Source organism: Chelmon rostratus, chromosome 16 (assembly GCF_017976325.1).
Source record: "Chelmon rostratus isolate fCheRos1 chromosome 16, fCheRos1.pri, whole genome shotgun sequence".
Taxonomy (NCBI): domain Eukaryota; kingdom Metazoa; phylum Chordata; class Actinopteri; order Chaetodontiformes; family Chaetodontidae; genus Chelmon; species Chelmon rostratus.
Window position 1 is genome coordinate 13,533,093 of NC_055673.1, and position 286,156 is coordinate 13,819,248.

At 43.2% G+C, this 286,156-nt stretch overlaps 13 protein-coding genes across 53 annotated transcripts in view; 8 read left to right on the forward strand and 5 right to left on the reverse strand.

The window, feature by feature from the left end:
- Window positions 1-4,253: 4,253 nt before the first annotated feature.
- LOC121619927 (programmed cell death 6 interacting protein) lies at window positions 4,254-18,934 on the reverse strand. Of its 4 annotated transcripts, none has more exons than XM_041955873.1 (18): window positions 18,642-18,934; window positions 15,972-16,026; window positions 15,818-15,887; window positions 14,787-14,914; window positions 13,974-14,127; window positions 13,202-13,302; window positions 11,435-11,551; window positions 11,016-11,238; window positions 9,903-10,026; window positions 9,286-9,463; window positions 8,154-8,265; window positions 7,782-7,951; window positions 7,045-7,293; window positions 6,578-6,712; window positions 6,324-6,418; window positions 5,975-6,101; window positions 5,667-5,866; window positions 4,254-5,398 (listed from the first exon to the last, which is right to left on the reverse strand). In XM_041955873.1, exons 1-18 carry the CDS (start codon window positions 18,845-18,847, stop codon window positions 5,197-5,199), a joined length of 2,646 nt encoding a protein of 881 aa, XP_041811807.1. In that variant the 5' UTR covers window positions 18,848-18,934; the 3' UTR covers window positions 4,254-5,196. The 4 variants fall into 4 exon arrangements, with proteins under 4 accessions (XP_041811807.1, XP_041811805.1, XP_041811804.1 ...); XM_041955871.1 differs by having other exon boundaries at window positions 5,667-5,869; XM_041955870.1 differs by having other exon boundaries at window positions 11,435-11,566.
- Window positions 18,935-20,847: 1,913 nt separating this feature from the next.
- Window positions 20,848-34,111, reverse strand: ubp1 (upstream binding protein 1). Of its 5 annotated transcripts, XM_041955236.1 has the most exons (17): window positions 33,753-34,111; window positions 33,205-33,416; window positions 30,127-30,278; window positions 28,215-28,291; window positions 27,986-28,091; window positions 27,785-27,891; window positions 27,477-27,629; window positions 27,255-27,365; window positions 25,502-25,609; window positions 25,076-25,182; window positions 24,942-24,996; window positions 24,558-24,651; window positions 24,365-24,455; window positions 24,155-24,273; window positions 23,895-24,037; window positions 23,298-23,349; window positions 20,848-23,170 (listed from the first exon to the last, which is right to left on the reverse strand). In XM_041955236.1, exons 2-17 carry the CDS (start codon window positions 33,318-33,320, stop codon window positions 23,133-23,135), a joined length of 1,629 nt encoding a protein of 542 aa, XP_041811170.1. In that variant the 5' UTR covers window positions 33,321-33,416; window positions 33,753-34,111; the 3' UTR covers window positions 20,848-23,132. The 5 variants fall into 5 exon arrangements, with proteins under 5 accessions (XP_041811170.1, XP_041811169.1, XP_041811172.1 ...); XM_041955235.1 differs by having other exon boundaries at window positions 33,205-34,111; XM_041955238.1 differs by lacking the exons at window positions 33,205-33,416; window positions 33,753-34,111 and adding an exon at window positions 31,021-31,325.
- Window positions 34,112-36,248: 2,137 nt separating this feature from the next.
- clasp2 (cytoplasmic linker associated protein 2) lies at window positions 36,249-92,118 on the reverse strand. 16 transcript variants are annotated; one of them, XM_041955723.1, is made up of 42 exons: window positions 91,205-92,118; window positions 84,614-84,692; window positions 81,752-81,855; window positions 81,019-81,110; window positions 79,155-79,230; window positions 78,324-78,421; window positions 73,973-74,043; window positions 62,539-62,679; window positions 60,206-60,279; window positions 60,003-60,095; window positions 59,749-59,894; window positions 59,210-59,345; window positions 59,042-59,112; window positions 58,835-58,894; window positions 58,617-58,694; window positions 58,298-58,465; window positions 57,437-57,477; window positions 56,892-57,044; window positions 55,886-55,903; window positions 55,059-55,160; window positions 52,280-52,453; window positions 51,907-51,951; window positions 49,885-49,992; window positions 49,501-49,563; window positions 48,758-48,864; window positions 48,234-48,386; window positions 47,895-47,986; window positions 47,746-47,809; window positions 47,008-47,067; window positions 46,677-46,679; window positions 46,044-46,207; window positions 45,533-45,611; window positions 43,059-43,202; window positions 42,703-42,846; window positions 42,442-42,548; window positions 41,915-42,056; window positions 39,854-40,046; window positions 39,568-39,761; window positions 39,356-39,484; window positions 38,875-39,081; window positions 38,577-38,693; window positions 36,249-37,752 (listed from the first exon to the last, which is right to left on the reverse strand). In XM_041955723.1, the coding sequence occupies exons 1-42, from the start codon at window positions 91,400-91,402 to the stop codon at window positions 37,675-37,677; spliced, it is 4,566 nt and encodes a 1,521-aa protein (XP_041811657.1). In that variant the 5' UTR covers window positions 91,403-92,118; the 3' UTR covers window positions 36,249-37,674. The 16 variants fall into 16 exon arrangements, with proteins under 16 accessions (XP_041811657.1, XP_041811656.1, XP_041811658.1 ...); XM_041955722.1 differs by having other exon boundaries at window positions 48,234-48,389; XM_041955724.1 differs by lacking the exon at window positions 55,886-55,903 and having other exon boundaries at window positions 48,234-48,389.
- A 2,250-nt stretch (window positions 92,119-94,368) lies between these two features.
- On the reverse strand, window positions 94,369-109,570 carry fbxl2 (F-box and leucine-rich repeat protein 2). 3 transcript variants are annotated; one of them, XM_041955078.1, is made up of 14 exons: window positions 109,418-109,570; window positions 104,369-104,430; window positions 101,065-101,119; window positions 100,197-100,271; window positions 99,850-99,944; window positions 99,167-99,331; window positions 98,813-98,939; window positions 97,802-97,876; window positions 97,559-97,689; window positions 97,012-97,072; window positions 96,853-96,897; window positions 96,439-96,495; window positions 96,121-96,333; window positions 94,369-94,990 (listed from the first exon to the last, which is right to left on the reverse strand). In XM_041955078.1, the coding sequence occupies exons 1-14, from the start codon at window positions 109,445-109,447 to the stop codon at window positions 94,883-94,885; spliced, it is 1,299 nt and encodes a 432-aa protein (XP_041811012.1). In that variant the 5' UTR covers window positions 109,448-109,570; the 3' UTR covers window positions 94,369-94,882. The 3 variants fall into 3 exon arrangements, with proteins under 3 accessions (XP_041811012.1, XP_041811011.1, XP_041811013.1); XM_041955079.1 differs by lacking the exon at window positions 94,369-94,990 and adding an exon at window positions 95,058-95,143; XM_041955077.1 differs by having other exon boundaries at window positions 96,121-96,495.
- An 8,388-nt stretch (window positions 109,571-117,958) lies between these two features.
- susd5 (sushi domain containing 5) lies at window positions 117,959-133,180 on the forward strand. The gene is made up of 5 exons (XM_041955512.1): window positions 117,959-118,232; window positions 119,248-119,425; window positions 124,554-124,663; window positions 126,374-126,562; window positions 128,204-133,180. Exons 1-5 carry the CDS (start codon window positions 118,148-118,150, stop codon window positions 130,102-130,104), a joined length of 2,463 nt encoding a protein of 820 aa, XP_041811446.1. The 5' UTR covers window positions 117,959-118,147; the 3' UTR covers window positions 130,105-133,180.
- A 668-nt stretch (window positions 133,181-133,848) lies between these two features.
- On the reverse strand, window positions 133,849-139,377 carry LOC121619714 (cartilage associated protein). Its single transcript, XM_041955578.1, has 7 exons — window positions 138,857-139,377; window positions 137,244-137,393; window positions 136,661-136,832; window positions 136,431-136,559; window positions 136,165-136,310; window positions 134,812-134,895; window positions 133,849-134,246 (listed from the first exon to the last, which is right to left on the reverse strand). Exons 1-7 carry the CDS (start codon window positions 139,316-139,318, stop codon window positions 134,169-134,171), a joined length of 1,221 nt encoding a protein of 406 aa, XP_041811512.1. The 5' UTR covers window positions 139,319-139,377; the 3' UTR covers window positions 133,849-134,168.
- A 963-nt stretch (window positions 139,378-140,340) lies between these two features.
- On the forward strand, window positions 140,341-151,748 carry fkbp9 (FKBP prolyl isomerase 9). The gene is made up of 10 exons (XM_041955461.1): window positions 140,341-140,645; window positions 141,520-141,665; window positions 143,835-144,024; window positions 144,126-144,271; window positions 144,897-145,086; window positions 146,835-146,980; window positions 147,108-147,297; window positions 149,053-149,198; window positions 150,402-150,565; window positions 150,652-151,748. Exons 1-10 carry the CDS (start codon window positions 140,443-140,445, stop codon window positions 150,829-150,831), a joined length of 1,701 nt encoding a protein of 566 aa, XP_041811395.1. The 5' UTR covers window positions 140,341-140,442; the 3' UTR covers window positions 150,832-151,748.
- Window positions 151,749-153,545: 1,797 nt separating this feature from the next.
- On the forward strand, window positions 153,546-185,015 carry LOC121619800. Of its 3 annotated transcripts, none has more exons than XR_006007536.1 (48): window positions 153,546-153,766; window positions 161,448-161,516; window positions 161,714-161,738; window positions 161,842-161,859; window positions 162,465-162,530; window positions 163,430-163,566; window positions 163,646-163,762; window positions 163,979-164,036; window positions 164,136-164,183; window positions 164,338-164,406; window positions 165,295-165,434; window positions 166,920-167,051; window positions 167,139-167,196; window positions 167,773-167,853; window positions 168,537-168,592; window positions 168,703-168,771; window positions 168,902-168,926; window positions 169,017-169,046; window positions 169,290-169,358; window positions 169,444-169,583; window positions 170,596-170,715; window positions 170,918-170,972; window positions 171,244-171,288; window positions 171,380-171,436; window positions 171,517-171,665; window positions 172,732-172,833; window positions 172,969-173,017; window positions 173,107-173,187; window positions 173,477-173,965; window positions 174,054-174,131; window positions 174,285-174,421; window positions 174,798-174,899; window positions 175,054-175,111; window positions 175,272-175,417; window positions 175,902-176,829; window positions 176,929-177,050; window positions 177,146-177,259; window positions 179,133-179,187; window positions 179,514-179,642; window positions 179,872-179,955; window positions 180,052-180,447; window positions 180,537-180,611; window positions 180,713-180,846; window positions 180,919-181,053; window positions 181,298-181,355; window positions 181,450-181,521; window positions 181,624-181,714; window positions 182,277-182,334. XR_006007536.1 is itself a non-coding variant. In XM_041955699.1 (48 exons), the coding sequence occupies exons 1-48, from the start codon at window positions 153,740-153,742 to the stop codon at window positions 184,145-184,147; spliced, it is 7,371 nt and encodes a 2,456-aa protein (XP_041811633.1). In that variant the 5' UTR covers window positions 153,546-153,739; the 3' UTR covers window positions 184,148-185,015. The 3 variants fall into 3 exon arrangements, 2 of the variants coding, with proteins under 2 accessions (XP_041811633.1, XP_041811634.1); XM_041955699.1 differs by having other exon boundaries at window positions 181,619-181,714; window positions 182,277-185,015; XM_041955700.1 differs by lacking the exon at window positions 177,146-177,259 and having other exon boundaries at window positions 181,619-181,714; window positions 182,277-185,015.
- A 5,487-nt stretch (window positions 185,016-190,502) lies between these two features.
- Window positions 190,503-197,793, forward strand: si:ch211-199g17.2. Its single transcript, XM_041955597.1, has 12 exons — window positions 190,503-190,636; window positions 193,088-193,144; window positions 193,232-193,309; window positions 193,409-193,551; window positions 193,634-193,756; window positions 193,854-193,911; window positions 194,097-194,390; window positions 195,056-195,192; window positions 195,306-195,419; window positions 195,536-195,593; window positions 195,937-196,002; window positions 196,149-197,793. The coding sequence occupies exons 2-12, from the start codon at window positions 193,120-193,122 to the stop codon at window positions 196,811-196,813; spliced, it is 1,761 nt and encodes a 586-aa protein (XP_041811531.1). The 5' UTR covers window positions 190,503-190,636; window positions 193,088-193,119; the 3' UTR covers window positions 196,814-197,793.
- A 302-nt stretch (window positions 197,794-198,095) lies between these two features.
- Window positions 198,096-207,851, forward strand: LOC121620114 (regulation of nuclear pre-mRNA domain-containing protein 1A-like). Its single transcript, XM_041956065.1, has 7 exons — window positions 198,096-198,472; window positions 201,389-201,518; window positions 201,956-202,062; window positions 202,958-203,052; window positions 203,307-203,433; window positions 204,859-205,034; window positions 206,721-207,851. The coding sequence occupies exons 1-7, from the start codon at window positions 198,322-198,324 to the stop codon at window positions 206,817-206,819; spliced, it is 885 nt and encodes a 294-aa protein (XP_041811999.1). The 5' UTR covers window positions 198,096-198,321; the 3' UTR covers window positions 206,820-207,851.
- Window positions 207,852-208,009: 158 nt separating this feature from the next.
- On the forward strand, window positions 208,010-217,991 carry si:ch211-13c6.2 (uncharacterized protein LOC100000125 homolog). 3 transcript variants are annotated; one of them, XM_041956020.1, is made up of 13 exons: window positions 208,010-208,367; window positions 208,777-208,845; window positions 211,349-211,373; window positions 213,837-213,923; window positions 214,012-214,151; window positions 214,268-214,387; window positions 214,502-214,547; window positions 215,339-216,293; window positions 216,450-216,570; window positions 216,664-216,729; window positions 216,828-216,929; window positions 217,047-217,299; window positions 217,457-217,991. In XM_041956020.1, the coding sequence occupies exons 1-13, from the start codon at window positions 208,314-208,316 to the stop codon at window positions 217,711-217,713; spliced, it is 2,295 nt and encodes a 764-aa protein (XP_041811954.1). In that variant the 5' UTR covers window positions 208,010-208,313; the 3' UTR covers window positions 217,714-217,991. The 3 variants fall into 3 exon arrangements, with proteins under 3 accessions (XP_041811954.1, XP_041811956.1, XP_041811955.1); XM_041956022.1 differs by lacking the exon at window positions 211,349-211,373 and having other exon boundaries at window positions 208,314-208,367; window positions 217,457-217,989; XM_041956021.1 differs by lacking the exon at window positions 208,010-208,367 and having other exon boundaries at window positions 208,779-208,845; window positions 211,599-213,923; window positions 217,457-217,989.
- A 421-nt stretch (window positions 217,992-218,412) lies between these two features.
- On the forward strand, window positions 218,413-240,989 carry nfyc (nuclear transcription factor Y, gamma). Of its 13 annotated transcripts, none has more exons than XM_041954974.1 (11): window positions 218,413-218,504; window positions 229,957-230,066; window positions 230,208-230,279; window positions 231,767-231,880; window positions 233,734-233,829; window positions 234,956-235,132; window positions 237,839-237,907; window positions 238,338-238,496; window positions 238,860-238,964; window positions 239,065-239,124; window positions 239,630-240,989. In XM_041954974.1, exons 2-11 carry the CDS (start codon window positions 229,968-229,970, stop codon window positions 239,747-239,749), a joined length of 1,071 nt encoding a protein of 356 aa, XP_041810908.1. In that variant the 5' UTR covers window positions 218,413-218,504; window positions 229,957-229,967; the 3' UTR covers window positions 239,750-240,989. The 13 variants fall into 13 exon arrangements, with proteins under 13 accessions (XP_041810908.1, XP_041810916.1, XP_041810918.1 ...); XM_041954982.1 differs by having other exon boundaries at window positions 230,211-230,279; XM_041954984.1 differs by having other exon boundaries at window positions 218,440-218,504; window positions 229,960-230,066; window positions 230,211-230,279.
- A 7,267-nt stretch (window positions 240,990-248,256) lies between these two features.
- Window positions 248,257-286,156, forward strand: part of LOC121620033 (potassium voltage-gated channel subfamily KQT member 4) — a 45,322-nt gene continuing 7,422 nt past the window's right edge. The window contains exons 1-11 of the mRNA XM_041955971.1: window positions 248,257-248,558; window positions 276,268-276,358; window positions 277,451-277,577; window positions 277,744-277,919; window positions 278,438-278,563; window positions 279,010-279,120; window positions 279,215-279,310; window positions 279,401-279,489; window positions 280,367-280,492; window positions 283,354-283,583; window positions 283,679-283,778. Of these exons, the coding sequence (XP_041811905.1) occupies window positions 248,257-248,558; window positions 276,268-276,358; window positions 277,451-277,577; window positions 277,744-277,919; window positions 278,438-278,563; window positions 279,010-279,120; window positions 279,215-279,310; window positions 279,401-279,489; window positions 280,367-280,492; window positions 283,354-283,583; window positions 283,679-283,778 (1,574 nt within the window). The remainder of the gene's footprint in view (window positions 248,559-276,267; window positions 276,359-277,450; window positions 277,578-277,743; window positions 277,920-278,437; window positions 278,564-279,009; window positions 279,121-279,214; window positions 279,311-279,400; window positions 279,490-280,366; window positions 280,493-283,353; window positions 283,584-283,678; window positions 283,779-286,156) is intronic.

Sequence of the window (286,156 nt, forward strand, 5' to 3'; positions counted from 1 at the left end):
CTCAGATCATTAGAGGAGCTCTGTGCAGCCCGGGTCACACAGGTGTGGAGACCCGCCATCTCATTTCCTGCCACAAAGCGAGGCAACCAATCAATAAAGCGGCAGAGCAGCTTTTGGAGAAAGCCACAGCGGCGAGAACACACACATACACAAGCACATATATGGATGGTCTATGTATTTACAGTAAGACTTGGAAATGTTCCCTCCTTTCTCCTGATGACAGACGCACTGAGACAGCTGCATGCACATGTACTCACACAGGTACACACACATACACACACACCCTGACAGGTGCTGCATTGTTATGGCATGTCCAACTCTGGCAGCTTGTTTTCCTCAGACCTCTCACCCTGTGTGATGACTCAGAGACGCAGAGATGAAAGGAGAGGCAGGGACGGGGGGTGGAGGAGAGGAGTAGTGGTCTCTGACAGGAGGGGATGGAGTGCCTGAGATAGCTCGAGCGTAAGAAGGTTAAGTAAATCATATCATTAATGCTATGTTAAGAGATTGCTTTGACCTCTGCTTGGCCGTCTGCATATGCAAGTGTGTGTGTATGTGTCTGGCCTTTGTCCCACTACAGCAGGTGGCAGCAATGACGTCCGTCTTCTTCCCGCCAGCACACACACACACAAACACACACACACTTTCTCTGTGCCGCTGTGTGCTCTCCAGTGTCAGTCCCACTAGATTCTATCGTGCTTGAAATTCACTCATCATATCGGGTGGCCTCACTGTGCTGCTTTCTGACACAAGTGCGTGCACGCATGCAAAGACACCCACGCACGCACGTATGCGGGAACACAGCGTGGTGGACTGACTTGATTATACAAGCGGAGCAGCTCAACCTGACAGAGGAACAAGCACCAAAAAGGAAACACGAAAAGAATATAAAAGGCTTATTTGCCCATGTTGTATAAGCATGTTTCATCTTCCCACTCTCGCCTACCCTCACCCACACAGGTTAGATCCAATAGCTGGTGCCAGGCCTCTCTATGCTGCAACACAAACATCTCTGTGTGAAGGAATATTGCAGTGGAGTTCTTTTTCATAATCTCTTCCCTCCACACCCACACATGCACAAAGTGAGGGGGTGAGAGGGAGACGGGGGTAAAAAGGGGAGCTGGTAGAAGAAAATGAAAAGAGAAGAGGTGAGGGGGGCGGAGAGGAAGAGAGAGAAGTGCTCATGAGAGCCAGGAGGTAGTTGTTATAGTAACTGAGTCTCTATACCTGTCAATCAGAGCTATTTCAGGCATCTCGCCTCTATGGGAAAAAAAGCAAAAAAAAACCGTACATACCAGGGCCAGGGAGCTGTTTCACTGAGGCAAAATTATCAACCAACGCACACGCACTGATACTGGCAACTTGTAAGCTGTTAGACTGATCAAATTAACACCGTAAATGAGATTTCAGCACTCCGTCATTCTTACTTTTTCAAGATTCTCACATCTCTACATCACTTTATGAAATGCAGACGAAAAGCAAGATGACAGCCACGGCATCTGAACACTATGCTGCACCAAAGCAGGATTATCGCTTCATTTTTTTTTTCAATTACACCACAATAAAATCCCTACAAACAGGCCTTCACAACCTTGTTAGCCTGATGTACCTTGATCAGTTCTGTCTGAAGTCAAGCACCCCCTCACCAACACCACCCATCATGTTTCTAATTTGTTCCAGTTGATTTTAAACTGGATCATATTTTACGGTATCAGGTAATACAAGTGAATATTGTTCCAGTATTATTTTATACAACTGAACTGCCAATGTTTTGGTAGCTTCTATATTAATTGTCATAGCTATACACTTGGAGTGAATGTTTCTACCATTTATCCATTACTGTATATATATTATAGCCATGACTTATCCATTATTTAACTATCTGTTAATCTATTATGTATTTCATTAATTTATCCAATACTTGGTTTTGATTAGCGTTAGTTAAAAGTAACAAATCCATTATTTTTAGTTATTTGAACCAATTCCAGTTGGTTTAGCATTTACACTATTTATTATTTACTTTTACCCATTTCAAATGTTAATCCATTATTTAGCTGACTAATCTTATTCAACTATTTTACTGCTATCTATTACTTTAAGCTATTCCAACTGTTTATCCATAACGTTTAGCAAGGTTCACTATTCCAACATCTTATCCATTACGTTCAACCTTTTATCCATGACTTTTCGCTAACATTACTTCAACCATTTATCCTTTACTTTTTGCTGACTACAATTTAGACAATATTTATTATTATTTGTAAAATGTATCCAACTTTTAGCAAACAATTCCACCATTTATCGATTACTTTTAGCTAGCTACTTAAATTGTTGATCCATTTACTATTTTTAGCAATTTTGGCCATTTATCTGTTACTCTGTTACTACAACCATGTATCCTTTACTTTTGGTTAACTAGTTCAATTATTTATCCCTTTTAGCTAAGCTAGGTTAACTGTTCCAGCCATCCTTCGCATACCTTTAGTTTACTATTTCAATTAATTTTTTAATTAATATTACTTTTAAGCTAGGTTAACTATTTCAACTGTTAACATTTAAATATTGAAATGTTTATTCATTATTTTCAGCTAGCTAATTCAATCATTTAGCTGTTATTTTTTAAAAAAACCTATTTGAACTGAGTATTCATGATTTTTAGTTAACTATTTCAACGATTTATCTCATCTTAGACTTCCTGGCTTGCTTGCTTACTAGTTTTCACACAATCAAACGCAACCATGTGTTCAGATGTTAACACTTGACTCAATATGTCACTGGATGTTTCGATCCTAATTTCTGTTTTAAATCAGCTGATCTAAAGTTACTCCACATCTTTATGCACCCCTGCATAATGCGGCTATAGCCTACCCCCCCGGCTGAGAATCACCAAATGAGAGAATATGTTTCCTTCATCAAGCATTTCTGTGTAATTATCAACATTCAGCCCCATTGCAGACAAAAACATGGCGAGGAGGCGCGAAAAGCAAGGAGAGAAAAGAGTGGGGGAGTAACAATAGTGTGAACACCAATATGGCTGAGTGCTGAGTTTGGGAGCCATTAGGCAGAAGGTAATTAATACCTGTCACCGCAGTGCTCTGTTCGCTGCCTTTATTCTGTTTCAGACCAATTAAAAAATGACACTCCTCTGGTGGAGAACGTCTTGTTAAAATTAAGCGCCTGAGACGCACAGACACCTTTGATAAACACATCCAGAGCTACAATTGGCTTTGGCAGCAACGGCACGCTGCATAGATAGATGGAGAGGGAGGGAGAGACACATGGCTGTGTGTATGTGTTGTGTCACTCCCACTAAGAGATGTGAGCTGTTAGATCTGATTAAAAGTGTGTATCCTTCCTTGTGAGTTTCACCCCCAAACACACACGTACACACTGTAGACTGACGTGATGTTATGAGACGTTTATGAGCCAAGAGATACTGACCAGTGAAGACAACTCACTGCCAACGATTTGCGGCTTGGACGGCAAGGACAGACGAATGGTAAGCAAAAACAGACGAGCCAGGGGAGAGGGGGGGAAAAAATGGAGGAGAGAGCAGCTGAGGATATAAAAAGACAGGTGGTATTACAAAAAAAGCTTAGCAGCAAAGGAAAGTATGATGAAGAGAGTCTGATAGGAAGGAAAACAAAGGATGGGAGAGCGCTTGGGGAAAATGAAGTGAAATATGGTGAGTTTTTTTTCTTTTTAAAGAGTTGAGCTGAGAGGAACTTGAGAAGACAGATTAGATGGAGAGAGGGGAAAATGGAGAGAAGTGGAGTGATGGATGCAGGCAGGGGACCAGCAGCTCTCTGCCAACATCTCCATGCATCCTTCCAGACATCACACTGCGCTGCCATCTGCCTCCCTGCCACACACACACACAGTGAGGAGATATGTGGAATCATTAGCGTCTCCTGACACTGAATAAATATCTGGGGATGAAATCTGTCTGTGGAGAAATCACCTGCGGGGAAATATGATTGGATAGGATCACGACCTCACTGGAACGTAATTTACATGTCATCTAAATGGGATCTGCCCCCAGTGCTCAGGAGGTCGAAAGGCGTCTGATTAGTCGGACGGCACAGCTCACTCCCCGATTGGCTGAAAGGAGCAACAATGGCGAGTGAACTGCTGCTCAGCGGCTGCTCCCTGTGTGAGCTGCAGGACTGCCCTCTTCTGGCTGCTTTACAAACCTCCACAGTTCGATGACAGCGACACACAATCATGACATCCAACATTTAAAGACAGACAAATTCTGGCTGGCGGTTGTTTTTAATCACATTAGAGCTGAGGAACAAAAATAAACACAAAGAGCATGAGAGTGCATCACACTGAGTGTCTCGGTTAACCACATACAGAGTCTTATTTATACATATATTTATATAATAGAATAATTTCTCCCACTTGTACAGCCTCTGATTGTAACACAGAAATATACCAACATTCCCTGGATGAGAGAGAGAAGAGAAAAAGAGCGAAAGAAAAACTCTCAACAGTCGTCATCTACATTAGAAAACCTACAGGCCATTCGTTTTTATAGGTTTGTACAACAGCGACGCATCAGTATTCATTACAAAAATAGGAATATAGTTGATATAGAAGCACTGGGGGTTGATTGAGTGGGTGGGGGAGCGAGGATGCGGCTGTGCCCTCCCATCAGTGGCATGACTAGTAATGACCACCCATCCGCCCACCCAACACATACACCCAAACCAGGAAACAACCAAGGATTCTGTGCGCCTCCATGAGGGTTGTAAAGCAGTCCAGCCCAGACAAAGTCAGTTATCAATGGAAACCAGTTAGGGTTTAAATTAAACCGTTAGAAAATGAGTACATAAAAAAATAACCTTACAGGCAGGAGGAGGGGTTAGTGCATCGGTGAGAGTTGTGATAGTTCAGGGAAAGTGCCGTCAGAGCTGAGAAAACATGAAAATAGAACGTAGAATGATTGAGAAAGGGAGGGTGAGATGAAAAGGACAAAGGAAGAAAGAGATGGCAAAGTAATAAAGGGTTTCGGGGAGAAGTGTGAAGCAGCTGTGAGGTCACCCTTCAGTTGGGTTTCTTCAGCCGCTGTTAGTGAGAGACGAGAAAAGATGAGAGGGGAGGGAGCTAATGGAGATGAAGTGTTATTGCTGGGGGTATTTTTTTATTTGGTGTTAACTGGTGAGAAGAGGAATGAGGGGATGGAGATGAGAGTTATTGCTGAGGGTAGTAGGGCTGCTGCTGCTGTGGGGGTTGCTGGGGGTAGCCGGGGTAGGGTTGTCCGGCAGGGGGGGCTGCTGGGTAGCCTCCCTGTCCTGGAGTCGCCTGGTAGGGCATGTAGGGCATGTTGGGCATGTTGGGCATGTTGTATTGGCCATAAGCATAGGGATTGTAGCCCATGGGCATCTGGAAGTACCTGCATGGACAGCACAAAAGAGAGTATGTCAAACTATTCTTTTAATTTGTTACAAGTAATTTCTAGTCACAACATATATCCGAGCGGATCTAATACAGAGACTCATGTTTTTAGAACAACTCAAGGGGTTGTTTGATTTAGAGTGGATAGCAGAAGAAGAGGCTCTCCTAAGAAGGAGGATGAAATCACTCAATCCTGACATCAATACACTCAATCTTGTGGATCAATTTGTTCTTAGAAATCAGGATGCTGTGAAGGGAAAACTCACCCTGGATAGCCCTGGTAGCTGGGGTAAGGTGGTCCCTGGGCCTGCGATGGTGGGGCCACAGGTGGCGGGTTGCCGGTGGGAGGGCCAACAGGTTGCGTGTTGGTGGGAGTGGTGGATGCTGCCTGAGGCGTGAAGTTTGGTGGAGGAGGCCTGGCTGGGGGCAGGGGCTTGGCCTGGGGCTGCTGCTGGGCTTGTGGTGGCTGCTGGAGTTAGCAGGTAGAGAGAAACACACAGATCAATATATAACCATCAGCCTCGCATTTGCTGCAGTGGTCTTCATTGTTGGGCTTTTTTGAGAGGCTGCTTACAAAGACGGTCCTGGGCGCCGGGGTTGGGCCGGCAGCGGGGGCAGCAGGGGCAGCTGGGGTGCTCTGATAGGCGGGGACGTTGAAGGATGGAGCACTGGGCTCTCGGGCGATGCTCTGCTGCAGCTCTCTGAAACAAGGATTCAAACAGTGACTTTGTGTTGTCTATGTTTCCTTCATCTTCATGCATTTATTAACTCATCAACCCCACCCCACAGTGATTTGTTACAATCATAATATGACAACAGATATTCTTATATTAGCCTGGAGTAGTAAAAATCAAAATAAGAGCAAACACTAGAAACAAAACATAAAAGCTGATCAGACAGACAAAAACCAGGAAAGCACATACTTGAGAAGCTCGTCCCGCTCCGTCTTGCGAGCGAAAACGATGTCGCTGCATTTGTTCTGGAACTTGAGCAGGATTTCTGTCAAGTCGTTGTAGAACTGATGAGGGAGAAACAAAAGGGGACAAAAATAAAACACCAACTCTGCAAACCAAGTTGAGCACAAAAAAAACAAAACAAATAAAAGTAGAGCGTTTCCGGGGAGATGTGCGTCCTCGCTGAGGCACGTGTGTGCCGGCGTGCTGTGCTAAGCGAGTACCTTGGTGCCTTCGCGCAGGTTGTTGCTGATCTCGACGTAGCTGTCATGGGCTGAAGCCAGCTTCTTCAGCACCTCCTCCCTCTGATTGGCCTCCGTGTTGGACTGCTTCAGACTGCTGAACTCCTGGTGGGATGTCTGGAAGAAGATCACAGGTTGAAAAGACAGATCACAGATTGAGGAGGGTAACCGCTGACACCTCTTGGAACAGAAATATATTTAGTCCCAGTAAACTCTAAAGGATTTCTTCACACACAATGGCACTTTGCCATTCAGAGGTTCTGCTTGCATGTGTTTTTTATTTGATATAGCTAATGCTTCTTTGATTCCAGTAAGGAAGAACATTATTTCTAGCTACAGAACACTCTTTAAGCTGGTAGAGGGTAGAAACCTGACTAAGACATGGTATCTTTAATGTCTCAATCAATAATTTGTTTCTGAGATACAACAATCAATATTTCAAACTGTACCTGAACTTGTCCCAGCAGCTCTTCCTGTGTGCGGAGGCTGGCCTGTACCCTCTGGTTGTAGGCGCCGTACAACTGGTCGAGCTGGGAGACTGACAGCTGCTCCTCATTGATGGCCCCGTCCTGGGCGAGCGCCGTCAGGAAGGTGGTAGACATGTCAAAGGTCACGCCCTTGATCTCCCCCTCCAGGGTCTCCCTCTCCTTCTTCATCTCGTCCAGCTGGGTGAGCTGGGAGCGCAGCACGTTCACTACCTGGGTGAAGGAGGCGAACGGGGTTAAAGTTGTGGAGTTGGACGTGCACTAACATCTCCACTTCTTCATTTCTCTCTACCCTACAGGAACGCCTGACCTCTCGCCCGGTGATAGCGACCGCAATATACCATTGTTTTTCACTTTAGCATGAATGCAGTGTAGCTGTGGAGAGACATGCACTTCTTCCTTGCTCTTTCCAAGTTCTGCTTGCTTAGTTATTTAAGTTCCCCAGTGACACACGATGCAAAGTCAGCAAACAGAATGAAAAATGGAGCTACTGTGGGGAGGAGGGACAGGGCTATAAAGCACACAACGTCCACTGGGTGTTCTGTACAGCAGCAGTCCATGTACAGTATACTGGATATATGTGTTTATGTGGCACACAAAATACCTTGAAATGAGGTGATAAACACTAACCAGAACAAAAAGTTTTATATCATCTGGCCATACAGACAAAGACATAAAGACGTCATTAGAGGCGGACAGACCTCGCTGCCCTGCAGTGTCTTGGTCGGGTTGGCGGATGGGATGGCAGCATTGAGCTCGTTCTCTGGTTTGCACAGCAGGGTGATCATCTCACAGTGGGTGTTGTAGCGGTCCTTCACGACCTGGTCCGCCTGCACGGCCTTGTCCAAGATGTTGCGGAAGTTAGCTCCCTCTGGGGGAGAGAAGGGTGGGAGGGAGGTAAGGTTAGAGGGGACAAGAGAGGAGGAGGAGGAGGGAAAGAGGAGGAGACTAGGAGCATTGCCAACAGTGGATGACATGGAGACAAAGACAAGCTTAGATGACTTAACAAGAAGGACATGTTTTCAGTGTGTGCGTTTGTGTGTGTGTGTGTGTGTGTGTGTGTGTGTGTGTACCTGCACGGAGGGGCTTGTACAGGTCTCCAGAGGGGGTTCTGTTCCAGCGCTGGTTGAACTTGCTTCTCAGCTCGTTGTCTGTCGTCTCTTCTTCATCCAACATCTTCAGAGACTGAAGACAGCACGACACACAAACATTAGATCCTCAGATTTGTCCACCTTCATTATCAATTTGCTTTTTTAGGCAGTGGGCCGAGTGCAAGTATTCCCTGATTTTTGAGGACTATTTCAGAATTCACAGTATAATGACTAGAATTATTGATTAATTTTACAGAATGTCAGAAAATACAGAAAATACACATATAGCAAAAAACACACATGACAAGTTCATGGAAATGTCTTCAGATTGCTCTTCTGTATGACCTGCAGTCCAAAATATTCAGTTTACAGTGATAGAAGACAGAAGAGCAGAATATATTGTTTTTCTTAATAAAAAGCTTCAGTAAATATTCGATGATTGTAATTGTCGAAGTTTTTTTTCTACGGTTTCTTTTGTTTGACTTTACTGATTGTTTCAGCACTGCTTTCATGTTTTAAAAAAAAAGGTAAAAAGTCATGACCTGAGTTTAAATAAAAAAAACCAACAACCTTATTTTCATTTATGGCTCTTTTTACAACACAACTGACTACTTTTGGGGGAAATTGGGACATTTTGGTGTGGACTTTTCAACTCTGCCAACAAACTTGGAAGCAGTTTGTGTTTTATGTTTTTACTCCCGTCTGTTTATTTGTTTGTCAGCAAGATGTCTAAAAAAACGGGTTGGCTGAAGCTGAGGTACAGACAGTCCTTGGCCAAAAGATCAGTGGATTAGATTTCAGTGATGATCCTGATCTGGGATTTCCGCCATTAGGGATCAGTATGATTTTTTTTCTTTTTTAGTTTTCATGTGTTCTTCTGGTAGTGGTGGAAGGAAGCCCCAAATCAGCTGCTGAACAGCACTTCATTCATATGCTACTTTGACAAAAAAGCAAAGCCACTTGACAAACAGGCTGTAGTTATAAAAGTGTCCTCCTTACTTTTTAAACCATCTCATAGTTATGTTTAGCAGCAAGGTGAGAGGTTAGATCAGCGGTTATAGGATCTGCAAAGTGCAGTAACATGTATAATTCAGTGTGTTTCTGTGTGCCCGACCTCGTCCAGGATCTCTCGGTTGCGGGTCAGAAGCTCAGGCAGGTCTCTGATTAGCTGCTCGATGCTCTGCAGTCCTCCCTGCTGAACGATGGACCGGGCCTTCTCAGCAATGGATTGTGGGATAGAGTCTCCTGACAGATCCTCCAGAGCAGCTGGCAGGTTTAGGGATGCCAAAACCCTAATGGGCAGTTACACATCATCTGTCAGCTGTTATGGTCTGCAAACATCTACTTGTGCCCCGTCACCGTGACAATTACAGATTTTGAGTCTCCTCATCTTGAAAAATAAAAAAGTTATGTAACTATTTCAATTTCGAAAAATGAATTGGAGCAAAGGGTATTTTACTCTCTGGGCAAAACACTCAAATTGCTAACCCCTTATTAACATCATCACATAGAGTGATTTAAGCATGTGCCTGCTATTAAGGGCACTACAACAAAAACACAAGTGCTTGTAATTGACATTTTAATGGTGCCTAGTACATTATTATGTTATGAATTTTTAATAAATCCACCCATGCATGGAGACACAAGCACTCACAGACATGTTTCATGGGAAGACAATTTGATCTGCAAGCAGAGCAGTAGGGTCACAGGTATAGACAGAAGACAGCGTACCCGTTGCAGAGATTGGTGGCCTCCCTCATCATTCCCACCAGTCTGTTAACAGTCTCAGCCTTCCTCTGGCTGTAAACGCTCATGGACTGCTGCACCGCCATGGGGACCATCTTCTCAAACAAGTCTGAAGAGGGAAGGAGCAACATAAACAACTAATTAACAAAAAAAAACAAAACAAGCCAGCAAGGGAGCGGTGTAGATGAGAGCCGATCTGAAGTCATCCACTCCCTGCACAGTGAGTTGGAGGTCACGTTTTTAGTTTGGAGTTGTGCCAAAATAAACTTGAATAGAATGGGATGCTGCTGTCTTTCATTTGATGTCTTTGAATGGAAATTTGCTTCAGATACTCTAACCTCACGGGTCATATTTACAACAAATAAAACGCTGCACTTTCAGCCAACACTTAATAATCGGGACCAAGCCAGGTGACCCTGAAGTAAATGAAAAACTGAATGCTGATGGACTACCATACTCAGAGTGAATCATGGGTAATATCCCACAAACATCCAAAGCCCAGAACTATGTTAGTGTAAAGCATCAAATGAGAGTGGACTGGGCAGCATACATGTTGAATAAATTAAAGGGTCTGATATTTTGGAATATGCAATTATTTTCTTTCTTGTCGAGAGTAAGATGAAAATGCCACACTCATATCTGTCTGCTAAATATACAGCTACAGCTAGCAGTTGGTTATCTTAGCTTAGCATAAAGACTGGAAAAAGCCTGGCTGGCATGTTAAATCTTGTTCGTTGAATCTATACAAAAACCAAAGTTTAAAAATAACGAGCTGCAGTTTTATGGTGGGTTATTTGCTGGATTTTTTCTTCACCATGAGCAGTAAGTTCCTACAATCAAACTGTGAGGTTGCCAGGCAACCGACGGAGATGTCTAACTCTTGACAAGTGAGTGAAGAAAGTTTTTCCCAAAAAGTTTCAACAAAAGTTTCTCATTTTAACTGGATCAAAAGCTGACAAGGATGCTCAGATGTAGATACTTAGCTTTTTGTCTCACTCAAACGGTCTTGACAATAAGAAACCATGTTGAGAGAGTGTGTGTGTGTGTGTGTGTGTGTGTGTGTGTGTGTGTGTGTGTGTGTGTGCGCATGTATCTCACCTGTGAATTTCTGGCTGAGTGGAGGTGTGATGGCGGTGGCTCTGACCAGCGCTGCCTTGCCAATGTGCTCCAGATCCTTGACCTCAGGCACACGGTCGTGGTAGATAAAGTCATTGTCTTTCTTGGCTGCGGCGAGGGCTCGGTTGATCTTGTCACTCAGGTCCTTAACGCTCACGTATTCGTCGTAGCGGGACGCCACTGTCTTCACCAGCTCTGCTGCATGCTGGAGGGACGATCAGAGGAGAGAAGATGGGGGAAAATATTTGCTTCATGAATGTTTTGTGGTTTTGATGTGGAACTTCAAGGCATGAATTCCTTCAAATGATGAGGAATGAGTAGCCACATTATTTCAAGATCTCAGATCAGTATCTGAGTTACAGAATGGGACAAAAACTTAAAGTCATATGAAAGCTGTGCACCTGCAGGCGAGCGATCTCCTCTCCAAAGCGTTTCTTCTGCTTGGCCAGGACGCTCTGGTGCAGCTCAGCGTTGGCTTGCATGATGCAGTGCTTGGCCGCCAGCACCGGCAGCACTTCCTGAAAATAAAAATACTGACCAGGGAGAGGCAACCACAGAGCAACACACAAGCATGCAAACAGATATATGCACGCACACACGCACGATGGCAAGGCAAACCACGAAATGGCAGACGCACACCAGCGAGGTCAAATCACAAATGACATCACAGAAGCCAATCACAAACAGGCCCAAGCAGTCAGAGGTGTGCAAAACACAAGCACCCACACGCACGCACACAATCAGTGCCGCCACCACCACGAGGGATGCAGAAAGAAAGGAAGACAACGAGAGAGAAAAAAGAAAAGGCCATGAGTGTTTAACCTTTCAGCAAAAGCTGCTACACCTTCATCAAACATCCCATAGCCGTGTGTGTGTGTGTGTGTGTGTGTGTGTGTGTATGTGTATGTGTATGTGTTTGATTTCATGCATTCAGCAAGAACACAGACGCTGCCTTTCACAAATGGATCAATTTCCCTGGCCTGTGTTCAAACAGAGTGATATCTTCATTCAACACGATTTAAAAACCACAAGCTAAACTTCATGTCTGAGTACATATGATGAAAAAGTACAACCAGAACTGAGCTGCACCAGCTATCCATAAATCCATCTGTAATACAGTACATAAAGTCCTTCCAAAGCTATTGGCTGCTACTAGCTAGTTTCAAACTGGCGATTTGCTAAATCAGGTAGCAAAGTTAGAACTCAAGGAATATTTTCAGGACCTCAGAAATGTCTTAATCAGTTGCGAGGAAAAATCTGCAGCAGTGTCCAGTTGAAGGCAATCAACTATTTTCAATATAGCATCACAAGCTGCAGTTGTTTTATGTCTCTTTGTTGTGTTTTGCAATGTATCATGATGTTATCTGTCCCCGCCTGCACTTTTATATGTTTTTTATTTTTGCTGTCGATCTTGACCTGGACTGCCAGGCTGAAGAGCTATCACATCTCGAAGACTGTTGTGGTTAAATTTATTATTATTATTGTTATTGACATTCAATTCACAATGACATAATGCAGAGAAAAGCTTCAAATCCTCATCGAAATTTATATAATTATCAAATGGCTATTCAATCAAATATCAGGTCAGACTCTAACACTTAGTAATAACTGTTCTCTAACTAAGAAAAGTTTAGCAATGCAGAAATGTCCACTTGGTAAGCACTTATAACTTGGTGAATCTGATTTTACGAACAGCTGGTGCAAGTTAATCATTTTCTGCTTTTCACTTTGATTTAATTAACCTCAAACCTGAGGTAGTGTGTGTGTGTGCGTGTGTTTCAGTTACAGTGTTAGACAGACAGTAAGTACTCCAGATGCCCGCGATTAGATGGAAAGAAACCAATCAGGATGAAAACAAGTCAAACTGCATCTCAGTAGTAACCAACCAATCAGAGTGAAAACAGGATGGAAACGGACCAATGAGAACAGAGAGAGGTTGGACAGTCCCGCAACCTGAGTGCCACTCTTCAAGTCTTATTTTCCAGAAGTACACACATACAAAACGATACACACAATCAGACAGACAATACACACGCCAAACCATACAGGATCCAAACTCTGTATGCCTCTCCAACACACTGAACATATGGCTGACTGTGAATGTGTCTGTTGCTGTCTCCCTTCAAAGCCGAGCAGTGTTTGTGGGCTAGTGCTCGTCCTTCACTTACCTTGGGAAGGTTGTCTTTGTACTGGCACTGCTTGAAGGCGTCACCGTAGAAATCTGCTGCCTGATTGGCCAGCTTTGCGATGACAGCATCTTTCATCTTATCTATTGGGAACGAGCCAATTTTATTTAACAAAATACACTCAAGATAAGAAGTACTTGAAAACCTCAAGTCAAAAGCTGATCAGACCATCTGCTGTCTGCTCACTGATTCCTGACATTTGGTCATACATAAACACATCAGGTTTTCAGAGCTGTCTGCAGCTGCAGTCTCTTGAATAATAGCCCTTACATCCTATAAAGTGTAAGACCTAATTTACGACAAAAACTAACCCCCTCAGCAGAAAATATAGATCTAATTTTTTATCATAACTTGTTTTATTATGCAACCTTCAAAACTGTTGTGCTTAAAAACTCTAGTAAGGAACTCTGTAGACAGAACTGGGACAGAGGTGTGTGCAACCTGGATCAAAACTGCCTACTACCACTGCTAGAAATAAATCTTTAAGGCAAAAAATTTTCATGAGTGTGTTATTACAGATGCTATTTATTAGGTACAATTTCCCTGCTTCCTTTATATGGGTGACTGGGCAGATCTGTGACAGCATAAACTTATCACACGTTACTGAGGCTAAGCAGTGGTCTGTGTCTATGATGCACTTTTAAACTGCTAATCAAAGACTGGATGGCAAAAACTGAGATAAATCAGCAGATTAATATGCAGCAGCCTTCAAGTGAAGATAATGTGTGTGTATGAGGTGTCCGTCCTTTGGTACCTGAGGTGGCTTTGAGGAAGATGACCTCCTGGGCCTGGGCCAGCATGATGAGGCTCAGGGTACCCACAGTTTCGGGGGAGATGTCCATGGTGGGCTCCCTGTTCAGTGCTGACAGCACTGTGTCCTTGATGTGGCCAAACGCCCCGCTGGCCAGCTGGATCGTGAGACAGATAAAGAGTGAAAGAGATGAGACACTATCGCCAAGACTGAAATTCAGATAACCTGATTCGCAAAACAGTCCCAGCTGTCTAAATTCCTGCAGGCCTCTTTGCCACTCATGTCTGTACACAAGAACAGAGTTTATTTTGATAGGTGAAATATTTCAAAATTAACATGAGAGGAAATGTTCTCATGTTGCAACTTGCACGTTGTTAATTACGCCCCAGGTGTACTTTTCATCTCTGCAGTGTGAAATTCATTTGTGACTGGAAATAATTTCTGACAAGTGACACAAAATGAATGCTGATGCATTTCACATGTCCTTACAGGCACAGAGGGAAACTAGTTTTCTTGTTTGTTTCGGTCATGTTTCTGTCTGAGAAGCAGAGGAATGATTGGTATGGTTTTCCTTCTGATAAGTCATCAGGAAATGCAGATACAAAATAAAGATTAGATGGTGTGCTGCGTACAGTTAATGAGTCACATATAGCACAGTAACATATCAGTCATAAATAAGCTATAAATTGGTATTCAATATGCTTGTAAAACACAAAAAGTCTAAGTTGCCATTTCATACAGTCATTTTCACTAGGATCTCTAAAATCAAGCTGCACCTTTTACTATATACTGTTATGTGTGTGGTAGAACACACACCTGATAGTATTTGGCTGCAGCCTTCAGTCCCTCATCGTTGTCCAGGTTCTGCTCTGAAGCGATCTGACTGGCCAGCGCTGCCACGTTGAACAACACGCATGTCTTCTCGTAGCCCAAACTGGCCAAAGCTGCCAAACACAAAAAACAAAAAGAGAAGTAAGAAATTCTTTGTCGGACACCCTTTTTGTTGTCCCCCTTGATGTGAATCTTAAAAGTATTCTATCTCTCTTCTAGGACAACTTGAACTGTAGAATAACTCGCTTTCAGACAGATTATACCGAGGACAAAGTGACATCTGTCTTTCATCATTGGGACACCATGAGAGGTACTGATGGCTCTCATTTGCTGACACTTTCTTTTTGTGTGGTTGGCGTCTTCTCCCAACACCAACACTTTCTGCAGCTTCATTCTACATTTTTCTCGCCCGGACCACACTGGAAAGAATCCCACAGTCATGGGATCAATCAATTCACCACAGAGGACGAAACATTCAAGCGCTAACAGAAGATATGCGACGACTGAACTCAACAGCGAGCAGTCTTCTGGGGACTCTCTCAATAATCTTTTCATTTCACATGGACTTTCTGAACTTCAAAGTGTTTTGTTGTTGTTGTTGTTATTAGCACTTGTCTGATCCTGACACACACTTACGTTCAACACACATACCTGTGTCATGTCTTTCTCTATCTTACACACATACTTCAACGGCAAACTTTTTTCAAGCCCTATGAGACAGCTTGCCAGGCCTGTTTCTGGATGCAAAACAAAACCGAGACCTATTTAGTGTTAGACAGCTTTGTTTCTCATTGGGTGTGCGTGTGGGAGACAGAGCCAGATATACACAGACAGACAGAAGAAAAAAGAGATAGAATGACAGATATGTACCATGAGGACAAAGTCCTATATTTGGCTTAACTCTTCTTAATGTCTTTTCCTTCTTCTGTAGATAACGGTATCTGTGTACAACACACTATTACATGCACAGACATTTTCCACTGAAGCAAGTGGACTTAATAGGAGGTTGCGCTTACCAAGCTTGACTGAGCCACCGAACAGTGATCCTTTATCAAAGGCATCCCTCCATGTGAAGGTTAAGCAGAGCTGGGGAAACAGAGAGATGCTTTATGTTCAGGTCCTTCTGTTCAGGAACTAATCCACAACCATGTACACTGTCTAATCGCTTACCTGGTTTTCAGAGAAGGGAAACTTGGGCTCGACAGCACACAGCTGGTCATAATATCTGGAGAGAAAAAGAAATGGCAGAATTATAAACAAGTCTAGATTCTACATATCATATGTCACCGTTTTCATTGTAAAGACAGAAATGTCTCTATGCTGTTCATTATCAAACTTAAGTTTAAGTTAAAAAAAAGAAAAAAAAAGAGGAAAAAAACACGAGACCATACAGGGAATCATTATTGAGAAACTAGGTTAAGGTGTAGTGATTATCATGACACAACTGCTGAGCTGTGTTCTGAAGGAGATCTGCCATTTCAGAGACACTTGACAATGAGTCAGGAAAAACATCAGGCCAGGCAAGCACACTGCAGTGCACATGCACACGCACGTGCCCACACGCACGCACGCACGCACGCACACACACACACACACACACACACACACAGCTCCTCAGCTCTTCATCTTATCAGTATCTGTGCCTGTGAGGGGAACAGTCTATTATTAGGAATGACAACATGCAGAGAGGGCGGTTAGGGAATCCCCTATTACCAGTTCATCTGCCCTGCTTTTCCAGAGCCAGGAAAGACTGCAGTGCAAAGTACGCATACATAAACAAAGACTGGGTTTATATATGGAACTACCTACATACAGAGTCTGTTGTCCCAAAGTTTCCCATTCAGATACACAAGGACGCACGTGCACAGAGGAAAGCTGAGGAGTGCCTCCTCATGAACGAAAGAGAAAAAGACTCCAAGACAAAACAATGGTTACCATGGTGACACAAAAGCTGTGTCTGCGGCTTTGAAAGGGATAGGGCCTGTAGCCCTGGATACCTGGCACATGGCTAACAGACGACATGTGCAGAGAGCAAAGGAGCGACAATGCTAGCTATTGTCAGCAATAGCACTTTTAAAAAAGTTTTTGGTCAATGGTTTTTCAAATCCTGTGTCTTATACAATATTGATATAAACAGGGGATGCAACAATTTGTCTCCAATATAAATTCTGACACCTCAGCTGAGGTTATTTGTCAACTGGATTGGTGCATCAGTAACATAAACTGCCTTAAACTGAAACTGGTCAACAGGCATGACATCGACCACCAATTCCTGGCATCACAGGTAATGCATCTCATAAAAGCATTACAAAGTTACATGAGTGAAAACAACCTATTGTGCAAAACGGAACTAAATGTTCTGCATTACTGCAGTTTAGCTAAACTCCACCCACTTAGCACCTTGAGCTGGCATACTCTTTAATATCTAAAGAGCCTAATCTTGGCACTTGCAAGACAATTACACTTGGCACTGTGGCGCGAAAGTAGCTGGTGAAAAATAGAAGCCCCGCACTCTGCAAGGGCATACCTGGCTCCTCACGTAATCTGGGCAAACCCTATGCATGATATAACTCATGAGTCATAGACAACAAAAAATGAAAGACAGAGGGCAAAGTCTGTATCTTTAAGTCACCTAGGAATTGAGTATGTTGGTTAAAACTAACATACTCAATTGGTATGGTTTCCATACAGGATATCAAGGGCAAGGAACAGGCTAACTCAGCCAACACCTCTGCAGCCTTCTCCATTAGAGCTCAGTCGGTAAGCAAGTCTGTATAATTACATAAGAGCAAGCAGCCGGGCAGGCTAAATGGAGCATGAGACACAGAGGAAGTTTGAAACAGAAACAAACAGAAATCCTATTTTTTTGTCACAGTTCCTCTAAGCAAAGTTGTTGGCACTGACACTATTTTGTTCATCACATAATGTGCATAAAATAAACTGGCAGGGTATATTTAGGCCTTTTCTGTAGCTCAAGCCTTCGTTCTCTTGCTCCTGGTTCTCATACACTCACAGCTTTTCTGCTTTATCCTTTTGATCTCTGTCTGCTATTATGGAAAGCTGCGGTTCTCTTTCCCAGCCGCCCAGTATGTTGGATCATGCGGCCACCAGTGGACTGATAGATAGATAGATATACTTTATTTATCCCAAGCTGGGAAATTGAAGGCCTCTGCTGTATGTGGGCCTGAACATGATCAGGACAGCTGGCTGTGCTTGGACTTTCCCACTTTCTCACTGTATCTATGAGTGCCCATGCCCACCAAAGGCATGCCCATGAATTTGAATATGTATGAATGGATTTGAAGACATTTTCTCTCTGATGTTACATTTATTTGAGCTTGGCTGGTGGGTTTTAGCATGTTTTCTATATTTCTATTCCACGTTTTAGCATTTTATTATGTTTATGTTCAAGTCTGTGTGTGTTCTGTATTTCATCTTGGGGTCAATAAAGTTTAAGTTGAACTGTGAAGCTAAATCTAATGCTAAGGTAAACTGTAGAGTTTTCACTGGATCGTTTCGGTGAGCCATAGCTAAAGATCATATCTAGCTCGGGTACATGGCTAATTTAATTTCCTAACTGTCTGACGGTTCTGTTAAACAAGTTGACAAGCCAAGTCTGTGTTAGCCTCACAAGGAAACTTGGCATGAATTGCATATGAGTCAGTTATTATGGTGAGAAATCCCTCCTAGCAACTTTAGCTCCCAGGTTAGCAACTAAAAGCTAACACATCTGGGTGCGGCAATGACTGGGCTAACTCCCCGCCACAGGTAACAGGGTTAATGTAAGTTTTAGTAATATGGTAGCTGGTTTAAGTGTGTTATAAAAGGAGGACTTTCTACCTGAGCAGAATCTCCAGGGAGCTCTCATGTTTGTCCAGCGTCCTCATCAGCGCGTTTCTGCGGAGCTTGTTCAACTCCTCCACGGCGCGGATATACTCTCCCTGCTCCTCGCCCGCTGGGTATGTAGCTGTTACAAATTTCGACAGCGGTTTCACCAGATCCACATCAGACGACTTTTTTAACGGGGCTGAAATAAACGTTGCCATTTCGTCCCGTAAAAGCAGTGTATTAAATCAGAAAAACAGAAACGATTAGCGACCAACGAACACAAACAACAGCGAACGACCCACTTCCTGGATTCTGACAGAGAACGTCAAATTACGTCATGGGGAACGTACAGGCGCACCGCGCAGAATCAGTATCGTTTTAATGAGGAATGAGAGGGACCATGCCACAGGACACCATGGCCGGATTAACCTACTAGGTGGCCCAAGGGCAAAAATTAGCTGGTAGGCTCCAATATACCTACTGTTCCCCCCTATCTTTGTGTAATGTGTATAGTATTCCCATGCAAGAATATTACATGGCTCCTGGTTTGCTGTGAGTTAATCTGATTGAACACAAATTATTTATCAATATGCACGGTATAAGCACAATGTTACCCTTTAGAGACCCATAGTGTTCAAATGAAACAGATAAATGCAATAACTGCTCATATTAATAAATAAATAATAAACTAAGTGTGCTTATTAATATGACATTTTATTTCATCCTGCCTTGTTTTACAATAGCTGTTTATTACATACATCATTTTTGAATACATTTTATTAGTTTTTATTTTTAAAAAGTCTATACCCTGTTTTTATGTCACAACATATTTGTGAGCAGAGCCAATTATGGTGTGGGCATAAAGTATTCACCACCCTCGGAAGTGTTCATCCCCCTTTAAAAGGACACAACAAAATCAGCAGCCCATTGGTTTTACAGGTTAAATAATGACTTAAATTGACATCCACTGCATAGTCAAGGGGCTGTAATTGATTGTTGTATAAATACACCTGTATTTGGAAGCCACTTATGTGTGGTGACAGGGCTGAATGGGCTGAATCCTTTTTGTAGGAATTTCAAGACAAAAGCAACAGCCATATTGTTGAATACCACCTGCATTTATTCATATTATCATTGATTTAATAATGTCTTACTCAATTATTTTAATATGAACACTTTCGGTCACCATGAATATTAACTAATTTTTAAGGTCTTAAAACTATTTTTTAAACACACTCTTCAAGTAAGACAGGGCCTCAAGAAACAATCTCAACCTATTCTCAAACTTTAAATGGGTAAGAAGCCCGGCTCGCTGGCTTGGAGCCGGACGGGGAATGCGAGCTGCTCAGTGGGCCACTTTTGGTAAGCAGAACTGGCACTGTGGGATGAACTGGGATGATCAGGTAATAAAACAGGTGGCGCTTGTTTTCTCCCGTCTGGTTATTGTTTACTATATTCACTCCTCATCCCAGATGTGATTAAGCCTCTGACACAATGGCTAGAGGGAAAATTAGCACAATTCTGAGTGGTAAACATCTGCTTTTGCAGAACTTGGGCAGGTGTTTTGTGCTCTCAATCTGTTCAACAAGCTACATGAGTCACTGCAGAGCCATCTTGTTGTCCTGCAACAAAAGGCCGCCGCTTTGCTCCATCACCTTTGACCTCCGTCATGTAATACCACAAGAGACAGTTATTCATTGTTGATGTTCATTTTTCCATAGGTGTTTCCAAATATCCATGCATAGCCAATGAATACTTTTTAAAGATTTTTTAAGATTCTCACTGCCCAGATAGTTGTAATAGCACTACTCAGCTTGTGAAAACATTTGTATAATTACCTCTGTGGTTTTGGAGAAAGTTGACATATTTATAATAGAAAGGCTACCTTACAAAATGGATATATGCATTTGGAAAGACATTTGTGTTTATCAGACAAGGAGGGTTTAACAACAAGCAACTGGCTGTCACTGAAATGTAGCTTTACTCTTACTGGAGACTAAGTGTCAGGATATCAGCCTCTGCTGTGTCAGTTTTAATGGTTTTATTGAGTCCTCCATCTTTATGAAAGCCTGTACCCCCTTAAATCTATGACAATTGTGCCTTTATCCACTTCTCTGCCCTAGTCAGGACAACTATGCTACAGTTCAAAGCCAGGAAATATAATCTGGCAATCTTTTTCACTACGATGATGACGCAGGACACCAGAGAAAGTTATGAAATCATTTATTCCCAGCACGTGGTTGTGTACATCTCCAGCATACGATACTGTGCACATGAGAAGCATCATCATTGACATTAGGCTGCACATGAATGGTGGTCACCTCTCCTGCTCACACTCTCTCACACACTCAGTCACGCAGACAGACAGACAGACGACTGGGTCAGGCCTTCAGGGGACCAAAACTGCTCACAAGAGTTTGCCTGACTTGGTATCATGTCCGCTCTGTTACAAAATTTTGAGCCGATGAGCACAGTTTCCTGTGCTGTGGTACTCATGTCCTTGTAAACACAAGAGCTACAGTCCTGGCTCTGGTGCATGGTGAGACAGAAACACAGATGCTCTTGAGTCTTGACAGTCTTTTTTTATTCTTCTTATAGGTGGATAAGAAGAGGGTGTGGCTGTAGGACTACTGACTACACATCAAGCTTGAGTTTTGTGATTTTTCAGTGCAGACTTGGTCTCTAACATCTGGAAAAACAAGGAGGGGTTGCACTCACCATGAACCAAATTCTCCCTCCTTTCCCCATCTTCCACATGCTCGTTACTAAACAGCAAGCTACACAGTTTCATCATACCAACAGGAAAAAGTTTATGACCACTAATGACATAATTTTTTTGCAAGAACAAAAAATGATACACATGCACACACAGACACACACACACCATCTGACACTTACAGGCGTGCAAACTGTATGCACTTGCAACACTGCCAGACATTGTGCACCAAAATCAAAGGGGGTCAACTAAACCTACGGCGACTCCCAGGACCTGTGTGAGACTTCCTGTCACTTTTCGAAGCTCACCCGAAACACATGACCTGCACTTCTGTGTTCAGCTACATTAAAAACACAAGAGTTTGAAGATGGATGTGGAGCTGCCATGATTTTCTACTCTACAGGGTAAGACTATTGCAACCAGGCTACCGCAGTGATACATTTTGAACAGCCTGCTGTGTGTTGGGTTGTTTCTTTCAGAGCAGATCCTGGAATGGAGGGTTTATTATGTACATGCAGCGCACAAGCATTTCCACTAGATCAGGGTTTAATTTGCCATCTGATCAATTCTATGAATGCTTCAAGTGACCAAGATGTATAGCTCCAATGAGGCTTTTCCTCCAAATGTGCCTATCAATCTGAAACCCGTTTGGTCCACATTATAGTAGGTTTTTGGATAGGCATTGCTGCTCCACATGTCAGTCTTCTATAGAGGGTTTTTTTTCCATGCACATCTATGGCCAAAATCCCAGAGGGCGTAAACCACACTCCTCTAAACCAGTGTTTCAGTCAGCACAGAAAGCAGAGGAGTCAAAGACGAGGTGCATGTGCACTGTGTTTGTGAATGGGACTAAACTGAGTTAAAAAGCCAATATGGCACCAGAAACAAGAAAATTCAATGAGAGCACGAGAGACAGCTGATCCAGCTGATCCATAAATAAAGCTATAACTAAAAACAGCGCAGGCCAAACAGGACATACATTAAGAGAGTTGAGCTGAGTGGGACATGGTGTCAACAGACAGAAAGATATGGCTGGAAGTCTAAAATCACATAGGATGACCTCTATGTGACCAGTTAATGAAATTAGGCCATAAGTCCAAGAAATAAAAAATTGAATGTTGGTGTCAACATCCACAAATAACTTCACTTCCACAAATTTAGCCTGGATATTTCAGGGGTTATCAAGCTCAGCTGATCAATAAATGGTTTATTAAGACAACCCCGTCACGAATGTTAAACAAGCAGAGTAAGTTGGGATTCTCCTTTAAGCAAGTTAGTATGTTGAGATCGCATGCTGTTCAGCAGTACAGGTTATCAAATACTGGCCTCGTGCTGGTTGTGCGCGTTGTGTACGAAGGGCAACGAGCAATAAGGAAACTCTGCTTTCTTTCCTTCTCCTGCTGGCCAGAACTTCACTCTCCCCTCTCTCCTAGAGCCTCCCCCTCCCTTCTCCCACAGAAATCATATAAAAAGACAAAAAAATAAAATAATAAAATCAAAATACATACAACATTATCTTTACCCTCACCCCATATCCCCCCAGTCTCTCCTCTTTTGTCTTGTCTCGACCGTTAATAGTGTTTTCAATATGAAACAGTGGACACACCCATGTCAGATTCTAACATTTACATGGCTTTAGCGCAGTCTCTCTGCTTTCCGTCGAGCGAGTGTTTAGAGAGAACGGGAGGAAGTACGAGGGAAGAGTGGAGGCAGGCAGAGAGGGACAGAGGGAGGCTTCTGCTCCAAAACAGAGGGTGGAGTATTAGCGATGCCATCTGTCCTCCTCACTACTTCAGGATTAGATGGAGTCCTTCGCCCAGTTCATCTGGAGAGGAAGCGTGATGGGAGAAGAAGCACATTAAATCCTTGTCAAATACGCATCTACCAGAGTCTTGTTACAGGCCAAATTACAATTCAAGAGGCTACCAGCTAGTGATGCTTTATGAGCTCACCTTTGACAGTGCTGATCAAAAAACAGCTCTCGTCAGGCAAGTTGTAAACCATCTGGAAAAGACAAAACAGACAAGGTGAAATCAAATATCCCTGTCAACCTCGAAAGAGTGGTTCCTTGGGGTTTTAGTGGTGGCTGACATGAGGGACAGCATTCAGAGCTAGGAGAGGAGGTACAATACAGAACAGTGCGTGTGTGAGAATGTCAATGACATGCAAATAAGTGACACTACAGACAGTAGAGTTGCTGTTCTTGGACAGATGGCATACAAAACAGCTCATTTCTTCCTCTTTACAGAGTGAATGAGTCTCAATTCCAGTCCTGCCATTTAACTCCTGCTCCACCCACTTCAGCTCTATTTTTGCATTCATGTGGACCATGGTCTGGCTAAAACTGAATCTGTGAAGCATTTAAAACAGTGACATGAAATACATCTCAAAAACCGAGTGATCGAGGTGTCTGCCATTACCCACTGTGATGTTTTTTCCTGCATAAAGTGGAGAGTTTTGAGCGCATCCCACAGTTTTCCCTCATAATAAAATCTTCCACAGCTGAGAGTGCTCATGGAGAAGAAAGGGGCCTGTGTGTGTGTTGGTACCTGGTCACTGAGCAGGATGTGTATGCCTGTAGGACCCTGTCTGTACACCTGGTTGATCTTTCCCAGTGGAAGGCTGCACACACACGCCATCTTGCGGATCAGTTCTGCAGCTGTGAGATCCTCTAGATACAGAGCATGATACACTACACAGAAACAGACCAGAGAATAGGTTTCCAAATCATGTCAACATTCACACATGCTGCATTGCTGCATGGATCAAAATCAGTGTTACATGCTGTCCAATCGCAGAGCCTGTTTACCGTGTAAACTAGAGGAAATGCTGTGTTCTCCATTTTCATTGGTGCCGTGTCTCTCCAGCAGGGGGCTCTCCCGAGGGGACTCCTGACAGACGTACACGGTCAACCTGGGACGCACAGACCTACATGCACATAATAATTAATGCAATGAAACACACTGGCATAATGCTCATAAAGGTGCACACAACCACAAATACTGACACTGACACGTACCTGGATTTAAGTGCATTGAAGAGTCTGATCCCATCTGCCGGCCCACAAATCTGGACCAGGTCGTCTCGGGTTAGCTTCAACAAATCAGAACCTACGCAACAGGTTAGCAGACCGGTCACTTGTGCTGCTGCTGTTACAACATCATATTCCTATTTAAGGGTGTTTGACAGTGTGTGTTTGTGTGTGTGTGTACCTGAGAAGTGAGAGAAGAGTCGTGTGTAGGAGTTGAAGCGATTTTTCAGCAGCCACTTCTGTGCATCCTGTATGGAGGCAGTGGGGCTCAACTGCTGCAGAGGAGGACACAGAGGGTGTCAACACACTTCCACACCTGGACAGATAGTTCGTGGCACCGCTATTGCACTCAATCAGTTGCATTCGGTTCAAATTTCTGATCATTCCACCTTAAATGAGGGTCATAGCATTAAGTGTTGTGGAATATCAGCATACAACACCGGAGCAGCTAAATGGAATTCAGCCACTGTTAATCTTATTATTTCGACCTGTGCTTTTCTACTGTGTCATGTCATAATGTCTGCTTTTCCACCAGGTCATACAGGCGAGACGAGTGCAGACTAACCTCCGAGTTGCCATGGCTGCCAGGGTCTGCCTGGTGATTGGGTGAGGACGAGTCACTATAACACAAGAGATGACGATTAAGAGAGGCGAGACCAATACACACCTCGGTTAAAGGACACACACACACACACTTACCTGTCTGGTACTGAGGAGGTTGTGTAGGTGGACAGTGGAGTGGAGGAGAAGGAGGGAGTAGCTGCCTGGTTGGTGCTGACGTAGGCGGTGTCCGGCCACGGGGAGCACTGAGAGACAAATACATAAATATACACACAATTAATCAGACTTACTGGGTTAATTAGCATTGCCAGGTCAACTCCAACTATCCCCAAACAAAAAGCATAAAAGGTGAAGGAAAAGACAAAGGTGGATTGGGAAATATAGCATTGCACCGTTGCGCCACTTCTGCCTCATGTCAAACACCCGGCATTAAAACATCTCCTTCCCAGCAGCTGAGTTTCTACTGTCTACAAGCTTCAGACTACAGCCAGGTGTCTACAGGGGGCAGACTGTGGATGGAGTGATGGGGAGAAGGAGTGGAGGAGAGTATAGCAGGGTGCTTACACTGCCTCTCTTGGCCAAGGAGTCACCACAGTCAGCGGGAAGTGTCCGCTTGCTGGACTTTTTCAGCTCGTGGTCACCCGCATCCTCTATGATGGGTTCAAGTCTCGTCTACATAGAGACACACAGCAGAGGTTAGCCAGCCAGTGACCAACACATAAACACAACCAACAGCTACGGGAACACAACCACAGAGTGGATAACCTGAGAGCAAGCTCATAGTGTACAACATGTAACAGTACTGATCTGGCACTCAGTGTTTTTCCAATAAAAGCTGTGATAAAACCTCTGAGACACAGAAAACGTTCTAATCTCTTCTTAAATCTCAATCGAAGGACCAGCGTTTTTTGTACATGTTAGCTTTTGTTTTACAACCTGTGGACGCTTTTCCTCCGTGTTTTATTGTGGATGTGTGCCACCTCAACTGAAATAAAGATGCTAAATGCTAAAACAACAGTATTTTAGAAAAAAAGAAGAAGCAGAGATGCTGTTTTTTAGATACTTATTGAGTGTCTCTCATTTAGGCTTTCCTCTGCAAACTAAATTGATTGTGGGATTGTGGCATCATTGATGGTTTAAGATGAATCTCATCTTTACTGCCAACCACTTTCCAAAGCACAACAGACTGACTCTGTCTCCCAAGCAGCCAGTGGCTTCAGTTATGTTCCTCCAGAATTGAAAAACTTCTTGAGACATGGTCTCTGCAGGGTTTTCCTTGTCTATTTAAGGCAACCGCAGATGTAGAGAAAAATGTCAAAATGTGATTTTTATTTTTTTACTTTAATCTTTACACCAGGCTCACACGCGTTACACATGGCACTTGTCTGTGCAGGAAAACTGGGGAATGAGAGATTTACAATTTCTGCAAGATTAAGGTAACACAGCACACAAACTGTGTACGCCATCCATATTCTCTAGCCTTTAACAACAACAAAAAAATAATAATAATGCAAGGAAAACCCAGTTCTGTCAAGCTGTATCATCACCATACTTTGATGAACTGCAGTTGAAGAGCAGATTATTCTAGAACCTTTTTTGTCGTGGCTTATTGATGCGCTTGTGAGATGTTCGACTGTCTAACATCTGTGTGTCAGCTGCTAAACAGCATTTTTATTCAAGTGCTAAGTTTGTGGAGGGGGAAAAAAAATCAAAACTACCAAACAAAAAGGAAGAATGGCAAAGGAACGTCATTTGAATTTGGTATCTTTTTGAATCAAAAATGACTGCTGCTCGGTAATTTTTTAAGCCTCCCCAAAATGGATGATCCAATATTTGGTTGGCAGAAAATGAATTGGCAACAATTTTAATAATGATAGTCATTAGTTAGTGTCAACTATTGAAAAAAGATGCCTAAAATCTCCAGTTCCAGCTTTTAAAATGTAATGATTTACTGCTTTTTTTCCTGTATTGTTGTTGTCTCCTTGGGCTTGGAGACAATAACTGTTAGACGCAGCCAGTGGCTGTTTGGATGGCAAATATTCATAAATCTAATTAATGCATGCTTGAGAAAATGGTTGGCAGTGATATAATTGTTTGTTGTACATAGGCTAAAATACCAGTATGTCAGTTTACCTCAAATTGAGCCATGTAGTGGGCCGCTTTGCAGAAAAAAATTTCACTACTCGGGTACATACATTTTAACATGTATATCCCCCAGACCAAAACTGACGCAGGATGCTTGCTTGTACTTTAGCCTAGTTGGTGCTAAATGTATGTTGCTGTACGTCCTGACAATCCTTAGCAGCTGTATACTGACCTCTGACAGGATAGTGGTATCATAAGAAGGCTGGTACTTCTCCTTCTCTTGAGGTGTGCGCTTCTCCATCTTCTCCCTGTCTGTCTTTTGCTTACGGTCCGCCCCCTTTGGCTGAACAGGAAGCAGAGGAGAAGAGACCGGAACAGGAAGACAGATTTAATAGGTCAAATAGGTATAACAACCCCCCCTCGCCTTCACCCCAAGAAGAGAATAGGATTGTACCTTAAAGACTTTGATTTGGCAGGAGGCAGAGTGGAGGTGCTCGGTGTACTCTCCACCCTCTCCCTGGGCGAACGTGTCGAACTGGATCCTGAAGGGGACGCCCTTCTCTCCACCGTGCTTCCTGGGGGTGAACTCTGTGCTGATGCAGTGCACCTGCAGACAGCAGGGAGACAAGAGTACGAGTGTGATCAAAATATGCGTTTGATGTGGAAATTGAGTGGCACGCCCAACATATGGCGCAGAAGAGGGCTTATGCATGTTTGTGCGTGGCTTGTGAGAGTGAGGGTGTGTGTGTGTGTGTTGGTTACCTGCACAAAAACAGACGTTCTTTTGTTCATGTCCCACAGGAACTCTGCCGCGTTAAGCTGGGAGGGGTGAGTCTTCGGCTCCACAATGCCCACTGACATGGGGATATCTGACTCACACACAAACACACAAACAGATATTTGAACTCCAAAATCACACACATGGGACGGTTTAAGTAAACATTTCTTGCCAGGCATAACTACCGATGTCAAGGAGACGATCGCCTGGACGATTCCACTTCCAGCCCTCCAGCTGCTGGTGCTCTGTGTACTGCAGCCGGCGGTCATGAAACACCACTCGCACTATGCTCTGCACACACAAAACACACACACACACACACACACACACACAAAATGTTAGGTATGAAGTGCACTTGATATAAGACAAAAGTCTTTCCGTCTCTTTGTCCTCCAGCTCTGAGGATCCTCTCACCTTGACCATCTTGTTATTGAGCTCTGGTAACTCCCCTGGCTTCCTGTTGTCCAACATACGCACCTCGTAAGACTGGCCTGAGAGCGAGAGAGATCACACGATAAAATGAAAGAGAGAAACATGATGAGTGAGGTGGCAAAGAAATGAGAGTTATTTAAAAACAAAACAAGATGGTGGATTGAATGCAACTATTCCCAGTCCTTCAATGGTCTCCTTAAAGAGGATAGTTTCTTGTTATGTAATTTAGGTGAGTCCATTTAAATTTTATTGCTCACTGCATTGTTTAGGGGCTCTACTTTTTTTTGTAAATCTTTGGATGATTCGAAGACTTGAGTTGCCCTTTATAATTAGAAAGGCAGCCTCTTTGTGGCAGACTTTATTTACAGAGCTTGAGACAAAGCTAAGCTTCCAATGTAGTGTTTTATGTAAAGGCCCATTTACACTGTGCTATTTCTGGGCGGGCCCAGACAAAAGCTAACAAATGGAGAGAAACGTGGCTTTGAAATCTTTGGTTGTTGGATTATACAGTGAGACAAGTCCACCTACAGCAGATTTAGAGCTCTGCTGACCAAAGACAAGCTGCACAAAATCAGCATGTCATGTTGCCCCCCTTCTCCCAATCTCCTTCTCTTTTCACATTATTTTTATGCATAGAAGTTCCCACACTGTGGCCAAAGCTTGTTTACTGTTTGGCTACAATTTCAAAATGTGAGGGTGGTGCAGATACATGACGTTGTTGATGACATATCTCTTTTTGCCATCTTAATTCTTTTTCCATTTACACTGTAGTGCTACAGGTATTCATCACACCACCAGCCTGAAACCAAGACTACCAAGACTTTATTATTAGATCCATCTTGCGCTGTGTGACTTGCAAAGCACTTCTATGATTGTTGTGCACTGTGTATGGAGATGCTTTAAGAAACTGTGTCTAACAAATACAAAAAAAACACTAAAAACAATTACAGCTGTAAAAGTAAATGTAAGCTAAAAGCCCATGTTGTACAGCTTCCATTGTGGAAATGCCAACTAAGCTTTTCAAGTGAAGTATTTTATTTTTCAAGTAAGTGAAGGTATTTTAAATCAGGTTCACACCATCTCTCACACTGGCTCAGCAATACATACTTGCATCCTGGAACCATTCCCTTCTCCACTAAACCTACAAAGTTGCAAACACAGTAGGTCAACACAGTTTACTACATGCTTAGCCCACAACATGCCAACTGATTACTTCCAGTAAAATGCATCCTGACGTGGATGACAGTCTTAAAACAGCCCAATCAGCAGTTGAGTAAAAGTTGCATTTTAGCAGCACTAGCAATTCTGTACAGTTCCACATTTGGAAATCCCACATTCATACATAAATGTGGAAATTCCAAAATTATGTATGAATTTTGAATATCCTCGATAGTTCCAAAAAAAAATGGGCTCAATAATTGACTTGTACTTCTTGCAGTAAAGCATACAGGGACATACGTTGACATACGTTGCTGCTTCTCGTTAAAAGGAGGATGTTGCCAGTTCCCACATTCACGTTAATCCCTTTCAGTGACATTACACAAAATAAATCCCAAATTTTGCAATTATGCAATGAAGAAAAAAGTCAATGGCAAACTGGTGGCGCACATCATTAAAGCACTAAGCAGGGGCCAGAAGTGGCTCACATCAACAGTGGTTTCATTTTACAGTAATTATACTAATGTACAATAAATTAATGTGGTAATTATTTATTGATGTTAAATGACTGGTGTGCAGCTCTAGAGCACAAAGAGGGGTACGTGTGTGTGCGAACCATCACGTATCAAAGTCCTTATGTGCCGTTTGAGTTGTTCAAGTTGAAAAATATAAAGTGACACGACAACAACATGAGGTGACTCAACCAAAACTTTCGAGTGCATATATTGTGTCTCACCTTGGTTTAGGTATGTGAGCGTCTCGTCATGCAGCTTGACAGCAGGCGACGTGGCGGCGCACAGCACATACTGGAATGGGGGATTTTTGGTCTCGTTTTCAGGAGGAATGCTGGAGTCCTCCTGCTTAAAGATTGGCAGAGCCAGTACATCGCTGAGAGAAAGCGAGCGAGACAGAGAGAGAGAGAACACCAACATAAAGTCAGCAAGGATGTGACACAGGAAAGACATGAAACAAAACAGAAAACCAATCATAAAAGTTGTGACAGCTTAAAAGTTTTCTGTTAACTGCTTAATTGGTGCATTTTTCAAACATCTGGCCTCTCTATGTGTTGCCTTAAAAATTCTAAGCTTTTATTGGATCTCCAATACCATGTGGGATCCATCCTGATGGCAACATTATCACTGCGACCTAAAAGCCAAGTGAAACCCTGCCCTTATTCCTTAAGACTGGATGTTCTTGTTTAACAACTTTGCTATTATCGCTAAAAACACATCAAATTGATTTGTACCATTAAAACTGCTGCATGCTCCATCTTTGGCAAGACAATACTTTACCTTTACAGCAAAATTAAATGGATTGGCTTATTTGATAATATGTGACGAAGGCTCTCTGTCGATCAAACGGCTCTCATATTATGAATGCATGAGGCCACAGCAGGATAAATGAACATAAACACCCAGAGATAGCCTGAGCTGCTGACACACACTATCTCTCATACTTGGCAGCCACTCTAGACAACCAACCCGTCTTCAGCTCACCCTGACAAATGCTGCGGAAGTGTCAACGAGGGCACAGTGAAGAGGGGCATGTGTGCTTGCAGATCTCAGAGCCTGCCTGTGCAGAGAAGGAGTTCCATGCATGCAAACAAATGCAGATCACTGCATCTCATTACCTGGAAAACTTTTTGGCAAGTCATTATGCCACTCCAAACCCCGGCCAAACTGAAAACCAGTTCAACAATTTCAAGACATCCCTGCAGCACTTGTGTCCAAACAAAAAGTCCTCCAAACAGCAGCCTGCTAGATTTATTCAGTCTCAAATCACCTCTCTCTCGATCACTTGCTGTCGTGTTTTCTCTGCAGAGTGGGTGCCCAGACAGCGCCAACCTGAGTGCCACAGCCCTGTTAAACCCTGTTGCCCAGGAAAACTACATTTGCTTCCTGAAATCTGAGGAGCTGGTTCCACTGACACACTGAGACATTCTGTTCCTACCAGCTGCTGACTCCAAACATGCCCCACAAACCCACCCCAACACCACAGATAGCACAACACTCCTGGAACCACTGACACACACACTCTCTGTTTTCACTAATTCACTTAGATGCAACTTATCGCTTTATTGGTAAACTTGCTTGATCTCATGAGAGACTGGCACATACCGACGTCATGCTCAGATAAACGCATGCTAAAAGCAGATGGCCAAGGAGGCTGCTGATAAGACACATGCATGTACTGAGGGCTTCTTGCCTTCAACAAATACCATCACCTCCCCTGACCTATTACATAACACAGCACACACATAAGTGTTACTAATTGAACAGGTGGTTTACAACAATATCACAGACACATTGTCAGCAAGTAGCACTGACTAACCAGTGAGCCCCTGATTCACAAGATGACACATTTAGGAACAAATGTGGGAATCACCTCAAACTTAGCACGGAGGAATTTGTTAAAGGGTTGCATATATTTACTGCAATTTGGCCATCATGACAAATACTGTATGTAGCTACTAGAGCTGGGTAGCATGTGAAAATGTTTTTACTACTATTATTATGTCTATGTTATTGTTATAGTAGGTTGTAACTTTGTTTTTTATAAAGTATTTTATCCATCTTCTATGTGCTGAGCAACTTTTACTGCAACAAAGCAATTTCCCTGCATGGATCATTAAAGTTATCTGGATCTTAATCAATAAATTAAACGTATTGTTCACAGTAATACAAATACAGTGTTTTATTACAGTACCATAGTTTGGGGAATTTAACAAGTTTAACATTTTTTAAAAATGGAAATGTGAATATCTAAACAGCAACTGGACAGACTGCCACCGAGGAAGATTGTGTGATGTGATCAAAGCTCTAAAAACAGCAACTTAATCGTGGACCCTGTAGTGGGATTGCTTTGTTAAATGTTGACACTAGACATGTACCAATTAGAAGTCAAAAAGTGTTAAGTATCAATGCTTGGCCTGATTTTTAGGTTTGTTTACTTTTTCTTCAGTCAGGCATTTATACATGTAATCTATACATTCTCCTAACTTAGAATAATAATTAAGAGAGGGATCCTTTTTTAACACTGACACATTCTGCAATTTTGTTAGATGTTACGCAAAGCCAACAGTGCTAAAGAAATCTTATTGAACTCTGACAATCATGGGTCATCAGTCAGAAACATCCCTTGTCTCTTGCATCCTTACTGGAGTAGACAATGGTTGAAGAAAAATAGCTCCTTTTTTTTTTTTTTTTTTCAAAAAAGGGTGGTCAGATGTTTAAGCTGCATGAAAGGAGAAAGGGGTGCTGGAGCTTCCCCCACTTAAACATTCAAGTCAATTAACCCTTTAGGAACATTTCTAATTATAAAGACTACAATCAGACACACCACCTTGTACATAATGTACAGACTACTATTTCCACACACCACTGACAAACAAACAAAGCCATAGGCCCAGTCTGATAACTCCAAGGGGCCAAAACAAGGCCTTAACTGCAGACTTCCTCTGTGTTATCTTGAAAACGTACACAAAGTTTAGGTCACAATTTGGCAACAGACCAAGAATTTGAGCAACAGTTCAAACCAGTATAATGTATTTGTCCCTCACAGTATAACCTGTATCCTTCTTTTGCATTTGTGTGGGTTTACAGAAATTAATCTTTGTCCCTGCTCGTGGCACCCTGCAATGACTGCCCTGCTCCAAATCCCAAAACAAAGAGAAGCCATCACACTCAGTACAAAGGGAATAACACACACAGGCAGGCGGGTTGTAGAGTGAACTCTTCCAGACAGACTGTGTGTTGTTCTGTCTAACGAACCACAGCTGTGTAAGGAAGCTGGGCATGTTGACTCCGTCTCTAACCTCATGCTGTAGGCTCCAGCCCCCAGCTCCTGCCCGATGCCGGACAGGCTCGCATCGAAGTCGTGCACCAGCCCCGACTCTATGGTGGCGTCGTCCATCTTCAGCACCCAGGCCATCGGCCCCAGCTCCTTGTCCTCGGCTTCTACTCGGAGGGCCGCCAGCTTGCTTCAGGTACGAGAGGTCGGCTAGCGAGGAAGTGGGCTCCGCAGCTTCTGAGAGTGACACCGTGAGAGGAAAGTTATGCTGCTAGCCCGTTAGCCGCTCCTTGGCAAGCTGGGCAGGCGAACTGGTAGCTTTCCACAGAGACTGGAGGTATCGCCATATCTCCACTCGGAATTTTTGGGGGGCTTTAGTCACACAGCACTGTGCTCAACAACTGACACCCTGTCTGAAAGTAACAATAAGTCAGAGTCCACTCAGCTTGCAAATGTTAGTCGTGACCGTAGATGCGAGCTGATTCTCAGCATGCTAACGTTAGCTAACAGCTAGCTATGCTTTACAAAGGCAACTTCAGAAAGCTAACATGAATCCAGCAGCTCAGTTGTTACCTCTGGCACGGCGTCTTCAAGCAGTCTAGCTAACGTTAGCCCAACAAAATGCAACAAGCAGAGACGATGGTTTTGTTTTAGTCCTCACACCGCATCCCACGCAGCGTCCGCACAGCTGTTGCTACCTAGCTATCAGGCTAACTAGCATCAACTTCACTTGCTTTGAATCAACTGTGAGATGTCCGGTGATCTAAGAGCAGCTCTCCTTCGGCGCTCCCTGTAACATCCCAACCCGCTCTCCTCTTCTCATCGCGGTGCTGGAACCACCGCTAAGGCTCCCAGTCCTTGAGACGCAGTCCTTTAACCATCCAAAGTGCGGCGGTTGACACAAAACCAGGCATCAACATGGCTCCCTCAGCATACAGACTGTCGGTTTGTGAAGCCTGCAGGGCTGCCACCGCCAGCCTCAGGAAGGATGCCAGGACGGCAGTAAACCAATCACAGCACGCCTTCTGTGCCCAGCGCAAGGGAATAAACCAATCAGAGGCCTCCGAGCTTCCGTCATTGTGTCCAACTGCAGTTGCTGCTCTGCCTCCCAAAAACTATAGTGCATCTACAGACACTACTGTCAAAAAGATGCACTCATGTAGATTAGAAATACTGTAGGTATATGCAACCAGTCCACACAGTGAAAAGGCTTTTTGGTCCAGAAGTGAGAGGAAACAATAACTAAAATAGTCACTCATTAACAACTATTACAGATAAGTTAAAATCACTGTAAGGCCATAAACTATACAAAACAAACATTTAACTTTTGGTTTATGAGGTTCATACCGTGTGTAACTGCTGCCGTCGTGCCTCTGTACGGGTGCTCGGAAGTTTTCAGTGTAAGGCTGCCAGAACAACATCGTGTCCCCGCAAAACCTGTCGCTACGGTGAGTCTTAGGCCGAATGAACACAACCCAGCCCGGTACCGACGAGGTCCGCACAGGAGCTCATGTTTGTTTCGTGTCAGTGTCGAAGAGGAGGTTGCTCTGCAGAAACTGGCAGCGGACTTGTTGTCTCGTTAATAATTATCCACTGGTCGGACCCTGGACGTGGCGCGCGGTCAAGTCTTTGGGTAGGTGTTTTTTTTTTTCCGAGCAAGGCACACGCGCTATTTTGGCCCGAGGGGGGAAGACCCGCCTCGTGACTTTAATAGTCCCCCTGTCTGACTTTTCTGAATCAGTTCAGGGCATGGACGTCAACACGTCGAGGTCAGACTTGTGGAAAACAGTAAAATCAAACATAATGAGCCAAAACTCTATTGGAAAGCCTAAAATGAAGTATCATCAAGGAAATATACTTAAAGTATCAAAAATTAAGTACTAAAGTAATGCAGAATGGCACTAAGAATGCAGAATGGCACGTTATTTTTATCTACATAATATGATATTACTAGATTGTTATTATTGGTGCGTTCATGCGTAAGCAGCATTTTTCTGTTGCAGCTGGTCAAGGTGGAGTTGATTTGATCTACTTCCTATCTTCTTGGGTACTTGACAATGCACCATATTTTATAAACTCATCATGTTTGGCATGTAAAATTGAATCGCGAAGTATTAATTCAATAGTAACATTAATATTTCCCTTTGAGTTCTACTGGAGTAGAAGTATAAAGTAACATGCAGTGCAAATACTCAAGAACAAGTATCTTAAATGTAGTTACAATCCACCACTGTCGTGTAATTGATAGGTTTGCTCTGTCAGGGAAGTTTTTCTAGGACAGACAGCGTTTGAACTGCAGCTAGGTGGTGTCTGCTGGGAGGCCAATCATTTACAGGTCAGGCTGGTACTGTATCTGGGACCCTGTTTAGCTGCACCTAAATTTACAGCTCAGAGAACATATGCATTAGCCTACATGAAATCCAACACCAGCTTCTCAGATAGCTGTCATAACTGTATATATTTTACAACACGTCTGCATTCGTCTGCTTTATTAAAGAGTACACACTGTGCCCCTTTCCCTGCATAATTCTGGCCACAGCTCTCTGCTCTATTAATTAATTAAGAATCCAGGCTATAAACAAGTACAACACTGATTCTAGAGCTGAAACAGTTTGCTGATTAATCAATTAGTTGTTCAACTGAATTTTGGATTATCCCCTTGACCCCCAAGTTGGGAAACACTGTAAAGTAAAATTTTAAACCTCCTGTGTGTATCAGGGTACGGTGGATATAGAAGAGTGGGGTTAAGGACAGAGGCACTGTTGCAGTTTCAACCTCTATAGAGGAACTCTCCTCTTAAATGTTTGGAGTTTTAGTGGCTCTCCTGGTTTAAGGTACAGCTAGAAAAAGCAGATTTTTAGAAGATATGCAGATGTTTCACCACTGATCCTGGGCCAGTCAGACAAAGACGAACCATTTGCAACTAAAAGTCTTCAGTGTTGATGTGCACGGGCAGCAGTGCAAGAGGTAAAGATCAGCATGTTTAATGTGTCCTTTCTGTCATTTATCTTCCGGTTCACCATGGGAATCTTTTTCACTGCACAAATCAAAAGGACATGGCTTGCCATGATCTGTACAAGTTCTTGATTTTATTGTTTTTGTAAATGCACAGAGGAAACACAACAGTGCAAACTAGAATGTTACAAGAAGAGGAAGGAAAGAAAGACACAATGAAGAGGAGAAGAGAAAAGGGTGACATGACAGTCTTTTTTCAGAGCTGTAAATAATACATTTCTACAAATTTCTCAGCAGAGAAAACGTAAGTGTGTGAGAGAGAGACTACTGCACGCGCAACAGAGAGAGAGAGAGAGAAAATAAAAACAAGGATGGGCACAGGCGCACTTGTGCACCCCCCCGGGGGACTCTCCTAAATGACACTGTTATTGGATATTCCATTTTAATATCATATATAGATACATATCCACTATGTGATAATAAGCCTTGTCCTGCCATACGTCATGTAGTAAGCAGCACGCACCCATCTTTCCTCCCCATGTCGCTCAGAAGTGGACTGATCCATCAGATGAACTGGGAGAAACAGAGGACACCATGAATTTTTCTGAAAGGTTCGCATTACGCCAGTCACACTATTCTGTCAATAGGACCCCAATAAAAAGTTCTTTTTAAAATTTAGTCTCATGCATAGCCAAGCACACAACGCCTCCTATACTTTGGAATCTGCCTATGTACTGTATTTGCTATGAGCAGGCATGACCCACTGTGACTCGTGTTAGTGCTGCGCAGGGCTGGTCGGTCGTACCTTTCAGGCTAATCAGCACCTTTTTGAAATAGAGAGAGTGTGTGTTAATGTGTGTGTGAGAGAGACAACTGCAGACATTTAAAAACCGCTGCAGTAAAATCTCACTGCGTAAAATAAAACCAAACTATGACACAATGTAAATTTACATTCCTGTCTACCTGGCCCCAGTTATTCGCTGCTCAAGAAAGACACGAGGCGGCTCCATTCGTTCGTCTCAGCCCTGTTCTATGAACCTTGCCCCCCCAAAAAATGAGAACCATGCAGTTTCACCACTTCCTGTTGACATCAAGATGTTACTCGGAGGGGATGCTGTTGTGTTGGGGATATAAAGGTGCTGGAGAGGACGGACATTTCATATCTTCATCCATGAGTGATTAGTGACTGGGTGGAGTATGTGACCATTGATGTTTGATCCAAATTTAAAGGTTCTGTTCAGTCTGGGATCAGAGTGGATCCTCAGCGATGGTCAGGAGGACTTCAACACTCCTCTCTTCTGCACCACAACTCCCATCTTGCAGTGGGACAGGAAATGTATGAGGACTGTGTGTACCTGTGTGTGTGTGTGTGTGTGTGTGTGTGTGTGAATGCAAGCGTACGTGTGAATGTAAGCAGTTTACTCCTATGAGTGTTAGGATGTGTGTTTTGTTCTCGGTCTGTGAGCTCATGAACAGATGTTTACGTTTGGTGGGCAGAGTTGCAGTTCTGTGGTCGCCCTGTGGGAGGGCGCTGTGTCTCCTATAGGCCCTCAGATGGGGGTTCACTGCCGCTGGAGCCGGACTGGGCACGCTTGATATACAGATTCAACAGCTTCAGCTGGAGAGAGAAAAAACAGACTGTGAATGTGTCTCTAAAGGTGCAAAGGAAGCCCTAGAGGAGGATACTGAGGTGAAAATCCTGTCTGCTGAAGATATGCAGTTTCTCCAGCTTGTTATTATGCAAGATCTTTGTCTTTGCGTGTAAAGTTGTTGTATCCTAAAGTGGTTAAATGATCCATCTTAAATGTGTTAATTTGTTGAACTTATCACGAAATGATCAATGCTGACAGATGCTTCCACATTATCAGCTGGCACTGCTAGACCTGACCCCACTACTTGTTTGTCATATGTTTGATAATGCCTATTGCATCTGTTCCTGTCACAAGACTATTGCCTGGCAGTGACATCCTGCTGTCTAAAGCTGATAAACTTTGGTATATTGTTTAACACCTGGAACTATAATTTTAACCATTTTACGTAATTTGTGTTTCCCCGTCTTTCCTGGTTTTGCATGCTCTTTAACGTTCTACTGTCTAATCTATCAATAGTAGTAGTCTGAATGCAGAAAGCTTTCAAATACTAGTTTCAATAAAGAAAGATGCATTACTAGGAAAAGTTGGAACAACAACTGTGCTCTGATATTGCATAAAAACACTAAAACTACAACAGAAAGAACAAAGAAGAAGGGGGAAAAGAAGTTCCCAATTTAAAATTTGGTAATATATTCACAAGTATCTCAAGATTTCAACCTGTTCGGGTGCCATAACTTGGTTGTGTGAGGACATAAAGGTCTTGCATGGTAACATGGATGAGAAACAACACATTTTTAACCAAATGGCTTGTGATGAAATCCATGTCTCGAATGCTAATAGGTCAGGTTACCTTGCTGCTGGAGAGTTGGCTGAGGTGCGGTTTGAGGTCCTCTCCGATCACTGCGTAAATGGCCACCAAGCAGAACACACAGGCTTTCCTCACACTGCTCTCAGAGTTGTCGTAACCCTGTTCAACGAGATAAAACAGGTTCAAAATCTGTGGGACACGTTGTTCAAAGCAAAGGAGCCAGAGACAGTTTTCATGTATGAGTGTGTGTGGAAGGTGTGTGGGAGTTAGTGCTCTGTAGATCATGAGTTTTCTGTGTCAAAATGAAGCGTTAAATATGTGATGTTTGTGTGTGTTTTACCTGTATGAGTCCTGGCACTATCTCCGGCAGCAGGTTGATCAGGCCCTCGCGGGGAACCCTCTCTACCACTTTGGTCTGCATCTTGATGGCAGCCAGGTTGATGGGATAGTCAGCTGACTGGATGATGGGACACAACACTTTGATGCACTGGTCTGGACTGATGGACAACGCCAACATGGCCGCTGTCTCCTCTGCTGCTCGTACCACCTGCAGGAACACGTGCAGACATTAGCAATATTGATGCTAGAAAACAATAAATTGGACTCAGATCACACGTACTATCATCTGTGTTTATTTGATGGAGATATATTCATTTGAAATTAGCAAATGCGACCATTTCATAATGACGCAGCAGACACGCACATGCTTTGATTCTACTGAACGCTTTGATCATCTCATTTAAACACTTTTGTGCCATCTCTGAAGTTCTCATGGTTACGTTTTTAAGTGAACTGGTATGTGTGTTTTTGAGCACATGTACCTCCTTGTGGGGGTCTTTGTGAGCCTCCAGGGCCTTCATGATGGTGAGCTCTGCGTAGTTTTTGAACCTCCAGGGCTGCTTGCTGAGAATCTCCCTCAGCACCCGCAGAGCCAGCGTTCGGATCACGTGCTGGGAGGATTTCAACGATTGAAGTTTAGATTGGCCTATTTGTGCAGCTTTATCACAGGAATGCAAAAGTTGAGTCTGTTTACCTCTCTGTCACCCATTGTTTCGAGCAGGAGCAGCAGGATGGTCTTGAAATGTTCATCCCACACCTGCAGAGTGTTTTCGCGAATCAGTTTCAGCAGTTCGCACAGCGCCGCCTTCCTCTCCTCAATGCGCTCGTTGTGATTGGACAACTCCTTCAGCAGCTCGGCCACCAGCTCTGATTGGTCCAGGCTGCTCTCTGTGAAGAGACAACAGAAAAAACACAGTTATCATACCACTGGTTTTGTGCGGTCCAGCATGTCTGTTATTCTGTCAGAATGTGTTTGGTACCATCAGTGAGATGCTCGGAGTCGTCCATGCTAGTGTCTTTGCGGCTGTGTTTGAAGGGAGAATCTAAGAAGTGCTCGCGGGCTCCTCTGGGGCTGGAGGAGAGCAGGGGGGTGTTGAGGAGGGAAGTCTTGTTGTCCAGCGCCATGCGGCCTCCGTCCATCAAGTCTGACACTCTGTCTGTCGCACTGTCCCCCTGCAGAGATGCAATTCAAGTGTTAAAGAGGCTCAGGCTCATTTGGTTCAGACCAAAAAAAGAAAAAACACACTCACAGGGTGATGTGCAGAAATACCACAGCTGCACAGTTATCTCGCATATTTATATTTATCCATTACATATAGATTGATTGGAAAATTACCTTCTCTACAGTTGATCAGCAGATGGATTTAATAGCAGTTAAGTTTTTCAATTCATGTTGAATGAAGGTAATTTACTTTTTGAATGCTGGGTTTTTTTTTAGCAAGTACAGATGTTAGTCAAAATTATGGAAACATTTCCAGATTCACTCATTTGGATCACTTCAGGGTACATGACCAGGAAAATCTGCCTTTGTTGTCAGCATGTTTTCTCTTGATGTGATTAAAAACAAGCCAGTGTTGGGACTCACACAGTGAGCCACCTTGCTCTTGTTTCTGCGTATATTTACACTCAAACCAGTAAATGCCACCCTCTGAGTGGTGTTTTGATGAGGCAGGTGTGCTGTGATTGGCAGGCTGATGACATTTGGGCTGCTAAGGTTTCAGATGCACCTCATGAGGGAAATGTCAAGAGGTCACACCCCTGTATTAGAGCACACCGTGTCCTTAAAAGGGGGCTGGGGTTTTCGGGAGGGTCTGCAATAAGACCTGGCATGTCGTCTCAAGTCATAAATTTGTACGGAACTAGCAGAGTATCTCGATAAGCACTTGTGGAAATATAAAAAGGGAAGCTTCTTGTTCCACAAACATTGAAAATCCTCTCAGTGTCATTTTCAGATCATAACAAACAATAAAATGATTTTATCAGTGGCTGAAGAGGATTAAGTTCAGAGTCATCTGTCCCATAAACACTTAATGTATGCCTCTCAGTTCCCACGCTACAGGGGAAGTGGTGGAACAGATCAGATGTCAGGGTCAGACAGAGTGTGTGTGTGTGTGTGTGTGTGTGTGTGTGTTTAGGTCTTTGCAAGCATCGGTGTGGTGCAGTGTATAAACAGGTTTCCAGCGTATACCTACTTATTTTTCATATACATGTATACCCACTTCTAAATCTCTTCTGATGCACATGTGGAGGTCTGGTTTTGGCATCAGGAGAGATGATTGGTTAGGGTAAGAATATCAGGGTACAACTACAGGTGTGTGCAAGTCTTGGAAAACATTCTGCAAAGCTAAAAAAAAAGATAATCCATAACTGTTTGAGTGCCAAGTGAAATACGTGTGTAACAAAAACATACCAGGCATAAAAAGTTAACATCAAATACTTCGTCAGATTAGATTCTTCTCTAACTTAAATACTAACTTTGACAATTTTATGCAACTGTTCTTGTATGGCTGCTTGTGTGACTGATTGAAGTGTGTTTTTTTGTGAAAAAGAGTTTTGGCATTGTACCAAAACAAAGCCATCATTCTGACTGTAATATCAAATGTTCAAAACGTGAACACCCCCCCCTGTTGCACAACACTACATAAAACATAGTCCACACAGGGAATTTAATGTTAATTGTATTTCGGAAGAACTGACTGGATGCTAAAATGCATTCAAGCAACATTTCTCTGTTCTACTGTTTTCCTCAACACCTTTAATCTTAATCTCTTTTTTTGTCAGTGTGCTGCCAAAGCTTGATCAAAAAATACTGTCAGACTACAACTAACTTAACTAGATTTGTGATGTCATTGCCATTTCTGAGTAGGAAAAGACATTGACAAATCTCAAGCTGATGCTGACGGCTTCAGAAAAAAACTTTCCTTTGCAAGAATATTTTACAGCAGCAGCAGTGGAGCTCTGATAGTTCCACATCAGCCTTGACAAATACTGATGGACACTTGCATTAACACATACGACACCCATCTGTCTGCTCCACTGACCTCTTCTCCCTCCCGCCGTTGGACTGGCTCATTCATGTCCTCTTGGCTGCGGACGCTGAAATTCTGGATCGCCTCAGTGACACCTTTCAGCGAGCTGTAGATGTCCTCTGAGTTCATGTTCTCTGTGTCGTAGTCAAATGCACTGCACGCATCGAGACAAAAAAGGGACACTGAGTCAGGATTGCAGGATTACAGCTGAAGTTAGTCATCAGACTAACTGCTAAATATCACCCCAAATATAACGTATGATACATATTTCACATGGAATTACATGAGGAGTACAATGCATCTCAAAGATACTTTTTCGACATCATCTGCAGACATAAAGGAGGAGAAGAAACATGCTGGGTCATGCTGATAGTACGGAACTAATGTGGTTTAAGTGATATGAACATCTGCAGACTTTACTCTTTTCTGCTGTGCACATCTTGACCTGTGCTCATGGGAATATGTCAATGATTGTTAGATGGATTTTCCATTTTCTTGAAGTGTGATAAGTGGCGTGTGTGTGCATGTGTGTGTGTAACCTTGGTGAGGGGGTGTTCTGGGAGGTGTTGGTAGGGGAAGTGACCGGGCTGGACCAGCTGGCTGGAGATCGGGGGGTGTGGCGTGTGAGAGGGCTGCCCATTGGTGCCTGAGGAAGTGACAAAAAAAATAACCCAAAAAAACAAGTTAGAAAGAAGTATGGCATTAATGTTAAGAGTATAATGATTGAAAACTACAGCATGTGTGTCTGAAACACTTCCACCTTTTGAGTGGACTGATACAGTTGGTGTGTGTGTGTTCACCTGTGCAACACTGCCAGTATTCTTCAGGTGGTTTTGAAGCAGCTTGGTGGCTCCGTCCTGAAAGGTTTTGGGCAGAGCTGCCAGCAGCATGGTGAACTCTGGTGTGTTGAGCTGGAACAACGAGATTAACACCGACTGGGCTGCCTGCAACACACAGAATACACCCCTCTCAGTTAGGAGGCCTTCTGGAAGAATCTCCTCTGTCTTTTCTGTGTTTGTGCCTGTTACTGAATCAAAGAGGGGGGGATTTCTTTCAAATAACTTGAGAACCATCTGTTGGATTAAATGTTATGAGGGGGTTTTTGAGCTATGCATCAAATTCATTTGAAAACTACGCCATGTTTGCCTGTCAGCACCTTTCTGACGTCAGAGCTCTTGGGTTCAGTCGTCCAGGTGATGATGCGGGAGACGGCCAGCCGAGTCTCACTGGAGTTCACGAAGTCCGGAGCTTCCATCTGTAACGTCAGCGTCTCGATGTACTTCAGAATGGCCACCTTCACCTGCGATACGAAAGCACACATTTAGTAAAATCATTAGTAAGTTGACTGATAACAGAAGAAACTGCATGGCCAATATTCACCTGCAAAGACACAAATACAGTAAATCTATAAAACACACACACACACACACACACACACACACACACACGAATAAGTGACGACAATGTTCACAGTCAGCATGTACACCCACAGCAGACTGTGCATCTCTTGCAGGTCTGAAAATTAAATGATGAATCAGTGAGAGAAGATCAAAGTGCACTCATGATCATGCTTTATAAAAACAATTCAAACAGAAAAGAGATGACAAATGGCAAATGAAAGAACCAATAAATGCAAACATTCGCCGCAGGCTCCGAAACGCCACAACAACTGACTCCTGTCCTGATTTTCCTCCATCTTTCTCCTTTTCCGTCTCTCTACATATGCACCTCAAGGACCAGAACTTCCTCCAAATCACTTAGCAGCATCGTGCGCGCCATATAATTGCTCCCCCCGGAGCGCACTGACCTGGGAGGACTGGCTCCAGGCTGCGGCCTGCTCGTCTAGAGAGCAGGCGTGGCGCCGCGCTCTGGGGGGGAACAATTTTACCCCGGACCCTCCCCTGCCTCGCCCTCGCCCGCAACACGAGCTCCGAACAGGCTTCAGAGAGAGAGAGGAGAAGCACCGCGTCAATCAACGGAGAAAGAAAGGGAGACGGGGGCAGGGAAGGGCGGGTGGGGGGACAAGAGAGGAAAAGGAAGAGGAAAGAGGAGGGAAGGAGGGTAAAGAGAGTTTAAGAGGAGTAAAAAAGAGGGAAAGTAGGCTTGGGCGAAGTTTTATGATATTATTCTCAAAATCTGGCAATGCATAATGTAATCGTTTAGGCCACAAGGTGGCAGCAAAGAGTGTTGATGTCTTGTTCACCAATGGAAATCAGTGGTTTATGAAGCCTCATGCAACAGTTTATACGCTGGATAATGACTACTGTGCTGCTGAAATGCTCTGCGCTGTAGTAACATCCCTACAATGTCTACGCTTACTTTTATCATGGTTGCCGGGAAAGTTGATCTTGCATGCACCTCAGGCAGTGTCTTCAGGCTTCTATTTGCATTTTTACTGTACAATAGTGAAATATATTATTGTTTTTGGCAAGTCTAGTAGTTGCAGTGCAGAGAAATCCAAGTCCTCTGTCCATCCCTTGTCTGTCTAATCAATACCCTTTTTAAGTTTTCTAGAATTTTACTTCATTGAGCATTAAAGCTACGTGGGTGGGTGGTTGGGGTTGTTTGAATTTTTGGGTATATCTTGTTTGTTTTTGCTGGATTTTTCTTATTTCCATTGTGACTTGTAAAATATGAAAATACTGGTTCTTGTATATCATACCGTATATTTCGGCCAATAAAATGCATTACCAAAAGAAGATGTCGAAAAGTCCAAGACTGCCATAAAGTAGTCTTCCTCACTTTTTTGCAGCATAACCCACCAACATGTTTCTACCGTCTCACAGTATATATATCGTCATGCTGCCCTTCCTAAGTCGTTAGGTGATGCTATGAGCTAACAGAGAATTTAAACATCTGAGAAGAAAGTTTCTGGACTATTATGAGTTAATTTAGGTCAGAGAGTGGGTCATTCGACTCTAAATTTATTACCACATAAACAACCTCTCTCAGCAATAATAACAAATAGTAACAGCATTGAAATTATGCCAAATGAAGAGCGAGAACAGTCTTGAGGAAATTTTACATTTGGGAGAGGAGGGTGAAATCGTGGTGCTGATAATATCTTTCATTGCCCGAGCCTAGTTGGAAGGCAGACTGATAAGGAATGATGAGAATGGGGTGAAACATCGGGCAGGGGGTGTGGGGGTGGGCAGTGTGACAGAGAGATAAAGGGGTAGGGAAAACAAGGAGTGAGGGGTGAAGGTGCAGAAATTGGGGGGGTGTGGGTGACACTAATCAGGCAAGATGTTGCTCTAACGGAAGGGTTAGTGACGGGAGAGGGGGGGAAAGTATGAGAGGATGGGAAGAAAAGTTCGAGGAGGAGAGCTTGAAGGGAGTGTCCACACTGACGCAGGCAAAAAAAAAAAAAAAAAACCAGCCAGTGGAGTGGTGACCCAATCACAGCCCAGGATTCAGGGTTTTGTAAGGTTTTAAGGCAGCGCCAGCATGGGCAGACATGAGGTCACATCAGTACAACAGTTACCATGGTTACAGAGTCCCTGCGTGTCCAGCCTTAATTTCCATCCTGCCCTCCGACCGTCACACACTCAGCTCTCTCTTTCTCAACACACACACACACACGCACACGCACACACACATGCACACACACTGAATGAACATGTCATTTACCTTGAGGTTGGGTGTCTGTGTCTGGTCTACGGTGAACCTCATGAGAATAGTAAACTGGAGGTCGTTGGGGAAAGACTCCCTGTTAGAGATGAAAAAAAAACACCCTCATTAAACTTCCAGTGCACACAGAAAGAGCTCAGAAGGACAAGGATCTTGACAGGTTAAGATAAATGACTGCAATACCACAAAAATCAGAGGTTTAAAGATTCGTGTTATCACCCTTTCTCTTGCAAAAACTACCATTAGTGTATGTGTAAAAACACAAGAGAGAAGGAAGTATTGATCCTCAGAGACTATTTATGTAACAAATAATCTCAGTGTAAACTTGCTTGTCTGAACACATCTCATCAGCTGGTAAGCAGACCTTTGAGCTTGAATTATTCCCAAAAGGTGTAGACTGAACTTCAGTGCTCAGATACAATTTTACCAGATATCTGGTAAAATTCTGACTTCAGCTTCTATCCCCTGAAGTCAATCTGTATTGTACTCAATCTGTAAGCGTGACACCCACCGTGTGACATCCAGGGCTCTCTGAACTTTGGCCTGTACGGAGCCCAGCAAGTCGGCTCCCATCTTCTTCAGCAGCTGTGTGAGCAGGACGAACAGCCAGTCCTGCAGATCTTCCTTATGGACCTGGATGAAATCTACCAGTGTCTCCAGGAACATGCTGAACACCTAAACACACACGCAGAGTTTGGATCACGCAGTGACTCATTTTACCGATGCATACGTTTCATGCACGCAGTCATGCACGCAGGTTGTCCTGCATTTACACTTTATTCACAGGACAAGGCTATGCTGAAGCTTCATGTGAAGTTAGTTGTTATTTACTGATCTTTGCAGCAGCCCACCTTCATTCCCCAATCACCAATCAAACTCAAAAACACCCAAATTAATATATTAATATAAGACGACACCACAATGAGACAGTTATTTGACAAGAATTAACAAACACCAAACGCCAATCAGACTGTGGTGACTGCCTCTACATGCCAGTGGTGGATTTCAGCCGTACAGTGTAACAGGCAACATTATGTGAGGTAGGTTAGTGAGACATTGTTATGTTGTTGCCCTGTTATCAGATTAATGAAGCAGATATTCATCCAAACATATAGATACAGCAACACTGATTGACCAAACTTACTCTCTACAGAGAGTTCCAGGGTAGGGTGGCATGGGGGGGAGAGAGAGACACATCTGTTAGCATCCTGAGAGAAAATACCGGAGTGTACTCTGTGTGAGTGTTCGCTCTTGACTTTCAGTCCGCACTTTCAAGCCAACATTTGCAAAAAAAAAAAAAGGAAACAGAGTCAAACAGACAGGAGCGACAACATCTTTAAAAGTGTGAAGTGATGTTTTGTGCTCACTAGGAGAGACCTGAGAACTGAGAGAGAAGTTGAAAAACATGGGAGATGAAAAGTGGGAAAGGTGTGGGATAGAGAGATGAAGGCAGGATCCATGGTGAGATGCAGTACCTTGAAGGAGGCTGAGCTTATACCGGATTCTGCTGTGCCGTACACCCTGCCGGAGTCTCGCTGAAATTCATCAAATCGGCAAATGTCAAACGAGGGGGAAGTGAGGAGGGCGCTCACACGCCTTGCGACATGTGTGAGGCAACCGGCACTCAAGAAACGGCCAAAGAGAGGTGGCAGTGTTAGAGAGGGCGAACCGCAGCTGGTTAGTCAGAGAGAAGAGCTGGCAGCCCACATACTTGTGTGTGTCTGAGTGTGTGTGCGGTCAGTGTCGTCGCTTCAGATTGCAGGGAGGGAGGCAGGGAGGGGAAAGAGTGGCAGCGAATGCAGTGAGCGCAGCCAGCGGACCGGCTGCTGAACAGTGACAGAGCAATCCCACAGGGTGGCGGAGAGCGTGAGCTCACACTCAGGCGTGGCATGCCGTTAGAGAACAATCCGTCGCACACTCTGCATGCCTGTGTTTATTTCTGAGAGTGTATATCCATGTGTGTGGACATCTGAGAACACAATGTGACCTGTTTATCCCGTCTTAATCTCTGAACTTATTCAAAAGAACATCCGTGACTGTTAAAATGTGTCAGCGTGGATTAACAAACAGATCCTTGTCTGTGTTTTGGCAGAATCCGGTACAGTGAGGGATGGTGGGATAAACAAAACCAGAGTGGGTGAATAATGAAATCGGTCTGAAGTGATGAGTGCTGTGAGTCTTTGTGTGAGCACTTGCGCTGCATGCACTCATACCTTACTGTGAGGGTCTGCAAACATCCTGGTGAAGATTTCACACAGCCTCTTCAACTCTACCCGACTGCAGATCAACAACAAACACAGTTAGGTGAAAACCAACAGTCCATTCATCCTCTGAGAACACACCTGCCCGCTCTGTGGCTGACCTGAGGGTGCGTTGGTTCTTGAGCAGCGCCTGCAGGCCCAACAGCCCCTCCTTCCGCTCTGACCAGTTGGCACTGGCACAACGGTTCAGCACCTGATGAGAACCACAAATACACCCGAACTGGCACTCAATATCACAGACCACATGAACTGCAGCGATCCAGTTCCTGCACTGATGGCACTAATTTCCTCACTGCATCCTCAAACATTTGCAAGGCTTCAGAGCTGATGTTATTCAAATGTGAGGATCGTACATTATGTACTATGTAGAGTAATATGTGATAAAAGAAATGCCCTGTGTGATTCACTGATGTTCCCACTTTACTGCGGTTGCTGCTGACCTCAGCTACATCTTCTGTCTGCCTCATGTAGGTGGGGATGGCTCCTCCGTTCCTGGAGCTGTAGGACCTCTCCGAGCAGGCGCTGGATGCGTCACTGTTGGCGTCATCGTCGGAGTACATGCCGTAGTTTTCGTACCGCCGCCGTGCTGGCTTCTTCTGCGGATAAAGGGCAGGAACGGAAAGGACATGAAATGAAAGTGAGAGAGGAGACAGAGTGACACCGGGCACAGGCAGAAAACATGCACTCGCACAGCGAGCTTGATAGAGCACAAACACAGCTAAACATGCACGCACATATAGGTAAGAAGCAGGAGAAGAAGCTGACCTTGGACCGCATGTCTCCCAACAGCTGACAGCATTAAACAGAGGTAGAACCCAGGGTTAGTTAACAAACACACACATACAGACACAGACACACTCCAGGAGGTGTGAGCTGCACATGGTGGCAGCTTACTGAAAAAGTGCTCAGAGTTGCTACCTTTTATCTTTTTTACATATACATGTGTAAGCAAGTGTTTTCATACCAGTGCATCCGCAAGAGCCTCTTCCACATCGGAGCCCGTGTTGAGGACCCTCATGGCACTGACTGAAGAAGAGAGACGACTGGACTGACTGATGCCAAAACCCGATCCTGCAGAGAACCAGACAGATAGAAAGAGGAGGACAGACAGAGCCACAGCGGGAGAGAAAACGTTAGGCTTGAGACATAAAATTGTCATCGAGCTGTCTCTCACTAGTCCACTGATGATCCACCATCCACTCTATGACATTTAATCAGCTCACACACACACAAGCACGCACGCATGCACGCACGCTCGCACACGGACTGCATTTCCCATGAGCAAACCCTGTAAGTTGATGTGATGACTCGTTAGGTGACACTGCAGGTGCCACTGGGGGAGAAAGAATGATGGACAGAAAACACAGAAGGTGTTGGCGTCCCTGCAGAGGAGGGGCAGGGCTAAATAAAGAAAACAAACTGGCACTGGTAAAACTGGCAGAATGGTTGGTCAGCTGGTGACTGAACGGGCGGAAACATGCGATTCCACTGGAGGGTTCGATGTCCTGGAGCGAATGCAAAAAAAAAAACCAAACAACAAAACAAAACACGGACGCTGATGGACAAGAGAAAGAAACAGGCTGACAAATAATACAGGAGGAGATGCGTGGCGCTGAAGAAGAACAAAAAAGAAAAACGGAGCGAACAAAACAATTAAGGCAGAGTGGGTGGGTGAGGTACGGAGAAATAGATGTACTCAGCCTTCACCTGCAGCCCCAAAAGTGTCAGGTGTGTGGAGAGCTCCGGTGGAGCGAGAGTAGCTCCGCGTCGCTGCAACCAAGATTAAAACACACACACACACAGAGTTTAACACTCGCACGCGCACACACGAGACACACACAAGCCTGAGACTGATCGAACAGTGTGTGAGAGTAGAAAGGCAGGCTGAAAAGCAAGTTGTTTTTTTTAAAATCACCCTTTTTAAACTACTGATATTTTTATTAATTCGCTTGAATTGAGATGCTGACTTAGAATGAAAGTCTACTTTCTTTGATTTGAGATAACTTTATGTAGAGATGAAAGGTTTCTCTTCTTCTTTGAGGGTTTACTCGTCTTGATCTTACTGGTCATCCCTCCACTGCTGCTACTCACCGAGGGGTGTGAAGGAGCGTACGGGGCTGGTGTCCCGGCTGCTCTCCCTGCTGGCCTCTCTGCTGCAGCCCTGACTCATACTGGGCCGAGGGATACGACTGCCCCGCGCTAACGTCGCCCGGGTTACGACACCGCAGCGCAGCAGAGGAAGAGATGAGGGAGGGGAAGGAGGGGAAGGAGGAGCAGCGGAGGGAAGAAAAGTGCGAAGAAGACAACAAAAAGACAAAGTTGAAGGACAAACATGAGCCGTGACAAAGAAGAGAGAGGAGAAGGTAACATGGATAAAAACACAAATAAGACAGAACAGGCACAAGTGACAGAAACAAGAAAGAATCCGAGCACAAGTCTACTGGCTCAGAGGGAGCATCTCAACAAAGCCGACTTCTTTTTCACATTTCTTTCACCTCAGAGGACTGAAATTAGGACTGCAACTAACAATTTTCATTTGCAATTATTTTGCCAATTAGTGTCTAAATAACAGCTGAAATGAGAGACAATTTTCATGATTGATCAATCTCTTGATCGTCTTTTTGGTTTATCGTGTAGTTATTTAGTCTATAAAAAAGTGGTAGACTGATTTATGAGGCCAATATCTGGGATTTCGATTTCGATAATCAGCGTCGGCCAATGAATAAAAAAAAATGTCTGTAGACATGTCAGAGACAATGTATATTTTTTGGTTTCTATTTTTTGTGTTCAAGTGAATCATTATTGCTAAATAAATATTCATTGGGAACAAAACCAAAGAGGTGCTGCTGGGCGCTCGTGTGTGCACAAGCATTATTTATGTAAGCTTACAAATTCTCACTCTCTCTCGGAAGCTGCTATCTGCTGATGAACGCTGTTCTTCAGTGCGCTGCATTAGTTCGTTTTTCGATTACTTGTGGACATTTATTTAGGTGATGTATTTTTTTATTGAAAGTAAGTGCGCGGCAGGCAGAGTGCAGATCGATGTGAGCAAACAGAAACAATGCAAACAAGATTAGCGTTATATAACTGTTGATTTGTTCAATGTTGATATAAATGAAGATCTTCAGTTTATGATGATATAAAACAGAAAAAAACACCAAATCCTCACATTGGACCAGCTTGAATTAGTATTAGCATTTTTGCTTTTCAAATCACTTAAACAGTTCAGCAATTATCAAAATAGTTGCCGATTCATTTTTCTGTTGATAGACTAATCAGATAATCTATAAAATGTCCATAAATATTGAAAACACCCATCAAAAGTTCCCCAAAGGAGGTGATGTCTTTAACAGTCCAAGATATTTTGGTTTACTAGTTTACAATCAAAAAACAGCAGAAATTCACATTTCAGAAGCTACAAGTTCATTTGGGCATTTTAGGGCCATTTTATTCTCAAAAAAATTTAAATTAAAAAAGACTTAATAATTGCTGAAATTCTTCTCGACTACTCAGCTGTAGGTGAGATGCACCCAAAAGAAGCGCAGGACTGCTGGACTCACATTTAAATGACACAAAAGAGTCTGATAATCATGTACACTCTCACGCACAAACACAACAGAAAAGGAAGTGATTTGAGAAGAAATTAGCGATCGAGGGGTGGGCGAGGGGAGGATCTGCGTTTTTCATCCAGTAGCATCGCATCAATCAACTTCACCGCTCATTGCTCTGTTGATCAGCTTCAGCAGCTACCCAGCCAGTCAAGGTTAATCACAGCCTACCAGCGGGGTTACACAAAGCCCTGACGCAGCTTCGCTGATCCTGCCAGAAGGTCCGCTCACCGGCCATTCACAACAGGTTAGTAAAGAGAGAGAGGGGAGGCCTGTTCATTACGCGGGGGATGTCTACTGATCATGGGCACCCATCACCATGACAACACAGCCATGAAGTCAGAGACAGGTTAGAGAGATGGATTTTGTGAAGAAGCTGGAGAGGTTACTAGATTTATAGTGATGGATGGAGATAAAGAATGAGGGATGAGTTTTAAGAAGAGAACAGACAGATTGATGTGAAGAGATGGATGGCAGGATGGTCTGGTTGAGGTCCGGACCTTACCTCCTCTGCTCGCTCCGTTGTAGATGGAACTAATGCTGGAAGGAGCTAGAGGACAGGAGCAGCAGGGGCAGGAAGAGAAGGAGGACAGGAAGAGGAAAAGGTGGAGAAGGAGCAGGAGGTGAAAAAAGTTTAGTTGAGATTCAAAGGTATATATGGATGACTGAGTGTAGTCGTGTTCAAGGCTTGTAACAGTGAGTGTCTAAATGTGTCTGTCAGTTTTAAGCAGTTGTTCTATAAGTGATCCAAAATATTTAAAAAACTTGATTTGTTCAGTTGTAATGAATGAAATCAAAACCAATTCCAAAGGGAGGAGACAGAGACAAACTTGTGTGCATGTTGAGGCCTCCCTTTATGAAACCAACTGTTCACTTACCAACGGACAGGCGGGTGGGGGAAGAGTCTCTGGAGCAGCCCTGGCTGCGGGGGATGCGGCTGCGCCTGTGTCCGTCCCCGCTGCTCCCAGCCAGCACCCTTTGGGCCCCTGAGCTCATGGTGCTGAGGGCAGTGCTGGTCAGCACGCGACCCGGGGAGCCGCTCCGACTGCCAGCTTCAGGGACACGCGGAGAGACAGGAGGACAAAGTGAAAGAAAGGGAGAGCGTAAAGTCAGACCTTACTCAGGTAACAAGTTACATTCAACAGTGAGAGCTATAGATAAACCAATCCCCATCTAATGTGAGGATCTTCATTTTATACATAGAACTGACAAAGACAGTCGCTTCTGTTCTTCAGTTAGTGGCACTAGATTCCAACTGTATGCATATTAAAAAACAGACAAACTTTACAGTGTTTGATGTCATTGGAAAGAGGATTCTTGGGGATAGCAAGCGGAAAACCACAAGAGGAGGAGAGTGCATTTTACAATGTTCAGTGACTTTAGATTGGAAGCGCTGACACATATTTTTACAAAATCTTTCACATAATGAACTACAGGGGGATAATATGAAGTTTTTGTCCTCCCCATGACACCCTGTCTCCAAATGCAAAGCCCACGGTGTGTCTGATTCTACTGTGACTCATGTTACTATCAACCTGAGGACAAACAGGTGAGGAGTAGCTGCTCTGCAGTGCTGAGTATAAAGTGTGCAAACAGACGTTTGGGAAAAACAAGCTCCAGCGCTCAACACATGAAGCCGGACCTGAACTGATTTCAACGTGAGTGAGAATGAGCACGCAGACCAGACCCTCTCACTCTGTCTGACAAACAAAAACTCGACTAAAGCCACGCACACACACAAACTCAACAAATGGAAAGGTTCTATGTACTAGTACTGAGTGACACAGAGCTAAATAAGGACATCTAAATTCCAGGAAAAAGGCTAAATAGGGATTGTTCTGGTATTTTAAGGTACTACTTGTAACTTTACAGATATACAGCAGCTGATTATTTATTCATTTCTACATTTGGAACTATTTGAACCTGTTTGACCTGTTTTCTAGTCATCCATAAATTTAAGATAACGTAAATTCTATAAATTCCTGCGAGTATTTCAAAAATATGATTTTCACTGTAGTGAAGACAGTGAACTATGCGTTTGCTTGGGATCTCAAAATACATATTTTGGACCACCAAATCTAAAGAAAGATCTTGACCTATTTTACAGGAACGGAGCAAAGTCTTCTCAATCTTTAGGCTATATCCAGGCACACAAAAGAGAAACACAAGTGTCCCAAAGCAGTGTGTTTAGCATGATCATAGAACAGCCATGTTACCAGTCTGTGACTATCAATCCCAGCATGCCTCAGCCAGAGTGGGAGAAGCCTTAAGTGAACCTGTCTGGGTGCACGTGAAGGAGGGGGCAGTCGGGGCAACAGAGGAAAGGCAGTAAAGTTACAGAGAGCGGGTAAAAAGAAGTAGCGTTGTGATCTTACCACCAACAGGGGTAGCAGACTGAGATCCTGAGCCATTAAGCCCATTGGTTGGGAGGAGGGGGAGAGCAGAGGCGAGGGGTAAGGAACAGCAGATTAAACCAGATGAATTATGGGTGTTAGCGGGAATATAAAAAAAAAAAAAAAAGGCGTCATGGGAGTTAGAACACAGAGCACGATGGGAGCGCATCCTGGTGTTCCATATCAAGAATGACAGCAAAGCCGAAGCACTTTGACCAAATAAATCCATTTATTTAAGAAAACAACTGCTGAAAATGTGCTGCTAAAACAAACACACACACTGGACCAGCTGCAGATGATAGCCTGGGAAAAGCAGTGCATGTTGGGACATCTGGCATATGTATGAAGCGAAGCCCGTTCACAATGAGGAAAAGAAAATGCCTCCAAAGTAAATATGCTTAAAAATATCCACACACTCTGTCACACACACACACACACTTACTGTACATAGAAATCTTTCTAAGCCTCTGTTCAGCTGCCATTTCCTCTGTTTCTGTCTGTTGTTCTGAGATTTGGTCTTTTTTCTAAATGTCCAGATCTGATTGGTGCACTGGGCTGTGGGCCAATCACTGTCCACTTTTGAAACTGGTCTCCAAGCCATCCCGTTAATAAGCAGCAAGTATTTTTGGAGAGCAGGTACGCACAAATCTGCTTCATGTGTTGCAAACGCAGCTAGCTCAGTGGCTTGAGTTCCTTCATGTCTGCTGAAGTATTTTTAACAACCTAAATGACAGCCAGAGCCAGGCTTGAGCAGCGGAAATAAACTGTCCACCACACCACCCTCAGTGATGAGACACAGCATGCGTAACAGAACACGCACATTAAAACACACACACACACGCGCACACACACAGCCGCTCCTCTTTCACACAAAACACTCTGATCAGAATGAGAGCGATAGCAGGTGGGCCACAATTCCCACTGTGGTACACAAATAGACACACACACACACACACACACACACTCTGACACACAAACAGAATACCTGGTGTGCAATCGGATTCGTCGGAACCTGAAGGCACAAAAACATTTACATGGAGCTTATCGTCACCGTGAAGGCAACAAGTAATGAAACTCCACAACAAGAGCCTGAGAAACTACAAACACGCGGTCCAAAAAGCTCTCTCTCTCTCACACACACACACACACCATTTCTGTTGCTGTGTATGCAGTTCAGTAAGTGGACTGGATACCCCAGAATCTTTCACTCACAGCTGGGTTTAAAGTCATGCGGCGTGTTGCCAGGGAGTGAAGGGGTACGTACGTTGTGACTGGGAGACCATCTTGGTGCGGCTGCGTCCTCGTGAGTCCACCTGGCTGGACACGCTGCTGGCAGTGGACAAGGGCTGCTTGGTACGTACGCGGCCTGTATGTATGCGGGTGGACAAACACAGTAAAAATACAAAAGACCCACACTTCTGCACTTCAAACGCTAACACATCCGGCAACAAAGTGCTTGCAGCTGAATGAAGCTGAGAACCTAAGAAGCACTACAGCTGACGAAAAGCTACTAAAGCTGGAAGCTGCTGAACGGATGTCAGATCCTAAACTAAACACTCAGATTCAGCCAAGTGCACACACTGATAAATACACCAGGGATGCTTCAGTGGATTCGGAACCAGTCTCAGAAAGAACATCAACTTACTCAAAAAACGGTGGGATGCTGTGTAACACATCCTCGACTGAAAAATAGTATGAAGACAATATATTTCATGTTTTACCTCATCAGCTTCATCCCATGCTGACTGATAGCATTCTGTTTTTATTTATGTTTTACGCAGCATGCCACCGTTTTTGGAATTGGGGCTGTGCTTAAAATTTGAAATCAAAAAGTTTTGTGTTTACGTTAAGCCAGTCTTTTGTTGTACTGCAGAATGACGGCAAATACTGAGATTTATAAAGTTTTTATTTTCATTTTGGATTTGTAGCCTTTTAAATCGAGGGTAGCACAGTAAAAGAACTGCAATATAATGATTCCTGGTGGTTTCTCTGCAGATGTCAACAAAATGTAAGTCTCAATTTTGTCGACTTTCCCAACTAGAACATCCCTGAAACATGCCTACACATACATCCACCTAACCACAATCTTACCATTGTCTGACCTGGTCCCTACAGACAGACAAAAAAGGAGCAGGTTGTAAAGAACACGTTTCACCTGATATATGTATGACAGCACCATAACAGCACATCCTAGATATCCTAATAAAACCTTAACAGCCGAATGATACAGTAATACAGGTGTTGACGGTTAGACCATTTCTATATTAAAAACAAAAAGTAGTGAAGCAAAAGATGATCTTAGATGTGTTATTAATTTGATTCATGACGTGTTGAGTGGGACGGTGATACAAATGAGGGTTGAACAGAAGGCTGACAGCAGGGGGCGCTGTGGCCACACATGGCAACTAAAGGCGGTGTATGGGGTGGTGGACTGGAATGAAGCGAGGGAAAAGAAGAGAAAGAAAAAAGAAAAGCACGAGTAGATTGTAGCTGGTGAAGCAGAGTGAGATGATCTTACCATCCGTTTTATCAGAGGCATCATCTTTAGTAGCAGAGAGAGAGAGTGGAAGAAAGAAGAGGGAAGAAACGAAGGATTGACACAAATGATTATTGAAAGTAAAAGACACAAAAGGAAAAGGAATAAAGAATGTAAGACAAAGAGAAAGAGAGGAGAGACAAGAGAGGAGCACAGTGTGTATTAGTTACAGAACATCTGTTTAACACAGAACCATGCAGATGCAGCGGTCAAACCAGAGAGACAAACCGACACAGAGGACGATATTCATCCACAGATCATGCACACAGAGAATATCCATACCGACACAGATACAGGGTACATGAACAGGCAAGGAGCAGGCAGCAGGAGAAGAGGGAACAGCAGCGGAGAGGACGAGTGTGTGAGTGTGCAGGTCCATCCCGTTTTGTGGATGTGGCGAGCTTTCATAGAGCGTGTCTTTTACTCATGTCTTCAACCTGTCTGAAACTTTAGAGGCACTACTTCTCCTCAGTAGGAGTCTCCATCTCTGCCCGACATCCTGCTGGTGGCATGCTGACTGACGTCTGATTAGTCATCTCACTCGACTGACAGGGCCCTTACCCAGTGAGGAGTAGGAGCCGGGGGGCAGACGCCCCGCCGCCCTGGTCTGTCCGACGTGCCGGTGCTTAGCGACTGCTGCTGCGTTTACATCAACGTCGCTACGGGAACGTTGCAGGGAGGCCGACCACGCCCCACCCTTTGAACCCGCAGGGACTGGATAGGACAGGAGGAGGAGGAGGAGGAGGAGGAGGAGTGTTTTGGAGAAGGGATGGGAGGTGATGAGGGCATATATACATCACAAACACATGCAGGCACCACGCTACACGACCACAATACTGATACCATACAGAAATACACAAAACAGCCAGACACATATACGCATGTGTGTGCGCACATGTGTGTAGTCACATAAAAACATAACGGGAAGTGGCTGTACGGGGCTGGACACAGGCAGATGTACATGAGAATGATGGGAAATGGCTCTGAAGGAGCTGATGTTTGTCAGTGTGTGTGTGTGTGTGTGTGTTTTCACAGGAGCGGGAGAGCATGAGATTATATGTTTGAGAAAGTGTGTGTGTGTGTGTCTTCGTGCCCACTTGACTCACCTCGCCCTGGAGCTGCAGACCATTTAGAAGTCAGAGGCCGACTGACAGAAGAGGGACAAAAGTGGGTCAGTCCACGGCAAACCAACAACACGCACACAAAGAATCACAAAGGTAACGGTGAAGAATACATTTCCTTTTTTTCCTCTGCTTTCTGCAAGCATTGTGCAGGGATCGCCCCCCCAAAAAGCCTAGATTAACGTGTGACTGGTCTTCTAATACTCAAAGAAATAACAACTGAAGATGCAATATGTTATAATAAATATGTTTACTGCATATTCTCCATTTCTATTCTGACAGATTACAAACAGCACTTTAATGCTGCCTATTCTCTGAGCTTGAGCCACAGACTTCAACACTAGATAATAACATAAAGCAGTGTGGCAGGAAGTCTTTGCTCTAATTTCAGCTTGCTTTGGTATTCATTTTGCAAGTGAAATACAATGCAGAGGAGGCAAAACAATGACAAATTCAAAACTGCTGGGGTTCGACTGAGGATATAATGCCCTGGATGACATTCTAGGAATTTCTTTATTCAGCTTCCGCCAAGCTTTAACCCAAGTGGATGAAGTTACTGGGGATTTTGTCTTTTGAGTGGGCAGACCAGTTCTTTCTTTCACTGATTCAAACAGCAGAAAAGCTGACAAAATGAGAAACGAAGGAAAGTAAACTGAGGAGATATGATCCATGTCCAGCGAGGGTGTCAGGGGTGTGTAGGTCCACGGATGGGGTCTTACAAAAACATGTCTAAAAATGATGCCTGCCAAAATGACTCCAATCTTCATTTTCCACACTGGGAGGTAGCTTTAAAAACCCCAGAGGCCTAAAACAAACTCTAGAGGAGCACTGCTGAGTGTTGATTACTTGAGGCTCTCTTGAGAGGAGGACGAGGAGCGGTCACTCTGGGGAAGTGAGGCCACGCTGCCAGAGCTCTTCAGGCAGGACTGAAGGGTCCTCTGGTACGACGACTCCAAGGAGTTGTAGAGAGCGTCGGCCTCCCCTGGAAAGTGGTTCCTCAGACCCCAGTAGGCCCTGTGGGAGACGGCAGGGAAGAAGAAAAGACGGAGGTGGACGGGGAAAGAGACGAGGAGAGGGCGGTGAGATATTACACAACTTCCTTTCTTCCAGATTATTTCATGATCAGAAATGCCTGCGTGTGAGTGAGCATTTGTGCGCGTCTTACTTGCGGGCTTCCACTCTGGCCTCTGAGTCCGCATCTCGAATTCCCTTCTTGATGCTCTCAACCAGAACCGCTGTGTGCCTGCAAGGGAGAGATACAAAAGGTGCATTAAGTGTGAACAAGTAGAAAAGCAGGTTTAAAGCATCTTTTCTTCCTTTGTAAACCACACTAATGTGAATCCTGCACAGTCAGCGTTGAACTGTGATGGAATCAGTCCTCACCTCTCTAGAGAGTGGGTTTGCCATTCTTGTAGTAGGAGGTCCAAGAAATCATAACAGCGCCTGGAAATGACACAGTTTGCTCGTTGTCATTATCATAACATCACTCAACAGCATAATTATGAGCATTTTATGATCTTTTAGTTGTTAATTATGTGAGACTTGCTCATTAGCACATTTTTATGTCTGTAGTGTAGCTGCTAATCTCACCTTCTTACAGCCACAGACTTGGATGTGCAGTTGCTGGTTATCAGGGGGATGAGCCTGGGGACGTGGGTGTGCTGTAGGGATGGGAAGATGTGCAAGGGGAAAAATTCCAGCAATCATAATGTAATGTAATAATATATATGTAATATAATAACATAATAAAAAACTCACCCGTATGATGATGCGGATAGCCGACACACCGGAGGTGGCCATGACTTTGGCACAGTTGGGGATGAGGTTGAACAGGACGGGAACAATGGCTTCCGCTCCATGGTCAAATTTATTCCCCAGCACTGTAGAGAGGTGGCTAAAGGACGACACAGGCGGACACTCAACAAACATATTCTAAACACAGAGCACAAACAAAACTGTGGGAAACGTCATAATAAAGGATGAGTGCAGACTAATTAAGTAGGTTTATTTTCATCATCGATTCATCTGCGGAATCCTGCAAATCCTGACATTCAAGAAGCTGGAACCAGCAAATGTTTAGGTTTAAAAGTGACAATATTTTGGCGATTCTTTTTTTAATTGCAGCTTTCGTACGAAATCACATACTTCCAGCTAACATGGAGTTTATATTGTACAAGTTCTCATGTATGGGTAAACCAGTTGAAAATGTAATTTCTCCTGCAGCATTCTGTGCTGTATATTTTGCCATTACAAATGTACCCTCCGGTGACAGCAGTAGTTGTAAAATCAACACTCACGCCACAGTGATGCAGGCCTCTCGGACAACTTGTGAGCGCAGGTCTTTAGCTGACAGTTTGAAGGCTCCGTCCAGGAGCCGTAAGTGCTGGTAGAAACAGTCGTAGGTGTGTGCACCCGCCACCAACAGTGAGCGGATCTTCTTCAGCTGCACAAAAAACCCAAAAAAACATTACAGAGACCAACAATGATCACATTCCATTATTTCATTGATTTCACTGAAAAAAGGAAATGTTTTGAAGGTGAAGCTACTGACAGAGTTGGCTCTCTGGTCCCAGTCGTGTTTGTCATCGGAGCAGATCTCACGGATCTTATTCAGGTTGTCCTCAAGGTCCCTCGATGAGTAGATCTGGATAGGCGTGAAGGGAGGAAGCAGAAAGAAAAAGTCTCAGACTTTAATTGTTATTAAATGGGATGAATGTGAGATTGTCAGCATTTATGCTCCTGTCTGCAGCGTACCTGGACAGTAGGGACATCTGTGAAGGCTTTAATGAAGTCCTCTTCGTCAATTCCCCCGGCACTTTCCTTGGATACTAGAAAATCAGGGCAGAGTTGATTCATATCTGTGTGTGTGTGTGTTTGTGTGTGTTTTCATTTACACCATAGGATTTCTGCACTGGTTGGTTTTGTGATTCTGGTTTAACTCACAAAAACACACACACACACACACACACACTTCCCATTACACGCAGGCCCACATACACGTAAGTCAGCGAGCGCAGCCTGTGTTTCTAATGGACTTCCTGGCAATAATGGGCACGTCAATAATATTTCTCTGGGCACTGGAGGCTCAGTGGACCACACCTCCCACAACCACTGACTGAAGAAGGAGAGGGAAGAGAGAAAGACGAGACAAAGGAGGGGAAAAAAAGCGAGCAAGGAGGAGCCGAGAGCAATCCGAGAGGATGAGAACATGAATAAAGTGGCACAGCTTGGAGAGAGGAAGAGGCTGAGGAGTAGGTGTAAACATGGTGGAGGAGAGTTGCGCATAAACACAGAGAGCGTCAGCGGTAGCGGAAATGCATCCTTTCCTTCATTTCCCCTGGGTTGGTTTTCATATCGGGCTGTGCCACAAAGACATGTCATATCAAAACTCTACACGACCCCTAGAGAGCTGGGGAACATCGCTGCAGCCGGCTGGGTATCTGTAGGCACCATCCTCTGATATTCTCATGGAGCAGTGTGGTTGCTGAACGACCATGAAACCAACCTAGCAACACCCCATCACCATTTTTAATCGTTTTTATTGCCAGCTTTATGAAACGGAAAGGCTCGCGGCATACCATCAGTGTGATAATGATAAAGGTAATCAAAATCATGTTGAGAGCTGATGCTTTGATTTGACACAAATATAGGTGTATTCATGTTATCAAAACAAAATTTAGCATTTTGTTACTCATATAAACTGATCTGGGCGATCATAATGTCGAGTAATGATCATTAACCAGCACTGTGACTGATGACCTCTGACATCAAGCAAATATCTTTGGACTTTTTCAGCCTGTAGGCTCTTCTTCTGCCAGTTATTGGCAAAATTGAAATATCAATCTTCTGTCTGAGTCTTTCTGTTGCCAGAGTGTGTGGGCGTACTGTTATCTAAATGCAAATGAAGACAATGGGGCCTCCCATCGCTGCCGTCATGGCAGAATAAAAGCAAGGTAAACTGATGCCCCAAAACAAGGAAGGTTTGCAGTTTACTGCTGCTACCCTTTAGAAATTGGCCTCACAAATATGTGGCAAAGGTCAAGATTTTAGAGCTGTGTGTGAAAAATACCCAGCATGCCCTTGACTTCAGCCTGTAACAGCTGCTCCACGATCGATAAGGCTGTAATGATCCGAGTGACGGTGATCACGGTCTGGTGTTCAACAGAGCAGTGTACCAGGGCTCAGACAGACTGCTCGCTTGTAAGACTCACTTACACCTACATGTGCATGTGTGCATGTATATGTGACATGCTGACACAGACACATCAGCAGGCAGCAGAATATTGACTGCATGGTTGTGGGAACGCAGCTTTTTTGAGCGAGAGAGAGAGAGAGAGAGAGAGAGGGAGATGGGGAAATCAATCCGTGCAAACACTCCAGCCACCAAGAGCAGGAGGGAGATTTAAGGGAGAGAAGAGTTTCTCAATGGTAAAGAAGATGTGAACTGTTTCAAAGGCAGGTCCTCTGAGTGTCAGGGGAGCCAAAAATCCCACAAGAAGAGCTCAACAGCTATCAATCCACAGCAAAAATATTTTTCAGTATTTTGTCGCATCATCAAGAATATCATGTTCATAGAAATACCCTAAAACACTGTGATACTATTTTAGGGCCATATCGCCCACCTCTATCACACATCTGAGAGGACACAGAGGAAGCGTGTAACTGTGCACGTGAAATCATTTCACGTGCATTAAGGCTAAAAAGATGAACCCAAATAGCACGACACATTGGCTGGGGGTCAGTTCACTTCACACTCAAACATCAAAACACAATTTCAAACTGCAGTGTATGTAATGACGACAGAGTGCTCTTTCCCAAACATTTTGGAAGAAGATTTAAGAAGACAGATGTAGTAAGTGTGAAATGTTGAGGTCTACTTTCTTAGAAAATGTCAATAAGCTCTAAATAATCAAATAATGACATAAAGAAATGTGATGCTCACTGGAAAACTGGTTATGGTGACTGGCTATGGTCTAGAGGAACTGCTAGTCCAGTGTTTATGAATGAATGACATAGACCCCACTTTCTCCTTTTAGAAGTGACGTTTTCTCAATCTTGGAAAAAACTCGTGAACGTGCGTTAAGTACCTAGCTTGCCACCGGTAGCGCTGGGCCTGCGCGCGGCGGACGACTCTGCGGGCTTCTTGGGAACTTTGGGGACCTTGAAGGCGGCCTGGGCTGAGGAAGAACGATTCCCATCCACACTGTCGTCATCCTCGAAGCTACGATCTGGAAGGAGAGGACAGAGATTAGAGCGTTGCCATCCACACTGTGGGCAAGTATGGTTCCAACTTATTCAAGGCTTCAGCACGTGTTGTTGTTGAGTCAAGTTCTTACACAGTATTGCGAATCATTATCATCAAAAACAAATCATAAATAGTCAAAACACAGAGGAACGATAATTTCATTTATTCACAACCTGCACAAGAATCGCTATAATCAGCCAATACAGGGATGAAGATGACGGCTAAAGATACTCTAAATAAAAAGATATACTTATAAACAATTACTATGTTGATATCTGATGAAATAAAATCATATCCATTATTCAAACTGTAAAGTCCTTCTGAAGCATATCGCTGAACCTTGAATTTAATTTGTCCCTTTGTTGTTGTTGTTGAGCTCGTAAAAAACTCTTAAAGCCAGCTGAAGACAATGAACACCAGAAGAAGAAAGTAGAGATGAGAAGCAGAGAACGGAGGAGGTTGTATTCTACAGAGAGCTTGGTCAGGAATCACTAAATCAATACTAATTACAAACACACCACTGGTTCAAAAAAAAAGAGGCAAACCCACACGCATATATGTCTGATCACTTCTAAGAGCCCAAGAAACACGGCCTATCATCAAGATGTCCACCCGTGCAACCAGTGACTAACAGAACTCTCTGGAACGCAAACCCTCAATCTGCACTGCTTGCAGAAATTAAGCTAGCTCGCAGGCTAGCATTGAAACTTGAGGCACACTTCTGCAGCATTTTGAAGGTGCATCTGGCAGCGAAAACACTTGTGGACGACAGTATGGGAGGACACACACACACACACACACACACACATTGTGCCGACTGTGGAGATGAAACTGTTGGCATAGGAATGCAGTTGCGCTCCGGTCGCTCTGACAACCAGCCATGGAGAAATGCGCCAAAGCCACCACCCTACACCTTGACTCATACATCAACTTACCTACAAACGCAGTCTACATGCAAAATCAACTGACAGGCGTGCGTGTGTGTACATACAAGCCAAATGTTCACACTGACTGCGGAGCATATTGTGTCAAGCTAAGTGGATGTGGAAAAAGGCAGACATATAGATCCTTTACCGTGAGACAACAATCAACACGCACACACACACACCCAGGTCCGTCCCTGCACTCACAGTCACAGATCCGCTGGCAGATAAGACGCCTCATGCTTCTGGGAGGGCGTGGTATTAGGGTCCCCCCTCTTCTCCGAGCTGCACCCCAAGACACATACACACACCTCACACACACTTCATAGTGGGGCTAAGGCTGCACGCACACACAAACACACACACGCACACACACTGCCATCCGAAAACCCCTCCACCCATACAAGTGCCGGCATTTTCTTTCACTCTCTCTCCCTCTGTTCTCTCCCTCCCTCCCTCTCTCTCCCAGCATCTCTCCTCCTTCCCTCAGCAGCCTCACAGCCAATCGGACGAGAGGTGACATCATACTGTTGCAGCCAGTGCGGAGGCAGGACTATGAATGTGTGTGAGATGGGAGAGAAAGGGGGAGAGAGAGAGAGAGAGAGAGAGAGAGAGAGAGAGAGAGAGAGAGAGAGAGAGAGAGAGAGAGAGAGAGACACTCAAGGAATATTAACAGGGTTTCTCTGTGTCCCTGCCAGACCAGCCAGCCTAAACTCAATATCACTGACAACACACACTCTTCAGCCACTTGCACCTCTTTCCCTTTCGCTCTCACACACAACTGTCAAAAAACCTCTTAACACACTTTTTAACTCTGCTGTGTTTACCTGTGTGCAAAGACATAGGTTTATTTATTCACTCTCTCCCTCTTCACATACACAAAAGAACAAAGGATGATGGAGCAATGATCAAAGGAGGGGGGTAAAGACCACACCCCTCCATCTGAGGCCTTGACCCTCCCACACTCTCACAGAGACACACACATGCAGTGCAGAGTATGCAGACAGTGACATGCTTGTAGTTGTGGTCAATGAAACAACTATGAAGTGTCAACTTTAAGCTTTAATCTGATGGTGTTTGCATCCACATCACATGAGCAGAGGAGGAATTTCAGCCCTTCTACATATATCCAGTAGCCCAGTTTTAGGGGACCAAAATGCACAGACAAGGTTATTATAACCCTGCAATCTGTCAGATCCGCACTGCCGGCACCATCACTTCTGGCTTGTTTTGTGGGATTTTTGCATTGAGTCTGGTCGACAGCAAGCAAAATGCATGCTCAGTTGAATTGAAGTTGACTAGCTGCATTGCCCTAAAGTTGGGGTGCTATAGATAAAAAGGGCTTCTAAAAATGTCTTCTAGACTGTTCACCCAATATGGATGTAACAGCAAACATTCTTCCAACTAAACAGGAGCTTCAATCGTATAATCACTCTTTAATTTCAAGTCAAATATGACCTTATACAGAGCCAAAATTAAATAACAATACTGTGCAACGATTCTACTCTCTCAATATATACAGACACTATACAGTATACAAGGACTTACATTTATGAAAACTGCCTTCATGCGTTTATTTAAAGTGAAAACTGAATGATGTTTTGTCTTTCAATTAGATCATGAGTGACACTTGTGTTTTCAAGTGGCAGGCACAGTAAGAATACATCATCCTGCAAACCTATGCTAAGATAACTGTTGTGGTTCAGCATACAGGGTCAAAGTTCAAGGGCCAAGACCCTCCTTTGCATAATAAACACCATTATGAAAGAGGTTCTTAAACTACACAAAATGAATGCAGAAAATAGAGAAATACAGTGATGTTTACAGTTAAATCTGAGTGCAAAGATGCTAACAGAGGCTAATGAATTCACAGTACCAGACAGCAGTTTAGTGAATTTAATTGCTTTCTAACAAAACCCACGGGCCAATTAGTAATACTCAGTCATGCATCGTGGGTCTTAGCATTGATTTCCATCACTGTTAGCATGATTCGCATCTCCTGCTTTTGTCCAGTCAGACCCCACGGGAGTAAATGTCTCTGGGTGAAGGGCAGAGCAAAGACACCAGAGAGAAAGAGAGATGGGGGAGAGACCTAGAGAGAGAGAGAGAGAGAATCCCTTATTGAGAGCAGACAGCACACATGCTGTTGCCATGGCGACCTGTGCAGACCAGCTTCTCAAATGAATAGCGCAGAAAACAGGGGAAAAAAGATGTTCAGTAAGCCCACTTGCCCGCATCCACATATCCACTTAAGTTTAATCAACAGTTGGATTTACTGTTTATTCACTGACTTCATGTTAGTTTATTAAATTAGGATGGACTCCGGCGTGATGGGGAGGAGAAGCTCCTCTGGCAGCATCAGCGTGTTCAAGGACACATCACATTGCCAAATAATGTGGCACAACATGCAAATAACAAGTCCATACACACATACACATGCAGAAACAGACACAGGCACACACCCACACACACAGTGAGAGATATCAGCTCCACCATGTACCAGGCAGCGTTGCCATGGAAACACAAGGGCGAGATCCCCTCCTCTCTCCATTGCAGAGGAAGAATCAAAAAGAGGAGTGACATGAAGAGAGAATACTTAAACATACAGATCTGATATTTGTCCAGAAATAATCAACCGGTGGTCAAAACAAAGAATCCTTGTGGAAATAATCCCAGAGCTGTTCCCAGACTTTAAACAGATACAATCTACATGGAGGAAAGCCAAGCAAAACACATGCATTGTTTCTCTGTCCCTATCTAAACATGAAGGGATGGAAGGAGAGACGCTGGCCTAACCGAAACATACAGATCTGATCACAGTCTCTCGAAAGTCACTCAGTGGTTAAACAGCAGATGAACAGCGACCAACAAAACAGATGTTCAGTTGTGACCACACGGTGGCAGCACTGGCTCCGCTATCAAATTAGTTCTATGGTTGGAGCATGCCGAAAAACCTCTAAACGCAGAGGGACACGGCATGTCACAGCGTTACAGACAGGAAAGATAATGAGAGCGAGTGCGTGTGCATGAGTCTCACACCAAATCCTCACTAACTGAACAGTAACAAGTGAATCAGGAAAATAAGTTTGCATTAAAGCGTGAATGTTTAAAACTCTGCATGGATATATCTTCAAAATATTAAATAAATACAATCAAAACAGCCATACTGTATATCAACTATATATGAATATGGAGCACATATAACTGTACTTTTGCTTGCACTCTGGCTCACTGGTGGCAAGGGTGATTTAGTTAACTAAAAACCAAAGAAAACTAGAAGTTTCGTGACCTAACAGAGTAAGAACAATGGTGAGAGAGCAACAGACACAGCTGAAGGGGAACGCTACAATTTAGAGACAGGTTTGTGCATACACAAGTCTGTGCATACATGTCAAAAGCCCACACAGTGTTTCTGCTAGTATATATAGTGTATATAGTATAACGTAGTTTTAATTCAGAAATAGTCACATCATGCCATGCAAACCTTGCTTAACCTCAGCAACAGAAAAGGAAAAAAGTTCCAGCCAGTGAAGCTGTTAAAAAGCATTGGGACATCTCATCGGCTGCAGCACTGCAGCAGACATCATCACACGCATTACAGCTGAAAATCTTAACGTGCCACTGGGAACATAACCAGATATCTTCAGAGGAATTAGATTTACTACACAGACAGCCTGTGTTTGTTTCGATCTGCTGTAAGCTGCAGGGGAACAGGCGACGCCACGTATTCCCACTCAGGAGCATGTGACAGTGTGCACAGTCCCATGCAAAAGATGACACACACAAAGTATTTTGACACAGCTCAGGCCTCAGATGAGAATGACTACTGGTGAAAAGAAGAACACGAGCGGCGCTGCAAGAATTGGGACAAAAGCTGTTGAAAAACTCATGACGGCACCAGTAAACTAGAGGAGGTATGTGTGTCAATGGAAAACGATGAATCCCACAGCTACTCGTGCAGGAACACATCCAACTAAAATCTATATGCATATCACAAAAAAGCACAATTACTTTGTCCTTAAATTTAGTGATTATTAGGAGAGATATTGTGCCTGCAGCCTACAGCTAAACGAAGCAGAAATATAAAGGAATTCATCCTATAGGAGAAACGTGTGTTTTATACTTCATGTTTTCTGAGCAATACTGATAGCAGGACTGTGGCGAATCTAATTTTTTTAATATTAGAAGCTTCTATTGAGGTTTCCGAATAAAACTTGTCCATCGTCATATTTTACGACTTCATCGCCCTAAAAAACCCGTACAATAAACCAGCTCTTTAATGAGTATAACTCGTCAGTTTAGTCAAAATAAACACATGTAGGCAGGAGACTAATCCAATGAAGGCATAAAATAATGATGAAATAATAATTGCCAGACTGCTCTGTAAATGTGTGTGCGTGCCTCTCTTTGCGTGCAGCAAGCAGAAGCAGAATATTTCATTAGATAAACACATGTTGTAAATTTCGGGAATGATTACATCTAGATTTTTTAAAATAAATTTAGCCTTTTGGACTTTACACTCTGCGGTTATTGGAAATTGGATCACACGAGTCGGAAACAATCCTACGCAGCCACTACTGGAATCTAATTCTGCAAATATATAACACTAATGATATTGGTGTAGCCTAGTCTTTATCTGCGACTGTGCAATGAACAGACAGCATTCAAGTACTGATTTAGAATTCCAATGTCATGAGTGAAGCTTCGAGCTATCCGGTAAAGCCGTAATTGACCATATAGTCTGTTTTTAAGAACTGATATAAAAATATACAAATGGCAGATGATCAGATGCTTCGCTCTCAGCCACCCACTTGTTTCTGGAAGGGAGAGTGACCGAGATAAGAGGGGCGAGATAGAAAGAGACATTTGAGGTTCAGGCCTGGATTTTCTAATAGGACACAGACTGCTCCATTTCCAGCCCAGCTCAGGGAAAAGGAGCTCCTTAAATGAACACACCCGCAAACACACACACGCAAACACACACACACGCAAACACACAGGTATAATTTGAGTCCCAATTCCAAGTCACGGAGAGGGATAAACCATAATATTCAGAGGAAAGCTTTGCCATGGCAACCAGCCTAGCCTGGAAACGGGGTCATGGTTTCCTTTGCAGAACCGGAGACGCACTGAAGCAGAATGAGTACGTCTGAGAGCGACAGAGAGAGTGAGTGTGTGTGTGTGTGTGTGTGTGTGTGTGTGTGTGTGTGTGTGTGTGTGTGTGCGTCCGTCCCTGTCAACACTGAAGTACTATGCAAGCATTGAAAGCTGCTGCTGATGGTCAGTTTGCAAGGAACCCACTATCTCTGGGCTTCCCTGGTGTGTGCGTACGGTGTGCGTCTGTATGTTTTTTGTATTCACGCAAGAGCATTTTCAAACCGGACCGAGTAACATTAAGGAACCGGTGAGCAGGGCGCCAGCGGCATTGACATGCTTTACTTTCTAATACATAAACACCGGAAACCGGCGTCATTTCTCTATAGACACACACACACGCACTCTACTCGACTAGAGGATGAAGTACACAAATAACTAATAATTTATGTCAATTCAAATAAGGTTACTGATCAATGCTTTACTGTGGTTCAGCTTTAAAATGTTCCGCCTGTGTTGCAGGCCAGTTATTATGTCTTGTCATTTATTCATGTAGATCTGGTATTTTAATGTTCAAACAGGATGGTAAGAAATTAAGAAAGCCTTTTATTTTGCTCTATTTTTATTGGGAACCACAAAACACTGTTTAGTAAGATTAAAATGTGAAAAATGTAGATATAACATATAAAATAATACAGATAATATAGATGTTTTAAACACAGTCTGAGTCGGATATTTACAAATCAATCAAGGAAGTTTGCCAAGTGCTTGGAGCAAGACCAGGAATGAGAAAATAGCAGCTCTTTATCAGGATAAACTTGAAGCTTGTTCTATTTTTAGGTTCCTTATTTATTACATTACATTTATTCATTTATATACGTGTGTGTGTGTGTGTGTGTGTGTATACACACAAAGTTATTGATGTTTTTCTAATACATGTATCTATATGTGTTACCTGATGATATATTCTTTGATCCATTTGGAATGCTTTGAAGGACACAGAAATGAAAACTAACCAATCATGTGACTATTATTAGATGGTGAACACGAGTTATGTCATTCTGTCTGCAGATACTGCACGGCCGCACTAGATGATGATTAAAAAGCACCGTGTGAAATTCTTATAGGGGCTGTTTTCAAAACAGCCAGAAAGAGGAGACCTGAAATTCTCTCAGCCATGTTGATTATGTTTCATCTAAATTTAACATCCACCAAAACAAACGCCCTTTTATGCTCTCCCTCTGTGGTAGATATTCTGGTCTGATGTGGCAGGAAACCCTCTCTTGAAGGCTGGAGTCAAGGCAAGCAGGGCTATAGTAGAGGTACAGTGGATCTCGTCTTAACAATGAATAATTGTTCATATTAACAATCATAAATCAGTGGAAATTATTCTAAAATTCAAACACATGTATCAGGAAGGCTGCCAGCACAGAAAAACACTTGACCCGACACTACAGCAACAGAAAGAGTTTAAGTGGGAGAGAAAAAAGCAGAGAGTTGATGTGCTAAAATTTTCTAAACTAAGTAGAGAAATTGTTCACAAATCCCAGCAGAACATTCACTCTGAGCACTCAGTCGGCTTGGGTAGCTAAGGTACATACTGTATATGCAACTGTGACTGATATCCAGAGTTTAAGTCAGGCCTCAGGCTGCGAGTCACAACAGCAACCGTCTCTCCTGGATGTGTCTCGTCTCTCTTTCATGCGAATTTTCAAAGGAAAACAGGAAAAAACAGCCCTTTTTTAACAACAAACAATGAATCGCTAGGACACACACACACGCTCTTGCATGTGTACTGTATATGTAGACCCGCACAAACGCAGTGCAACGTGATGGAGTTTTTGCCTCTGACACATGCACGCATGCAGATGCAGCCTATATCTGAGCCAGAGCACTCGGGGTGAAAGTGCTCCGAGTTTAAGCTGATTTCAAGCTAAAACCATATGCTGACAAGCCTTTGTCTGAGTGCCAGCATCCACAGCCAGATGAGATTAAACACACACACATATACACAGACGCACACACACTTACCGTTGCCATCATCCCCTACTGTCATGGTTACAGCGTGTTCAGGAAAGAAACTTCCTGTCGTCTCCGTCTGTATTCGCTCCTCTCCCTCTGTTCTCTCCTTTGTTTTCTCCTCTATCTCCTTCCCTCCCTCGCTCGTTCAATCTCTCTCTGTCTCTGTCATGGTGAATCAGGGAGAGGCAGTGATAGGCACCGCGCTGTGACTCGCCTACCGCGAGAGATCTCTGTCAGCTTCCTCCCCTCAGTCCTCTGCCCTCCCTGCTTACCTCACTCCCTCCCTCCCTCTTTTCTCTCAGCAACAGCTGCCTTAAACCCTTTAGAGCAAACGCCAAGAGCTGACCTAAAAGAGATGTGGAGCAAGGGCAAGTAAAACGAGTCTGTGTGTGTGTGTGTGTTTGTTTTAGCTGGTGGTGTGTGTTTGTGCCCTGGACTGGGCTGAATTCTCGGTAGGTTCTCGGAGTGTTTAGAGACAAACACCCGCTCATGCTTCTGTGAGCCTCGGCTGACCAGTGTTACCAGCTGAGAGCCAAACACGAATTTGGAAAAAACAAGTTGGGGAAACTAACAGACTCCAACATTTATTGAGATGGAAGGTTCAGATTTGCTTGGTACATGAAAGTAAAATCAGTGTTTTAGGAAGTACACACAAACTAGGAGCTGAAACCACGAATTAAACATCGTGCAAACTATTTTGATAATTGATGAACCACTTCTCCAGCTCAACTGACAGATACCGCCTCCTGCTTCTCAATTGTGAGATCTTTGACCTCAGAGGCAAAAGAAGAGCAACTTAACGAATGATGTAACTGTAAATAATGTAACTGTAGCTAATGATGTAAATGTAACAAATGATTACTTCCATCGTCGCTTAAACTTGCGATTGTTTTATCTGGACTGATCAATCATTTGGTAAGAAAGGAGTGAAAAAATCCGGAGACGATGTCTTCAAATCACTTTCTTGGTCCAATCAACAGTCTAACACCTCAAGATTAAGTTTACTGTCACATAAGATAAAGCGAGAGAATAAGGAAAGTTCATTATCAAAACTTTTTTTATCAACTAATCAATTAACTTGTGAAGGATACATTTTTCACAAGTTTTGACATGTTCAAACTGATTAGATCAAACAAGTAATCAAGAAAAACAGGCAACCAAGATGGGAACGCACCAAGAATTTACTGTTGTGTGAATCTGAGCAGCCGACTGACGCAGTAGCTGAGAAACACAAAGGAGAGGAGCTTAAGTACACGCAGGCCAAACAATGAGGCATGCGGCCAACGTTCGACCCGGCGAGCATCTGTGGTCACTTTCACTCCACATTCACTCGGGAAGTCTGCACATATTGATCAGACAGCGAGGAGTTTTTAAAGGGGCTGCCTGAAGAAACCCATTCAGCCTGCAGGTGAAGTGTAGAGTTTTCAGTGTCTCAGGTAAGAAGGATGGTGATGGTTCAAGTGTGTTGTGGGTCTAATTCAACAAAACGAATGGTGCGACAATCCTGATAACAACAGCACCTTTCCATGTTGTGTTGGCTACTTACGCCAGTTTCTTCTCAAACTTTTTCGCTAGACTGTTGCAATGTTTGCTCCCACGACCTTTCTCCCACCATAAAAGCCAAAAAATGATTCCATCTATATTATAATGAGTGGTGTTTTCATGCCCAGCAAAGCGTGTGACAGAAGAGAACAACACAAGAATAAACAAGAAGAAATCACATTATCATTTGATCATAACAACTGCACAATCCTGGACCCAAAACCACAACTTTGCTCCAACACCCCAGAGAGGTGGGAGTTAAAAGTAACACTCCCTCCCTCCCTGTGCTGCCACCAGAGACTGCATCTGGGCAACTACACCCACTCCACGCCCTGAGCTCTTCTTCATGGCTCTCTCTCCAAGCAAAGACTGCAACAGCCGGTCGGGCACCAACCGCTGCTGTTGCTGTTAGACAGATAGATACAGTGACAGGGCAGCCTGAAGGCACCAACAGCCGATGACAGGCTCTGCTAGACACTAACGACAGACCGGACTGACCTCGCAGAGAGCACAAACGCAGCTTAAAGCCATTTGAGTTTGGGATACATTTGTGTTCGTCTACATTTTCTAACCCACCCTGCATTATTAGCAGCTCTTGAAAGTATGCTATCCACTGGTATCTAAATGACTCTGTGCTCCCGATTATCAATAATAACACAACAAGCACGATCAGCTTCCAGGAAAGAAGTCAAACAAGCTATCTTGGACCCTGCCTTTAGACAGAGATCCCACAAATCACACAATTCCTTTTCTTTTTCTTGTTCTATTCCCGGAATCATCGTTATTGTGGTAACAACAGTGCTGTGGCACTGAAGACTGAATCAGCAGCACGCAGTGACTGGATGTAACCGATAATGGAAACATAAAATTTTATGACACCGAAAGAATCTGGATCAGTCTCATCAAAGCCAATCTCCAATCCTCCTGCTGAAATCAGCAACGTCGTTGTTTACGTCTCTGGAAAACAATGAATTTGTTGATGGACACAGGACAACAGGAACAAACAGCTTCTCTCGCATCTACCACAAGAGCCCCCTTTTGGATCAATATTCAGTAAACACTTTTCACACAAACACTTGATAATCATCCAGTCTGAAAATCTCAAATTCAATACATATGGAAGAAGGGAGACTGAACAGTTTATATTCTGGCATGGGTGTCAGCAAATCCCTAAAGGGCTACTTTACCAACTTTTAAATCTCGAGAAGTGAAAACAACAAAGTGAAACGTTGCTGTCAGGGGTGTCATCAATACAGCTCTGACTTTGCATGGTCAACAACACTGGCTGAGCCCGAGGCTCCCAGAGATCCACGGCCCAATCTTCTATTGGACAGCAACACACTCGGCAGCAGCAGCCTTCAGCTCGGGTCTGGCTCAGCCAGAAAACCCACAGCATCACACACACAACATCACACACACAGATTAAACCATTAATCCTGTTAGGTCCTCTTACAGGAGCTCATGGCAACAAACTGACAACCACAAGAGCAAATGCAGATCCAGACACGCAGAAGGACCCACTGACACACACATGCACATGTGCGTACGCACGCACGCACGCAGTCACACACAGACTCTTGTCAAATATGCGTCCAATACCTGACAACAGTAAAATTATCTTGACAACATGACTAAACTTGGTGGCTCTCAGAGACCAATACAACTGTGGCAGAATAAATGAGAAAAGGCACTGACCGTGACTCGGGCTGAGAGCCATGTTGCCTGAATTCAAGGCTTCATCAAAACGAGCGAACAACGTCTGTAACCTGGAGAGAAAGAGAAGAAGAACGGTTAGAGCAAAACTCTGAGAAAATGAAATACTTACAACTACAGATCTGTATATCCTAATGAGACTGAATTAGGAAAATGATACTCAATCATCGTCACTGAGGAGATCATGACAAAGAAAAAAGAAAATGTGCGCACACAAATACACACACACACACACACACACACACACACACACACACACACACACACACACACACACACACACTTTTGACCTAGAGACAGGCAAGGTGCTGTGAATCCCATGTGAAAGCATCAGCAGCAGCAACATGTGGACAGCCTGCCCGCCTGTCTGTCTGCCTGTCGCTGGGTGGGTGTGTCTATTATGCCAGTCACACTCATGAAGCAGCAGCAGCAACACGACAAGAATCCTCCTGACATCCTGCTGAGCACCAAACACACACACGCACACGCACACACACAAACTCAATCTCAAGCCAGATCAGCTCAGTCATGTCATGTACAGGTAAGACTGTTGGCATCTCCCACAAGCCACAAGCCATATCTCAAAAAACAGCCTCAAATGTCTCGATACACATTGGTTACACATGACTGGTATGAAAATATCCCAACAAAGACACAATGACTGCCATCCAGTAACATGCCCTAACACCTCCTTGTCAAAAGGTTAGCCATGGATGTGAGCACACATGAATAAGAGCCATACACACCGTCCTCTGTCTGTCTGTCTCTCTGTCTGTCTTTTGATGTTCAAAACTACCAGACAGCTTAGCAGCTCCAGATAAGTGACGATCAGCTTTGCAGCTGGCTCCTCAGCCGTGCAGTGTTTTCACGTGCTACCCTTCCCCTCATTAGCATTTTAATATGCCTATTTTGTTCCTGAGCAGTCCAGCCTTTAGTCTTCAATCCTCGTATGCCTCAGTATTTCCCAGTGGTCTGATTAAAAGGTTGCCGCGTTGCTGCGCAACATTGCCTTAGCTCCCATGCTAGTGACACACTCCAGTCCTCGGCTTCCCTCAGCTCTTTGTATCCAACATGGTGCAATGGCTGTGAGAGGAAGGGAGGGAGGGAGGGAGGAAGGCAGGAGGAGGGAGGGAGGGGGTGTGTGTGTGTGTGTGTGTGTGTGTGTGTGCGTGTGTGAGAGAGATAGAAGGAGCCAAACAGCAAGAGACCAAAGCATGCTACGGGCATCCGACAAGGCACCACCTACTGTCGCACATAAGCACTGTATGCTAAGCGCACACACACCCCCAATGAGAAACCACAGTGGTACAAAGAGTTAAATCTCAGGCAGGGTCTTCGTGTGTGTGTGTGTGTGTGTGTGTGTGTGCGTGTGTGTGTGTGTGTGAGATGTGAGACAAGTGGGCCAGTTTATGTGACAGGCAGTAAAGAGATTTAGTTACCCTTTACATAACCTCCCTCTCTTACCCACACACACACACACACACACACACACACACACACACACACACACACACACACACTCATCACAGGGGGAGGGGCTTTACAGCTCACGGCAGACAGAAAGCAAGGCTGCTCCTCCCCCCTCTACGTCTCTCCTTCTCACCCCACTTGCCTATATTCAATCCCTCCCTCCCTTCTATTCCTCGTTTTTAACTCCCACCTCCCTCTTCACATTTCATTATTCCAGGATCCCATCTTCTATACTGAGCTCACAATCTGTGCCAGACGGAGATTGCGACGACTGTCGCTGAAAAAGGGTCAGCCCGTGTCCAGTGGATATGAGACACCTTTCAGTTCATCTCCTACCCGAACACAAAATGTGTTCTGAATGCTCATTCAACCAGCAGTTGACCTCCTGATAGGAGACTGTCGCAGGTTAATCCTTTGTTGTTACTGTGAACAGAGACTCGAGTCTACAACAGCGCTTCCATTCAAATCACTGCTAGATGTTAGAAATACACACACACACACACACTACACATCAGGGTGTCATTTGAATGATGTTTAAACTTAGAAATAACACTGATCAATAAAACCCCCGTGTGTAACACAAACACACAGAGAAAGAAGTCCAGGCTGTGCCTGACTTGCACAGAATACAGGACAGGAAGAGCTGGGTTGAACAGCCAGGTCAGATAGTTCACACTGACCCATTCAGACTTCAACTTGTGTCACTGTTGGTCTGAAAGGGGGTCATCAGGTTCACGATCAGAAAAGTGGTCTCATCCAACAGTGGCTGACAGACGAACTGACCTGAAAATAAAACTATTTGCCAATCCTGATCCGCACATTTTGGAATGCCTTTAGGGACCAATCTAATTTCAGGGTGATAACATTCCTTATCATTCCACTGATACAGTCTGTAAACTACATATTTTGATCTTTATCACCAGGCTGTGCAATTCAGTCGCCTGTAGAGGGAACAACCTACACGTAATATAAAGATGGTGACTCCTGCACCTTTAAATTGGCTCACTGATAGCATGTCATTTCTGCAATGGCTTGTGTAATGCACTGAAATTGCTTTTATATAACAAAAGATAATTAAAGATACAACTCTTTGTGGGAATCGACATTAAAAAGTGAGACATACTGAAGCGTTCTGTCAATTCAATCCATACCAATTCCGACCACCACTCATGCATCGGCTGTCAGAGCGAGCTGTCTGTCTGTCAGCAGCAGCTCCTGAGGAGCTGCAACGACAGCGGCTGACCAAACTGTCTCACCAGGCCGATGGACTGACGTAGGTCTGCAGGGAGAAATGACGATTGTCTTTACTGATTGATGAGCCGGAGGGTAAGCCAGAATATGCAATAAAGTGAAACTGAAAAGCTCAAGGCCGAACTTGGAGCATTAATTAAACATTATGAATCCTGTTGCATGCCTGTTTCATGAGACAGGCCAGTGGCGGATGTCAAAAACGTTTCTAAAAATGATGTCTGTGTGGATTGGCCTTCAGGTTGTCCTGGCTTGCATGAAAAATGTAGTCACATCATCCAGACCTACTCCTAACTGTTTGGCTTCGTAATGTAAACAACTTTTCATATAAACAATATGAAGACATTTGGTGTGTGATTTAATTCTGTAGGCTTGGATGTGATTTCAGGCTTCTTTTTAAAATGGAAAGTGAAAGTGTCACAAGCTGCTGTAATCCAGACATGTCAAGGATTTCATGCATGCTAAACTTGTGTTAAGAAGCATAGGTCTTGAGTGTTAATAAATACAGCAGCAGCATATAGGATATAATAAAAGGCAGCCGTCTAGTCAACTGCTCACTTTTAACTCTTCTGCTTTCTCTAATGCTCTCTCCACCTTTGCACCTTTTATTCTCAGCCTCCTACACCCCCTTCCTCTCCATTATCTGACGCTAGCTCTGCAGAGCTGACATGTGATCTGGTCAGCAAGCTCCTGGCCGCAGCCCTACATTCCACCCAGCGACCATACACTAACACAAACACACTCAGACACACACACAACTTCTACCTAGCCTTCATACCAGTGCTCCCACATTATCAGCAAAGACAGCAACAAAACTGGTACGACATATTTGTGCTCATCACAATTCATGCAAAACTTAATGCATATTTTGAAGACTTTCATAGGAACTGTACAGTACATATGCAAAAGAAGTACAAGCATTGGTTTCAGACTTAAATCACCGTATCTGTCGCACCTCTACATATAACCCAAAGCCGACAAACACCCACGTCTGCATAAATCCCAAATACACAGACAGTGTGTATACTCTGGAGACAAACAGGCTTAATATGCGCAACACATGACACATGGCCACAGCCAGCATTCACAGACGCAAGACTCATATTGAGCAGTAAGCACACAACACTGGCTGCTGCTCGGCTCTCGCACATGGGAGAAAAAGGGGGGGGGGTTGGGGGGTCACTGTGTGCTTAGAATAACCCTCAACCCTGCACATGTAACCAGGACGACCAAAGAAGGACGAAACCACTCAATGGACCGTGAACACACACACACTCACTTTCTCCGATGTTTCCGCAACTCCGTTACTCCACCCAAACGCCTGTGTACCCCATCTGCCCCCTCCCACCCTCCTCCCCCAGTCAGTCAGCATTGTGCTCTGGATGAAAGTGCCTCTGTGTGTGTGAAGGGCAGAGTGGTGCATGGTGTGGCCTGGGACAGACTGAGTGCCAAGGCCACGGGACCCACAGACAGGCCACACAACTCATCCCTCCCTGCTGTCCGGAGCGGGCGCACGCACGCACGCACGCACGCACACACACACACACAAACAGAAATATTACCATCGCTCACAAAGACAGAGCTGATCAATAACTCACACATAGACATAACTCACCGTGCAGCAGGCAGTCCTCTCTTTGCCAGGTCTGCTCTGACCCTCTCTCCAACGTGACGATAAACATCCACCAAGGTTGTTATGGAGGCCTCGCGTACCTACACACAGCAGACATTAACCAATTTAAGCTCTACACAGACACACACACACACAATGTACAAACACACACCATGGCAGTGTGTGTTTGTTAAAGATTATGATTAACTTTCCATAAAAATTCCAAACAATCTATCTCCGCTGCCTCGGATTACAGAGATGCAAACGTAAACACTTAAAAAAAAAAACCCTTCAGGGCCCATACTCATCCACCTAATGGGAGACATCTGATTTGCCAGTCATGTTATGAGCACTCCAGTGATTGGGTAATGGGATGCTGTTAAAGGGATTCTCTGCAACTGAGGGTGGGTGGGCCTGTTGAGGATGTTGATTGGACGGGACAGTATGTGGGCAGATAATCATTGGGTAGACGGTAGAAGCAGATTTCAGCTTTGGGGTGCAACTCCACAGGAGTCTAAAGCAACCTCTCTCTATCCCTCTCTCTCTCTCATACGCAGCTAGCACTGTTGTGTGGGTTAATGGGTGGGTGCTGGTGCTCATGATTCAGCAGTAAAGCTGGGCGGGGGGCTCGACAGAGCCCATCTCCTCACTAATAACAGTAATAATCACAGAGCTGCCTTAAGATGCCAACCAAAACACTCTGGATGCTGAGAGCTAAACCACAGGCTTAACACGAGGATGACACAAAGATCTCTACCCACTCACACACATAAAATACATACATACGCAGGCATGTTGGTCATGTATCAGATCACAAAAAGCACTGTCTCTTACCTGTGGGTTCTGGTCTCCAGTCAGAGTGCAGAGATGAGGAACTAACTTACTCAGGCTCAGGGGCTGGGCTCCATACCTGAAAGAAAGCCAGAAGAAGGCAAGGAAATGAGAGGGGTGATATTTATTCCTGACAATGTAAAGCAAGTATGAAATACCATGCTGTCAAATGAAAACCATTCATACCACATTTTCACACACACTGAATCTAGAAGAGACACCAAAGAAGCCGAACAACCACACAAGTAAACAAAACACAAGGAAATGGAGAAAAACTTAAATCAGAAATAATACAATCAGAAAGTTAAAACTGAGATGAACATGGTTAGATTATTTTCCAGCATCGCCGGAGGGCGGTTTTTATCATCACAGAGAAACTTCTGTTGAGTACAATCTGCAGCGTTTCTGTATTTGCTTTCTGCAGCATGTGTGATCATATTTCTTAAACTACTAGTGTTTTATTTACTTGCACCCCCCCACCAAAATTCAACACAAGAGTTTTCAAAGTGACAAAGGTATCGTCTTCATCTCTTTGCACTTCATTGATCATTTCTTAGCCACTGTTATATCTGGAGCTATGTGAGCTACACGCTACCATAACAATATAGTGTGAAAACCCAGAAACAGCCCATTCCTGTGCCATGTTTGACTCAGAGTACTAAGGCTAAATGGATACCTGTGTACACTCAGTAAAACTTCTTTAGCTTTACTATCAGGTAGCAACTTAGCATTTAGCACAACACTGTCACTGTCCATTAGCAAAGATATGCTAAAATTAGCACTGCAATTCTAACAGCCTGGATTGGCTGTGTATGGTAACCTTAAGGCAGAAAGTAAACAGTACAACCTGCACAGATCTGACTGCTGTAAACAAGGTGGAAACAAGTGTGTGTTTGTTTAATGACACTTCAAACTTGCAGGATGCAGGTCAACTTTGGCAGCTGTGTCTCTACAATCCCTGACTGTGTGGGATTCTACAACAGTAGAAATGAGCAGAAGACAGAGAAATGTGCATAAGATAATAAAAAAATGAAGTCAAAATGCAGCCCAGAAAACATCTGTCATTAATGCAGACTATTCGTAAGTCATGCTGTAATGGGAGAAGTTAATAAAATGTGAGAAAAGCCCTCTGTGCAAACAGCCCAAATTCAGTTTTTTTCTAGTGCACAAAAACTCCCAAATGTGATCTATTTGACTTCCTGTGGCTTCTGGAAAAATGTCTCTAAAGAGACCTGCGTATTTTCTCTGGAACGTAGCAGTGAGATACCATCCCGTTCCAATTATTCGTTCATGTTGACTGAAAAAAAGCGAGTCCTCCATCAGGCCTGATAGCTTCAGGCCGGATAAAAACCCCTGAGAGCAACAACTACGCTTGTAGACTGTAAGCGTCACATGACAAAAGTGGTTGTGCCATTTCGAGCACGTGTGCCACCTTTACAGTCACACAAACAGTTAAGAAGATTAACCCTGGAGACTGAGACTGTGTGTATTTCTTTAACAAACAAAATGGGTCACGCTCATGGAGAGCAGTCACAACACGTGAAATATCTACCTCTGCAGGACATTAGTCAACTCATTCTAAAGATGTATGGCATCAATATAGGATTAAAATTGCAGAATTACCATCAGAAAAATAATCTATTATGTATTTAATAAATCCATGAGTTGGTTTATAATGAATACAAATAGATATACTCTATGTTTACACTTTGAATTTATTGTAAGGACTATGGTGTGATCTTCTGTCCAGAGGTCGAGAGAATATATACCTACATTTAACATCTTTACAATTTAGAATGTATTCTGTGATTATTCCTGTGCATTTCACCCTGGCAGTGATACAGATGAAGATGGGGAAATTACTCACGTGCTGAGCGTGGCACTGAGACAGAGGCAGATTCCTTCTCGACTGCGGAAGTTCTTGTGTTTAAAACCAGGAAGTAGCCTTTCCCAAATGTACTGGACGTAGGAGGAGGAGGAGAGAGAAAAGGGGAGAGAAGAGGGAGAGAAAGAGTGTCAGTAGGTGCGAGCAGAGCGAGGTTCTGCCAGGCAGCTCATCAGGGGTCTGAGCAGATTACAGAGCACAGAGGAGGTTTACTGATTGTGGAGATGTGCATGTGTTCTGTGTAGCTAACACAAAGCACTGTGGAGATGTAGCCTGTGTAATGCCTTTTGTATCCAGAAGAGGGAGCCCAAAACACAGCACACCTCTCAGCTGTAGTGAGTGTTTACTTATTTGGAGGTGGCTGTGATTTGTCTTTCATCTCTGTGTTGCATCTTGAGTGCATTCTTTTTCTGTTGTGCATTCTTCCAAATAACTGGAACGACACTTGAACTGAACAGGTTGCTGCCTACAGGCTCTTCTGACAGCACACAAAAACACAATGCAACACAGTTTGCCACTGTTGCAACCTTTAATACCGTCCACCATCAGTGCCTGAACTTGAAACACAACCACAGTCCTGCATCTATTTTAAGGACCAACTGGTGTTTAATCTTGATTGACATCTAAATAATCTCAATCACTATCCATCCTTGTCTGGTCTGGGTCATGAAATTCAGACTTTGTGTGTGTGTGTGTGTGTGTGTGTGTGTCTCACCATGGGTGAGGCAGTCTGCTCCATACAGCGAAGGATGAGAGCTTGGCTGTTCTCCCTGACATGGTCCTTCCCATCGCCCAGCCTGTCCACCAAAGCTGGCAAAACTTCAGAGAAAAAAAAAGGGGATGGACAGAGAGAGAGAAAGAGAGCGAGAGAGACGGGATAGTGATGTGAGCCAATGTCTGAAAAATGAAATTTAATGTGCAGTATTTACATCAAGTACAGCAGAAATGAGGCCACACATGAACACTGAGTTTCTACCAGATTTAAATACCAAAGAAAATAAAGACTGCCCCCAAGTGGAGCACTTTTAAACCACACAAAGATACATGCCTGTCATTAGTTACAGTCTGTGGGTGTGCGAGAGAAACAGATGAAAACTCATTGCAATTTAAAAGCTCAAGCGATCCCACCATCAACAACAGGGCTCTGACAGGACGAGTGGAAAGAGAGGACAGGAAATGAGAAATGGACCGTGACTAAAAGATCATCAAATGCTTTCATGTCAGCTCCACTTTATCTAACACGCAACTGCTCCAGTAGCATGGCCTGCGCGATGCGGCCAAGTGAACTATAAGGATTTTGGCAACTACACAAACGTGTCAGATGGCTCCTCTAATCCTCGACGAAATGAGGAACAGAGTTGGCGTGCGCCTCAGCTGTAAGTGTGTTTCAGCTCTCGCATCAGATAAACAGGTAACTGACAGCTTTTGATCTGATGACCTGCCATCTGGGGGTGCCAGTATAAATAAATAATCTTCTTTAAAAGATGAGTCGTTGATATTCTATATTTTTCTTATAAATCTGAGATCCCATGAAAAGACCAAAACCAATGATGATGGATTCGTACACAAATTCAAACACAAAGTCTGATGTATCTTATTCCTCGATGCCATAGTCTTCCATTGTCATACAAAAGCTATTAAAAACACAGCTTATATAAACAAATATATACTTAAAAAATAAATCAAAGTATATATTTGTGGCCCTTTTTTAAAGATTTAAATCTACAAAAAGCCAAAAATCAAAAACATATAGTGGTTTAACCACAAACCCAAAACCCTGATCAAAGAGACAAAACTTTGAGCTACATAAAACTCAAAACCTCCCTTTGACATTCACACAATGAAATAAACATGCACACACACACACGCAGGCGCATGCACACACATACACACACTCCTACCCACATTCCTATTCTGAAACTTCAGCGAGGGGAGTGGTGATGTCATCTGTCCTTTTCCTGTGATGTGTGTATGTGCGTGCACGTGCGTCCGTACATTATGTTATCATAACAGCTGGTTGCCTTGGCAACAAGGACAATGCTCTCAAACAGAATGAAATGACAGGAGGGGCATTGTTGCACGCAACGTCATCTGCTGTAGTAAGGATGTAAACACACGCAGACACACACATGCTTGTATGCTGCTGGCTAGCTCATTTTCTGTCATCTTTTTCAACATGGCAATCAAACTGGCAAACCACATGGCTGCTGGTCGGCCAATCACATTGCCTCATTTCATCGGTCACACAGCACAACAGGAAAGTGTTCTAAAAAGTGTCCTTATGTGATCTGTATGCTTCACTTCCATTTCCACTTCACATCTGGGAGTTACTTTGCACACATACAGCGTGATGGCAGCAGCCCTGCGCAATGAGTCAGTCCTGTAGATCAATGCAATCACTCAGTCTCAATGATCTCATCTGCCTCCCCTCTGAGTGTGTGTGGGAGGAGGGTGGGTGCAGGGAGAAGGAGAGAGAGGACAGGAAAGGAGAGATGGAAGTCAGACAGAGGGAGGGAGATTCCAGAGTCAGCGGTGGCTCAGGGAGATGTTTTTACCATCAGTCTGAAACACACACGTCCCTTACACACACTCATACACAGAGCCGGGTGGTGGCACCGTTCTAGACAGTAAGCGAGATCAGGAGTGTGTGTGTTGTGGCAGACTTTGCACAGTGTGACAGGTCCAGTCATCCCAGAGCTGCACTGCAGGAGGAGTGTGTTTGCAGGGGACAGGAGCCAGCCTGGCTGACAAAGACAGCTGGTGACACCTTCAGCGGCCACACACCAAGGCTGGTACTGACATGACACACACATACACACTCACAAAGCGTGAAATCTGATACAAGATCCAGTGCATGAGGTCATATGAATGCGGTGAGGTGTGGTTTTGGGGTGTAATAGACAGAGTTACAGTATGGCAGACAATTTGGAGCCTAAATATAGAGACTGAAAGATGCAGACTGGGCGTTGCGGGGGGCGGGGGCAGGCTTCAGAGAAGCCCTGCTTGTTTGTTTTAGAGGAACTACAAAGTGGAAGTGAGAGACAAAATGGAGGGGCTTGCGCCAAAATTCTGAAGAGTCTATACGACAATACACAAATCATCACACGTCATGTGACAGTACACAGAAATGCTGTTGATTTCTGCCGTTTATCCATTATTCACTTTGGAAACTACTTGGACTCAAACCAAGAGGGCAAACCCATCCTCGACCAGCACTCTCTGCTCAAGATAATGGATAGCTGAACGTTTACCTTTGACCCCGATGAAGCGAACAAAGAATGGCTAAAGAAACTAAATTATTGCAGTCTGTGTTGGCGATACTTTGGCTGACACGTTTGTCCAGGTACAAGTTTTCTATCTATTTCATGGACCAGTAAATGAGACATTCGAAGTATTTGTGTGTTTCATAAAGTTGCTTTCACTTCAGTATTTCAGAGGGAAGACAAAAAAAAAGTCCCTTTCAAGTGTACAAACTCTATCTAGTATAAGAATGAACACAAACATTCATGGATGAGTTTCAGTGTACACAGAGCACAACCCAAAGGATTTCAGTATGTGGATAGGTTAGATATCTCACCTGTGCCCAGGTATCCTTTAAACCGCTCTCCCATACGATCCACAAAAGCACCACAGATGTCTATCCCCAACAATGCCACCTGCAAAACAGAGAGTGAGACAGCGGGTCACACGCAATAATTATCCACAAGTATTGTACAATATTCATGGTTTCAGGTATAAGACAGTTATCAGCAGTTTCCTACTTTCATATCAATAAACTGAGTTCATTTCAACCAGTTTCACTGTTGATGCTTGCACATCAACCACAGTGTGGGCAGTGATAGGGGACGCGTGGGCTGAGGATTAAATTATGTTCTCGCAAAATTTTGAGTGTGGTCTTGGCATCCTGGATGGATTTTTAAAAAATGCTGAATCAGACTGTCTCCTGAGTTTTGCTGACTCTGCAAACAGCTGAGACCGTGAAAGGGAATGTTGTCATGTTCAAGGAATTAAAGTCTCTCCTTTCAAGACGCAGACCAGTCAGCCTGCCAACAGCTTATAAAACCGGTCTGAGTCCCCCAAAACTCTGATATCTGGATGAGCCTTGTAGTGCCAGACAAAGACAGAAATACTGTACCCAGCAGAGACTGGCAACATCAAATTACAGCTGAGTTCACAATTCCACCAAAGTACAGACAGGACCATCACTAGATTCAGAGGGGGGAAACAAAATCCTAGAAATCTCATTTTTATACTGAAAACCAAATGTCCATAATGTAAGTAGAATTTTCCCCCATTGCAGTATATTTGTTTCCACCATGTGACCCCACTCTGCAGATTTAAGAGGCTGTTAAGTTTGAATGTACACATAAAAAGCCTGAATGGAGATGCCTATCCAAAAAAAAAACCAACTAATTGTTATGGCATGGGTATCACAGTGATGATACCTGAACCAGCTCCATTCACTGGTTGAGACCCTGACAAGTGGTGGAAAGCTGAAGTTTGGATAAAGACATGATACTCTAGTCAACAGTCAGGAAAAAGTCTCAGAAATAAACATAAACGTCATATTTAATGGGTAATACCATACTTTCAGAGGTTAGCATGTTAACAGCTGCGACACTATCTACACGATCTGTATAACAGAAATTAACACATTAATTATCACACATTCATTTGCACCATTTAGTTTATAAATGTGGCAAAATTCTCAGCTCACCCCAAAATCAAAAATATTTTTTTTCCTCCTACCTGTCGCACTTTTTATCCAACTAGATTGTTTTAGTGTGAGTTGCAGAGCTCTGAAGATATCGGCTGCACAGGTGTCTGCATTTGCTTGATTATAATGCGACTAGATGGCACTCGGCCTGTGTTGCTCAAAGTGGCAAAAAATAGATTTGAAAAACTCGACGACAATGTCTCTTTCCAGAAACCTCATCTCAAAATAATACAGACCTTGTCGTGAACAGCTTCATGTAGGAACTATTTTCTTTCTACCAAATTAAACCCTTCATTTGTGTCACTGCGCAGAAGGAAATGTGCATCTACTCCCCTAACGCTAGTCTGACACTGGTAGCTTGTGGAGATTAGTTTATAGCTAACAAATACTACTAGCTATGATACAGCTCAGCCTAAGAGGACACCATCAATGTTTATATCCTGTGCTGTCACGAGCAGGAGACTTTTGTTCATTACTAGATGCACGCTTACTTCTGCGCAGTGATACGGTTGGCGGGTGTAGATCGGTAGAAAGATAATAGTTCCTACATGAACCTGCTCACAACAAGGGTTTAACTTGGGTTAACGTGAGTAACCAGGTCATGATTTCTGGAAAGACACTTTGCTGTTGAGTTTTTTGACACTTTGATCAACACAAGCCGAGCATCATCTAATTCTATTAGATTAAAGAGAAGGCAGACATCTGTACAGCTGATAGCTCCATAACTCAGCAACTCACACAAAACAACCTAGATGGATAAATATCACTATAAGTAGAAGGAAAAAGGTGATTACATTATGAGATGTACTGTATGTGATGCATTCACGGCGTCATGGGGTTTGTTCAAGTGACCCTTGCTAGGCCTCTCACTCATCTGTCTTTACTGTGATTTGGCTCAGTCATAACAGAAAAACTGGCTGGTGATGTGACTGGATTTTTGTCTGGTGGTATAGTTGAGTTTTCCACTGTGTTTCTGATTAGGATCACATCCCACACTGCGCTGTGCTGCTGGAATGCTTATTTTGGCAGTGCTGCTGTAACACTGAACAGTCCAAAAAGAAAATCCATTAAAACATCATTCTCCAGACTCGTCTGTCCTGTTGACTGCAGTTTCTTCCCTATTTTAGTCAAAGTAAGAGCGGAGCCAGGTAACCACAGACATTAAGAAGGGGGAGAATGGGGGGCCATGAGGTAAAACACAAGGAACGAAGGCCAAGTAGCCCCAGAGAAAACAAAAATCACCTGGAGAAGAAACATGAGCTCTGGGTACCTATGATGACTCCTTCATACTGACCTAATTTAGGGGGAGGAGGAGGAGAGGAAAAACAGCAGGAGAAAGAAGAAACAGTACAGGAAGGATACAGCCCTGAGGCCTCCCCATCCCCCTCCTCCTCCACCCGGCACCCCAACAAGCTTGGCGCCCACAACCATATGGCGTCTTCACGTGGAGAGAGACCGAGAGGAGGAGATAGCGGAGAGGAGACGAAAGGGACTGGGCTTGTTATCTACCTTGGGCTTTTTACAGTGAACGGTGTGACCAGGGCTGAGGAGGGAATGAGGGAGGAAAGAAGAACGAATAAACGTGCGGAAATATTTAAGACAGGCATGTGGACAAAGCAAGGTCTAGAAGGATCATACTGAAACACACATTCATTGTTCGACAACACACCGCTGTTTCTCTCGCTTCATAACATCAGTGCGACTGAGGTATGCTGGAGAAAAAAAAAGTAAATATTTAGCCCGGGATGAATGGTTCTTTGTGAAGACTCAGGTTGGTACGCACCGTGGCTTAGCTTGTTAATTCGCAGACCGTGTACAGGGCTTGCTCTGGATTCTAGAGAGGCTTAAAGTGAGTTTTGGACAGAAAAAAAGGGGTCAAAGGCTCCTACAGAAACATCTGAGCGGACAAAACGAGCAAAGGTGGAGGCTGGTGCTGCAGCAACGAGACCAATAACTCATTAATCGATCAGTGAGACAACCATGATTTGGGTCATGCTTTAATATCTGAGCTTCACTGTGCAGATTTTGGCTGCTGCTGAAAGTGGAAAGTTTCTCCGCGCTCACTGAACGGGCCCGCGAGCATGATCTGTGACGTCATAAATAGTCTTGAAGTCGATCCTGGTCCAATATTCCACTCACGCAAGTGTGATGTGGAACCGTGAAGCCTCCGATACACAAACACTGAGAACGGACTCCTCAATGATTTTTTTAGGCAGGAAGGAGCAGCAGATTTAATTTTTAGGATTTTAACAAGCTACCATAACTTTTTGTGGAAAAAACATATCAGAAACACATTATTAGTCAAATTATAGTGGCTTATATACATGTTAAAACATGTCTGGAGGGGATCTTTAAACAAAGCAATATAAGAATGTCAACAGACTCTGTGATGGCCACTTCCCCTACTTTCTGACATTTAGTATATTGAATGATTCAGCATGATCATAACATAATCAGCAGCACATCTCTAACAGGAGGGCTGTACTGATTCTGACTTTTTCACATTCAAATCTTCTGTTGGGGTTTTTGAATGTCTGTCATCATATTTTATGATCTTAAACGAAATTCTCAATTTGAATAGTGATTGATTAGATTAAATTAGTTAGTCTTTTTTATTAAATCAGTTTTCTTTAATGAATATAACTCAGTTTTTGTCAACATAAATACATTTGCATTACTGGCACTGCACTTTTGTGGTATCATCATCAGCAATGTTACATTTCTAAACTGGCGATTTATTCAACCTCTTTCTACAGCCCTTGTTGGTATGAAAGTGATGTCTTGGTGGATCTTTTAATTGTAACTACTTAAGTAATTTACAACAATAATGTCAGAGCTGTCCGTTAATACAGGTGCAGGCCTCGCTGTTTGCAGAGAGGGAGGGAGAGCAAGCAGTTTTTTGACTGCAGCGCGAAATGTTGTTTTTGAAACGCTAAACACCAAAAACCATGGCTTGAAGCGGGATATTTTTATTTCAATGTTATGAATGAAGCTTGTCGGTACAGTCCCATCTAATGCATCCACTAGGTTCTCAAAAATAACATTTTTGGTCGGCTGCCTGATGGTGCATTTGACAGTGAATGGAGGCTGATGTAAGTTCAAATCCCTGCTCAAGCTGTGCTGCTAAATATATACGCTCACTTTGATCTTGGTGGCCACTGTGCAAATGACAGGCATGAGGCAAATGGCAGTTGCGCTGAATTTTGTGGCACAAAGCAATGGCAAAACACACCTTTGTTATGTGCAATTCCAGATTACATTTGCCCATTTTATTGCCATATTGGCACAGTTACATTTAAATTGTGACAGGATTTTTTTAAGGGTGAGGACGCTGCTTAAACATCACTGAGGATGATGGCAACAGAACCTTAATTTTGTGTTTGTTGCTCGGTTGATATTCCATCAAGCTCTGATTGTATCATCTCATGCCAACGGAACTTAACACATTTGACAGTCCATATTAATTTAAACAAAGATCAGTGCGCCATGTCAGGGCAGTTTGGCAGCAGCATCAACCCTCGATCAGTCCAGTCAGCATCCAGACATCTGGCCCTGCTGCCCATACATGTCACATGCAGTATTAACACCAAGCGACACAAGAAATGCAGTATTTCATCCATCATTAGCGGAAAATGTCCTGTATTTAGGAGTCGTGACCTGTGTTTTCCACCCACCTACCCATATCCCATTCATCACTCCAGTTCCCCCCTCTAACACCTTCATTCCCATCATGCTGTGATGACTCAGCATCTTGCTTACAGCTAAGTCCTGCATCCTTTCACCAAACAGGGAGCCAATCAGCATCAGCAAAAGCACGCTATGTGAAGGCCTCACAACTCACTCGCTCATCACTGCCAGACTCTGAACTCAGGTTACTGTATGTGTCATCCATGGAGAAGAACAAATCTGAACAAAGGGACATTTTGGCTTGTCGTTGCTTGGTTGAATGATTCTTGGAGGGAGACTTGGAGGTGGTGATGGTTCTTGTTTTTTTTCCAAACGTGTTCGGTCAAAAGATTGATGGAAGGCTGTCCCATTTGGAAGACATAACCACATTCATCGTCAATTAAGACTGGAGTGTAAACTACAAACTTTCTTAACAATCCCAACATCTTTAAGGCCTAAGCTTTTAACAGCACTCCACAAACATACGTTTTCCGTGTCTCGACAGCTCCCTCATGCATAATCACCTGGAGGATACTGGAGGATACACTGAGCAAAACTGATAAAGCCTCAACTGTTGTTTTGGCCAATATTTGGGCCTAATGATTTAAGGCTTCATTTGTCAACAAAAGACAACAAACATTCGAGACAGTTGGACTGGTGCTTGAAATTATTGAATTACTGAAAGCAGCAATACTGGCAGATCTCTATCAACATCTTGGCAGTAAATGGAAATTAGTTTACAAAGCTCCATTTTAAAGATTATGACAACAAAACGACAACTGAGTCAAATGAGCATCTTCTACCATTAAACAGTGAGATCATGAGAGGACGCTTTCGTCACGCTCTTGCACTCTTGCTGAGTCCTGGATATCAGTGCAGACAATGTTAATCAGCTCAAAAAGAGATTCCAGAGTTCAATTTCTGCACGCTGCTGAGAGATTTTAGATTGTTTTGAGTTGCTGTTTGGATCTGTGTGATACTTTCGGCACATTCCAGCGATTCTGAGATACGGCAGAGAATGCAGACAAGGCAACGAAACACACAAACACACACACAAAGAGAGGATGGAGCAGGAGAGGGACTGAAGAGAAAAACGGTGAAAAACTGAGAAAAGGCAAACGGACAGAAGGAGTGTGTATCTGTCAGTGTGTGAGAGAGGGAGAGAAAACTAGAGAGAGGGGGATAGATTTAGAGAAAGCATAGGTCATAACAATGAGTCTTCTAACCCCTCCCCCATCCCATCCAGTAGTCTACAGTGCTGACAATAGGTCCCCTTTACACAGAAACAGTCTCTCAGCCAGAACAACTACATGAACTCCAACAAACCACAGGAATGCCCTGCAAATATCCTACTCTGTCACTGGGATGACATTTAAAAATGTCTGCCTCTTCAGATCCAGGAATGGATTACTAGGTTGTCATAAAGAAACATGCAGTCTTCAGCTTTCTCCAGGTTTGATAAGAAGATCCGCTGTATGAATATGTAAATTAAATTTGGACTCTTCCGACTTGGCGGATGTCAGATAAGAAAATGGGCTGCCGGTTTGATAAGTTGTTTGAAAGGAGATCAGATTGTCCACTTCACAGCACTAAGGCGATGACAGCTCGTTTGACATGTCTTGTCTTTGAAAACAACCTCTTGGCGACTAACAAATTTTGCACTCCTCCTCTCTCTCCTCCTGCGGTTCACTGGGTAAACTGAAAGAAAATAATTCAGAATGAAGCCAAAGGGGCGAGTGTTGCAGTGACACTGCGATGGCCCCATGACTTGCCAAGATCTCTCACCTTGAAATTGCTGGAGTTCACCCATCCCGTAAGCTCGTCCACGGTCTTATCCAGCCGGGGTTTGTCCTGCTCCACGTCCGGGGAGCGTTGCGGGTCGTTCAGGTAGTCAATGAGGTCCTGACCGACCTGCAACCTGCGGGTAACGTCTTTCTGCACTACCTGCTGGTAAAAATAATCCATGTTGTCATGTTCCTCCATTGGGCACTCAGTGCCGTGTGGCCAGCCACCGAAGCCGGCCGAAGACAGGAAACAGCGGTTGGTGCAGCGGGGATCGAAAAAGATTTTAACTGTCGTCCAGTGGAGGGGCAGAGAGACTGTGCGGTCTGAACAGCGTCTGACAAATGATCGATCATCAACATGCAATCCGTTGTTAAAAAAATAGATTAATTTAACTCACAAATCATCCCTCCGCTCAAATCAAAAACTCAACTTTGTATGACAAAGACGTAACGTTAGCTTGCTAGCTCACTTACAATACGTTAGTCAAGAAGATGAACTTAAAACTTAAAGAAAGTTCAGGAAATGTGTAATAATGGTGGACCCCAGCAGTTTCCTTCAATATAGTCGCATCAAAACAGGATAGCAAGCTTGGTTGGCTATCTGTTATGCTAACAAAAATAGCATCTAGCCAGTTAGCACACCGACCCAAACAAGGATAGACAGCTTCGCTAGCTCAGCTAGCTAACGTTAGTTATCCACAGGCCTAACGCCTGGCTCCACTCCGCTTTGCTATTCCATGACCACAAGCTGGAAAGTCCGCTGATCTTTCAGCTGTCGTCTCCTTCAATGGTAAAGTTGCACCAAACTTCCAGAATTAGGGTTCAGCTCTAGTCCCGCGGAAACTGGTTTCTCTGTAATCCAGCAATAACCACCGCTAACGCTAAACCCGTTACTAGGCGCTGAATGCTTGCGCGCTGCCGGGGACTGCAGTTTAACAGGGGGCGCAACCGATCAACGATCAGGCCGATTGGTCCTCAGGCACCGCACAGCTAGCCAGAATAATGCCTGATGTAAAATGTTGAATTATCAACTGTACTGTAGTCCACGCGTCTGCTTAAATGTGGAGGTAGATACATCACCACTAAATCAACTTATGTTTTATATTACGTATATTTAATTATGACTAGATTAGATAGATTTGTTTTCTTTAATACACTCAAGAATCAAACACACCGCACTGTTTTTGTGGGTGTGTCTGTCGTCTACGCGACTCTTGGGTGACATCTAGTGGTGTACCTACGGTGTGGCTTGTGTTCAGTTTGCCGCAGTTTACTATTTAGAACTCTTTAGATCAGGCATGTCCAAACTATTCCATAAAGGGCCGTGTGGCTGCAGGTTTTCGTTCCAACCAAGGAGGAGCACACCAGCTTAATTAGCTGAGCTCAGTCTTCAGCTGATAACTCAGTGATCCCTTGATGTTGATTGGCTGGCCTGGTGTGCTCCTCCTTGGTTGGAACGAAAACCTGCAGCCACACGGCCCTTTATGGAATAGTTTGGACATGCCTGCTTTAGATCCTAGGAGACAAAATCTCACGCTGGAGAGACAAAGCACATTTACTATTAGTCACTTTTATTTATTCTTTTTTTTTTCATTTATTTCTTTATTTTCTTAAACATAAAACTGTTAAAACAGCTGTCAAAGAGAGGGCATTAGTATCACAGCCAGTCAAGTCAGCTATGTATCCGAGTCCATCTGAGTCTTTCTTCATCTTTCTGTCTGCTCGCATTGCTTCAGTCCCATCCATTGTCCTGCCAATCTCCCCAGTCTTTGAGCACATGGCACTACACAGCACTTGTCAGTCTCTTGATTAGCGCAATGTTGCGAGTTGCTTGTTTTGAAGTATTTTCAGCGCTTTGAGTAGTGGCGTTTCATGCCCAATACATAAGATAATCCGCACAGAAAGACCCTGTTGGTCTGAAGGAGTGTCTGTATCGAGTGAAATAAACAGTCAACTCTGGGGCTTTCCGGTCACTGCATTTCACATTCCTGCTGTCACATATGTTTTGTAGGATTGGATGAGTGGCAATTTGTTGCTGATCAATCAAATACATTAGATTGGTAGAGTTCATCAGTCCTGTGTCAAATTCTAGATAATTCCTCGTGTGCTGTTTGGTGCATTGAGAAAGTAGAGTATATTGAATACAGAAAATTCATCGTAACCTACATCATCAGTAAATTGCCAATTACATAAAACTACACTAAATGAACTTCCAAATACGTAAATTCATGTGATTGTCAAAACATTGAGGTGCCTTTGCTCACATTCTCATAACTATTATCTCAGCTTTAAGCCAATTTCCATTTCATTTTGAAGCAAAGTTGCACCAACATTAGCCCTGATTGATATCCAAATACACACAGCAATAAATTTGAGTAACAGACCCGACATTCCAGTTAAAAACAGCGGGTATACCACAGTTTTATCAGTGTTACTAAACTCAATCTGAATAGTCAAGAGACTGGAGTCCTACTGATGTAAACAAGTTTGTCTGTGGTGCTAACTTAATCCAGGATGTAAACAAATGCTTAATTAAGTGGTCAAGTAGGAGCTAGTGCACAGGGCTACTGACAGGATTGGATCAGGGCCTACAAGCCAACATAACCACACAGTGCACAGGAGAGGCCACTCATCCCAGTAGCATACAGAGTCAACATAATGCTTTTAAACGCTGAGGGTCTGAATCATAGGTCCTTTTTAGTCAAACAGCAACAGTTTCTTTTTTTCCCATTTCAAAAAGAATGGCAAACATCATCTCCCTCTCTGGATAGACAGGCATGGACAATTACAATAAGCACTGAAAAAAAAGAAAAGAAAATCATTTTTTGTTGGCCTACCCCAATTCTGAGCGAGTTGCCATAAGTGTAATTCTTTTTTTCCATTGCAAAACATTCTCTGTATGAACAGAATCAAAATCTCAACAAAAGTTTCTCAGATGCACAAATATGTCACATGTCCCATTCTGTATTTCTTGTTTTTTTCTCAACTCTTCCACACAACAGAATTGAGCTGGCGGAGCCAAAGCTTCACTGTTTATATCCAGAAGATCTGCATTTCCCACAACCCAGCTCTCCGCTCCCTCCATGCTGCGTGCTTATTGGTCAAAGCAGAATGAATCACAGGATGGTCACATTAGAGGTGTCATGTGATTGGTTGAGATGATACTCCATAGAGAGCGAACTGTTGTCCAAGATGACAATATCATCTTTTTTTCTTTTTTTTTTTTAGTTTGAACGTGATGCATTGTAGTTCCACTGTTCAGACCCCCCCCCCATCTCCAGCTGTCCAGACGCAGTCCTCTTTGCCCACAGGTGGGGAGTCAGGGGTGTGAGGAGCAGAATGGAGAACCTGTTTTTGTCTTTACATTGAGAAAGAGAGAAGGAGACAGAGCGAGAAAAAGTCCATCCATCCATGTTCTTTCCACCCACCCCTCCACGTCCAAACCCGGGGCTGCTGCAATGCTGATTGGTGAGCAAGAGGAGAGAGGAGGGACGGGTTCAACTGATCAGGGATCAGTGGCGATCAGTCTATGTATTGATCAGTGATCAGGAGCAGTGAGTGGGTCCAGCCCCTCCTCTCCCCTAGAGCTACCCCAGTCCCCCCCCCTCCCACCCAATTTCAGCCCATATCAGAGCAGCAGGACCTGTAGACAGAGGTGGCCCCCCCTGGCCCTCCACTGTCAGAGGATGATGCAGCAGCGGCACAGACGCTGGCCACCTCCATGTACAGAAGGAGGGGGTGTCACTGGGGCAAAGTAGGCATGGACTTTGATCTCTGGAAGGTGGGCCTGTGTAGGGAAGAGGTGTGTTAATACAAGGCTAAAAAAAGATAAGCAAACAAAACAAAAAAACCCACCGATTATATGATCATCATTCTCTTCTGTGTCCACTCAACCTTTCTATCTTTCCTTAAAGGAAAAGTGTGTAAGATCCAGTGGGATCTATTGGAAGAACATGACAGAAAATGGAATATAACATGCGTAATTATGTTTTCAGTAGTGTAGAATCACCTGAAAATGAGAATCGCTGTGTTTTTGTGGAATGAGCTCTTTATGTCTACAAAGGGTGCAGATTCTCCTTGAAGGAGTCCCCTATATTGCAAAGCCATTTTGTTTTAGCCCAGAACAGACAAACCAAACACAGGCTCTAGAGAGGTCCTTTCGTGTTTTTCACCAGCTTCTCTGCAACAGTAGATTCTCCTTCACACTTGGGAAGCGAGGGGTGAGGTGAGGGTGGTCAGCTGGTTGCAATCTGCAACCTCACCAATAGATGGCACTAAATCCTACACACTGGCCCTTTAAAAAAGTAGTTTGCCATTTTTGGAAATACACTTTTTCACGTACTTGTCAAAAGTTAGATGAGAAGAGGAATGAGACTCTCATATGTGTCCATAAAATCTAAGACTACAGCCAGCAGCCAGTTAGCTTAGCTGAGCACAAAGATACTTAATGCAATTTCCTGCCATTCAGGTATTGTGCATAACCTCCAGTAAAACCCCAAATTACCATTTTTACATGTATTAAACAAACAAGATGTGTCATGTTTACTAGTGGGCTTTACAGGCGCTGGTAGACTGATTTTTTAACCTTTCCAACAGAGCAAGGCTGTCTTTCCACCCCTTTTTCTTGTCTTTAAGCAAAGCTACGCTAACAAGCAGCTAGCCATAGCCTTACATTTGACGGACACATTCAAGGGTGGCATTGATCTTTTCATGTAACTCTCCACAAGAAAGAGAATGAACGTAATTCCCGAAATGCTGAATTATTTCTTTAATGCAAGTATTAACTATGTTAAAAATATGATTTTTTTTAACTTAAAATTAAGTAGAGAATAATAAGAAGTCACTTATCCAATCCCCAGCAAGAGCAGACTCTATGTGATCAAAAACAGCTTTCATTCCCTCGTGACTTCTACTGACCCGGATGCGTTTGATGCCAGCCCTGGTGACTTGCTGACAATCGTACAGCTCAATGCGCTCCAGACGATGGCAGCTCTTCAGGTGCTCCAGGGTCACATCAGTGATCAGGGGGCAGTTGTCCAGTTCCACCACAGTGAGGCGCTCTTGGCCACAGGTACTGCTGCTCAGAGCTCTGATGCCATCATCAGTGATCAGCTCGCAGTGGGACAGGGACTGTCCAGGGCACAGCAGGGTTGGAGACACACAGATAAATGGATTAAAGCTCCATATGGATGCAGAACCTGGCATAAAATCAGAGCTGCAGGTGTAAAGGTTTACCAGTGCTTGCAGGCGAGGGCAGTGGATAGACAGCTGAACCAGGGTGTTATCTGTCACCTGTGGAGAGGAAAAGCTTGATTAACATACTGTTCTCACGTGTCTAGAGACAGCTGAGAGTCGAAATTCACAGATTTTGGAAGCAGGTGTTGCATGTTCGTATCTAATTTCGTATCCAGCTGAAACCTTTTTTTTGTCCTGTGTCACTTCTTTTCTGTCTCCCTCTTTGCTTTCTGTCAAAATCAATTTAAATACTGAGGTCACTGGACTGCTCTCTCTCCCTCTTGGCAGGAAACATACACTGTCATGCTGACAATCACTTGTTGAACAGATCAAAGCCAAGAATGATTCCAGATTCAACAAGAAATAAATGAGCGCACTGTTGCGAATAAATAAGGAGACCACAATCTGTCTTACCAAAATACATTCTTCTAAGTCCATTTTTTCAAGCTCATGACAGTTCTGCGAAGAAATAAAGACAGCACTCAATTAAACTCAGAGATTTCGAGGTGAAATAAACCCAACAAAAGGTTCACAGATGAAAAACCAGGACAAAAGGAGCAAAATGGATCTCACCCTGGCCAGTACAGTGAACCCAGCATCTGTAACATGGGAGCATCGTGCAGCTTCAAGGATCCTGGGAACACACGGATACACACACACAGCCTGTTAAGACTACCTGGAAGGCATGGGGTAGCATGGTTTACCAAGGCTGATCAAAACCATCAGCCAGCAGGTGGGCACGCAGTGGGACTGAGCGAGCTGCACTGCGCTATCACAGATTCTTAACTAGGTTTGGGATCATGTGTCAGAGCTGAGATTGTTTGTCGGATCGTAACCTTGCCTGTTCAATCTTTTATTTGCACGCTTTACACAGTGTGTGGGCCCCTTGCTTTTGTTTGCCCTGAAGTATGTGGCAGGACAACGTTGATGAAAAGAAGACTTTTTGTGGAGTCTGGCATTTTCAGGTAGCCAAAATCACTTGCACAACCGCAAATACCTATGCTGATTCTAGTCCATTTTTGGAAATGATAGCAGTCACACTGCCTAAGAGGGAGATTTTGTGGATACTGCAGCAAGCTGTTGGTCTCCTTGTGTCCTTATATTTATGTGTTTTTCTCACTTGAGTCGGGGACAGTTGAGTCCCATCGCAGTGAGGGAGGCATCAGTGATGTTACTGCAGCCAGACACACACAGGATCTGTAGCTTGTGGCATCCTCGGCACAGACTGACCAGGCCTTCATCTGTTATTTGCTGGAGGCAACAGACACACAAGACAAATTAGAAAATCACAGAGACACGCAGACATATCCCTCATGCATTATTATCTCCCTCCCCACATCCCTTAACCAAATGTTTGGCTTACTGTGCAAGACTGCATATTGATGGTGGTGAGTTCTGGGCAGTGTTTCTGAAGGTGTTTCAACGCTCCATCATCCAACTGGGGTAAAATAAAAGAATGCACCATTTTGTTAATCAAACGCATAGATCAATAATTCATGTACAGTATGTGGCTATGTATGTGTGTTGATCTGGGGATAAATGGGATAAACCTTTGCTCTATTTCACCCCATTCACAAGTGTGTGACTACAGTCCCCTGTGAGTCCCAAAAGATGATCCATGAGGGTTTCATTGTGTTTTCTTTCCAGGCAAGAAAAATAGACTTTGGTTAAATTAAAACAAAAACAACAACTGAGCACACAGCCTCAAGAAAACATTGGCTCTACAGAGACAGCAGGAAAAGAAAATGCATGCTCGACACAAACCACTACATCAACAAAAAACCAACAAATGAGATTAAAATACAAGTAAAAAACCCAAATTCCATGGGATGGAAAATGCAGAGTTGGGAACAGCAAGTAGGGAAAAGGGCCCATTTCTCTGTAATAACTAATTTTTCGGTGGTGGGAGAGAAGTGCAGCTTGATGGGTATATTATGTTTGTTTTTTTAATAATCTGGGGATTTATAGGTACTTGTTTTCCGTTTTGACAATTTTCCCTCATCTTAAGCACATTCTGAGTTGTCCTCCACACCAGTGGACCCTGTTTACAGTAAACTGTAGTGGACAGTGTCCTCTGGCACCAGGTAACACAGATATATCTTGATGCATGAGAAGATAAGAAACCAGATCAGGAACAAATGTCTTAACCAATCTACTTATTTTAAGAAACCTTAAAAACGATGGGCCTTAACATCGCTCTTTTATGGAATTATTCGTATCTTTTATGATGTTATAAATATTTAATTAGAATATCATAAAGGATATAAATAATTGTCCAATGATTGTCCTGGTGTGTATATCTCGGTCTCTGCATATACCTGTCTCTGTGTGTATGTATGTCTGTGTGTGTGTACTCGCACTGCCATCACTGTACCTGTGTGCAGCCTCTGAGGAACAGTGCTCGTAAACCATTGCAGCCCCTAGCCAGAGCCTCAATGCCATCACGTGTGATCTGGTCGCACCATGACAGGTTCAACAGCTCCAGCATTCTGCAGCCATCGCTGAGCATGCACACACATCACACAATTAAGACAAAACACACAGGATATGTGAACCACATTCAGAAAAGTGTTATATCACACCTGTGTATGCTATTTCCTTAAGAGTTCAACAAATAACACTGTGCACAATGCAGAGTGTGTGTGTGAGGGCTTGAGAGGGAACTGAGAGCTATTTTCTTAAAGGGCTTAACAGGTGTTGTGTTGTATGTCGCATGTGTGGGTGCTACCTGAGGGCCTTGAGGGAGTGGTTGCTGATGGACACACAGGAAGTAAGATCTAGCTGTTTGAGTTTGGAGCAAAACTTGCTGAGGCTGAGACAGGTGCTGTCTGTGATCTTGGTGCAGCCGTTCAGGTTCAGCACTTCGATGTTTCTGCAGTTCTGAGCAAATGTCCTGGGAAACAGTCAAACAGTAGAGAGGGAGAAGGGGAATTACTCGAGAGTCGCTTCATTGAATAAATAAGAAGTCAGATCCTGGGAGCTGCTCAGGAGCCAATTAACAGAGTCATCTACAGGCTCTTGGGAGGTTGTTGTACAGCTACTGTATGTTTCTATTTTTTACTCTCCAAAGAGCAGCTTGTACTTCTTTAAATCAGTTGCTTACAGAGATGATAAAAATATTTAAGTGAAACCACGAGAACGATCAGATCAAGAGGTTTAATGTAAAAACAAAATTACACTACTATGGCTGTTCCCATGTTTTTGTTAAGTGAGATTTAATAGAATCAACAAAAGACTCTCTGGCACAGAGTCCCCTGGGACTGAAGAGGCACAAGCTGCTTAAACTTTAAACAATCATCACATCATGTGAATACAATTACTTTAGCAAGTAATCAAACCAACAAGGTAAAAGTCAAAGCAGCACCACACTTCTTATATCAGTGCATGCCAGGGACACAAAGAGAATCTCACTTCATGGAGGCATCTCCCACACTCAGGCAGCCCCTGAGGCTCAGCTGCCTCAGGAAGCCTCCGCATCGCTTCGAAATGTTCTCCACCACCCGGCCCTGAGAGACGCAGGGACAGAGAGAAGGAGAGAGATGGACAAAGAGATGGACAGAGCCACAGGACAGAGGATCAGCTGCGACGTCACAGTCGGCACCAAAGCCTACTGACCCAGCACTAAGCCTTGGGCTGGATAATGCTACTCAACAGGCGCACACGTGCAGCACATAAAGGCGACCGCACGCACACAAAAACTGTCCATTCCACCCTTTCACTCCTCTCTTTTTCTCCCTCTCATGACTGCAACCCCTCACCTCTATGTCTGTCTGGAAGTTGAACAAGTCAATCTTTTGCCAGTTACTGCCATCCAGGGCCAGGACGTTCCACGCCTGAGAGGGCGACAGACAGGTTGTGGACAGAGACAGACATGTGGGTCAGACAGAAGCAGGGGGGAAGGTGAATGGGGACCCTGTTATCATAATATGCAGGAGAAATGAATGAACACAGTGGGTCAGCCTCTCCTGTGCAGCACTCTGTGGGTTTGCGCATAAACTCTGCAAACCAGGTACATTAGCTGCTATCTTGACTTGACTGATCTAATGTGAGGATTTGCTTCTTTTCCCTGTTTTATATCACCTTAACCTGAAATATTTGCATTTTGGACTGTTGGTTGGACACATGACGATGTCTCCTTGGGCTTTAGGAAATTATAAAGGGTATTTTTCACTGCTGGCCGATACTTAACAGTCAAAACAAATGTTCAATTAATAAGAAAAAGATCGGCTGACTAATCATAACAATGGTTGGTAATTTAGACAAAGATAAAGCCTATGGTGTGTTGTTTGTCATGGGTACAGAGAAATGACATTTTCCTTATAGAAATACATTGGAGCAGTTGCAAAAGAAGCAGCCACCACAGCGTCCACGTGCCAAGCCCTTATTATTCACAGATAGCTCATTCATAAATGGCTTTCAGCTGCAGTGCACTGTGGCTAAACAGTGGTCCACTTATACATAGCCAGCAGATGGCACTATGTTATAGACATTTCCAGAGAATTCAACGATGGTAAACCGGTTTTAATTTAACCATGCCACAGTTAAGAATTACATCAATCCATTCTTTTCAAACAGTGTGTTAGTGTACAGTGGGTGGTTAGGAGGTGTAGGGAGGAGAGTGCTTACCTTGGATACTTGGGCACACCTACAGAGTGTAACCACATCTAGATAGGAGAATATTCTAGAAAGAGAGACAAAAGCACAGAATGGGTTTGTGCTGGATGATGATATCAGATAAAGAGCTCAGTTTCTCACTTAACTTTATGTTTGTTTACATTTTTCCATTTGTGTGATTTAAGCTTTATTTATATGTTTTGTGTGTGTGTGTGCGTGTGTGCGTGCGTGCACGTGTGTAGAAAGCAGAACAATCCCCTGTGTTTAGTTGGTAGCCCCACAGACAGCCAGTGTTTGAGCTGTGGGCCGGTCAGCCACAAAGGGCTGCATGCAGCAGGCTACTGGGTCAGCTCAATCCATTAATCTGCCAATGAGTAATCTCTGGCACTCAGACAGGCAAGGCCACGGACAGCATGGGACAGACAGACAAACATACTGTACATACATATATGCAGACGGACACGCATGAAGCCAAACATGTATACCTCGTCTGATTAAAGGGCCTGTCACTGCTCACAGAAGAGCCTTAGAGCGCAAATCTATAGAAGATTTGAGGTATGCAGAGAATTGTCATGGTGCCAACGCTTTGAGTGCAGCTGGGGTCTGAATGTCCTTTTAACCCTAGGAAACAGGAGCTGACCATTGTTTCCTTCATATAGACGCAGACAAAGGCTGTGTGTTTAGATGTGTGTTGGGCCAGGGCATGTTAGGACATGTCTGTATAATCTATACCGGAGTCTTGTGTCAAGGGAGTACATGCACACAACCGGCAAAGCGATACAAGGACACGCACACATGTGCCCTCGAACATGTCAAACACGTGAACACACACACAGTCCTTGGAGTGACTGCAGGCCAGCACAAGAGTTGACCAATCAAGCAGGCGCTCATCGATCTCCCTTTCTAATAACTGGTTAATGGCTGTCACGCTGGTCATTGATTGGCTGTCTGTTTTAATCAAACACAATCTGACTTTCCGTTATGTGCGAGAAAGAGGCCTTTTACCAACCACTGAAGAATTGTTGTTAATCATACTCACAGGGAAGCAGCCAGTTAGTGTGATTTAGTGTGTCCTGTCTGACATTTGCACTTGATAATAAAAGCATGTTGAGAACAGCCCTCATGTTTTCGATGAAGTCAGACTGTTGAGTACAGATGGACTATAGCTGTATCACTGACTTGGACTTCTTCATAACAGGTGATATAAGCCATATGAGCCAAATTCAGAAGTGCAACATCATGAGCATGTTCTTTCCTGTACTGTACACGACAAAAGCCCCAATGCTGCGTCTGAACACAGACACGAGAGGAAATAAGTTAGCAACCTTTGACTGCTCTGTCAAATCCTGCCTGGGATGCTCATTTTCTCTGACATGGTACATAATGGGATTTTAATGGAGCATAGTTCCATTTGTTGACAAAACGTACACCTGGCCCTTCCAGCATCGCTAGATTGCAGAGAATCAAGCCTTCGCCTTGAGTCTAGGACGTTTGCCATGGTAACTCTGGTTAGACATGAATTTGGGTGGTGGTAGGGAGGGTGCTGAGTCAGTGCTTCTGGGTAAGAAGACCCTGAACCACTGAAACTCTCTCCTATTTGTCAGGTTCTTCTATATCACGGCACAGTGTTCACAGTTTACAGCCATGCTGCACTGGCCTAGATAACAGCTGTTTACAATGCACCACCTGAAAGGCAGACGAACGCAAAAACAAGTCAGGTACTTGCACTCGCTCGCAGCGAGATAAAAAACATAAACCGTAATGCTAATGAGAACACAAAATAATCAAATTAACAGATTAACTAGCAAATATCCCTATGGCAACATGCACAGAATGTTAATCAGCAGGTATTTTGATAAACTACTAATCATTTAAGTCATGTTTCAAGCAAAAGTACCAAACATCTGCTGGTTGTAGCTTCTCAAATGTGAAGATTTGATGTTTGTCATATCTCAATATTTTCAGGTTTTGGACTGTTGGTCGAGTAAAACAAGCAATGTGAATTTATAGTGGGCACTTTTCACCTTTTTCTCATGTTCTTGGCAGTAAGTTTAATTGAGACAGTAATTGGCAGATCAATCGATTATAAAAATGATTGTTAGTTCTAGTCCTATTTCTTTTGAACAGGTGTTAACGCCTGAAGAAGTAAAAGTGTCCAATATTTCTAAAAGAAAATGCGAAGATCAGAGAAATGTCAAAAAAATTTGAGTTGGACAACATTATTTTCTTCTTTCCTGTCCCACTAATCATCTCAGATCCATTAGACTCATCCCCCTTTGCAGGGGTCCCAAGCCCCATGTTGAGAACATCTGATTTACTAAATACTATCTAATCATAAAAGTGTGGGAATTTATTTCCTGTATGTGAATTTTGAAGTTCAAAATGTCCACACACAAATGCATTATACAAATGCACCTGGGATAACATAACGTCCCTCACTGTGTACCGTGGTGACAAGACAAAATAAAATTATAAATACAAAACAAAAGGCTCCAGTCAACCCATTGGTAATCCATGGTTTAAAAACAACATGTACTGCCATAACAATGAGTCTTCCTCACAGCCGATGTTGTGTAAGTGTTTCAACATGACACATGTGACAGTAGGTCATGTGTTCTAGCTAACGAGTGCAAGTGAGTCCATGTTTTTCTGTCCACCAGTGCAAGCAGCGCTGCTGGTAATGGGTGTACTGGTAGTCTCTGTGGAGCACAGCTGGAGCAGCAGAAGAGCACAGCACTGCGGAATTCCCCACCAGCTAAGACAAGCTATTTATAGCACACATACAGAGAAATACAGTTTGTATAGGCCCAGGGAGCGTTTCACACACACACACACACACGCACAGAAATACAGTTCACATCGATGTCTGCAAAAGAGCTACATGCAGGTGCACCCCTTTCAAACACACATGCTTGCTCACACACGCAAAAATCTACATATAAATCAATTAGGAATCAGGAGGATGAACATGTGTGAGTGTGTGTGTGTGTGTGTGTGTGTGTGCTGTTGCATTTATGGGTCATGATGGACTAAATATTGGTCTGTAGGTCACAGTTAACAGAACTTCATTTCAGACTGGTGACTAATGTACGTCATGCAAAACACACACAGACACCTACAAGGTAAACACACAACTAGTGACAAAACAAACACACACATACACACTCCTTAAACACTTAACCGTTCAAGGCTGCTTCAGCTAATGAGTAACCCTGACCTAAGCCCTTGTCCCAGGGTATGTTGTGTTATATTGTGCGTGTGCCAGTGTGTGTGTGTTTGTGTATGGAGTGGGGAGGCTCTGTATTATTAATCTTACCTTAGAAGAAGCTCTTTGGGGAGCTTCTTGTTAATGGGGGCTTCATCGCTGTTTGAGAACACCTGCCGAGACACAACATAAACAACAACAATGAGCGTGTGTGTATGTGTGTTTGAGGTCAAGAGCAGTGAGACAGAAATAAGATACAAGCTGTTGTAATTGTGCCAGAGATCAAAACATAGAAAGTCTCATTAGAGCATCACAAGGACGCTACAGAAATATACAGACCTAACTCAGGCTCAGGGAGCAATTTGTTTCCTAAACCTCTAAACTAAAGATTGAGTTCACATTCTCCCAACTAAGACTTAAAACAAACCCTGCATGCACACACATGCATTACAATCACAGCTGGTCACTTTAATGGCTTCTGTCCATACTGGCCACAAAAGTTTACCTTCAATGTAAGTGAGGGAGGAGGAAATCCACAGTGATCCTTCTGTGGAGAAAATAATGCTAAAGTTCAGCTAAAGCTACAGTGATATGAGGCTCAGTTAGTCTAGTAATCAAATAGTAATAGTAATCAAGCGAGTATCTTCCAGAGCTTTTTTGTTGTTCCATTCCATTTTCTCTTCTTTTTTTTACTATCCCTCCAATTCAGTAAGGAAACACAAAGAGAAAATTTGGGAATAAAAACACTGTACCTTTGGAAGATACCCATTTGATTTATCTACTGCATGTATGAGAAAATCACTTTTTGCACAGAAATAGTATATAGGTGAATTTTGTTCTTCGTCACTTAGATTGAAAGCGCTTTATACCTACAGGGCAGTTCTTTGTTTGCTTGTGTATAATTGATAAAATACTATTTAAAAAAGCTTTAGCAAGGGAGCTCGCCTTGCAGCCAGTTTGGACAAGAGGAACGACTATGTCTACCAGTAACACTTTCAATGTACATATGAGCATGTGAGTGTTGGTTTATGACAAAACGTGAATATTTCCTCTGACAAAAATAGAACCTTGTGCACCTTTCTAGTGAGAATAGTGAGAAAAAAAGCTATTAGTTCCTTAAGCTATGTTAACAAACAAGCCAGAGCAACATTTGGCTTTCCACGTCCTCTCCTTACAAGCTTATAATTCTGTTAGCCTGGTCAGCTTGTTGGCATGCTTATCTCAATTAGTCTACTCGCTAGATGTCTGGCCATCTGCTGAGTGGGACACACACACACATACATACACACACACACACACACACACACTTACACGCTTGCAGGTGATTCAAGTCAGACCTCTCTGTGTGAAGAACGGAGGCAGAACATTCTAGATCAGGTGGGCTGTATTCAGCCATGAATTTAAATTACGGCAAACACCCACATTCGCAGTGCCTCTGCAGACGTGCATCCTGCCAGTGATATACACTTGTATCCTCAAAGACTCAGAAGCTGTGTCTAATGAGGGGGACTCCCCACTGTGTCACACACAAACTCAAACACCGAAATGAGAAAACACAAAGGGGAGCGAGGAAAGGCACGGGCGGAGCAAAGGTTGATGCTGGAAACGCCTTGGCTCCAGCTCGCTCCATGACAGACGCAAGCTCCTCGAAAGAGAGGGCAATGAAGGAGGAGAGGGAAGATGGGAGGAAGAGCGAGGAAGGGGGAGCAGGAGGAGGCAAGACACTGAGGCAAACAAAGAAACAGCGCTACAGTCAGGGCCTACAGGAAAAACGGGTATAAACGTCATTACCAAAATCAGAGAGTGAGAGAGGAAGGTGAGGAGGTAAATGCCATTTGAGGGGCAGAGGGATCAAAAAGATACAAGCGAGGGAGTTGGTCCAATCAAAAGATTAACTAAACTGGTTTGAAATTAACAACTACGCTCAGGTAACAGCACAGCACACAAAGCGGTCTGAAACACAGATCTGACACTTCTGGTTATCCAGTAATAGCTCCAGGATATAGTCAGCAACCACTCGTTCCCACATACCTCTGTACTGAAAAACACATTTTCTCAAAGTGCCAATGAGGGCCAGGGCCAGCTACCTCTGTGGGAAGCTCAATGAAGGTTCAACAACATCTATGATTAAAGCCCTTGTCAGCATCATGCGATTTTCAGGTTCAGTTATATTTAGAACTGTGTCGATTGAGGAAACTGGAACTAAATTGACCTTAATTGTACAATGCTGCCCATACTGAATGGAAGGAAGAGAAACTGGCCTGTCAATAGACAAGGCCTATAGTATATTAGCTCAGTGTCTCTCTAAAGCCAGAGGTGGCTTAGGATTTACGACTAAATTTAGACCTAATTCCAAACCACCTCTGTAACACATCACTCACCTTTGACCTCTCCTTCACACACAGTTACACACAATCTAGACAAAACCTATTGGGCTTTAAACAACACAGCATTGGCAAAGAACATATTAAAGATTTAAAAAAAAAAATCCTTCCCTGGTATCTGTGGTTTAAACTTAAACTGAAATGTCACTTTTACTGTGTAACCGCTTCAGACTTGCTAGACATTGAAAGTACTTAAAATTCAGATATTTCCAATTACTGCTGAAACGATGAATCGTCTTGTCAGAAGTGTAATCACCAACAGTTTTTATAATCAAGTAATCATTTCCAGCCATTTAACAGGGAAAAATATCAAATATTTGCTGGTTCAAGCCTGCTGCTATTCTCTTTCATGTCATTCAGGGCTACAACTGACATTTATTTTCATTATTGATTAATCTGCTGACCAGTTTCTCGAACTGGTTAACTGTGTAGCCTATAACACATCATCAAACTGTAAAAAAGGCACGGCATAATTTCTTAGAGCCCAAAGTGATGTCATCAAATATCTTGTTTTCCAATGATATTCAGTTTAATACAGAATAAAACGAGAAAATCTGAGAAGCTGGAACCAGGAACCTGTAAGGATTCTTGCTTGACGGTATCACCTTGAGCTATCAGACCTTGTGATGGACATTTTTCACTGTTATTCATAGACTAACCCATTAATCAGAAGAAGCTGGCGTGGAGCCTAGATGCAGTCTATTCTCCTCTTCCCTCCCTAAGTGTTGTGCAAACCAAACCCCATGGAAGAAGCTGCTGGGTGGAATGGCATGAGCATGGTATTAGGTGCGTAATCTCAGCCATTATTTCCAGGTACGGCATTATGACAGCGAGGTTCAAAGCCATGTCTGGTACGCACGCCTCATGAAAGCCGGCGTGCTGGTGCCCTCGTTCCCCTCGCCAGCAGAGCAGCATTCCCAAGCAGGGAGTTCCTCTCTGCACTCGTACTCCTGTTCCTAGACAGTGTACAACAGGAAGGATATGCAAATCTGGCTTCTGAACTTGCATGGCTCCAGTTCAGAGTTTCTTTTGCCACATTAAAGCAACTACGAGGAAATAAGATCCGTGTCATATCACGTGTTCAATCTGTGGCCTCCAATGCAAAATCTACAAGGGCCTTGTGGCAGGTGTTCACTATGAAGCATCATTGGGCTCTCAGTCAACCCTCCAGTCCCAAGTCCTACACTATCACCCCCTACTCTCCAGACCCGCTCTCTGAAGCACAGCAGCTTGTTTCCCACCATACAATTAGTTTTCATCTACTTCTAAGAAGCTTACAGCTCTGTTGAGAAATCCACAGATATGGCAACACACATCAACACCACCACCACCTTCTGTTCTCATTCACTCGCACGCAGACACAAGACGGCATGTTCACGCCGCCGACAAGCTTACAGCGGCCGAATACCTGACGAGGAAAGTCAAGTACCATCAAGTCAAACCTCAAAGAATGTCAACAATGCATATTCAAATGGATGATGCTCACAGCGTTGGGGACCAGTTAGATGAGAGTTGATTTAAGGTTTGTGCACAACTGCGAACGCTGGCACAGCCAAAGGCGGTAATTATTATACCACAGGTATTAAGAACGAGTGAAGGTTGGTGAGCTAAATTGTACTTCAAAGCAACCTGTAAGATGGTACGCAGTGGTGGAAAGTCACCAAGTATGTTTAGCTAAGCATTATACTGAAGTGACATTGTGATTTACATGTACTTGGCACAAACATTTGCCTTTTATGCTACTTTATACTTAAAACCCATTAGATTTCAGAGTCAAATATTCTACTTTTTACTCCACTACAATTACTTGACAGTTACAGTTACAGGCTACTTTGACAAAACAAGATGTACATAATGTAGTAAAACTTGCTTTACCTCAGCCTGCTACAAGATACAATGCTACACATGCACACACACACACACACACACAGTGATGCTTCAGTAATAACATCCTGCAGTGTAACAATGACAGCCATTATTCTGCCTGCATTGTGAGTTTACTCCTGACACTTTCATGCTACTAACACTCCTGTATTAGTACTTGTAGTTAGGTATATTTTTTTCAAGATATTGCTTCTTTTACTTCAGTAACAGATCTGAACACTTCCTCCACCACTGCGCCTGAGCACTGAGACGTATGAAAGGGTGTGTGTTCAGCCACTTTCCCTGCAAAACTGATCACCCAAATTTGGAGAGGTTGTGGGAGGAAACGTGTCAATTCATGGCCCTCGTGTTATATTCTACATCATCACTGATTCCTGGGCGCAGAAGCATCTGGAGTGCGCCAGCGACTCTCAGAAAGCTTCCCCAAACCTCCTGTGGCACCTGTCACTCACAGATACCACAGGAGGTGCCAAACCCGGGCGGTGACTAATTGAACGGCGCTTCACTGCTTGTATTTCCAACATTACTCTCCATCTGCAGCCCCAGCCCCCCCCCCCCCCTCCCTCCCCAATCCTGAAAGCCTGTAACCTCAGGCGACAGTGCCAGCCAGCCTCGGCCCTGATATATTGACTATCCTCAGCCACAGCCCTCCTGTCCCGCAGTCCTGAGCTCCATGTTGTCGCTGTCTGCTGGTGCGGCAGGACAATAACAGGATTTCGGATTACCCTTGACCAACAAAACGCCTCGCATGTAAAATTAGGAGCACGGCCGACCACACGCACACACACACACACACAAGCACACACACACTTTGCTTATACAAGCCCACGACTCCCACGTCTACTAGAAACAAACAGTTTAACCGTTTGGTGGTCCACTCCCTCTGTCATACCTCGAACCGGCCCTTGGTGATACCGTTCATGTCTGCAGCGGCACGTCCCTGCTACACACCGCGCAGACACCAGTCGAGCCGCTTGACGACTGCCGTTATTGTTTTTGTCGCCGTTTTATTTTTGGTCGGCCGGAGTGTAGGAGCCGAGCTGGAGCTGGGTCTTCACACCCTCCCTCCCGCCCCTGACCCAGCCGTCAGCGAGGCTCCTGTCTCCGGGTCAGCGAGGTGCTGGTGAGGGTGGTGACGGTCCGGGGCGGCCAGCGGTAACGTTAGCGCTCGTTGTCTCGGAGACCGACGGCTCCCCAGCCCGTCTCATCACAGGGCTACCAAAATAACAATAATAACATGGACGGTCTGTCAAGTGACTTCACTTCCGCCTCTCCCTTCATCGCTCCAGCGCGAGCCAGCTGGCCCCCAAATCTCTCAAGTTTGCTAAAAACACGCGGGAAACGCCGCATTAACGCCCGCTTTCACGCCTCTCTGCGCGTCCCCCGCATCGGCACACGTATGGCGACTGACACGGACCTTTTCCTCAATGTTTTCTGTTTACTTGCGGGGAAGGGGAGGGTTTACGTGACGTCATTGCTGCGGGAAAAGCACGCGTGGTCGATTTGTTTTGATTGTGGGGTCTTGCGGAGATTTGGGCAAGTAACGACAAAGGGTCCTTTTCTGGCCGCATTCGCCGTGCCGGTCACGTGTACCGCAGCACCGCGACGTGACCTGACACGAACCTGCGGGTCTGATTAGAGGAAGGAAACACTCGTATCTGTGAACGCCAGATCCAGGTCCAAGACTTTCTCTGCAGCAGAGATGTGCAACCCTGTCACATTAAGGCTTCAACCTGCAGACACACACCCAAAACAACTTAGGCTGACTCCACTGTCACTGTTTCGTTATGTAAACTGTCTCAGCGCTAAGCAGCTGTTGAGGAAATGCTCCTTTCAGAAATAAACATGTAAAAATACTCCAGCGCAGGTATTAAAAATGCACTTAAAGAACAAAGTTAAAAGTACTCATTATGGCAAATGGCCCATTTCAAAGAGCTTTATGTGTATATCGGCCTATCATAGGACTGTTATCGCTGATGCATCAGTGTGTCAGCGGCATTCGTGTTGTATTTGTGAAATTTATATCTAAATGACTTGACATTTTTCCATTGAACGATGCATCATGTTAAAGGTTTGTATCATATGTCTTATATGCAGAATAATTTGCAAGATATGTACACTAAGCAGCTACAGCTATCAAATAGGCTACATGTAGTTAACTAAAAAGTACAACATGTCACTCAAAAATGTAATGGAGTAGACGTATAGAGTAGCATGAAGGGGAAATACTGAAGTAAAGTGCAGCCTTAAAATTGCACTCAAGTACAGTACTTGAGCAAATCTGCTTAGTAACATTGAACATATCAAACTGAAATATAAAGCCAATACTTGACACCACAGTGTATACAGTCTGGAGACTGTATTATTATTATGTTGTCAATGCTCAGTTATGGGAGGTGCTGGCATTTCACAGCTTTAGCTAATTTAGATAGAATTACCTCAACTTTTTTCAACACAACAATAATGCACAATAAATAATGATATTATAATATAAATGTATATCACATAGTAAAAGGGTTCAGTCTGGATAAAGAGTACTTTAACTTTTGATACTACAAGTTGGCCTACATTTTGTTGTACTTGTAGTACTTTCACTTTGGTAAGATGTTGAGGGCAGGTCTTTTACTTGAAATTTAGTATTTTTACATTGATGTACTGCTACTGTTACTGATGTAACGGATCTAAATACTTCTCCCACCATTGCTGTTGCACGTTGTGGAGACAGGGCTGCAGACGCACTAGGGTGTGAATTAAACATCCAGAATAAAATATCTTTACAGTCGTTCTCATCACCTGCAGCTAGAGGGCGATCTTATGCAACCTGCCTAATCTGTGTTCCTCTTGTACTGTTACAACAATGGGATGTTTACCCTTGAAATATAACAAAACTCCTGCACAACTTAGTTACTTTTCTGATGTAAGTACATTTACTCAAGTACAGCTTCTTAAGATACACCAAGCACATACTGAATAAACTACAATACTTTATAATATATTACATTTCCAAACAGCATGTATACATCAAAATAAATTCCACCTACATTTAAAAATGCTGCTTACTTAACAATATGTCAATAATCAGTGTGGAGGAAGTATTTATATCTTCTACTTGAGTAGTAGTAGCAACAGATGAATTTCAGCTGCATTAGTGTACCTGTTGCATTTCACTGCTGTAGATGTTTAAGGTTGAGCTAATTTTAACTCATTTATATACTGTTGAGTTGTTTAATCTACAGCGATGCATCATATTCTGTAAAGTCATCATGTGTTTGTCGCATCGCTGTCCTGTGAGTACCACGTATCTCTAAAAAGCCAGCTTTCCCTGAGCTCAGAAAAGCCTGTTTTCAGCTTTGTGAAGACGCGTTTTCAAGGGTTTTTAATTCGTTTATTTAGCTTCAGAAGCAGGAGGAGTTTCTCAACAGATAAGGAACACTTAACTCTTCAGTTTATCAGAAAAATTACAATTCAAAATCACCACATTGGGAGATACAGCACATGGTTTTCACTGGAGGGGGAGGGTATAAAAAGTTGTAATCTGAAAAGTAACTAGTAACTAAAGCTAACTAAAAAGTGAATGAAGTATAAAGTTGCATAAATAGTATAGTTAAGTACAAGCACCTCAAATTTGAGGTAAATAAAAGCACTTAGTTACTCTCCACCACTGTTACCATTAATGCATAATAATTTAATCTTTTTAAAATTTTGAAGGATAAACTTATAGTTGTATTGGAGTATTTTCATAGTGTGATATTGATGCAGTTACTTAAGTAAAGGATCCAAGTACTCCTTCCACCGCTCTGGACAGGATAGGACAGAGTACAATAGACATGCATTAAATACAGAAGGCAAGTTCTTTCAGGTCTGCCAACGACTACAAACATGGCTGGATTACCAACTAGGAAAAGCTGGCGCCTGCCTCAGATCCCCAATGCCGAAAATTCACTGTGTGGGACTTTTTTTCAGCAGATATTTTCACATGTCACGGTAGGAAAATCACAGGTGTAAACAGTGAACTCGATGATGGCTGAATTCCATTTAGCTGCTTTAGTGTCAGAGTCCTAGTGCCTAGTGTTGTGCATGCTGGTTCAGTGTCACACTGTCATGGCTTACCGTGACACTTGAATACAACAGAGCCACCATTAATGTTATTTGCAACACCTGTGCTTTTTCTACTGAGTCAAAATGCCTGCTGTGAAAACCGGTTATATACACCCACAGAGGAGGTCTAATCAGGCAAAGTGGGTGAAAACACCTGTGTGGGTGTTTGCATGGAGAGGGGGAGGGACAGGTTAATGCAGCCACAGCTACACAGTATCTCTGCTTTGGTGAAAGGTGTTCTTTCCCTCAATACCTTTCTCATCGCAGACACTTTGACGTGTGTAACACAGGTGCAACTGATAACATTTGTGGCTGATTTATATCGAAGCGTGCTGGTTTCAGGGCTGTGCTGCTGTGTACACCAGCTCCCTGGAATGATTTCGTGGCACGCTTAAATAACAGAGAGACATCCACCTGTTTTCCTAACGTTAATGCCTGCTGGGTCCATCGAAACCTGTCGGGCTGCATACGAACCCCACCCTCTTCAGCAAACTTTAATCCTAACTGTATCATAACCATTTGATTGGTGGAGCTTGTCAGGGGAGATATGCAGCAGGCGCCGATCTTTCACTGACGATTATCAGGGCTTCTGTGAGGATTTTCTTTTAGCCCTGCAACAACTGATAAAAGTCCCATATAATATTCAGAAAGGTTTGCTATTATCATGCTGAAAGGGAGAGGTATCCAAGCAGAAATCAGACTTCTTTTTGGGATTTATTTGGACCAGCCAGCACATGAAAAAATCATGAAACTGTTCCTTAACTGTTCCTTGATTTCTCTGGGTGCCCCTGGCATAGACCACAAGAGAAAAAGTATAAAGGAGTTTTCTTGAGCATCACTGAAAAACAGAAACGCAAAAAAATAAGTAAACCAAAATGCTTTGCTGCCTATTATGTTGAATACTACAATAAGCCATTTAAGACCATGTTATACTAAACACAGCAGGATTTCAATTCATTGTCTGCAAACACACTCATAATAGCTATTGTCATTAACAGCCTCAATTATTCCTGAAGCGTATACACTGTATTATTCTGCAACGTAAACATGAAACATAGAGGACTCAGAGGAAACTCATTGCGCCTGTTGGTGTGAACGCATGCATTTTATGACGCCTGTGCTGAAATGTTGTCTTTCATCTGTGTGCAACACATTTTCAATCCTTGCGCCACCCCATCTCAATGCATTGCACAGTAATTAACAATCTCTCATCAAAAGTCTAACGAATTATCTCAGCTCTTTGAATAGCGCCATGCCCTTCTCATCCTGACTCTGCTGTGGCTGGCAGCTCCGTGTTGAATGTGTCCTGATGATCACAGTGACTCCACTGGTGTCAAGCAAGGACATCTCTGTTAAACACCTCAGCTGTTGATTCAGTCTGTTTATGACGATGACAGAGGTCTGAGTTATGCTCTATGCTTCAGCCAATATGTGTAAAGATGTATTTGCATTTTGGCCATTTAGTCATCAGCTGTATTTGTACAGTATTTTCTCTCTGAAGTGCTTTACAATTAGATTTTCATACATGGTAAAAAACACACGTACAGCATTTGCAGGTTCAGACACACGTACACAGCTATTGTCACTGAAAACCATGTATGTCCAAATTTGGTGATTTTCGATTTTGCTGTTTAACTGAAGGATTAAGAGTTGTGTTATGTCTTTAACCTGAACAAACCTTCTAAAAACCCACTGGTTTGACTAAAAATCTGCTTTGTCACAAACCCCAAAAACAGGGCTGCTTCCCCTCAGCTCGTGAATTTTTGAGATATGTGGTTTTCACAGGACAGCACACACACACACACACACACACACACACACACACACACACACACACTCACACTCACACACACATCAATCATCTCTCTCAAAACCAATTTTCCCTGCATGCAGCTTCGACTCTGCTTTCAAAGCTGTTCCTGCTTTTCTGGACCCCCACTCCTCATGGAGATTTAAGGAGGGTGTTGCCATGGAGACAAAGCCGTCCCTCCCCTCTGTCCCTGGGCTGCGCCAGTGTGACCACTGATGCCCTCTCAGTCAACCACGCATCTGCACTACACCTCATTCTGACAGGACACGTCTCACATGGGAAGTCACTGGTCTCACACCTACTGAGAGCAATCTTGCGGTTGGTGTGTGGTTGCTGTGTGTGTGTTTACTTCCACAGTGCAGATTGTCTAATGGGTGTGTACAGGAGGTCCTGTGAGATTACACACCTGTGTGAAGTCTGGATGTGCGTCTGTCCCCTAACAGAGCCTCCCTCTCTGCCTGGACACCTGCAGCAAACATAATTCTCACCAGCCTCTTTGAGATGGTGCAGGTGTGAATCATCCTCGTCATCTCCTCTACGACCCTCGCCCCTCCAGAAATAGCCTCTGTGCATGAGTCAGGATCCCAGCCCACCTTAATCTCATCCAGACCCCTCTGAACAGGAGGTGAAAGTATGAGAGGTGCATGAGAGGAGCGTGGAAAAATGTGACAGAGAAACACAGATAGGAGTGACTGTAATGGAAAAACCTCAGCAGGGGGGTTTAAAGCTACGCTGCAGCAGCAGCATGACTGACTCCACTGGGGCAGTGGGACCACGGAGAATTATGAACATGGTAAAAAGGTGCGAAGTGAAAGAAGACAATGGAGAGAAATGAGTAAGTGTGAATACTCACTCCTCAAGGTATTTCTATGTCATTTTTTTAATCTCATATAATTTTTTTTCCTTTTTCAAATCCTGTTTTGAGTGTGTGCACACCTGCACACACACATACTGTGTATTGCTCCTGTCCCCTACAGTCTGCAGTCTTCTCTCTTGCCAAATCACACCCATCATCTTTCCTACTGCCGGGAGCAGGAATACAGTCCTTCCTTCCAAATGAGTTCATCTTCCTCTTCTGCCTCTTCATCTTCTCTTCTCCTTCTGTTTAGTTTAAACAGAGGCACAGAATAGAAGAGGAGCTATCCAATTTGTGACAAAACAATCTGCAGTAGTGGAGCGTGACTAAGTACATTTAATCAACTACTGTACTTAAGTGCTAATGTGTGGTATTTCCATTTCATGCCACATCATACCTCTGTATGGCTACAATTCAGAGACAAATACTTTTACTCTGTACTGTTTGACAGCTGTGGTTACTTTGCAAATAAATATTTTACGTATAAAACACATGATGATCTTATAAACTCTGATGTACTGTTATAGAATTACAACAGTTAAATCTGAGGTTAGCAGACGTCAATCTGGGCTTTAGGGGGGATTACAATGTACATGTCGTTCATTACATAAATCAAGTAATCAATAAAAACAATTAATTAATCCAGAAAGAATAATTATTGGTTGCAGCCCTGTATAAAATCATCTCCACCACAGACATTACTACACAACAGTAAAATATATATAACATTAAAATATATTTTCTTTACACAATAGCACAACACTCACAGGGACCATTTGACTTCTAATAACACTTACATACTTTTGCTGAGGTAACATTTTCAGTACTTCCATCAGCAGATGGGGTTGCTCAGGTGTCATGAAATTGTAGATGGTTAAAAGCACATTTTCCTCAAATCTCAGAAAAACGCTCAGAAAATGGAAATGGAAAAACATCCATCTGCTGAGGGAGATTATGTGAGAGGTCCAGAGCAGCTACTAAATGGGCACTGTGGTGAGATGGCTTTATCAATTACTGTTTCCAAGGTCAAGGATGAACTCCCTGCTTCTAAATATTTCATTATGGTTGCTTGCAGATGAGAAAATGCCCAAAACATTCACTCAGAGGAGGACAGCTCTGCAGCGCTATCCTCTTACATGCTTGCAAGAGAGCAGACAAGTGCATTTATTTTATTTAAAAAGGCATATGTGCACACTGTGATAATTTTTATTGTCTGTGTCCAGTGTTTTCAAAGGATATAATGTTGCTTTAGGTTTAGTGGTGTGGGTCCTGTATGTAGGATAGTGGCACGATGTGGGTTGGTTATCTTCACCTGCAGATTCACTGAAACAATGCCGGCAGCTCCAAAATGCTCTGTATGGGCTATGGTCATCTGTCTTTATCTCCCTCACCAAATGGGACACACACACACACACACACACACACACACACACACACACACACACACACACACACACACACACACACACACCGGGTGTGAAAGATCTTTACTTGAGTAAAAATACTAATATCACACTGTGAAAATACTGCACTATAAGTTAAAGTCCTGCATTCAAAAACTTGCTTAAGTAAAGGTATCATCAGCTAAATTTACTTACATCAAAAGTAAAAGTAGTCATTCTGCAGTAAAATGGTCTCTGTCAGTGTTTTCCTATCATATATGATGTTTCTGGATTAATACGTGTGCTGTATTAATGTGTCTGTTATATCTTACTGCTGTAGATGTTGAAAGTTGAGCTAATTTTAACTACTTTGTGTACTGTTGGAAAGTTTAATCTACAGCAATGCATAATTTTCTATAAGATCATATGTTTGTGGAGTCGCTGGCCTGTGAGAGCCACACATCTCTAAAAGGTCAATTTTCCATCAGTTCAACAAACAGGCCTGTTTTCAGCTGTGTGACGATGCTGTTTCCAGCTCATCCAAGAGGGTTTTTAAATAGTTAATTTAGCTTAAGGAGTAGGATGATCTCTCAACCCATGAACTTGAGTTTATCAGAAAATTCTAAACCAAAATCACCTGATCTGACACAAAGATTTCTCTGGACAGAAAGGGTATGAAATATTGTAATCTGGGTTTGGGTTAGGACAATATTTCTTTAAATATTTATTCATTTCATTTATTCATTTAATAAAAGCAGGCACCTCACATTTTCTTACTTAAGTACAAGTAAATATACTTAGTTGCATTCCTCCACTGACACACACACACACACACACACACTGTCTAACAGAGGTAAGTCTGGCCTTGCAGCGGGGACAATAAAACTTAATTAGACTTTTATGCTCAAAGGATCAGCTCCATTTGGGTGTGCTGAACCTAAGGTCCCTTTTTAGCCACTGGGTGTTAGTTCGTCTTTAAAATAACAACGCAGAGTCAGTGTGATGCTGTTCAACACAAACACACACTTCCTTACATTTGTAACATTCAGGCGAGGCCAGCCAGCGCGTCTCAGCACCCCTCAACAGCAGCTCTTGCATCCTGCCCCCTCCTCTCTCTGGCTCTCCGTGTAAAGGAGCAGTCCGGCGGTCTATCTGACCGCTTTTGCCCCCCAGGAGTTTGAGCCGTGACGTATTTGCCAACACCGACACGCGAGTTTTCGCACCGGCGCTCCATCTGCTCGCGAGAGCGACCGCTCGGAGGAGATAAACTGCGCCCCGCTCCCGCGCCGCTCCGACTGCGCTCTTTCCGCTGCGCCCCCTGCACTGGACAACAAGCTCACCTACCCTCCTGCTCAGTCCACCTCTGACCACCAGGAGGGACGCTGCTCCCCGCCGTCACCTCCACCTGGAAGTTTTTTGGGCACGTTTTCCAACACAAAAAAGTGAGATTTGGCCAACAGCCGAGGGCGCAAGAAGATGCTGGATCATTGTAACCGAACTGTTCTATCGCTGCTCTTTGGATGCCTGGCTTGTCTCGTGCTGACCTCTGTGAATGCAGACGGTAAGTTAATATTTCCCGCTATTGTGATAGAAGAAAATTTGAGAAGATACTGTAAAAATGTTTATTCCCAAGCATGAGCTTTTATTGGCATATTACATGTGTTTCCATCATGAAAGTTAAGGTATACAGTGATGCGCCAACCGTTACTCAGAGCTAACGGAAGCGCGCGCGAACATTTGGCACCTGCCTTGTCGTGTCGTGCGTTTCTTAATCACCGCCAGTGAGCCCATGGACGTTTTTTTCTCTAGAATGAGTGTTTCATGCAACATTTGAAAAGCCTTATGCATCTGACAAAGCTGTGCGTAATGGATTCATCTTCACCTCAAACTTTAATAACAGGTCCAAACATTTAGAAGGTTTAACTCTTTAACAGAGGAGCACCTTTTCTTTAGTGTTTGTGAACCGTAATGATGTGATAATGAGGTGATAATGAATGTGTCCTGTGATGCACTATGTAGATCACACCTTTAACCCAGTGCTGTGTCAAGTGTTAATATTGTTTTACATTGTGAAATGTGCTGAGAACTCTCATAATAAGCAGTTACCTCAATTAGACTGATTTATTAATTGATGTTGCACACCTGCATTTGTACTCTATTGACAAGAAACATGATAAAATCTGAATTATGGTACGTGTAATAGATATAGATTTTGGTATCAGGCTCAAAATTCATTTTTGTACATTGCTGTTGTCGTGCTCTTGGAGTCAGTGGCAACTGTGTGTCAAGTCGTTCCAATGGATGTCCAAAACCCATATCAACAAAAATAAGTTGCGCTTAAAATCCATTTAAGCACAAATATAATCTAATATATTTCCCCTAAGATCAATAACAGGCCTTTAAGCTTTCCTTTTTCTCATCTTGCAGTCATGTTCAACTAAAATGTAGGTGATTGTGAACAGATGAATCTTTCTTTTGTCTTCATGTAAGGCTCATGACACACTAATATTAGATGTTAATAACAGGTAATAAGTTTCAGAGGTTTTCCTCTTTCTCCCTGCTGTCTCTCCCCTCAGGTCGAGTGTTCGTGTTGGACCTGAGGAACTCCTCCGGCCTGCAGGGTTTCAGAGACGCTGAGCGGGCTTGTGCCTCCCGACATGCCCGCTTGGCATCGTCGGCGGAGCTCCGCCATGCTGTGGTGGAGTGCTTCTTCTCCCCGTGCACCCGTGGGTGGCTCTATGGAGGCACAGTGGGGTAAGTAAAGAAGCATTCGTGTATGTAATTGATTGTGCATGAGGGTGCTCATTGTTTTAGGGCACATGCAGTCGACTTGAGATTTCTAAAGATGTCAGAGGTCAACTTGGCGAGTGTGCTTGTGTGTGTGTGTCTGTCTGTGTGTGTGTGTGTGTGTTTGACGGAGGTCGCAGGAATGGATGAAAGAGAAAGGAAATGAAGGCATCTGTGGCAGTTACAGAGAGAGTGGGAAGATAGAAGAAGAGACACATTTCAGGGGGAAAAGAGAAAAAAGAGAGGAAGAGAGGGAGAAAGACTCCTCTGTTCCTTCCTGGAGGAGGAGGGAATTCTGAACCGGGGTGTCATGTCGACAACTGCCCCCATTTACACCTCTCATCTCCACGGTAACATGACACACAGCTTCCAGAGACAGGAACAGAGATAGACAGGCAGACAGACAGAGCTGAGGAAGATGAGTACACCTTTCCGGGCAGGTGCTTGATTGGCAACTCGTATGCTGAGCAGTAATTGCAGAGTTAACACAGAAAGTACTGCAGTCGTCCTGGTCTATGTGGTTTTAAATATAAGGTGATTTCAGGCCTGCAGGATGTGTGGTGTTCAGTATGACATGAATGGTGGTATGGAGCTGGAGCTTTTAAAAGTTGAGCTGAAATATTGCCCTAAATCCTTCTAAAGTGAAATAATTTTATCTAATTCTGTATTTGTTTATTGAAAGTAATTCCTAAAACATATTATTTCTCTCCTTCAAAGTATCAACAACAACAACAATCAAATAGAACAAAACAGACACATCTATTTAACCCAGCTTTTAAACGTGTTGCAACTAATGATTATTTTCATTATCCATTAATCTGCCAGCTGCTTTCTTGATCAACTGATGACTCATTTAGCAAAAAAATGACATCATTGTTTGCCAGAGCCCAAAGTGATGTCTTCAGTACCCAATCCTAGATAACAGAGAAAAGCAGCAAATCCTAAAAGTTTTACAAGCACAAAAAAGACAAAAGAAAAAAAGGAGTAAGAAACAAGACAAAGAGTACACATAGAAGCTCTGTAAGGCTAGCCTACGTAAGATTAGCTGAATGCTAATACTAACAATCTTACATGCTTATATACACATGACAATGCTAAAATGCTCTTGTTTGGCAGGTATAATATTTACCATGTTCACCATCTTATTTTAGCATGTTAGCTAACATTTGTTAATTAGAATATCTGGTCTTAAACCAAAGCATCAGACAAATGTAAATTTTGGCCTGATGATGGCGCAAATCAAAGTTATTATGATTCACCCTGAGGGGACATGAACGTCTGTACAAAATTTCACAGTAGCCGCTAGCGTGGCTAATGCTAACATGGCTATTGCTAATAAGGCACCAGATAGATGCAGACTGAACAATTCTAAGTGCCTTAACTATATTAAATGGGCTAACTAATATAAGATGATACATTTATGTTAAATTATAGTTTATTATGTTATGACTTAGACAGTATATAATGTCTGGAAAACAACTCTTATTTTCCTAAATCATTAGTCGAAGGAAAAAAGATCACAAAACTAAACCTGCTTCAAAATGGCGGCTGCCCTGAGAAAGACGAAAGCCCGGTCAGAGGAAAAGATGACACGCGCTCTCCTCTCTACGTGCTGGCCAGCGGACATCAGCTTTCACACCCGCTTACCATGTTTGACAGTGTGTCATACATCTGTGGCTCTGTCTGTCTAACCTCATCACCAACACCCACCTTTCAAGCCTTTTCTGCCTGGACCCCTTCTCCTTCTGCTGGGTAGGTGAAGAAAATGGAGGTTAACATGAAAGCAGGCCAGAGGTACATCTCCGTGTCCGGTGTTGCGTCATAGACGCTTTATCTTTGTTATTGTTTCCTCATATTTACATTTCTTTTTATCATTCTTCCTTTCCTGTCTGCTCCCTGTATGGCTGCCGGTTGTAGAATATTAGATCCTTTGACTTATAGAGAGAATTGACTCATATTACAAAAAACAGTGGGTATGTAAAGGCAGCAGCAGGTGTTGTTGGAGCGGTTATTTCACCATCTATCAGTATACTCTGTTATATATGGGTGAGATTAATATGGAGCGTGTCTCCTTTGATATCTCTCACATTTTATTCTTCATGTTTTTTCCTTGATTTAATTAAAACAATCTAAATGCTAGTAATGTGATGCAGAAATAGAGTTTTAGAGTTTTAGAGCACCTGTTGACACTCATCATGGTAGAATAACAACATGAATATATGTGGTCCACCTGACAACGGACTTATGGCAGTGGAGGTGACTTAACTTTTGCAAGCATTCATTGAAAAAACGTTAACGTGAAGGTGTGTTTCCAAAGGGCGAAGTCGCTTGCTGTGGACCTTTGTTTCATGATATCCCCATCCGTTTGTCTGCCTTTTAACTGTATACTTTCAGTTACGTATACAGTTAAAACACCCAAACATGAACAAGTGAACAGAACCTTTTCAAAGGTTTTTTTTTGTGAGGCTGCCATGTGCTGTCACTTATTTCTGTGTGGTGCCAGTTAACCTTCATTCTGCATTGACATCCTTTCTAGGTCTGTTGCGTAATAACAAGTGCTTCTCAGATTGACTCTCCTCCTTTAACGTCCTCCTCTTACCTGTCAGTCATAGATCTGTTACCCTGGTAACCAAACACAATAATCCCAGCAGACTGAATTAAGGTTCAGTTCCATACAACACAACCACGCACCTTGGACTTTTTTTCCCCCTGCGATAGTTGTGTCATGTAAGGTGAGGGTTTTGAGAAATGATTCTCTGGTCAGGTGGAGTGTTTCCTGCCCATGATAGAGATCAATCCCTCTCTCTTACACACACACACACACACACACACACACACACACACATACATGTACATATACATCATGTTTCCATCATTTTTGGGTACATGACATTGACTTCCATTCATTTCCTGGAGACTTACCATAACCATAACCACTACTTGCCAAACCCTAACCCTCACCTAAACCTAACCCTAACCTTCAACCCATGTCTTCACCCTAACATTTATTGATTCATGTTATGAGAACATGTGTTTTGTCCCTGTAGAGAAGGCAAGTTCTCACAATATGACTGTGTAAATAGACTTATGTCCCCACAATACACATCCACACACACACACAGATGCCTGCAGGAGCTACAGTTTAATGTGAAAACAGTCTTTGTGTTTTTTTGTCTCTCTCAGAGTGTTTTCTTGGCGATTTCTGTCTCTCTCTCTCTCTCACTCAGACTTTTGTCCTTATAAGCTGAAGTTAGCATGGCACAAGCATGCCGTATGACTCACACCGCTACTCTCAGTCTCCCTGCACTGCCAGTCAAATTCTTTCCAATTACTGATGCTTTGATTAACAGACTCACACACATGCCCACATTCAAGTCTGCGGCCATTACCTTTTTCGTTTAATGATGCTTGACTAAGAATATTACCGGTCAAACCTGTTATGAATGAAAGCGCAATATGTCTGACTTTTAATGATGTTTCTGAGCTCAGCCAGACTGATTGGTGCTGGGAGCTGCTATGGGAACATTATGTGATTGGCCTGGGAAGTCTGAGTCAGCCTTATCTGGTGCTTTTGGATGACAAATGGGTTAACGATGCTATAAACATTGATGTGGCAACAAAAATAGACTATTTACGCAGCGTTTTTTGCCACTGGGGCTTGTAGGCGTTGTGTACTGACTCTATTATTTATTTGGTCCCTGTGGAAAGTGTATTATATTAAGTCCCTAATGTTATGATTGTTCTATAAGAGGTTGGCAGTAACTTCTGGCTTGTGCATGGGAACATCTGTTCACAATGTGCCGTTGTGTGATAATGATGTGCCCCAGACTACTACTGCTGATACAGCAGCATGTCTGAGCCATGATGTGTGTTCCTGGACTCTGATGTCAAGCTGTAATAATATTTGAATAAGCAACGGATCAGTCAATGACCAGCGAGCAGCAAGTACTGCACATATCTGTCCATGTGTGTCGTCATGTTACTTGTACACATAGTGTATATAAACCAGAGCTGCGGCTTTACTATGATATTATTCAGCAGGAGTGGTAGTCTCTGCAAGTAGTATCTGTAGTTTAATCAGTCGTGGAAGAAGTACTTATGTAAATGCACCAACACATTAGTGTAACAATGCAAGTGAAAGCGCTGCATTTATAATCTTAATTGAGTATTTTCACTCTTTGACTGTTACATTATTATAAAAGACAAGCTGCTACATATTCTTGTCCACTGGTTCCCAACCTGTGGTATGGGCCCCTCCAAAAGGTCAAGAGATAAATCTGAGGGGTTGTGGGATGATTAATGTGAGAGGAAAGATGAAAATACAAGCTTCTGCTACATAAATCTATATTAACTTTTTGGACTTTTTTCTAGTTGTGCTCCATGTACCAAGACCTTACCACAGCGGCCCACTTTCGATCCTAACGTGGAGTCTTTCGCTCCATGTCATCCCCAAATACTCGTCGTTTCTGGTCTCTTCCCAGCTGCACTATCGAATAAAGGGAAAAAGCCCCAAAATAAAATAATACACTGGATTATTTTGCCACTTTGGGCTTCAAACAATTATTGAAATGAGGAAACATCTCTTTGGCGGAGCTCTTAGAAACATAAATAATCTGAAACATGACAAGCGGACTGAACTACTTGCTGCAAACTGCTGGTTTAACCATTTACAATAAATTGTATTTTATTATATATGTTTTCTTAATCTGAACAGAAGGTAGTAACTGAAGTCATCAGATGAATGTAATAGAAAAAACAGGTCCATATTATCACCTGAAATGTAGTGGAGTAAAAGCATAAAGTAGCATAATAAATACCACAAAATTGTACTTAAGTACAATCCTGGAATATATGTACTCAAGTGCCAGATGTGTACTTAAGGGAGAGTGTTTCTGTGTCTGTGTGGTGTGTGAGTGTGAGAGTGTGTTAAAAGTAAACACACTGGGTTTAATTATGACCACCCTCTATCCTAGAGTCCCTCGGGGGTGCTTAAATGCTTCGCTGTAGGCCATTTGCTCTCGTAGTGTCATTGAAATTAATGAGTGTGTTTGTGTGAATCCAATGTGATTGTATCTATTTATCTATTGATTTGTAGGACCACAGTGTGTAATGTGGTGGGCAGTGCACTGAAAGCAGTGGATGTGAGAACAGAAAATGCCACAGAGCATGCTGCACACCTGGATGCCTTCTGTATCAAAGACAAAGGTCAGTAAACACACAAACAGAGATAAAGTATAAACCTGTGGTCGAGATATGAATGGATGAGCTTGGTGTGCACAGAATGTGTGTGTGTGTGTGTGTGGTGTCTTTCCTGAGGTATTTACTGAGGTGTGAAAGAGGTTTTGTTCCTGCGTTCCTTCAGTCTGCATCTCTACCTTCAACACCCTCCATCCTGCAAGTATGTGTTTGTGTTTGTGTTTGCTCACCATTTCTTACTCATGTCTGACATTACATACCAATGTTTCTGCCTCCTCATGAATATCTGAGCGTGTGGTGTGTAGGCAATGACATAACCTGATCCATTAATGTACGTAAGCTAAATTTCACACACCTATTCCACTGGCGTGGACCTGAGAGGGGTGGGGGTCAGTCGCTGGTTGGATCGGATTATTATTGGACGGCACACAGAAGAGATCTCTCGTCCTTCCTCATAAACAGTAGAGCTACTGTGGATGTTTATATACCACACGCCCAGAGGCTGGAACAAACACCCTGCTGTGGGGAAAATGAACAGTACAGATCCACTTAGAGCTTCAGTGGCATGGCTGCAGTTCTGGTTATGTAGCTATGGTTATTGTTATGGTAGGAGGTTTGGAGGTGTAACGTGTCTTGATAGCTCCATTATCAGGGCAACACACAATATAAGCAATTTGAAAATTACATTTCAGTGCATGAAGTCAATTCTGTTGGCTTAAAATTGTTTTAAAACACCATTTTACATTTTTAAGTGTGTTTACTGTAAGCGCTGTCTACTGTGTGTGTTTCACCAGATATTTTTCAAAAACATACCATAGTTTCGTGGTATTTGGTGTGTTTTTGTACTTTGTAGACATTAGTTTCAAATAATTGTAGCACCAAATGATGAAAATCTTGAGGTATTTCTAATCATTTGTAGTGCAGCTTAGATCTTCCTTAGTTTTCTACAATATTACTTAATTGCTGTCATGATACTGAGTGATTCCTTTCTTTACAGATGATAAACAATAGTACATTAATGTTATAACATAACGGCTATGCATTACTGTTCAGTTCTGCAAAACAATTGACAGCATGAAAGGAATGAAAATGGATCAAAATAATATTTATTTGATTTATTTTGGAAAATAGTTGGCAGTAATGTAATGGATAGTGATTTGTAGTGACTCGACTAAAACCTGCAAAAAAGCCCCAAAACACTTGATTTTCATTGATTGATGTTGCAGTAAGTAGCAGCTGAATTTATTATTAAAAGGTTTTATTTTGGAGAGCAAATAAGATAACTGAAAACTGACATTTTTGAGACAAACTACATGTTGTTTATTTGTACATGTTATGTCAAATAAACTGTGTTGCCTTGGTATAATTGCCATAAAAAATTAGACCAGACTCAACACAATACGTAGCCTTTATCTCATCCCAGAGGCATTGTTAGTGGTTGTGTTCGTCAAAATTACATCCACATTTTCCACAAATCCCATTGCTTCCTGTCCTTTGAGGCGCTCTTATCTCGTTCTGTGTACAAATGGGACAGTGATGCTGTAAAGCTGGATAATAATAATGAGCCGTGTTTCATTAACCACACTGTGTAATATTGAAGAGGGATTGCATCATCTTCATCTAATACTTTGTTTAACACCTCGAAACATTTATGCTCCACTTTGTATGTCGAATGCGTTTTTTTTTTTAAGATTACATACATCTGTTTGTCGTTGACAGGTGTGCCGTGTGGTGACCCACCATCCTTTCCTAATGCCCAGTTACAGGGGCACTCTGGGTATGAGATGGGAGATGAGCTGCTGTACACATGTATGCAAGGTTACGTGATGCCCAGTGGGCACAGAGCCTTCAGCCTGCTGTGTGATAGCTGTGGAGAGTGGTATGGACTGGTGGAGATATGTGTCAAAGGTAAGTAGGTGTTTGAGCTGTTTATGTTGGAGAGTGGGACAGAAATGGAAAGAGGCAGAAAAAGAAAGAGAAAGCCCCCCTTTTGCTTGACCTCTTGAGGTCTGACCTTGACCGGAGACCATTCTGAGGTCAGCCTCCTCACTTCTTGCTTGTTAGCTCCCATTGTTGTTAGGTGGCTGGTGCTTGGTCCCTGGCTTTTGGAAAACAGAGTCTCAGTTGTGAGTTGGGATGAAAATGGCTGCTATGACACCTCAGTGTGACATGCCATAGTGTGGCTCAGTTCATAGCAGAGGGAGAAGGGGGCAAGAGCTGTCTGTGCAGGCAGAATGCCAGGCCTGTGTCCAATGTTAGGTAACAGAGTCATAGTAATGTTTGTGCTCAGTGGTTCCTGAACTGGCCCAAGATAGATCTGAGGGATTACAAGATAATTTACAGAGATAACCAAGAAAAAATAAATTCATGTTCTTGTGACATAGTGGATACTTTCACCAGTCAAGCCTCTAGAAATCCTTTAAGTGAGGAGGCTATAATCTGTGAGGAAGGGTTAAAAGTAGACATTGCTTTACTTTCACTGAGCAGTTCGACATTTTGGGAAACACTTTAATTTGCTTTCTTGCTCAGTGTTAGATTAGAAGATTGGAATCCGTCTTTGTGGAGCCAGCAGCCAGTTGATGTAGCTTAGTTTAAGGACTGGAAATAAAGGAAAACTGCTGGCCTGGTTCTGTCCAAAGGAAACAAAATCTGCCCACCAGCACCTCTCACTAACAAGCTCACTAACTAACATGTAATATCAAGTTTAACAGTGTCCCTGGCTGTCGCCATCTTGGCAGTGCCTGACTCCACTACTAATCCCAAAATGGGCAAAGAGGTGGCACATGGGTGGAGCTGAGGAGGGCCAAATGAAGCCTGGTTGCTGATGCTGTTGGTCAAAGCAGCCATGCCAATAATTATGAATAGCTTGAAATAATTTAAATGAGTGAGTTATATAAATATTCACTCCCCTTGCAATTTGGCTATAGAGACCAAAACTGTTTTTTGTACCAGGCTGAACACATGTTTCTTGCTTTTTGAGCCAGCCTCATGTGGCCATGCTAGGAACTGCAGTTTTTGGCACATCCATATTGGATTAATCTTTCAGCCACAGAGGATACCGCTTGCTTTAGGCCATAAAAAAATTGAAGTGTAAACCTGAAATGTTGCGGTGTTATGGGGAGCTCAGTGCCAGAGTATTTCATGGCAGAGGGAAATGACTTTCTGAAGTGTCTGCTGGTTGCAGGGAAACCTCAGAGTAACTGGACTTTAGAAAGTCATTGGTCATGATCAGGAAATAATGAGCTTTATAGGTGATGGCAGGCTTTTATATGTTTGGACAGAGCAAGGCTAGCTGTGTCCCGCTGTTTCCATTCTTAATGCTGAGCTAAGCTAACTGGCTGTAGCTTCATATTGAACGAACAGATACAAGAGTGGCATGAAATGTCTCATCTGACTCTTGGAAAGAAAGCAAATAAGTGTATTTCCCAAAATATCAAAGTGTCAAATGCCTCTGTAAATATTTGAGTTGAGTTGTAGTATCATGAATGTTGAGATTTCGTTGAATTTTGTCACCTGATCAAGTAACGTGTCCCTGTTGTGTTTCTGCAGACAAGACTGAAAGTCACATAGACTATGAGGACAAGTTCACAGATTCCTATGGAGAGGCAGCACACCACAGTGAGAGGCCAGAGGAGGCTCGTGGTGAGGTGTATGAGGAGGTGCACGGAGCTACATACCCTGAGGGGAAAATGAATCAGGAGCAGCAAGAGACGAGTTTCAGTGTTGATGTCAGGGAGGAACATCAGGACCAACATAGAGAACAAGAAGTGGGAGGGAGAAAATTTGACGGAGCTGTAGAAGAAGGAGAAAAAGAGGTGGACCAGGCTGCTGAGGACTTTATAGGACATCCAAGCTGGGAGCAGGAGAGGAGGGAGGTGGTCATGACTGATGCAGCTGCAGCTACAGAAGCACCTGTCTCTATCCTCTCCCAGAAACACCTCTTCTGGTTCCCCTCCGAGGCCTTCCAGGATGAGGGACATCCTGTCTCCACCAATCCAGTCACACAGACTACACAGAGAGCCTCAGGTGCCCAATCAGAGGAGAGTAAAGAGCACGAGAGCCAAGAAAGGCACCACCACCAGCATCCCATTGATGGAGATGACCATGATCACAATCCAGACAGCTATGATGATCACGACACAGATGACCAAGATGATCATGATGACAGCAACCATGACGACCTGGATGCCCATGACAACAGCCACCAAGTTGGCGGTCACCAGGACGAAGATGACCATGATGATCCTTTGAAACATTATATTCCAGCTCAGCATGATCATCTGGATAGACAGGACCACCATGAAAATCATGATGACCACGATGACCATTATGACATGGGTGAACATGAGGAGGACCGTGATCACATTCGCTACGGCAGCCAGGAGTATGATGATCGAGATGATACTTACGATGAACATGAAAGCTTTGAAGATCACGACGATGTGACTGAAGATCATGGTGACGATGATCGAGAACATCCTGATGCCTCGAAGGAACATCCAGACCATGATGACCATGATGATGGCAAGGAGCATTATGACCTGGAGGAGGACGATAATGACCATTACACTGATCACGATGATCACGATGATCACGATGATCATGAACACGATGACCATGACAGCTACGACGATCATGATAGCCGTGAAGATGTTGATGATCGTCAACATGTCATCTTTTCTATAGCAACAGATGAACATCAGAATGTCACTCAGAAGGGAGACGGAGGAAAGGCCACCACAGATGAGACCTGGCTGGACGGCTACCCTGTTGTTCTAGCAGAAACCGAAAATGGGGACTCCACAACAAAAAGGGTAAGACCAGAGGATAGAGAAAAGGGGACAGCAGACAGACCCAATGACGTGGAAGCTGGTCGACCCGCCTCATACACCAGCTCACCAGAGGTGCACGAGCCTCCCACCACAGAGCCTGCCTTAGAGCAAGGGAGAGTGAAGAAGATGTGGCCTGGCTTCATCCCCACGGCTGCTCCCTCCCCTGACCGCTCACAGCCCTCAGACTCCTCCATATACCCTGACAGCCAGGACTATGACACACAACAAGCAGCTCCCACACACTCCTGGCTTGGTGACCTCACTGAGCACCCCTTCCTCGATCACCACCCAGCTCCACCGGTGCACAACGGTGATATCCTAGTGGAGGAGCACACTGTGCGCAGCCTGCCCGGTGAGACTGGCGAGAGGAGTGAGATGGAGGGAGAGCTGGGGGAAAACATCTGCACAGGTGAAAACTGCCCCCCTCCGAGCTCCTCGAGTCGAGGTCCCACGGTGGCAGCCATAATTGTGGTGGTGTGTGCTGTGGCGGCGGCGGTCATTGTCGGGGTGTGGTGTTACCGACGGCAACAGCAGAAGAGCTCAATGTACGAGATGAATGGGAAGGGCCAAAGTCAGACCAGACAGGGCCAACACATAGAGATGCAGCAAAAAGTTTAAGAGTGAGAGGTGAGGAAAGAGGGGCACTGATGGAGGACAGAGACTTTTAGGAGGGATGGGAAGATTCAGATGAATTAGAGAGGAAAGCACAGTCCCTCATCTTGCTTGAAAATACTGCATAATTGAAGATTTTGGGCTGGTATGAACAGATTTGAAGAGTGAACCCTTGCCTTAGTGATGCAGAGAATTTTGTAAACCAGTAAGATCTGATGTAATGAAACCTGAGTGAAACAAGATGGTAGCAGTCCTGCCTGTCCCACTCATCGATTTCAAAGAATTTTACCCATCTTTGTTGTACCCCCCCCCCCCCCCCATCATTTTCAAAGCTCTGACATCTAGCAGGACAGGTGGAGGGGCTGTGTGTGGACTGGATCAACTCCAGGAACTGAAAAATGAGATTATGAGGAAATGACCATGTAGGAAAACCACAAGAAGGCATGCCTGCCCACCTGATTATATGAACTGAGACCTCCAAAGTTCTTGGACATTGTGGTAAAGATTCTCTGTTACCTTGCTGTTGTTTTTGTTGGCTTCGTTTGTCGTTGATTTAGCTGTATTGTTCTTGATTTTTAATCTTTTGTGTTGGATTGAGTGTTGTGTTAATGAAAAAATTGTTTTCCACTTGTTGATACATGACAACAGCGCTGAAGTTCAGAACACTTCAGATCATCGCAGCAGATTTAGGCTGGTTGTCCCAAGTAAACAAACTGCCTTCTGTCAAACCAGTGTGAACAGAAAAATGATGATGATGATGGTTAGACCAGATTAGAGAGTCGAATGAGCGGTTTGTAAGTGTGAGAAAGAAAGATGACAGGTGAAACATTTTAAGATCTGTTGGTTTTGACAGTCGGCTGGTAAAAGATGTAGAGCGGGTGTCCACACTGCAGACTCAGCCCCTGTGTGTGTGTGTGTGTGTGTGCATGTGTGTGTGTGTGTCTCAGGTTGGTGCAATCCGCCCGTCAGTGGTGCGTCGTGTTTGCTGGCGGCATTCAGGCCAACCAGAGATCAAACATTGTGATGCTGCCATGGTAACAGAGAGAAACTGAGATCAGAACCCCCAGTGTTATAGTTATACAGTTCCAGTCAAATGTTTGGACACACCTTCTCATTCAATATGTTTTCTTTATTTTTATTATTTTCTGCATTGTAGATTAATACTGAAGTCATCAGAAGTATAAAATAACACATGGAATTATGCAATAAATAAAAAAATGCAAACAAAGCAAAATAGGTTTAGAGTTTAGCTTCTTCCAAGTAGCTACCTGGTGCTAACATTAGTCACCTGGAATGCTTGAATGGGGTTCCCATAGATGCTCAGCAAATCACTCTTACTCATCACCCTGTGGTCCAACTCATTCCCAACTGTCTCCGTTGGGTTTAAATCTGCACAAACGTTTGCACTGATGATCCCAAAGCCTTTAAGACCCCACTGATTAACCTTTGGCAAACCGTATCTGTTAAATGAGAAGGTTTCCAGGTGAGTAATGAAGCTGCTTGAGAGAATGGTGGCTCATGATGGCTTTTTTGAAGAATCTAAAAATATAGAACATGTTTTGGTTTGTTTAACACTTGTTTGTTGGCTAATGAAAATAAAGAAAAACCATTGAATGAGAAGGTATGTCCAAACTTTTGACTGGTACTGTTAAGGATTAATAAAAGTCTACATATTACGACGGTTTTGGTTGTTCAATGAAAAATGTAATTAGATTAGTAAGCCTGTGACTTTGGGGTAGAATTAGGGCTGGACCACATGCCCTAAAATGTATATCATGATAAATTATTACTTTGACTTTTATTCTAAATTCAACGGTAAATATTTTTTCAATACATCAATGGATTATATTTCCTGCTGTTGTCCAGATAAATCACAGGCGTATCTGGACTGGGGGAGGGTTTGTTTATTTAACAAGAGGTTCGATATTGTTGACTGTAGTTATTTTAATTTTAAATTTGGAAGTTCAGACAGCTTGCTTATTGAAAAACTGCTATATGAGTAAACTTAGTTTGGTTAGAAATTCATAATGTGTGTAATTTTCCAAATTTGGTTTATCGTCCAGTCCTAGTTCAAAAAATGAAGGATTTTATAGTCGAATATAGTTCCGTATGATTGTGTGATATTTAGACTCCTGGTGTTTCCGTACTGTGTCAAATACTTGAGAGCAATGTCAAATGTTAGGGGGGAAAAAAAGCTCATTAAAAGGTGCAAATGTAAATAAATTCATGTAGCCACAAGAAGGTTTAAACTTAGATGTTAGAGTTTGTAATTCTGTTGACGTACAAAATGAATTATATGAAGATAACTTACATAGAAAGTGCTTCACTTGTAAATGTGGAAGTGGGTGGTGGCTTGTACATGAGGCGGCTTTACATCCAGTGTTCACAGCTGATTTCAATAATTATTGACTTATTCCAAATGAATCAAAGCATTTTCACCCGTGTTTTTTATTTCTGTATTGTAGTGTCTGAAACTGAATTGACTGAATGTCCTCATGTGGTGGGGGACTTGGGGAATGAAGTTGTCTATATGTTTCTGTATATATGAACTGTAATAACTTGCTGTACATGCAGTACTGTAGCATTACTGGTGTGTGGGGAATAAATTTGACTTATGTTTCTTCACTAAGACAGTCAAGCACAGTTGATAGTAGACATTACCTCTGCATGTCTTACACAGGGTCAGCTCATCTCCACTTTATTAAAAAATCTATTCTGCTGCCTTTTCCCTCACCTACTATTGAACACTGCTGTTCAAACACAAGTACTGTACTGTGATAACATAAATAAAGACCACATTGTTCATTATCAAGCAATGACCTGGCATACACGCCAAATGATGCACGACTGTGGACTGATCCTAATCATCAAAAATGTTACAGAGATCACCAGATTTATGTGAAAAAACATGATAAATCTTAAGGGAAGCAAAAAGAAAATGACTTTTTTCCCACATTGCTGACTCTCATTCACATGATGCTGATATTCCTCATGTCTCTTTCTTCTTCATCTCAAACAGCCTGATGTGTGTGATGTCAGGATGAAATGTGTACTGTGTATGTGTTCGCTAAGTCACAATAAACTCCTGAACATGTGGTTTGAACCCTCAATTTCTATTTTTATGACCCTCAGGGTCAAACGGACACATTCATTGGCTTGTCACAGGTGTGACTTTGACCTTGACTCCTCATAATCAACCTTTATCTTCATATTAAAATAAGCCCCTTCCGTCAGCTATTACCCCCCCATTTCTTTGTGACGTGTTCCAAAAATGTTTAAAAGAACAAAAGAGGGCAGATGAAAGAAGAAGCACTGACAAGGGAGAAGGAGAAGTCATAAAAAGAACAGGTAAATATAGGCAGGAGAGGAATGAGAGACGCACTAACGCAGCGAGAATGTTCGCCAGTGGGTTTTTAACATCGCCGTGTGACAAACTGCACAGAGACTCAATGTTCAAACATTATTAAACAACTCAGTGTTTTCTCTGGGTGTCTCTGTGCCCAGCTCAGCCCCGGGTTTCGTCTGAAGGGCCGCTGTAAACGTACCTGCTTTGCTTGTTCACCCCTTCAGCTCTCCACCCACTCATTCCTCTCTCCTGTCAAAACTCAATGGACTGATACTGAGTATTAGTCGATCGATCGTTTAATTAAGAATTTAAGTCACGTTCAAGAAAAATACTTAAGCCCCCCTAGGTGTGAGTCCTAATGATTTAGGTATTACAACAACACTGCAATGATTACTTGAACGGTCTGGTGTTTGGCAAGTTTTATTATTATTTCATTGTAAAAATGAGCATCTTTGAGAGACAAGATACAGGATTCACAGTGGAGGAATGGATCCATAAAACAGTTTAGTAAAAATATTTCTATCTCTATAATCGTCATTGTCTTTAAATCATTAGGCACTGTGCTGCATGTCCATACCTCGCAACTGGATATTTAGAGCATAACATAGGAAAATAAAAAAAATATTCAGGATGTGGATCTGCAGATAAGAACACAATCAGAGCCTCATACAAAACCCAATAAATAGAGACTATGGAGTGCTGGTGCTGTTTTGTTGTTTGTTTTTCAGTGTTTCGGCGGACTTTCCAACGTGGGGTATTCATCCTCGTCCAGGAACTCATCTAGAAACTCCACCACCTCCCCCTGCAGACACATGTACGCAGAAAGAAAATAAACAATTCAGGAGGGTCTGTTTTGTTTCAAAGTGACATTTTGCACCAAGTGAATCAGCATAAATCCCCCCACTCAGTTTCATCTGTGATTTCTCATACCTGGCATTACTAAAGAGATTACAGTCAAGAACTGAATGGTATTTACCACATACAGCATGTAATCCTGGCTTATGTTGGGTTGCCCTGATGGCCACACTCCTTGTGCTGCATCATAATAGCTTAAAGAAATGCCGGTGTCATGATGCCCCCTTATGGCCGTCTGTGATATTGCAGCCTGATAAACACAGGGCCCACATTGTGCTGCAGCGTGTCATGTGACCAGAGTGAGGTATCCAGGGTTTTTCCATAAGGTACATGAGGACAGAGGCAGCGAGAGCCACAAACAACCTCATCCAGACACTGGCTGATTTCATGGGAATCGTGCAGGTCTATTTTAAGGCTACACAGTTCCCTTCACTTGATCAAAGATCACCTCCCGGCTAGAAACGCCCTGTGATGTACTGACACCACAGAGATATGTAAATACAGGCACGCACCTCATCGTCGCTCGCCAGATGCTGTTTGGAGAATTCCAACATCTGCAGCTGCATGGTGGTCATATTGTAGTACCGCAATGCCTCCTGTAGCACACACACACACACAAACACACACAGGCACACATCAGGTAAAATGTGTGTTAGAGTGAACAGGGAAAGAAAGCAGAGCACTGAATCAGTTTCACATGAAGTCACTCCAGGGAACTTTACAGGAATGGATGGATATTTGGGAAATTGGTTGACTTATTGCCACAGGAGTTACATTTGAAAAGCATTTGACCACTATCACATCTGTCCTTCAGGTATGTAGCTACCAGCAGTCGGCTAGCTTAGCTTAGCCTTAGACTGCAGGCGGGGAAACAACTACCCTGGAAGACGCCACAAAGTCTCTGGACAAAAAAATAGGCTCATAACCACAGCGAAACCACAAGTCGCCACTTTCACACTGTGGTTTTCAGATGTTTTACAACATGTAACATGTTAATTACCGAGCTTACGAGGGTTTTGTTGCCTTCAGACAGAATAAAGCCAACTGTTTTCCTCTGTTTCAAGTTTTTCTGTTAAGCTAAGCTAACAGGCTGCTGCTGGTGGCTTTACAATTCATTTATATTCAATCTTCTTTTCTAACTGAATAAGAGACTCTCCACATTACCTTAGCAGTCAAAATAATTACTGCAGCAGCTCAGCATTTTGCTGTCTTGCCACTAAGTAGCGTACATGGAAAGACTGATACCACTTGCATGTCTGACTGTTGAATATAAAGCATATACAGCCAGCAGACAGTTAGCTTAGCTTCATATAAAGACTGGAAACAGGGGGAAGCAGCTTGCGTGGCTTTGTCCAAACAAAATCTGCCTAGCACCACCTCCAAAGCTCACTAATTGACATGTTGCATCTCTTTATTTAATCCGCACAAACAACAAAGTGTAAAAGCAACAAATTTCGGTTTTATTGGGGTTATTTCTATTTCTGTGTGGACGCACTGACTTTCTGGAGTTGTGCTGTCACTGTGAGGTTGAGGCAACCAGCGGACACTCCTTTCAGAGACTGATGGAGCACAGACTTGTGCTAAGCTAAGCTAACCGCTACAGCTGCTGGCTGTAGTTTCATATTTAACACACAAACATGAAAGTGGTGTGGATCATCTTGGCAAGAAAGGGAGTACGCAGGTTTCCCAAAGTGTCACGTTGTTCTTTAAAGGTGTTCGTAAAGATGAAGAAAATTAAATAGGGGCTTTAACGTTTCTCGTCATTCTTCCTGAAAACCTTTTTCTTCCAAAACACAAACTAGGGACATGAACTGTGTGTGCTTCAGTTTCGGTGCAGGAGGTTTGTAGTCATTAATATGTCTCACTGATCTGGGTAGGAAGTCCTCCTCTGTTAGTCCCCACTCGCTTTTGTGGAACTTGTAATAGGCCACGTTGTTCTTCATAACTTCATCGCTGGGGTCGAAGAGCATGTAGCTGGCTGCACACGGTACTGCATTCTTCAGGTCTTTCACTGAAACCACAACAATTACAGCATTTAACCCCAATGTTTTCCTTGATAAGTCACAGCAGATCTCAAAAAAGGTCTATCGTGCACATAATAGTAACAAACTGGTAACAACATGCTGCTCACATTTGTAATAGGCAAACTGCAGATAGTGGTACATGGTGGCCACAAACTTCTCAACAACAAAACCCCCGACGACTGGTGTCAGGTCACTTTCGCACTTCACTTTCCTGTCGAGGACCTCTATGTAGTGATCTGAGGAGGAACAAAATCAAAGCTCTGCACCAGACTGCTTGAGGAGTTTTCAGAAGCAAAAGTAATCTGATAAAAAAAAATATGAACAGGTATGAACTGACCGGCTATGGAGGGGTAGAAGTCTTTAAAGTCTTTGACGTCTCTGGGGCCCTCAGATGCAGCCAGACACTCGTCGTAGACCTTGAAGAAGTCCCGCAGAGCCAGCTCCATGTCTGACACCGAGGTACGGAAGTTTTCTCCATTATACGCCCGCACTGCACGCACGAATAATGTCTGCAATAACACACACATACAACAAAATATCATGTCGCTGGATGTTTATTTTGGGCATTATTGCATCACTGAAGCATCATTCATGGTTCACATTCTTACCTAAGTCGGTTATATTTTTACTGGTATAGTTAAATTTAATTATCTATCAGCTAAATAAAATAACCTTTCTCTCAAGACCAGGCTATAAAAACTGACAAAACATCAGAATAAAACATTACAAATATACAAATACATATTTTTTTTTACAGTAGAAGATGGCGGGTGGAGATGAAACCTCCTAATTTTGCTGGGGCCACTACAGCCCTGTCAAGTTCCACTGAAGGTCTGCAGGCCCCGTTTTTGGAAGCACTGGGTGTCTATGAATGACGTGATTCTGTGTGTGTGTGTGTGTGTGCGCGGGCGTGCGTGCACCTCATAGGATTTGGTCTCCAGGTCTTTGAGGTGTTCCTCGGCTCCAGGCAGGCTCTTGTAGTAGGCCATGTTCCTCTGCATCATCTCATCATCTGGGTGTTTGAGCAGGAAGGTGTGGGCAGCAGACACTGCCTTGGCCAGGTTGTTAGACTGGGACAAATAATGCAGACACACCTTTTCAACAGCTGATCAGTAGAGGAAATAATACAAACGGAAAGCAAACGCTACAACGTGGCATGAAATATAATGAGCAGTTACCAAGTACTAACTGAATGACTCTGAACGAGGACTATTTAGCAGATAATTAGGAAATCAATGTTAGTTCTGTTATACTCAGCAGCTGATTCAGAGTTATGAAAGAGCTACTTAATAGAGATTTGCCAATTATCTGGTTGCTCCTCATCTGTTCCTCACTCATTTCGTTGTAACAACTAGTATTTATTTTACCTTATTGTAAAGTGTAACTTAAAAATGGCCGATTCCTGCAATCTCTCCCAAAGAAGAAGAGAGGCAGGTGGTCCTCAGAGGACCGATACAATAATAAAATTGAACCACTCTAAGGACAGAAGGTCACTCCTTGTGAAGACCCCTGAAGCCACACTCTATTACACCATCACCTAAGAAGAGTAGTCAGGAAACGCCACGGTGTTACATGCAGACAGGTGACAAATTAAAGGCAAAACTAACATAAAGTGTCTTTGTAACATGTGAACACATGCCTCCAAAGCAGCTCTGTGACTTTATTGGAGGGACAAACACCTTTATTTTTACCAAAACACTACATTTTGAGTGTTTTAATGATGGCAGTGGTGGAGAACACGTCGGTCCAAAATCAAGTGTTAAAAAGGGAGCGCCGCTGATGACTCTGAAGGCCAAATCATGTGATTTATGTCATCTTCACACTAATCAGACCCCTCTGTGACCCCTGTGGGTCTTCATTCTGGTCGAGGCCATCAGGACAGACATGTTCTATTCTAGGAAACAGGTGATCACTCAGATTAATTTGGCGATTCTTTAGATTACAGGCCGCAGTTACTCAGCATATAAAATACTGATACTTGACAACCATGACAGGAAAATGCATCTGCATTTGTTACGTTTCTAAACTCTTTTACAGGTTTCTCCTATAATTTGCCACACCTCTGCATATTTATATTTATTGTAAATTAGACCTTAACCGTCACAAATGCATGACCCAAAATGAGCTGAACCTAATCCAAAATCTAAACCTGCTCCTGCAGTAGTTCCCTGTGGAGGCGATGACCAGTAAAATGTCCTTGTCTATCTTTATTAGTGCTTCTCTCCTGTGACTTCTTCATAGGAATAACAAGAAAACACCAAGCATGCACAGGTAAAAAGTTCAGGACCTCCCCTCTTGCACAGCAGAGCCCCCCCATGTGCATCCGTGGCACGTAGGTGACGTCAGGACGCATTTCAGGAAAAATCACTGTCAGTGACGTTAAAGTAGAAACTGTGGATGCAGTGTTATGTGTAATGTTACACTGACAATCATCATAAGGTTGACAGTCACATCTAAAAGCCCTCTAGGTTTGACTCTGTCGGGAGCCCCTTGAAGCCCCTGATGACCTCACATAGTTGACGCATTTGCTTACTTTGAAGTAGGCGAACTGCAGGTATTTGTAGGGCTCCCTCCTCTCAAACTCATCTATGGTGTCCCGGCTGGGCATGGTCTGCCTGAAAGCGGGCAGCCCCTGTTTGCAGCGCTTCAGGCACTGCGCCCTCTTCATAACGTTACCGAACGCGCGCAGCTCTGGAAACTCCGCAAACTTCTGCTCTTCCTCCAGCCTCACGGAGCTGCAGTTCAGGTTGCAGAAGGCCTCGCTGTCCCGCAGCAGCCGGTAGAGCCGCAGAGACACCTCCATGTACTCCACCGTCTCCTTCCACTTCTCCCCGGTGTACTGGTCCAGCGCGTACTTGTAAGCGGACTCTAGAGGCATCAGCTCGTTCCTGGGGAAACTCCTGAAGCTGTATTTCTCATACTGGGAGTCCACAACGGAGGCGAAAAACGCGATTAACAGCGCAGAGAAGAGTTGGGGAGGAGTGGAGGGTGCCATTTTTAAGTTTGGTAAATGGTGGAAGGGGCTGGCTGGCTGGGATGAGCCCGGACCGTCGGTGTGCGTGGGTCTTTGGGACCGCCTCAAGTTCCTCCACGTATCCGGACAAGGCCTCTCCTCCCCCGGGCGCAGGGCTGGAGCAGTAGCTCCGGCGGGTGGGGGCTGCTGGAGCTGCTCCTCCCACTAAATCACGAAAGTAAATCACTGTTGTTGTTCTGTCCACACACAGAAACCTAAGAGAGTGGACTTTTAAAAAATAATTTAACATCAGAACACAGGGAGATATTCCTCATTTATTATTCTTTATTATGATTAGATATGATCCTATGAGACACTTCTCTTTAAAGTTACAACTTGTTTCCTCTTGGCCTCTAATTAAATCCCTGCTGAGATTGGAGTGTCCCTCCCCCTCCCACTGCCACGTAGAGGCATTCCTGCCTGGTCTGCCCCCCCTTCCAGAGACCTGAACCCCCCACAACACAAAGGCATGAATGCACTAACATGAACGAAGAGCAAACTTTCTGTGCCCTGCCCTTTGCTAAACGTTGACTGCAGCTCAGACGCGTATCCAGATGCGCGCGTCGCTCTGATTTAAATGGATCCGGAGGGGGATGTGTCTGCAGCTGTGCGGAGACCCCCGCACTACCACGTTGACACATCTCGGAGGCTGCACTGCGCAAGAGCAATACGTGGTGCCCAAAACTATCTCATTCAATCCTAAAGTGCATCAAGCCAGCTAGAAAGAAGCAGGAACAGGCAGGAAATACGCGCTGTAATTTCAAAATAAAAGCGCATCGGCTACTTGAACGTTCTTTCTATTTCTTTGAATCACAAGCGGACATGGGAGTAAACATTTTACTCCTCTATATCTAGTTGAGTTGTAGGACAAAAATATTGCATTTAGCTCACCAATTGAGGTTTTATCTCCAACCGTTAACCGGATGTTGCTCATTTTTTCTCTGTCTTGACACGTGATCGTCCCTGCGCTGGGACCAGGGGCAGGACTTCTGATCCAAGTCGGAGTAGAGGAAGCCGAACTAACAGGGAACAGGGGAGACAGCTCGTACACACGCAGGCCGTACCCACAGTTATCTCCACCGTCTGAGAGTTCGTCGGCAGCGAAAATGATCGAGTGCGTGCACGGGATGCTGTATCTGGCGGTTCTGGTGGCGTTGGCCGCCTGTAACGCTCCTCCGGTTCCGTTAGACGACATCTTAATAGAGAAAACTTTCGTGCCAGAGCAGTGTGCGCGCGCTGTCAAAGTAGGGGATTATGTCAGGTATCACTACATTGGCACGTTTCCGGACGGCAAGAAGTTCGACTCCAGGTGAGTATGAGTATGAGAATGTGTTCATTCCCACGTTAGGCTCACCACCGGCTGCACGGCGCGAGCAGCGTGCGCGATGCGTAAAAGTGCGCGTTTATTGGTTCGTCCCTGATAGCCACGCAGGCAGGCAGGCTGAGCTCTGGATTCATAAATGCTTCATCCAAGAGCTCCAAAACCTTCTCACATCGACGACCACCACAGGGATTACACAGAGGGCCTGCAGTTGACCAGCTGGAGGGTTTTGCCATTAAATGAGATTTATAGATTAGTATTAGTTGATCACATTGGATTCATTGAAACTTGGGATCAAGTCCTGATGCTTAATGTTGAACTCGCTTCCACTGCAGGACCTCTGAAAGTCCCTGGACTCCACTTTGGTTTGGAACCACTGACATAGTTACTGGTAGCAACAGCGTACCAGGGGCCCCCAGACCCCCCAGGGCCCCAAAGGCCAGAAATGCCACTCGTGTTTAATAGTTAAATTAACTGCACATTTGTTTAAGAATTGTAACTAATAAGGTGTTGCATCAATAAGACAGGCCCTGCAGTATTAGCTACTGTGTGGCCCTGTTTCGTATAGAGGGGCCATGTGCACCTGTGTGAACTATCTCAAGAAATTGCAGGCTGTAAAGATGGTGGACGTCCTCACACCCTGAACAACCTAATCCAGCCACAAAATCACTGTAAGAATGAAAGTATGATTTGCACGAGAGACTATGATAAGATCTTGGTGCTTTCGCTCACTCTTGAGTCCCTTTTGAGGCATCTGAACGCTCCCCAGTGTGACCTCATGTGAAAGTTGTGCGCAACTGTTTTTTTCTGAATGAGTTGTCAAAGCAAGATGATGAGTTTAACCATGTTGTATCTGCCTCAGCTACGACCGCGGCACCACCTACAACGTGTTTGTCGGCAAGAAGCAGCTGATCGAAGGGATGGACAAAGCTCTGGTTGGGATGTGTGTCAACGAGAGAAGTCTGGTGAAGATCCCCCCTCACCTGGCCTATGGAAAACGCGGATACGGTGCGTGTTTAAGTGTGTTTTAAACTTCCTGTCATAACGGCGTGTCATTGTGTGGCATCAGGACCGATTGTTCTGGATCAGCCAGTGTTTATTCCCCTGGGGAGTCATTATAAATACACAGATGAGTGAGCACACAACTGGCACCGCTCGCCATAACAGTGGGAGAATGTGGTCGGACACTGGCGGGAGCACAAGGCACAGAAATTACAGTCTTTCTGCAGGAAGCACCGTATCGTGTTGTACTACAGTCAGCCGGGGTAGAGAGGAAGTAGGCTGCTCCCGAGCGTCCATGTTGGATGATGTCAGAGGGACATGGTCAGGGGGGGCTGCTCTAGATCAAGACTTGCAGCTGTTAGTAACTGCGCTGTAAATGCTGCAGCATCAGAAGCAGGCAGATAAGCTTTCTAGATCTTAACCTGTAAACAAATCTGGCCCTCTGCCAGTGTTTGTGTCAGAAAACCTCGCTTTATTTGTATATGATTGTTGTGATGAGAAGAAAAATGTCAAGGCTCTGTTTACGTGTAGAGACCGGTGCATCAGTCTGTGTGTTTGTGTGTCTGTGAAATAGTTAGATAATGGGAGAGAGAGGGGGCATGTGTGGACAGGTAAAAGCTGAGGCTGTAGTCCTCCGCCACCACTCTGCATTAGAGGGAACATCAGAGGTAAAGAAGAAAACAGAGCGGAGAGATTTTGGAGGAGGTTAGACAATGATTTCAACCGGAAACAGACCTGCCAGCTCACCAGGAGTAAAGATTTCATGGCTGCCACCCACACAGTCCTTGCACCCCTCCTCCACCTCCTCCCACAGCCTTTAGTGGCTCAACAAGTGTCCAGGAGCCTTGTCTGTCCTGTTAAAGCCAGCACTGAGGACACAGAGAGGAGTTCACTTTGTGCAATTACACACTTATTACCAGAGGCGCAACTAACAATTGTTTTAATAATCCATCCCACAGTTTTCTAGAACCACCTAATCTTGTTTTGTTTGACCTGCAGTCCAAAAGGCAAAGATTTTTCTGTAATTTAAGACAAGGGAAAGCATCAGTTTGTCACATCTGATATAAACAAATAATAGTATTGGTGAGAATCACTTATGTGATGGTGTAGAGAAGGCAAAATGTCATTTCACAGTTTAACAAATAAATATACTCTGAAATTTGTGAGTGTGGTCGGTGGCTTGTCAGATATTTCCCAGCTGGATCAGGTTCTGCTGGGAGGAATTTAGATTTTATGAAAGGTATTTAAAAAGAGAAGAGCAGAGATGTTTGGCGCCAGATTTAACACACTAACTTCTTTCCGTCTGCAGCCCCTGAGCAGGTTAACAGCAGTGTGTTTCTGTGCAGATCTGCAGCTCTGGTCATAAGCAAGATTATTATTCGATTTTTAAGTATTGTCATAGCCAATACTATCGTTACTCATTTAATTTGGGCCAGTAGGGTCAACTTACAGTCTGATGAGCATTTTTACATAAACCGTATCTAATTTAGTCGTAAGCTTGGGTAAAACTTACTAACTTTCAAAACCCTCAAAGTCTATAGAAGTTTGTGCATTTGAGAGAAAGTTTTCGGAGTGCCAGTCCATGTTTTTCACTTTAAAGTACAGCACCCACATCCAACACACACATGCTAAGAAAAAACCCACTGATGTAAGTTTGTACTTGTAACGCAGCACTTTAACGATTTAATGATTCCCAAACATGTCGGCTCCACAGCATCACTTCTCTGTTACCTAATAGATGAAAATAGTTCTGGCCCCACTTCACCTGCCTGCAGGGTGTGTGAAGCAGGGAAGACAGACCACACGTAACAACACACACAGTATTAAGAACAACTGTTCTGGTGTGATCATGAAGTTGCTCTTAATATAACAAGCGCTAATGAACTTCTGTTGAAGTCCAGAACTTAAAAGGTGTTCACTTTACAAAAGATATGAGGAAGAAAAGCATAAGATGCTCATGTCTGAGGAGCTGGAACTTGAATATTTGGCCTTTTTGCTTCATAAATGACTGAATCGATTATCAGCATAGCATCTAATTACTTGACTCACTGATCTATCTTTCCAGCTCTACAGGACAATAAACCCCAAAGTATAGAGCTACTGACAGTATGAGCCCCTTCCCTACCCAAACTTACCAAACAAACCACAATAAACAAGCTTTTCTCTCCTCTTCAGGTGACATCATCCCCGCTGACTCCATCCTCCACTTCGACGTCCTGCTGCTCGATGTGTGGAACCCGGAGGACGGCGTCCAGATCAACACCTACCACACTCCCTCGACCTGCTCCAGAAAGGTGGAGGTGTCTGACTACGTCCGCTACCACTATAATGGCACCCTGCTGGACGGGACGCTGTTTGATTCCAGGTCTGTTCTTTATAATCCCTCATGTGCTCACAGACAATCACACAGAAACACACCTACACTCAGATATGTAACCCCTCTCTCTCCTCCATTCCTCACTGTAGCCACACCCGAATGCGCACCTATGACACTTATGTTGGGATTGGCTGGCTGATCGCCGGCATGGATCAGGGCCTTCTGGGAATGTGTGTTGGAGAGAGACGCATTGTCACAATGCCACCGTCACTTGGATACGGAGAGAATGGAGACGGTGCGTATTGCCAGGTTCTTTATTATTACTTTCCTTTAATCTGATGACACTCAGACTTCAAAAGCTCTGAAAAGCCTCCACTCCTTGCAAAGCAACAGGTGCTGTAATTGCACGCCTGGAGCAGAAGGTGGCAGTACAGCACAGATATACTGTTAAACTATATGTCTCATGCTGTTTTACCTTCACAGTCTTGTCATAACTGGAGAATTATAGACTTCTTCTCTTCCCAGACCCTAACCCTGATCAATTTCTTTACATACTAATATAATTTTCACAATAGACTTTGCCTTTTTCCAGCCAAACACACTTAAGCTTTTCTAAAACAGAACATTTAAATCCAATTTGCTTCTTGCTCACCAGACACTGACTAATAACAGCAACAAATCAGCAATCCTGTAATAAATAAGAAAAATATAATCATATCCAGTTTGAGAGAGAGGATCGACAACATTTAACCAACGTTTGAATTTGACCTTCCCTTTAATGCCAGATATTTTTACATTTTAACTGAAGCTCCACTTAAAACTTACATGCTTAATGTATTGATGAATTGATCTCAGTCTCATAGTTTCTCTGTCCCCACACCTGCACCCATTCTTACCTTCAACCTCTCTTCTCTCTCCAGGCAGCGACATCCCAGGACAGGCGTCCCTGGTGTTTGACGTCGTACTTCTGGACCTCCACAACCCCAGAGATGGGATCACAGTGACCAATCAGCAGGTGCCTGAGTCCTGCGTGAGGAAGACCGTCTCTGGAGACTTTGTACGCTACCACTACAACGGCAGCCTCCTCGATGGAACGTTTTTTGACTCCAGGTGTGTGTCAGTGTTTATTATATGCAGAGTAAGTCTTCGGGTAATAAAGAGAAATGAATGTTTAGTGTAATGTTGTACCTCAGTGGCCTCGGGGTGGCAGCATTTCTCTGTGCACTGAAGTCGTATTGAGCGATGAATCGAAACTTAAAAGCCACCACTGGAAATCTCCTGTTTGAACTGTGTCATACTTTAAAGGTCTTAAATAGCAAAGGTTTGTGGCTATTAAGATTGGATTTTCTGTTGCCCCGTCAAACCCCTTTCAAATTATGTGTCTCTGCCCAATTTTTAAGTTTTAAGTGTTTCACTTTTATCTTAAAAATTCTAAGTCTCTGAAGGAGTCAGCTTTCCTTCAGAAAATAGGCAGTGTCTGAAATGAGAGTCGGAGTCCAGAGTTGAGTCCAGGGAGCTTTATTGTCTTTACAGATCATAAAGCCCAGGTATGCCCTGCCGAACAATACCGAAAAACTGTGTGGAACATCACTTTTTATACTGTTATTGGGGGCGTTGACCTTGGATCAGGCCACGTCCCTGTACCCCCTTGATACCTCTTTTCTCATCTCAGTTCTAATGGTGTCTCATCTGCTTCTGTGCCAGTGTCCTTTCCCCTTACCCCTGCCTCCAGTATCTACTGGAGTCCGGTGGGTTCAGAGAGACACTCCCCCTACGTGTGAACTATCTTACTGTTGATGTTTCATTGGTGTCTGAGCTGGCCCTGACTCTCCTTTTTAAAGACAAGGCAAAACATAGGGCAAAGCAAACAACATCAACCGGAAAATGACTCATTAGGTGAACTGAGACATGACTCTCAGAGATAAGGTTTTGCACCTTTTTGTCTAGTCAGTACATTCTAGCAGAGTCTATTTACAAAGTATCCTCTTCATGACCCTGTGTTCCCACTGGCTCCTTATGCACCTCCGCTACACATGTATCCACGTTCTCACACTCCCGAGCACAGGACAGACACTCCAGCCCTCAGATTGACACCAAATTAAATTAAGGAATCTAGTCTGTTGAAGAATTCCTGGTTACAGCTTCAGAAGATGTATGTTTGACAGAAAATATCAAACGTGTTTTTAACCCTTTGAAAAAAACGAAACACCCGCTTTGATAATTCAGAGCTCAGGAAGTTAATGAACACCACTCAGACCTTTTCATCACACCAACGTCAAGGACTCACGGCAGACCCGTATTAATGCGTCAGTGTGCTAAGCCACACGCATTTTCCATCTCTTCATACATATGCTTCTGACAGGAACTTGACATTCTTGATACACTGAAATGCCCCCACATGGTATTTCTGTGTAAACAAAAACCACAAATGCATCCTCTAAAACAAACTGCTGGTTGCAACAACAAGCGCAGTGCTTTTTCTCCTTGAGCCCGCCATGTGCAAGACTCATTTTGTATCCTATAGTCGTCTCTTTGAGGTGGCCGGCGTGATGGAGAGAGATGACACGGACGACAAGATGCTGGCAGCCAGAGCGGCACTTTATACTAGCACATACAGATGTTGTGCAGCAAAATCCTGTCCTATCTTGTCCGCATTCGTTCACATACTCCTGCAGGCATCCATACACGCACACACAAGGCTTCTTTGCTGACGTGACCGACACTCAACATCACAACAGTGCATGTTAAGTTCAAATTAATTCAACTTCCTGTTGCCAGTGTGTCAGGAACCTTCACAAGACAAGATGGTAATGTCAGTGCCAGACAAGAGGCAGTGTAATAATACTTCTGTCCCACAGCTACTCTCGTAATCGTACCTATGACACCTATGTGGGTCGCGGCTACGTGATTGCTGGCATGGACGAGGGTCTGATTGGAGTCTGCGTCGGAGAGAAACGCACCATCACCATCCCCCCACATCTCGCCTATGGAGAGGAGGGAACAGGTGTGTGTGTAATGCTTAGATACGCTCATCTGTACCACAGAATTGTCTCACTCACTATTTATGCTCATCTGTCTGCAGCTTTTAATATTGGCTTTTTTGCTTTTGCCCCCCTCACCATGTCTGTCAGGCTCTACAATCCCCGGTTCAGCTGTGCTCGTGTTTGACGTTCACATCATCGACTTCCACAACCCGTCAGACAGCACCGAGGTCACCGTCATTTACAGGCCGGAGGAGTGTGACAGGCAAACCAAGAAGGGAGACTTCATCAAATATCACTACAACGCCACTCTGATGGACGGCACATCCATCGACTCCACGTGAGTAAACCTCCGCGAGACGTTCAAGGCCTGCTGGGAAAGCAAGGTGCTCCCGGGTCCTCCCTTTCACCTTTCTGTATTGGATCATGTTCTGGGGATTTCCACCATTATATTCTGCTTAAAGTCCATATCTGACTTGTTGCCATGCACCTCCCCTTGGCCACCTGCTTGTTTGATATTTCCAGTATCTATTGGTGTCAGCCCAGCCCAGAATATGGACAAATATGGACGTCATTTATGTATATCTGAACTTGTCTGGACATGTCTGGACATGACTTGGCCTGTCTGTCCTTGTCCTCCATTTATTCTGAGCATGAATGCTTAACAAAAAATCCACCGCAAGACGTAGATTTAGAGAATGATGTATCATCTCAGATTAAATGCTGAAAGTCTCGTGTTGTCAACAGCGCAAGAGGGCTGGGCATAAATAGCATGGTTTGGAGTACAACAGAGGTGCACACACACACAGCCTGTGTGGATAATGAGCTGCGAAACAAGAGTCTGCAGTCATGATAGCAGCTCTGAGGCTGCACTTTGAGCTAAACGCTAACATCAGCATGCTGACAGTGATGCTGATGTTAACCAGATATAATGTTGACCATGTTTGTCACCTTACTTTAGCATGTTAGCATGCTGACATTTGCTAATCATCATTAAACAAAAAGTACTGGGGACGATGGGAATGTCCTTCAAGAAAACATTGGACGAATGAAAAACCTAACCTGATGAAGGTTCCCACAGGAAAGGTCACAGGCTCACATTGTTACAGCCCATCGTATCCATTGATTGTCTGCACCCAATTTCAGAGCAATCTATCCAATAATTCTTGAGACATTTAAGTAACAGCCAAAACAGTTGACCTGCTTGTGGCAGCTAGCAAAAACCAGAGATCACAAACATCATGTGGATTCACCACCGGAGCACCAGAAATTTTTACGCAAAATTTCATGATAATCCATCCAGTAGGTGTTGAGATATTTCAGAACAAAGTGGTGGACTGGCTGAAATTTATGTACTTCAGAAGTACAAACCTCTGGCGTGTCTAGTTTTTATTCCTGCACTGGATGAGATAAAAGGATTCATAACCACTAAAAGGAGGCTCTATGTTAACTTCCTCTTCAGATGCTCTCTACTCTGCTGTTAGCGTGTGAGTTAGCGTCTTAGTCTTTCAGTCTAATTTGTGTGTTTCATTTCCTCTGCATTTGCATTCTGTCTTCGTCTATTAATGAACAGTGCAGGGCGAAGAAAAAAACACTGTTTTATTCTTCCTCTTTCTAGTGCAAATCCTGTCTGTCTGGCATCAAGAATTGAACTTTGTTGCCATGACAACAAAAGTAAAGTAAATTTCAGGACGTCACAGGCAGCAAATCACTCGATTCGGCATACTAATAAAGCCACATTAAAAAAAAGGAACTTAAATACACAAAATATTCTATTGTTATGTGAAAGATGAATGTATCCTTCAAGAAAGAACAGTCTTGACTGTCTTTGAATTGCCTTCAATCCTCTGACTTTCTGTCCCAAATGATTGACTGTGACAAAGCAACAAAGTCCTCACCTCTTTCATCCTCACACAAGACAACTTTAGGAAAGAGTCAGAAAACGATCATCTGAAATGATCCCCTGATTTCCAGAAAACGTGTAGAAAAGCACTGTAAGACATAACAGCACGCTCGCGGCTGCTTAAGAACGACTCGAACTAGAAGTGCAGTTACTTAGCCTGACTCTGTTTCACTCTGACTCCATTTGTTTCAGGTATAATTACGGGAAGACGTACAACATTGTCCTGGGAGCCAACCAGGTCGTCCCAGGGATGGAGGACGGACTGCTTGAAATGTGTGTGGGAGAGAGAAGGCACCTTGTTATTCCTCCTCACCTGGGCTATGGGGAGAGAGGAGTCAGTAAGTCACACACAACCACACACACATTTACTGCGGTCATGATGGGGAATATAGGAGGGCGGTGGTTTCTGATGCATGTAGCTGTGAGTGTGGAAACTGACAGATGTGCTGCAGAGGACTCTTACTGGAGGCGTTTTCTTGTAGCTTTGGTTTTATGTGTGAAACCGTTTTCTATCCGGCCACTAAAATCAGTTATGAAATCAAAAGCACCAGCGAGACAGTCTAATTTTAACAAAACAACACAAATAAGGCTCAATACACGTCTGTTTCACAAGGCAAGAGCCAAATTTAAGGTGTGAATCCTCCCAGTCTTGTTGTTAGTCAGTTTGCCATATCAACATTAAGGCTAACATTATGCCAAACTATTCATTTAAACAAACAAGCCTTCACAGTCAATTTCCACCTCATAATCTGAAAAAAGTTCTGATCATACAATAGAATTCTGCTGATAGACACTTGAAGGATTTCTTGGATTTCCATCTAGATTTGAATTGGCACCAAAAACAACTCAATCGTTGGCCCCACAGGCCACAAAACTGATCATCTATTTTTTGTTAAGGAAATCATGTAAGTCCATTATGATAGAATCTAAGTTTGAGTAGAAACTGACCAGAAAACTGTGCAAGCAGACACGTAGAAGAACTGAGTGTGAGTCACCGTTAAAGACAGAAACTGAGGCTGAGGATGTTGTCTTGGAATAGCGTGGGGGAGACACAGTGTGACCACAGATGTGTGTTTATCGTCTGACCTTGGAGGAAGGGATGCCTTTATATTCCTTCGCCTGTTAGATAAGACTTTCATCTCTGCAGACTGTCAGTGCTTTTTGCCTTTATGAATCATGTGACACAATAAGACTACACCAGCATTAATGTGAAGAAACAACAGAAATACTGAGGGGACAAACTCCAGCTCACATTACATTTACGCTGAAGTAATGCAGCTAAATACTTGTGAATCTGGTTCCTGCTAATCGTTAGATATTTGAACGCTCACCTTTCAATAGAAATCATGGAGATTCACATTTATAACTTCTCTTTTTTCTTACGCTGTAGTGGTGGTTTGCCATTAGCTGTGCTATTGTTTATGTCTACTTTCCAAAACTGGCTAAGCCTACTGCAAAATAATCAATGTAGGAGTTTCATACTACCATTAAAAAAAACCCTGCAAAATGATGGTGCCAATGCTGCCTGTGTGTGTGTGTAGCTGACGAAGTTCCAGGGAGTGCTGTGCTGGTGTTTGACATCGAGCTCATAGACATGGAGGAAGGACTTCCCGAAGGCTACATGTTCATCTGGAACGACAACGTGTCGCCTGACCTCTTCTCTGAGATGGACAAAGACGACAACAAGCAGGTGGAGCCCTCTGAGGTAAGTGACAACCTGCTGTCGCCGTAATATCTGTGACGACTTGACGCGCATCTGAAACGCTTTCCCGTCCCTCTTTGTTTCTGCAGTTTACTGACTACATCATGCGGCAGGTGAACGAGGGTAAAGGCCGCCTGGCTCCTGGCTTCGATCCTTACCGCATCATTGACAACATGTTCTCCAACCAGGACCGCAACGGAGACGGAACGATCAGCGAGGCAGAGTTCAAACTGAAAGCAGACGAGTCCGCCGCCCATGACGAGCTATGACGGGACGGAGTGTGAACGTCCGATCGGGTTGCAGGCTGAAGGGTCAGACAGCGGGGGGCTATGATACATATGTGGGTGGTAGAGTAGAAAAAGATGTAGGTGAATGTGTGGGTGAGCGAGTGTGGAGAGAGAAATGTGCTGAGAGATTTTATATGTTCACTCTGGAGACTTGTATGATTGGCTCATCATAGAGCCAATTGAGTCTGAGAAGACGTTTAGGAGCGAGAAGACTTTTTAGAGAGTTAAATACTGGAGAGAAAACAAATAATTTGAGGACTTTAACGACAGTGAATGACTTTTTTTATTGCAACCTCCTCTCCCCTCAAGTTCCTGTCTTGTTTTATGTGACGTTTTATTTTTATTTTGAAGGGTACAAAAGCACTCCTGTGTGAGAGAACAAACCAAGGCCTCGCTCCACCACCTCAGCATTATCGTCGTTAGCTTTTTGCGGTCATGCGCGAAACTCTGTTTGGTCTCAGCGGAAGGAGGTGACGGTCCTCCAGGAGAAAGAGTCGGGCCTCACTCACTGTAACATACTGTGATGCAGGGACGATCTGAGAGTTACCACTCATTTATTGATGAAAGTATGTGAGAGCTTTCAGTTGGAATAACATTTTATCTGCGTAGTTTACAGCTGACACCTTCCTCTGTCTTAACTTTAAATGTCAGGACGCCTTCTGTGTTTTCTGGGCGTTTTCAGTCTTTCAGTCACTTTTGGGGAACTACACTCCGTCGCTTGTTTTTGTCTTCATCCAAATGTCAGCACCTGATTGTGTGTGTGTGTGTGTGTGTGTGTGTGTGTGTGTGTGTGAGAGAGAGAGAGAATGTTGATTTTGTTTTACTTTTTCATTCAGGAGAATACTGAGGCTTATTGCTGAAAATGTCAACACAAAGTTTAATTTGATTAAATGATCTGACCTAAAGATATGCCGGGATTGTGTCCGTCTTTTTGTCTCCGATTGTTTCAGACACGTTTTTAAGACTCTACATTTTTTGCATTTAGTGAAGTAATCCACCGTTTTAGCATTGCACTCCTGTAACATGACCTGAACTTGAACCTGGCACGTTAAAGGAAGTAATCTGGTCTTCACATAAAGACTTGTTTCATAGACTGTAAAACATTTTACAAACTGCAGGAGTGCTCCTCTTTATTCTGGTGCTTGTTTCCATCCCACCTCAGGCCTGTGTTTGACCTGGATTTTCTGATGCCCCGTCACGGACCAGATTCTGACTGGATCAGGTTCAGATTAAGGTTCACTGCCTTATTTAGAAGTCTTAACTGTATCACTTTAGCTGTAGATTCGAAGTTTAAAAAGTGGTCTAGAGTCTGAAATGAAAGTTTGTTCTCGATACAGATTATAAAGCCTGAGTATGCTCTGCAGAGCAGACTGATTGTCTGACCTTTTGTACTGTCATTGGGGGCCTGGATACATGGTTATGCCACATCCCCATTATCTCTCTTCTACCGTTTTTGGTCTCCTTTATACTGGTGTGTCATCAGCTGTTGGTTTTCCCCTAATGTTCCTGGCCTTGTATTTAGTGGAATGTGATGACTCCCAGAACACCCCCAGTGTATAAGCCACCTTATACACTAGTAAGTGGTTCTTCTTCTCCACACACATTCCCCTCAGGCACTCAAGTACAATCTCACCCGCACTACAACAGAGCTATCTTACTTACATGTTCTCTTCAGTAGGGTCTGTTTACATGCACGTTCTCCTCATGTTAATGATGCTGTCGTGGTGAGGTGGATTTTGTGAAGTCCCCTGAAGGACCAGCTGCTGATTGGATCAGGTTCTGATTGAGCCTTACTGCCTTATTTCTAGGTCTAAATTACTTTTGCTGAAGAGTCTAAGTTTTCAGAAGTGGTCTAGTTCCCTTCACGAAGCTGCACAGCGTCTGAAATGAGCGACAGAGTCCAGAAGAGTTGAGCCCAGAGAGCTTTATTCTCTTTACAGATTACAAAGCCGGAGTATGCTCTGCACAACAGACTGATTTTCTTTGCGGAAACATCACCTTTATACTATTGAGCTATATGATCAGATGAATCGGATATCAAATATATGTCAGATTAAGCATGATAAGAGGTAAACTGAAGTTTAAAATGTAAAGCACTCTCAGCAGTTGTGGTATGTGAAGTCACGCAGGGTCACGCAGGGCAGATCAGTGGAAGGGAAACCAGATGTGGTCATGTTTATATAGGGGCTATTAGGACCTAAATCACTACACTACAAACCATGCACACCTCGGCACAGCTGTGGTCCTCTTCAAACATTTACCAAACATCAGAGATAAGAACTAGGAGTTCTTCCGGTTGTCATGGACATTATGAGTCCGAACATCCTATTTGTTAACTACTAAAGATTAATTTACAGACCTGCCTCTGTGCAAGTGCTACTTTTCATTTCCACCATTGTCTTGTGGTTTTGGCTCGTTGCCAAGAACCTCCCCCTTGGCCACCGACTCGGGGACATTTTCTTGAACTAAAGATGCCCCTAGTTAAACATAATATGGACGTATCTCATGTCAGTACCAGATACGCAGCTTTTCTGACCACTGACACTGACAGAAAAAAGAATTGAAGCATCAGGACACTTGTTCGGTGTGCGCTGGGCCTGAGAGGAAGGAGGCGTCCGTCCCTCCATCGCAGCTGATATAAACCCGCGCAGCTGCGGCGCGTTGAGGGCTGAGCAGTAAACTGGAAACGAGGCTGCGGAGCCTGTTGGCTTTCTCTGCACGTGGACTCCAGCTCGATGCGGCAGCCGCGCACCAGCCTGTGTTTGTTCCGCAGCTGCATCAGACGAGCCGCTGTTTGTGCGCTTTCCATCGCTCCGCGGACGGCAGCTCTGCGTCAGTTTCCTGCTGAAGAGAAGCGCTCGTCGTTTGGTCTTGTGGGTAACTTTTCATCATGGAGTACAACTACTGTGAATGCCAGGTGGGTGAACGCGACGGCTCCTGGCTGCAGCGCGCGCGCCTGGGCTCTATTTTCGATAAGACGTGATGGAAAAACTAACAGATCATGAGCGAGAGTCAGTGTTTCTGATGGCTGACTGTAGTTTTCATCTTTAAAAAGTGTTTCCGGGACTATAAATGCGTGAGGCTCAGTTTGGTTGATCGCCCACCTCAAGACATCAGAGCCGAAACTAAGAGAGCAGATCTAAGCAGGGCATCTGGAGATCTCTCTCCAGGAAACTGGTCGTTTCAGAGACCGTTTTCATGCGTTTATGTGAATATATTGGGTCATTTTGTTGCCGAGATGTGGAGTCTAGAAGGCACGGAGGTTGCTGAAGATACTGACACTGGTAAAAAATATTTGATTGGTCACAGTTTAGCAGGTAAAATAGGATAATTGCAAAAGAGACCTGATCAAAATCTTAAGACCAGTTGAAAAATAGCTAGAATTTACCTTTTGCACATTTGGATCTTAATGAGGTTTTAAGTAGAGCTACAATATGCAAAAGCAAGAAGGGGGGGTGTGACAAAAAGCACTTTGAAAAAATAATTTATTGAAAACAGCAAGTAAACTGAAATAGGCTGTTTATCAGCTGATCAAAAGTTTAAGACCATTGCTCAAAAAATTACAAAAAACTCTCCAAACCAGAACAAAAATTTTTGACACAGTAATGAGTAGCTCCACCGTTCTTGTTAATCACTTGGGGGAAAGCTATTGGGAACATTGCTCCAAGTGGTGAAGATGGCATCATGAAGGGCATCAACTGTCTGGAACTGATGTTTTGAAAGATCCTGAGCGCTATGGAACAAAGAAGTCAAGTGGTAGACCCAAAAAAATTACACCTGCGCTGAGCCGGAGGATCCGATTGGCTGTCCGTCAAGACACAGGGCGGTCCTTGACCCAAATTAAGGCCCTTACTGGTGCCGACTGCCGCACAATAACCATCAGACAGCATCTGTGGGAAAAGGGCTTCAAAAACAAAAAATGAATTAAAAGACCCCGTCTCCTTCAACGCCACAAAACTGCCCGTTTAGACTTTGCCGGGGAGCATCAAACATGGGACATTGAAAGGTGGAAAAAAGTTTTATTCTCTGATGAGATGAAATTTAACTTTGGCGGTCCAGATGGCTTCCAATATTACTGGCGTGACAAGGAGATCCCACCTGAGGTGTTTTCTACCCGGCACAGTGGAGGGGGGTCCATAATGATATGGGGTGCTTTTTCATTCAGTGGAACACTGGAGCTTCAGGTGGTGCAGGGTCGTCAAACGATGGATGGTTACGTGCAGATGTTGCAGCAGACATCCTGTGGTAACAGCTGGGTTTTTCAACAGGACAACGCTGCAGTTTATGATGCTCGCTTGACGAAGGACTTCTTCAGGGAGAATAACATGCTCTTTTGGACCATCCTGCATGTTCCCCTGATTTAATTCCCACAGAGAACATTTGGGGATGGATGGCAAGGGAAGTTTATAAAAATGGCCATCAGTTCCAGACAGTTGATGCCCTTCGTGAAGCTATCTTCACCACTTGGAGCAATGTTTCCAATAGCTTCCTGGAAACACTCGCATCAAGCATGCCCAAACGAATTTTTGAAGTGATTAACAAGAACGGTGGAGCTACTCATTACTGAGTCAAAATTTTTTGTTCTGGTTTGGAGAGTTTTTTGTAATTTTTTGAGTGATGGGCTTAAACTTTTGATCAGCTGATAAACAGCCTATTTCAGTTTACTTGTTGTTTTCAATAAATTATTTTTTTAAAGTGCTTTTTGTCGCACTCCCCCTTCTTGCTTTGGCATATTGTAGCTCTACTTAAAACCTCATTAAGATCCAAATGTGCAAAAGGTAAATTCTAGCTATTTTTCAACTGGTCTTCAGATTTTGATCAGGTCTGTATAACCCATCTGCACATCATGTTAAATCCAGTCTAGTTTCCAAATATAGGCCCAAACATGGACTTTACACATATTAAACACATAGAAATATTGGAAACAATAGTATAGAATTGCTTATAATCACAGAAGTGGCATGCCTGCTTACACTAGAAACTGCAAACACTTCTTTTTGGATTACTCAGTTACAGGAAACGGTAAAACCTTTAACTGGCCTCAGGGATTTGTTGCAGCAAAGCTCTCTTTGCATGGCTGCTTAGATGTCAGCAGGGGCGCTTCGAGGGTCAGTGGAGGTCCGGCACTCAGCCCTGTTATCTTTGAGTCTGGGGTGTCAATCGATAGATATTACAACATGAATACATGATAAATAAGCAATAATATGAATACTGTTATCATTAATCATGTTATTATTTCAAGTACATTCATACTCCTATACAATTTAATGCAATCCAATACAACAGATCTGCCACAAACTCTACATGTAGGACGATTGTAATGTTCCATTTTTGTTGTTCATGGATGTGAATTCAGCACGATTATTATTGCGGCATTAGTTACTGGTGGTGTTGTTGTACTGGACTGCGATATTCACAATTGTAAATGAGGTGGACCAAGCAGAAACACCTCAGTATGATACAGACCACTGCAGCACACCTTCAGCACAGTCCATGTTTGGGAAAACCTGGATGACCTTCAGTGGTGGGAGGAGACATTTTTTTATGAATTTATGAGCAGCAATAACAGGACAACAGGGAGGCTTAGGTCATAATAATCTACCACATTCGCCAGTTAAGGAACATGACCTGAAGTGAACTGACTTGGCCTCACTGAAAATAAGGGAGTGTCGGTCATGTCTGCAAAAGATACATAAACAAATGAAGACGAGCTAATACAGGACTTACAGGCATGTGAAAAAATTAGGACACCTCATGAAATCCTGTGTATTTTAAAATATATTTGGACATATGGGTATTTAATGTCAATTTTAATTAAACTGAGGGATCCAAGTAATATAACTAAACAATAAAAAAATAAGAAAAGCCTGTTTAAAACTTTCTGTAAAATTTAATTAAAAAATAATGCAATTTCTGGTGAGGAATAAATTAGGACACCCCCCTATATTATCCCTCTTAAAATGTTGCAAATCCCAAACAGGTGCATCACGTCAGGTGCACATGATTAGTACATCGTTACCCAGCATTTGAATGGAGCCTTGCCCTATTTAAACCTCAAATTTAGTTTGGTGTGGCCCTGACAGTTGGTATGTTGAGGTGAGCGCCATGGTGAGGTCTAAAGAGCTTCCTGATGCCCTCAGAAAGAAGATTGTGGCCGCTTACGAGTCTGGTAAAGGATTTAAAAAGATTTCAAAAGAATTTAACATCAGCCATTCCACCATTCGCAAAATTATTTACAAGTGGAGGACATTTAAAACAACTGCCACCATGCCAAGATCTGGCCGTCCGAGCAAGTTTACCCCCAGAGCAGAACGCAAGATGCTCAAAGAGGTCCTGAAAAATCCTAAAGTGTCATCAAGGGAATTACAGCAGGTTCTGGCAACTGTCGATGTGAAAGTGCACGACTCTACCATCAGAAAGAGACTGCACAAGTGTGACTTGCATGGGAGGTGTGCAAGGAAGAAACCTTTGCTCTCTAAAAAAAACATCAAGGCCAGACTGAAGTTTGCCAGAGAGAACATAGACAAAGACCACGACTTCTGGAATAAGGTTCTTTGGACAGATGAGTCTAAAATTGAATTATTTGGACACCAGAACAGAAGACATGTTTGGCGTAAACCAAATACAGCCTTCCAAGAAAAGAACCTCATACCAACTGTAAAGCATGGAGGGGGCAGTGTCATGGTTTGGGGATGCTTTGCTGCAGCAGGACCTGGCCAACTCACCATCATAGAATCCACCATGAATTCTACTGTGTATCAGAGGGTGCTTGAAGAAAATGTGAAACCATCTGTCAAAAAATTAAAGCTGAAGCGTAACTGGATACTGCAACAAGACAATGACCCAAAGCATACCAGCAAATCCACCAAGGACTGGCTAAAAAGGAAGAAGTGGAGAGTCCTGGAATGGCCAAGTCAAAGCCCTGATCTTAATCCCATCGAAATGCTGTGGGGTGACTTGAAACGGGCTGTACATGCAAGACACCCCTCAAACATCTCACAGCTGAAAGAATTCTGCATTGAGGAGTGGGCCAAACTTTCTCCTGATTGATGTCAGAGACTGGTAAAAGGCTACAAAAAGCGTCTCGTTGAAGTCATATCAGCCAAAGGGGGCAACACTAGCTACTAGGGGGTAGGGTGTCCTAACTTTTTCCTCCATTGAAATACATACTTTATTTTTTTTCTTTTTTTGGATTTGTCAAACAATGTTCATTTTTGTTGTTAAATTGCAATCAAATCACTTTCTTTTTGAAAAATACATAAAAACATGACTGGATATTGGTATGTGTACCATTTCTAAATAAAGAGCTGATTATTTAATGGGGTGTCCTAATTTTCTCACATGCCTGTAACTGTGAGCATCTGTATGTGCTGAGCCCGGAAAATAAAGTGACAAATTCTGAAATTTTAACTCAAAGGGAGTCGGCTTCTCTTCAGAAAATGCACAGTCTGAAATGAGAGTCAGAGTCCAGGAGAGTTGAGTCTCCAGGGAGTGTAGTGTCAATCTGAGGACAAGATCCTAGGATCCCAAGAGATACTGATGCCAAAGGGATCTCAGTGAAAAAATCCCCAACAGCTACAGTGGAAAATTCCCAATAGATATTGGTGCCAGAGGGCATTACAGAGGAAAGCCCCCAAACAACGAAACACCAGTAGAATCAGAGTAAAATGTAAAATGATAAAAAAGGATGTGGCCAAACCATATGGCCATGCCCCCCGACAATAGTATAAAAGGTGATGTTCAAAGCAGATTTTTGGTATTCGGGGACTCAACTCTTCTGGACTCTGACTCTTTTTCCAGACTTTGTGTGTGTGTGTGTATGTGTATATATATATATATATATATATATATATATATATATATATACACACACCACATATGGTAGCTGACGTGTCAAGCATGATATACATATATGCAGAATTGCAGTATAAGACAGGGGTTATATGTGAGTCCACGTGTAATAGGTATGTAGATCTAGAAAAACTCTTCTTTGAAAGGGTAAACGTAGCAGTGGCATGAGAGAACGGGACAGCCAAAGGGCAGAGCACGTCATACATGTCAGGCTCAAACAACCTAGAACCTTATTAAAACACACAAAGAGAGAAGACACAGAGTTAGCTCTTTTTTACTCATGAGGAGAACGGACAGAGGCGCGTTCAGTTACAATCTCCAACCCGCTCTGAACCCGTCTCGCCGTCTCCTCTCTTTTTATTTCCTTTGGGTGTTCCCTAGTTACAAAATGGTTGCAGCCTCTAAGGATGGGGGACACACAGGCCGCACTCCTCTGATTATCTAAATAAGGTTGTGTGACTGTCCTTGCTTACAGCAGATGTCTTCATTCAGTTCAAGAGCTGTTATCCTTGGTTGTCAGTTGCATACTTCTCCAAACAGCCTTCCTCTCTTTCTTGGAGGGTTTCCTTTTCATCTCTTCACTGTGGTTTCACTCTGTGCTTCGTCCTTGAGTCTGCATGTGAGGCTACGTGAGATCTCTGAAAAACAGTTTGCAGATCATCCTGCACAATAACACACACACACACATATAACTCTCAACAAGACAGTATAAGCAAATGTAAGATAACTTCTATGTACAATTATTCCAACAGTACACCCCTCTCTCTAACGACCGTGGAGGATATCATGGTTTAGGCAATGTTGTGATCAAAGAGAGCAGCCAATGCCTGATCACGGCCTGCTTTGGGGCCACTCGCTTGCTGTTAGTCACCCAGTGACATTTCACCGGCCCGTAGTGCATTGCCTGAAGAATGGGACGCCGCTCTGGCAGGAAACTGCCACAGAGGTGGAGATATTCCATGCAAGAGAGCTCTACCAAGCGGTGGCGGTTCCTCTGCAGAGGGCCTGTTAGGTGCTGGTGCTTGGACTGATGACAGAGATGGCCAATACGGCTGCTGCTGTCTGTACTGATCCCCGTGCGGCTGAGGGTACGGGGCAGGCGGCTACGGTGACAGGCCTGGCAGCGTTTCAGATAGCTTGAGCCTGAAGAAGTTACCCCCTGCTCTGCCATGTCAGGTGCACGTACAGAGCATGACCACCGCCTTTGTGGGAGTTCTGACATCTTGTCCTGCTTTGGACGAAAGTTGTGACAATTATTCGTTCAACCAATGGCCCTGGTCTTCGCTGTAATGGTGAAAACCCACTGACTGGTTTGCTATCACAATGCATTTGTCATCTTTGTGTGATCTGTACTTGTCGTAAACTGCTGTGAATAACAGGCAACGGCAGTGTCACCTAATCTAATCAACTGCTCATGTGTGCTGAATACAACATCTGTGTGTAGGCATATAGTCGCAGTTTCTAAACTACCTTTTGTATACAATGGAGTACAGGTTGAAGGTTATTAAGTTCTATTGTAGGATCGCTAGGTTTATTGGAATGGGAAAACATGTTTGAACATAACCAGTTTGGGGTTCACAAAGACAGACAATTTATCAGACACAGCAGAAAAAGATGTAATAACAGATCTCCTGGTTTGTAGGAAAACAGAAGTAGGGGTAGAAGTGAAACTGTCAACATGTGTAAAACTGGATGTGTGTGTTGGAGCAAGATGCATTTTCAGAGAATAAGAAAGATAATCAATATATCAAAACAAGTCCTTATAAGGTGGTGAGGAATTGGAATTTTTGACTTGTTGATCTCTAAACGACTCCAGTTGGTTTAGTATTCTTGTTTCCGTCCTCCCCTGTGCTCATAGGAATTACTGTACAGCATTCATCACCAATGTAACTGCATTTTCTGTGATCTGTGGTGAACTGGGTATCTAGGAAAAATGCACTGCCATTAACGAGGTGGCATGGAGCTGCCTCTCAATGCCTTCCACTGCCCTTATGGTCCAATTCCAATTTGCTTTGATTGTACCATAAGTGATTGACCCATCTACTGCCTACTTAAACTGTGTTAAATTTACATGGATCACATATTGCAGTCTGTGTCCCCTAACAATGCAGAATGGGTGCATTATGTCTACTATGGGTTGTATCTGAGGTTGTTCCACTGTAACCACTGCGGCTTGAGCGTTGGCTTTGTCTTTCTTCTGCTTGGAACTCAGCTCAGTTCGCTGCAACTGCGTCAGTTTGTTAGCCAATTGCCTGTGTGCATCTTCCTCTCTTTGTTTTTCTTCACGCATACTCCCAACGTGATGTATCAGGTGTTCTGAGAATAGTGGCCAGTCCATTTTCGTAAGTCCGACCAGTTTCCAGGCGCCTTTGCACTTCTCTTGGCACGGCTCTCTTCACCATTACCTTGAACAGACTTTCGTGCTATTGGCATTCCACACACTCCCAGTGTCTTCTTGCCACTTCTGTTGAAAGGCTGGACATTCATCTGCCTTGAGGGTGTCTTCCTCCAACTATATAAATATTATGATAATAAGCCGTATTTACAGGCTGTATCTACACATCAGTATAAACAAGGCCAAAAATGATACAAGATCAATTATTGGGACAAGGTCTAACCCTCTATCCACGCCCCCAATTTTAGTATAAAAGGTTTTAAATGAGGACTGGAACAAGATTTGGCTCATGTCAACACGTCTCTTATTCTATTTTTTGTTGCTGACGCACCTTTTTTCTTCCTTGTTTTAGGTCTGCCTCTACAGATCCAACGGGATAGCTGATTTCAAGAGACATGTGCGCTCCACGGTACATCGAAAGGTGGGCATTAAACTTCCTGTACATTTAACCTGGTTATTCCTCAGAGTGTTTGCTGGAATAGGCACACAGTTCTCACTCGGAGCCATTGACCATTAAAACAAGGGTTTGAGTGATGAAGCACCTCTCCTGCTTCTTGGAGCCCTTCAACTGGTAGTAATAAACCACTTCTGTCTGTTTCTTCTGTTCTTTCCCAACAGAAAATGGAAGAAGTCTTCCAGAAAAGTAATACCTTTTTTTTACCTTTCATGTGTGTTTTATGTCTTGTGCTTCCTCAGATTCTATGTCCAGTTCATTAATCTTACTTTTTTGTTTCTTACCCGTTCAGAGAAGTTCAGTTTTCGTGGTAAGCATGCTTCTTCTCCTTCTTCTTAGACAGTGTTAAAGGTGCTTGTAAACGTAAAATTAAAAGTCCCTGTTTACAGTCAGACATATTGAAGGCATTTCCTGAATATGTTTGCAAAGCCTCAACTCGTCACAGATCAAAACTGAATTTTTAAAGTTGTAATTATTTAGAACTTTGGTTACTTGCAAACAATGAAAGCTAAACTGAATGAGATTCTGATCTGATGAGTGGATTTGATACTAGATCCAGATTTAACAGAATGCTATGAAACCCCAAACCTAATTACCGTCACCCTTTTCTTCACACAACGTGCTTCATGCTTTGAGAGTGTGTGTGACGCTATTGTTGTCTTTGAGGACAGACTCCAAAAGTGTCTGCCAATTTGTATGATACAAAATATTTGTGAAATTAGCTTATTATTTGGACTGCGAGGGGTTAAACCAATAATAATGAACAGAGTTATTCACAAATTTCAATATCGCTCTCATTTTGCTTTTCACAATTTTCGTCACGCCACCTGTTTATCTGAACTTTCAGATTGAAGTAATGAGGGCCATCCTAAGTAGCTCAAGTGTTAACATTTTTCTCACGTGTTTGCTCTGCAGGATTCTTTCCTCCCATTATTGTGATGGATCCAAAAACCAAGCAATACCTGAAACGACCCATCATAGGTTAGTAAAATGTCTTTCTGTGCAAATGCCATGCGCTATAGATTTACTGTCAAGAGAGGGTTTAAGTTAAGCATCCAAGTTAATTCCTGACTTCCCTTTTATAATTAAATATTTGACTTAAAGGATACCTTTCGTTTTTTACAACCTGGACCTTATTTCTAGCATTAAATACGACCATTTACTCACCCAGACAACTTTGGTGGCATGTGGAGTCGTTTTGAAGAAATTAGCCCCAGAGGAGCGGCGTGTATATCCATATAATGCGAGTACTCGGGGCACCCATGTGCAGAGCCAGCGGTCGGCTAGTTTAGCTGTAGTTTGGCACAGCTATGGTTCATTATTGCGTATTCGTAGCTGACCGCCGCAGAGTTAGCCGTGTTGTGGCTGGCTGCTCCGGCGTTCGGTAATGACATCATTCACGTCAGAGGTAGTTGTCTAGAGACGCCGGATGTTGATAACATGCCACCACGGGCTCAGAGGGGAATAGCACCAGCATATCATAACAAAATATTGGAATATGAATGAGTTTCGCCGCAGATTATGCGTTTATAGAGGCTGCGCATGGGTGCCCCGAGTACTCACATTATACGGATATACGCGCCACTCCTCTGGGGCTAATTTCTTCAAAACAACTCCAAATGCCACCAAAGTTGTCTGGGTGAGTAAATGGTAGTATTTAATGCTAGAAATAAGGTACAGGTTATAAAAAACGAAAGTTATCCTTTAATGTAAAATCAATGGCTCATGAGAATGTGTGTAATTTGTATCTTAAAGCAATGTATCAGACATCAGATGGTCACAGACTTGTATGGGGTCATTCACTTGTTATAGTACTATTGAACATATAACAATGAATTATGTTTGAAGTAATTAATCTATTTTAAATGTACTTCTTCCAGGCTTGAACCTGCTGACGCTGTGTTTCAGTACAGAGACAAAGATCTTTTTTTACCTGTGCCACGTCTGTGAGGAAAGGTGTCCACCGGACAGGCTTCTGTGTCACCTCTTTTCAAGTGACCACTGCAGCAACTACTTCGTAAGTGCTGAACATCATAGAAATTAGCCAGGGTTTAAACATTTTTGAAGTACAATTTCATTTGTGTTTTGGATTTTAGAGCTACACAGACCCCAATGTACTGAGTTTCTCCTGGCTCCCCAACATGAATATGAGAGTCCTTCTGAGGGCTGAGCTCACAAGGGAATTAAATGAAGGGGAGCGGCAACAACTACAGGTTTGTATCTGAAGTCTTCAACATAAAATGTATAATGAAATGTTAAATTCAGTTTTTTATATGAACAACAGGTCACGTAACTACTTGAATGTTAGTGTTTCAGCTCATTGTTTTACTGTTTTTGTTTAGTCCTGTCATAGTGTAACTGGTGAACATAGTGGAGCATTTAGCAGCTTCAACTGTCTTATCAGTTTCCACCACATTTTCTCTTTGCAGATGTTGGATTTGCCTGAAACTCTGCTGAAAAAGCTTGAACGCAGTACCTACTCTGAAGGTAAATGATGCCTTGATGAATTGTTTTCTCTATTTAGTATTTGTTTGAGAATTTTCTAAAACTGCATGTTGATGAAAATGATCCACTCCTCCTCCTCAGTGATGCGGACCCTCAGTGAAAATGACAAGCTTCTGAAGCTTCTTGAAGGTGTGTGCACATTTTCAAGTCAATATTCAGGCCTCTGACCTCTCTATATATTGCATATCTGTGTTCATTTACTTTGTCTTCATTTACTCTTTCTTATTGCCCGTCATTGTTTTAATTTTTTTTTTTTTTTTTTTTTTTTTTTTTTTACCTCTAGCTGGCAAGCCAAAGAGGACGATGATACAAACATACCAACGAGACAGCAACAGGAAGCATCCGCTTCTTGGTAAGTACATTTTAGCCAAAATAACCTGCTGATCGAACAGATGCCATTTTTTCATTTTAATTAATTGAAGCAGTTTGGACTGACCCACACAGGAAGTCCTCTTTGTTTGTTACCAGAGGGGCTGCATTTAATCACTTAATAAGGATATGAGGAAGGGGGTATGTTTAGTCCTAAAGGATATGCTTCTATAAGGATAAAAGGAGAAAGTATAACTACACGTGCACCCTGTGCTTTAGGATAGTCGAAGAGTCTGTATTTCATCTACTTTTCTGCTTCCTGGTCTTGACATTAAAAGGGCCTAATGAAACAAGGACAGCCTTACAGAGTTTGAATTTGACTCAGCGCTTACAGCCACAAAGTCTTCAACAAACTCAGACACTCTGTTGAATAAAATGATCTGGTAAAGCATCGCAGACAAGGAGCATTGCTGAACGTTAGCTTGGCCTCCATCAGACCCACTTACCCGATGGCTGACCCGCAGAAGCTCTGTTTGATGAATTTCATGACATCAAATTCATTCATAATCATTAAATTTTAATCATTTTCTTATTGAATTGTTGAAATTTTATTCGGCCACCACATATTAGCCGATCTTGCTGATGACAAAATGGCCTTTCTTTGTTCTTTGTCTTTATAATCATCACAGTTGAAGTAAACGCTACAGATTCCTTCCGTTTGAAGAACAGGAAAAGCATGAAAAATAAGGAGGAAGGAATATTGGATTTAATTGATCAATTATTTTATATTATACTAATTCAACAAAATGAATTGATCCAAGGAAGGATTTTACCACCCCATGAGATGAAGTTCATACTTGAGCAGACATTGTTAGCCTTTCTCAGCTTTCTTTTTGAACTAAAATTTCTTCTCATGTTCATGGTCTTGCAGGCATGCAGCACCTTATTGAATGCATTTGTGTTGGACCGACTGAGAGGAGACACTACCTCTGCACGCTCTGCAACCTAACTTTGGCCACCCACATGATCATCAAACATGTCCTGAGTTTTGACCACATCTTTCATTACTTTGTAAGTCACTGAGATATTAAAGAGAACATCCCTCAAACAAATTCTGCTGCACATATGTTGACATCCTGTAGGAGTAGATTTGATTATTAGCAGAGTTTAAGGCTTCCTGGCAGGAAGGCTTGGTGCGTCGCCGGGATGAGCAGTCGCTCTGAACGTCTTGATATGCTGCAGATCAGTTTACATTTGAGTTAGCTGAAAGCCTGCTACATCGCCAACAGGCAAGGCAAAGTGGCAGCGCTTGATGCTCTGGGAATGAGAATGGGTTCTTAGTCTTCACCATTTCTTAGTCTGTGCAGGAAGAATAATTCCTCCTCAACCGGGAGATGGAGCCCTCTTTTTAGATCAGAGTGACAGTTTCTGAATTAAATGACCCAGGTACAATTAGATCAGGAGCCGTTAGCCAGCTGAGGTTGTTAGCCCCAATGCTAGATTCTTCATCTGCAGCTGCACAGGAAGAAGCATCTGGATTGGAAGACTCATTTCTTGCTCAAGTGATAGGATCCCCATATAGAGCTGCAGGGGTTCAGCATGTTTTTAAAGCATGGAAGATAAATTTGCATACATGCTGCGTGTGTTGTACAAGACAAAAAGAACCAGGAAATGAAGGCACCTAAAGCAACGACCAAAAAAGCTAGCCTATTACTTCCCATCTGGCAGAAATAGAGGTTGTGGAAGGGGAAGAGGTCGGACTTTCCCTGAAACAATAGAGAAGGAAATGACGTTTGTTGGAGGCGCCATTGAATGGGTGTTTGGGCCAGAAAATGTACTGTCACGTTGCCAGAGGAATGCGACGGTGAACAAGGAGCATCATCCATTTGGCAATGCGTCTGCGAACAGAGCCTTTGAAAACAGGAATCAACCATCGCAAAGGTCATTACTGCCTGCATGAGCTGTACACACGGACACCATTTGTCAGCAGGCAAGCAAAGAACCCCACACAACACTGAAAATGCTGACTTATTTTACCTCTCTTTCCAGTACGAGTTTGTGGCACCACCTGTGAAATGCTGGCTGACACAGGAGCAACTGAATCATCAGATTTCCAGATGCCTGAAAGGAATAAAACTTGCATTGAAGTTTCAGAAACTGCCATAAAATGGGAAGCAACTCAGTCAGAGGATTTTGTTGCTTAGCCTGTTGATCTGACTGCGTTGCAGAGGAAAGTTCTGGAAGACCGTGTGGTAATTAGCCAGCCTTTAGGGTGGAGTTATCGTTGTGGATAAATCATCAGCGGCAGCTAAAGATCTGCCAAGTAATAGGCTTTTATTCACAAAACTCTTGTACCCACTTGTCTGTGGAGGGAGTGAAGTCCTGGTCACCACGTTCCATTCACCATTTGGTGGTTACCTTCAGTTTGAGCCACTTACTGCTGCATCTGTCAGGTCGAGTAATGAACTGCTGAGATCAGTAGTTTCAACAGCTAAGCTCCTTTGGCTGTTTTCTTCAGATCACATCTTTCACACCATTCACCATTTTAATCCGCAGAGATCGTGGCACCCCTCTACTTTGATGTCAAAGGAATGCTACAGGGATTACACCAACTCTTTTGCCTCCATGATGCTTGATTTTGCAAAGCAGGCAGTGGAAATTCATGGCACTGCAGACGCTGATATGAAGGTAATATAGTCAGCAACGTCTGTAGCAGTTTCCAAGACTGATTCTTTTGTTCACATTAATTTGAAGAATTATGACTTTCTGTTACAGCAAGTGAGCCTGGAGCCCGCCAAATTCACATCAGTAAATTTTACTTGTTATGCAGAAGGTTAGTATTTATTTTTCATGCCTCATTTTATAAGCCTGATTCCAAAAGATTAGGACGCTGTGAAAAACACAAATAAAACACAATGTGATGACTTGTTCATCCTTTTTGACATATACTTAATTGAAAACAGTACAAAGACAATATATTTAACGTTTTACCATCATCAACTTCATTGATTTTTGTAAATATCTGCTTATTCTGAATTTGATGCAGCAACAGTTGAGACAGGAGTAACTAAAGACTGGGAACGTAGTGGAACGCTCCAAAAACACCTGTTTGGATCATTCCACAGGTAAACGATTGATTGGTAACAGGTGATAGTATCATGATTGGGTATAAAAGCTCAGCTGTTCACAGGCAAGGACAAGGTGAGGTTCACCACTTTTGAAACACATGATGTACACAGGATCGGGAACACTTCGTAAAACCCTTTTCAGTAAACACAGTTTCTCTGCGAAAGATGCAGTTCTGTTTTTATTTACGTTGTGCACAGCGTCCCAACTTTTTTGGAATTGTGTTTGTATGTTATATTCCTCTGAATGACGTTTCTCTAATTGAGCCTTTGGTGGCTTATAGCTTTGAAGGAACTGGAATCCATCCCAAAGGAAGACATGGAGAGCAGCTTGATTACAAGCATCAAAGCCGGGAACAAGCTGGGTATGTATTATTTCAGTGGATAACGAACCTGTTTGAGGCTGCTACACTGGCTGTGGTAATGTGAGCTGTCTGCTGTTTAAAACGTCTGTAAGAAAAACAAGCAGTAAAATAAATGTGAAACACTTCAGCTTAGACTTCACAAACCCCCTGTTGAGAAGTGCACACCCACAAACGCTCTGAGAATCTGACTGTGTGACCGTCTCTGTACCATTTTCTCATAACCTAAGCTGTTTCCTGTGATCAAGTGGAATATGATGGTATAACACCTGGTCACACTGTGCGCTATTCCATCAACATCCTTCACCTCAATTTCTGTCTCTGTCTCTGGACTCTCAGTATCAGAAAATGAGTAAATATATTTCCCTCAGTCTGATCACTGTATGAATGACGAGAGCCTTACAGTATATAAAATTTAACCACTGTATGTCTCGATGGTGCAAGATCAGTTCAGTTCATCCTCGCGTGTTTGTAGCTGCAGGCGAAGTATCCTCCAGTGTTTTTAAGGAATTTGATTGCTGGTCCTAGAGGGATGGTTGAATCTCTCTCAAACTGTTAAAATAATTAGTCTGACATTTGATAGAGTCCAGAAAAGAGACAATGCATTAAATTTATTTAGATTTTTTTTTTTTTTTTTTACAATATGGGATTTCTAACTCATCACTCCTTTGGTTTGTTCTTTGCAGAGCGTCATACTGTGTCTGCTGGGCCTGCAGAGTTAGTGTACAAACTCCACTGTCAGGTGAAAAATTACAAACATCACGATCAAGGATTTCACTCTCACAGCCTGGATATTATTGTATTAATTAATACAGCGAACTTTGTTTCACCCTTGTGTCTCCTCTGTGGCAGGACTGCAATGAGATCTTTAACACTGAATCAGAGTATTCCAAACATGTGTCCGAGCTTAGACACAAAGAGGTTTGTCAGCATTTTCACATCTTCCGACAGAAAAGTCTCAATAAATGGAATTGTGATAATTAATGATGAAACTTGCATCTCTGTCTCCAATGCTGTCTCTCTCTGATCTGTCTCCAATGCTCTTCCCCAGATGTTGAGGAAATTCTTTGGCAAAGGTAACGTCACTTTTCTCTCATTTCTCATGTTATTGGATATTGTTAAAGCTCATTTAAATAAGCCGTGGTTCCTTCCCCCCTCTCTTACAGCTGAGAGAGCTGATGGTTATGACCGAGAAGGTACACTTTTCTCACTTTGAGTCATTAATTTAATTTCTTTTAGATCCCAGAACTGATTTAGCTTCACACAGTGACCTTTGCATGTGAATATTACTCACATTTTCTTTACAATGATTGATGGTGTCATATTTGATTTGGACACAAAGGTTGCGTTGATTTTAACGTCTGCTGTAATTTAAGAGAACTTGCGGCTGATTTGGGTATTTATGCCCTTTCTCTTCATCCTCTTTCCTTAAACGTCAGGACGGAAAGTGAGTCTGGGTTTATACAGATACCACAAAGAGAGCCTGAAGCAAAACCAACCAGCTATTGGTGAGCTGTCCCACTTGTTGTCATTGTGTTTTTGTCAGGGCTTAAATTGAAAAATATGTAACATGTTATTTCTTTTGTTTTTTAGGTGTATCGCTGGTTGTGGCTTGTGTCAGCAGTCAGGCTGAGGTGGAACCCATTTATGTGTGCTTTGCATGTCAGGACTGTTTCCCCGAGGTCCGTCTCACGCAACACTTTGACTCTCGAAAACATCTCATACGCACGTTGGTGAGCTCTTCTCTCAGTTAGTCTCATATGTGGTTTGTATTTGCATTATAGTGGCACCAGTGCAGCTGTGTGGTGGCGTCAGCAGCACCTACAGTGTGTGTGTGTGTGTGTGTGTGTGTGTGTGTGTGTGGAACAGCGGATAACGTGTCTGTGGTCTAATTGTCTTGAGTGTTATGTCACATTTTCAGATGCTGATATAGTTGTGCAGCTGCCACTTTGTTTGGTGTCCTTACCTTTCTTTGTGAACCACTTTCTAATGCACATTCTAATTAAGTTGCACAGTAATCTGTCTAACTTTAGGTTTGAGTTTATTTCCTTTTTTAAATTTAAAGTTCACTCTCCTCCAGCGTCAGTGCGAGAACAAATATCCAATGAGGCCACGAGGCTTATAGCAGGGGGGCACCTAATTACTGACAAGTAGTAATGTAGTCATGCATAATGCAAGTGAAACCATATTCTGACGAAACGCACCAGGAGAAACATCTCAGGTGTAAATACAAGGAGGGGCCCATTTTACATTGACCTCAATATTGTACTAAAAACCACAGACGCAAGGAAATGGTGGTGCTGAGGATTTTGCAGCTCCCCCTTAAAACCAGGTATTATAAAAACCATTATTTGATTTAAAAGTGTGATGCACATTTCTGGTTTTGACCTTTTTTTCCTGCTTCTCAGTCCTCTCAGCCTTTCGTACTTTTCTCGACTTAAGCGTGAATACATTCATTGAACTGTGTCCAGTCTGCCTCTAGTGTGTGCATTTGGGCAGCACCTCGTGTTCCTTTTTCCCTGCGTGCACAAATGTCACACAGTCTGTTTTTTGAATCCTTCATAATGAGCACTTTATCATCGCATGATGATGCAGTTTAGGACGGAGACAAACCTTGTGTGGAAATCCAGATATCCAAAAACACTCAGGAAAATAGTCCTAGAGGACCCAGAAACACAGGAATTTACAGACTCCTATCAGATGTGCCTTCATTTTTAATAACCAGTATTTGTATTAAATTCTTAGCTTTACCTGAATCCCTGGCGGCTCCCCTTTGCCTGGGACAATCATCTGGACATGAAAGTCTTGCAGTCTATGGCATGGGAAGAGGAGAAGGAAAGAGGACCAAAACAGATGAAGCTAAAGGTACAATGCCAACTCAGTGTTTTCTTACTAAGGTGTTCACATCTTTGTAGAAACATGCAAAAATAATTTTACCAGCTTCATAGCGTACACACTGAAATTGAGTCTAAAAGGCAAATGCTAACAGTATCTCAGTAATGCTAGTTAGGGGAATAGAATACACTCATTTTCCATACATTAAATTTTCTTGTTTTTCCTCTCTCAGGTTCTTGACATCCCATACTGCATGTTTTGGAAACTCATCCCTAGTTACCCAAAAGGTAGGAATTGGTCTTGATGAAAATGATTTAAATTATTCAGAGAGAGCTTGGGAGAGAAACTCACTGAAGCTTTCCTTTCTTCATTTAAACCAGTGTTTGAGACAGAACAGTGCCACTAATTAATACACAGAAGTGTCTGTTTTTCTTCACACCACTGCATTTCCTCACATAGCTGTTTTTTTTTTTTTTTTAATGAAACCAAAACTGGAACATTAAAATCCAAAAGAGATATGAAGCTGTTTCAGATACTTGTTCTTGATTTTGTCTGCAGTGATGGAGACCCTTAAACTACACCACATTCTGTTAAAGCGTGAAGGTGAGTCATGAAATGATTTCTTCTTAAATTAGATTAATTTTATCTTTGAATTGATTACTTCAATCTGATTTGAGTATTTGTATCTGCGCAGTCCCACGGTGTGAAACAAACAGCAAACTCCAACAGAACGAGAGGTTTCCTCTGCTCGGTGAGTCCCGCTGGAGAGCTTCTCAGAGATCAGGAATACACTGTGGATGTTTTTGATTTTTCTCTACCTTATCACTGCAGGTCAGCAGTTCATGGTCATGCACGACGTCTGTTCCAAATGGCATCCGTTCACAACAGTGGCATTTCTGTGTCTGCTCTGTAAGAGGAGTCTGTCAGACAAGGAATGTTACGCTCACGTGTTCAGTCGGGAACATGTTTCAGCATTTCTGGTGAGTATTTTTATTAACACTTCAAACGTTTGCAAAAAAAAAAATCCAATACACTCATTTAAAATGACAAAATGCTGTTATGTTTTGGACCAGGTTTTTATAGGACTCTAACGCCAGGTTCAGACAGGAGTGTGAGTAATAGACAGTTTTAACGAAAGTTCCAGATCAAACCTGTCAGAGGGCTGAGAAAATGGACAGAGTTCAAAGGAGCTTAATCCAGTGGTTTCCAGGTCCACAGCTGGGGAGGCAGACAGGCGGAGGTTTGGTTGAATACCCACACGTGGTCTCACAGGGAGAGACTCAACTAGACAGACAGGGGACAGACAGACAAGAGACACAAGGGAGGGAAAACACAGGAGCACAAAAGGGGGGAAAAAAGGAGGAGAGACTGCAGATCTCCACAAATGCACAAGAACTGAATTCATTGTGTTTATTTTTCTGATCTCTTGTATTGTTGCCACCACTTCTAAATGCATTGCATTTTAAAGTTAATATAGTACAAATTGATGACATCAATATACGACATCGAAGATAAAATGCATAAATTTGATTTTAATATTTCTGATTAGAGTTTTGTTCATATAACATTTCTTTTGGTTTGGAAAAAATAATCTTAGAAGAAAGAAATCTATTATGGAGACTTTCTATTTATAAAAAGGAAATTGTGTGTTTTGTTTTTTTTAATGTCAACAGTCATTTTGAGTCACTCAATGTGTGAGGGTAACAAAACCAAGAAGATCAGTAAGATATCGTAAGGAAAATCAGAGTCAAAAGTCGTTGCCACGGTTTGCAAAATCATTATCAGTTTTGTCACGTATCACATCTTGTGTCTGTGAAAGAAAATGTCTACTCGTGCCCCCCGAGGAAAGCTGTCTGGAGACTTCAATGTCTTAAAGCAGGAAGGTTTATCGATGCTCAGTTGAGGAGAACAGAGAGATTTTCAACACAGTGTGAACACTGCCTGATGCCACCTCAATATGAATTCGGATATGAATTTCAGTTGGTTAACATTAAAACTGAGTGTTTACCAGACTTAACATTTGTGTGTGTGTGTGTGTATGTGTAGAACCATGTCCACCCAGGCTCACTGAATTCAAGCACTGATGCACAGACCTTACTGGATTTGGCCAAACAGGCAGCGCGTATTCACTCTGTATTGCATGTGCAGGTATTGTATACCAAAGACATTGCATGACATAACATTGGAAACTTTGTATGCATGTGAATTGGCAGCCCTGTGTAGCCCCTTCTCTAGTCAAGCCATTTTGCTGACAGTATGTTTCAATATTTTCTACCTTCAAAGGACATAAAGTTGGACAAGCCCATCTGGGAGCCATACTCCTACCAGACAGGTGAGCATTTGCATTGCCTTGAATGTTCTACCTTGCAGTCTGTAACTGTGAATCGGTGTCTTGACTATTCTTACGCTTTTTTGTTCCAGCAATATCCATCCTGTCATCTGCAAAGAAGAGAGCTGGAAAAGGAAAGCTTCAACCCGTAATAATGCCTAAAATGAAGCTGGGTAACTCAAGCCAAATATATTAAACATTTTGTTATGTGGATTGTGTACGTGCAGTATGACCTTAACTAGTATGAGTGAGGCTTGGGTTCCCGTGGTGGGATATTTCAGTTCTTTAATTTGATCATGACTGCCCGTAAATCCACTAATATTCCTCTGTTCACCTGATCCATTATTCACTTCATTTGGACAGCTCATTGCTTTCGTATTATTGCTCACTGTGTAGCTACTTGGTAAAACATTTCCAATAATTCTAATTAAATGCATTTGTAATGCCCTTGATGTTTCTCAGTCCCCAGAGAATTTTTGAAAGATGTGGACGAGGGCCATGTGAGAGACAACAGTGAGGGAAGCAGCCAGGTGATGGAGGGGTCTGAGAAACAGAGTGGTCAACAATCTACGGATAATAGTGAGACAACCCTGAGGATGATTTCAGCTGAAATCACCAATCAGCGCTGTGAAAGTAAAGACGATGCTGAAAAGATGGCCAGTAAGGAGACTCCTATGCCAAGTGAAAATAAATCAGAGAAGAGAGGAGGAAGTAGCTCGGAGGAGATAAAGAATGCAGGCAGTGAGACGAGCCAGGTGAAGATGGAGAAGATGAAAGAGCCTGCAGTGAGAAGCACAAGTGGGGAGCCTCCAGAAAGCTACCAGAAGGGAGAGACTGCAGAAGAAAGGAGCAAAACAAGCAGAGACGCCCTGACGCAGGAACAAAGGCAGGTGACCGCCGCAGACGATGGAGAAAGCGGCGTCCCAAATCACGAGACTGCGAAGGACAAAGGTACGTCAATGCCAAATTTAAGTTTGTGGCAGATTTCCTCTGGTTCTGTGAAAACGGCTCAGTCAGTGTTTGTCTGCGACTCTTACAGATTCCTCTGGTGTGAAGCAGCAACAAGCAGTTCAGTTGTGGCAGTATGTGAAGAGGAAGAGCCGAGAGCCTGTGATTGGTCGGTGTCTTTTTAAAAACACACAGGTCTGAGACCTGATCTCAGATCTCCACATGAATGATGTTTATTTTATTAATTCATTTTTTGTTGGAGACAGCTATCTTGATACAGTTTTGACAACACAACACCAATAATAACCAGTATATCTTCTAGGCTTAGGTGCACTTCTTGAATGCAACTGTGATGAGCATGACCCCATCTATCTCTGTGAGTGCTGCTCCATGAAGATCCCAGAGATGCAGATCATCAGCCACGTTACTGGAGTTTACCACCAGAAGCTGTTTCTGGGGGTGAGTCAATGTCAAAGGAGTCTAGTCTCCTTGCCGAGCCGTGGTGGAGAAATACGTCCAGACAATTGCTTCTAGGTTTGTTGCCAGAACAAAATGCTGGCAATAAACACATGACATGAGAATATTGATAGTTGATAATGTTGTATCATAGGGTTTTTTTTGTTTTATTTTTGTTCTCCTCTCCGATGAGCCAATGATAACTTACCTGTATATACACGTAACACAACTCTTAACCCATCAGTTATTTAAAGCCACTTTCATTTAAAAGCCTGAAGATGCCTTGAGAACTTCTGGTATCTACAGCAGTTTGTGTTTACATATAGAGAAGATGTTTTGTAATAGTAATGCCTTCTCTTGTGTACCTTTCTAACATCAGAGGTCACAGAAACTCACACTTCCACCAAAGGAGCACCTGAGGAAGAACATTCGACATTTGGCGACTTTGTTTGAACAGGAAAACGGATATGGAGAGGCTCAGGTTTGATCCTGGTTCTTTTACTTGTGGCTATAACTGAGATAGAAAATCAAACCATTTTCCTTTGGATAATGTTGGAGAAAAGAACTATAACAAACAAAATAACTGAGAAAGATTTCAGTAATACATTTGACTGATGTTTATTTCTGGGCTCCAGGTTGTTGATCTGGATGAAGAGATTTACAATAACATCTTAAAACAGAACTTTAAATCAGGTAATGGTACATCTTTGCTTAATTCTGAGTCCTTTTTGAAAGATTGCATTATTTTGTTCTTACTGGTTTTGGCTGAATTTAGTTTAGTGTGACAAGTAACAAGTGAGTCTGAACTTTTATTACAAAGTATTTCTTCTGTATTTTTCCATCATGTGCGCAGCCATAGAGACGGTGAAGGCGCTCCAGGCTGAGGACCGCTGCCGTGAACTCCCTTTGAGCTCAGCTCCGTCTGCCGTTCAGCCTGTGGAGACCCCAGTCGTTCTTCATGCTCAGCTTGAGGACTCTTCTTTAACAGATGACCACCAGGTCAGTCAATTTGGGATCAATCAGTTGAGCAAAACTGCGACTGCCATATACTGCTTTCATTTGTCAAAAGGGCGTCAGGTTTGTTTTAACTTTGGACGCCTTCTTTATGTTCTGCTTTTGTAACCTAAGTATGACAACACTAGATTTATGATGTATGTTTTACATTAAACATGTCATTTCTCAAGTAAAATAAAACCTTATTACAAAACAATGTGCTTTCTACTTTCATGTAGAACACGTCAGTCTTTACACCAGCCCTGGTTTCCTTTCGCATGCGTCTTTTCTCACTGCAGTTATAACTTGAAGGATCTCTGGCATGTTATCTCGCAGATAAAACGTGGTTGCTGTGTTTATGGATCAGGGGGTTGTGGTAGAATTTGTTTATGCGACATGTATTGTCAATTCTTGGAAGTGGTCTTGTTGTGTAGCTCTTTGACAGATGAAAAACGAGCAGTCTACTTAATACACATATTTCATTTCAAAGGTGGTGAATATGGAGGTGGATGATGATTCAGAAGACTCTGAGCCAGAGCCATCCTCAGTAACTGCAGCCGTGTCTGTAATGACCGAATCCAACTCCAAAACAACTGACGTCCCCCAAGAATCAAATGAAGATGTCAAATTGACCCAGATCAAAGTGTCTGAATCAGCTGACAACGCTAACGCCCACCTGACTGTTTCCAGAAGCAGCGAAGACGCATCAAGTCTACACGTGTCCACAAGCAGGACAAACACAACCTGCCTGCATCCTGATTCTACGGGAAAAGACTCGAAAGCTGAAATCATTCCAAACACAACTGTGGCACCATTACAAATTGCAAGCCATTCCATAATAGTGGGGACATCTCAACATGCAGCAGCTTCAGATCCTGCTGTAACCACCCCCACTGTGTCCACGACGGCCATCTCCAAATGTCCGGCCAAGTCTTCCGATTCTAGTTCAGATGCCAGCAAATCACCAGCACCCATCTCCAATAGAGCCACGACATCCAGCTGTACCACATCCACCCCCACCACCTCCAGATTGAGAGAAAATACCTGCAAAAATGTAGTTGCCACCTCCAGTGCCACTGCAGCCACCACCAAACAGACTGCAGCTAGTGCTGATTCCAGCACAACCTCCAAAACTGAACACGCCTCCAAAAATACTAAAACTGTGCCCCAAACTACACGTGCATCTAAAGCTATGGTGACAGCTGTTCAGTGTGAAAATACCAAAGCCTCTGCTAAGACTGTACACAGGAAGAAATCGGTGCAACCAAGTGCTGATGTTGCAGCCAATGATGAGAAAAGCAGTGCACCTGCAGCTTCCCACCTGACCGCGCTCAAGCCTGAAAACAAGAATCCATCCCCAGAGTCATCACATACTTCCACAAGTAAGACAAAGCCAAGCGAAAGCCCTCCTAAAGTTGGTAAGTGTTATTTTTCATATCTGAACAGTGACTCAGTAAGCCTCTATGAACTGGTCTTGTTCTGATTTTAATCAGAGGTCTGCATTGTTGTCTTTGCAGGCTTAAACCAGCTCATTGTGGTGTTTTGTGGGACAAGGAAGCAAGTCTACTGTCAGCTGTGTTCAGTCAGATTGAAACGGTCCGATCACCTTTTCAGCTTCAGCCACAAGTACAACTATGTGGTGCGTATGTGAGAAGTCTTGTGGAAAATGTAGGAAGCTCGTGAAGCAGCACTGTGTTGCACATGCTAAGTGCATGCTTTTAATGTTCTTACTAGAAAATGCGGTTCCCTGAGTGGTCTGCCAAGCCATCTGAGCTGGAGAGCAAATTGGACAAGACGGTGGGCCACCTGGCTGAGGTTGAGAAGGATGTAGTATGCCAGTTAACCCAGGTGATCCACTTGAGCCTCCTCACACATTCAAACTGACCCAGAATTGACAGTCTGTTTGTGATTGTCAATCTGCTTTAATGGTGTGATACACCAGGTACAAAAATTAACTCAAGTAAGGCACAAATAAGCATTTTGCTACAAACCAAGAGGAATTTTACTTTAAGGAAAAGACACTAAATTGTCTGAAAAATGTGATTATGCAACATGTGGGAGCTGATATATAATTTTTTGTTTGGTGCAGATGAGAATTGGTGATCAAATACCAGATGACACAATATTTCAGACATTTGGTCTATCTTTATTGCTTGCAAGCAAGAGCCATCATCAGCATTAGTTAGTCCCTCCTCAGCTTTTACAGTCCTTAGGTTGCATGTTACAACATAATTGGAAATGCATGCAATGGAAGACGAAGCCTTGGAACCAGCAATTTCCAGCAGAGGTGAAATGCAGAGGAGAGCTGTGATCCAGGCTGATGTGCAGAATTTAGGAGGAGCAACGGAGGACAAAGGCTGTAGAGCAGGCATGTCAAACTGATTCCATAAAGGGCCGTGTGGCTGCAGGTTTTCGTTCCAACCAAGGAGGAGCACACCAGGCTGGAATCAATTAATCAGCTGATCTCAGTCTTCAGCTGATAACTAAATGATCCCTTGATGTTGTTTGGTTGGCCTGGTGTACTCCTTGGGTGGAACGAAAACCTGCAGCCACACGGCCCTTTATGGAATCAGTTTGACATGCCTGCTGTGGAGCTTGCATCTCAAGGGACCTGCACGAAATGGGACTTCCCCGAGAGGAAAGTCACATGGACGGAGCTACAGAAGCCGGAACCCTGCATCTCCTTCCTGCTGCAGTCAGTGTACGACACGCCGACCCACCTGTGTAAGTGGGGCTTTAGGGAGGATCCGCTGTGCACGCTTTGGAAAGGAAGACATCAAAATATCAAGACCTGCAGCAAGATTGTAGAGAGAAAGGAAGGCTGGTGTGGCTATTTCCAGTCAAGGTCGACTGAAGAGTTGATGTAGAGGATGCTAACAGTCACTGGATTAGTGGGAAAGGGGAGGAAAACAGCGGCTCGCAAGAAGCCAGGAGGAGATGAGCACCACGGCTGCCTACCTGCCAAAGGGAGGGTGCTACGGTTTGGGTTGAATCACCTCATGAACGTTGGACACAGTCCAATGACATGACCTCCTGGCAGAGGCTGCAATCACCAGACAGTTAAGCTGTTCAGTTGAGAGAAGAGGAAGCATCTTCAGATGTATTTTCATGTGTCAACTCAGGGCATGGCCTTTTGACATGACATTCATTGTTCCTCAGCTTTCCCCAAATGTAACCGGATTCACAATTTTACCGTCTCTCCCTATCAACAAGTCATGCAGTTTCTCTTTATAGACCTTCTTTTTTTACACAGACACAGAAGTCCAGCACTTTTCCAGATGAAACTTTTTCACAATGAGTTACTTCAATTAGTTTCCCAAAATCTTAATAGCAATATATAAGTACAGTTGCAGTTCTGACAACATTTTCCCTCTCAAACAATTCTTGTCTTCAGTGTGTAAGCTTACACAAGCTTACTAGCCCTCACTTTGTACACAGTCTTGATATTTCTACTGTTTGAAGAGCCGAAATCATTGAGAATGTTGAAATGGTCAAGATGTCCTTTATCTAAGTTAAATGCAGTGCATTGAATTACTGCAGCCTGGTGTGGGGTTTATGTTCATGAAACTGGTTAAGAAATTATCAAAAATCCAAAGAAACAGAAGGTTCACTGGAGCAACTACAACAACTACAGACAAAACAGATTCAAGTAAAATGGCACAGACTTCAAAATGTGCAGCTTGTAAGGTTTTTAATCATCATTGTATGTCTTTCTTTCTAGAAAAAAGTGAACAGTGATGAGTACAAAAAACTGGCTGCTCTTCCAGACAACAAAGGTAAAGATGTGCTAATAACCCATCATAAATATCATTTTACAAGACTTCCAAAGGTTAGCCAGAGCAGTCCCTCTACTGTTTGTTGAGCTGTTTAGCAATGAAAGCAAGTGGGGCGAAAGGCAAAACAACAGCCTGCAGGAAAGAATGTGATATTCCCATGCATTTTATTAGAAAAAAACAAAAACAGTATTCTTTTGGGAGGTTCAATTTTTATGAGCGTACGCATGATAAATGATCAACTTTGCAGGGAAATTGCTCACAGTGGAGATTTATACTCTTTTCATTGCAGCGGATTATTTCTGTCTTAATTTCCTCATTTTTCCCAGCTTTAGAAAGACTGAAAGCAATGATGAAAGAGGAAGACTCGCAGGTTTCATCTTCAACATCCGACACTGCAGTTTCGAGACTGCAAGCTGCCTTTGCTAGTCCATGTGAAGCTTCAAGCCCTGATGATGGTAAATTCATTTGTCCGTTTTCTTCCTTGTGCAAATCCATTTAAAAGTACAATTTTGCAGTCTATTTTGTTGTTTTTGGCCATATTGTTGTCCTGGCTGAAATATTTTCAGACTTTTTTTTTTTTAATAACTTGATGTATGTGTCTTTGTGATGTGATTAGAAGACCTGCGAATGAGAGACAGACGTTTAGAATTACATTATACCAATTACTGCAATTTTGTCTCTCAGGGGTGTTCACGCCACAGAGTGACCACACACTGGCTGAGCGGGAGAAAGAACATGAGCTCCAGACACTGTTGGCCCAGATTCCAGGTGAGAACTCGCGTTGTCTCACAGTCTTAGATCCATGTCTTGAGATATATATTGTGAAAATTCATACTTTTTAATATATTGCTGTCCTTCGTTCAGAAACTGAATCCATCTCAAAAGAGGAAGGAAATCCTGCTGCAAATCAGTTGGACAGATCCCAGAGCTCAAAGAGCTCAGAGCCAGGAACTCATGGACTGGATCCTCTTTCCAGTGCCTCAGAATATGCAGGCAGATATGCCCAAATTCCAGATAAATGCCAAGAGACTGCTGAGGCGAGACAGCAGCAGGAGAGGAGTGACCCAGAGTTGCAGGACGCCCAGAAGGTGCTGGAAGGCACTCGGTTAATCTCACCTGTAAAATTCTTCAACCCAGACCCCCTCCCTTCTGCTGCTTCATTGAAGACGGAACAACGAAACCAATCAAGACATGTACCAAAGCGCTCAGGATGCAGTGCAGGACCTGGGGACCACAGTGCACTTTCAAGAATTTTAGTAGGTAGGTGTTAAGATTTATTTATGACTCCATGGTGGTTATTACCACTGAATGCACAGATTAATGATTTACTTTTTTTATGGCCATCACAGGGGAAAGAACTCATGGTCGCAGTCATTTGTACAGTTATTTGACTGTGACGGGACTGGGCAATGAACCAGTCATAGGTGGGTGTGTCCATCCTTACACAGCAAACCATTTTCATTCCAGTATTTCATGTCACTTCACAAAAACATGCAGTACGTTAAAGATGGTGCATCCTCGTCAGGTCTGGGCTCTGTGTGGGAGTGTAGAGCGCCGAAACAGATGACATTCTTCTTGTGCGAGAGCTGCAGGGAGACGCTCCACCTCAACGACATCTGTCAACACATGTACAGCATTGCGCACCAGCTCACCTACGTGGTGAGTGACGTCTCAATAATGCATTAAAAACCTCTAAACAACAAAAGCAAATAACATTTGCACGTCTTTCAGCGGATACAGCGCCCTGAGTGGTACAAATCGTTCTGGCTAGTGGACGACCTGCTCCCAAATATGAAACTGGAACTCTTAAAGGACGTCGCCAGGATGCTCTCAGAGCAGGAGCGTTACGAAAAGATAGATGCGCAGGTAACCTATTGGGTCTATGTATCGAGCATGATATCTCATGTCCTTGCAGTACTTTGGGCAACATATGGGTAATGATGTATTTAAACTTACATGGCATAAATGCCATCATTTATGGTGGACAAGAAATGTTTAGTAATATTTGACAAGTTTGCTTTATTTCCTAAAAAAAAAAGGTATTGTACAAACTGCAAATACATGTCCATTATACTGACCACTGTGTCCCTCTGTGTTTTCTTTCACAAAGATTATACATCTGAGAGAGGACTTGCACAAATGTATTCAAACAGCTCCATTCAGTGAAGGTAACAGTAAGCTCGTTATGCAATGGTCTACAGAAGTTAAGGTGTATATAGTGTGCAGTAATTGTGTAGTATCAACTGTGCTTTTTGCTTTTAGCTTTAAGAATTGTGCAAAATATCAAGAAGGAACCGAAACTGAGCTGTCTACCCATCAGCGCTCAACCAAAGGGTGAGTCCCATTAGCTCAGTGACAGGTTCTTTTTTTCCTCATTCTTATACGTGCAGAATATGGGTGTGACGGATGGGTTTTGGTTTGTGTGGCACAGAGCAGCAGCCTGAGGACCGGCAGAGTCGAGAGGAATCTCTTCCCACAGACGAGCAGTCAACTCGGGCACCTGAGACAGACCAGAGGGGTGACAATGGTATGACGATTATCATATTTATAGTAATGAAGTTATTCAGCTCTACTCAGTGAATAACTTGCTTGAACATTATTTTCCAATATCAGTGATATTAAGTCTGTGAAAAGCATTTTAATGACTTATGTTACCAGGTAAGATAGAAGGAAGATTACTGTGCAACAGGTATAATGCAAAGTAGGAAAGAGACAGACCAAGACACAAGACCAAATATACACTGTCCGACATGTTTAAAGGGTTCATTTTATGCATCCAGATATGAACGGTTAGGATCATAGATATGTGTGAGAAAGTGGCATAAAGCTATGAATGTCCAATATCAATCTGAGTTACAGGAAAATGGAAAGTCAGCACCTAAGCAGTGCATCTATAGTGTTTTCATGTGTTCAAAAAGGGCTTTGACTTAAACAAAAAAAACCTGAGGCATGTGAAATGCTTCTTTTTATGCATCTGACACCATTGGAAATCATTTCTGAAATATGTCTCATCATTTCCTCTCTCCAAGCTGTAATAAATTTAAGCTTTCCTTCCTGTGCTCTCTCCTTTGTTCTCCTCTATGTCTTAGAAGTAAGACAAGAAACAGAAAAACGTCATTTGGAAGAGACTGCGATGGTTGGAGATTTGCTTGGGGTCAAACAAAGAAGAGTCTCGAGTCCTCTGGATGTGTACGGTGTCTCCTCAAAGGCTGACTGTGTTGTCTTTCCATTTCCTGCTGCTGGTACATGTCATAATCCACAAGAGACCTACAGGAGCCTTTCTATGCATCCAGAACTCAGACCGCCAGTCACTCAAAGGCCTGACCTCGAGCTGCAAGTGAAACAGAATGAGGTACACTCAGAATCCACATCTTCCTCAGTTGTTAGTCCTAAAAAATGCCTTCCAACCAGGAAAAGGCCAGCTGTCACATCTTTCGAAGTGGTCCGACCTGCCACCAGTAACTGCCAACTCGAGGATCCTTTGCCAGCCAAGCGCACATGTGGCTCACTGCAACCCATCAGTCAGCACAGCACTGAACCAGCCTCTGAGTCCACTCCTGTTAACCATGCTGCAGCCTCCTACCTCCTGCCTCCTCAGGACAGAGACGCAGGACCCGGATCTGTCAGACAAAGCGAATTCATTGTAGACCACGCACGGATTGAAGACTTAATATCTCTGGTGGAAGAGAAGAGGGCTGAGGGGAAAACACCGGCGTACAAGTCGGCTCCAGATAATGCTGACACCACGCGCGCTGACGATTCATCTGAATATAGTGTGGAAGGAAGATGTTACCCAGTGTTTGCAGAGACCGGATCTAAGATGGCGACAAAACAAACAAGACAGGATTCAAAAAAAACATTTTCAGCAGCAGCTCCTGTGGTCTCAGGCTATGAGAATCAACTGGCCGCCGCTAATGCCAGCTCTGCCAGCCACTCCTCTCTCGAGGCCTATTTAGTGAGGGGTAACCTTTTGCTCACAGCGACTGAAGCCAAGGCAGTCGGTACCGTGTTGCCGTCTGCGAGCACTGCTGACCCCAGTGACCCACAACAACAGAGAAGTATCAATGCCCAGAACATGTCTGGAACTGTGAGCCAGTTCGAGCCAAGTCCCTTCCAGTGTGCAGCCATCAACTATAACCCAGGTCAGATGCCACAGCCACGAGCTCGCACGAAGGCTGACAGCACGGGGCGTTTTCACTTTCCCATTAGCACCATCGTAACTGCCAGGCCAGCCTCTGCTAACCAGCAGTGTTTGGGTGGCTATAATCGACAGGGCCACACTGAAATGAAGAGGGGAAATCAGGTGGCTCACAGTTTCTCCACAGTTGCAACAGTGAGTCCCAGTGACACTCTGGCAGCTTCTGGGGGGGGTAGTCAGTGCAGCCAAATGGCTTACGCCTCAAATTTACAGGTATCAGATTATGGTCCTGCCAAGGCTGTTGCAGGTTGCACAACATCAGACAGCCCTCTTGTATTCACTGAAAGTTTACATCAACACGACATGTACACAAGGCTGTTCTACCCAAGCCAGATTTACCCAGCGCAGGAAGCGATGCACTTTGAGCACAGCTTAGCAACTCCGACACCCCCAGCATGGGCGAGCCTGGAAATGCAGCTGCAGTTAATGCAGCAGCAGCAGCACTCCATATGTTCAAGTGCTGCCCTGGCTGCTGGAGGTGGCAACAGGACCAGTGCCTACGTCGGCCCATTCACCACTTCAGCCAACAGGTCGCAAATGTTCATTGACCTGAACGACTACAGCGCCAAGACAATCGCTCAGACGCAGAACCGCAACGGCAGAAACACACAGAACAACCCTGGAGTTTACCTCAGCCCCGCAGTCGTTCACTGTCCTCCTGCAGCCAACAGTGAAATGACATCCCAGACACCTGTGAACTCTTTTGCTGTAGCTCCCTCCATGGTCAGTGCCACTCTTCCAGTTTCCCACAATGCAACATGATTTACCATGTCAATACCAAGACCAGCTTACCTGGTATGGTAACTAATTTCTGCAGTACATCCAAGAGATATTGCTCTGTCTTTGTTTCTAGTAGCTGTATTTGAGTTTCGACATGTGGCTAACATATTGTGCCTTTATCAGTAACATGCTGGACAGGCTGTTAAGCAGCATGCCAAATGCGATGGAAGTGATTTAATGTGGGAGTATATGGGAACTCCTGCTTCTGAGCAGCATATCTGGATGGTGGAAGAGAATACACATTAACATTATGCCTTACCTCACTGGGGTGTAACAACTGGATCTGCCACAAACCAGCATTTTGGTGACAGAGCTTTTTTCTCTTTGTATATTTGCCATTTCCCCCACTTCATTTCAATGTGTGTTACATTTTTACAGCTTGCAAACAATGAATGTTCAGATCAGATCTTTCAGACTGGATTATGTTAGCGTTTTTTGGTGTTCTGTTCTTATCCATTCTTTCCAAGGTTGAGAGAAGCATCGTTAGCTTTTTGGGAAAATTGATCTGGAATTTGCCATCTTATTTTGTTATGTGCGCTTGTTCACATTCACATGGTACTGTACATGTTTTGCTTTGTTGCCACAGTTAGCATTGTGTATTAAATCTGTTTCAATTTTAAAAGAAAAAAGAAGCTGACCCGTTTTGTTTGTTGGAGTAGCAACAACTTAAGAACAATATGTTTAGAACCATTTGTTGCTTTAAATATGAAGGATGAGTTTTGAGCCTTTGGAAAAACAAAATATTCAGCTAATGTAGCTGGTTTCAGTTTTTAACATTTCTAATGTTACATTTTCTTCAGTCATCTGTGATATTTGTTTTTGTTTTCATGTTTTGTTAATTTTAATAAAAATCCTGTCTATTTTTTCTGAAATTGTCTTTTCCTGTTGCCTCACAGAACTGGTCGTAGAGTGCACCAAAGCTTTTGGAGTAGATGATGTTGATGTGAAAACGGTCGATGTAATCCAAAAACAATTTGAGCAGAGTTGGGTTATAGGTTGGGGCAGCACATTTGATGTACAGAATTGTTGCATGTTCTTCAGAGAGAAACTAGACAAAATGACCTGTCACCTTTTTGAGCCCGCATGAAATCCACCAGGGACCTTGACAACACCTAAACCTCACACCTATGACTGAGTGCTGGTAGACTTTGTCCTCTTGCCCTTCCAGTGGATGAAATGTGACACAGTGCACTGATAGCTGCCCTACATGCTGGAGCAAGGTTTGGAACCATTTGACAATAAATGCTCCACAACTTTCTTGGTTTCCCACCAGATGCAGCTGGTGCCCTTTTTTTGTTTGTTTTTACCTCTTCACCGTTCCCCATTTGGCTGGAATATGAAAGTATCTGTTCTGGTTTAAAATTAGATCAAAAAATTATTTTTCTTGGCAGGAAGTGCCTTTAACAAAAAGCAAATACTTCTGCCAAGAAGGTTGGCATTGATTGACACTGTGGTGGAAATTCTCTGTTGCTGCTTCTGCTGGTGAAGACTGAAAATGAGACTTCTGTCGGCCGACAAGTTTTTATTTCCTTTGCAAAGAAAAGATCAATCAACATGTAAGCGGTCAGATGAAGAAAGACCCCGAGCATGGGGAAATCTGAATTTTATACTTGTGGAGAAACCCAACCATGGGGTGTGTTTTCCATCCTTTGTTTGCTGCAGGGTCGGCCCCTTACCCAAAGGTGTGTATTCGTACCTTTGTCTCTTGTGGGTATCGGTACCCGACCCCCTGAGGTGCGAGTTAAACCGTCTAGACATCACAGTTTAAAATACAAAAGGATTTTGGATATTGCTGAAGAAGCAAAAGGGAAGTTGAAAGTCTCCAGTGGTTGACAAAAGGATTTGAAAATTGATGAAGAGACAGAAGGGAAGTTGTGTGTCTCATGTAGTTGAAATGCAAAGGAATTAACAATTACAATAAAAGAGTTTGACATTTTGGTGAGACGGTGGGAGGTTGTGTTGAAAATAAAGTTGAAAATACAATTACAACATCCAGAGCACATCTGGACCTGAGTCTTGTTCCTCCCACACCAACAGAATGATTCTGAAGCACGATTGATTGATTCAGTTTTGTTCTTCTCAACACTCTTTACTGTAATGTTCAACAGCCAGGTCCTGCAGAGCAGTGGTGTGATGATGGTGCAGGAAGAACTCCGCTGATACAAGCTTGAGGTGAAGAGAACTTTATTAACAGTATCAGATCAGACCTCACATACCACAACTAAGAGTGGTCTACATTTTAAACATCCATTTGCCTCTTGTCATGCTTACTCTGACATATGTCTGATATTTGAGTCATCTGATCATATACCTCAACTGTATTAGGGGAGGTTGAATTCTTATCTTTGATGAAGATTACTTTACGCCCCCTGATCTCAATCATCACATGGAAGCATTAACCTCATAGACTCCCATTTCAGAGGCATGGTTAGACGTTTGATGAATCACATCTTATTGGACTTATTGGTTGAAGATTCTAACTTGGTGACTGCATTGAATGTGAGTGTGTACAGTGCCTATCATAAGTATTCACCCCCTTTGATGTTTTACCCTTTTATTGCTTTCATAAATCAATCATGGTCAATATAATTTGGCTCTCTTAACACAAAAATTTATTGGAAAAAACTCTTTAATGTCAAAGTGAAAACAGATTTCTATAAAGTAATGTTAATGAAATAAAAATATATAAATAAAAATAATTGTTTGCATAATTATTCACCCCCTTTTTTATTTAATGGTCTAAGTCAATAGAGGTCTATCAAATTGTTGCCAATAATCTCACAATTAGTGAAATGAAGATCACCTGAGTGGTGTGGGTGTGTTTCAAGTGATTGAGTTGTATAACACCTGTGTCTGAAGGCTCCAGAGAGTGGTTGATCAGTATTCCTGGCTAACATTACACCATGAAGACAGAACACTCTAAGCAACTCAGGGAAAGGGTTATTGAGAAGTACAATTCAGGGGATGGTTACAAAAAAATTTCCAAGGCACTGAACATCCCCCGGAGTTCAGTGAAGTCAATTATCAAGAAATGGAAGGAATATGGCACTTGTGTGAATCTGCCTAGATCAGGCCGCCCTCGTAAACTGAGTGACCGTACAAGTAGGAGACTAGTGAGAGAAGCCACCAAGACCCCTACAACTACTCTGAAGGAGTTACAAGCTTCAGCTGCTGAGATGGGAGAGACTGTGCATGTAGCAACCGCTGCCCGGGTTCTTCACCGGTCAGGGCTTTATGGGAGAGTGGCAGTGACAAAGCCACTGTTGAAGAAAAGTCATATTAGATCTCGACTAGAGTTTGCCAAAAAGCACGTACAGGACTCCATGGTCAAGTGGAAGAAGATTCTTTGGTCTGATGAGACCAAAATTGAGCTTTTTGGCCATCAGACAAGACGTCATATTTGGCGGAAACCGAACACTGCACATCACCAAAAACACACCATCCCCACTGTGAAGCATGGTGGTGGCAGCATCATGCTGTGGGGATGTTTCTCAGCAACTGGACCTGGAAGGCTTGTAAAGATAGAGGGCAGAATGAAAGCTGCAAAATACACTGAAATCCTGGGGGACAATCTTTTTCAGTCTGCAAGAGAACTACGACTTGGGAGAAGATTTATTTTCCAGCAAGACAATGATCCAAAACATACTGCAAAAGCTACACAGGAATGGTTAAAAAAGAACCAGGTAAATGTTCTGGAGTGGCCGAGTCAAAGCCCAGACCTCAATCCTATAGAGAATTTGTGGCTGGACTTGAAAAGGGCTGTTCATGCCCGATACCCACGCAACCTGACAGAGCTTGAGCAGTTTTGCAAAGAAGAATGGAGCAAAATTGCAGTGGGCAGATGTGCAAGATTGATTGAAACCTATCCACACAGACTCACTGCTGTGATTGCAGCCAAAGGTGCATCTACTAAATACTGACTTAAGGGGGGTGAATAATTATGCAAACTATTATTTTCATTTATATAATTTTCTTTTATTAACATTACTTTATAGAAATCTATTTTCACTTTGACGTTAAAGAGTTTTTTCCAATAAATTTTTGTGTTGAAAAAGCTACATTTTATTGACCATGATTGATTTATGAAAGCAATAAAAGGGTAAAACATCAAAGGGGGTGAATACTTATGATAGGCACTGTAAGTCCAAACAGGACATGCAATTAAAGCACACATTCCTGAGAAGCAATGGAGGGAGTAGGAGAGGGGAGGAGAGCATGTCTCTGGCAAGTCTTTTTTTCAAGTCAGTTTATCAAGTTGCGGAGGTGTAGCGCTAGGGGGGTGGGCTGAGTATGCAGGGCCTGTCTGTCCTCCTAAACATGTGTGGTATTTCCTGGCGTTAAGATTACACATTTAATCTTTTCAAGGCCAGACCTTGATGAGAAATTCTTGGCTTGTATGAGGGGAGAAACACACCGCAGAGATGAAATGCAGCTCCTCTTGTACAAGAAAATAGTTTGGTCTTTTCCTGTTTTATTGTCTTTGTATTATTACTTGTATTTTCTGTAACCTGTACTTAATGCTCTGGTCAGAGAGAACTCTGCAGCCTTGTTTTGGACATCTGTCTCCTCTGCGCAATGACTAGAACTCACCTTGAACGAGCCACAGAACTGGACCTGAACTTTGTTTTTCTTCAGCATCCTCTGAGGGTGAGAACATGCAGAGTTTTATGGGGAAAACAAATCCAAGGTCAGGCAAGTGTTTCACAGAAAATGTTGAATGTTGAATTCTTCTATATTCGAGAACTGCTTATTCTCTGAAGAGTTACAAACACGGTGTGATTAATCAGATCTCTTTTACTTCATGCAGCATGGAGAGAAGACTTAAAATGCAAATGACAAGACTGACCAGGCATCAAGGCCTTCGTCAATCAAGCATCTGTTCAAGTGTTAACCACATGGCACCATTGTTGTAGGTGTTAACTCTCAGTCAGCCTTCATTTGATCCTCACCTAACAATCTAACATAGCGGTGCAGAGAATCTTAAAAGAATCTAAAAGATTACTTTCAGTAATCATCAGTGGTGGAATATAACAGTTTTAATATACTCCAGTGCTGGATTTAACTGCAAATTCAAGGTTGTACTCTACTCAAGTGCTCCCATGCTATGCAGCTTTATTTTTCAGTTCCACCACATCTAGAGAAATACTGTACTTTTTAGTGATGAGGTATATGATCAGATCAATCAAGTATAGGTCAGATTAAGCATGATCAAGGGTTTGGAATGTAGACCACTCTTAGCTGTGACATGTGAGGGCACGTAGGGTCAGACCAGGAGAAGATAAACGAATGGTTGAGGGACAATGCCCATAGATATAGATTGTGTTGTGTTGCTGCCTATAGAGAGCCAAACAAACAACTCTGGAAAGCAAGTAACATGCACAAAGTGACACACACACAGAACCACACGGCAGTAAGCAGTTCAGAGTTGTGCTCCCTGATCAGATGTTTTCACCCCATTCACCCCCATACTCTGACATGCCTCTGGCCTTTGGTTGAACCTGTTTAACAGATGAAACAGGAAAAACAGTTGTGTACAATAAAACTTGATGGTATCCTTATCTCAGGATTTTACAGCCAGGTATAATTTCCTCATGCCATTTGCTCTGTACCAAGGGGTAACTGCAGTGGGGTTACAACAGTTGATCCACCAGGTCATCCTCTGATCAATACAACAGTAAAACAGCTAAGACTGCAGATCAACTACATAAAAATAGGAAAACAAAATAGAAAAGTATAGAAATATGCAAAAATTCCATCACAATTGTCCAAAGAAGAACTTTCATCTGGGGGACAATGCCCAGAGCATGATCTCGTCTTTGAAGATAAGAAAGATATGGGTGGAGTAAGACAAACTGTTATGCTATATATTGTGTTGTCTGTATGTTAAGGGCAGAGTTTTCTGATCCTTGAAACTGGTGGCCGGCATCTGATCTGATACTGCTTGTTAATAAAGTTCTCTTTAAGTCAAGCTTGTATCAGCCATATTCTTCCTACGTTATCATCACTTCACTGCTCAGCAGGACCTGGCTGATAAACATCGCTGACAGCTGTAGTTATTTTTCAGATTATAAGTTTTTACCCTTTTCTTCAAAATAAATAATTTAAAACTGCATATTCCAATGTTAGAAATCCGACATTAATGTAACTCCAATACAAATAAATGACTGAATTTAAATGCAAATCCAACGAAATGTACCTTGAAAACATGTGAAACACTAGTTAAACAACATTACCTGGCTAACTGCCCCGCGAGTTCTTGAGCGTGCCGCCAACGTGCGCTCACGTGCTACGCGGTGACGTAACGACCCTGCCCACTGTCAGTGTCCTCGGGCTGGAGGTGGGTGCGTCGCTGAGCTTCATCAACTTTGTCGGTCTGTCTCCCCTCGGTTCAGCCCGGCGCTGCTAGGTGGATTATTAACTGTAGGTTCCGCCGACAGAAACAAGAAGGACGCGGACACGAACTTTCTCACGGTAAGTTAATGTTCAGCGGGAAATCAGCGGCTGTCTGAATGATGTTATGGTCAGCGCGCGCACACCTCGTGGCTCCTTGCCAGTTGGTCAAATGTTAGACGACTTTGGAAAGTTCCTTCTTTCGAAAAAGACTATAAAACTGTATTTTTTGGAAAACATTTTAAAGCAGCTGCCTAATAGTAGTAGTAGTAGTAATGATAATAATAATCTTTTTAAACTTTCAACCATAAGAGTGTTTGTTTATTATTTAATGTGTAGCTGAGTGCTTTTAGACAGTTTCCATGACACTGACACAATACAGAAAGCCACAGTAACGAAGTCCTCAGTTTATTATCACATGTTGGCTCAGGGTTTCATTAATGCAATAGTTTGAGTGTAAAATCTTAAAAACGACTTTGACATCCTCACTGTAGGGCAGGCATGGGCAAACTACGGCCCGAGGGCCATATGCGGCCCGTTACAAAATTTAATCCGGCCCGCCGAACTTGAACAAATTATATCAATAAACCTTGTTAATGTTTTATTTTCCCTGCAATTCTGGCTTTTTCCCAATAGATGGCGCACTCTAGATACATTGAGCTTTGTTGAGGTGAAGCGTATTACTCCACGTTTGCGCTTTACTCTTCGACCCTCAGCCCTTCTGTAAAGATGAGCGGAGCTAAGAATGTCCAGTTTTTAATAAGGAGTGGACAACTAAATATTTTTGACTGAACACCGATCAGGCGGTGTTTAAAGACTATGATACAGCAAGAAAACTGACTCCAGACTTTGATGCGCTGGATAAAAAGGGAGACCAACAACACTGTTCCCACTGAAATTAAAAGTACGTTTCTCCGTTGTGTTATGTAAAAAATGCATTTGAAACTAATTTGTTCTGTCTGTTAAGGGATGCACATATGTGGTGCTCAGGTGCACGTACGTTCTCAAAACCAAGTGCGCAAATGCAGCGCGATCAAATATAACGCGCTCCACATACTGGCGCGTTGTCACTGTTCCGTCCTCGCGCTGCTCGTTGTTGAGTTTTGGCATTAGGGATGATTGAATAGAAGGAGAGGACAAGTAGACCTGCATCTCCTACCGTTTTTTAAATGAAGACAGTCAGGAGGAGACTGATGATGATAATATCCTTAAGGATAACACAACTTTCAGTGCTTTAAAATAATAAAAAGAGTCATTTCAATAAATAGCTCAGTTCTGTGGGACTTCAAAGACAGATATTTAGTTGTAATGCTTTTGTTCATTTTCAATTGAAATTAAAGCACATGTGTTCTACATATCTCATGATATTTTATTTTCTCTTATGAGGTGGATTACCAAAACACTCCATCCATCTGCTCCTGGTCCGGCCCCCCAGTCAAATTTTAGAACCCTTTGTGGCCCACAAGTGAAAAAGTTTGCCCACCCCTGCTGTAGGGGAACTCTTGTGTCTTGTCTGAACAGTAGGTGATATTGCAGCGCCATCTGGTGTTCGCAATTTAAACTACAACCTGTGGTCATTTTATTTCAATGTAAGGAGAACAAGGACTCCAAATACAAATCGGGTTGCGCATGTACATGAAACCATGATGATGTTCAGCTACTTAAACCACATCAGGTCTGATCAAAACTACAAATTGCATTGAAGAAACAAACAGGATCAGCATCTATCTTTGTTAAAGAATGTGTGGGAGTCCACCTGGGGCATAAAATCAGCACCAGACACCATCCAAATGCTGGTAAAAATGCAAGTGGCTGGCCGATTTGCGTAATTCACCAACCAAGAAACAATGTAATCTACTGAGTGGCTGGTAAAACTTGATCATATTGTGGCTCACTATGTGCACATATTGCCTGTTGGCAGAGAAAAAAAAGTTTCTCACCATGAGTGATAACACTGGCACATATAGTAACAACTGTAAAATTAGTTGAAATCATCTTAATTGACTATGCAAAGGCTCAAAGTGTTATATATGTTGCATACTTGCCTGAAAATGTTGGAACTGTTTGGTAATTTGTAGTGTCTATATCAGACAACACAAAGGGGGTCACAGTGACATTTACTAGTGCGCAGCTTTGTGTATCAGCTGCTGCACACGATCCAGTAGTCTTGATTAGGACCTTGAAGATGTTCCCTGTAGCACACGTGCAAACTGGTTCTATCCAGTAAATGGAGACACTGTATTTGACTTATGGAGACACTGTATTTTGACTTATTCATATATCAACTATGATGTGTTATACAAAGATATAGGACTGAAGACCGTGTGGAATATTTTGATGTTTTAGTTGTATCTGTAATAACATGCTGCACCAACATCTTCTCTGATATCAGATTTGTGTTTCAAAATAACCGTTTTATTTTGTCTATATGCGACTCGGGCTGGGAAGCTCTACTCTTCTCGCCATTATAAGTGAAGATTGGCCGGACTTGCACATTTTCTTCATCACTCACTGTTCAGTGTGTCACTTCAGCTGTACGCAGGTGGTGATCCTACAACGGCAGCATGCAGCGGATTGAGGCACAAAAAGGTATTTCTTTCACTCTCTGCATGCAAGTTCCCGTGCTTACACCATTTTTCTGTACTTATGTTTGTCTGGTGCATTCTTCGTTTGTAGGAGTTTCTCCCAAAAGCCAGCTTTTCAACTCCCTGGAGGTGTATCTGAACAACAAGAGCAGACTGCAACCCATTATTGGTCTGTAGTGACACATCCTTGCTTTGGGTACATGTTGACAGTGGTCTGTGTGTGTGTCCTGTGTGTATTGAAATAAATAATTGTTTTATGCACATTCAGGCCTGGGCAGTATTATAGAATGTGTGAAGGCGGGTACACACAGCCGAGAAGCATTGTACCTATGTGAGGTCTGTGCGTGTCGACTTAGTAGAGCTGACATACGGAACCACATTATGGGAAGTCTCCACAGATACAGCTACATTGTAAGTAGAACTGTGATGATGCCAGCTTTATCTGCTGCCTTAGATTGTATCTTATTAACATGTGGTGGGTTTTGCTTGACAGAAAGCCTGGCACCCCCATTTAGTGCCTGAAAGTAAGGAAAACTCTGACCTATCGAAGTTGGCCTGGCCGCTGATGGAGTTAGCCAAGATGCTCGAGGGAAAAGAGGGACCGGGAGATGTGCAGGTGTGTTACTTTGACTGTGTATGTCATTGTTTGTACTTGCAAACAGTGGACTGTTGTGGATACAAGTACTCATACCTCTTTGCATGTTCATATGAAGTTGTTTGAGGTTGAAGATGCTGTCTACCAGAGGATGGCTACATGCAGAGAGAATGATGGTCAGTGACTATTCACTTGTTTAGAACAGTGGCTCTCAACCTCTACTATGACCTCCCCTTCAAACCCACTCTTGGTCTTCCCATTTCCTGTGTCTGTCATCCCTGGTGTTTTTTTGTGGCATTATTTCCATGGGCACACCTTTTTTTAACTCCATATGGGTCTCTTTCTCTCTCTAACACCTCAGCAGTAGCACTGATAAATGTCTTAAGACAAGGCCGTTCAGAGACAGAGTCTGTGCAGCTGGAACACTGTCCCATCCAGTCGCACAGGATTGTGTTGCTTGCTCAGAACGAACGGAGACGGTCAGAGAAATCCTTCAAGGCCTCAGCAGAGACAAACAAGGCTCCATCTCGCATACAGTCAACTGCGTCTCCTTCCATCAAGTCAGCAGGCTGGTTTAACAGCACATGTTCGTCACTGTTGGACAGTACTCAGACGTGCTTTCTTGATGGCTACACAGGAACCAGGCCTCTTATTGGTGAGCACAAATAAAGAATAGCAACAGCAAATGGTGGAATGACAGGAAAAGACACATAGTGTAAATGCAATATATGCAATAAATGCAATTACTTGCACCATTATCAATAATAATGGCAGTAACTCGTAGTGGATTTTCTGGTGCTACTGCCTATATTATGGGCATGGATCATTTTTATTGATGAGAAGATTGATACCACACTCATGTCTCTTTGTTTAATACGTAGTTGGAGCCTGCAGCTGGTTAGCTTATCCTTGTTTATCTTAGCTTATTTCCTGACTGACACAAACTTCCCACAGCCTCCACTGGTTACCTGGAAACTGCTCCCAGTCAATGACTGGTACGGCACATGACCCCAGTAAAATGTTGAATTTTGTACACTTGGAGTTTTGTATGCACTAAACAAAGATAGGTGTTGTGAGCTTTGGGGATGCTGGCAGGTGGATATTATTTTCTTTGGATAGAGACAAGCAGCATGTTTCCCTCAGCTTTCAGTCTTTGTGCTAAGCTAACCAGCTGCTGGCTCCAGCTGCATATTTACCGCAGAGTTTTGAGAGTGGTATTGATCACCTTATCTAACTTTGGGCAAGAAAGCAAAGCATATTTCCACAAAAAAAAACAACAACTGTTGCTTGAAAAATGCTGCTTATATGTGTTTTCAACAGGTCTTTTCTGCGTGGTTGAGTGTAGAAGTGAAGAAGGCCACACGTACTGTTTCTTATGTCACTGCTGCCGCATCAGATGCAACAAAAAGAACATCATTGATCACCTAACCAGCTCCTCCCATCTCGTGAACTACTTGGTCAGTTCGCTGTGGATCAGTAATTGGATCCTTTACCATGCCGAAGGCTGTAGAGAACATGCTAGGTTTAACTTTTGAGTGAGTAAGAGTTAACTGAAAACATCTGTATGTAGATGGAAACTCATCCTGAGCAGATGGAGGCATTGATGACAATTAAAGACAACTGTCAGCTCCTCCAATCACTGGCCAAGAAAGTGGAGCAAGACGAGGGCAGAGGAGAGCTGAAGGTATCTTGTTTACTTTTACTATTCTGCCTCACGACAGGTGTTAAATGACTCGTATGTTCTTTACCAAAAGCGTCTCGCTTTCACTTGTGCTCATCTGTCCGTCAAAATGTTTCCAGGTGGTAAACGCACCAGAATCACTCTGTATCCTACTGACCAGCAAAAGTTACCACTGGTGTAAGTACATGCACTGTTTTCTTGTCTGGCCCTAAACCATTCACCTCTTTAGCTCCAAATCTCCAATCTTGAGAAGCCGTTTGCGATGTGAGTATAATACGTAATGAACTGTTTCCCCTCAAATTACTATGGTACCATTTCTTGATGGGGAGAAGACAAAGAGTAGTGTGATATGTGACGCTGAGCATAAAGGTGATGGGGCAAGGTGACCACAGCATTTGTTCTCCATGATGGAGCAAAGCAGAAACTTTTACAGCCACCTTTTATAGTATAGGGAGTGAGTATTTTGGGACTTAAAAGGGCTGAGTAAAATCTTTTATTATTTGTTTTTCCTCTTTTCCAGGTATAAAGATGCTGTGTAATGGATCAACACATACAACCATCCAAAAGAGCAAAATACCTGTCAAAGGTGTGTGTCTTTAGAACTGTTCACTTAAATGGTCCAAAACATATGTTTTTTTATTTTTCATTTTTTTTATTTCAGTAATTCAATATTTTTGTAATTATCTGTTGTTTTACAAGCTTTTTGGGTCCAATTTACAATTTTTCTTTTAGGGCCAAGCGTGAACGAGACTTCAAATCAAGGCATGCCAGGAAAGTGTGCCACTGAGTGGCCAAACAGGATGCCAACAAAGAGGAAGATGAGGAAAGGGAGGAATACTGTGTTCAAGGTAAGCCTGCCTGTTACCAAACGCTCAGTGCTGCTGGAGAGGACGTCTTTCAGCGTGAACGGCCTCCCTGTGTCATTTGGACACTCGCCTCAAACCGACTCCCATCGCAGTCCCTCGCCCTGTGAGGTGGACTGTGACACTGGATCATTTTCAGCTAACCACGCGGAACACGCCTCAGTGCATACAACAACACAGCTTCAGCAGGACCCCTACACTGGAGATGCAGTTACTGGTCAATGCTTGGGACCAGAAGGAAACTTTGTCAGTCATTATCAAGAGGTGGATGGTTGTTTCAGTGACAGTGTGAACTTCAACAAGACTAAATACCTAACTGGGACAAAAGACCTCAGGTTTTATGGGGAAAAGAGTTACAGCAGAGAGCACGGTTCTCAGGAAAGATCAAGGAAGATGATTTACAGAGACTGGCAAAATGAAGGCCAACAGAGACAAAATGAGTGGCTGCCACCTGCTGTGTCCCACACTCAAGACTGGTCTTTTTACAACTCTTCCTATAAACGTGTGGTGGGTTGCACTGAGCAACCTATATGATGCAAGCTATGCCTCACCAAGCCATCTAAGTAAGCAGTGGGGTGATGTCTAACCTCAGCTACAATATCTGACTATGACAAAACCTAATTAATTATTTCCTCGTCCCTCTGTGTTATGGAGCCCACACTGGTTTCGATTTCAGAGCTGCTAGTTTGTCATGTTTGATGAAGTTAAGTTTAGAAGGAACAACTCCATTTACACTTGCATATCCCAATTCTAATTCTGCTTTGTACCCTTTGACTTTGAGTTTCAGTATTATTTTATATTTTTCAATGTACTCAGTACTCAACACCAACAGTTTCTTTTGGACAACTATGTTATGTACAAGCTGTGCCTGAATAACTCCAAAGAAGATGCTTCAATATGCCTTATGAGGAGGTTTTCTGTACTTTTGAGGGTGAAAAAGCACTGCTGAGGTTACTTATGGTTATGTTTATGATTATTATGATTTTGACCCTGATTTTGTGCACCGCTGAAGATTGTATGTTTATGCTGTATAATAGAATGATATGAGATCAAATATTGGTGCCATTTGGAGTTCAAACATAAATCTTACACTGTATAATGTTCTTTTGTTTGGAGTATTGGATTTTTGGTTTCAGTGCAAAATGACATTGTAAGGTTCCTTTAATTTAGGTCACTTGCTGAAAGTAGTAGAGTACATTTACTCAAGTACTGTTCTTTACTTGTACTAACATCATCTGCCAGCTCCATAATTTAACACAGTCAAAGGCGCCTGTTTGCATACATGCATACTTTTAATAATACTTCAACAGCCAGCAATCATTATGAGGTCAACTTAACAGCATTAACTTTGAACATGAACCCACTGAAGCATCACTCTGCCAGGATCTATTGTGTTGCAATAAATGATCTGGGAAATGATGCGAGTTTAATAATATTAAGATAGGTCACATATTAATGTGTGTTGTATGTGAAAGTTAGCAGCTGATGCACAATAAAGGAGCTCTGTAAACGTCTTTTAGTTTTTGTCCCCCCATTTAGGTGGTTGAATCATTGCTGCTGTGTCCTCATTGCCTAAACCTATTGAGTACATTAGTTATTGCTTATTGTATTACTGCAGAGGGAAAGTTAAGGATGAAGATAAATACACGAGCTCTTAATTTTGAACGTGTCGTCTTCAGACACGAGATGCTTAGTCATAGATATCTGTCAGGTGGATTTTCGTAATCAGAACTGTGAATTCCATCTGACGTGAACACAGCATAGCTGCCGTACGGAACGTAAGCGCCTCTCGCAGGCTGCTGTGGTTTGCCCTAAGCTAAGACAAGCTAGCAAGGCAGCTACCACCTAACCACGACTGAGAGGACGACGGTAGCAAGTTAGCATAAACAGCCAGTCTTTACATAGGAAAGGTAGCGTATGTCATTTAATTTGAATGGCTAAAATTCCCGTAGTGACTGGCTGACTTGTTGTAGACAACACATGTGGGAGAAACATTAAAGCTGCTTCTCCCAGCGTCTCGTATTCCCTCTGTTCTCGGCAAGATGTCAGCTTTCTCTGAGGCGGCTTTAGAAAAGAAATTATCCGAGCTCAGCAACTCACAGCAAAGTGTGCAGACGTTGTCGTTGTGGCTCATTCATCACAGAAAACATTCGAGGACCATTGTCAATGTTTGGTTCAACGAACTGAAAAAAGGTAAGGTTGACATGGGCTAGCTAGTTCCCCATAATAGAGACTGCTAAAACGATTGTTCAGGTCACAAACAAGTGAAGTTTAGCATTTGGCTACAGGAGCTGGCTGCATCTGGCTGAAGTGTGACTGTGAATTTCAAACTAATGTAGCTAACGTTTAAAGTTGTTGGACAACGGGCGGTTGTTAGCACAGAAAGTTAAGTGCTGACACCAGACAACTTTGGTTGCTCCTTTCCAACTAAAAAAGGATTTGACTCATCGGCATTTGCTAACACGGAAACCACGATATCCAAGCTGTTCAACGTATGTATGTGTTAGCCATGTCAAGACTAGCAAACTCACTCTTTAAATTTACCCTGGAGTCTCTCAATGTGTACAACATTAGTATTAGCTTTAGTAAACAAGATGATGGTGGTCTCTCAATAGTTTATCCCTGATACGAGGGCTCTTCAGGAATTGGTGGAGAACAAAACGGAGCTCAGGAGGCCAGAATCACGACTCCAAATAAAAGCTCATGTTGCTCCATATCGGTGAGATTTGTAAGTGTGCAAGTGTTGGTTAACTTGTTTGCCACAACTTCTTTAACAAAATGTGATAACGTATGTTTACAGCTTGCTCTACTGACCCGTGGTGGCCAAGAAATTGAGTAATACAGCTTTAAAGCAACAATAATTAATATATCTATAATTGCAAAATGACAGTTTGAAAACAATTGTACAGTGTGAAAGGAGGTTGTTCGTAGTGATGAACCCACAGAGAGTTATCACTTGACTCTGCAGCTCCCCTCGACTTTGCTGAACTTTACATCAAGTTTCATTTTCATTTCATTCTGACTGCTCTCATTGTGTTGTTTTCGAGCGCAGCAGGCATCTGTTTTCAGTGAAAAAGTTTTAGAAACCCAACTTTACACTAGCTTCTAAACACCAAGCAGCAGACAGACACTGTCTGCAACTAGCTGGTGAACACAGTCGAGCATTCTGCAGCTAAAGAGACAGATATTTCCTCAGGAGTTGGCATAGACCAAAAACAGAGCTGGACTCACATTCACCAGGTGGACACAACTCCAAATTAATGATAATGTTCAGTAACTGCTGGATGTGTAGATAAGCAACTGTTTGCCATATAAACTTGATAGCTTGTAGTGTGTAAGTGTTGTGTTCACAGTGTTTCTTTCTCCTGCCCCCAAGTGGTCAAAATGAACTCATTTATTGCAGATTTTAGTTAACCTGACCTCTCTCTGCTGATAGATCCCTGAGAGCTTCACCTTTTCTCCAGCGATTTCATGCTTCCAACATTCTTCCCATAATGAACACTGAACTCCTAAAATAGGTGCGTCATGTGGGACAACGGACAGTCCTGGGTCAGGATTATCAACAACTTAACCTCAAATGTGGTCACTTGGCCAATGCTAGTCATGCCAGCTTGATATTGTAGCTATAGCTCTTTGAAGCTACTGGGATGGACCTGATTTTCTTCTGGGATGACAGAAAACTTGAACCAGACCAAAGTGATTTCTCAATCCTGATTTTTTTGGTACAAACATACTCAAGTTTAAAATATTTTATTTAATATACAAGAATGAGCTGACATGTCAGTGTGATCTTCGAAGGGTTAGCCAGCAGATAGCATTAGAAAGAATCAGATGAACGCCATCATTGTTCACATAAGTTGCACTATGACACTATGGCTTTGAAACGGTATTAAAAACTCCTGTATGACATAATTTTTTTTTCTTGTGAATACTTCATCCAATCAAGCAGTTAAGGCAGCAGGATGACAACAACATACACTTTTTTTTTCCCTCAACAGACATCGACTACTGAACACATTGTGACCTGCTTGCAATGTTAACTTGACATTCAATATACAATTTTATTTTTGGTTCATTGTGACGATGTGTTGTAATAGGTTTCTAAAACATCACACGTCACTCTGTTTAAAAGGGCCGCTGCCAAAAGGAATACTGAAAGTGTCAAACATTGCTGTGTAACTAATGTAAGGACTGGCCTATGGATTTGTAACACCTGCCAAATGGAAGGTATAGATCTCTTACCTGCCATTGATTACTGTAAGAAAACTGAACCACATTGAAACATAACAGTAAAATTCTGGCTCTAAATTTACTGAGTAGGTGCAGTTCCACAATATAGTCAGTACATAACTGAGCTGTTGTGAATATTTATTGGAATTAGTTTAAAAAAAGCATGTTTTATGGATGTCAGTTATTGCTGCAGTTGTAACTAATAGTGGCACGCCTTACCTTAGGGAGCTAGTCAACAACCTAATGATATCTCAAGTGGATGTTGTATTTTAGGAGCTTGCCTGAGGACTGGAAGGAGTGTGCAGTGTTAATAGCAGTGGGGATAGAGATAGCACATTTCTCTGGAGCTTTATGTTTAACTCGGTGTTGACTGTGACCTGTCCAAAAACAACAAAGACAAATGCACCATTGCTTGTATGACATGACTGCGCCATGAAATAGATGTTTGTGGATGAAACAGAGAAGACGCACAAAACAAGAAGAATGTAAATATGGCATGTGAAATTAAATTCTTACAGAACAAGGGTGTGACTAAATGTTAGTGGTTGGATTTTGTTCTTAGTGTTGACTGATAGCCGTCAGTATCTTTTAATCTAAAACGGTCTTTCTTAGTGGAAAAAACATGGGTTTGCTTTCACGGGTCGGTATTTTTTTCTTGTAATAGTTTCTCAGATAAATTAAATCAATGATACTTAAAGTATCTTTTAGTTTTTTTTAAGGTAATTGATGGATTATAAATTGTTATCTTAAAATGTGTTATCCATAGATTAAAAATTCAACTGTGCATTGAAAGCTACCGCTGTGGTGCTCTGTTAGTGTTCAGTCTTGTAAATCATAACCAAATACCTCACTGTTACTTGTGCTTTTTAATGCATGCAGCTCAGGTATCACGCAAGCTGACCTTCCTTTACTTGGCCAACGATGTCATTCAGAACAGCAAGAAGAAAGGACCAGAATTTACCCAGGACTTTGCACCGGTCATCGTTGATGCGTTCAAACATGTTTACAGGTCAGACTTTATATCATAAATCATTAGTCAGTCTACCTTGTCTAAAATGATGTAAATGGCTTAGGTAAATGCATTACTGACTTACTTTTTAGGAGTGGGTAATGTGTGTGTTTATTACTTGTCTGTTACTTCAGTAATGACCTTTTTGTTGCATATTGATCCACAGTTTTGATTTTAAAATGAACAGTGCAAGAAATTGTTGTCAGGATTTCTCCAAGAGTGATTTTGGAAGCACTAGAGAATTGTAGCTAAAAATTTGATTTATGTCACTTGGACGACCTACTTACCTAAACATGCTGATATATAAGTTCCACTGAAATAAGTCCTTCTGAAGAATTAATGACATGTTTTCCTGCATTTTCCAGCCTAACACCAGCTGAATTTCACAATCTGTTTCAAGCATCCATGACTGTTCTGTCTTGTGTTCTCCTGTCCAGAGATGGTGATGAGGGCTGTAAGAAACAGTTGGGTCGAGTTTTATCCATCTGGCAGGAGAGAGCTGTGTATGAGAACAACCTGCTGGATCAGCTCTCACAAGTCCTGTGTAAGTTCCCACAACACTGACCTGCACCTGCACAGGCTTGTAAGCAGTGCTCAGCATCCAGCTGTGTCTACATACCGCCCTGATTGATTCCACAAAAGTTTGTGTAAAACATAAATAAAAACAGAAAGCATTCATTTTCAAACAAACAGTTTACTGACAACCGTTTTACGAGGCATTGCCAAGACCATGTAGTAACATCCTTTCTACAATCATGTGCTCACAAAGTGCTGAACCTCGCTCCATTCTGGCTGGTGAACAACTGAGCCTTTCCAGGATGCTCCTTTCATACCCAATCATGATACTATCACCTGTTACCAATCAACCTGTTTACCTGTGGAACGTTCCAAACAGGTGGTTTTGGAGCGTTCCACATGTTTCCCAGTCTTTTGTTGCTCCTGTCTCAACTTGTTTGAAATATGTTGCTGGCATCAAATTCAGAATAAGCAGATATTTTCAAAAATCAATGAAGCTGATGAGAAAATAAACATTAATTATATAGGCTTTTTCAATAGATGACAAAAAGGATTAGCAAATTATCACATTCTGTTTTATTTATGTGTCACAACTTTTTTGCAAATCAGGGTTGTAGTTGCTCTGTACAACAGTGAGCTAATAGACTGTTTACCCTGTCAGTCTGCAGGTTTAAACCTCGCTCGCTTAGTTTTGTCAGACTTTCCTGCATGGTTTTGCATTTTGTGGGAACAGTTTTAAAGTTGTAGGAGGGGATGGATTTTGATCATAAACATGTCAGTTGTAAATATACACATACTCCATCGTGTGAAGCTGGAAAGCAAACAAGTGTAGTCCCTGAAATAAAATGTGCACCGTTTGAGCTCAAAAACTCCACTGAAATGAAAACTTATGTGATTTTTCTGTGTTTTCTTGTAAATCCTAGATGGAGAAAAGAAGACTAAGAAGAGGTCGTATGAAGAGATCCAACCAGATGATGAGGACTTTGCTTCCCAGAGCTCCCCGGCAGAGCCCCCACAGGTGCTGGCCTAGACAAATAGTGTAGCCATAAATACAGGATGTTAATAAAATGATACTCTTTACCACGAAGAGGAATTTAATGATACTTTGTACAGTTGATGCAGCTGCCTCTGGATGGATTTCTGTTGTTGTTGTTTGTTATTTGACACATACTTAAGTCAACTGCACATCTACTGTACCCTCTTCCTTTACCTCTCTCCTGTTTTTTCTCCTCTCACCTCCCTTCCCTGCTTATCATCCTCTCTCTGCGCCAGACAGCGGAGTTAATCCGAGCTTTGCAGGAGCTGGAAAATGCAGCCTCTGGCGACTCAGTGCTGCGTCAGCGCATCGCCTCCCTTCCCGCTGAGGTGCAAGACACATCGCTGCTTCACAGGATCACAGGTAGGAGACAGACATAGCAGACTGTTGTATGCTGGATGTACACACACACACGTCTGTTCCACAGCTCATTAGTTAATAAAGTGATTGTCATGGGCACGGTGGGGTACTGAGTAGAAACCTATTAACATTGAAGACCTGGGGGGTATACTAAGAAGCAAGTTCAACATAGCCAAGCTTTCTTTGCAATAGCTGGCTTCACAAAACCTGAAACCACAGTCAGAGAGTGGGTATCACCACGGTGCGTATCAATCCTCTGTGTTCACCCAGGTTTCCTGCATCAGGCTCTGGCATGTTCCCATACAAAGCATCATCTCACTCCTCTTCTGCACATAATGATTGCGTGCAGCTTACATCAGTCACCAGTAACAGATTGTTTTAATGGAGAGCTATGAAGAATATTTAAAAAAAAAATTACAGCAAAAAGCATCTCTGTTGCTGTAAATAAGGCAAGACAAAAATGCTGGCAGAAAACTGCTAATGTGCAGATTTGTAAGTTGATATATGTATTTTACCAGTCTGCGCTACAGAGAATCTGTATCACTCATATAGAACATTGTCAGGAAATAATTCATGAATGGGTGCTTTTTAGAGCCTAAACTAGATTAAACTTAAAAGTCTAAAGATGACCCTCTCTGGAGGAGGCCAGGTGTGCAGCACAAGTTGCCATGACGATCTAGCCAGGTTAAAAGAGAGCCACCTTCACAGGAAACTCTGGCTTTAGGCTCAACATACCCATTAACCTCGCTTTGTAGTACACCCCTCTGGGTTCACTGTATTTTACTTTCTATATGGCAACAAATGCCTGCCCTCTCTAGAGAATTTTAATAATATAATATAGTGGAACAGTAATTTATTGAACATTTACATTGACATAATGATTCGTTTTCCCTATCACTCAACTTAACCCTGCAGGATGAACAAACAAAACAAATGCATACCTAAACTTTTAGTATTTGTTGGCTACTTTGTCATTGATATGACTGGAGAGGGGAATCTGATGAAAGCACACACACGCGCATATATATATATATATATATATATATATATATATATATATATATATTAAAAGAGTGTTCACTGAGCCTTACATTTTTTTTTATTTTTTTTTATACTGAGCCTTAAATGTACTTCCCCCGTGTGTTGTTTTACTACTCTGACACATTAAAAGGCTGCAAAGCGTAGTGCCCTTACTCTCACCTTGACATACTGAGGTGCCCTTGAGCACAACACTGAAACTACAAAGACAAAAAGGCTAAAGTGTCTCCACTGACCCTAGGAAACTATGTTTGATTTACCAGCGATTGTATCGTAGTTATTTACATTGTACCTGCATTGATGGATAACTGATTGACCCCCAGTTGAACCGTTGAGACCGGTTATCTTTAAGCACTGTGCTCTGCTCTCTGTCTGCTTACTGTGCTGTAGATAAGGAGTCAGGGGAGCGGCTTTCCCGGCTGGTGGAGGAGGCTTGCATGCTGCTTGCAGACTACAGTGGCCGTTTGGCGGCAGAGATTGACGACAGGAGGCAGCTCACACGCACACTAACGGTCTTCCTGCAAACTCAGAAGGACGGCCTGGCCCAGAATGAGCAGAAACTCGAAGTGCGTAAATCACTTTTTCTCTTTTTTGAATACTGATTGTTCATGTGTGTATGCCTCACTTTTGTGTCATTATTTTTGATTTTCGCCGTTCATCTGTCTGTGTAGCTGTGTGCTCGCACACTTGTTGTCTGTCAACCTTTTGAACTAACACTTCTTTTCATGTATTTCAGCATGTTGCATACTTGGGGTGCCTGTTGTGTTGCTCAGTCAGACTGTAGATTTCAGTTTCATTGTTAGGCCATTTACTGCCGTTACAACAGAGATTTTCCCTTATCACTGGGAAATACCTGTTCTTTTATCCTCTGTCATTTAACTCATTTCAGTCCAACTCAATGTGCACTTAGTTCCCACAAGGTAAGTATCAACCAAAACATTTGATCCTAAAAAACTTCACTACAGATCTTCTTGTTTTCTCACAGCCATCCTTTTTTGTGGTGACAATCTAAACTATCCAACCTTTATCCACAGGACACCAAGAGGATAAAGTTTCTCATATTTGTGTCTTCACTCAGTCAAGTCTTTTTGTAATAAAAAAAAATGAAAATAAAAAATAAACCTGATTTCTGTGAGTGCTTTTATTTTGCTGTAACTTGCAGCTCCTGGTGGTACATTCATTGAACAAATGGTCAGTTTCAATAATGGTCTATAATAACAGTATTGAATGTTTTTTGTAGTATTGATACACAGTAAATGCTAGCTACACACTCAATGTTATATTAGGGCCAATCACAATGTTCTTATAGCTCAGACCAAAACTAAAAAGAGAAAATAGGTTTTATGAATCTTAGCATAGAGCAGGATTATTTAACCTGCTAACACTCGTTGATGAGATTTTTGTCAGTATTAATGACATAATGTGACATCAATTGGAAGCCTTTAAAGCTTCCTGTGGCCTCAGGAAATGTGTTCTTGCACAACATACTTGCATCAGCTGTTCTGCACACCTATGCAATAAGCACATGCGTGCAGCAAAGATGAAACATTTGAGTGACGTGTTACTGTATCTTTAAGAAGTACAAAATTGGTGCATATACATGGATGAGGTGAAACCAACTGTCGGCATGGCTTGTTCCTTTTCTCACTGGCCTTCAGCTGAGTGTCACTCATGATAGGATATAACTCAACAACTTCTCTGCAGTCTTCTTCGTTGTATTGACTACAAAGAGTGGCATAAAGCCAAATACTTGAGTCTTTGCTCAGTATATTCTTTAAATTGATTGGAGGAGGAAAGATACTTTTGATTACCTTTACAGATGGATGTGAAAGTAAACCAGCTAGCACGCTAGTCATGAACCTGTGGTAAAAAATTTTTTTTTATTATTTCATCATACATTCAGTGGTTTGAAAGAGGACAGATGCAAATGGCTTGCAAGTGCAACAGCCAAAAAACATGTATTTAACATGCTACACACCCTTTTTTGTATGCATAGTTTTTTTTTTTTCTGATGAGACGTGTTCAATGGAAGTATTTGGCCAGAAATGTAATGTACAATGCAACACAGGGTTGTCATATTTGTGACATTACTTCCATTTTATGCTGTCTTTATAGCCTCGATTCACATTTTTTAATTAAAATCCCCCAAATATTGCAGTGAGACATAAAAAAAAAAAAATCACACTGTCAGTCATTTCGAGTATAATAGATCTGAGCTCTGACGGACATTTTTCTACTGTGGGCTTTTTCAGGAATACAAACGTAAACTGGCGAGGGTGACCCAGGTCCGGAAGGAGCTGCGTTCACGTCTGAACAATCTTCCAGGAGGACTCTACAACTCTTCAAACTGACTGAAGCTTCACCTCCCGATCAGACACCTTCCCCTCCTGCTACTGAAACATCTCAACGTCTCTTTTAGATATCTGATCAGTGACATTGCCATAATCCTCTTGAGTTTGGAAACTGTCTGTGTCCCCCTGTACGGTGACATGTGGTTCTCAGTCTGTCTCCAGCAGATTATTAATCCACATGGCTTTTATTAAGTCTTCTCTTTCTTGTCTGTGAGCTCATCTTGTTGTGCTGTATGTTATCAGTACGTTGTAAACTAAGGTTTGTTATGCCTCTCAGACTTTGGCCCCTGCCCATTTAACTTAAACAGCTTTAAAGTGGTATGGGTGATGCTGGTGTGATATTTTTGTATTTATAGTGACTTAAGACAATGCACCAGACTATACCCCCTTAGTGTGATCATTCATGATAATTTACTGTATTTCAATTGATTTGATAACTTTGTTTTACACTTTCTGTAAATGCATCTGTCATACTCTTTGTTATAGATCAATTCAACAGTTGTTTCAGCTGGATCGATGTTTTATGCAGTGTGATAATGGCCTCTGAAGAGTGAAATTATTAGGAAACCATATTCTGAAGCTGAGTAGTAAGCCATGTCCCTGAAAGCAAATCAAAATATGTAATTAGCATTTACATAAAGCCTCTTTGTGAGAGGGGTGTGTAAATCATTGGTCAGTGTACATATTCAAATTTGCATGTAAATATGATGGGAGTTATACCTGTAAGTGCTTATGATTTGTATCCATGTCAACATGGCTTGCGAAATGGTCATTCAGACAAATTACTGAGGTATCTCTGTACATTGATATCTTTGTAGTTGCTAAGACCTCCACTGTACTGAAATAATGGGTGAAGGAGTCTGTTGTCTTGTTTACTGTATCACACTGCTTCATATATTTATCCTTAAGTCTACTGAATGCCATGCAGATGCCTCACACAGCTTGATAGGTGCCCCAGGTTCCAAAGTCAGACTTGAGCCGTTTGTTTTTGTACATATGAAGCAAAATATTCTTAGAACCAAATAAACAGAAAATGTACAAATCTTTGCTGCCCTTTCTGAAGTTATGTGCCTGTGAGTTTGCATGCAAGTGAGGTCTTGGCCAACAGGGGGCGCAGCCACCAAAATTACGTTCGCTACGGAGTGCGCTCGTTTTCTATACCGTGATGGCCCTGGACCCCGATCGTGTGAGTGTCCAAAGGCGCTGGACACACAGGAAGTAGTAATCATCAGTTTTTCGTCGGGTGTAAACAAGTAGCTGAAGGCCATAGAATATCGTTGTATGTAATGCAAACCATACTGTTAGATAGGCAAATTTGTTACTGTTAGCAAGGTTAAACTGCGCGAATTGCTAGCTAACACTTTAACTCTGCCATTACTGTGTTAACCAGCTTGGTCGTGTTCGCTAACGTTAGCTAGTTAAATGTTTGCTTAGATGAGCTACTAGCGGTTTCTTTTTAACGGTAGCGTTAACGCACGTCTAACACATCCAACAATGGACATTATCGAAACACCATACGACGAGGATGCTGAATTTATTGAATGCAGGGTAAGCTATTGAACCTTTTCTTACATACACTTGGCTTACATGATAGCTATCGTTAGCTTACATGCGCTTAATGAAGTCGGCGACTGCAAGGTTCAAGACCAAAATGCAGCGTGGATTTTAAATAGCGTTTAGTGAATGTGTACTCTCTTTTTCAGAGTAATTTGAAACACTTAGCTATACATAATTCAGTTCAATACCGCAGACTTGAGAGAGCCCCCTCTTTTATCAGCGCTGAGTGTTAGCTGAAGCTAGTTTGGGTTGCTGTTGGCTAGTTATTGTTAGACATGTTGCCATTGTCTTCTCCATCCCGTTTATGGCTATGAGGATGCTTTAGTTTAGAGACATGTACCTTATAAATTGCCATCGTCGCCGTGATACTGATCGTTTTCTGTCTTCTCTTTTAACCCAGTTCTGTGAGAAATCCATAAGAGGTGATACCTTGTACAAGATACACCTGACTACACCAGGACATATAAAGGTACACAGCACCATTTACTAGAGCAGAAACATGCAATCTGTGAAAGTTGTGTTGAATACTAACGTAGCTAAACGCCTCCTGATTGACTTCAAAGTGAATGGTCATTTAACACTTTACTGTGACTAGTGTTTTTACCTTGATTTGCTGTTTTTTTCTTTTCACCCAGTCACAGGTCTTCCACAAGTTCAAGATAAAACTAAAGCAGGACACAAAGAGCATCCGAAAGTGATATTTCACTATTGTTCGATATGAGCAATGTCTGGGGACTTTTATTCCTTGTTCACTGTCTGAGCGTTATATCTTAGCAACAACCTGAGGGATTTTCTTCAGATGTGGCACAAACGCTCACTTGGACTCAAGGAACAGATCAAATTTTGGTGGTCAGAGGATGCTGGACAACGTCCATATTTGAAGCATTGTAGTCCAGCACAGTTTTTTTACAAAACTTTGTATCTTTTATTACATTTCTTCAAAGTCTTCACTACATATATTACAGGTCTGGACAGACAAGGATGTGAACTTTAACTTGACTGGTTGGTGGCGACGTACAACCATGATGCAGTCGTTCTTTTTTTAAAATACCTCTCCGGTGTTTTATCTCTGACAAATTGCCTGCTGTGACCTCACTTCTGTCTTGCCACCCAATCTTCTGTGCACCCTGATATGTCCAAGTTGAATAAGATGGTGGAACAGTACGTCCCAGATCAGTGATAACAACTGGCAAGGTGTTCCACTTGTCTTCTGGGTCAGAGCTGAAGCTGACATTCTGACATCCATTGGCATTTTCATCCATGCTAGAATTTTGTATCCTGGCTAGAATGGCTGAATAACTGTCAAGTGATCAGTCACTTCTTTAGCAACAATGAGCAGCCCTGGGAAAATGAATGCTTACCAACGTTTGTCTTGACAATCAAGAAGACCATATCTCACTAGTTTTGGAGGATCATCCTGTCCTTGAAGAGTGTACTTTGCAGTAAGTTTATGGCACGTGAGAAGACGACACATTAACACATTTAGGTCAGACTGACCTATACGACTTGTCTCTTGTTTCATCGTTTCACGTCATCGTTTGTAGACGATTGTGATGGAAGCAACTTCACAAGAACGGCAGCTGTTTGTGTTTTTGAAAAACAGGCTGTGTAACTGCTATGCATCTCAAAATGTCTCCTTTCAGTACTTTCTGAAGTATCCATTTTCTGGAGGCCATCACCCATAGCAGAAGTTGCATTTGTGTTGGGCCTCATGAGTCAAGCATTGAGAATCAAGGCTACAACAACACAGCTTTTAGCCATGCTTCTTTCTCACACCACACCATTGGAATGGTCGTCGGTGGTTTTGTACATGACAACCAGAAATCCTGCATTTCACAAGAATATTGCGATGATTTGAGTGAAGCTTGATGAAAATCTCCAATGGGGTTTGGTCATATGGTCAAGGCGACCTTAGGCCTTCTGTAGAACAGCATTTCTTGAGAGGTCCTCTTACTTTGTTAGCAGGCTCTTTGAGTGGCTTGTCTCATATTGAGGATGTCCTTGAGCCACTGTCTTATGTGCACTGTAATTGAAACATGTTGTGGCAACTCCTTCTGGAAACTTTCCAGCTGAGGATTGTGTAAATTTCTGGACATCTTCTGCTACGGCTTTGAGCTGACCAAAAGCTGCAGTACTCCAAAGTTAAGCGCATGTAACTGTTCTTGGATGTGGTGGTTTTACATTGTGAGAGGGAGCCAATCACAAGAGACCCTGTCATGTATTGGTGGGAAGGATTGACAACTGACCTCACACTCAATGCTTTCACAACGTGTATTCCTGGAAAGTCAGGCCTGGAAGACAAATGATGCATTAGCATGGACGATACTTTGACAACTGAGCATTACAACTGTTAATACCTTGTCCACGCTGTGTAACAACAGCAACTTGGCAGCAGCTTCAGACCTTTGTCACTGACTACACTGGAAGCGTCTAGCAACAGTACTGGTGTGTGTTCAGCTGTGTTTTTGGCACAGCTTACAGCCCAATACACAACCAGTGTGGTTATGCACACAAGCAAAAGTTGCTTGAACATCGGTCAATGCCATTTGGTCGTTTTGCTTGTGTTGAAGAAAACTGGATACTGCTTCTCTGCATACAGATATTGATTTTTACCTTGAATATGGTCTTTAACAGGTAATCTAATGTCCTCCCAGGAAGACATCTTAATGTATGTCATTATATTCAAACATGACATTTAAAAAACTTACATGCAGGAGGACACACTCCTTTTTCTTAACTACTTTATTTCCTCATGAACTCACTGTGAACAAAATCTAACTCAATAAAAAACGGTCAGGAATGTACCTTTACTGCACCTCAAATGAGCTGTGGTTTTGGTTAACAATTATGTGTTAAAAATATGTTTCCATGATACATCTCTTTCTCAATTTGAAGCAATGGTGAACCCTAATTAGTGTCCTGTCTACCCAGCACTGATTGACTTAATTCTGCTCTGCTTTTGTTCCTGGCAGAAAGAGGATGTCCTTGTTGCTGCGGGTAAGTAAACGGCATCTTCAGCCCTTTCATTTTGTTCTTCTCTGGCCTTGAGTATATTTGCTGTCTATTCTGGCAGGTAATTCAGTCCACACACAAAGGTAACAGAGATCGCGCCAATCTGTTGCCTGGTTGTAATGGACGACAGTTTAAGTCTAGATCAGATCTAGATCATTGGCAGTGATCCTCTAAGAATGGCCATGAACTCAAAACAAATCTTTGGCTTAGGCCCTTTTGTTCCAATTCAGGGGAATCTTGGCTTACCTGCACAGAGTCCAGGCCTCACCCCGCTGAACACTTTTGAGATGAATGGCAACACCAACTACGAGTCGGGCCTTATCGCGCAACATCAGCGGTGCACCTCATTAATGCTCTTGTGGCTGAACTGGAGAAAATCCCTGTAGCCAGGTTCCAAAATCCTGTGGAGAGCTTTCCCAGAAGATTGGAGGCTGCCATGGCAGCAGATTAATGCCAGCGGTTTTGGAATGAAATGTCCGACAATTGCACAAGTCTAAAGCTTAGTTGTCCACATACATGCCACATAATGTATGTTGGTGAGTTCTTCAGCATAGTTAGTTTGCACAGTGTCCCAGAGAGCCAAAATGGCTCAGCAGCTGTGTAAATCCAGCTAGGCTAATTGCCAGACTGATGCAGATCTTGTAATAAATTAATTGCTGGAATTGGCACATCATTCTGGGAACTGAAACTGGCCAAAACTAACCAGAGTGCATTTAACTGGAGCTGACTGTCAGTTCAAATGTCAACATGGATGACCTGTTGTATTTTTATCTTGTTAACAGTGGAGGACAGGCGTTCCACTGTGCACCTCCTCTTGGGGAAATGAGGTGATTGCTCTTGGTAGTTGAAGCACGCTGGGGAAAGTTACTGGAGGACAAAATCCTCAATAACTGAGGAGTATCCAGCATTTTTCTCCTTCCCGTTTATGGACTGCACAAAAACAGTTACTGTAGCTCAGGGTCCTCTGCTGTTATCCCACAATGTGCGCTGGGATTATGTGGTGTTATTGTGCAACATTAACTAGTTGGATGAGAAACCTCTTGTATAGTAATCAGTCACTGATTGCATCGTACGAAATGACCTCAATTTAGGCTGACAGGCTTACGCATTTACCAGCAGGAGAATGATTATAGAGCCGCCACCTGGACTTGAACCGTTCCAGATACAATGGCATCAGGGACTTGGATAGCAGGTGAGCTGGGCTCCGCTTGCTGTGAGCTCGGATGGGGAAAGGCACCTTCTGCTGTGTACCCTAGTCTGTCAGTTTGGAGTTGGTGTGCACAACTGGCTGGCTTTGAGAAAGCTCATTTTCTTACTGGTGCAGTCTCTTAAAAACATATACAAGGACCTCTGTTTCATCTGTACAGGAAGAGTTTGTGGACAGTTTTACATTCACACAAGTTAGCTACCATCATCAAACGATCTCGTATGAGCTGGACTTGAGGCTTGTTGGACAGGATTGTCCTCTGCTAGTGTCCTGTGTGTTAACACTTCGTGTTAATTCATTAATGCCACTCATTCACCCATTATTCGAATGAGGGGCACTTGTACAAACACTCCCCAACATCTCTGTGGTTCAACACAGACAAGCGGATGCACGCACCAAATGTCAGCAGGGTGTTGAGCAACTATGCAAACAAGCTGATGGTTTGATCCAACTTTCTTTCACGTTCATGTTATTTGCGTGTATAAAAGAAACAGCCACAAAAATGATTCCAAACAATGACTGTGCACTTTAGCTAATGTGCAGCCTGAGGAAGCATGTTCCAGTTTTTCCAGTTGAATGTGGTGCACACTCACATACAGAAAAACAGGTGGATTTCTGTTTGTTTAAACTGATCAAAGAGCTGCTGCATGTTCATTGAACTGAACATGTTTTTATGTTTTGTGACTATTTTGGGGATGTTTTCCTCTTTTTTTCCACATAGGAAAAATAATTTTCCTCTACTGTTGCCAATTAGGTTAAACATCAGCATTTAGCTGCTTACGTGAAGGCCGTATTGCCTCACCAAGTGTGACTTTTTTTGCAAAGTAAATGTTTGTATACCATAAAATCATGGTCTTGGTCAACATTACTTTGCCTGAAGACATTTGCACAGCAACACCAGAGAATTACGAGACACAGAAGATTGCACTCTACGTTTGTCTCACAGAGATGACTTGTCTGCTAATGTAAGTAGAGCAGAATTTGAGGATGGAAGTGTTCAAAGGTGAAACTTTGCAGATCATATATGAAAACATATGACTACTCATTTGCAGGAGCCAAATTTCTGATGTCAGAAGAAGAATTCAGCCCTTTTGGCTGCAGATACAGTAACAGTATGCTTATTACATTTGGTCTGTCATATACATGGAATATGGGATTATTCACTAATAAAGCTTGAGATCTGACATCATGCATGTTTTGAGGCAATTCTTTTGCTAACGACCAGTCTTTGGATTTCTCAGGGCTTGCTGTCAGACATCACACCTTACCGGTATTTGAGGACATTGTACAATATCTGGATTACATGAAGCTTGATGAGCCCATCATTGGTGAATAATTTAATACAATTTTTGAACAAGTTTAAGTTTTTCATTAATTCGATTCCTATTTAACTTTTTTTCTGTTCTTATTTCTTAGGTTTGAACTATTTGGATGAAGTACCTTGTAATGATCCACAAGCAGGCCCCAGATACACATGTAGGCTATGTCATCAGACTGCAAACCTCCCAGAAATGGTCCGTCATGTGATTGGACGTAAACACCGGCAGAAATATCTGGTAAGGTGTTGTTAACATTATTAGAAAACTCCAGTTGAGCTTCCTGATCGTCTGCTTTGCTTTCTAATTTAGAGGGCGATACAGAATGAGAATACTTTACCTTTGTGTTTATATAGGAACTGAAACGGCCAGACTTGGTGACCTGGGATAAACAGTCCATAATATCCCAAGGAGGAAAGATCATACGAGCCAGAGCCGAGATAATAGAAAGACAGGATGGACGGGGAAATCCATTGGTGGGACATACAGATTTCAGCAACCACACATGTTGATTGTTATGAAATACTATGTACTTTTAAAATCATAACATAATAATTTTGAGATTAATGTACGTGTTTTTTGTGTTTCAGCTGATGGCGAAAAAGGGGAAAGAGGGCAAATTCAACATGTCAACAGGTACATTCATACTGTGATTCTGTGTAGCAGTAGGCACTGGATAAGATATTGGTAAGGTTATTGTTCTCACGAGCCTGTGTGAGCATCAATTAATGCATAGAAATGTCAGGGTCACTAAAAATGGATGGCTATTGGAAAAAGGTTTGCCAACATGTTCAACGCATGACTCACCAACACACATGTTTTGAAGCGGATATTGATATCAACCAATAGTCATCTATTACCTAGTTTTTGATAAGAACTCCTTTAAATTTTCTAAATGGTATTTTTATCACTATGTTTATGTACTGAGTGTGACTTTTACAGTTGAAAAATAAAGTGAAGACATGCACAGATGCCAATGTATCTGCAATAAGATGTTATCGACTGATTTGTCTGCCCAGCTGATTTAACGGCCTGGTCTACTCATGGTTACTGTGAATTCGATCGACAAACCCACACATGGAAACATAAGTTCAGTATATCATTCAGTGCAACAAACTGTTTCTGTTTATTTAGACTTGTGACATGCCTTTAATGTGATACATTAAACTCACCAAACGAAGGAAACGCTCATATGAGCAGTATTATATGCAATGTTATTTTCAGCAAATGATGAAATGACCTCTGCTGTAAATCAGAAGAATTCTTGGGGGCCTAATTTCACCTGCAGTTGAACAGTTTATGAGTCGCTGCACGTAGCACGTGGTTGAGGGCCACTGCAGCTATAAAGGAACTATTAATAGAAAATATGCAAATGAGGCCTTAGTGAGTTATATTTTACTTAAACTATGTTTACTCTTGTGTCCTAGTTCCCCCAAGGCAGAGGCAAGACAGAGCCGGCAATGTCTCCCAGAGTTTGACCCAAAGAGATGTGCCATCACACCAACCACAACTGAAGGACTATCAAGATGAGTTCTCTCACCAAGGGAGGTATCCCCCAGGCCACTCAGGCACACCCCCATTCCATTCGGAAGACCCTTACATGTTGAGCCGTGATAGACAACTACATGACCGGGAGGATGCTTTCAGCCATGGCCGCATGCAAGAGGAGCTGCGTGAAAAAAATATGTACAGACCTGAGTACAAGCACCCTGATTATCGTAGGGAGTACGAAGCAGAATATGTTGAGGATCCACAACGAAGAGCCGTGCTTGAGCCTGGTGGTGTACCCATGTATGACTCAAGAGTTGAGATACCCCGTGGCCAAGCTCAGCATGTAGAGTATTACTCAGAGGAGACTCCGCCTGACAGAAGGCCCTACCCAGAAAGAGATCTGCTGAAGGAGTTCTACTCTGAGGAAGTTAGGCGTGGGCGAGTTCGTTCTGCTGAGTATCAGCCCGCACAGCCAGCGTATCCAGAAGGTGATAACCACCGGTGGTCTGTGGACAGGGAGTCTGGTAGACATGACAGTGTGAATAGAGCAGGTAGGCAGGGATCCAGTGAACCAGAGGCCAAGAGGAGGAGCTTCCCCACGCCTGTGGAGAGTGACTGGTCGCGTGACCGTTTGTTTAATATGAACAGCGATTATTGCCACGACACAAGAGAACCACATCAAGAAGATGCAGTTGCCAACTCTGGGCCGAGCAGAACAGGTTCCCTTAACTTCCAGAGACAAGCGGAAGTCACCAGGTCCTTGTCCGACATCCCAGAGCCGTTCAGGCGCTTCCTGAAAGGAGCCACTAAAGATGAGGGACACTCTAAAAGAAAAAGAAAGAGTCGCTTCTCTGATGCCACTGCAGAGGAGGTGGAAACGACAAAGGAGATGTGAGTGATAATGTATGTGGTTGTTTTTCTTTCAAGATTGCTCTCTATGAAGCTGGCTGGTACCTCTTTAAATTGTTTTATATTGTTTGACTGAATTCTTTGTGTTTTCATCATCTTGCATTATTTGTTCTGGACATGTGTGATTTCTGCTTAAAGGTTCAGTGATGAGTATGCTCCTCCAAATCTAATGTTTGGAGGTCATCCGAGACCAGTTCGTGCACCGTTGAGACCAGAAATCCATGGAATACAACACTCCGACCTGCGCACAGAATCACAGGTAGTTAAATGCAGAATTAGATCTTTGTTGCGATTAACCTGCCAATATCATTATATTATGTAACTATAGTGATGGTGAACTGCTGTTTTCTAGGGTCCACATCATACTGAAAGCTACCAAAGAGGAGGCTGTGAGTCAGCGGGTGTCTTTGATTTGCTGGTAAGATCATGAATCTGTATTTGCAACACGCACCAGTGATGTATTTGATATGCAACCTTTCATTGAAGGAAATATCTTAATTATGTCTCTTTCCCTAGAAAAACATTGAAATTGAGAATGCAGAAGAGGCTGACTTCCTGAAGAACAAACTTTGCGACCTTCTAAAAGAATTCAAGACCAAAAAATTAGAGAAAGCTGGGGTATGTGTCACCCTGCACGGGGTCATCTTTCTAACTAATGAAGTTTAATCCTCTCCCTCTCTGCAAAGTAGTAGACATGAATTAAAGAAGCACACGTTTTTTTTTTTGTTGTTGTAGCAAAATAGTCTCGGTCGGGCAGTCATCTCCAAAGACTACAACAGCTTAAAGCCGGACTCAGAGCTGTCTCCAAGACACCAGTATGAGACAATGCAGAGAGAAGATTCAGACCTTCGACATCCAGGTGACCTCTACTTTAAAGAAGATCACAGGGGAAGAGGCTGGAACCAGCGTGAGCGTACACCCGATGAGCGGTTCCATCCTGTACGTGGGGAACCCAGACACCCAAACTTAAACAGGAGCCGTTATGAAGGTGAATTGTAAAATGCATATGCTCGTAATGTATGGTTTTCTCTATAATGCATACCAAATATTAATGGGTGGGTTTATACTTCTGTCAGATTTGACAAAATATTCTTCATTTAAACACTTATTTGATTTAAGTTCTTTTCCCGTTATTTTTCTTTTAGAGGTTTTTGGGCTGCCTGAGATGCCTCTGACACCACGTGCCACCCGTGCAGATGAGCCAGAACGTTATTCTGAAAGGTTTCAAGAATCCAGGCACCCTCAGAACGTCCAACCTGCTGCAGGGGAGTTTTTGGACTCCCGCTCCTCTGCACCTCCCCTCCATGTGGATCGAGGACACAGGATAGACAGGGGCCCCCGGTACTCAAGCAACCTGGACAAAATCACCTCCACACTCCTGGAACTCGTGGCAAGGAAATAATAATTTCCATGGTTGTTGTGTTAGAGAAATATCCATACATTTAATGGATGTTGTGAATTTATGTTGAATTTTATTCTTCCATGTTCTTTGTTTTCCAGTTGTTCGCTTTAGGTGTTTGTGAAAAATTTTGTTCTCAAAAAACTGAAATAGGATGTGTTATAATGTTTATGTAAACATTAAAACATTTGTCTATTTCATCTGTCATGTCTGTCAGTTTTTCATATTACCGTCCACCAGCACCGAGAATAGCAGTATTAGTGATTTTTGCCATATTAGTCTTAACTGTGCAGCATATTTAATTAATCTTATTTAAACTGAACATAAATGATGTTTTTAGACAATTTACAGTAGACATTTTTGAATAATATTTTCTAATTTAAGAGTGAAATGAAACCATTAAAACATTACTAAATCTGTCACTTCAATTCTGCCTGTTACTGTATTACTATTAGCAGCAGCATTCATATCTTTTACTGTATCACACAGTGCAATTGGACATACCTCCCACATTAAAATTGGACATACTGTAGTTTTACCAGTTCACTTATGTTTCACTGTGATACATTGACTTAATAAATTGATCATATACCCCATATCTAATTTAATTTAGCACAATTAATGAAAACCTATAAGAGATTGACGGCGTTGGTCAGGGAACGTAACTGTGACGTCATCGCGTTCGTGCATGCAACTGTTTCCGGTTCGAGTAGCAGCCATCTTGTTTCCCCTTGCTAGCTAAATAAAATAAATAATACGCTGAGCCGGACTTCACTTCGAACCCGTAAAACAAAGTGAGTAAGAAATTAAAATTCGTATGTGTGTAGAACGTTTACATGAGAGGGGTCCGTGTTGGGTGGAAGTAGGGGTAATTACTTCGCTTCTTTTCATTTGCTGTTCTTGACCAATAGACGATTGTTTTGGAAGATGAACATAGGCGCCATTTCCCTCCCCGCTCTCTGAGGCGCTTATTGGTGGCCCGCTGAAGGGATCACGGGCGGCCAGGAAACTGATGTTTTGTTTCCACCATGTTGGCTCTTGACTGAGTGATTGTCAGACGGAGTGGCTATTTCTAATAGACACCGAATGGCGTCAGTTGCAGAACGAGCTTAGCCCTAAAAACCTTGATTGGTGGAATCTAGTCCGAGGTTTGATTGGTCTGAAGGACAGATCCAAACGTTGTCTTTATTGGTTAGACTGCTTCTTCCTAGCTTTGGAAAGCTTTGCAAACTTTCATTTGATGGCAGGACTCGTTGTCCAGCGGTGATTAAAACTACACACAGGTCTCCTGTCCTGTACAACAGTCACCAGTGTGCAACTCCAACAAGCTAACATTAACGTCACTAACATTAGCACGAAGTTACGGTCAACAGTGACCTGCATAACGTTAGCCTCTAGTGCTAACTGTGTGTGCTTAAGATTGAAATCCTAAGTGTTAAGTAGCCGATATGTCACATTTTACCACTACATTACATTTGAATAAGATGGCTTATTTTAGCGACCTCGGACTCAATGATAAATACTTCCTTCTGCCACCGTGGGAAGTGGCATTGCTTTCTGTGCCTCCTACTAGCCGCTTTGTTCGTCCTGTCTGGCATACAATGTGTACTGAAGCGACCTACTTAAAGTGCAACATCGTATTAGGGCGTTAAAGAGCAAAGTTGCACTAATAGTTATTCCCAGTGTAAATGCAATGTGCTATCAATGTGTACATATGAAGTGTGTTATTGTTTTCTCAAGCCGGTCATCGTAAGCAACACTTCTGTTTTCGATCAAACTTATGTGTACCTTATAGCTTTAAAATCAGCCACGATACCAAAACGGAACTAAATCACCCAACTTGAAGCTGCAGTTAAATTTGTTTGATTTTATAATCAGTGATGAGAAAATAGATGCGTTTTGCCTATCAGATCGTTGCTCCTTTTGTATTGTTGTATGTACAGAAAACAAATATCAGTATTTCCTATTCATTGTTAGAAGTAGAGACAAATAGTGTGAACAGTTTACAGCCTTTGACCGTTTCCTACAGTGTAGTTCAATTTATTAATCTGTCAGGGACATAACAATGGTTCTTTTAATTCACTGTTCTCTGTGCATGTTTAATCCAGTGGCTACATTTTATTTAAAATGACTGAATCAGGGTTGGTTATACCTTAGGGAGCTTAATCTGAGTAACGTGTGTGCATTCAGCTTACCCTTTAGTCATGCAGGTGTTCATGTGTTTTTGCATGTTTGTGGGTGAATGCATGGCTTGGCCTGGCTACCCTGCGGGTGCTGTGTGTTTATGAAACCCATAGACTTGCTGGTGTATATTTATCTCTAAACAGCATCGTGAGAGCAAACATGTCCCCGCCATTGGGCAGCACAGGTCATGGGAAGGTCTCATTTGTACAGTGACCTTGCCAGGTGTCATTACTGAGGCATTTTGGGTAGCCAGAATACACCTACAGAGAGAACGACCCTGGCATGGCAGCCATGCAGGAGAGATTAATATTTGTGCAGCTCCACTCTAATCATTAACTGGATGGCTGTAGTACCTGCTCTAGTCCCCATGCTCCTCACAAAAATAGAAAAGGGAACATTTAGCTTTGTTTCTCTTGAGTCTCTATCTCGTTCTCTCGCCCTCTCTCCACTTGTTCTACCCCTCCCACCCTGTAACAACTCTCCTCTCTGTCCTTCTCCATCCTTCCGGTTCCCCTCCCCCTCTAGATTTTTCATTGATGGGGCAGGTTCTCTCTCTCTCTCTCTCTCTCTCTCTCTCTCTCTCTCTCTCTCTCTCTCTCTCTCTCTCTCTCTCTCTTAAGCTTCTTGTGTTCCTCACTACAGTCGGGATTTGCAGTAATATGCAGCATCAAGCTTTGGGTCATACCACCGTTCTTTGCGCAAGTTATCAGTTAAAGGCTACTCTGGTCAAAATGTCTTTACAATCACACCTTCAATTTCTGTCACTTCTAGAAACTTAATTCTCTACAATAGGTGCCTTAATGAATTTGTATATTGGATGTGAAATTATTGATGTAGTCGGTGGTGCATTAAACACAGTGAGTCGTGCACAGGAGCGGGAGTGTTACTATGAAGGAACTAAGTATGCACATAAAACCAGCGGTGAGTTAACAAGAAGGGCATTGTATGACATTGCTGACGTGGGTTTTTTTTGATGACGCTTTAATTGTGGAAGCTGCTGTAAGCGTGCTTTTTGGGGGTCAAGACAACAATGTCTTTGTTTACAGACTTTCACCCATATCTCTTAAGTCTTGTTTATCCACAAATAGGACTAGAATCAACCCCCCCCCCCATCCCATCTGTGGCTGCTCACCAGTCAGCTGATTCTTCTTCACTTTGTACTAAGGCTCTGCAATGATCTGCTGTTCAGTAATTAGTTTTTATGTAAATTTGATTGGCACCATAATTATAATTTCATTGGATTAATGTTGTGGTTGCGGTAAATTGCTTAACTAATGTTCCCATGAGCCGTGAAAATTTGTTGAATAAAGTCATATTCAAGTAATTCATAGTCTAAGTGAATAATGAGTGACCATGCGTGTGTAGACTATTTTTTTCCTCTCTGCTAGCATAATATTATTAGGACAATGACATCACATCATAACAAGCAGGCTGCTTAGAGGCTTGATGTTTGCAGTGTGTACCTGTGACTGTGAGCAAAGATGAATGAGAAAGCAAGGACAAAACGTGGATGTGCGTGTGGATGTGCATGTATACCTGCGCACACGTATGAGACAGCGAGTCTGCCTAGTATGCTTTTGTACTTTAAATCATGTGGATGCAACATGCGGCATCCATTCTGGCACTTGCTTTAGCCAGTGGGGGCCAGCGTGGCTGCCTGCATCACTGTGCTGTCAGCCTGTAGCGGCAGAGAGGAGGCGGGGCGGAGGGAGACATTTAGTTTGACATTGTAAATAAGCAGAGAGCAGTTGTCAGAGAGCAGCCCGTGGAGCCTTCCTCATCCGTCCAGCAGCAAGTGAGGCAGGGATCGCCTGAACGAAGATAATGCCGAGGCAAGCCACCACTAGCACACCCTCACACACTCCCCGAGGAGCTTTCCACAACTTTATTTGCTCTTTTTCACCTATTCTTCTCTCTACTCTCGCTTCCTCTTTTCTTTTCCCTGACCCCTATCCTGCAGCTCAAGGTAACTTAGAGCAGGAAGTTGGCTGTCGGTAAAAGGGGGTTGGGCAGAGGAAAGGGGAGGGGCGAACGGGTGGGGAGGATGTGTCAGAGCTGATTGGTGTGTGCAGTGTCCAATGGCATGGGAGGACCTTGTCTTCTTATTGGTTGCAAGTGTCAGTGAGGTGGGAGCCGGGTGTGAGGCGGGGCTTTAGTATCATGTAGCATGCTAGATTGATTACTCTTGAATGTTAAAGGGGAAGGAGGCTAGAGATTTTTGTCTGAGAGTCGGGAGTGCCGCTGTACTGTTTGCCTGCTGTTGCCTGCTGCTGCGCTGGCTTTCTACTCCCTCTCGCCCTCTTCTCCACGCCGGGCCAGGGGTCAGCTCAAAGACAAATGCACGGGTCACTGGCTGGACAGAGGGAGAGGGGCGAGAGAGTTAAAAAAAAAAAAAAAAACAGAGAAAGAGAGGTCAGTGAGTTGGGGGACTTGGTCAGAAGACAGACAGGAAAGACGCGGCTGTATGTTTAGTTAGGAGGAGGACGTTGGGGGGCTGCTGAAGGAGACGGGGCAATGTGTAAAGGGAGAGTGGAGGAGAGAAGAGGGGGAGGGGTGGAAGAGGAGAGGGGGGGGCTTGCTCTTCTCTGTGTGTCCAGACTGAGAGCCTTGTCCAGTGGGCCAGAGTGCCTTTTGTCTGTTGATATGATCAGAGGACTGGAGGAAGTGAAGGAGCTTGAGAGAGTTTTTCTGTCAACCTCTGTGTCTCCTCTTCCTGCCGCCGCCGCCGCTCTCAAGGAGACTTGAAGAGGGCTATCTGTTTCCCTCTATTCTGCTCTGCTCCAACAGGGCAGACCGCTCACCATGAAGGGCACAGGGGTAAGTCCGATTGCTGAAAACACACTCACACAGAAGACCTGTCAAGTTGGTTAGGCTGAGTTTCAGAATAAAATTGTTCATCTCTGCTCACTTTCTGATGTCTCTCTCTCCATCACGCTCTGCAGTGATGAGACAGTGTCTGTCCTTTACAGCTGTCCTGAAGCCCCCCCGTGCTTTCCCATCCTATAGTACTCGTCTTGGAAGATTGTAGTTGTGCGCCTTGTGTGTATCTCATCCATGTCCTTCAGTTGTCACATCGGTACAACATTGGTGCTTTCACAGAATGGACTGTATTTAAAAAAAAAGTTTTTCATGTTGCGTTCGTGTTGAATTTTTTCATCCGCAAAGTAAAAATGTTGAGTGAAGTCTGTCTGTCTTTGGCTGTCACTTGTTGTGTTTTGACTTTGAACCACCATGCACACGGACTTCCACACTTACTCAGCGCCCTGCAATTGAGTGCATGTAAGTGCATTGCTGCCAGACTCTGAGCTCAGTTGCTCTTCACTGTCTTGGTGGTGTTGATACCCTGGGAGCTTGTGGCCGCCGTGGCTCCCGGTGCTTGTCCGAACCCCGCTTTCCCCCGGACGTCCTTGTTTACGTGCTAGCGCCAGACAGTGACGCAGAGCTGAGAGGCAAAGATGGCATCCATGTTGGAAGGATATTTGCTGTATATGGAGGACTCTGAGAGGATATCTCTCAGTCTTGTTGTCACTGTTCGTGCCAGGGGTCCCTAGGGGTGGAGGTGCAGCTGGTTGCAGTGACCTCGGGACCCTCCAGGCCCCCACCCCGACAGTGCCAGACGCCCAGATGGGACAGACTGTCAGCCTGTCAGCTTCAGGGGCAGAGGAGGCTAATAGTTTGATCTGATCTCTTCTGATGGAATCTTTGGAGGGCGCCTCTGCTCTCACTTCCCTGTGACTCCCTTTCTCTCCCCTCCCTTGCTCCCTAATTGAAAGTTTCCATTGGTGCCGTTGACAAAACCAAGTCCCGATGGGGAAAGAGAGAGAGAGTGAGTGTGCGGGAGATTGAGAGAGGGAGACTAAAAATAACTCTTAAGTTGAAGCCCTTGCTGCCAAATCCCAGGGTTGGCTGCTGTCTGCATGAGATTTGAATATCATTTGTGCCCTGCACTGTACCATAGGCACACTGGGGGGGAGGAAAAAAGTAAACGAAACACACAAACCACTTAGACATAGCTAGGCCTTTCGGCTTATCACTAAGGTGACCACTACCGCAGAGCGTTCACTCTTTTGTCCTTGCCCCCCCCTGTGTTTTTACATGTGTACACTGTCACTAAAGACAGTGTGGGCAGCCAGGGGGAGTCAGCTGTGTTCCAGCATGTAATATGCAGGTAGCTTTAGCCCTGCCTACACTGACGCCAGAGACTGGGCCTAGCATTGGATGAAGGTCACTGGAATGTGAGATTGGCTCCCGCAGTCTCTCTGTCAGCACTGAGAAGGAAACATGTAGAGGGAGATGAGAGGACACAGAGGAAGCGAAACTCAAAGGGGGATACAGAACATCGCTAATATGTACAGTATGAGATGTTTTTATTAAGCTTCTTAGAAAGTACGCAGCTTGAACCACTGGGGTCACTTAAGTGCTGCAGTGAAAGTTGAAAAACCTGTCCTTTTCTATCCTCCCCTGTCCCTCCCCTTCTCTCTTTCATCTCTCTCTCTCTCTCTCTCTCTCTCTCTCTCTCTCTCTCTCTCTCTCTCTCTTTCATCTCTCTCTCTCTCTCTCTCTCCCTCCTCCCTCTCTGGTTTCTCTCTCTCCTCTGTTGAATGACCTTGGGAGATCAGTGACTAGCACTTCCTGGAGTTGGCTTGAAGCAGAACCAAGGGCAAAGTTTGCAGGGCCGTTTGGTTGGCCGCTTCGGTCCGGCCATGCCAAAGGGATGTTGTACTGCAGGTCACAAGCGAGCGTGCCATTATAACCCTGTATGTTCTTAATTTCATGATTTTTTTTTAATCACTAAACATTTGCACCAGCATCTGAGAAAATGCTGTGCGTGTCCCAGTAGTTAATCTGTAATTCCTGGCTGGGAACTTCTTGTTTTTTTGTTTTGCCTGAGTAGATCATTTACCCTGCATGCTGTAACCATGCCAGTTTGTTTCTGTGTGGTATTTGTGATCGGGTTCATCCAGGTGAAAGCTTTAGTAGTTCAGAATTTGTAAATACAGTATTGATTTATGGTCATACTTTAAAATGAATGCTTGTCAGTATGACATTTGTTTCCTATTAGACCTGTATTTATACCATCTTTTTGATTATAGCGAATCAGAATATGACGTGCTGAATGAAAAACATTACCAGATTTTCAGTGGTTCAATGATATATCCTGGTTTATGGTAATAATATATTTTGCAGACTGTTGCGTTTCTTTTTCTGCTTAGGAGGCCGGTTAAAACCTTGCGGACTTTAACCTTTAGTGACCTTCCTGCCTAGCTGTCCATTCTGCATCATTGACACTTTCACACAGCAGCATGTGGAAAACTGACCTCTTGCTAAAGACATTCCGTGCTCCCACACTCATCCCACAGTTACCCATATCTTACAAAAAAAGAAAAAAACATTGTCTTTCGGTTGATTTCATCATTTATAGTGAAACATAGTGGCAGCCAGTCCATGTGGGTACATGTTTGCTCTTTGTACAGCTTTATGATTTAACTGTTAGCAACCATGAAGAGTGACAGTTACTTTAAGATCGTAGTATGAGGAAAGGAGTCATCTATCTATCTCTCTATACGTGTATAGAGACGTATACGTATAGAGAGACTTACATGTATCTCTATATATGTTAACAGTCATATTGGATTGAAAGTTGTTTAAAAAAAATTGCTTTTAAAACCGTCTGCCATTACCTCAACTATATGTCTGAAAAACATGGAATATGCAAGTTGATTGTGACTGCACTACTACTTTACAATTCATATTTTAATTTTCTAAAGTTTAAAGCTTTTCTTACATCTTTTCCCGCTGTTGAACAAATTAATCAAATCAACCAGACATATTACCTAAATGGCTACACTGATAATTTCACTGAGCTGCGAGATAAAATTTCTCTGGTTGCGATTCAAAAATCCACACTAATTGCAGATTACACTCTCGCCACACACTTACGTATTCATTTGGAACATTATATGCCTCTTTATTTCTGTGTGGGTCAGGTCTGCTCGGTGCACATCTGCTTCAATGTGAAGTGTCAGCTCGGCTTCAGCGGAAGGTCTGCGAAGAGATGAGTTCTTCGGCAACAATGTGATACTGAAACACCTCAGGGCAAAGTTCGCTCTTCTCCTCTGCCTCAAACAGGCCTTCAGGTTATCCTGGTTATCCTAAACTGCCTTGCCTCAGTACCTATCAACTCGCTCAGCAAAACTATGCTCAATTTATACAAACCGTCAGGTCACTAAGGGGGCAGTCAACTGCAGAACATTTCACTTCAACCAAAGACCAATTATTGAATTAGTTCAGCTGTACTCTCTCCTTTACATCGATGCCTTCGTGCAGAGTGTGAAGCTGAAAACTTTGCTCTGCCTCTTTGCCCTTTCCTTGCCCTTTCACTAATCTGAAAGAGCAAATGAACAGGCATATGACAAAGTGATACTAGCTTGTTATTTTTTCCAGTCTTCTGCATGCACTGCTATCAGGTTTGTTTGGACAGGAATTGAAGGCTCATGTAAAGTGGTGTGATGTCAGAGTTGGAGCGAGTCGCTGATGCTGCTGTGAGTGGCCACTCGAAGTGACGTGCCAGTGAGCGAGGGGGGGGGGGGGGGGGGGGGGGGATGGAGAGAACAAGAGAGAGGAGATGCAGGACAGGGCTGGCAGAACAACATTTGCGCTGATTCAGCTGCTGCAAGCAGAGCAGCATTGACTTTCTCAGAGAAGTTGGAAGAGGTGGATCAGGTGATAGTAAGTAAGGCAGAGCAAGAGAGAAACACACACCCACAAGTGACAGAGAGAGATGGTAAGTAATGGAGAGAAGACAGGAAGAACGATGTAGAGCCGTGAATCGAGGAAGAGCAAGTTGCTGTGTTGGACAATGTCGACAAAGCACGGACGTCACAGTTGCCCTCAAAGACTCACACACACAGCAGAGTGCTAAGGAAACCCAACACCGGCATCATCGTGTCTCCATGACCTGATGAAGGACAACAGAACCGCAGAGGAGAGAAGAGGAGAGGAGAGATGCATAGCACAGAAAACACAATGTACCCTAATATAGCATAGAGTAGCAGCTTAGAACAACACAGCAGAGATGAGCTAGTTCATTACAACAGAATGATGCTCAGTATTATACAGAATAACAAGCTCACATGAAAGCACAATAAAGCCACAACTTTTGCAGACACTTTATTTAGAGTGACTTACAATGCTGACCATAAGTTTTAAGGCGTGAACTGTACTAACAAGCTTTAACAGATTTTAATTTAAGTAGCACTTCAAAGGTTCCTATAGATTAGAGACCTGAAACACAGAAGCTAATAGGACTTATCACTGCAGATAAAATAAGCCATCTTGACACCGGCTATCTCTAGATGTCTGCATCAACCTCCAGACCTTTTACAGCGTTTTTAACATTGACATTTATTAGCTTAGGGGAGTTTCAAAATTGATTTTCTTTGTGCAGGGGATAGCCACTCTCTGTGTTTGTTTGGCTAGTCTAGACCCAGACCATAGAAGGTGTTGCAGAAGTCAGCGGAGGACATTATGTTCTGCACTTGTGTGGCAGGCTCCTACGCAAACTTTCCATTGATGCAAAGCCTTGGGAGATATGTTAATGTTGGTATACTGTAGGTAGAACACATAGCTAGCTGGAGGAGCAGCACTCAAGGGCATGTTGATACTTAGCCCTCTTTTCTCGCTCACGTATGTTGCTCTGTTTCTTTTTCTTCCCCTGTCACACTTCGGTCTTTCTCTTGCCACACTTGCTTTGTCATTTCATCCCTCACGTAATGACTCCCCCCCCCCCCCCCCCCCCCCCCCCCCCTTCTGCTGCTGTGGTTAGTGCATCGCTGTGTGTTTAGATTGAAGGTCACAGGGTCAAAGAGGGGGGTTGGGTGTATATGTGATTTAATAACAGCTCGCTCTCCGAGTGTTTTAAAAGAAAAGGCAGCAGTTTAAGAGACGCCATGCGTGAGAGCAGAAGAAGGAGCTGATGTGGCCTGCATGTTTTCTATTTATCTTTGTTATCAATCGAATCATTTGCAATTTTAACTCCTCTCCTATCTTCCTCCGTTTCCCCTGGACCACCGCGTTGTTACCATGGTAATTAGCCTGATGGTTGTCTGTAATGCTGTCAAGTGAATTGCCTAATTATTGTTTCTTATCAGGCTACCAGTTAGAGAGAACCACACAAGCTGGTAGACAGCACACACACAGACACACAAGGTTGTCTTGTTCAAAATGATCACAAGATCAAGTGCTGATGCTGATACTGAAATGCTATTTAGGTGGAAAAACAAATGATTCTCATTGTGTGTTCAACATATTTGCATGGTCATGGTGCTGCAAAGTGCTCGGAGGCCATGAAAAAACGGCAGAGGTCAGTTCACCCATTGGGCAGAGGAGAAAAACTACAATTCCCATCAGTCATTCCTGCCCCGTGGAATGCTGGGATTGTTCTAGTGACTGCAGGGTTTCAATCAACCTTGAAATGCAACTGGACACTGGAGCGTCAGACAGAGAAGAGGAGACATTGTCAAGGTCAATCACTAGCCTGGCATGCCATAGCTACAAGCAGCCTGATTGATTTATATAAAGCCACCCCCCGCTGCCATTCTGTCTCATTGATTTAGGCTACTCTCTGTCGAAAACTGTATGACAGAACAGCATGCAGCAGTGCTTCTTCTATATTATTCAGTAACTTCCACAACTGCCAGAGAAGCAATCTTTCCTGTCAAAAATCAATTAGGTGAAGGGCCTGCATTCTGAATTAGTGATTTATCTGTGTAAAATATTTACAACCGCACCTAAGTGGTACAAATAAACGAGCTGATGTGTTCCCAAAGCTGAAACAATCCCCTACAACACCGCTGTAAAGGGGTGGGAGGGGGACACAAGATGGAGTGATGGAGTGAGAGGCTGTCTTTTGTTTTGTGTTGGCCTGTCAGCTGGACCAGAGCTGGAGCCATTCATGCTTGTTGGCCCAGAGTGAGAAAAGAAAGAGAAGATAAAGAGGAGACCCCCCCCTTCCATGTCTCTCTCTTTCTTTCTGCATCTCCCTCTTTCTGTCTTGTTTGACCCACATAGCTAGTTTGCACAGCAGTCTGACTGCGGCCCTGTCGGTCTCTTACCTCCCCCTGTTAAAGCCTTTGGCACTTTGTCTTAGCGCTGGATTAATGCTGAACTGGACAAGGCACTGCCCCTCCCTCAGCAACACACACAAACACACCCCGTCTCTCTTGAGTAGCTCCACACACTCATCTCTTGTTCTCTGCCCCCCTCCCATGTTTCTTTTTCTTCTCCTTTTTGCCAAATCTTTTCACTGAGGTAGGGAGAAAAGGCAGAGAGTGAAAGAGTGCAATCCAGACACTCCAAGCTCTGCGTGCTCAGACAGGCAGGCCAATATTCCCCGAGCAGATTCCTGGCATGCCATAGTAACCTGCTGGATCCTCTTTCAAACCGTCAGACCCCTTGTTGAAGCACAGACTTTCATGTATGCATGCGTGTGTGTTTAACTTTACAACTTTTCAGTGTGAGTTCACAATGTGCATCCATCAAAAAAAAAAAAGGAATGTAGCTGTCGTTAGGGGATTGTTTCTCCATGACACAAACACACATGCGTCTCTCAGATCTGTGACTTCAGCACTGTCCTCAGTGCATGGGGTCACCAGCAGTGATCGACTTGCACATGACGTGCTTGTGTTTGCAGAGGAGCTGCTGCTATGTGCCGAAGGTGATAGAACCATTTATAATTGTGGAGTTTGCAGCCAGTTTGGTGGTGGGTTCTTGAGCATGTCAACATCCCACAAGAACAAGAATAGAAGCCCATCGGGGCTCTATTTTAGAGCTGACTCTATTATAATTACAGGCTATGATGGGATATGTGGTTCTGACACACGGGAAGAGCACTGGGCAGCACAGGCCTGGCATGGAGTGGCACGGTATTCTGTGTCCTGGTGTCTTGTGTCCTTCGCGAATGACCTGTCTCAAGTGTCTGAATCATTACATCAACGTCTTTGTTTTTGTTTTTCCAAATAATTAACCTTGTGCTTCCCTCCCCCCTGTCATTCCTTGATGCAGCAGAATAGAGGATGTCTGCAGATGCATTTGGAGCCGGGGGCAGCGATGCCCAACAAACCCTGCAGTCCTTCTGGCCTCGTGTCATGGAGGAAATCAGGAACCTGACTGTGGTATGCAATGTCCACTGAAAGAGACACACACTAGTCACACACCAGATAACCGTTTCCTATGGTTTCAAACATAGACACACACTGATAGTAAAGGATGACTTTCTTATGCTTTTTTCTGTGTCTTTAACACGTTATTTTCAGAAGGATTTCCGCGTGCAAGAGTTGCCTCTTGCTCGAATCAAGAAAATCATGAAGCTGGATGAGGATGTCAAGGTAAATGGACAGCCTAATTGACAATTCTGAGAAAATATATTAATGCAGTCAAATGAACAACGTATATCTAGTGTGATTCCTCGCATAAAACTCTGTGAATTCTTTGTAGTTTCTAGGATCATGATATTTCCATGTAATGTTTAAATTGGTAAAGTCACCTGCCATTAACATTTATCGTCTTAATTTTGAATCATAGAGCATTTCTGATTTTACTTGCTTACTTTTTCAACACAATTTTGATTATTTTAATGCCTTGCAGGCTGACGGATAATGTTCTTTAATTTGCTGTGTGTGTATACTGTCATGTTAATGGTTTGTGGCCTGCTGTGCTCAGACCACTCAGTGCCACTGAATGGTCTGTTGGGCATATTTTATAATGGAAAAATATTATCAGCTCTTGCACTTTCAGCAGTGTCTGTTGATAAGAAGTCCATTATTTATATCAATTGACTTTACATCAGCACATATTAACAGTGTGCATACAGGCATAATCAAGCATCATTAAGTGAAATTACAAAACTGATTGTGTAGCAAGTAGCTGTTAATACTACTTTGTGAAGCCCTGGCATTGTACTCATTGTACTTAACTCAATACCAATACCAATCTCTCAGATTGGCTAAGGATGTGCCATAGTTTTAGGGGCATGTGTCCACAAACTTTAATCAAAGGAACCAACCCATCTCCGAAAATTTGTCAGTTGCATTGAACTGGACAGTTAAGGCACAAGGAGGAGTGATTGATTTTCCCTCATTACACGAGATTATCAGCCAGGGCTGTTCATAGTCTCTAAAGAGAAAGCCTAGGAACGTGTGTGTTTGTGTGGCTTGAATGTGTCGTGTCAAGAGCACTATCCCCTTAGTTAAGCAGCAGCTTAAAGTGGTAAAGAGATCAGGAGATCCCTAACATATCTGAAGACAAGACCCTTCTGTAAGCCCTGACACAGCAGCTTTCCCTGCATGCGTACATGTGAGTGCTGTGGTATTATTATAGTTCATTTTATACATTTAAGCTCTACATTTATGTTCATATACTTACTAATAATTAATCGCTTGGTCTAAGAGTTCAGTGCCACTTCATATGAAAGATTGGAAGATTGGTATTTGAAGCTAATCAACTTGCCACCAGACGCCTGCAGGCGAGTGATTGTATAACTGAAGAGGCGTTGTTAGGCAGAAACAAAGGTTTGAAGGTAACTCTCAACTGTAATTGAAAGAATAGCAATGTTCAAGTGTTTTGGTGAATAATAATGATGTTCTCCAACTAACATTGTTCTGTTTGAGTAGTGTTTTGGGCCGTTATTATCATGTGGCCGTTTTTTTTTTTTTTTTTTTTTAATTGATGCATTTATTGCTTATTTTGCAGCACCTGTCAATGTGATGCAGCCATTTGTTACTCAGGTCCTGAGTGACTCATGTTGTGGTTGATATGTGATTGATGTTTGATAGTTTACCGGTGTATTTAACCAGCTGTAACTCCATCCATACAGATGATCAGCGCAGAGGCCCCGGTCCTGTTTGCCAAGGCGGCTCAGATCTTCATCACGGAGCTCACCCTCAGAGCATGGATCCACACCGAGGACAATAAGAGACGCACGCTACAGGTCAGAAATATTAAAAAATTTGTGTGAACGCTGTTCCTTGTTTTTTCTTTTTTCACACCTTCGTTTCCTCCTGGTATGACTCATGTTCACCCTTGTTCAGATCACGCTTCAGTGCAGGAAACCCCCCTCTCTCCACTATCTTCTTACTCTCTCTCTCTACCTTATTTGCTGTGATCCGTCCATTGTGATAGTTGCACATCCTATGTCTTCCTTCTGTATACTTATACCAACCTTTTCCTTTCTAACTCCTCTCCCACACCCTTGCTTCATCGGGCTGCCTCTTTGGTTTGTTGTGCCTGTGTCTGTGTGCATATACGAGCAGAGGCCCCATACCAGCATCCCCTTGAGGACTATCCCTCTGTTTAGTTCTTTCTCCCTCCATTGACTTTGAAAGCAAAGCCAGGCGGGTGCCGTTGACCCACTTTTCCCTCCGGTGCCATTTTGCCTCCTCTGCTGTCCCAAAGTTGAATAAGATGGACTCTCCAATGATGTGGTGGAGGAGGGTGGGGGTTACAGAACACGAGTGTGTTAATGGTTGGGAAAATCAGACAAGAGCTTGTCTCACCTGGACGTCAAGAGGGGAAAACTGTGGAGCAGAACATGAAAGCCCTTAAGTCCACTTTATCCATTCACATACCTCTGAGAGATTAGCAGCCCATGGATGTGTGTGTTTATACCAACGCAGGTAGAGAAAGAGACAGGAAAAAAAGTGTAATCGCTCTCATCGCAGTTAGTCTTGGAGGAGTCTTCAATTGAAGACCTACTTTGGAAGTGCATTCGCTTTGCTGTTGTCTTGACTTATCTTTGACCCAGAGTCATTTTTTTACATGAAACTCTCCGTTGTTTGAACTCTACACCACATGCTTTAAATAGAAACTTAATCTGCTGCGCAGGTTTACATGTTAATTACATTTTATACCACAGATGATAAATTAGGCGCATGTAATGGTTGAACCTCATGAATGTGTGATTTTCTTGTGCCTAAGTGAGGAAAAACAGCACCCTACATTTCCACATGTTCACACACTCACACACACACACACACACACACACACACACGCACACACACACACACACACAGCCTGAGTCCTATTGTGAAGAGGGCACGCCAGTCGGGGTCACCATGGCAACGCTCATCAATAGAACAAGTGTAGATGTGACCTGGTGTTACCAGATATTAATCAAGCTACTATAAATAGCCTCTAGAGCAGGGAGGGCCACAATGGGGGGTCCTGACAGCCAATATCCTGTGGAAAATTCCACAGAGACAGCACACTGCTGTGGATATAGGAAGGGGTATAGCAGCAGAGGAGCAGGGCAGGAAAGTGTCATCCCTGTTTATTTCCACCCATCACACATTCACCAGGTTTATGATTGTGATGCTCGGATGATTGTTTTTTATAAATCCATTTGCCTTTAGTGACTTAGTTTGAAAAAAGTTGAACTTTGATGTAATTTATTTAAAGCTGCACCTGTTACAATGTAATCTGTAATCTGAAAACCAACAAATCCTCACAACTGAGAAGCAGGAACAAGCAAATGTTGAAAAGTGACTCAAGTGATTAATTGATTATTAAAATAGTCAGCAATTAATTTTCTGTTAACGTATCAGTTCAGCTCTAAATTTATCTTCTCTGACTTTGATCTCAGCTATGAAAGCATATAGCCGTGACAGTACTTCTGGGAACTTGATTTCAATTCCAGAGTAGCCTCTTGTGTGGCTATTTTGGGAGAGTTGACCTCAGACCCTGAGGAACATGTGTGTTTGTGTGTCTGTGAGTTGCTGTATACATTGAATTAACACAATTAAAGTCTGATCTCATCGCTTGACCCTCTGCCTGTTATGTTTGCAGAGGAACGACATTGCCATGGCCATAACAAAGTTTGACCAATTTGACTTCCTGATTGACATTGTGCCCCGCGACGACCTGAAGCCACCTAAACGACAGGTAGGAAAGCACAAACTGCAGGGCTGTACTGACGGGCATACAGCAAGTGTCGTGACTACCAACGGTTTTTGGAAAATACACATTAAAGTTGAAACAGGAAAAACAGCCGATCATTTGCGTCTTCATCTCAGGTGCTTTTCCATTGTTGGCAACCTGGAGGTGCTGTAAACATCCTTGACTGGAAGCTGGGGTTTGGGCTGCAAGGGCTTTCAGTCGGATGTTTGCAGCATCTTATTGCCTCTGACAGCCAGCTCTAACCCCAGTGATGATACTAGTTTGTAGCATTAGTAACAGAAAAGCACAATTTCATGTCCCCGTGCAGGGACCAATTCAGCAAGGATAAAATTTAAGTGCCTTTTCTTCCAGAAAACAGCACATCATGTTGAAGTTTTGCTCAAGCAGGAGATTGATGCCCTGTATACAAATGTAGCGTACCAGATGGAGGAGTGAGATATTTAAATTCGTTGTCAAGTAGACTGTCTCCAGGCATGTAAACATCCTACACTCTCAGCTGTGTTGTCATGGAGCTGGGAGAGGGGTGTTTACGCTTCTGGTGATGGAGACACCTCATCAAGATGAAGCCTTCCTCATTACTCAGTTATGAAGCTGAATGACACAGGTCAGTTTTTGCTGGTAATTTGATGTGTTGTAATTGTTTGACCTGGGTTCAAGCCTCCATGCCAGCAAGCATCTAACCTGCTGAACTGTGCTGAGTAAACTGAATCCCAGCAAACTCTGACGCTGCACTTTTGTGGCTGAACCAGGATGAGGATGGACAGAGAGGGCATTTACATACATAAATCAATACCTGCCACAGTATTAGTTTCAGTATACCTGTATTACAATAGAGTCACAAATATTGATGCTGTTTTTTCTGTGAATTGTTCAGGTTGATCACAGTTAAAACATGTTCAGCCTTGCATACCTCCAGACTTGCAGTCTATGGTATTAACCAGTATGTTGCCTGTAATGGATCTCATGTCCAGATTACGTTACTCTTCCCCAGCCACATCCCATCAGTTATTTATCAGACTTGCCCTCCTCTACCGTTACACCTGCAAAAATAATTCATGGAGATGTAATGGACTGATATGCCTCCTTCGCTGTGTGTGCGTGTCATCTTCAGGAGGAGATGCGTCAGTCAGTAGCTCCAGCAGAGCCGGTGCAGTACTACTTCACTCTGGCCCAGCAGCCCGGAGCTGTACAGGTGCAGGGCACACAACAGGCCCAGCAGCCCGGTGCACAGACAGCCACGACCATCCAGCCGGGACAGATCATCATCGCACAGCCACAGCAAGGACAGGTACTGCTAACCGCCTTGTTTGAAGAGCTTTTTCACTGGGTTTGCCCAAACGGCAACCTCTGGGGCTGGAAATTGAAGCCAATGCGAAAGTGCCAAAAACTATAGTTTCCTCAAATGGCTACTTAAAGCTGGCTCCAAAAACGAGTCAACCCCCTTTCCCCCCTCACATTAAAATGCCTAACTTTAAGGCAGAAATTAACATGTTTACAGCCTGCTACAAAACCGGTTTTGGTCTCTGTAGCTAGTTTCCCTCTTCATTACAACTGTACAGGGGGTGAAATTTTATGTAACTCACTCGTTTAAACTATATTAGTGCTTAAAGTTCTGCATAATTATGGCACTGGCCACTTAGAGTGACAGCTAACCGCAATGTTTCAGCAGCCAGGCTTAATTTGCCCTGCCTCAGTTCCACTCACGCTCCACCTCTGCGCATTTTTGGATTAGCGGGGAGTTTGGTGGAGTCAAGCATTGAAAGAGATGGTAACGGCTAAAGTCACTGTCACTGAGCTTCACAATGGCTCTTCAGAAACCTTCGGGTGACGACACTACGTCCACATTTTCTACAGCATATGGGTTTGCCTCAAAGCACCCTACAGAGTGTACACACCAAGATTTATAGAAGCAACAACAAAATGGAACCACAGCTGGATATGAGAATATCAGGCAATAATAAGGCCAACGTGGAGAAGTGAGTGAATTCCCGACTGCAGCCAGCTGCCCCCACAGAAACACAAATTACCTGTAAATGAAGCACTCAACGTCATGAAAAAGATAGCGTTCGAGTGCATGCGCATGCTTGTGTGTGTGTGTGTCTGTGTAACACCTGAAAGATTACCTCTCCCAAGTAGATTAAGCAGCACATTCTAAACTCCACCCACTGCTGGGAATCAAGCTGCAAAAGCCTTGTTACTCGGGGTCATCACACCTGGAGTTACTAATATTTGTCTAAGCTCACATTCAGTAGCTGGCCATTCTCCCACCAGCAGAAATAACTGAACCTCAGAACACACCCTGCGCACATAACTACACGCCCTCCCTGTGAAACCCTGCAGAGGAAACATTTGATCTGAACTCTGTGGTAAACACAACATTCCATTGTCTCTTATTATATGAAATCATTTTGGCAACAAAATGTTTATAGACACACAAGAAAACTTTATATAACTGTTTGTTTGAAATCTGTCTCTCTGTCCCTGTCTTCTGTTGCATCCTCACACGTTATACGTACAGTGTGTGGATCATGGTTGAGTTTCTGAAATCATATAGTGAACAGTGAATATTTTCCTTGTGAGTGGAGCACATAGCAGAAATCAAACTCAGAAATCATTATCAAAGGCTACTCAAACTTTTCATGTGTGTGGTTTTTTTCTTCCTCTTATGGTTCTCATCCCCACTAGTGGTTTGTACTGTATTTCAGTATAAGAGAAGCAAGCTGAAAAAAGCAAAACAACAACTGGGAATCAATAGCTGTTTCTTAATGGAACCAAGTCCCGAGCACACATACAAAAACACACTTGCACACACTCACACAGACACGCAGAGTATTGGGGAGAGTGGCTTCCTCGGCTAACAGTGTTTTCACTGGCTAGTAAGATAACAAACATGCATATTTAGGGGCACCTTTCAATTGTCTCTTTTTCTAATTATCTCATTCCTGTTACTTTCGCTGCTAAGTGTTCTCTCTCCAGCTTGGTCTCTGCATGCCATGTAGCTGCACTCCTGAGCTGCTGTGGTGCCTCATGCTGCTTCAGCAGACTGCCTTTAGCTGAGCTGTCATACTCATTTAGACTTTGCCTGATTCACTAGCGCTGCTACTGCTGCAGTCCCTGCTGAGAGCAGGGAGGTCACAATTTGATGCTCACCTTACATAGACTCTATTGTAGGCTATTTACAAGATGGCACTTTAAAAGGTGGGCCTTGTGGGAATAAGTGGAAGTTTTAAAATTGAGTCTCCAAAAAAAGGTATTCAGTTTGTTGAAGTGCTTTTGAGATAAAATACAAACTTGGAATCTTTGAAGCTTCATCTCAATCCTTGCGTTATTACAACCTGGTTATTTTATTCTCTCGGTTTTGTGTTGAATGTGCACCTTTCCCTCTCGTCAGTATTGACGTCATGTAAGTGTTTGCTGGTGTCAGACAGAGCTGGTTAGTTTGCCACTACGCACCAGGCTCACGCCATATGTGGTACAACAGATTGGGTCTATGGAGTTAAGTGTTAAGTGGAGTGAAGAAGACAAAGAAAAGATGGTGAAATTTAGCATGGGAACAGATGATGGGCAAAGATCTCGATTCATCCCCTTTATTTATGCATCTGTGTGTCCATGTGCAGAGCTTTCAGTGTCACTTGCTGTCACTGTTGTACCAGTTCTGTCATTTTTTTCTCAGGTCACCAACTCCCTCATAAGCACTTATGAAACCACAGTTGACATTACTGAAGCTGATGTAAATGTCACTGTGATGTACATGCGTTTTCAAAACCTGTCCATGATATTTTTTTTTATCTGTTTCTGACATTTCACCTCCGCTTTTTTATCATCCATAAATGTCATTTGACGCTTATATGTCACCGTTTGCTGCTCTAACATTGAAGCTTTCTACGCATTCGCTCAACACACGCTTACATTCATGTGTTAAGTCGTTGCAATCGCTGCTTTCTCACTGTGTGTCTTTCTCTCATTTTCTCATTCTATTCTGTCGGGCCATCAGATGCTGCAAGGTGCCACCATGCAGCAGTTACAGCAAGTGCAGGTGCAATCACAGGGCACACCCATCACGGTAAACACACATGCACACTTGCATTCATATGTTCATTATCCACGCACAGAGGCCACTGCTTGTTGCCACAGCCCTGTAAGTGACTGCTGCCTGCAAGCTCCATCCTGTTCAGGGGACTGAGGTCTGTAGGGGTAACTGCAACATGAGATCAGGTGGCGTATCCTAGAGAGTGAGAAGAGTCGAAACCTGCGTCGTCGAACTATGTCCCCACTTCTTTTGTACCAGCCTGATGATAGACTGTTAAAATATAAGGATAAGCTTCGTGGTGCTGGTTAAAATCTAATTCCAGGGAAGTGATTTCCTGGTTCTTGGCTTTTTGTCAATCATAAACTACATGCCTGTTCAAGAAATAATATGTGACTTCTCTCTCTCTCTCTCTCCTTCTGTCTGTCCCCTCTTCCTGCTTGTATCTTTCTTTTTTCTCCATTAGAGTGCACCCGTGGCCATGCAGGTGAGTGAGGGCCAGCAGGTACAGATTGTTCAAGCTGCGGCAGCCCAGGGTCAAGCCCAGACGGCTCAAGCACAAGGCCAGACCATGCAGGTCATGCAGCAGATCATCACCAACACAGGAGAGATCCAGCAAATCCCGGTAGGAAATTGCATCAACCTGAAGAAAAATGGGTGGGAGAGTAGGGGAGGGATTGGTGATGGAGGTCAGGGAATTGAATGGATGGGCACAGGTGAAAACAGACAACATGGCTAAAGTAGTCTGCATTTACTGCATGTAGTTAAGGTGTTTGGTATTGCAGTACTGTGCAAACATTTTTTTAGTGAATTATCCATCCTTCACTCTTTGATGGGAATCATCAAACAAAGGTTAACAATTTACCAGAGGAAAGTGAATGATCCTTGTTGCTGTTGTCAAGAGTAGGAAAATGGCTGTGACCTCTGCGTTCCAATGACCTTTGCTCTAAACCAAACTTTGTCTCCCCCCTGTGTTTGTTGCATGTAGGTGCAACTAAACACAGGCCAGCTACAGTACATTCGTCTCGCCCAGCCCGTCTCTGGAGCGCAAGTGGTCCAAGGACAGATTCAGACTCTCGCCAACACCCAGCAGGTAATCTTAATAGCAACAAAAGTAGCATTCATAAAAGACACAATCTGATATCCAAGCATTTGCATTGTCCTTTTGTTCAATTTATTTAACTTGTTTTCAGATCACACAGACAGAGGTACAGCAAGGACAGCAGCAGTTCAACCAGTTTACTGATGGACAGGTAACAGATATAATACATATATCCAAAGCCTTAGCAATGACAGTGACTTTTTGACCTAAATACAACATTTTGTATCTTTTATTTGTTCACTCACTGTCCTTATTTCTGGCTTGTTAACATTTCTCATTTTAACTAGTGCATATAGTTGTGAACAAGCTGACATGTGCCCCTTGAAGAAAAATGCTATTCATGTAACCTTATTCTAACCAGAAAAACCACATTGAGATTAAAAATATATTTTTAAGAATATTCCGGACAAGAAAAGCAGCAGTAACAGTGTGTCAGAGATAAGTAACACCAGACAGAAAGGACTTAATTTGCTACGAGTCAGAAGTGGACAAAAATGCGATTCTAAAATCCTGAATAAAAATCTGATAAAACATTTTATCGCACAAACCTGGTAACTACCCAAGAGCTGTCTAAAACAGTGTAACTGGATGTCATCTCATTAAAATCCAACAACACACAGGCCTTCATCCTCTCTGTGTGTCTCTCTGTTTTACAGCAGTTGTATCAGATTCAGCAGGTGACGATGCCAGCAGGACAGGAACTGACCCAACCAATGTTCATTCAGTCTACCAACCAGACAGCTGACGCACAGGTCACGCAGGTCAGCACCGACTGAGCCCAGCCGGGAAGCTTTTCTCCACACACACACACAAAACATGCATACCAGCCCACGTGACACCGACAGATGCCACCAACTTCGACAACGGAAGCTTGATAACTTTGATTTTAAGCACTGCTCACATAGACAAGGGACCCGAAATATTGTAACTCTCTCTTCTTTTGTAATAAATTTAGTACACTGGATAAGAAAACCAAATGGACGCTGATTGACTCTCTCAGTATCTCATGTTAAGTTACATCCATGCTTAGACATTTTTTGTACTTTTGTCACCCACACCTGTAGTGAAAATCTGCATCACTGCCACAGTCCCTGACACCAGTCTCTCCACAAACCAACTCCATTCTTCCTGTCTTTTTTAAACACAAAAAAAATATGTGTGTTACTCCTGGCGCCTTCCTTTCTGCTCTCCATTTGGAAATGAATCAGGAAAGTGTCTGTCTCTGTCCACACGACCTGCTCCTGGTGTATCTGTGTTTGAAGGTAGCCACCACATTCTTCACCTCCCGCTTTTCTTCCTGGAAACCATGAATCATACCCTGGTTATTGTTTTTCATGTAGTCGAGGGATGAAATGAAGCCATATACCTCAGATATCACTTTTTACAGCAAGTCAGTCTACGGGAACTCAAGAAGAGGTTATAAGGATTAACGCTAATTTCATCTAGTTTCTCTTTTGTGTCATTTTCCACATTGACGATGAAGCGCGACTTTGTTGTAAGGGTTTCAAACTGTTGAGGTTAGCTGCGTGTGTGTGAGCTTGCATTTCAAGCACCCACACCGCAGTCTTCTTTACTCTTCCATTTTCATCCTTTCCTCTCATTCGCTCTTTCCTCAACCCTCTGTCTTTAGAGCAGGGAGCATTTTCTCTGCCTCTATGCAGTTTCACACAACCTTCCTACGCGGGTGGTTTTGGAGTCTTGTGCCCTGGTTTATGTCTCATGTACAAACACATGACTCCGTCTGGAGCAAAAAAAAAACATCCTTTTTATAGAACTCTTTTTTTTTTTTTTCAATGCAGTTGTTTTTCTCTTGTTTTCGAGATGTTAGGCCTCATACCTTCCCCATCATTTTTTAATGTACAGTAATGATTATTATCAACGTTCTTATTATTGTTGTTTTTGCATGTAGTTCAAACTGCCAGCATGACATGCAATAGATAGGTACAATTTTATTTTTGACGTTACTTTTTTGTAAACAAACTTTGTTTGTGAGAAAAAATAAAAACCATAACTTGTCATAAGAATCATGTTTTTGTAGTATTTTTTTGTTTGTGCCATCAAGGACTAATCTTTGTTTTCACTATTTTATTTTAGGTGAATTAAGCACCTTACTAGTGTGTGGACTGTAGACAGGAAGACAGGAGTGAAATGCAACAGCAAGAAATAAGACTTGAACCAACCCTCTCTACTATATATCCAGGTAGACACATCCCACCACCAGAGCCCAAAGTATCATTGCCTATGCTGCTTGTATATTAACTGTAATCCAGTAGGTTTGCAGCTGCAGCAATATCATAAGACTAAAAGTATTTTAAATATTGAAGACTCATTTTAATTGTGGACACAAAATATAGGTGGTTTTAGCTGTGCTAGTGCTAGTGTTAGTGTGAGACTTGTGTTCTTTTCCCAGGTGGACGTAGGAGGGCAGCACTGATCTAGCAAACTATAACTGCCACTGATGTACTGTATTAGGGCACCTGATTTATTGCCAAACACAGCTTTACAATTTTTCACCAGGAGCACTGTTTAAGCAGCGCAGTCATAACTGTAGTGCGCTGGCAAAAATGTGCAATCAATATCAACCCACGTTGCACCCGAACCAGACAATACGAACGCCACTAATCTTATTTCTGCTGCCCTCCTCGAGTGCTGGAAAGGCTTCATGTGCTACAAAGGACAAGCGGTTAACAATAGAGTCACGAGTTATTTGGCTGGAGACTGCTCAGCTCCTGCAAGATCAGACTGCATTCCTTATCCGACCTAAATCTTAAAAGGAAGAGAGGTAATTATGGCGGAAGAGAAAATTAAGCAGGCAGGGAGATGCAGGGTGCTCATAATGTCCTACTTTACAGGAACTAAAAGGTCTCACATTCAACATTGTGTCGGTGTTGAAAGGCAAAGCTCAGAAGTATCACTTGTGCTTTTGTATCTAGATGTGTTAGAAAATGAATTAGCCCACACATACACCCATGGCATGACCTGTAACTACACAATTGTCTGGTTAAGCTACGGTAGGCAGAGCCACAAGTAAACATTAGTCAAACCGGAGGGCCCTTTCTTAATCGACTTAATCACCGAACAATAACTGCATTAATGAGTGCAGACTCATGCTCGGCTCTTTCTAATAAGAGCAGCAAGGATTGTGAGAATGTTTGAGCTTAAGTCAAGCATGAAAAGGATTGTCTGGTGGTATTTTTCTTGGCCAGCTCGTCTGGTCAGATCAAGGCAACCTTGGCCAGATGAATTGGGGCTGACTGCCTTGGCTGCAGTCCGGACCTTGTGATTGGGCCACAACACCAGTTGGTCTCACCAAGTTAGGGACAAACCCATAACAGGACTGGACATTCACTAAGATGGGGTTTGTGTTTGATCCTCTTTTCTCTCTTGCTGAGGTGTCGGGAGGGTTTCTTTTAATCACAATCCACCCATAATGCAGGCTTTTTCCCAGGTCCTGGCATGTCAGTGTTGTGTAAGAATAATATGACAGTTCAATGATCCATGTAGTGAATTTCTCTTATCGCTTATCTCCCCTCACAAGGAGCTCAGAGTGCAGGATCAGCAACAAAACTGCACCTCTGGAGGTGAACTAGATTCACAACCAGCGTATCCGCATTTTTCAGTGAATTAAAAAGTATAGAAAACTGGTACTTCACCTCTGAAAAAAAACAAGGCCTAAAATTATGTTAACATCTGCAAGGTTTGTCTATAAGGTTATTAAATTGTTTCATTCTAATAAAAAAAATCATTTATGTTCATGTATCCATTGAAAATGAGGATACTGTTAGTTCTTATGATAGAGGGCATAAAATACTTAACTAACCATACTCTTTGCACAACGATGTTCACCAAAAAAATTTTTAATTGTTGAAGAAAATATAATTTGCTCCACAGCTGCTAACATGGAACCGTACAGGTGGGTCCAACAGTTCAGTGACGGCCTTCTTCATATGCCATTGTTCAAAATCCTTCAGGTTATTTCAGGGCAATTTAGAAACAGAAACCCCCCAAATAAAATCTATTTTACAGAGTTTGGTGTCTAATTGACTAATATGTGCTAAAGGTTTTGGAGCCGCGAAATGAGCTGCACTGTAATCCTTGGCGGCAGCTGTGCCTGTCAAAGTACGTCCAGCAGAAGTGCTTGTTTTTGCCACTGGCAAGCTCACATTGTTACTGTAAGTGTCTGACAATATTATGGAAAGGATTCAGAGATCGATAGATAAATAGATAGACCTTTTTGTTAAAGAGTAAGACACTTTTTGTTTGACCAGAAACAGCCACTACATCGCTCTGTTCAAAGCTACCAGACTCGAAAACAAAAACAAAGACAGAATTTTACCTCACAGAACACGGGAATCGCTGGTCTACTGCTGCCTTGATTGGTTTGTTTGCTTGTTTGTCTTATTGTGTGACTTTTGTCTGGATGTGAAATTTACAATATTATACAATATAATGTATGTAGCCTCTGTAGTTGATTTTATTTTGTATCTTTTTTTATTGTCTATTTGTTCTTTTTTCTACCTCCTCTTTCTGTTGTAAAGTTAATTTCCTCAGCGTGGGATCAATAACAGTGTTATCTTAAAAAAACTTATCTTAACCCTTTAAACCCCTAAAGTCACGCAATAACACAAACTCATACCTGTGAAATGTTTTGGCTACACTTTCGGCCTCAGATACAGGCGAATGACTGTAACAAACAATAATTTGACATTGAGATTTCAGATACCCTTTTGACCTTGACTTTTACCCCTCATGGACTAAAGTGAATCACCTGACCGCTGTATGTTTTGAAATCAGCCATGTTTCACATGTTTTAGTATTGCTACTGACTCTTTTTATAGCTCAGAGCTGTATGGGTTAGGGTTGTTATTGCCTGACCTAAGTGAGGTAGTGTCTACTCTGCAGTCCCCGCCACCCTTCTAAATGGTTGTAACACACAGCATACTCCTATTAGGAGTGTGCTCACTCACTCACTGCTGTAAAAGCACTAAGAGTGGTTGTACGTTACAAAGGATCTTTTGACTGGTCATGAATGGGCCACTGAGTGAGGTCTTAACCTAAACTACTGTAATTTCCTGACTCAGTCACTGGATGCAGTGGCTGACACTTACATATTCACGTTGCAGACTGTCAGATTGATTCACACAGGAAAACTGCCTCACGTCAGTCGACATTTTTACAGCGTCGACGTGATGGGTCGAGTGTGTGGCTCAGTGGGGGTTCTTGCTCCGAACACAGTGCTACTTATTTAATCTCTCTAAAGACCATAACCAGGCTTATCACAACAACATTAATCCAACACAACAGGCAGTACATCAACAATTCATCTGCGCCCACTCCTCCTCCTCCTCTCTTAGTCCCTCTGATGTTTTCCATTTAGAAAAATCTGGGTTAAAGAGGAGGAAACAGATAAAAAGGAGAGAAAAGAGATTAAATAAAGGCAAACAAGAGTGCGGTCTGGGAAAGCCATTAAGTGGCGTAAGGAAACGTCCGAGTGCGCAGCGGAAATAGAAGGTTGGTGGGGGTCGGAGGGAGCCAGTTTGCACTGTACTATGTGTAGCGCACAATTGCTGATGTGAGTATTTTTAAGTTCCCATAGATTCCCTGAGTGGCTGTCGACTCCCGGAGCTCAGCGGGCTCTGTGGGGCGTGAGTGAATGCTTGGAGTGAGGAGTACAGTGGAAAAACAACAGAGAGGGGAGAGGTGGGCGTGAAGGGAGCACAACAGCCGCCTCCCAACACTGGGCCCCTGTTGTCCACTCTGGGTCATCCCCGGCTGTAATTCCACCCGGTAGTGCCACCAAATCTGTGCATATGAGTGTGTGAGCCCTTTCCTTATGGTCTGGTTGTGCACATTTCAAACATCCGCTCCACATTCAGGTTTTACAGTCTGACCTTGCTCAGCTGTTGCGTGGTGTCACGAGCCTTTATCCCAGGGGCCACGTTGGATACTCCGCCCAGCTCTAGGTGTTGATTGCTGGATGAGAGAAACGCTGGAGCAGGGCTGGTACTGTAATAGAAAGAGGGGGTATGTGGTTTTTGCCTCGTGCAACTTTCATGTAAATCCCCGAGGGTACGAGCAGGGCCGCCCTGTCCGTCGACACCTTCTTTCTTCGTCGCCCCCCGGCCTGCTTTGGACTGCAGGGAGACGGAGAGGAAACCAGGCTAACAGGGAGAGGGGCTGTAGTGGGAGTTCCCCAGTACAGGATGCCATTGTGTTGATGTTTAGGTTGTGCCTCCTCCTTTTATCATGGCATGTTTTGGCTCCAAAAGAGTCTCCTGTTAGATGGCCTTCTTCCCAAATTAGATCCTCTGTATTTTATCTTTCTGTCATTTACATCTACATTACTGTTCTAACCTCTGCTGCTATTTTTTTTTCTTCCCACTTCTTTCAATGCTGCTGTAATGCCCAAATTTCCCCAACTGGGGATAAATAAAGTTTTATCTTATCTTATCTTATCTTGTCTTAAAAAGTCAAAAATATCTTTTTTAAAGGCCCAGTCCTTCATTTCTTCACCATGTAAATTTACACAGTTGCAGTTTATGTGCTTCTCCTCAGTTCGCAATAAAAGAATATAAGCCTGTCTTACTCATGTAAGCAGCATCAGAAGTCACGTGAGGTGGATTTAGATAGTTAGGATTTACATGGCGGGGGTTTTGAAATAAATATTAGTTGCATCTTAAATTACTGTATCTAAAATCAACCAAACAGAAGACAGGTGACATGAAACAGTCCGCTTACATTTCAGGCTGATTTGTCATGATAACCAGTCCCCAGCCTGCATTAACACGTCGCTGTGAGAAGCACAGCTGTCAACAGCTGATTCCCTCTCATCGCCGACAATAAGTCTATCGGTCTATATGTGAGATGCTCAGTAAAGAGTTAGAGAGTAAAGGATTAGAGATGTTAAGTTATGTAATGGCAGTGGGGCCTGGGAATAATGTCTAGATTTGTGACTTGTGAGAGACTCCAGCCGCATTCCCACATGTCATTCCACAGACCTGCTTGTTCCATAAACTGCAGCAGCCACAATGGACGGGAATGCACATAGTTGACATGAGTAACCTGCCTCCGCTGTTGTTATGGAACACTGTAAAACTTGCATAATGCTGAGCGCACGTCGATGGTAGATGGTCAGTTTCTCTGATTGATTTAGGTGATAATGTGTGTTCTAAAATTCAGGAGTAACTTTAACGAATCGTACTTAAATTTCACAGTAGTGTTGTTGCTGAGGAATGATTCAGTTGAGCAAGGACCAGGGATGTGAACGATGAGGTTCTGGAGAAAGAGAGCAGATTTGTTGCTCTCTCCAGGTTTCGTCCTGTGCTTCTGTTTTAGCTGAATAGAGACATTAGATCATTGTGAATTACAGAATGTCATAAGTTGCTAATCCTTTTTGACATATACTCAATTCAAAACAACACAAAGACAATATATTTAAAGTTTCACCTCATCAGCTTCATTTTTACAAAAGTAAATATCTGCTTATTCTGAATTTGATGCAGCAACGCCTGTCTCAACTTGTTTGAAAAAGACTGGGAAAAAAAAAGACTGGGAAAGTTGTGGAACGCTCCAAAAACACCTGTTTGGAACGTTCTACAGGTAAACAGTTTCATTGGTAACAGGTGATAGTATCATGATTGGGTCTGAAAGGAGCATCCTGGAAAGGCTCTGTCATTCACAAGTGAGGATGGAGCGAGGTTCTCCACTTTGTGAACACATGATTGTATAAAGGATGTTACTACATGAGCTCAGGAACACTTCGGAAAACTGTTTTTGGCACAAATGACTGTATTTTGTTTTTATTTACATTTTAGGCAGCATCCCAACTCTTTTGGAATCTGGTGTGTATCTTGCTATTTACTGATGTCACTTTTGGTAGTCAGATGATACAGTGAATTCCAGCAGGAGTTTGGGGACCACCTCACATTCCTTGGAGGCCCTCATGACAGGTGATCTCTCAACAGGCCGCTGTTCTCCATAACTAGTATTTGTGTCATAACCACAAGCCCCTGTGTGTGTCACAGTCATAGATTTAGAAAGCTGTATCCACTGGCAAGGAGGCTGTGGTCTGTGTCACTGCGTCCCCCAGCACCTGTCTCTGCAGCCCCACGCATTCAGTCCTCCTCCCACAATAAGCACAGGGCTCCAATCCTTGACCATTAAAAAGTTTGTTTTGGACGGCTTAGCCTGGAGAATTTATCCATGGCACTTCTACTTTCCGGATAGTTTTGCAATACCAGCCAAAACGAACTGGAAAAACTCCTTTATACTTTCAGCCACTTCACTGTTGTTTTATCTAAGTTATCAGCTAAACCTCTGATCCTCCTGGGAAAGCTTCATAAATGAGAAAATCACTGTCTCCCTCTCCCTGTCACTGCGTGCATCCCGTACTCTTACCCGTCCCGTGCGCGGAGCCCTCACCTCTCGCCGGCGTCTTTCTCTTTGCGCTCTCTGGCGGGTGGGTGGGCAGCGGGGGGCTTCACCTTTGCAAGCATTTACACGCCAGCTGCAAACATCGGCAGGCTTTTATCTCGCCTTTTCTACAGAGTTTCAGAGTTGCTCGTCTGCGATTCTTGACATCATACCGATGGTCTTCACTTGTGCGCGCTCCACCCCGCCTGCCGGAGTGGAGGAGCGCTGGACCAGAGAGACGCACAAGGAGGGGGCGAGCGGGCGGATGATAGCGGCTGTGACGACTCTCACTCCCACTTCAAACTACAGAAACAGCTGAGACGAACTTAATGAAAGAATGCTGCTCCCTGTAGTTGGATGAAGTTTCTTTTGGAGAACACAGATCCACTGCATGACCATTGCGCTCGCTTGCTTCGTAGACTTGTTTAGTGATTCATAACTGCATGTTTAAAGCGTATTTACGGTCATAGATCAATTGATGGCAGGTCGCTAGCAGCTGAGCGTCTTCTCGGACTCAGTGCATGTGTTATTACTCGTCTGCACCCCGCTGATCACTTCTCACATTTGCCTCTCAACAATGATCGCTGAAGGTCACGTTTCAGCGCGACGCACTTGTCCCAGTATTGTGCATCTTTTCGTTTGCGACCGTGACTTGATTTACAGATAACTTTGAAAGCTTAACCAATCAGACCGAGACTGAAGAACAGCAGGGATGATTTTTATCCACGTGTTTTGATCGTTCAGACTAATTTTAGTCCACTTTAAAGCCAAGGCAAACCGGACTATGACTCGGTCAAAACTTTGCTGTGCGCTCCCGCGGATGATCCAGTGAGAAGTGTCAGATCTGTAGTTTCATCGCGTCAGCCTGAAGATGTTAGGAAGTCCGTCAAACAACGGCGGCATCAGAATGCTGGTGCCCCCGGGTCCCAACGACGACAGGCGGGTAGAGTTCGTGGCTCTCACCGCGGTCCACACGGAGAGGAGCGAGCCGTCCACCCCGGAGCGCGGACACCCGTCTCACCGCACAGGTCTGCTGGGCACCCCGCTGCCCGGGCCGCCGGGACCCCGGGCCAACTCGTCCGCCTCAAGCAAACGCTTCAGAAAGTTGCAAAACTGTCTGTACAACGTGCTGGAAAGACCAAGAGGATGCGCATTCATCTACCACGCATTCATGTAAGTGTATCATCATTGTTTTTTATGCATTACTGACCAAATCAAGCACATTTAAACTTCACATGTGACTATTTTCCTCTACTTTCTTTTAACTTTTTAAAGTCTAATGAAGTTAGTGAGTGAAGCCACATGCTGAGAGATGGGCCGCATTAGGCTGGCTTCCAATCATGTGCTTTGATCAGCACACGCCAGCGGTCGTCTGATGAATTTTCCAATTAACCAAGCAGAGTTGCTTATGCAGAAATTAGCACGGTCATACGCCATACATCATCACAGCACGGGGTCCTCTGTTCAATTTCCCCTTGTCTCTGTCTGATTAAATCATCAGGAGGACCTTGGATATTAAATTGAATTTGTCCAAATCCATAGGGGGTAATTGGAATTTTTTTTTTAATCCCCTTGTAAACATGCTTGATGCCTGATGATAGTCATACTTTTAAATAACTTACTTTGCAGTATATTTTTTCTTCTTCTTTTTTTTTTGCTTGACTAATGAGTTTAATGGTGGAGAGGTGTGAATAATGTACTGGAAAGGTTTGACAGGAAGTTAAAAAATAACATCAGTGTTTTCATGTGAGGGGGCTTAACTGTGGTTAAAAATTCAACTGTGACTCGACTTGTTTGTGGCAGCACTTTTCTGACAGGTGAAGTAAATAATTCATACAAACTTATAAACCCATTCTGAACCTGTCACGTGGCAGCTTTTTGACCAGACGAAGGATAATCTCACCAATTAAACACATGCAGTAAACATGGAGCTCAATCAAAAGCAACTCCCCTGCTGAACTGCAGAAACTATGGGCTAGGTAACCATGTGCCATACGCGCTATAATGTATGCAACATGTAAACACTGGAAAACATTGAGCCAGCTGGTAGCGATAACTGTTCCCTTCTGTTAGGCCAACAGCTCAGGACTAATCTCTGAACATACAGCGCTCATTTGTCCAAACCAAACTGGACTGAATTGTCTTCTAGTTGAATTTGCCCCTGTTTCAGATTTAATAAGTGAATAAATAATCAGATAGCGTGGTGTGAATGAAAGGAATAAGTGTCCTGCTAAAAGTCAAAGTTCAGTCAGTTTCATGTGTGGGGGCTCCTTGGATCGCGCTGTGCTTTCCGTGTCGTTGTTTAGACAAGTACAGCAGTCTCCCTGCCAATGCTATCATGTGTTTATAACAGAGGGAAATCCCACTGCGGAGCCACGACTCTTTGTGCTCTCATCATATACTGTCAGCACATTAGTGAGCGCAGATCAGACTATACCTCCTTCACTTCTCTCTGGTTCTTCCTTCCTCCAGGTAGATGCAGACGCGCCTGTGCAGTACACACAAAGACCTACATGTCGTGTACTGCCACCGCCCTGTGTGCCTGTCATTTAGAGCGATGGCCTTTGCAGGGTAGTAGCGGGTGACATTCTCCCTGACATTAGTGGGTGTCGGAGTGTATGGCAGCTCTGCCGTTGTTGTTATTTCTCTGTCAGAGACGGCAGGGCGGGCGCTCTGAGGTGATCATGTTTCAGATGCCACGGCCTCAAAGACGGAGCTGGGCTGACTTCAGAAGAGAGCCGCCTCTGTGATGGCCTGCTTTATGTTGCCGTCTTAACACATTGCAAAATGCACCTCAGACTGATATATTACAAGGCTTTTCTAAAATCCTTGCACTTTGATGTGATGTATGTTGGGTGCACATATGTCTATCTGAGGGCATCACTCCCATGATACTGTATCATCCTGAGCTGTGCATTTGTTTTGATTAATTACATTTGAGGTGCTCACCATGCTGAGAGCTGTACCATGTGTGAGGAAAATTCACTGCATTGATGCTCAATTAAGGCGGCGTTGATCTATTGTAATTAAATTGAGCCATACGCTGCTGTGTGGGGCACTTTGCTAACTTCCCTTGATCCTTTAATTAATCCTGCATTGTAATGGGGGATGCTGAAACAGATGCGCTGCTTCAAGAGAGCCTCCACTTGCAGGTGTGTGTTGGAGTGTGTATGGAAATGGGGTGAAGTACCTCTTCACTGTAATGTCTCTCCATGGGCACCCACATAAGTCCCACCACACTCAGCCTCTCCTCAGCCCTCCTTGTTGCTGTCACAGCTGCACATAACATGCATCCTCAAAGAGACAGATTTCTCTACCAGATAAAGGTCTTGAGTAGCTTTAACATCCTGCCTTCTAAATGGTTCAGGTTACATTATTGTAAACTGTTTCACATCTGTATGTTGACTGTCTCCTGTGGATGAGACGCTTCTTCAAACCCCCTCTCCTGCAAATGCAACAGCTGTATGCTAATTCAGCGCTGGCAGTGTGTGTCTCCTCTCCTCTCTTCTCCTCTCCTCCTGGAAACCTGGCAGTAGTTAAGTGAACAGACTCAATTAAAAGCCTTGTTTTCACTACCAAGAAAAGGGAAGGAGGCAGAAACTTGTTAAAAGAGACAATAGTGTTCCTGGGGAACATCTGTGAATCTGTGAAAAACGTCCGGGTATGAAGAATTCCACTGCTCGCCGACCTGGTCCGTTGCTTAGACGACATTGCATGTTCTTGTGTACTCCCAGGCGTCTCATTCAAATGGTGCGTGGACCGTTTGAAATGTTAAGTGGAGCATGTCCGGTTATGGTCCTTTCACTCACTCACAGTAAAAGCTCAAGACCTCTTTGTCACCTTTGAATCCCCTCTTTTTGCTTCACCTGCAGTGAAACCAATGTCAGCAGGAGGGAAGGTCTGCTTGTCTGCGCTGGTGAAGTCCGTTAAAGTTTATACAAACACCAGCGAACCCGGCAAGAAAGTTTGGGTTGTAAGAAAGTGTGGAGATTTCTGAGAACCTGTGTAGGGCAGATATGTACCCAACCGTATTGTACTTGATGTGTAAAAGCTACATTAAAACACAATTTTTTAGGAGCTATTAGTTCGGACTGCAACTAAAAATTATTTTCTTTATTGATTAATCTGCAAGATTTTTTTTTTTGTGAATCGTTTTGTTTGTGAAAAGTGTTAAAAGTAGTGATACAGTTTCCCAGAGGAGAAGGAGACGTTTTCAAATATCTTATCTTATCCAGCCAACAGATTCAAACCCAAATAATATCAAATTTAAAATGATATAAACCAGAGACAAATCTGAATTTTTGCAGATTAATTAATTTTCTGAGCACGGCTCTAACTGTTCCTTTCCTCTGTGTGTGTGTTTATACGTGTGGTGTGTGTATACCTGCCCTTTGAGCTTGGCAGATAACTGACAACATTCAGAAGAATCAGTGTCAGTGTTTCCTCTCACCTTTGACCCTGGACCCATTTCCACCATAGGCAGTGCCACATATAGACCATCACATGAGCCCGCCTGTTTTGTCCACAGTAATTCATCCCAGCAGGAGGTCCAATGGGGCCGTGGAACTCCAGTCTAAAATCAGGTTCCCCAGGAGTTAAATTGGGATCTATTATGTGTGTGTGTGTGTGTGTTTGTTTGTGTGTGTGTGGCTGTGTAGGAGGAGGTATAAATCCACCGGCCAAGAATACTTTTAACCTGCCAAAATGCACAGGTATGTCTGTGATGATGTGTTTAATTATTAAAAATGCTGCAGTAAAGCAACTTGAAAATGATCACAGAGGTGCTTTGAGGCCTGCTGTACAACAATATGGTTGAGTTTGCTGATCGCATGTAATTGTTATAACAATGCTGTAGTGAGAAAACAAAAAAGTAATGATGGATGTAGGTTTATGTATTTCAACAAAGGTAAGGGTGAAAAAATAGAAAGTTTCTCATTTAAACCAACCTTTGTGGGCATTTGAGCTAGAAGCTACAAGGTGCACCTGAATGCACCATGAAGTTCCTGCACATTTATGAAACTACTGTGGCGAAGGTGTGACCTGCCTTATTCTACCATTAATTGCCTTACCTGTTATTCTTACCCTAACCCTGACCAGTCGTCACTCCTCATGCCACAACCTAACCAACCAACCAATCAAGGTGACAAGTACTAGCCAGTCAGAGGCAAAGTATTGTGGGTTATCCCTTGGCTATAGTTGGATTCATAATTTAGTGTCACTGCGTAATTTACCTTGCCACTTTGCCACACAAAGCAATATAGATGTCACATTTTACAAGGCACACCCGAATGCACCATTAAGTCCCTGTCCCTGTGTGTGTGTGCATGTGTGTGTGTGTGTGTGAAGAGTAGAGGACAGAAGCACTGCACCTGTAAATGACACCAAAACGCGGCAGAGACTCTCAGCATAGTTTTTATTACACGACTATTTTGGTACAAACATTTGCCTGCCAGAGATTTACTTTTTAATAGGTTATGTCTATGTGCTGGCACTGAGTCCTGGAAAGCCCAGTTTAACCCGTGAGGCCACTAGTCCCAGGTTAGGTAATACTACATGATGCCAACTAATGCCAGAACTGTGGAAGTCCAAGAAGTCGTCCCCATGCTCCATCTTATTCTCTGGCCTGGTACAGCATTCCCCAGTAGCCCAGCCTGAAATTCTGGTAATATTGCATGTGGATGGACAGGAAAAGCAGTCAAGAGCGAGCACTGACCAGCCAGAGTGATTGATTGGTTCTAAGGAAGGTGAAAATATACCAGTCATGTATTATTGATGTCTTACAGAGGAGAAGCAGAGATGTGGAGAAAAATTATAACATGGAGTTTTTTTAGACTGGAGCCGGAGCAGTATCATCTGTATTAGCGGGTTCAGGAAAAATGTCTCCATGAGAACATTCCTGACAGGCTAATTGAGAGTTTAGCGGATTTCATTCTTGAGAATATCATGTAGCTGTCTGCCGGCAGCTCTGCTCAACTTAAAGATGAACTGAATGATTTGAACACATCGAAATCAGTTTAATAGTCGTGGTTGATCCTATTCAGACTGTGAAAACAAGCTTTGTCATGCCTGAGAAAAGTAATAGACGCTGCTGGAGACGTCATCAGCAGATGTCGAGAGGATGACAGCATTTGTCTGTTCCTTCCAAAAACCGCTACAAATCACTGCAGTAAAATAAATCAGTTTTATGATGTGACAACCCCGTGGTTAACGTTAGGCTAGATTTAGGCATGAAAACGACTTTGGTTCAAGGAATGATCACAGTTTGGGTTAGAATAAGTGCTCCTGTAAGGTTAGGGGATCGTCGTTGTGGTTAAGGTTCGTGAACGATTGTGGTTATGGTTAAGAGAAACCAGTGCGATCCCGTGTGTAAAAGTCTAAAGTTTTCTTGACCGCTCTATCCATCCATCTCCTCCCTACGCTCGGTTTGTCGCTCTATAACAACGTCGCCTGACTTCCTCTTTTGCTCCTGTCGTAATTACCACAAGGGCTTTATAATTTGCACGTGAACACGTTCCATTCTTGGCTACTTGCTACTTGCAGAGTTTACTAAGGAGGAAGGATCTGACTGATGCTGCAAGAACCGGGAAGAGGACACCAACTTTTCGAGAGAAGTTGGGCGCAACAGGGAAAGCCCTGCCCTCGACCTTAAACAGCAGCCTCACAAATTTCCAAAGTAAACATCTTATGTTGGCTCAGTCTTTACCAGGTCGACCCTTCAGCGTCTGTGGCGTGCGGGAATGCCTTCACTTTAACCTTTTATGGCACCAGCATCAGTGATGGTGTCTGTTTATGAAAGCTTGAGTCTAAAGACACATTATTTACAGATGTGGAGGGAGATACCCGCTCGCATGCGTCTAACCTCTCCGCTGACGGTTTGGTCGAAGAACCTTTGAAATAGATGGTTAATTCTTCACACGTCTTTTGTGCTAACAGTGCTGTACACAGAATGCGGCTGGCAAGCTTTTCATTAAAGGTGAATTGCCTTTCTGACATTATTAAACTCATTTAGCCCGGACAGCTTGTTGATTAAATGTGTTCCCTCTACTGTATCTGTCTATCCTTGCAGTTTTCCCTCCCTCTGAACCCTGTCCGAGCCAGCTAATCTACTTCCTCACCTGGGTCACTGAAACAGTCTGGTCTGCTTTTCCAGGTTTTCCACCACGCAACGCAAAATCTACTAAAATCACTCCCTCTCGCCTCTGGCATCCTCCAAAAACCACTGAGGCGCTCAGTGTTTTTTTATTATTAATGGTCAAAGTAATGAAAATCACAAAATAGCTTTTTGTTTTGCTGTTTGCTTTTTTAGTCAGCACATGAATGTGTTTTTATTGATGACTAAGTGAGAGAGGAAGAATGGTGGAGTTGAGAGGGAAGTGGCACCATAAAGCAGCGAAGGCAGAAAGCCACTCGGTGCTCTGTGTGGGGTTTTTAACCTGCTCAGGACTGCACATTGGAAGTGCTTGTTGTTCATTTCCCGCTGCTGGTTGTTTTTTTTTTTATCTGTTCACCTCAGCAGGTTGTGTAAATTCTGCTCCATTAAGAGTCCTTTATGGCCCAAACGCTTTTGTTCTTCCGTCTCTCTCTCTCTCCCTCCTCCCATCATTCCCTCCTTCCCTTTCGCCCTGAGTGGGAATGTCATCTCTCATTTGCTGTACTGCCCTGTAATCCACTTGATCGACTGGATTGGTCAGGAGCACAGAGAAGATGATTTTGGCTGATTTGTGTTCTTGAGATTTTAAAGGCAACACTTTGGAGACAGACACAAGGTCATTTTTGAGTCTAGATGCCTTTCATTGGGGACAGCAGTTCATCAGGATATAAGACAATAGTATAAGAGACGTTTATAGGGGTAAAACCATGTTCATTGTCTTCCTGCTCATAGTAAAAGATGAGAGTTTGGGAGAGATTTCTCTGTTTAAGGGCATGTTTAACTTACTTAATGACATTAGATGTGAATGCCTACACGTTATCCAGATGCTTTTTCATCAGTTTTAAGGTCTTTCCTCCCGTCTTGCACCTGGCCTGTGTGTGTGTGTGTGGTCTCATGTAATGTGTCCTGATGTCTCTCGGTGGCCTGTCAGCAACTGCTTTGCCGGCCTTGTCAATCCCCCAGAAACTGTGGCTTTCTTTTTCCGCAACGCGCTAACACCGAAGTGTGACGCAGAGGACAAGCAGAAGAAGGAAGGAGCGGGAGGGAGCTTGATTTTGGATGCTAAGGATGAATGATAATAATGTGATACTCTATTGATCCCCGTTGGAAAATTCTCTTTCCGCTTGTCCCCTGCCACAGCAGCTGCCCTGGAGCTGGTCGGGATCCAGTGTCTTGCCCAAGGGCACTTCAGCGGGGCAGGTGCTTGGTGAGAAAAAGGGGGAACTGTACATCAGGAGTATACAGTATGTGCAGAAACAGTGGATTGAAATGTAAGGAGAACACCCCTGTTTTGGAGGTGTTCATTGTCTTATCGTCCTTCAAAGGAGGGACGAGTGAGCTTCGTGTGTGCACGGAGGGAAAGACAGAGCGAGAGGAGAATAGGAGTGAGTCGGAAAGAGAGCCGAGGTTAGTTGCTGTATTAATTTCTCCTTTCGGGGCAAAATGTGTCTCCCCGGGGAGGGGACTGTCTGTCCTGGAAAGGCCAACCAGGAATCAGGTTTCTCCCCCAATATCCAGCCCTCGCTTTCACTCAGGAACAGGACATGCACACACACACATCCACACGCACAACGATCATGAGGGGGCAAAGCAAACTACTGTTGTTTATTTACTGGACGCGGAGTGGACATGCAAAAAGACACACACTCCGCAGGGACCTTGAGCCACATAAAATGGCTCTGTTTGATTCCCCTGCAGATAGGTGATCAGTGGGGGTTTTGACACCCCCTAATCTCCAGTAATCTGTGTTTATGTAATGTTACTGTTGCTGAAGCAGGCCAGGAATATTGTGGCATTTGGCCGCAAGGGTCGGAGGGAAATGCTGAGAGTTTATTTTGGCTAGTCAAGACCCTCTGAACGCTCCACATCTACTTTCACAGCCAGGAAAATCCAGAGGCAGCCTCCTGGCTCCCTCAACTGTATATCTTATTATTATATCTCTCCATCTCTCTGCAATATATAGCATGGGCGATTTCTGCAGAGGTGGCGAGTCCGTAGACTACAGGAGTGGCAAATACTGACAAATTGTTGTGTCATTTTCTTGTAGCAGTCATTCATTTAAACCAAATGCTGTAGGTGGGGGGTTTTTTGTTAATTTTCTGGGCCTTTTGCCAGTGTGTCCCCTGTGTTCTCAGGAGACTGTATTGTTCAAACTCCTCTTAACTGCTGACACATTTCTGTGTGTACAGCGATGCTGAGGAGGTTGAGCAAATTGTCAACTAGCACAGTTTTAAACAAAAAAGTAAAAAAGAGTAAGACTAAGCTAAACCCTGGGCTCACTTTTTTCGCACTCGCAGGTCACAAAAATGTCAGGAAAAAATCCACCTGCCATTTCAAGCATTGTTTTTTTCTTCCTCGTTGAAAAGAATTGCGTTTGCACCATATGGCAATATATGGCCGAAAAGAGAGCTATTGCCAGACAAGACGTTCAGGCCTGATTGGTGTTGATCGATCAATATTACCTTCTCTCCATTTCACTGCTAAATTTCACTCAACACCTCCTCTGCCCCGGCTGCATTTGGAGCTTTCACTTGAAACACGTTACTGTGCAGCCGCCACTTCGGTTCTCACACTGCCCTGCTTTAAATCAGTGTTACACTGGACTGTCAAAGCCCTGCAACCCAGCAGTTAGGTAAAACAGGACAATTAGGACTTTGGTGACGATGGACGGCCCTGCCAGTAAAGACTGACTCTCTTTTGACTGGAATTATATTGTGTCACAACTCATGGGGAAGCTGCTCTGTAATGTCACCCTCTGTAAATGTTACGCAGTTCTACGCCTCTGTTAAATCTTGTTTGTATACAAAGGCAGAGCTGTCCTCAGCTCGGGGACACTGTCACCCTCTGTACAGTAACCATCCCTGCCGGCTCAGTATGTGAGTTTCCACTCAAAGTTAAAATGATTTCCTCCAGTGTCCACAAGCCGCTTACTGAGCCCCGATGATTCACACCCACGTCTCACTTTTCTGTTCGGTGACAGAGAGTATCAGTGAACGGGTTAAGTGTTCATCAAGGTGGTTTGTGTGTGATGAAGAGTGCTTAGAAAGCAGTGTCTGCGTGTCGCCAGCGGCAGTGAAGACCATAAGGCAGGCAGAGCATAAATCAATAGCTTTAGCCTTACCATTATCTCTCAGCTGCACACTTAAGGCCTGACCCTGGTGAGAGGCTGCACCTGCACACCGCTGATTATTAGCAGATGCTGAATAATGCGGAAACCACCTCTGCAGCTAAGCGCTGATAAGGAATTAACATGGTAGTTCATACTAATGTGGGAGAGGCCGCTCCTTCTTATCTCATCCGCTGGTCTACATGACCACAGTTGTGCGACATTGAGAGATCAGTGATGATGAACTGAGAGGTGACGAGTGTAGCTGTTGATGCGAGACTGAGGATATGTGATCAAGAGCAACAGGAAATGTTGTTTTTAAAGAAGGCTCCAGAGACAATATCAGGTTCAAGTAATTAGCAGCTGAAATTATATGTCAGGAGGAGTGATATGGCCGATGTGAAATCCTGTAACAGGATGTTATTTTATATCTTCAGATAAATATATATTGTGACGTTGTATATTTTATGGAAATCAATTGAGAAACTGTCTGTCTGGTTTTAGCTAATCCAGCAAATAAAATGCCCAACAAATCAATGGGTCATAAATTGGCCCTGCTCATTGATTTGCAGCTTTGCCCACAATGGCCTAATATACCCAGACACGTTAAATGGAGAGCTTTTCTGGATTAGTGTTTTACTGTAGCAAAATTGCTCACAGTCATAAAATCGATAGTCTCCTGGTTTGTGTATGTTGCCGTATTGCACAACCCTAATTGTTGGTAGGGAGTTTCAGGTCAGCTCAGGTCACCGAGCTTCTTAGATGTGAAAACAAAGTAGACATGCACATCTAAACTGTTGTTGCGATGTAAGTTTGCAAGTTACATCAATGTTTAACTAAAACTGAACTGAATTTGTTGTGAGTGAAGACTGATCATGGGTGTTTGTCCCTGCAGAGGTGGGCCGGTCTCACTGATGTGTTTAGGCCCAACTTCGAAGAGCTTCTGAATATCAGACGGCGTCTCTCCGGCTGGTTATTGTTCTGGTGTTAGATTTTATTCTCCGTCCACGTGTTTGTAACTTTAGCCCATCAGGCACGTGAGCGCTGGTGATATAGCTTTCAGGCTGCATGACTGTGCATGCACACCTGATGTGATCTGCTGAAACATCCTCAGGTTTTTCAGAATAGCTTTGTCAAGAGGTGCTTTACATCTTGCTTTCCGTTTGGAGCAAACCCTGCTCCTTCTTTCTCCCTCCCAGTCCTCTTCCTGCTCTCTCTGCTTGTTGTCTGTCTCTTGTCTCTCTAGATCCTGGGATAGCCCAGGTCTTTGTGTCTTTCTCCTGTTGTCCCTGCCTGGCTGCGCCCGCATGCAAGGCCCATCTTAAGTGTTGTTAAGATCATTTTAATTTATAACGGCAGTCACTATAAACATGTGAGGAAGCAGCACCATGGAGACAGAGCTCAAACAAAATCACAATGTAGGACAGTATTTATAAGGTCTGCCTTGCCTGCAGAAAGCGCTTTGCAATGTGTGTATCTTCAGTATATATACATGTGTGTGTGTATGTGTGTCATTGCTCATGTGGCTGAGTGTGCATGCTGTAAGAAAAGGTCTTGATTGGTGTGTGCACATTTGCAAAATGTGTGTGCATTCATGCATGCGTAGGTTTATGGAGATTGCATGCGTGTGTGTGTGTGTGTGTGTGTGTGTGTGTGTGTGTGTGTGTGTGTGTGTGTGTGTGTGTATGTGTGTGTGTGTAAATGCCTGGCCACTGGCATTGTGGGCAGAGCATAAACAATAATCAAATGTTAACGACGGAGCCTTAATTACGCAGGCTGCATGCCACTCTTGTGAGATTGTTTTTTTTCCTGCGTTCTGTGCCCACCTGATCTAAATACCGTTTTAGTCGCACAGTTCTTTCACTTCAACACAGTGTCATTTCCTCCGCTGCTGTGTGATAGATATTTTTTCAGTTCCTGTTGCTGTCATGTGCCTCTCTGCTCTCTTATCTCAGTCTGTTTCCATCAGAACCGTGTGCGTTCTTTTCCTCTTAGCTGCACCTGCTTGTCTGTTTTTCTCCCCTCTCTTTACTTCCGTTCCGTCTCTCTCCTATGCCGCTCATACCTATATTTGTTCTCTTCTTCTTATTCTCTATCTATGGTGGTTGCTCACTACCACTGTCAACAGGCTTCACTATAAGGAGAGTAGTAAGTCTTCCACATCTGCTGCCGCTCTGGCCTCATCACACTAACTCACTCCATTTTTACAACAGAGATGTAATATAATATATAATGTAATGAGGGGTTATTGATGGTTTCAGTTGATGTCAAAACATGTTTTCTCCTAGAAAGTACAGAAATGTGTTAGGGCCAAGTGTGAAATACAAACATAAACCTGCCACATCAAACTGTCGTCATTTTTGTATGTTATGATGTCATGCAGGAGGCCTGCCGGGCTTTTGGATTTTTGTTACTCCATTTGCAAAAACAGCTGCTAACACTGCTCTGCACACACTAACACACTGTAAATCTGTCCCTCCATGCCAGCAACCATGTTCACCCTGCAACGTTGTGTATGTGTGTGTGTATGTGTGTCGATGGGCCCTCTGGTCTTCTCTTGGCCCTGAGATTAAAGCAATGTCAGCAAGTGTGTGATGAGACCTCACAGACGATACCTCATCTCTCTCTCCCTTTTCCATTCTGGCTCTCCTCGTCTCACTGTCCCCCCGTCTGTCCAATACATTATTCAGCCACCCCTTTCTGTCTCTTGTCCCCTATTTTTTCTCATTATCTATATGTCTGACTGATTTTCACTCCTTGTGGTCTCTCCTTCTTTTCCTTGTAGCCCGCCCCTCCTATTTCTGTCTATACATCTATTAATGCACTATATCTGTTCTCTCTCTCTCTTCCTCTGCCTCTTCTTAGCACTACTTATCAGCGCTCAATCAATCATTTTGACCCCGGGTGCCAGACCTTGTGGTGTCCTGTGACGTCCGAGCAGTGCCCTGTCTCCCATAATGCACTTCAGACAAGGCCAATAAAACTGAGGACGGTAGTAAAGAAAACTTAATGTAACTGTAAACTCAAGCACAGCAATCACGCAGACTAAGACATAATCTGAAAAAGTCACTTACACATGACAACGTGCGTTTATACCAGCGCTAAGTAGGGCTCTCTATGCCTACTTATGCTCTGTTTCAGTACACCCAAAGTCTCAATGTAGTTATTTTCAAATACAGATATTTTAGACAAAAGCATAGAACAGGACTCATACGAGGTCAACCAAATCACTGTTTAGGATCGTCTGACAAAATAGCAGAAATGCATCATAATGACAACTCTTGTATTGTGTGATTGGCTTTACTGCCATTTAAATGACTGATCACATAGTAGGTTAAAGGTGACAACAAGTTGGTTTCCTAACTTTGCTGACATGCAGGCGCCAGCTGCAGTCTGAATAGGCTTTGTCCTCGTCTGCATTAAAACGCATAGCTGCCGTTTTTGAGATTTATCCCCTCGGGGAGTGTGTTTTCAAAAAGCTGTTTTCAGTTGTGAGAAACGCCAGCTTAGTGTGGACGGGTGGCAGAAATGAAGAGAGTAAACTTTAGCTATACACAAAGTGTTTCCCGGATGGTCTAACAGTGTCTGAAACCCACTCTACCACATCTGTACAACGGTGACTTTCATGACACCATCTGGACCGGGTGTGTGGAGCGAGGTTTCACTTTGGCTCTCTCAAGCTCTCCCTTCACAGTTACACAACCATTTCTCACTTTTGTGTGTACAAACGAGCATAACACAATGAATGCCTTCCAGGAGAGAGACAGTGTGCGCACGTTTAAGCGATTATCGCATCATGCTCCCCTCTGTGACGGCTTTTTGAGTGTGACTGTTCAGAACAGCCATAAACATGTCTGACTTCCAACGTGTTCATTGTTTACCAAAAGCGTGTCTTGTCCAGGCTAAACTATACAACTGATGTCTGCAGATTTGTCCACTATGCAGTCTAGTTGTCAGATGGTTATTTAAAAATTGGAGGGGCTGCACCAGGCAGTTTTTCTAACTTTCGAGAAACGAATACGCCTCATGCAGCGACAGGTCAGGTATGGGGACTTGAGAAACTAAGCAGGATTTGAACCCTCTCTCTTAGGCTCTCTTTTTGATTCAGAAACTGCTTCTGACACTTTTATCTGTCAAACCCAGTGCAGCGCCTTTGACTTTGGCTTTTTTGGAAAACACTGGTTGGACACAAACTACGTTGTTTGAAGCATACCCTGGCCTTTAGTGTGGATGTAGTCTAAGACAGAGTGAAGGGAGAGACTGGCGGGATAGTAGAGAGAGTAACAACAAGAATGGGATCTAAGAGGTCTGAGCAGCGAGAGAACAGGAGCAGGGTGGAGGTAGATTCAGTAAGGGGATGAATAATTCAGAGGAGTATTATCTCTCCGCTCTCATCCACCCTTCCCCTCCTTAGCCCGTCACCTAATTGGTTGTAATGAGTTAAAGAGGGGAGAGGGTGAGGCTGAGAGGTCCACAAGTGGTCCACTCCGATCCTGGCTCTGCTTCAGCTACACTAAAGAAAGGAGAAGGAAACAGTAGGCGGAGAAAGGAGTGAGTGTGGGTGAGAATGGGAAAGTTGGTGCAAGTAAAGGAAAACGTGATGGTAGTCTGAGGAGAGGGTTTGAGGGGGAGAATGGTACACTTACAACCTGATTTCAACATAATTCAGTCATAAGCTCTGCATAATCAGTTCATTGTGATACAAATATCTTGAAAGCAAACGTTGCCGTCTCAGCATCCAGTCCAGTAACATGAAGGAGGGAGCTGGTTTGAGGACAGAAAGTGTAAACTTAATGAATGCCCCTCATCCTGCTTCATGTTTTTGTTAGCCCACAAGGGAATGTGTGTCAGAGGGGAAAAAATAACACTACACTGTGCATAGATGAGATATTTATGCCCCAAAAGTCCAGGCGTTGAAAACATACTTCCTGTGCTCCATAAGTGAACAAGGGTCAACAGTTTTTACAGAGTGATGTAGTTCAGTGCAGTTCATTTGATAAAAGTGTTGCATTTACTGTGAGCGGATGCAGCAGTGCACGAGGAGCGTACCCTTTATCCCACAAAAAATACATCCTCTGTTAGTTGTGCTCTTTTGCCCACTCTCTTGGATTGTTCAAGTCTGATTGCTCACTGTATAAGGAGTAAAAATCAAACAACAACAACAGAAAAAAAAACAGCTCCAGTGTTGGTCAACCTGTTTCGTTTGTGGCTGTAGGGGCAGCTCAGGAAGTGGGTGTTGAAAATGGCTCCGTCACTGCGAGTGTGTGGTGTGTTTGTGTTTGCAGGGCTTCGCTGGAGGGTGATGTAAGTCTTTTTCACACAGCTCTGGGCTCTGTCTTAAAATTACACACAACATAAAGACACTGACAGTCACACAAAGACACACAGAGACACAAACATTTATTGACAGGGATGGATAGCAGCACTGACACGGGACTGAGGAGTAACACAGTGCAGCCCCCCCACGCGATGTGACCTGGGTACCAGTGTTTGACTTCAATCACAGCAAAGATAACGCTAACAGACAGATACGAGGCCGACTTCAGGTCCTCAGTCACCACCTCTATAGCGAGTGAGGCATCAAAGAGGGAACTCCAGCCTTGGGGTCATGTGGTCGCTGCCGTGGTTACCAGCTTACAACAGTGGTAGAACTGTGGAGATGGTTTGCTGTGTTATTTTAAGAAGGTACATGTGTTGATTGTACAACTAAATAGACACTGGTTAAAGAGCGTATGTGTCCAAAATCATCCCTGATTCACTATATAGTTCAGTACAACTTCACTTTGCTTGTCCAAATTCTTTTGCAAAATTGATCCACTATATCTATATTTGCATTTCCTGCTCATTATAGAGTAAAATACATGCTGTCTATTATAGCTGCAACGATTAATCAATTAGTTGATTAGTCAATCAAGGAGAAATTAATCTGCAATTTTTTTGATTACTGGTAATTGTTTTGGATCTTTTTAATGCAAAAATTCTCTAGATCCAGCTTCTCCAATACAAATATCTGCTGGCTTTCTTAGAGCCTTGGGTACCTAACATCAGCATTTCAGAAGCGTCCTAGAAGCGTATCTATGGAGAATACGCGCTGAGTCTATTTTTGACGGACGACGCATCAGGACGCAGACAGGAAGTCAGACTTCCAGGTTTAAAGAACCTGGTCAATTTTCAAAATAAAACGCCCTGTGCAGACTCATCAACAAATGCAATTAAAAAAGACAAAAAAAAAGAAACCATATAACTACGAAGCCTACCTATTCATGGTAGAAGCACAAAAATCAAGGGAATATGACCAAATAAACACGATCTGAGCAAGTCAACAAAGCTGGACAGGCAAAACGTTGAGATTCTGAAGCGGGACTGGTCAGGATTGGAAATGTGTGAAGGACGGAGCTAATACGTGTTGCATATGTGACGTCATGGTTGGAAATCTAGGGATAGATCAGCACGAAATCTGATCTTGCAGCTGTCACGACAGATCCTAGTTGTAACAGCTCTGAGACGAGTCCACAGTTTCTACATCAGTTTTCAAACATGTTTCATTTGATCATCGCAGAGCAGAATCTAATCAGAGCACACAAGGAAAGAGCCCTTAACAAAGCAACCATTATGGCTACAAAGAGGGCGAAGATGGGGCCTGACGTTCCACGGATTGTGTGGACTCAAGAGATGAAGGGGAGGCTCACTGAACTTCATGTTTTTGTCGACTATTGTGATCTCCAATAATCTTGTAATCAGTTCAACTCTTCTGAGATCAGTTGTATAGTTTGTGCACCCTCATGTCTATGTGACCACTGTCAGGTACAAAAAATGTGGTTTGTCGTCCTTACTTGCCCTTAGTCCCCCTACAGTTGTAAACAGGATGTCTTTAGGTTTTGGACTGATGGTTATGGATATTTGGGTCATATTCCTATACTTTGATAAGTTTGATTACACACACATATTCTTCTCAGGCAAAACAGGACATTTAAAGACAACATCTTGGGCTCTAGCAAACTATGGACCCAACATCAAGGTCTGCTGGGATTGGCTCCCAAGCCCGTGACCTTGCAAAGGATAAGTGGAAGATAATGGATGGATGGACAACGAGAAGAGTCAGACTAGATATTAATAGTTAATGTTTGTGTGGCAGTTAGGTGAAGGCACAGATCACTGAGGAAGTCTGTGTTAGTAAAAGCTGACCCGCTGATAGAGGCAGATATTCACTTTAATACTTGAACACTTCTTAGAGCGTCACTGTGGCTTGGTGGTGTCGGCCATGTGCCGTGTGGACACAGGGTCTGTGGCTGCATCCACCTTTCTCTCTCTGTGACCTAACGTTTCCTGTCTGATTCTCAGCTGTACTCTCTCACAGTGGTTCCTAAAGTGGGTGCTTTGAGAACGGGTCAGAGGTGATACATGATGTATCATATCCTTGTTTACTTGTTGTGAGCTTGTAACTTTTCACCAGAATACAAAAAATGGCTACATTAACTATGTTTAAGACATAAATACATCAGAACATGAGAGAAAAAGGAAAAGGAAAAGAAATAAATGCAAAATTCATGTTATTAAAAACTTAAATATTTATCGATTAATTATTATTTAACTTGATATTGATATAACAATGTATAATATGTTGATATAAACTGTAAAATTTACTAAAGCTGATAAGCCTGTATCATGTTATAAAGGGGGCTGGGTTGCTTGGGGTGCATGATAAAGAATGTCTTTTGAGAGTTACCATGATCTTTACGTGTTTGGGAACATAATACAGTAATTGTGTCCTCAGTAAATAGTTTTTAACTCACAAATATCGACATTGGTATCTGCCTCAAAAATCCATTATCGGCCTGTCTTTATTGTTCGCTGTCTCAAACACTATTGACCTTTGAGAATTACCTCAAAATATGTGGCATTTAAACACGAGTTGCACCAACAGCATCGCTGCACTATTCAGCTGGGATCATTTTCACACAGTGCTGTAAATGCCCTCAACCCTTGGTATTAGTAACTGTGGCCTTAACATTACTGCACCCATTGTGTCCTCTGTAAATCCTGTCAGCTCCTGCTCGAGATCCGCTGACCACCGGGGTTGTGCGTGACCCCGGCTCACTTTCTCACACCCCATGCCTCAAACTGCTGGGCCAATCCCATTACCCCGAGTTCAAATGTTACAGTCACCGCTTTCTTTTTGTTGTTTCTCAATCCTCGAGAGATGCCCCCGACCCTTTGTAATCCATCACCAGAGATCCCCGCTGCCATGGTAACAAGATTAGACCTGTCACAGAGTAATGATGATTGGCCTGAAACTCAGTCGTAGCCCTGATCATTGAGGGGGGTAATGGAGTGTAGGGTGTATGTATGTTTTGGGTCGTGGGGGGTTTCGCTTCCAATAAACCTCTGGCAAGTCACCTGATTGGGTCCTGACTTCTGCTGGTATGTTTTCTGGTTGAAGGTTTTAAGTTTTTTAGTGCAAAATGCTTTGATACGGATAAGAAAACATATTCATAAGAATTCTCTCCACCTCCCGTCTGGCATCGACAGTGACTTGCCCAACCTCCGGCCCTGCTGATCCAAGCTGTGTGCAGGTTGAGCACACTCGCTGGTTCACTGGTGAAATGTCAGCGTTATACAAGCGCACTGGTGCACCTGCAGTACTAAAGGGTTTGTAGGCTCCATGCTAATTGGCTAGCTGGTGCTAACAATGCCACAGCTAAATGTCAGAGCTCTCTCAGCATTTCGCCTCCACCCCGGTCGCATCTCCAAGCTTTGTGTAGTACAATTCACTGACAAAGTGAAGTACGAAAGAGCAGAAAAAAACCAGCAGAACCAATGGAGCACGTCCTCTGGATATGTTTGTGTTGGGCTGCAGTGGGAGGTGGTGTGTCTGTGTGTGTGTGTGTGTGCACAGGCTGGCACTTACGCCTGATTATAAGCTCATTCAGGTCTTTACGATGGCCTCCATTTCTTCCAGTTTAGTGGACAAGTGATGTCAACACTGTGCATATAAATCTCACAGCTTCATTTCCCCATCCTCATATTCTGTAATCACATAAATCTCCAATAATTTATGTGGACAATTTCACACTGAATTGTCCTGATGTCATTAACTGCACTCATCTGATATTCCCACCAGGTCAAAACACCACCAATCACCAAGAAATTGTGCGTAATTACTGTTAATCCAGTTCTCACACTCACACACACGCGCGCGCACACACACAGGCTTGTCCAGCCTGCATGAAACCCTTTTCTCACACCATGAATTTTCCCTTCCTCTGTGGTTATACTTCCATTTACTGGTTAGAAATGTGACCACGCTGGACATATTTCTTCAGCCTCTAACCATCTGTACCGCAGTCATGTCACTGAGGCACAAGAAACCACCGGTGTCAACTACGATCCACCTTATGTGCCATGTGAATCTGACAAGCAGCGCTTGAATTGAATGTATCTGCACAGATACAAAATTGAGATGAGAACAATGAGATGCTGCTTGATTATGATGCATAAATCAATTTGTTTAATGAATCGAGGCTGATGATGAACAGGACTTTGTATTACTCATGATGCAGATATAAAAGATTAAGTATACAGATGAGACACCAACAGCAATAGTTGCAATAACAGACCGAAGCAGTTCCTGTAGTTTTTGAGGCTGCAGTTTGGGGTGTTATACTTTTCTTTTGCTTTTGTTTCTGTGTTATTATTGTACACGCTATCGCAAATTATGTTACTTTACCCTGCAAATGCATTTCAACTCCTGTCGTGTTGAGCCAAGTCTCTAAGTTTTTCTCAAAACAAGTGGAAGGTCAGCTTTTCGTGCAACATTTTGTTGATATTTGTGGATTGATGCACGTGCAGCCCAAAGATAATTATTACTTGTTTCAAGAAGATAAACTGTTTTCAGAGCCACTGAGGACACCAAGGTCATGTCCTCCATATTTTCTCTGTGTAGGTGTAGTCCACAGTGCAGTCTGACCGACATGCTGGCTTTATTTATCTAGGTCTAGGTCTCCTCTACAGTGTACATTGTAGTGCAAACTAGTCTAGTTGGTCATTGTAGTGAGCAACAACACAAAACAATGCTGGTTAAGGGTTCGTGCATGCATGAACTGAAATACAACTTGACATCCAACAACGTCTTAAGGCAAAAGTGTTTATAACTTTTCTGAACAGCTGCCATCTCTCTGATCTCTTTCCAGGATTTTGGTGGCTTTTGCATGTCTTTGTAGTCCCGACACAATTAATCCTGCAAATGGGGATAAGGACTCACACAAACACACACACATACACACACACACCTCTCCCCAAATGCATTCACAGAGTCTCACTCGGCTGTACATACAAAAAAATGAGGGAAGTAATTGTGTCAAGAACCAAAAAAGAGAGCCCGAGAGAGAAAATGGGTGTTAAAATGTTAAAATGTTAAATGGGTGTTCTTGTCACATTATCTATTTTAGAAAGTTTCAAAAGTAGAAAAGCAGCCTCAGTGGTTCTGCCTAAAGAACAGTGTGGAGGGGAGCAGGTTTCAGACGCTGTTGAAGCTTGCTGTGGCTTGTTATTCTAAGTTTTATGATTGAGACGGACTGGCCGCTGGTCCAGGTGTACACCACCCACTGCACGCTGGGATTGACTGCTGCCTACCATCATCCCAAAAAAGCAGTTGCACAAAATGATGGATGAAATTTCTCATTGATATCAATTCTTGAATCAAGCTTGTGGACTGGAGTTGGGAACAGCTGTCCTGCATGATTATGTTTGCCATCAAAATACACTGAAATGCATATTTTTTGCAATGTTCAAATATTCTGCTGGAGGTGAATATTGTAGGTGTGGTGTTAAGGGGTTGGGTATTTTTTAAAGTATTTTTCCGTTCTTTCTTGAATAACATGTTTTTAAGATTCTCGTGTTAAGAAAGTAGCTTGTTAAGTTGGATGTTTTATAAAGTGTAAGCAAGAGAAGGAAATTAAACAAGGAAGTTTGTGCTTGAGTGCTTTCTGTCCTGCTTGTGGTCTTATTTTTCCGAAGTGTTTGCATTTGGAAAAATGCCTCGGAACTCTAAAATGCTGAAAACAACTGGATCCAAAAGAACCATTAAAATACCATTATTGGAAATGTCACTTGGAATTCATGGATTTTTCTCGCCTAATTAAGCCTCATTCTCTGGAAAAGAGTCCATGAAATGTTTCTTTGTGTTGGTTGAAGGGACTGATAAATCACTGAACTCCTCCAAACTGCTTTAAAGACTGCAGGAGCTTCATATTGAAGCACTTAAACTGTTGTGTGTAATGCCTCAGTATCACAGTGTGCAGGGTTTCAGGTGATTTCTACGTTGCAGAGAGCCAGGAACAAACATTCAGTGACAGACAGAGGTCCTCTGTTTACCTGATGCTCCTTGCAACTAAAGGAATAGTTTCAATGAATCAAAAGCAGGGACTCAAATATGATGTGATGTACCATTGGCTGAGTGAGAGTGCAGGCACTGTGTGTGTGTGTGAGTGTGTTGATGGCAGAAACTTTCACGCCTGCTGTAGCTGGAAGTGACATTCTCCAGCAAGGAAAATCTATCAGTCTAATTGGCACTCTGTTTGAAATGCATCATTTGCGGACAGACGATGGAACAGCATGGCCGTCAGTGGCTCTTTGGTGAGCGTGTGAATGTCTGGCTGAGCGGTCGGTGTGTGTCTGCCGTGGAGACTGTGTGGCTCTCTTACGTGTGGAGAAAGAGTCTGTGTACGTAATAAAGCACATTATTTGTGCGGAGGTGTCCAGTAGGCCGCTTGCGATACAAACTGCCAGGGGTGCACCTTTGTGCGACCAACTCTCATTACACAACTCTGCGTTATGTGAATAATTGATCCAGTCCCGTAATATTCCTGAAGGCTGTGGCGTTGGGAGGAAAACAAACACATTCCTACCGTTTACACAACGCTCTCATGTCAGGCTTTCTCCTCCCCCGGTCCCTTTCTCTCCTCCTGGAGCATGCGCCGGTAGGCTACTTGAGCCCCTGAATCGCTCAGTCAGCTCCTTTCCTTGTGAAAAAGCACTTTTCATCTCTTATTGGTCTGTGTGTTGCTTTTTGCTCCTGCCTTAAAAAGTTTGCTGTCCCAGAAGAAGAAGGAGGAAGAGGAGGAGGAGGAGGAGGAGGAGTAGGGGGTAACTAACAGGACCGGCAACTGGCCTGTTCCAAGCTGTGCTGCGCTGTGCTCTGCAGCCTACCTGCACACATTTTGCCTGCAGTCGCTATTTAAAGAGAGGGAAATGCTATTAATATCTTTCTACTGTTTCCACCTTTCTCCTCTCTTTCTCCTCTCCCTCTCCCTCTGCTCACGACAGTCGCACTCCTCCCTCTCACCTCTTTCCTCCCTTTCCTCCTCCTCAGACAGGGCTCAATAGTTCCCCTCTTTATGGCTTGTTTGTTAGCTGCTGTTACCATTGTGTAGGGAGGTGTGTGTGTCATACCTCTGTAAACAAGGTGAACGTGTGAAGTGCTGCACTTCCAAGGTGACATTTGACATGGGTTCGGCTATAAATAAATCTCATGTTCTAATTTAGCTTTTTTTTGGCACGTTTGTTTAAGCAGGTCTATATGTTTACCTGTGCATGTCCTTGTGAAGGTGTGGCTGCAAGCGTGTGTTCAATAATTGGGCCGTGTGCGCGTTCTCCTTTTGTTTGTGTGTTTGTCAACCTGCTGCATATGCTTAGATTGCAGGTCAGTTCCTGAAAGCCGTCGTCAGAGCCTCATCGATCAGGGCTGGCGCCACACATACATATGCATGTGCACTTACATGTACAGGTACAGGTGGAGTGACATGACCCGGATCCCTCACCTGCTCGTCCTTTTCCTGTTTTCTCCCGCTGCACGGCTTTGTTCCAGGCGGCTCTTTCTTTCTCTTTGAATCATCACCCATCAGTCTTCACATGTTTCTACCTCACTTTCATCTGTTTCTCTGCATCTTCATCGCCCTCCCCTCTCCCTCTCCCTCCTCGGCTGCCTGTAACTGATAGCTGCTTTATCATCCAGAGGCGATTGAATCAAAAGTGTATTCTCTCGCAGTCCAGCCCTACTTCTCTCTTGAAAGGTACAACGACTGGCATGGAGAGTGTAGGAGAGTAGGAGAGTGCTAATCTCATGAACACACACACACACAGGCACATATATATCATAGCACTGTTTATGCCTATTCATCTCACTACAATATTTTGACAGTAATGTGAGATCTAGGTTTTCACATATGTATGCTTACAGGAAAAGAGCAGTAAAAGCACCCTGCCTATCTTCCATTAAAAGCAATCTGGTTGCCCTGTAGGCTGCTGTACATTTATTTGTTGTCTTCCCCACCAGCAGCCCAATGGCCCTCTGGAGCTTTGCAGGCCGAGAGCCAAATTGTATGCACTTTATACGTACAGAGGCTTGTGGTGTGTAACAGTGAACAGTTAGAGTTTCAGGGGAGAGATATCGTACCTGGGATGTAAATGAATAGAAATTGTATGGATTACCATGCAAAGAGTTATGTGTATTCTTTCTTCCTTCCTTTCTTTCTTTTCATGTCTCACTGTGCTTGCATTTTTGCTCGATTCTCCACAGTGTCCACGAGACAAATTGCACTCGGTCGGCTTTTGGAGAAAAGTCAGATATTCTGCGTATATAGCAGAGCATGCATTATTCTTTCTAAAAGTTCTGGAGCAATTACTAACGCTGACAGGCTTACAGTAAACTAGAGTGGCAGACTTTCATAAATTATTGTATTCATTATATGACGGCTGAGGATTCGCTATACGACATGTGATGCATCTATACATTAACATGCCCATTTATAATGCGTATAACGAGTCGGGCTTTTACTCCACTTTATCCTTGCTTCACCCCTGCTGGGATCGCATGTCCAGGGTAGTTGTGGCAGAGGAGGCACTATCCTGTGTTGAATAAGTGGAGCAGAGGCATTGTGATCTCTACCTCTAAACCGACATTCATTGATTTATTGTATTGTCTTGGCCATGAGAGCAATGTGTATTCAGATATTTACTTAATCTCCTGTATAAACCATAAAAAAATGATCATTCCCAGATGTCCTCAATGAAATGTTTCAATATGAAGATATTTTTTTGAGGCACGACAGTAAAGCACTCAGATGTTAATGAGGTTGAGCAGATTTCTTCCCTGATGTCCCTATGAGACCAGCCCTGCTTATTTGGTGGATTTCATCTGATGCTTTGCTTTTAATTGACATTTCCCAGAAAGGAGGGAGGGATGGTGGATGGTGGGACTAGGGTGGACAGCCAGGCAGCAGTGGGGAAAGTGTGCCCTCAGCAGAAATGTGACTCCCTCTCCACATGGCCCGGACATTTATCTATGTATTTATTTATGAGTGTGTTTGTTTATTTATATATGTATTTTGTCATTGGGAACAACAAAGCAGATAGGAGCAGAGGCGTCGTCTCGGCGAGCCTCCCCTGGTCACTCAACTCTGTCCAGCATGAGGAGCTGTAGCTACACTTAAAATGAGGTGATCAAGGAGGACAATTGTGGATTTTCATTCATAAATCATGTAGGAGTCACTATTGATGACTGTTTAAAACAGGAATGAAGATTTTTAAAAGTTGTAAAGATGTAACATTAGCAATAATCTTTGACAGTGGCTATAAAGCCTTCGTGTACATCCCTCAATACAGGAGGTGACATTATATACCTGCCCAGATAAGCAGCAGATTTTTGTGAACACACTGCCTGTTTTAAGCTGATTTCACCACTGAAATAATAGCCGCAACATCCCCAGACTCCCTTAAAAGAAAATGGGGAATTTGGAGACTTGAAGAAAAAAAGAAAAAAGAAACTAAATTATTAATCATTTGTGTCTTGTTGTGAATTTGGCTTCAAATGCAATCCATGGATTTGGTGTCTTACCTGGTAAAAAACACTGTGTCACATTTTATTGTCGGTAATCATATCAAATTTTACCAATACAGGAAACAGTAACCAGTATTATTTGTTGCCCGTGGAGATGGACCCCAGACTCCCTTTAAAAAAAGTGCTAGCAAGGTTTTGATCTTTTCATGGCGTTTGTGAGAAGTAACGATAATAAAATATCCTTATCCTTTAAGTGCTAGAAATACCATATTAATCGTATTATATGAGCATAATTTTGTTGCACTTGGAAACTTGTGTAATGACAATAAATGATTCCTGATTCCTGATTCCTGATACTCTCGGTGTCACCTGGTCTTTAAACAACACAGGACACTGACATTTACTTGAAGTGGTATTTTGCAGATATTGTGAATGGAGGCCTGTCTGGTGCTTGTGGTCTGAACGAGGTTTGAGGGGTTTGTCACTCGACACCCAGCACATTTCCACATTGTGATGATACAAACTGGCTGCATAAACAGATATGGTGAGCTGCGGTGGCAGTAATTCATTGCACTGTTTTGGAGTTACTGTATGTAAGGGATCGTATCATATTCATGGAAATGCAGAGTTGTTTTCAGAACTTATTTCTACGGGAATGTCGCGTCTGCATTTTGTAAAGGCCGAGCTGTCGATCGGGCTATCTGTGCTGTAACTTGTTTCCTGTCATAAAGCACAAGTCAATGAAAGAAACCACCTGAGACGCTGCCCCAACTAATCTCGTCCTTATGGAAATACACAGCGCTCTGAGTTAATTGAGGTGAAAAAGACAGACAGTTTAGTCAGCACATTACTCGGCTGATGAACGACCAACATGCGTTGTTTGCAGAGAGTCATTTGGGGGGTGTTTTTTCAAACTAACTCCGCCGTGGCTGAAGCGCACGCTCTTCTCTGTGCATGCATGACTGGGCTAAGAAATACACAGTAGTAATTTGGGGGTGTCTGTTTATTTACGCTCGGTGTCCTGTGTCCTTCTAGCTGTCTAAGATCTACTTTGTCTTTGTATTCGTAGCGTCTCACCATCTGGAAACTGTGGCCTGGCAGGCAGACGGAACAGAACAGTGAGAGATGCTGCTAATTCACTGACTGCTCGCACACGTGATGACAAACCAGTGTGTGTGTGCACAGCGTATGACAGAATTCAGGCTTTTCAGAATGACTGGATGAATTACTACTGGCAGATTTAGAAGTAGCAGATACCAACTGTTTCAACATTTTATCCGTCATTTGTACCGAACCATTTTTACGCCGCTGCTAACTTGACAACAACTAGTTTTCATGCGCTCTCAGTGGCAACATGTGGCTTTACGGTGTTACAGCTGACTCTCTACTGTGAGAGCGAATTTGCACAAGATCAGCATCGAAACAAATTGAAACGGGAAATGGGTCTTTCCTATCATGTCCGCTGTTCTGCTGAATTTTTCTTACTTTCTGTTTCTCAGCAGCAGCTGTCCACCGCTGCTTTGTTGTTTTACTTGCACCCACTTTTTTTAAGCAGCTTTTCAACATGTGCCCTTAAAATGCATTTAATTTCACACAGCCTGGTGAGAGACTTGTTGATCGCATTACCAACTGAGGAGAAAGGGCACCATTGTGTGAGACCATGAGAATTGGTTTAGCGTCCAGCAAGTGTTCTCTAACTTTACGGACTCTGACATCTAGACCAGCTGGACCAGCAGCTGCCACCTGCCTAATCCTGCCTTGCCGTTCCCTTGGTACATGGCAGACAGCGCTGCTGTGTGTTCTCACTTCTGTCTCTCTCTCAACTCCTATTTATTTTTTGCCTAGCATGTTGTCATAGAATAATTCTGCACTCACAGATAAAGTATATTTATATAGGAGCTCTGGTTCTTGTCATGGAGCTGCAGTAAAGGTGTTTGATGGATAGAGCCGGCAAACATTTTGGGAGCGACCAACACTACAGCACACAGTGTATTTTTAGGGGTCCATCAGTGTTCTGACCAGCGTAAAGCAAATTGTTGTAGCTTACGGTACTGCTCTGTCATCAAGGCCGTTAAGGTCATCTCAGTGTGGTGAGCTCAGTTTGAACTGGGACTTAATGAAACAATTTACTTTTACTCTTTGTTAAAGAAGCAGCATGTGGGAATACAGTTTAAGCCCTTCTTTTTAGTCACTAATATGTTTTTTAGATACAACTGTAAAGTCATGCCATGATACAAAACACAAGAAATCCAGGCCTGTATCTTGTTTGTATCAGTTATTTTTGTCACTTCTTTGCTTGATGTTTCTTGAAAGCTGCTTGTTCTCTGTTCTTTTGATCTTGGTGAGACTTCCTGATAGCGTAAAGTTACTGAAGCTCACCTGTGACGTTTATAGTAATGATATTTATTTAACACCTCCTTCCCACTTCCCACCAACGACCGTGAGCTCCTACCTCAATATTAATGTGGTGACATTAAATAATACAGATGATCTAATGATTGACAGATAGTGAAAATATAAAATGGGTGTTATTTCCTGACTTAATGTGAAATTAAATTCCACCTCTCTGCTGTCTGGTTGTTCCGTAGATCCTTTTAATCTTGCTGTCAGCAGTTCCACCGGAGCAACATCCAACAATAACTTCTTTCCACTGGTTAAGTGGGACACAGTGTCACATAAGTGCCAACATTTTTCTTTTCTGCAGCACGCTATTTAAAACATAAATGTTTTTACTTTGAAGTTAAAGTTAATGCGTCTTCTGCAGCGAGGGACATTTTTGGACAGCAACCAATACTTTGCTGTTTCACGAGCGGTTTGTAACCTGACCGTGAGGGAACTCGCATCTTTCTTATTTCTTCTAAAAGAGGAACTGATGTCGTGGATGTGATAGCTGTGTGTGAGAATTGAACTATGAACCAGAAATGTATGTGGACAGTGCCGTTTTCATGGGTGTTCCAGCAGAAGCAAACATCTCTCGTCTTGAACCCAAGTTAACCGTTGAGACTCTAGAGCGCAGGCTTCTCACTTCTCCAGCGTCGATGTATAGACGACCTGTTTACACTAACATGAGAGCACCTCGAACATAAGATGCAATTTACCGGAATTTATGTTGTGTTTTATTCTGGAGTAGTTCTCAAACTGAAGTGGCCATCGCTGCTGCGGGACAGTAATTTTTGTCCCAGCAGGAGCTGCAGGGTTCCAGTCTTCTTTTGAAAGAAGCAGTAAAATATCATGTTACGGTGTACATTTCACTTTTCCACTGTGGATTTTAACAGACATGTTGCTTAACACTTTCACAGACAAGAGTAAATTACTTAAGCACATCTCCAGATGCTGCCTATCATCCAGTCTATGGCCATTTTTGCAGAATTATGGTAATTGGCACAAGTTTGACAGCACTCAGATGTAGTTGGCATGAAACCAAGTACAGTCAATGTTCAGGTTCATTGTGTTGAAATAATTATTATATGTTATTACTGTTATTTCTTATATTCTGTCTTTTATGAACATGAAACTAAACATGGTTACATTACTCTGATTATTGTGCCAGTGACCATCTATGACCTGGCATGCTGTGCTTGTATTAAGTTATGGATCAACAAATCTTTTCCTGCTTCCCTGCAGTTTTCTCTGTTGGTTAATCACCCAGAGAGTGAACAACACATATTTTAATGAGTTTATTCAGTCAAGTAATGACTAATGAAACCCAAAATTTACCCAAAGGGTGTTTTTATTTCTGATGTGTGTGTTTTGAAATGTGTCGACTGAGCTGTGTGATTATGTCTTTCAGTTTTCTGCTGGTGTTCAGCTGCTTGGTCTTGTCTGTGTTCTCCACCATCCCCGAACACCAGAAGTTTGCCAACCAAGGCCTCTTCATCCTGGTAAGACCCCTCCCCGCACATATGACTACTTCAGCATCCATTTTCCTACCCTGTCCTTTTATACACAGCGTCTCACTGGCTGCAGCACATCTGTATGTGCTTGCACTCGTGTTGACTTGTTTGCCGGCGGAGGCGCAGACAGCCATGCAAGCAGGTGGGAGGATTCAGGTGTTGTTGACTGTGCAGGAAATCACAGCCATGATCCACTAATCCTAATAGCTATCCCATAATCTCTCACTCTTCTCTGTGCTCCAGCTGATTTAGTGAAAGGTAATGGGCACTCGCTCTCTCCTCCTGGACCTGACTCGCCCTCTCTCCCCTCTCGCTTCCCACCTCGCTCATCTTTACGTGTTATTTAATGGTCGGACTCCTGACTTTCACATTCCGTCTGTTCACTCTTTCGATCAATCAGCCGGCCATTAGCAGGCAATCAGCCATTAGCGGATTTTACTTACACGGACATTTGCTCTAATGACAGATTGGTTCACTGCACCTTAAACTGCCCGTACAGTCTCGAAACCTGAAAGCAAGAAAGACGAAGAGCTGCAGAGAGCCGTGATAGAGTGGCGTGTTAATAGGATGCGACTGCTATGATAGCACTTTTCTAATTTTTAATCTTTTAACTGAATCATTTATAGAGTAAAAACTAAATAAATTTAACGGTTCTCACTTTGGAGCAGAGTTTATTAAATAGAGGATAAAGCATGTACATCATGTGGAAAATATACACATCAGTTATCAGTGTTTCCCACTGATTGAGACATGATGATGATAATGATTCGTCACACAGGACATACTGTGTACTTTTTAGCTTTTGAAGCCGCTTTTAGATAAACACAACAACTTTTCTTTTGACAGATTGATGCACATGCTAAAAAACTGGTACACAATGGCTACATTTAATGATTTTAGGGAAAAGCATTGAAACTATTTCCTTCTGAAACGAAAGAAAAATAAATTAAAAAAAGGTTCTTGGGGAGGTGGTGGAAGTTTTGTTTTTGTGATCTGTCAAACAATATGCTCACTGACCTGTGTGTGTGTGTGTGTGTGTGTGTGTGTGTGTGTGTGTGTGTGTGTGTGTGTGGTTTGTAGGAGTTTGTGATGATAGTGGTGTTTGGGTTGGAGTACTTCATCAGGATCTGGGCGGCTGGCTGTTGCTGCAGATACCGTGGATGGCAGGGACGACTGAGATTTGCCAGGAAGCCCTTCTGTGTCATAGGTTAGTGTGTGTGTGTGTGTGTGTGTGTGTGTGTGTGTGTGTGTGTGTGAATAGTGCGCAAACCCACATCAAACCCCTGTGTGTGTGCTCTTGAGAAAATCTGGAATCTTATCACCTCATAAAGACGATTCTGTCTGTCCCTCCTGTCTGAACTTCTTCTCCGTAGACTTCATAGTGTTTGTGGCATCGTTGGCAGTGATAGCAGCGGGGACGCAGGGCAACATCTTCGCCACGTCAGCCCTGCGCAGCATGCGCTTCCTGCAGATCTTGCGTATGGTTCGCATGGACCGACGAGGAGGCACCTGGAAACTACTGGGCTCAGTGGTTTACGCTCACAGCAAGGTGGGAATACTAAATATAGTCCTCTTTTTACACATGCTCTACTACAATAACAGACTTTCTCTGGTTTATATTTGAGAATGATTGCTGTGCATGAGTTGTGCAGACATTGAAAATTACCATGAGGGTAAATAGCTTCATAACTTTCAGTGTTGAGGAATATGTGGTGAGTGCACTGATGACCAGCTGTTACCTGATTACACTGACTGCCCTCAAACTCCAAACTCCCCTTTAGCTGCTCATTTTTGGCAATTAGTTATTGTGCTGACCCACACACCTCACACCCAGCAGTCGGCTGCACAACACAGTTAGACGGCGTTGATGATGATGAATTGATGCATCGGTTATCTAAGCAGAACCGTGCAGCCAGGTCAAAGTGGAAGCCAAATGTGATGATGATGGGAGTTTAGCCAATAATGATGATAGCGATGCAGTAATGACAGCGGGGATTACGATGTTAAAGATGGTGCTGCTGCTGCTGACAGGTGTGATTGATACCCACCTCTTTGTCTCTCTCTCAGGAGTTGATTACAGCCTGGTACATAGGTTTCCTGGTCCTGATCTTTGCCTCCTTCCTTGTCTACCTGGCAGAGAAAGACAGCAACACAGACTTCAACACCTATGCAGACTCCCTCTGGTGGGGGACTGTGAGTACTACATATTGCACGCATGCACACTGAGGCTGCAGAAGTAAGATTTTACTTGTGACATCAAAATTGTCTCATTAACAGAAACAAGACATCTAGGAATAGTTAAAGCAAAGAATAATAATAGAAATCACAAGTATACAGTTTTGAGACATAAAGTTTATGTTGTCTGTCCTGAGAGATTGTCAGGCATGAACAGTAGAAAACTGAGTGTTGTTTAGTTCTTTTTGTCAAGCTTTACCACATATTTATTATGCAGAATATTTATTATGTGTTTGAATACAGATATCAGCAGTAATCTATGATTTCAAGATTGTTTTCTTTTTCTTTAATTGAATAGCAGTAGTAGTAAATATAGAGGTACATACTGCACATGAGCCTGATATTTTGCACTTTTTTTTAATCATATAGTGTGTGTGATGTGGTCTCTATTTCTCACCCATCAGATAACTCTAACCACTATTGGCTATGGTGATAAGACCCCTCGTACCTGGCAGGGGCGGCTCCTCGCTGCAGGTTTCGCTCTTCTGGGAGTCTCCTTCTTCGCACTGCCCGCAGTAAGTCTCCCATATGTTCACACACTCATGTACATTTACTCACAGCCATGTTAGTGGCCCTTCTCATCGCTTTGATTTGACCTCTGACCCGCAGGGAATTCTGGGGTCAGGCTTTGCCTTGAAGGTGCAAGAGCAGCACCGGCAGAAGCACTTTGAGAAGAGGAGGATGCCTGCTGCCAACCTGATACAAGTAATGGTCACAGTGTTTTAATATGGTGTTCAATAAATTCATGCTCCAGCCGCATTATGGTTAACTTTCACTGTGTTTGTCTTTCTTTAGGCTGCATGGCGCCTCTACTCTACAGACGCCAAACACTCCTATCTGACAGCTACGTGGTACTTCTATGACAGCATGTTGCCTTCATTCAGGTAGGCTCCCCCATCTGTCTCCATGTTCAGCACTGAGTGGATTCAGCCATCAGAAATCCGTGGTTGTCTTTGCTTCTTTGTTTGAAGTGTAATACATGCAGACAGAGATCTGAGAGTTGCATCACAAAACAGTGAATCGTGTATAATAATTAGTGATACTTTGTTTTGTTCCTGCTCATGCATTCATATTAATGTGGATAAAACACAGCACATATCACAAATGCAACCTTTTCTCCATCTAGAACCCTTTTTAGTTACATTTGTGCAGTGGTGGTTTTAAATAAAAAGGACTTGTCAATTATTATTTTAGATAAAATTTGGGCCATGCCCTTTCAAATGCTTCTGCCACCACTACTCAATTACATTTTCATTACTTTTGTTCTACGCAGTGGTTTCTTATATTTTGCATTTACAGAATGCATTAATTTGACTAATTTTGATTTGCTTGAAAGGAGGGGAACATGAGAAACACAAACAGAGACATCTCTTTTACATTAATATCAAGTCAAACCTTTGCAATATCTTAAAGGCCCAGGGTGTAGGATTAAGGGCGCTCTATTGCCAGAAATGGAATATGATGATCATAAGTATGCTGTTTCTACAGTATGGACAAACCAAACACTGGCTCTAGAGAGCACCTTTCATGGATTTCACATCTTTAGCTGCCACCGTCCATCGGTCACTGGATGTCACTAAATCCTACACACTGGACCTTTAAATGAAATATTTCACTCATCTTATTTCTCTCAAGTATCCCTCTTCCTTTGAGCTTTTGGACCATTGATTTGGCCTTTTTGTGAGTTTTTCATATTTTGTTGTTTTTTTGTTCATTCGTCATGTGTTTTTTTTGTGTTTATTTGTGCACGTGGGGTGTCAGAGAACTGACGCTACTGTTCAGTCACCTCCAGCGACAGCGTAACACCAAGAAGGTTCTCCACAACTCCTACCACACGCTGCTGTCTGGGCTGTGGCCCTACAGCTCCCCCTATCTGTCGGGGGACAGGTATGCACCCCGCCACCTCACACAGCCTCACAGTACACCCAGACAGGTGGCTGAAAGTCTACCTTGACTCACACTCACACACAGACACCAATCAAAACAGTAACAACAGGGACTTATAGAACAATACATTCAACAGGTGTACAAGGAAAACAAAGTTGATTGCTGCCGGAGCTTTCTGCATGGACGTGTTGTGTATCTAACAATGTTTCACTAATGCTGAAGTGAGACCACTGTGTTGCAGGCCCCCCTGCTTCTCTGCATCTTTGTCTGCTTAGCTCATAGTCTTGCCATCTCCACCTCCTCCCGCTGTTCACTTACTGGTTGCCTCTTCCTGTCTTCCTCTTTCTTTCCCTATATTCCATCGTATCTTTTCCATGCTGTCCGTCCTCCATCCTTCATCTGTTCTCAGGAGGGCAGAAGTTCCATGCAGGTTTGTTCTTCAAGAGCTGTGCTTGTTGATTAAACGGTATCCATAGCTGGAGCAGATTTGCTGCATTAGACTCACAACGTCTGTATCATAAACTTTAAACAAACGGCAGGGTATTGAAGAGACTAATGGACTTATGCATGCATTAGATGAGAGAAGCACATCAGTGTACCTGAATAATAGACGTTTGCTGGTAGAAACTATGTGTTTGAGTTGAGTTTCTGCTGTCCCACCATGATGTTTAATGGGCTGTCTTGATGAATATACTCAGATGAAACCTACTACCTTTGCATGATCCTTCAAAAACAGCTCTTCACTTCTCACCCTGTGTCTCTCCATAATCCAAAACTGCCTCTCAGAAATGTATTACCAGCTGCCAGTGAGGCAATGAGATCAGGAAAGGAATGGGCAATTTGGAATATTGAGACGTCACACCTCACCCCTCTGCCTCACCCTCTCTCCCTGGTTTTTCCTCGGCTACGTTGATCCTCACGGGTTCACCATGCTTCCAGGACTTCTGGTCTTTCCTACACCCTCCCCTCCTCTCTTCCACTCCTGTCTTCCCCTCACGCTCTCTCCCTCTGCCTTGTGTGTCTCCCCAGTCAGCTCCTTTCTAAAAAACGGGGTCTCTTCCGGATTCACGCTGGCCGCAAGCAGAGGTATCCACGGCAACAAGCCTGTGCACGGGGCACGCCAAAACGTCACCTGATCAATAACACCACTCCTCCTTTAACACGCACAACCTTCTCACCTTGCCTGAAATACTCAAAAATTTGTGGACTGGCGCAGCAGCTTCACATTTCACACTTTGTTAGTTCCAGAAAGAAGAATTAGCTGAATGAAAACTGACTGTAGTAGCAGATGCCATGATATTTATTACTATGGCACCTGTCTTATTTTCAGCCATATCCTTGACTTACCAATTGAATACTTAATAAACAGGCTCTGCACTCTGGTCCACAAATGCTTGAGTCAATCCATTGCTGTGAGGAAATGCTGTGCTCTCAGGGCTGATTCTGCTCGGTTTGGCGTGAAGGTCGTAATAAACCATGTGTTGAAAACACAACTGAAGTCCTTAATGGTTTATGACTGTGACAACATGACAAAAAGACCGGTTTCTGTTTAGCTGACATCAAATGTTTCATCAGTCGTCTCTGATGGGACGTGGAAATAACACATTCGCTCAAAAATAAGCAACAACTTTCCCTAAAGTGGAGCTGAAGTCAAAAGAATTGCCCCACTCTTGACTTGCTTTATGTTTTCAATTCAGTTGTTTGCCTCACTTGTCTTCTTGGAGAGAATGTGTAAATGATTCAGCATGCTTTTCCTATTGCTATCTGTCATATATCCTTGTACAAAATCAGCGTGTTTGTGCTGTATCTTTAGAGGGTTTTAAGTGCTCCGATGTTTCTGTTTGCATGCGATATTCCAATGTTTTGGAAAGATTCAGTCCCGAATGCATCCACAACCCCACAGCATGCAAAGCCTTTCTCTCTATCTTCCCCATTTCCTCCGGCCTACCTGAAGTGTTTCAGCTCGCAAGTATGAAATGCTGTTTCCACCAACATCCCTTAACTATTTAAATTTTAATTTAAATGGCACACACAACGAAGAGTATATCATCGTAAAAACATGGGAGTGAACGACTGGGTGGGAATTGCTCTGTGGTGCATGATTTTCGCCTTATGGATCTGTGACAGTGTGTAAGACGTAAGTGGCTACAGAGAGGGAGTGGTCTCAAGAGCATGCTATAACAGCCGCGTTAGGAGTCAATCTCATGGAGAGAATGGCTGCCAAATAGCTTTCCTGTAAACAGATGACCTCACATATTGGCCAGCGAGTACTTAATGAGACATGTTTTGAACGGTTGTGCTTTGAAGCCTAAATTTTGATGCTTATTCACTCTGTTGAAGGGATTAAGGAAGCGTGTCTTTATTCCGATGGTGGGTGGAACATTTTCCGCCGTCCCAGCACTACTGCAAGTCTTGAATCAGGTTTCAGTCTGATTTTGCTGAATCAGGTGCTATGATAGGCACATTAAATGAGCAAATCCTCAGGGCAGAATCAGTTTTTAGCAATATTGAGTGGTCCCTGTGGTCAGACTGCCTCCGTGATAAGTCAGCTTGTCTGTCCTTCGCTGAGACAAAATATAAATGTCTGCTTGTGTCCCTGTTTTGTCTGTTTGTTTGTGGTTGTTATGGAAGTCAGAGGCTTTACTTTTTGTGTTGATTCACTATTACTAACAAACTCTTTTCTAACAAGCTCTAGCTGCCCTTCTGCTTCCCTCTGTCCCTCCCAGGATAACACAGCTTAGTTTCCCATTAAGGTCAAAGGCATGGACATTGTGATCATTGAGAAAACCCCCAGTGCCTATCATGACCTGTAACTAAACACTGCACCTTCAGGTGTTTGACTATTTTATCCTCACTGTCAGCAGTAAGATTGGCTTCCGGGATCGGATCAGGATGAACAATTCCCGTTCATCCCAAACCATTCGGAACAAGGCGTCGCCGCTGCCGCCGGGCTCCAGTGTCCGCCACTCTCCCAGCCAGGAGAACGTCCCCGAGGCCACAAGCCCGGGGAAGGTCCAGAAGAGCTGGAGCTTTAATGACCGCACACGCTTCCGCACCTCCCTCCGCCTTAAACCACGTCCACCCGTCGATGGTAGGCACCACACAGATGTCCAGACACTGTTCGTTCATTCACCCTCACAAGGATCATTTCAGCGTGATAACGTCTGTCCCACTGTCTTGGTTCAGTGGAGGGGGTCGGAGAGGACAGTGTGGAAGATAAACCATATTGTGACGTGGCCATGGAGGAGGTAATCCCAGCAGTGAAGACTCTCATACGGGCTGTCAGGTGAGTCCTGCCATCACCAGTATGTTCGTTCTGCCAGCAGTGCATAAACAAAACTAGACTATTGTTTTTTCCAACTGATCATAAAACTCTTTTTAATTATGAGCCACAACCAAACAGGTGAAATCTCCATCTAAAATAGTAGTAGTTAAAGTGAAATAAAAGACAAACCCAATAATTTCACATGTAAGGTACACAATAAAGATTTTTTTAAATGAATAAACAAACAAAAAGTCACATAATGTGCCACGCTGTGTTTTTTGGAGCAAGATCAGACCTGGTCATCTGTGTTTTGGTGCAACAGTACAACAGTTTTGTGGGCAACGCTTCCTCTTCTTGTGGTTTTCAACAAACCTTTGCTGACTTGTGCAGAAACACAAGGAAACTGAGTGTTCCCTTTACACTTCAATCTTTGCACCCTCCCCAAAGTGATCAGAGCGATGTCTACGTCTGTATAATAACTGACAAAATCTGAAAAAATAAAACTGATATGATAATTTCAACAAATATTTAATGGAATAACATCAAATGTATTGTATTCCCAGCATTGTATAATCAGAAACTTTACTTTAAACCCCTCCAAAGCATTTATAAGCAGTATATAAACCTTTATTAAATGGTTTTTAACACACTATAAAGTACTTGTAGCCAAATGTTGGTCATTATTAAGATATTTGTTAACAACTGCTGTGGCTACCTATAAGTTGACGCTGGTGTATAAACAGATGTCTTTATAGGAGAAGTCATAAGCTTCATTATACTTTGTCATAAGCTATTTATTATTATTATTATTAGCCCTTATAAATGCTAAATAAGGGGGTTACCAGCTTGGTTAAAAAAATGTTGCCAATACTACCCTACTACCATTACTGTAATGGTAAAGGTAACATATTAAAAAGCTATTACAAAGTCATCAGCTTTTTTTTGGGAGGGATAGATTTGCATAGTAAGTCATGAAGCCTTCTTTGGTGAGCTCCCACGTGCCACCATACTCTTCCTCATCAATCTGCTGAAAGCTGCTGAAGTATATGTTTAATATCCCCTTTGCAATAAAGCTACAGCCAGCCACAGAATCTGGTTTACTTTTGAAACTCCTCCATAAACAGGTCACATGGTCTTGTTCTGAAAACCTCCAGTGCTAAAAATAACTCTGTCAGGTTGAGTTAAATACAACACATTCATCAACAAGATATCACAACTCAAAATGTGCTCCGCTAAACGATAGAGAGGACCATTTTTTTTTTGCAGTGTTTCAAAATATACTGACAAGGCACCTAAAGGTGCAAGCTGGAGCAGCTGTGTCTCTGGCCATTGAGAGAATAAGGTCACTCTGGTCAGCTGAACAACCGCTGCAAGTATTCAGACCGTGAGCTCTTCTCATGGCATTTTACAGCCTGCACTAATGGGCGAACAACAAGCCGCTCCTCCATTTAGGCGCTGCCGTGTGCACTTTCAGCTGACGGAGTAGAAATGTCCACTTAGGAGAGGTAACTGAGCCCTCGTGCAGGCCGGGTTAGTTCCCTCGTGTGACCTTGTCGCTCCGCTCATTCAGGCCGGTCATGTGTAAGGTGGCGTGATGGGGTGGAATGTTAGTCTCACACACACGCGCACGCACACGCACAAACACACACGCACACAAATACTGTACAGCTGGAGGATCACAGCACATTACGACTGTACAGAGACAAACGATATTGCTCAGTTGAGACAAGGACAACTGTAATAACAGTTGATTAAAAGCTGATATTGATGTTGATTGCTGTCATTGTGTCGTCTCTTCCTGTAATTCATCGACTGTAAGCTCTGATGTATCGTCACTGCTGTGTGTCAGTGGTGCATGTCCTCACACGCTGCGTGCTTCAACACTTTTAATGAATGGGAACATCCCTCTTCACCTCGAAGTCGTGAATAAAGCAAAAACGCTGCAGGTGTAAACCAGATGCACTCACAATGCAGTGTGTGTGTGTGTGTGTGTGTGTGTGTGTATGTGTGTGTGTGTGTGTGTGTGTGTGTGTGTGAGGAAATGCTTTGTTGGCAAATAATACCATGAATGTGAGAATTTGTAATTAATCATGATGTGTAAAATGCAAAAATACACAACCTTCTGTTTTTAAGTGTGTTGATGTGCCACGTTACCAGCAATATCTTGAATGCAACCTCCCCCCACACACGCACACACACTTACAGCGTAGCTGCGTTGTGTTTTTCACTGATAGTGGCAGAAAAAAACTACAACTGCCAGCAAACATCTGGTGTTGGGGCCACGCTGGTCTCCAGGGACGTTTGATGAGAGCGGATTAAAGCGGCTGCTCCCCGTTGCCGGTGCTGTTGCCCTCGCAGCGTTTCTCGTTGTAGTGTGACGTTGCCTGTGAGGTTCCAGA

Excerpts from the sequence above, each read along its gene's own strand:
- LOC121619927 (XM_041955869.1), bottom strand. The coding sequence starts at position 18,847 with ATGGCAACGTTTATTTCAGCCCCGTTAAAAAAGTCGTCTGATGTGGAT. Across the intron at positions 9,464-9,902 it reads GCCACCAATCTCTGCAACGG|GGTTTTGGCATCCCTAAACC; the intron begins GTACGCTGTCTT and ends ACTGCCCATTAG. Across the intron at positions 5,870-5,974 it reads CGGCGCCCAGGACCGTCTTT|CAGCCACCACAAGCCCAGCA; the intron begins GTAAGCAGCCTC and ends TGCTAACTCCAG.
- nfyc (XM_041954974.1), top strand. The coding sequence starts at position 229,968 with ATGTCTGCAGATGCATTTGGAGCCGGGGGCAGCGATGCCCAACAAACC. Across the intron at positions 233,830-234,955 it reads TGAAGCCACCTAAACGACAG|GAGGAGATGCGTCAGTCAGT; the intron begins GTAGGAAAGCAC and ends TGTCATCTTCAG. Across the intron at positions 237,908-238,337 it reads CACAGGGCACACCCATCACG|AGTGCACCCGTGGCCATGCA; the intron begins GTAAACACACAT and ends TTTCTCCATTAG.
- ubp1 (XM_041955236.1), bottom strand. The coding sequence starts at position 33,320 with ATGGCCTGGGTGCTGAAGATGGACGACGCCACCATAGAGTCGGGGCTG. Across the intron at positions 25,183-25,501 it reads CCTTGGCCAAGAGAGGCAGT|TGCTCCCCGTGGCCGGACAC; the intron begins GTAAGCACCCTG and ends TTTGTCTCTCAG. Across the intron at positions 24,274-24,364 it reads TTCAATGCACTTAAATCCAG|GTCTGTGCGTCCCAGGTTGA; the intron begins GTACGTGTCAGT and ends ATGTGCATGTAG.
- si:ch211-199g17.2 (XM_041955597.1), top strand. The coding sequence starts at position 193,120 with ATGCAGCGGATTGAGGCACAAAAAG. Across the intron at positions 193,757-193,853 it reads AGGGACCGGGAGATGTGCAG|TTGTTTGAGGTTGAAGATGC; the intron begins GTGTGTTACTTT and ends GTTCATATGAAG. Across the intron at positions 194,391-195,055 it reads AGGAACCAGGCCTCTTATTG|GTCTTTTCTGCGTGGTTGAG; the intron begins GTGAGCACAAAT and ends TGTTTTCAACAG.
- si:ch211-13c6.2 (XM_041956020.1), top strand. The coding sequence starts at position 208,314 with ATGGACATTATCGAAACACCATACGACGAGGATGCTGAATTTATTGAA. Across the intron at positions 214,152-214,267 it reads AACACCGGCAGAAATATCTG|GAACTGAAACGGCCAGACTT; the intron begins GTAAGGTGTTGT and ends GTGTTTATATAG. Across the intron at positions 216,294-216,449 it reads GTGGAAACGACAAAGGAGAT|GTTCAGTGATGAGTATGCTC; the intron begins GTGAGTGATAAT and ends TTCTGCTTAAAG.
- clasp2 (XM_041955722.1), bottom strand. The coding sequence starts at position 91,402 with ATGGAGGAACATGACAACATGGATTATTTTTACCAGCAGGTAGTGCAG. Across the intron at positions 48,390-48,757 it reads AGGCTCTTGCGGATGCACTG|AAGAAGCCAGCACGGCGGCG; the intron begins GTATGAAAACAC and ends CTTTATCCGCAG. Across the intron at positions 40,047-41,914 it reads AACGGCGGGAGGGAGAAGAG|GGGGACAGTGCGACAGACAG; the intron begins GTCAGTGGAGCA and ends GCATCTCTGCAG.
- susd5 (XM_041955512.1), top strand. The coding sequence starts at position 118,148 with ATGCTGGATCATTGTAACCGAACTGTTCTATCGCTGCTCTTTGGATGC. Across the intron at positions 119,426-124,553 it reads CTCTATGGAGGCACAGTGGG|GACCACAGTGTGTAATGTGG; the intron begins GTAAGTAAAGAA and ends ATTGATTTGTAG. Across the intron at positions 126,563-128,203 it reads GGTGGAGATATGTGTCAAAG|ACAAGACTGAAAGTCACATA; the intron begins GTAAGTAGGTGT and ends GTGTTTCTGCAG.
- fkbp9 (XM_041955461.1), top strand. The coding sequence starts at position 140,443 with ATGATCGAGTGCGTGCACGGGATGCTGTATCTGGCGGTTCTGGTGGCG. Across the intron at positions 140,646-141,519 it reads GGCAAGAAGTTCGACTCCAG|CTACGACCGCGGCACCACCT; the intron begins GTGAGTATGAGT and ends TATCTGCCTCAG. Across the intron at positions 141,666-143,834 it reads CTATGGAAAACGCGGATACG|GTGACATCATCCCCGCTGAC; the intron begins GTGCGTGTTTAA and ends TCTCCTCTTCAG.
- LOC121619714 (XM_041955578.1), bottom strand. The coding sequence starts at position 139,318 with ATGGCACCCTCCACTCCTCCCCAACTCTTCTCTGCGCTGTTAATCGCG. Across the intron at positions 137,394-138,856 it reads TGCAGTTCGCCTACTTCAAA|TCTAACAACCTGGCCAAGGC; the intron begins GTAAGCAAATGC and ends TATTTGTCCCAG. Across the intron at positions 134,896-136,164 it reads AGGACTTCCTACCCAGATCA|GAGGCATTGCGGTACTACAA; the intron begins GTGAGACATATT and ends TGTGTGCTACAG.
- LOC121619800 (XM_041955699.1), top strand. The coding sequence starts at position 153,740 with ATGGAGTACAACTACTGTGAATGCCAG. Across the intron at positions 175,112-175,271 it reads AAAACAGAACTTTAAATCAG|CCATAGAGACGGTGAAGGCG; the intron begins GTAATGGTACAT and ends TCATGTGCGCAG. Across the intron at positions 175,418-175,901 it reads CTTTAACAGATGACCACCAG|GTGGTGAATATGGAGGTGGA; the intron begins GTCAGTCAATTT and ends TTCATTTCAAAG.
- fbxl2 (XM_041955077.1), bottom strand. The coding sequence starts at position 109,447 with ATGAACGGTATCACCAAGGGCCGGTTCGAG. Across the intron at positions 104,431-109,417 it reads TCACCAAGGGCCGGTTCGAG|GTGTTCTCAAACAGCGATGA; the intron begins GTATGACAGAGG and ends GTGTCTCGGCAG. Across the intron at positions 97,877-98,812 it reads TCCTCAGAGGCTGCACACAG|TTGGATGATGGAGCGTTGAA; the intron begins GTACAGTGATGG and ends ATTTTACCCCAG.
- LOC121620114 (XM_041956065.1), top strand. The coding sequence starts at position 198,322 with ATGTCAGCTTTCTCTGAGGCGGCTTTAGAAAAGAAATTATCCGAGCTC. Across the intron at positions 201,519-201,955 it reads GCGTTCAAACATGTTTACAG|AGATGGTGATGAGGGCTGTA; the intron begins GTCAGACTTTAT and ends TCTCCTGTCCAG. Across the intron at positions 205,035-206,720 it reads AGAATGAGCAGAAACTCGAA|GAATACAAACGTAAACTGGC; the intron begins GTGCGTAAATCA and ends GGGCTTTTTCAG.